At 46.0% G+C, this 288,358-nt stretch overlaps 1 protein-coding gene across 1 annotated transcript; it reads left to right on the top strand.

Moving 5' to 3' along the window:
- Positions 1–75,737: 75,737 nt before the first annotated feature.
- On the top strand, positions 75,738–255,851 carry LOC138304194 (sulfotransferase 1 family member D1-like). Its single transcript, XM_069244047.1, has 8 exons — positions 75,738–75,848; positions 86,271–86,437; positions 178,737–178,862; positions 217,050–217,147; positions 222,242–222,368; positions 231,303–231,397; positions 231,522–231,702; positions 255,684–255,851. Exons 2-8 carry the CDS (start codon positions 86,287–86,289, stop codon positions 255,794–255,796), a joined length of 891 nt encoding a protein of 296 aa, XP_069100148.1. The 5' UTR covers positions 75,738–75,848; positions 86,271–86,286; the 3' UTR covers positions 255,797–255,851.
- The last annotated feature ends 32,507 nt before the right edge of the window (positions 255,852–288,358 follow it).

Here is a 288,358-nt window from a genome sequence, read left to right as displayed (position 1 = left end):
GCACCACTTGCACTGTAGTAGTTGGGCTGGTGGTGGCTGAGGTGCCCTTGGGACTTTTCCCAGTTGGAGGGGGTGGGTCGGGGGAGGGAAAGAGGTGAAAACTGGAGAGGTAATTTTTCTTGGGACCAAGGTAAGGGGTAGGAGTAGTGGTGAGAGAAGTGGAGGAAGAGGATGTGGTTGTATGAGAGCCAGGTGTGCTGTCCTTGGGTGCAGGTGACTGGGACGTAGGCTGTGGTGAGGTGGTTGGCTGTTGTTTGGGTGTCTGCCTGCGTTTATGTGTCTTGGAAGAGGGGGTGACAGACACAGTGGGAGAGGACACAGGGGATGTGTAAATGCCAGTGGGGGTGGTGACTGCAGGTGTGCGTACTGTAGTGGAGGGTTTGCTGGTGGTGGAAAAACTGGCTGATGTTGGGGTGCATGCAGGTGTGAGTGTAGACGTCACAGGGAGGGAGGAGGGAGACGAGGAGGACGGGGACACAGAGGTGGTAGTGACTGTTGATATGTCTGCATCTGTGTGTTGCTTGGGTGAATGCTTGTGTTTTCTGTGGTGCTTATGTTTGGATGAGCTGGCCTTGGGTGTTGAGGTGTGTGCAGGCTGGTCTGATGGTGTGGATGGGATAGGTTGAGGTACAGGAGACAGAGAAAGGGTGGAGGCAGATAGAAGAGGGAGACTGGAGACAGGGACAATGGCTGCCGTCAGTGCTGAGGCCAGAGCAGTGAACGCTCGTTGATGGGCAGCCTGACCCGAATGAAGGCCCTCCAGGTAGGCATTGCTCCGATGCACCTCCCTTTCCACCCCCTGGATGGCATTCAGAAGGGTAGTCTGCCCAACAATGAGCGTCCTCACCAGGTCAATGAGCTCCGCACTGAGGGCAGCAGGGGTAACAGAGGCAGGGGCTGAGGTGCCTGGGGCGAAGGAGACGCGCGCCTTCCTGGCCGAGCGGCCACGGAGCGAAGACTGAGGGGCTGCTGGGAGGGCGGTGCTGGTGTGCTGGGTGGCGGCTGTACCTGTTGTTGCGGGGGGCACAGATGGTGCCGCCCCCGCCAGGGAGCTCCCAAACGAGGACGTGTCCGTGTCGCTGGTGTCTCCACCGGCCCCCGTTGTGGTGCTCCCCTCGCCCTCCGGATCACTGGTGCCCTCGGTGTCTGTGTCAGTGCCCACCGGGGCCTGGTGACCTGCAGCTCCCTCCTGCTCCGACGCCAAATCTCCTCCGCCGGATGATGCTAAAACACAAGAAGACAAAGATTTAGGGTGGGGGGAGAAATTAAACAAAGTTGAGTGCATGCCTTAGCAATACCCTTTGCGGAGAGGACAGACACAGGTGCCTCGTGCACTAAGTCGCGAACTTGGGGTACACTACTCAGTACCTCTGACTAGGCAAACAGGTCTAGGGACAACACACGCGCACATGGGTGATGCTGGAGCATGGGTAGCTGCACTTGGCACCCTACAGAGGTGGGGGGCGGGGGCACAGGGCCATGCCTAAGGGAGCGGACTACACTACAGAGAGCACCCGGGCCTAATGTCACCCACAGCCCTCCTCCCCCCCCCAGACGCCTCCAATGCGCATACAGATGGGAGAATGTGCGGATACTCACCCCCTTGTGTCTGCTGTGCTGTCCTCAAGCGCCCATCCAAATTAGGGTAGGCCACCGCCAGGATCCGGGACATCAGGGGGGTCATGGTGCGCCTGGCACCCCTCCTAGGTCGGGAGGCCATCCCCAGCAGTGTTTCTGCGGTCTTCCTCGTTCCGCGGCGGATGTCCTCCCACCTCTTGCGGCAGTGGGTGCCCTGTCTGTTGTGGACCCCCAAGTTCCGGACTTCCTCGGCGATGGCACGCCAAATATCGATCTTCTGGTGGGCGCTCACCTGTTTGACATGTACAGGGTGGGAAAGAGAAACCGTCACATATCTGCATGTTTGGAGTACATGCCCCCCCCTCCCCAACCTTGTCATGGTTCCCATTCTCTCATCTGTCGTGCGTTGCACTCCCCATTCCCTCCACACCCCACCAACTTACATCCCCCCCCCTCCACACAGGCATAACCCATTCAATGTGCACTGAGTGTACTCACCTGTTGGTCTGGAGGACCGTAGAGTTGCGCATACTGGGGGAGGACCCCGTCCACGAGCTTCTCCAACTCTTCTGAACTGAAGGCTGGGGCCCTTTCCCCAGTCGCAGCAGCCATTGTCACTTCCAGACCGAGTTCACAGCAGCACTTGCAGTATAGGTCCTCTCCTGTGGATGATCAGGTCTCGAATGATTGAGCTGATAGAAAATGGCGGTCACGCCCGCGGCGGTGCGTACCGCGGCGGTGCGTCCCGCGACCGCCGGCGCACATCGTCATTGGCTCCTGAAACCCATAGGCTTCAATGTTAACCAATGCGTCTTCGCACAGCGGTCTTCGACCGCCTACCACCACGGTGCGCCCCGCCAGCGCAGTGACCTCACATCCCATTGTCCCACTTCACAGGTCAGGCATCGGCCATTTCAAGGGCCCACATGGCTTAATTTCTAATGCGTCACACAGGCCTAGGCCTTGCAATGGCACACATACAAACATATCAAACCATACATTTACCTGTACTGTGCAAGCTGTGTTGTACGTACCTGTGAGTGGATTGACTCTGTACTCCATATTCTCCTTCCTAGGCACCGTCCGCTGGGACTAGCGATGAGAAGGAGGAATCCTCGCGTGTACCGGCCGCTGGTGGACCTGTCGACAATGGAAGAACGCCATATAATACTACGATACAGACTTGACCGTGCCTCCATCCATGAACTGTGTGCCCAGCTGGAGCCAGCCCTGATGTCCCCCATCCGCCAACCCACAGGAATTCCCCCTCTGGTGCAGGTTCTGTCAGTCCTCCATTTCTTTGCAACTGGCTCATTCCAGACAACAGTGGCCATGTCATCTGGGATGTCTCAGCCTATGTTTTCCAAGATCTTATCCAGAGTGTTGTCTGCCCTGATGAAACTCATGCGGAGCTACATCATTTTCCCAGAGGAGGGTGATTTGCCTACAGTGAAAGCTGATTTCTATGCCCTTGGACACATCCCCAACATCATTGGTGCAATTGATGGAACCCATGTGGCTTTAGTCCCCCCAAATGACGATGAACAGGTGTACAGGAACAGGAAGAATTACCATTCAATGAATATCCAGGTGGTCTGTTTGGCTGACCAGTACATCTCCCATGTGAATGCCAAGTTCCCTGGGTCAGTGCATGACGCGTATGTGATGCGAAATAGCAGCATTCCCTATGTGATGGAACAGCTACAGAGACAGCGTGTGTGGCTAATAGGTGACTCTGGTTACCCCAACCTGCCGTGGCTATTGACCCCAGTGAGTAATCCCAGGACCAGGGCAGAGGAACGGTACAATGAGGCCCATGGGCGTACTAGGAGGGTGATTGAGCGGACCTTCGGGCTCCTGAAGGCCAGATTTAGGTGCCTGCATATGACAGGTGGATCCCTAATGTACTCACCAAAGAAGGTGTGCCATATCATTGTGGCGTGCTGTATGCTCCACAACCTGGCTTTGCGACGCCAGGTGCCTTTCCTGCAGGAGGATGGTCCAGATGGTGGTGTTGTAGAAGCCGTGGAGCCTGTGGAGAGTGAAGAGGAGGAAGACTCTGAGGACGACACAGACAATAGGGACAGAGTGATACAACAGTATTTCCAGTAACACCCAGGTAAGAATCACCCACGCCATTTCACAATTGCTTATAGCCTCCTGCATCTGTACTTTCTGTAGTTCCCCACAGATGTTTTTCATTAATTTTTGCCTTTCCCTTCCCTTCTGAGTGCTGTCTGACTCAGTACCTGACTTCTGCTTGGTTCGCACATGAAATACAGCGTATTGACATTGGTATGTTGTCATGACTAATTGACAGAACAGAAATTGAACAGTAATATGTAATACATTTGTTAATAATACAGCATGACTCAAAACAGATTTGTGTGCAAAATGTGATTTATTTACAGTGCTAGATATCGGTACATGTGATTCTAAGGGTGATGGGTGGGGGTGGAGGAATATCCATGGCAGAGTCCAGTTCTCAGTCTCACAGGTGCATTGTTCTTTTGCCTGTGGAAGGATGGAGCATAGGCAGTTCATGGTTGGACAGGGTGGCAATGTGGGACAGTGGGAAGTCTTGAGGGGGTATGTCCTGCTGGCGGGGGTCTTGACATCCTACTCTGTCTTTTTTTTTGGTCTCAGGCTCCTCTTACGGGGTGGTTGTTCTTCAGCAGGAGGTGGGGTTCTGGGGGGCTGTCGAGGTGTTGGGACCTCCTGTCCACTAGCGCCGGCGGAGGTGGTAGGCTGTTCCTGGTCCGGCCTAGTGACAGGGGCCCTGTGTGGTGCACCATGGTCCCGCAACACGTCCTCTATCCTGTGGAGGGCCAGGACGATGGTCCCCATTGCGGTCCCGATGATTCTCAGCTCCTCCCTGAACCCCATGTAGCGTTCTTCCTGCTGTGCCTGGATCTCAGTGAACCTGGCCAGTACCGTCAACATCGTTTCTTGGGAGTGGTGGTATGCCCCCATGATGGTGGTGAGGGCCTCTTGGAGAGTGGGTTCCCTGGGCCTCTCCTCCCCCCCCTGTCGCACAGCAGCCCTCCGAGCTGCCCGGTTTCCCCCGGCCTCTGTCCCCTGGCCGGTGTGCCCGCTCCCACTGCCCCCAGGTCTCTGTTGTTGTTGGAGTGTTGGGTTAGCCAGGGTGCCCTGTAGTGGCGGACACACCGCTGATTGAGCTGTCCTAGAGACAGAGGCATGGGCCCGCTGGGTGGGAGTTGTGCTGGTGTTGGCAGAGGGGGTCGGGTCTGGTGTGGCCTGTGGCTGCCTGAGGGGAACCGACTGCCCAGAGGTCCCCGATGGTCCGGGCTGGTCATCAGGTTCACTGTCGACAGAGCTGCTATCCTCAGTGTGGGCCTGTTCCGGGGGTGGGATGGACACTTCTGGACCCTCCTGGCTGGTGTGTTGTCGTTCGGGTCCTGCATGGGGTAAGAGAGTTTGGTTATTGTTTCTGTGTGTGCAATAGCGTGCGTGTTATGGGTGCCCTTGTCCCCCAGTGCAGGCATTCCCTTGAGGGAGGTGTTGTGAGGGTAGTTAGGGGGGGGGGGTTAGTGCAGTGGTCATGCTTAGGTGATGGGTGCCCATGATTTGTGTTGGCATGCAGGAGTTGGTGTTGGGATGGGTGGGTTGTGCTGGTGAGACATTGTCAGGGAGGATGTGTGCTGGGGGGTTGGGGGTGAGGGTGGGGGTGTGGGTTGGCATGCTGGTGGGGTGGGGGGGATATAGTAGTTGAGATTGGACTTACCAGAGTCCATTCCTCCGGCTACTCCTGCGAGGCCCTGAGGATGCAGGATGTTCAAGACGTCTTGCTCCCACGATGTGAATTCGGGAGGGGTGGGTGGGGGTCCGCCGCCAGTCTTCTGGACCGCGATGTTGTGCCGGGAGACCATCGATCGGACCTTCCCCCGTAGGTCGTTCCATCTTTTGCGTATGTCCTCCCTATTCCTGGGATGCTGTCCCACCGCGTTGACCCTGTCCACGATCCGCTGCCATAGCTCCGCCTTCCTAGCTATACTGGTGTGCTGCACCTGCGAGCCGAAGAGCTGGGGTTCCACTCTTAGGATTTCCTCCACCATGACCCGGAGTTCTTGGTCAGAAAAGCGTGGGTGCCTTTGGGGTGCCATGGGGTGGTGTGGGTGTGGTGTGGGGTGGTGTATGTGATGATAAGTATGTTGGTGAGTGGTGCTTTGTGCTACTATGTGGTGTGTGTGATGGTGTAGTGTGCCTCAGTGTGTCTTGCTTTGAATTGTCTGCTGTGTCTCTCTCTCCTTCTCTCAGTAATTCTGGTCGCAGGGGTTTGTGGGTGATGTGGGTGTGTGTTTTATAGTTGGTTGATTGTGTGGGAGTGGTGTGTGTATGTGTATCAGGTGTGTGTATTTCAAATTGTCAAATGTGGCTGGGTTTTGGTGATGTGTGTGTATTCTGACCGCGGCGGTGTGTACCGCCAATGGAATACCGCGTTTGAATGACCGCCGTGTGGATTCGTGGGTCGTAATGGCATGGGCGTATTTCTGTTGGCGTGACGGTGGAGGTTTGGTCATCTCCAGTTTATCGCTGCCCGCTGATGTGGCAGCCTGCAGGGGAGGACGGAATTTTGGAGGTTTGGCCGTTGTGGGTCAGAATGACCGTGGCGGTTAACCGCGGCCGCGGCGGTGTTATGGCAGTCTTCTGACTGGCGGTAAGGGCCTTTTACCGCCGAGGTCAGAATGACCCCCATAATGTTTGTGATATCACCCAAGTAAGTTAAAAAACTATCATATATGGGTGTGGCACCAGTATTTTTTTGCAACTTTTATTTGATTTTTCAGTTTTATTGTGGTGTGTGGCCTGTAGCCAAGTTATATTTTTGCATTTCATTTTTTATTTTTGCAAATGAAAAATGTTGCACAGTTCAGTACTCTTTACCCATGTTTGTTACATGTGCAATATTCATTTATTTTACTATGTGGCCTAAGCTTCCAACGGGTCATCTAGCCAGTGGGCCCAGTACTAGTGGCCATCAGTGCCTGAAAGAAATGTTTCTGTGGTATATGTTTTTAAAACTTCATCTGGGGCAGGGATGGCATTAGAATAAAGTAAAAATGTTGTATATTGGTTGTATTTCATGTTTTTTTGCAAAAAGTTTATATGTGGGGTAGTATTTAATGCCATAGGAAGATGTGAGTTGTTGTAAAAATTTTATAGCTCAGTTAATTTGTGTGTTTTTCATTGCTGAATTAATGGTAGTGTGTTCTTCAGTGTTACCACCAAGCCTTCTTTTTCTGGCCAGTGTGTGTGTGTGTGTGTGTGTTTGCCATCGCCCACCATTTGTCCTTGTTACCCATTCCATGTAACCAGGGGCCATTTTGTGCAATCTGTGCCCATAGGCCTGAATGTGTTTTTGTTGTTGTTTGACTATATGGCTGGTGGGCATTTTCTGCAGCCAGACAGTGTGCTTTTTGCCATATGTTTCCATGTGTTCTTTGTTCCCTGTGCCTCCTTACTCTTTGTTGTTGTTTGACCATGTGGCTGGCACCTATTTTGCACATCCAGCCAGTGTGCCTTTCCAATAGGCCTGCATGGATGGATGTGATATCAGTTTAATAATATGCTTGAGGATCATTGTAGTATATGTATATCAAAGAATACTATTTTGAGTGCTTATATTTTATTACTGTATTTAAAAAAAATATATATTTTGCACCGCTTTACCTCACAACAGGTTTCTTTCTTCTCGTCCTCCCATATAAACATCAGCAATTCTTAATCCTTTCTTTAATTAAATTTGTTTTTATTTTTTATTTTTTATTTTTAATGTTTATCTTTTATTTTATCTTTTTTTATTTCTATTTCTATTTTTTATTTTTTGCATTTTTTATTGTATTTTATTTTTTAAATGTATTTATTCAATTTTTGCATTTTGCATTGATCTATACATTCATCTATCCACCATAGGTGCACACCTGCATTAAAGCATTCAGTTTCTTTAGATATAGTTACATTTCTTCCAGGGCACCCGGGCTGTGGTGCACTGCAGACACATCAGCATCATTCATTTTTTACTGATTAGTCCATTTCCCCTGGACCACCTTGCCTGTTGTAGGTTTTTAATTATTATTCAATTTACCCATGTACCTCTCTGACCACCACAGGTGTCTCCTTTTGAATAGATGGGCAAAAAGTAAAGAGCTATATCTGTCACTGTTTGCACGTCTTTTACCGCTCTGGTCTGCAAAAACTGGAATACCACCTTGTTTCTTGCTTGTTCTGGATTAGCCAAGATAGGGGGATCCCTTCCGGTAGCCACGGTGCTGCCGACTAGATAACGCCAAGGCAGGCTGTACCCTCCAGAAGGAGTCCCAGAGGAAACCCCCAAAAAATGGTGAAAAAACCTCTAACCACAAGAACTCCTGAAATGAGGAAAGCAGGAATGAAGATCACCACCAAGATGGAAATGTTTGCAACGCAAGTAATGGAAAGTCATCTCTGCTTATGTACCACCAAACAGGAAGTGTCCCACAGGAAAAACTAATGACATAATCTTTTCTTGAGAATACCACATAAGGAAGAACAGAAGAAACACCATTTCACAAAAGGAAGAAAGCAATGCATGCAGGGAAACCACAGACATCTTGAAGAAAGACAATATGGTCACAAGAAAAAAGAAGAGAAGAAAAAGAGAAGAAGGCAGAAGAAATATAAAAGAAGAAAGAAAAAGAATACACAGGTAATGTATGGAGAATTAAGGGGGCTGCCAACGAATGCGACGTGGCCTGGAGCCTGAGTTAGGACTTACGGGCCATGCCACCCAGAATGCGGACCCCCGATACAGCAGCGGTCTATATGTTGTGTTGCCTGATTTGAAATGAAATTTTATGATGTGGTGGTGTGATTTGACTTTACAATGTTTGGATACATTTTTATATATTACATAAATAATCAACCAGACTAATATTGCCTTTGTCAGTACTATTTCAACCTGCAACAATGCCATGTTTTACTAACTACATGTTTCTATTCCTTGGTTGCTTTTAGGTGCCACAAGAGAAGAAGAGACATCACCCACAGTACTGCAAAACAGAAGGCATGTACTGTGTCTTCATTCCTCCAATCTCTTCCACATGTGCAGCTTAGTACTACTGCCAACTGAGGCCCATATTTATACTTTTTGACGCAAGACTACGCAAATGCAGTTTTGCGTCAAAAAGCTTAGCACTTGCTACCACCATTTTTTGGCATCGTCTGGATGTCATATTTATATCATGACACACTGCCCTAAAAACAGGTTAGAGTAAAAAATGTTGACGTTAACTCCTTGCGCCTTGTCGTAAGGCAAAATGACGTTAACGCTGCAAAAATGACTCTAACCTGTTCAACTTCAGATTCTAATGCAGAAAACATTGCAAAGGAGAGGCAAAATGAACAAAGCAAGTCAGGAGAGACCACAGGGTGACCCCAGTCAACCAGGAACCAGCCAGGAGGACATACACAAGCCCCAGGGGACAGAGAAGAAAAAGCGCATGATCGTTTTAGTGAGGAGGAGCATTGTTGGAAATGGCCCTTTTTGCAGGGTCAACCCCAGTCTTTTTGCCTCCTTCCTCCTATTTTTTCTTAACTTTTAGGTCTCTGGGCACTTTACCACTGCTAACCAGTGCTAAAGAGCATATGCTTTCTGTGTAAAGTGTACTGTTGATTGGTTTATCCATGATTGGCATATTTGATTTACAGGTAAGACCCTAGTAAAGACTAGAGGTGCCCAGGTTCTGTAAATCAAATGCTACTAGTGGGCCTGCAGCACTTGATGTGCCACCCACATTAGTGGCCCTGTAAACATGACTCAGACCTGCCACTGCAGTGTCTGTGTATGCAGTTTTAAACTGCCAATTCGACTTGGCAAGTGTATGCACTTCCCAGGCCTAAACCTTCCCTTCTACTACATGTAAGGTACCCCTAAGGTAGGCACTAGGTAGCCCCAGGGGCGGGGGCAGTGTATGTTTAAGGTAGGACATATACTAGTGTGTTTTATATGTCCTGACAGTGAAATATTGCCAAATTTGGTTTTCACTGTGCGAGGCCTATCTCTCTCATTGGTTACCATGGGGGTTGCATTTAAATATCCTTAAAACTCAGATTATCTTTGAGAGCAGATAGAAATATGGAGTTTAGGGTCTGTGAGCTCACAATTTAAAAATACATCTTTTAGTGAAGTTGGTTTTTAAATTGTTAGTTTGAAAATGCCACTTTTAGAAAGTAGACATTTTCTTCCTTAATCCATTCTGTGACTCTGCCTGTTTGTGGATTCCCCATCTGGGTCAGTTTGACAGTTGGGCTGTTCACACCTCTCCTCTAGACAGTGACACAAAGGGGGCTGGGGTATAGCTTGCATATCTTGATTAGCCATCTGTGCTGGAGGGGAGGGGAGGAGTGGTCACTCACACCTGAAAGGACTGCCCTCACACAATGCCGTCTCCGACCCCCTGGTGAGTGCCTGGGACCTGGCCTGGACAAGGAAGGATCTTGCAAACACTTGAGACTTTGCTTTGAAGTTTGCCAACTTCAAAGGCAGAACTGGGTATAAGAAGAAGACCCAAAACCCCAGACTTTTAGAATCTTTCTGGAATCAAGAGGAACCTCTGCCCAGGAGAAGAGCTGAACAGCTGAAGGAGGAGTACTGTCCCTTTGCTATGTTGCTTTGCTGCACTGGCCTGCAGTTGCTGCTTCTGCCTGAAAAGAGTGCAAAGGGTGAACTTTGCTGTGTGTCCTGCTTGAGAAAGTTCTCCAAGGGCTTGGAGTAGAGCTTATCTCCTGTTGGAAGTCTCTGGGAGACCAAAGACTTCAGTTTCCTCGACCTGCAGCACTGGGAACTGTGTGTTTTGTGCTGTTCAAGAGGAGAAACCACTGTGCCGCCGCCAACGATGCCGCTGGCCTGCACCATGACCTGCCAATGCCACATGCAGTCGCATTGACCCACCTCGCTCCGTGACCCTGGTCTCACCGACGCCGTCATCGGACGACTTCACCGAGCTGCTGCTCGCACACGACATGTGGGCCCTGCACTCCGGCATCGCCTGCTCACACCGCAGCCTGGGTATCCCCAACAACGCCACTCCTGCTGACACTGGTGCCGCTGCCTGCACTATGGCCTGTGGACACCACTCGTGAGGTACACGAAGCACCGTCCCATCCTACACCGCAGCCCCGGTCCACAGACCACTATGTACCACATACTCTGTTTTCCTTTTTGTTCTCTGGCGTCCCCCTAGGGGTATTGTGAAATATATGGACTCTGGTTTTTGGTTGTGGGGCCTTTGCAGAATGGAAGTCAACTTCTGGCACCTGGAGTACTACACGTTGAGGGAGTTAAAGGTTTTCTGCAAGGAAAGGGGACTGGCTGTGAAGAGAAGATCCCTGAGGTGGGTCTTTGATACAGCCCTGTTTAAGTATGAGATGAAACGCTGGGAAGGAGCCATACCAGATCGTTCTGAGGAGGAGGACTACTCTGATGAGGAAAGGGAACCAGAAAGAGAGGAATAGCTCCTAGCTCAGGAGCAGTGGATGAGAGAGCTGGACGAACAGCTCGAGAGAGCTGTGGCTAAGAGAGCCTTAGCCAAGGAAAAAGAAATGTTGGCAGCTCAAGATTTGAGCTTTGAAGAGGTGAAGCTGGAAGCCATGAGGGCTGAGTCCAGTTCAGATGGAGGCAACAAAAATCTTGAATCCAGTGCAGATGAAGAAGTGCACATGCCCAGAGACTTGGTGCCCTACTTGAAGGAGAGGGTTAACACACACCAGGAGGTTCAGGGGTATGTGGTAGCTCCAGTAATGCCCAGGGTCCCTGGGGTGGATTGGGGAACTGGCATTGGGAGTCATATTCCTAGTGATGGGATGGACACTCTACTGGCTCTAGGTGAGAGTGACAGGCAGAGGTTTTCCCCCCAGGTAGAAGTCCTGGTTATGGAGTGTGGAGACATCCCAGAAGAGTGTGGGTTGAGTGTCAGGGATAGTCAGGTATTGTCTCACCAGTCTCAGGAGGGTGATGTGGGGTACGTCTTTAAGGCTGAGTCACTGGATGGTTGGATGAAGGGTAGTTTGGTTAATTCATGTGATGGGCTGAGTGATGCAATTGCTGGCGAGCATATGTCTAGTCCTTATTTTCCAGAGCTACGCCAACACCAGGTGGAGTGTGAGTTCTCTGACCCGAGGGAACTTATACTGGAGGCAGACCTCTGGGTGAGTACCAGAGAGTCTGAAGAGGCATTTGGGGGTGCTCCTGAGGGGAGTTGTCTAGGTATTTCCCAACCAGGTGAGGTGGAAAGGATTGTAGTGTACCAGGTAGGGCCTATTGTAGTTGGATGGGTGAGGGATCCCATGTCCAGTCTCCAAGGAGAGGGAATGGGGTTGGGCTGAGGCCCAGGGTGCCCGAGATCCAGTCCCAGGTCCTGGAGGGTTCCATGAGGGAACGCCAGGAGGGGAGCATAGCCTTTGCCGTAGGGCCATCTGCTGAGGGAGACCCCACAGCGTCAGGAGAATTTGGGGGGGCGGCTGTAGCCAGCCTCCCACCAGTTCTGGTGTCTGGCAGTACCACTCCTAGTGAGGGGGTGCAGAAGTCCAGACAAAGGGTTGAAAGGGGGTTACGGACCCCAGTGGAGAACCTGGAGGGTCAGGGGTTAGCTCTAAGGTCAGAGCACCCCAGGAATGACCTTGGTGAGACCTTTTCTGGGTTCGGGGGGAATCCAGATTCTGCCAGATGGGCAGAGGTCAGGAGACCTGCGCCAGCCAGACTCTTGTGTGGCCCTTGGGGAAGGTGCTTCCCTTGTGGGTGATAGGTGTGCCCCCAGGAAGTCCTGGTGTGCCAGGCAATGGTTCAACCGCAGGATGGTGACTCTGGGTTGAATGATCAGGTTCAAGGGGTAAACTCTGACCTGATGGGGAGTAGGTGTGCTCTTCAGGAAGTCCTGGGTTGCCAGGAAGTGGTCCAATCTGAGGGTACAGACCCTAGACTGGAGGATCAGGTACAGGGGGTAAACCCTGACCTAAGGGGGAGCGGTTTTCCCAATCACACCCCCTGGTGTGACTTTTAGGGGTACTCTCCATGGTGAGGGGGGCAGAACCCTGGGGGTAGGGGCAAGGGAGAGAGAAACTCACCCCTGACCCCAGTTCAATCTAAGGGTACAGACCCTGGATGGAAAGGCCAGGTTCAGGATGTCCCCCCTGACCTGGAGGGAGGGGCTACTGCTAACAGTACCCCTACTGTGTTGTTTTAGAGTTATTTGTGCGATCACATATTGACAAAGTGGTATCAGCAAATGCAAAGTCTTGTATCCCACTGCTGATCCACCAAATGTAGAAGGCTGGCTCTTCATATAGTAAACAAAAACTACATGCAATATGTAGAGAGTCCACACAACCCCACATTGCTATCCAGAGGTAAACAGCAGACCACCTAATCCTCTGATTTGTCAAGCACTAACCTGTTCGTCCCACGGAGACACAATGATGACCAAGCTGCTTGTTCCCAATTCCACTTAAATGTTGGGTGCCTCCCACTTTAATACACATGATCAGCACCGCAATGTCCCAGGGGAAAGGGGATTGATGTGAGAAGGTGAGAGACACTGGAGTCGCAGGGGTGGATCCGGATGCCTAGTGATGGTTATTGAAGAGATGATCTTTCCTATGATAAATTACACATCAGTCAAATAACTAATATCTCATAACCCACGTATACTCTACTGTTAAACTATGATGTGCAACCTAGATATATCTGTTGGGGTCCCCTTTTACGCTTTTGATGGCTGTCCCTCTCTCTAGGAATTTTCGGATACGATGTGGATTACCTGTAATTAAATAAGAGCCTTGAACCTCCTATACTGTCTATATCTACTCCCACTGTGATCCCAGATTAGTCCCTACCTAGATGTTCCTTGATGTTCAGTGGAAATCTTGCATGTTTCACCTTGATGAGATTTCCCGATGCTGACTCACTCGATTCGTAGCCATTTTCAAAGGCAACAATAATTAAAACACACTCTCAGGGAATTAGATTCTCCAGATATTCATGGGTTCATCATTGTACTGTGCTAGTATTGCGAGGAACGCAATTCAGTGTTTAAATCACACTGGAAACATAGGGTTAATATCAAGGATTATGATTCACGTTATATTACTATGAAAACATGGGGTTAATCAATAGCGTTCAACTTCATGAACAACTTTTCTTTCTGCAGCAGGGCTTCAGTTCTCGTGCCTTAGGTCTTCTTTGTCCTGGTCTTCTGTTTGTCCATCGAATCTGAGGTCTAGGTCAGGGTATCACACCTAAATACTGTATTTAGGAGGCATTAGGGAGAGTACTTGGTAGTGTCCATTGAGCCACCTACCATAGGGTGGCTACACCCACTAAGTGACTACTTCCTGTGGGAAGAAGACAGATCCCTGACCTTGATTGGTTATTTTCTGCCATCCAAGATGGAGGAAAATGAAATGGAGTGGTGACCTTGCTTGCCACACCTGAGGCTGGCTCAGAATTGCCCCCACTCCTCCAATCCCAGCTAAGTTTCCCATCAGTTTTCTCACCTAAAGTGGGGGTAAATTCATTGTGTTGCCATTTGCTGCTAGCAGCAGAAGCGGAGGTCAGATTTCAAGGGCGGCAAAGCCTTTGAAGCTGACCGCTGGTGCAGAGTGCCTCCCTGGGGGAGGAGGTGTCCCAGGAACGACTTTGTGTTCTGGCTCCTGAAAGCACAGGATCTCAACCCAGGAGCCCAGATTTGTGTCAGGTGGTGGTAGGTTGGTTAGGACCATTCAGCAACCATGCCAGGGCTGTTAGGTTTTGCAAGGGGCACCCCTAAGGTGTCCTCTCGATACGTATTGTAACAAATCACACACTGGCATCAGAGTGGATTTATTATCCTGAGTTGTTTGGTACCATCATGTAACTGGGGAACTTGTAGTGGCCACTGACTAGTGCCCAGCACATGCAATGGCTTTGGCTTCCCTGTACACTTAGGCCCATATTTATACTTTTTGACACAAACCTGCATTAGTGCAGGTTTGTATCAAAAAGTATAGCGCCGGCTAGGATTCCAGGATGCCAGCCAGGTGCCATATTTAAGAAATGGCGTAAGCTGGCGCTAAGGCCCGGTTAGCATCAAAATACATGACGCTAACCGGAGTGGGGAGTCGTAGGGAAAACTGGAGGTTTTGAGCGAAAGAATGGCGCTAGTCAGGTTAGAGTCAAAAAAATTACTCTAACCTGACTAGCGTAATTTTTTTGATGCACAACCCCCATGGACATGACTCCTGTCTTAGTAAAGACAGAAGTCATGCCCCCCAGCCCAATGGCCATGCCCAGGGCACTTATAACCCCTGGGCATGGCCATTGGGCACAGTGCCATGTAGGGGAGTCCAAGTTCGCCCCCCCATGGCACTTTAAAAATAAATGAATAAATACTTACCTATACTTACCTGGGATGAGGTCCCCCATCCTCTGCTGTCCCTTTGGTGTGGGTGGGGGTGTCCCTGGGGCCTGGGGAGGGCACCTGTGGGCCTATTTCATGGTGTTCCACCATGGAAATATATCCCCTGGTACCCTAACACCTGCCCTGACCCAGGCGTTAAAAAATGGTGCAAAGCCAGCTTTGCACCATTTTTTTACCCCTCCTCCCCCCGTGCGTGATTTTTACACGGGAGGATAAATAAGGCACTAGGCCCTTAGAGTAATTTTTTGCCCAGGAACGCCTACCTTGAATCTCATTGATGTAAGGTAGTTTTCCTAAGGTAAAAAATTACTTTAACTCCAATATTTTGGCACAAGACATGTCTAGCGCCAAAATATAAATATGGAGTTAGTTTTGCACCAGATTTGCGTTAAAAAATGGAGTAAATCTGGAACAAACAGAGTATACATACCCCCCTTACTGTGTGTAAGAATTGGCACAGACACAGTAGGGGCATATTTGCTCATGCACACGTATGTCCTTACATGCACTATAGTTCACCCTGCCTTGGGGCTGCAAGGCCTGCCAGAAGGATGCAGTACCTATATTGCATGCAGTGTTAGTAGGCATGGCACTCTTGGTGAGTGCCATGCTGAATTTGCAACTTTGGATACACCTTGTCATACACTTGCAATGGTAGTCTGCATGAGACTGGTGTGGGGCCTCTCAGAGTGGCCCATTGGTGCTGCAGCTCTGGGGTGGCCCTCTCAGTACCAGTGCCCTGGGTACCAGGGGTACCATTTACTAGGAGCTTACAAGGATGGCTGAAGTGCCAAGCATATTACAGTTTTGGGAAAAGAGATCTGGCCCTGGGAACCTGCTTAAGAGGGGGCCTTACAAACTTACAGTTTGAAACCACATCAACTTCCAGGCAAAAAGTGGGAGGCTAACCATGTCAAAAGAGGCACTTTCTCACATTGGGTGGGTTCCATTCACTACCCCATAATTTATTTTTTTCAAACCCAGATGACAGAACATTTAGATATCTATAACTTGGGTCTCTGAGCCATATGATTGCTTGCAATGCATTTAACTGAACTGTGCCATACTCATTCCTTCATTTACTTACAAAACAGATTGACAATGATGTGCTGCTCATCGCCCTGATGAATACTGTTGTTGTGTTGTGTTGGCCTATGTCATACCTTTCCCCACATCTCCTTTACATTCCATTCATCAGACACCTAGGGGGTGATTCCAACCCTGGCGGTCCGAGACCGCCAGGGTTGGGGACCGCGGGAGCACCGTCAACAGGCTGGCGGTGCTCCCATGGGCATTCTGACCGCGGCGGTACAGCCGCGGTCAGAAACGGAAAAATGGCGGTACAAATCCTCCATGGCAGCGCAGCTTGCTGCACCGTCATGGGGATTCCGACCCCCATACCGCCATCCTGTTCCTGGTGGTTTTGGCAGCCAGGAACAGGATGGCGGTATGGGGTGTCGTGGAGCCCCTGGGGGCCCCTGCAGTGCCCATGCCACCGTAATAGGGCCCCACAAAGATTTTCAGTGTCTGCCATGCAGACACTGAAAATCGCGACGGGTGCAACTGCACCCGTCGCACCCCTTCCACTCCGCCGGCTCCATTCGGAGCCGGCATCCTCATGGAAGGGTGTTTCCCGCTGGGCTGGCGGGCGGCCTTCTGGCGGTCGCCCGCCAGCCCAGCAGGAAACCCAGAATACCTGTGGCGGTCTTCTGACCGCGCAGCGGTATTCTGCCAGCTCCCGCCGGCCCTGCGGTTACCGCGGCCGGCGTCAGAATGACCCCCCTAATCTTCTTCCCTTGGCCTGTTTGATTATTTGAGGTATGACTTAATTTACACCAAATAGATTACACACTTGGTGGGGTTGATGTGGTTAAATGCAACACCAACTCACTGCAGGATCTTCTATTTCCTGAGCAATAGCCCACAGCAGCCCCACTTACCCAACCACGCATAAATAAGAAAGAATATCATTCCACAACGTCATCATTCAGGCATTTGCTATGCGTAAATGATACGCTTAACTTTGCTGACCAAAGAGTATAGACTTTGAGTACATTTTTCCTGACTTGAGGATTTTATAATTTTGGCTTTCCATGCATTCTATTGCTCAGAATAAATTACTATTGCTAGTTTTTGCTATGTAGTATAGTATTCTTTGGTGTGTCATGGTGGTAGTAGTCTGTCCTCAGTCTTTCTAAAGTTATAATATAAATGTATATGTATAAACTGCTTTTGTTAATGTAGCATTTACAAAGCTTTCAGTGGATTGCAAACCAAAACAAATACAAGGTGTCTTTCTCTTCCATCCCAGTGCCCACTCAGTCAGCTCCCCTAAAACTGCACTCCTTTATTTGTTCCTAAGTTCTGTCCACATTGAAAAAAATTAAATTGCCATGAGCCAACTGTTATGGGCCGGACAAGCGGTTCATACTTCAAAAGGCTTCCGTAATGGATTTACACCTGTTCACATTTGGCATCTATCAACTTTCAGTTTCAACTATAGTGACTGACTAAACCTAAGCTACTTTAGGGGTTGCAATTCTTTTTAAAAGGAAAAAAGCTATGGGGATAAGGGTAGGCAATGTGCATGTAGAACCAAGGGGTAGATGGGTGGTGGTGGAAGTGTGCCTTTACGGATTCTGGCTTACAATTGCAGGGTACTATGGTCCCATTGTTGATGACCCTTCACCATTTCAAGAACTGTATAATTTCTTATTGCTAGCTAAGTATCCAGTTGTATTAGGAGGTGATTTTAACATATTGTTGAATCTGGATGTGGATAAATCTACCACTCGTGTAACAGTTAATTCCCCTAGAAGTCAGCTACAGGTGAAGCAGACTATGGCAGATTTGGGGCTTGTGGATGTCTGGTGTTTGAAAGGGCCCAGATTTACATTCTGTAATAAGAAGTATGGGCACAAATCTACAATAGATTTTTTCTTACTGCGTAACAGCCTTGTTGGGAATGTTAGCTATACAGCTCATGCGCCAGCACACCTTTTGGATCATGCAGCTGTGAAGTTGTATCTTTCTTATATGACACAAGTCCCTACGTTTAGGTGCTCAATAAATAGGGCACTTTTGTTGTATGATTTAATAGTTGAAGCATTAAGAAAAGAAATAAGATAATTTTTGTGTTAAATAGGGTATCTGCTAGCCTACAGGTACTATGGGATGCATATAAGGCCTACATTAGGGGTAGATTGATCAGTTTGGCAACATACAGGTGCCGAGAAGAAAAAGGGAAGTTACGTAGTATTGAAGCCTTAATGGCAACATTGCAAGAATTTATACATAATGCACAAAGAGATGAGAATAGGTGCCAGTTAGAGATTTTGGAAAGACAACATAAAAAAGCGTGCCTGGATTTAGATCTCTTCTTAGAAACTCAGAATAGGAGAAAATGGGAAAGTAGTCAGTATGCACACTATGAATATCGCGAAGGATGTAGCAAACTATTAGCATGGAAAATCAAGTCAGATGGTTCAAAGAAACACATTTTTTCAATAAGATCAGAGGCCACAGGGCAGATCTGTTCTGAGACGACAGAAATAGAAGCAGCTTTCGTCTCCTTTTTTCAAACTCTTTACACAGATGATCTCCAGAATTCAGAGGAGCAGGTTAGGGAACTTCTGACAAGTATCCATCTGCCTGTGTTGGAGGATTCGGCATGCCAGTTGTTAGGAAGAGAGATAAGTGAATTGGAACTAATTGAAGTTATCAAGGTATTAAAGAAAGGAAAGGCATCTGGTCCTGATCATCTTCCGAACGAGCTATATTTGGTACTGAGGGAGGGATTAACTCCAATGTTATTGGAATTGTTTAATTATATGCTTTTAGAAGGGGCTTACGCACCCAGATCATGGGCCGAAGCTATAATTTGTTTGATTTTGAAACCACTTAAGAACCCAATACAGTGTTCATCATATCGGCCTATTTCGTTACTTAATTCAGATTATAAGATCTACACAAGCTTGTTATCTAAAAGACTGGGGAAAGTTATTCCTAGTTTGGTACATTTGCGTCAAAAAGGATTTATTAAGGGCAGACAGCTTCAGGAATTAGTTCATTACTTGTTGGCAGCAGTAGATTTTGCCTTGCAGGAGGAGGTTCCTTTGGCAGTTATAACGTTTGATGCGGCTAAGGCATTCGACCAAGTGAATTGGTTATTCCTGCAGGTCGCAATGGAATTATATGGACTAGGGAATACTTTTATTAGAGCGGTTAAAGAGTTGTATAGATTTCCGACAGTGAGAATCTTGATTAATGATATGAATGATGAACATCACAGGCGTAATAGACCTAGGGGTGACAGAGAACACATCCAGTATTTTGGATAGGCATGATAAACGGGAGTATTCTAACCGTTTTGCCCCCCGGAGCAACATGGAGGATCTAGATTGACTGCAGGAGAATTTGAGTAGGAAAATGACTCCGATGCATAATAAAACACAACTTACCACTATAGTGCCCATATCAAAATCTCCAAGTGGTACTGGCGACTTTGAGCCAGATGGGGGACCCCTAGTAGGAGACCTAATTACACTCATGTCATGGAATATAGCTGGACTAAAAACGAAAATAGCTGAAAAGGAATGGCAGACTATAATACGTTCATCACATATAATCTGCCTACAAGAGACATGGCACACAGGATCCTTCTCTGTGGAAGGTTATGCCACATTCTCTTCACCAGCCATGGCCTCAGCCAGGGGAAGAGCAAAGGGAGGCCTAGCAATCCTTATTTCAACATTGGTACCCTACTTATTGGTGAAATCCTCCCTCGATTCCCCCTACTACCAGTTTTTATATTTTCGGATAGATGGGATCTTAGGAATTGTACTAATAAACTATTACAACAACAAATTTGATGGTACTAATAGGGTAGTGGCATCGACTCTGCATGATGACTTACAGACCTTTGTAAACAATATAACTTCAAGTTACCTAATAATATGGGCTGGAGATTTTAATATCGGGACATGCAAGAATACTATTGGGGAGACATGCGGATTCATTGACGAGGGGGGACATACTCAATTGCACTTTTTACACAATAACTATGGAACTGTATTGAATGAAATACTATTTAGATATGACCTAGAGTTGATGGAGCAAGATGGGTATAAAGGAGAGAAGCTTCCATCGTTTGTAGGAAGAGAACATTTCTCGACAATCGACCACATACTAATGTCAAAGAGCCATTTGGATATGGTCGTTTCACTGAAGATTGAGCCCACTATATATAGTGATCACTACCCCCTGATACTGACTACGAGATTAGCTAAACCCTTTAATATAGGTGAATGACTAGCAATGGATATAGGAATAAGAAGTGGAAATGGATTTGCGATTAAATGGACTGGGATAAATGAAACAGATGTGATGAACAAAGTTGTGACACAACACCGCCAAGAAATTATCATATGTACAGAATATAATAAAAATTCACATATGATCCTAGGGTCCTTTAACCAACTTAGAATCGCCATTGCAGGAAGTTTATGGAGAGCATCGGGGAAAAAAAAGAGTGGTAAAGTGGGGTGCTTTGATCACAATTGCTCATTAGCCAGCCAGGAACTAAAACAAGCCCTGCAGGCCCGACCAAGAAATAGAGAAAAAGTTATTATTAAGCGTTCTAATTACAAACACGCATTAGAAACCAGGAAGGCACAATTGAGAGCTAGGGCATGGGCGAATCTCGAACAAACAACGACACTAAGAGACACTACTTTATTTTGGAAAACAATCAACCAACCTTTCCTAAAAGATAGCGATGCACCCGAAATAACAGTACATGTTCCTTCATTGGAATGGCTTTCTCATTTTGGTTCAATTTTTAACCCAGAGAACCTGACTACTCACCCGCCAAATAATGGGATAATTGAGATCAACCCACCCTTCTTGAAACCAGTCAGTCTAGAGGAAGTGAAATTTGCCATGGGAAGATGCTCGAAAGGGAAGGCGCCAGGCCCTGACGGGGTACCAGTAGATGCCTATCTGACACATGTTGATTTATGGTGCCCTATCTTGACCCAAGTCTTTTTGAGTGTGACAAAAGGATATATTTTAACATCATGGAGTGAAAGTATAATTGTCCCTATTTTTAAAAAGGGGAATAGAGGCGACCCCAAATGTTATCGGCCAGTCTCACTTCTGGATACCTCTGTTAAATTGCTGGGAAGAATACTTGTAGAAAGACTAGAAATATGGGCAACAAATAATCACATACTTACAGAGGCTCAACTGGGATTTAGGCCTGAGGTTGGCACCCTGGAACAATGTATAAATCTTAATTTAATAATAGCAAAGAAGGGTCATGTATTCCTCTGTTTTGCAGATCTTAGTAGTGCCTTTGATTTGGTGAATCACACCAAGTTGTGGAAAGTCTTAACAGATATGGGTGCACCCTCGGATATGATAAGCTTTTTGGCACAGCTATACAATAATCTAACAGCACGGGTGAAAAATGGAAGAAATGGAGAATGTACACCAGGCTTTAGGATAGGAAGAGGAATACGCCAAGGTTGTGTCTTGGCGCCGCTCCTATTCTCTCTTTACATAAGTGGTGTAGATGCCCACTTAAAAAACTTAAAAATTGATTGCCCTAAAATAGGAGAATGCTCTATCCCAATACTTTTATATGCAGATGATGCAGTTTTGTTGTCACGAACTGCAAATGGGTTGCAGCAACTAATGGAGGGCTTCATAGAATTTATGGAGGAAAGAGATATGATGTTGAATATGAGTAAAACAGTGGTAATGACTTGTGGACAGGGAAAGGCCAGGAAGAAAACCTATTTTATTAAGGGCCACAAATGCAAAGAGGTGAATGGATTTACATATCTGGGTATACAATTTTCTAATATGGGACATTGGAAACAACACCTAGAAATTACCAAAATGAAGTATATTAGGACAACTGAGGCAATCTTTAGATTCTCCAATCAAATTGGTAATAAACCCCTAAGGGAAATGCTGCAAATCTACAAAAGCAAATCAATTAGCAGCATCACATATGGTTCTGCCCTTTGGGGTTCGATGCCCGAGATCCACTCATTACAAGTGTTAGAGAATACATTTTTTAACAGACTACTTGCAGTCCCAAATACCACTTCCACATACATGGTACACAAGGAATTGGGCAGTCCCTACGTGGTGGATTTAATATACACAAATGCGTTGTCGGCTTGGCATGGTATTTGGTCAAAAGAAGGGACGCATCTCACCCGAAAGATTATTAAAGATTGCCTTACATTAGAACATTGGGATAGAATCCCATGGTTCATGCACTTAAAAGATCTGTTGAGAGGTATAAATCTAGCACCAAACTTAGACAACCCAGGCATAGTTCTCCAATTTAGCAAGAAAGAACTGAAAAATCATTTATTGGCTTGGAGGGCTAGTGAAAGAGGAAATAGAGAATGCATGAAATCAACGGTAGCCCTTTACATGATCGAAAACAATGAGGTAATACCAAATTATCTACTGACAGTTGTGAATACTCAGCATAGATTTTATTTGACCCGATTACGTTTTAGAATGTTGCATTTTTTGGTAGCCTTCCCAAAAATGAGAACTTGGAGTAAAAACTTACCGAAGTGCCCCTGCGTGGGACGTTTTGCACAATCCACAATGCACTTTATTATATCTTGCAAATTCTATCATGATATTAGGAAAGAATTCTTAAAACCACTATTTATTACTAATAAGTTATTTTACTGTAGAGAAGCTTTTAACTATTTATTTAAATTGGATACGAATGAGAAATGTGAAGCAGTGATCAAATTTATCCTACATGCAATTGAACAGAGAAAAAAATTGTCCTATTTAGAAAATCTCCAATATGAGAAGGAATAACCACATAATTTGTCGCAACAAATATTTTTATCCTTTTATTTGTAATGTATTTGGGGAAAAAAATTATTGTATCATTTTTTATCCTAAAGAGACTGTTTTTCTTTTATGGAGTAAAATCCGAATAAAGATTGTTTTGAATTGAATTGAATTGATATGCTGTCTCAGGAAGTACGGATTGGGCTAGGAACACATCAAGGCTGCCCTTTGTCCCCTTTGCTTTTTGATCTATATATTGAGCCTCTTGCAATATCGTTAAGCGATAGTAGGAATATTCTTTCATTCCAGAGTAGCGGTTGGGAAAAGAAAGTTGCATTGTACGCAGATGACTTGATGATTTATACCAGGTATCTGGCTCTTTTGCTTCCTGCCATAAATTTGCTGATGGAACACTTTGGTAGAATGTCGGGCTATAGTGTAAAGGCTGAAAAAACAGAGATCATGTGTTGGAACATTGTTCATGAATCCCCATTAGTCAAACAAGAGATTAGATATTTAGGAGTTCAGATTACGGGTAATCTATGTGATGTAGCAAGGGTGAATTTTGAGAAAGTTCATCTTGAAAGTAAGAAACTCCTTAAGGCTTGGGCCGCTCTCCCTCTCACACTAATAGGTAGATCTAATATCCTGAAGATGTCTATCTTACCAAAATTTACATTTTTATTTAATACCATCCCTTTGGAATTTAAGGCTAACTGGTTTGAAAAACTACAGGGTGACCTATCTACGTTTGTTTGGGCATCTAAGGGAACGAGGATAGCATGGAAGAAGCTATGTAAGAAGAAGGTGTGGGGGGAGAGCAGCACTGGATTTTTATAAGTATTATTTGGCCTTTCAATTAAAAAACATCAGGATTTTTTTTTAATAAGAAGCTGGAGTCCACTCCTCTTTGGAAAGCCCTGACAGCACCCCTTGAGGAAGGGGCTGACCACTTTCTGTATAAATTTGGTCACCCTAGGTTTTTTAAGAAGGTTAGACTTAAGATTCCGAGACATGACTGTAAGGTATGGTCACAGATTCAGAACATATTAGGGATAGTTTACTATTCTGGATTGGCTCCAGTCTGGGATTCACCTGGCACCCCGATATGCCTTTTGGATAAGCTATCTGTTCCTCTGAGAGCTAATGGGGTGGTGCAGTGGGGACAGATCATAAAAGATTCTGAACTGGTTTCCTGGCCTACATTTCTGGAGCGGGCCGGTGGGACAATTTCTAAATTTAAGTATTATCAGTTGGCCAGCTGGATCAAATCTCTTTGAGTAGGTGAAATTGGTCCTCCAGTTGGGAGGAGAAACTAACTCAGAGATCTTTATGTAAGGAAATTGCTTTTTGGTATCAAGCTTTGTTGGATACAGTAGAAGAGGATCCTCCTCTCCCGCTCCAGAAATGGGGGAAGGTTTTCCCAACCGTTGACATTGTATCTTTATGGCAAAAGTTGTGTCTAAATCTTTGGTTTACTGTTTAATCGGCGGCAATGAGGAAGAACCATCTGTTTACTTTGTATTGAGTATATTGGTCACCAGCAAGAATATCTTGCATTGGGAAAATTCGGAAAAATTGCCCGCGATGTAGGGATCCGAACGCGGATGACATTCATATGTTTTGGCAGTGTCCTAGGCTAGAAAGTTTTTGGGAGGCTATTGTGAAAATTTTGAAGGAGGAAGTTGTGATATTAACTCCTCTGTTGGTCCTGTTTGGGGTGTGTGATCTAAAGGCTCAACCTGAGGAGCATCTCCTGTTTGTGTTGATGCTTATCCCTCAACGTCAAATCTGCTATAAATGGGTGTGTTCATTGCCTCCCACAGTTCAGGAGTGGCAAAGGTCGGTAGATCGATTGTGTAATTTGGATCGAGCTAGACCTATTAGTAAAAGGGATGCTTTTTGGGTGGGTTGGCAAAATGTACATCAGACCTTTATATGATTTGCTGGTTTAAGAGGTTTCCTCTTTCTAATAATGAAGTCCTATGATTAAATACCCCTACCCTCTTACAGTGCATTGCTGTGCCATGGCACCAGGAGAGCAATCGGCAGGGGGCAGCCAAGGATATATGTGGAAGGATCTGCGCTATGGAAAACAGGTGGTTTGGCCCGTTGATACTGAGGGGTTTGCCTCTGGAGGTTAACAAGCTGAAGATCCTTCCTGTATCGGCTTAGGTAGTGAGATGAGGACAAAAACAACATAAAAACAAACAAAAAAAAATAGTAAAAATTGATTTCTTGTACTCACCAAGCCCTGCGACCTGGATGCCCTGCAGGGCAAGCAGGTCCCTCTCCCAGTCCAGGATAGTAGCCCAGCAGTGCATCAGGTGCTGCTGGGTGCACTGAACCCCAGTCTGTGGATACAATGAAGCACCCTCCACCACAGCAGCCGACAATCCTACAGGCCGTACACACTCCTGGCCCTGCGACCTGCTGCCAGCATGGAGGGGAGGTGGTACTGCAGAACAAAAAAGTGCAGCCAGCTCGTCCTTTCTAAAAATGGCATGAAGATGCCTCCCTTACACCGGCGCCCTCAGGCTGTGCGTTTTGCTGCACCCCCTGAACTGGCTCCGCCCTGTCCCCCATGTTCGGCCATGGCACTGGTTGGAATATAAAAAAAGACAGGGGGAAGAGATGGGCGGAGTTCGCTGAGTTTTTTCTTCACGCTGGGGAATTCCACATAGTGGGACTCCGCGAACTCCACCCACCCCTAATAACATCTATCATAATCACAGCTATGCACTGCATTTCAAATTCTTCCCTGTAATTTTACCTTTTCCTTAACATGAGCTCTCAAGCATTAAGTGCTTCAAACTCTACAGGCCTAGGAACTGGCTTTGTTTTGTACAATATCCTTTTGAAGCCATAATGTGGAAAGGTCAATGCACCTTCTTTCTCTGTGATCTTATGCCATTGACCCATCCAAATAAATAGGTAACAGCCCAAATTTATAACCATATAATGACCAGATTATCTTCGGGTGGTGCCTCTTTACCCTTTCGAAAAGGTATTCTCACATCTACCTGAATTGGATTTCATATAGCCTTAAAGAATTTCATTTTCGGAACAATATCAAAAATCACAAATAGAATTCCAATTTCAACCAGGAAATTATTTCTTCTCACTCACAATTCTTGTTTAATTTTAACAACCAACAGCAGCGTGGTACTTTATGAAAAAGTCAGTCAATAACAGCGCTCCACTAACATCAACCGTCCAATCTCAGTGCAGCACAATGTGGCTCATCCTCCTTAACAATTCTTCACAAATGTTCAATGCAAGCACAATAAAAATACAAAGCAAATTGAACAGCTTTGTCTGCTCCTATAAAGAATCAATAGTATTCGATCACACAAGAATTGGCTGGAGTGACACTTTCTGGTCTACTCTGACTCACACTCAAGTGAAACTTCAACCAGAGGGGAATCACCCTGATTAGTGTAGCTTCGTCCCTGTGCCAAAGGATCCACCCCACGAACCACACCTTACTCTCACACAAAGGTATACTTGTCCCTCTCTCAGTTGTGTAGCCGATGGTGCCCACGACTAACACCACAAATCTTAGCAGACAATTGCAACCCAGTGTATTCTACACTGACAAGTTATTACTATCCTGGGATCTTAGGCTACGTGGATTCTGATAAACACTTCAACTTAGCATTAAGTGCATACACATCTACACAGCAATTAAAAACATCACCACATCATACCACGCAACCTCAGCAAAACACAGCAAGCTATACATAAGCAATTGCAATGCCCTATTGATACTCACTCCCCCACTGCTGCAACTTCATTCCAAATTTCTGGAATACCGTTGCTCCTTCGATTCAGGACATGTGCTTTGGGATCAGGGATGGGCTTGGGTAAGGTTTAGCTCTCACATGGGTTCAAGAACTCCAGTGGTCTCAATAACTACACCATCTGACATGCTAACTTCTCAGAGTGCGTAGGTGTGTGAGGAAGTTGAATAATAAAATAATAAAATGTTCGTGCAGCCCATTTGGTCACACAACAAGGACCAGGAGTCAGTGATTAAAGCTAATTAATTTTTATTTCCAATCAATCCAATATAGATACATGGCAGGAAAATATCAATAAGCTACAAGATACAGATGGCAAACTGAAATATTGCAATTGGTTCAATCTCAATAGAATAGGAGATGAAGCAAAAACAGCCACTGCAATACAGAAACTGAGAATTAGGAATCAGTGCTCCATAAATACACTCCTGCTCTCTCTCCTAAAATGAAATGATTCTAACAACATCTAATCAGTGTTCTAAACAAAAATGAGGATGGTTTGAATGAAGCCTTAGGGAAATTTGGAAATGCAAGAAGGTGTCAGCATAGTGAAGGTTTCAGTAGAAGTCTTCCAGAAAAAGTATAAGTGTTTACCATAAAGCTTTACACCTGCAAAAATAAATGAAGCGGAGAGGTCTGTACCTCTCAAAAGCCAAAGGAGTCTGCTCTAACCAGTGTGAGCATTATTTTTAACAGACTGAGCCTTCAGTAACAATCATATCTCCTCCCACCCCACCAAGAACTAACTCACAATGTTAAGCATCCCCATTCATATTACACAATAAATAGGAGGCTTCCATCTACTTGTTACGTCTTCACATTTCTTGCCAAGATTTCTCTCCTCAGGCCCTGCTATCAATAAACTAATATGTTGCATCAATACTCCTTTCTCTAGCTAATGAAATCATGTGAACTTGCCTGCAAAAGAAAGAACATGCTGACTAAGCAGAGTACATTTTGAAAATTAAGGCCTTTAGTCAATTTTAACTAAACATTGAGGCCCTCATTACGAGTTTGGCGGTCATGAGACTGCCAAATTCACGGTGGCGGTCTAACCGCCGCGGCCCCAGCATTAAAGACCGCCGCATTTCGAGTTGTGGGGTTTGGCCGAAGCCAAACCGTCACAATTTCGCCTGTCCTGCCCGTCGGGTCACACTGCCGTGGCTGGCGGTCAGCCCCTCCGGGCCGGCGGCAGGCCTAAGGCCACTGGCCCTATTAGGAGGCAGCGAACTGCCAGGCTTTTCTCAGCAGTCGCTCCGCCACAAAAACCACCCGGCAATGAAATTTCCATTCCTGATGCCAGCACACACACCCCCAGACTTCCACACACATGCACACACACTGCAGCCGTTCACACATTTTCAAACACCCCCAACCGGACATATCCATACTAACATCCCCCTGAGTTCTCACACTGATATACACACACAACACCACTCACACATAAGCACCCCCCTCCGCAATCATTCATACCCCATTCATCTGCACACTTCCATACAAACACCCCACCCGACCGCACACATACACACAGACACCGCCACTCACTTGCAGACTTGCACACATGCACCCCTCATCCGCATGCATACACACAGATGACCCCACTCACTCGCAGACTTGCACACATGCACCCCCTCATCTGCACACATACACACAGACACCCCCACTCACTCGCAGACTTGCACACATGCACTCCCACTGGCATGCATCCCAATACACACACCTACTCATTCACACCCTGACACCCCCTCCCTTCCGCATGCATGCAGACATGCACACACCCTTCACGCTCACTTACATACACACATGCACTCACACACACCCATTCTGCTACACCTACACGCACACACATGTACCTAACACCTCCCCCTTTTAGGATGGTCAACTTGCCTGTTTCGGCGAGGTGGTCGTCCGGGAGGGGATGGGTCCCGGCGTCGGCCACCGCCAGCCCAGCACTGCCGTACAGGACATATTACGCATCATAATACGACAGGCGGAGTCCTGTTGGCATGGAGGTGCTGGGGGTGGACCCGGCTCTGTTCCTCCGTCAGCCAGGCCTGCCCCTGGCCACTCAATGGGCCACAGACTGGCCTTGGTCCTACTGTGCACATCAAGGGGCATATTTAAGAGCCCCTAGTGCTACCTGAGCGTCACTTTTTGTGACGCTTTGGTGGCGCTATGCCCTGCACCATATTTACAAGGTGGCATTAAGCCACTTTTTGTGGCTTAATGCCACCTTGTAATTACGGCCCCTTCTCACGCAGCACTTTGCGTGGAAGGGGCGTGCAATGGGTGTTGCTGTGGGGGTGCCACAGCAACACCCATTGCTTTTGACACTGCCTCAGATTTATGAGTTTTTGTAAAACCTGAGGCAGCACCTAAATCTAACGCCACCCCAGAGGTGGTGTTGAATGTCACAGCAAGGAGAAGCTCTTTCTATGTGTGCTGCATAGAAAGAGCAAATCTCCATTTAAGATTGTTTTTGTGTGGGAAGGTGTACCAAATTTGGTGCAGTATCATGCACCATCATTTTCCATTAAATCTGGTCCCAAATGTGGAGCAACATGGCACTGTCCTGGCCGGGGCTCCTTGTGACAGAGTGCCTGGAGGTTGTGGGTCCCGTGGGGCCATCGTTGGAACTTCATGGTGCAGAATGGAGATTACCATGATGAGGCAGCTGTGGACCAGGGGGGGAGGTGAGAGATGGCAGCATCAGTGCAATGGGTCTGTGCTTGGGCCTAGAATACAGGCCTATCCCTCCCATGCAGCATCAGAACTACAGTTGGTAACCTCAGAGGCAGTCCTCATTGCTGCACCTCCTACTTGGGAACCACGAGGTGAGTTCAGTGACCACAGGGGGTGCTGTGTAGCTATTGGGCTGACTGGACCGTGACAGAGGTGGCGGGGTGATAGAGAGGACAGGCTGGTGGACCTGGCCCTGATTGATCCTATGCTGCTCCTGTGGTCAGAGGAACCCAGGTGTCTTTAACATTATTACTGATGTGCACTGGCCCTGGATTTTTTCCTCAGCCCTCAATTTCTCAGTAACTCACCCCAGTGTGCTCCGCCGTGACATATGACTTTCTTTCTTTACCTGGGGCTGTGACTACTGCAGAGGCTAACCTGTAGGGGGCGGTGTGGGGACCCTCATTGGTGCGGAAATGTCTGTGCGTCCCTGCTTGGCTAGCCATGTTCGATGACACGTTAGTGCCGAATAACATATGTTGACTCTGGGTGGGGGGGCCTTTGGCACAGAGACACATACAACCTTGACCTGCTCAGTGCTATGGTAGGGCCTGCAATGACATCTTATGCTTCAAAACACTCTCTGGCTCGTTCCACTGTGATGGGTCACTGGAGGTCACCTGCAGCAAGGGGCACTCCAGAGACACTAACCCTGCTTACCTATTGATCTGATGACACAGGGTGCCCTGATGAGCTGAGGCCCCACTTGCCTCTGCCTCTCTTCCAGTGTGTTCCCCGTGCACAGTATATAGCAAGAGACAAACCAAAAAGCTCAGCAGAAAACAGATACATTTGCCAAGTAGACAGCCCCAACAGAAGATGTTGGTGCAACTGGGGGTGACTTGCTGCAGCCCGAGGGGCTTCAGACATTCCTTCATACTGCAAACGACTGGGACTTTAAAGACACATTAGAGGGTAAAATAGGGAAATTAAAATGGAACACAGCACACAAGTTCAAAGAGGTAAAGGGCAGGATCTCCGAAACCGAGGACGCAGTCAAGTTGCATGAAACCCACTTTGTGACTGTGCAGTTCTTAGTGGGGCAGTTGAAGACCCGAGTGGAGGATGCAGAGGGCAGGTCAAGGTGCAACAGCCTTCACATTGTGGGCATAGCCTGAGGGCGCAGAGGGGAACACACCTACCTCATTCATTTCAGGCTGGTTGAAAAGCTGCGCGTCTGCAGTGGATGTCTTGAATTGCTTCACTGTTGAAAGAGCACAGCACAACCTGACTGTCAAGACCCCGGTGGGTGCCCCACCCTGCTGTTTCATTGCCCGAGTACTTAACTACATGGAACACAATGCCATCCTTCGGGCAGCAAGAAATGCAGATTCTTTGTCTTTGCAGTCCTCCCCAGTGATGATCTTCCCTGACAATACGCTGAAGGGTCAACAGCCAAGGCAACACTTTCAAGAGGTGAAGCAAAAACTCAGGGCATCGCAAGCTGCCCACATGATTCTCTTTTTGGCCCACCTGAAAGTAATTTTCCAAGGCAAGACCTTTTTCTTTGACAGTCCTGAGGCAGTTGAGGACTGGATAGAAAAACTCCCTAGCCAGTGTAATTGAAGCCCTCCCTCTAGTGGGGTGTTGGCTGATGGTGGAAGTGCTGGGGGCCCTCATGGTGAGTGGCGCATGGCCCTTAGGTGACGACCACACTATCAGGAGCAGAGATAACGATACATTGGGCCCGGGAGACCCCCCTCCACAACATGATGCTCCTACACTGAACAACAGCCCACGTGCAAACACTACCTCTACGGACACTTCACTGACTACTCCGGACCTCACATAGAGACATATGTACCTCCACGTCGGCAGGTATGCTAACACTCACTAATAATGACGTGAGGTGACTACACATGGTTCCCTACCCTACCACCCTATTACTTACTTTTTATTTCCTTAGTTTGTTTGTGTTTCCTTCTTAAGAGGCTAGGCCTCTTTGGGTTGCTGGGGATGGGGTTTGCTCAAGAGGGGAGATTCACATCTCAAGTAGCCCAGTTTGCTCCACTCCCTAGTTGAATCACAACATGTACTTCTAGCTTGTGAAGTATGGGGAGGGTGTTATGAGTGGGGGAGGGTGGGAAGGGAATCTTTTGTTTGGATCCACAGTTGGTACTATACACTACAGCAACACACCTGACACATGAGGAACTCCCATTGCGGTGTGACTATCAACAGCTCTGCACTATGTCTGGCAGATCAGAACAGGTAAATGGGCTGGAAAACATGGATCCCCAGGTAGGCTGTTGGTCCTCTCTCAGATCGTAAATGGTATACTTGACAGGATCAAACATGGGGTGGTGCTCAAAGCGGCTCACCGATTCGAAGGTGGCATCCTCCTGCTCCAAGAAATCCACCTTTTGCACAATAACTCGCCATTACTGGCCCGTGGGGATTCTGACACATCTAATATTTGTGATTCTACCGAGACTCGAGGGGCGTGGCCATCCTCGTACACAAACATATCTCCCTGGTGGTGTCCGTGGGTTGGCACAACAGTCTGGGCTGTTATGTGTCAGTCACGAGCACACTGCAGGCTTCCCGAGCTCTATAGTCTGCGTGTTTCCCCCCACCCATGACCCTTGACTTTCTGGGTAGGCTGGGTGCTCTTCTTTTGGAGATGTCCAATGGTCTGTGGATTCTGGGGGAGACCTCAACGGAAGCAGCAACCCTGGCTTGGACCTCTCCAACATGCCTACCTCTTCTGGCAGGGGCCTCACATTGGTCTCAGCCTTTCTACACAGCCTGTCCCTGGTGGGTGTGTGGAGGGTTCATCAGCCGACCGATAGAGGTTATACCTTTTACTTCATGACCGCAGTGTAGCCCAAGTCATGGTAATTCCAAAGCCAGGCCTTAATAGTACCAAATGTGAAGAATACCAGCCGATTTCTCTCTTGAACTAGGAGATGAAAATCTGGGCCAAAATGCTAGTCACTAGGCTTGCAGGAGTTATTTCCCACCGCATTCATCAGGACCAATTTGGGTTTATGCCCCACTGGGCCACCTGGCACAACATCTGCAAGGTTCGTAAAGCTACAGAGTTGAGCTACCTGGCCACCAGGCCCTGCTCATGATCAACTTTCAGAAAGCATTCAACTTGGTCGATTGTGACTATCTGTTTGCCCTTCTGAGTCATATATGGCTTCGGCCCACGCTTCATTACCTATGTGTCCTTACTCTATACCAATCTCATGGCAAGAGTACAAGCTGAGGGGGCTGTTTCCAAGTGGTTCGACATAAAAAGGGGCACTCGTCAGGGCCGCCCTCTCTCCCCTTTGCTGTTCGTGTTGGTTATCGAGCCTTTAGCAGCCTGGGTCCGCGTTGATGCATTATTTCATGGATTTCAGTGGTCTACAGGGGTGAGCGATAGAATATCCCTCTATGCCAATGACATCCTGATGTTCTTAGACGACCCGGAAGAGTCGAGCTTCGAGCTCTTCAAATCCTACAGCTATTCGGGTCCTATTCTAGCCTTCGCATGAACAAAGGCCAAATTGTCCATCTATCCCATTGCTCCCTGACTACTGCTCAATGGGTTTCAAATACATGGGGGATTTTATAATCAGGGCCCAAGCATATGAGGCTAACTTACAGCTCCAATTGATTGCTGGGTCAATCGGCCATCTTCAAGATGGTCTCCCTCTGGAGGCTCCTATGCCAACTCCAGAACTACCCTTTCCCGTTGGGACGCACCTTCTTCACCAGAGTCAATGCCTTACTTCGAACTCTGCTATGGGGTGAGGGCCCACCGTGTAACTCCCTTTGGAAGGGCTACCATCCCACCTACGAAGGTGGGATAGCTACTCCAGATATACTTTATACCATCAGGCCACACATCTCCTCATCCTAAATGACTTGTGGTTTGAGGGGTTTGACGATCCCGCATATGTGAATGAGGGGTGGATCATAGTCCGCAGCAATCTCCCACACTTGTTATATGTAGGTGACTGCTGGAGCCCCCTACCCAATGCTACAAGAGTCATGCTAACGGTGTGGTTGGACGTGCTAAAATCCGCGGGCTGGGTGGGTCGACTCACTTTAGAGATTCCATTGTGGAAGGGGAATTGTCTCCTGCAGTTCATGGCACTTTGTGGCTATTCCACCTGGGACACTATAAGTATCTCTGTGCAAGGGAACATCATGCGTGATGGGTCACTAAAGTCTTTTCAGGACTTGCAGTCAGACTACGACCTACATCGCACCCAGTTCTTTTGGTGCCTCCAGCTCTGGCATGCAATTACTCCCTACGTACAATCCATGGAGGACATTCTCGAATATTCCGCATGAGAACCCAAAATCCCCCTTACTAACATTAAAAACCACAAACTGTTGGATATATATTGGATGCTTTCTTCGCAAAATGCCAGACCCTATGGCAGGAGTGAGGAAGGCGTAAGAGCAAGACTTGGGTCTGCTGGAAGATAAGGACTAGATTGAGGCTGTGGCTGCCCCAGAGAGGAGGTGGGCGAATCCCAGTTTTGCTTGATCCAACATAACCTGCTGCACTGCACCTATCTCACCCGGACTCGGTTGTTCAAAAAGGGACTGATCTCCAAAAGCAATAGCTTACGATGCGACGACTCTACTGGAGACCTACTGCACACATTTTGGCACTGTCCTGCCCACTCTTCCTTCTGGAACCAGGTGCTGGGAACCTTAGATGGGATTCTGGGCTGGGTAATTCCTAGAGACCCCAAGCTAACCATGTTACAAGTTACAGAGGGTACCAAAAGGAATAGATATCAGAAGGTGCTGCTGTGGTTGGGCTTGGTAATTGCTAAACAGCACATAGCATGTGTGTGTGAAAGGCCACAGCAGCCCTGTCACTTATGGGATGCGGGCATAGATCACTGCATGGGCCGGGACCCTTAATACCTAGCATGAGGGTTCCACCAGAAACGCCATAAAATTGGGAGGGGATAGGCTGATCTGAGAATCATCGCATTGGAACCATGCCCACCGCAGCCCTGGTCCATGAAGAGGGACTCGCTGCCTTGCGAGAGGTTTTGGATTGTGCACGAGGGGGTCGGGCCACCTGGGGTCTGCTTGGGTCAGATTGAAACAGTGCTTTTGTATTCTCTTTCATTGCAAAGTCGTAGTCGATCTACAATGTCTTACTGAAACTTTGAACCAACAGCTACTTACAATGTAACAACTGTGGAAGTTGTATGGTTAAAAGAAAAATCAATTAAATGATTTAAAAAAATAAAAGACTAAGAATTTGGAGGCCCAGTTGTGGAGGCGAAATTGGAGAATTACAGCCCTGTTGGAGACTATTGTGATGGGACGCAGTCGCAGAGGTGGAATCATACAATCACGGGCCTGTTGAAGACTGCTGTGATGGGACACACGGAAGTCTTCCTTGAAAAGATGCTGCTTGAATTATTTGGGGGCAGAAAACCTCTCCTCTGCAGCTCAGTCCGTCATTGGGAAGTTATTAAACTGACCGTGATCGGGATATGATTTTGCATTTGGCAAGAGAAATAAAAGAAATACGATATGAGTATGAGGGTGCACTGCTCTCCTTTTATCCTGCTTCAACACAAAGGCCCCGATTTAACAAAAGTGGATTGCATCCCCCTAACACAACCATGTGTGTACGTTAGAATCAATAGCGTCATAATTTCTGATGCAATTGTGGTACTTTGCAGTATTAGCACCAAACATTTTGGCACTACTCCTGCAAGTACATAGAGCAGCATTATAAACAATGGCGTCATTTCTGTGGGCCTTCTAACAGAGGAAAACTCCCCTTCAATACATTATGCCTGGCACAGTCATCTCTGGTGCAAGGGTTTACAAAAGTGGCGCAATGCAGGCATTGCACCACTTTGTAACTTTGGGCGCAGCGTTTTTGCCAACCTAAAGCCACATTAGCGTCAAATAATTACGCTAATATGGTGCTAGGCTCGTCTTAAATTTGGGCCATAATGTGCAAGAAGTTGCCAGACATAAATTTGTGACGGTGAAAGGGAACTTGCAGGAGCTTGGTATTCAGGATGCCATGCCCTATCCAACTAGTCTCCGGTTTGCCATAAATGGGAAGGAGCGTGTTTTTTTAAACTTTAAAGACGCTGAGAAATTTCTGAAAAAACAACCTCACGTCATGCAAATATCTCGGCAATGGACTCTGTGACTGCATCGGGCTCAGTAATGTAGAATGGCTGAGGGGTGTCCGGTAAAGTACTATTCCTGACATAATTTAACACGTATCCATTCTTGTTTATCACCTCTAGACTAGCTTCAGACCCAGCAGTGGTTAAGTGATATTATGGAAAGGTATGTTGCAACCAGTGATGTTTATGTAGTGTTCACACTTTCTAATATATGCGCACTCACTCTAATTCTAAAAGTTTCCTAATAACAGAAGGCTCATGGACATTTATGGTGTAATATTAAATGGTGAGATCCCACTTGTAAAATATCTTCTAATTAAAAGTATTTAGCATGTGAAACATAAATCAAGTTCAACACGTTATTTATTATGAAGTGTAGGAATTTGAGATGAATTTAGAAACAACAGTCTCGTCTTTAACACGTATTAGTTCAAAGGGAAATTAAATTCAACATCGAAGTATCAGCCAACACGTGTTTCGCCCCATGTTGCAATTACGCCAGGGCTTTCTCAAGGCTGTAAAAAATATATAAATGATATGAGACACAGGGTAGAACAATTACTAAAGAAGGGTGCTACCAGAAGTGTGAATAGCGTAGAAGCAGACGGATGGACAGACCATCCTTGTCTCCCGTGTTCCCAAAGAAATGAAAAAGGTAGTAATGGAAGAAATCCTCTTAATAGGGTTCAAGAGCCGAAAAATATTACAATCACCCTGATTATAAGGATTATTAATCTGTGAATGGTGGAAAGAACTGCATACATGTTACTATGCTTGCTACAAGGGAAGAAGGGAGAATGAGTTGTAGGCTAGAGTGAAAGCCCCTTGAGAGAAACTCAAGTAATATAGGAGAGAAAATACTAGAATATATAAGAGAAAAGAAACACTATAGATTGATATTCAAATGTCAAGCAAGTGAAAACATGCTGGCACATCAAGGCTAGCAGAGAGAATAACTAGAAAAAGTATAATAAGTAAGAATTAATCTGAATCGGTAACATACCATGGTATATATAGTAGAAAAATCTTCTGACAGAAATGTCACAATTGTTGATAAAGATCTGGGTACAAAAATGTGTGCAACATTTAAGAGGACCACATAACTAAATCTAATGCAAATAAAGATTACATCATGCATTGAAAAGCCATACAAAGTCTCGCTAAATCAAGGTTCACAGAATAATAAAATACGAAGTCGATTACAAGAGAACACTTAAGGATTTAGTCCAGAGTGAATTACTAATGGTCATTTATGTTTGCTACTCTGGTCGCACCTGACTATGGTCCATATTTGAACTCGGTTGTGAAAAAGTTATTTTGTTATGTTATATCGTTATAATATGTTCACTACGATTGTGGTTCTAGGGAATTCCACTGGGATGTTGGGACCTAGTGTGGTTGAGGTGAAGTGTTGGGGATTTTAAGGTCAGTGCATTTAAACAGATTTTTGCGAACAGTGTGCAGAAGGTCTTTGACACATACTATTTACAGAAGGCACGATGTAAACACAGATATAACTAAGGGAACTGAAGTCGGAACAGACCATCCCACTTCAAGCTAAAAACTATTACACGGAGTGTCAGGGGATTGAATAATCCATGACAAGCTAGACAAATACTAGCTTTCCTACACAGACACCACATTGATATTATGTTTCTCCAAGAAACGTATTTACCCCTAGATCGCCCATGTAATTTTGCACAAACTTGTGGGAGCAAACCGTTTTTTCTCATATTCAAAATACTCCAGTGGAGTGGTAATATTGATCAGTAAAAAGAAACAGTTCCGTTGTCTTAAATCTATTGCAGATGAAGAGGGCAGATATTTTATTGTGCATGGCATTCTAGAGTCGACACAAAATATTGTGATCAACTCATATGGCCTTAATATAGACTGCCAAGAGTTTTTCTCACATATAATGTCTCACTCTCTTGACCTTTATCCACAGTCAATTATTTGGTAGGAGACCACAATTTAATTCTCGATACAGAACAAGATTGCCCAGTCCTCAAGTCCGGTAGTATTAGAAAATATGCAAGCCAATCTTAAAGAGTTGAAGGAAGAAGAAGATACATTAATAGGAAAATATAAAGCAGTGATAAATTATGGGGGGTGGGCGGGCAGCCCAAGCCACACAATGGCATTGACGATTAGACCTCAATGGGCTTGAAACTACATGACGCAGGTTCCTATGGATAATGGAACAACAACATATAGCTCCGCGGACATCTTAGATGCTTTCATTGAATTCTACAAGTTCCTTTATTTTTCACGTTTCACTAAGTCCCACTGTGATATACTTAACTAGAGCCACGCTGGCATGGATAAAGACTGATGAGCAAGTGCCCCTGTGTCAATCAATAGCGATAAACAAAGTCAAAAATGTAATAAAAAAGTTAAAAAATGTGAATGCCTAGGGAAGCCATGGACTCTCTGCAGAACTCTACAAAGAAAATGCAGAGGGAGTCTCCCCAGTAAAGCTGGAGGTGTACGACGAGGCAAGTACTACAGTAAGCTGTCACAGACAATGAGGGAGACTCTTGTAATCTCTTTATTAAAGACAGAGAAGTCATCAAATCAAATCATAGCTTGTAGAGCACAGTTACTTACCCGTAAGTGTCTCAAGAGTCTCAAGGCGCTGAGGGGATTGGTCTTCTGTGCTTCAGTCGAAGAACCAGGTCTTAAGGTCCTTCCTAAATTGAGGCAACAAAGTAATCAGATTTCATACCGCCTTCTATCTCTCATTCAAGTGAACTGCAAGATACTTATGAAAATATTAGCAAATATACTTTACCCTATTGTCTAACTCTATCAGACCAGACCAATCTGGGTTTATTCCATGGCGCTCCACTGCTGACGATTTACAAACCCTAGTTGCCCTTGTCCATCAAACCGACCCAGAAACTGAAGTGGTAGCCACATTTCTGGATGCAGCCAAATCATTTCATTCAGTTGAATGGCCCTTTATGCTACTGTGTTGGTAAGAAAAAACAAGGGCAAGACAATGCTAAAAATGAGTGAAACTAATATACAGTGAGCCTCTGGCCAGAATTAAGGTTAATGAAGGATTATCTACCCCAATAGAGATCTGTAGAGGACACGCCTGGGCTGCCACTATCCCTCATATTATTTGCCCTGACTATCGAACCATTAGTGTGGATCCTCAGAGAATGTCTTCTTGGAAGAGGCATCATATTCAGAACCAGAAACTATTATTCAAAGGCTTAATTACCAATCTCTTTCCCACTATTCATGAATGTATTGCTTTTGATGGATGGTCTGGACTGCAAATTAACTGGTCCAAATCTGTGATGGCTCCCCTGACAGAGGGAACTAATCAGCCCATTCTAGCCGTCCCTCTCAAATGGCAACCAGACCTACTCAGATATTTAGGAATAATGTATCACAAAGGCATAAACACAGTCTACACGGCTAACTATCCTAACTGCATGGATAACATTAATGTATTAATAAATAAATGGGTTAAGCTTCAGTTGACAGCTGCTGAAAGGATAGCTCTAATAAAAATGGTGACCATGTCCCTCTTACTAGAATGTTCTTCACACAGATAGGTGCGCTGATGATCAGACCAACCTGGACAGTTGGCCAAACAAGGAGAAGGTGGGGTAAGCCGCAGCTGCTATATGATAAAAGTGGCCACACCTAACTTTGAAGTGTACTATCTGGTCACTCAACCACAATTTGCACACCACTGGATTCACAATAGTAGACATGCACCACACTACGAACTCGAAAGAGGACTAGTAAGCCCTACTCATGTGAAAGCAATGTTACACTGCGAAGCACCCAGGCCCATGAGTAAGATTTATTCAGACAACTGTACAGTACGGGTATGGACAAGACCGGCTGTGTTGTACTCAGTACCTGTACCTGACTCCCCATACATTTTTAAGTCTTGCAGGTAGATATTTTCCTACTACCTCCCTGGTTCATCTTGCCTGATCAAATTTCTGGGCACTGCTGCGTCATTATGTGGCCATCTCAAATTATTATAATGTGGAGCAATTAACTATGCACATATACTGTACAAATTGGTGGATGGGTGCTGTATGTGATGATCGTATTGTAGATTGAATGTACTAAGATAGTACATTGTAAAATGAAACCTCTATTGTTGATTTCATGTACTGCCACTGTACTGACTTTGAATCTGTATGTTTGCATTGACTGGTTAATAAACTGTTGTTAAAATAAAATGCACATACATCTGCAAATTAGCCACTACATCCTACCATGTTTTTGAGCAATGTATAGCTCTTAGAGGCCCAGATTAACTAACAGTACATGCAGCACAGAAAGGCAAGTTGCTGCACTGCAAACCATGAACAGGAGATAGCTGAACTGCATCATTATACAACTCTCTCCCTGCACTGGCACATCTGTGGCTGCCTAGCACTAACAACATCACCCTTGTGCCATGGTGCAGTGGTACCTGTGTTGTGGGCAGGATAGTTTTTGTGCATAAAGCAGTATCCTATTATAGGCATATTCCTGTTTCCATGTGGGCTCCAAAATGCAAAGAGGAAATAATTAGAAGAAATGAAGATGTTTCTCCTTGTTACACCAATCTCAGGTAGGCAAACCTAGGTTTACAGAGTTTAGTAATCCTGTGGTTGCATGGAAATGTCCATGCTCCACCCATGTTATTCCTGCGTGACTCAGGGTTACTATGTTTATTTAACAAAGTCACAAAAAGCCACACAAATCAGGATCTATGTGGCTTTGTACATCCCAAAATAGATTTTGCATTGGGGTAGCGCCAAAAAAGTAAGGTTTCCCAATGCAAAATCTTAGTAAATCTAGTCTGCAACCGATAATAGTTCAAAAGCAGTAAAGGGTGGTTACTACGTTGAGGGTGTGGCCAAGCCATTTGTAATGGCGGATGCAAGCTGAAGAAGCTCTGCGTCTTGACCGGCTTATCTGGCGCCATCTGGGGGGTCCGGAGACCAGCGACACCTGGCCAGTGACGGAGCCGGCATCAGCGGGAGCCCGGGCCGAGTTGGTGCTACGAGCCGACTCGTTGGCGCGGCGTACAGAGGAGCTGGGGCAGGTCCGCGAGGATCTGCGGCCTGCGGTGCTAGGCCGGGCTGCGGTGCGGACACACGGTGGCGGGGCCCGGCACGGGGACCTGGGTAGAGAACCACAAAGTATCAGTGCCCCATCGGGGGCAAAGAAACGGCTGAGAGCGCGGCGGGCACATGGGCTGCCTGCTGACTCGTCCGAGCGGTGGGCAGAAGAGCTGGGCCGGGCCCGCGAGGACCTGCGGCCCTTGGCGCTCGGCCGGGCCGCGGTGCGGGTGCGCCCGAGTGGGACTTGCCCGCAGGAGCGGGCGGGGGAGGGATCCCCAAAGCATTGCTGCCCCATCGGGGGCACAAGAAAGACTGTGACTGTGTGACTGCGGCGGGCGCGTGGTCGGGGATGCTGGCCTGCCATGGTGGGCGGTGCAGAGGGGGGCCTGCCCCGTGGGTCACGCGGCCTGTGGTGGAGGCCTGGCTTTGCCCTGATAGATTGCTTGGGGCCCCTGGGGGCTGGCATTGGGGCCCGGGGACCTGGAAGTTGGCGGAAGTAAGCCAGCGCTGCGGAGGCTGGTGGCTGGGCTGCTTGTGCTGCTGCGCGGTGCTGGTTTGGACGTGCAGGCAAGTGGGCCTAGCCTGCATCAAGGACTGGCGCAGTGCCGAACGGATCGGCGTTGGAGGAGCCCGGGTGGCGGGCTGGTCGTTGGCTGCAAAAATAACATCGGGGAGTGGTCCCCCTTTGGTGCCTGGTGCTGTGGAACCTGGTTCATGCAGCAACTTGTGGTGTGGAGCTGGGGTGGACCCTGAGTGTTCATTTCGCTGTGGGACTGTGGTACCGATCACAGTGGTCCCTTGAACTGATACCTTTGCGCCAGCTGCGTACATCACAGGGCCCTGAGCTGCTGGAACCGGCGGCGTGGTGGCTGGTGAGAGATTGGAAACTGGTTGGAACCCTCCGTGGCCTTGATCATGGCGGGGCCAGGCCATCTTCGTCCTGGCACTGGAACTGGGAGGTCACAGGATCCTGCGGCGCAGGATAGCCAGAAGCTGGATGCGGTCCTGGCTGCGGTGAAGCGCATTGGAGACTCATTGGAGCTGGCTCGCACATTGTTGGAAGCCCAGATAGACAAGGTGACCAGTGACCTTGTCCTCCTGCACGCTGACCACCGTAAGCTAGCGGACAAAACAGGTACGATAGAGGCACGGGTGGATGAGCTGACGCCGATGGCGTCCCGTTTGAAGTCTGAGGTGGGGGACGTTTTAACACGTGTGGCGGAGCTGGAGCGTCGTGTGGAGGATGTGGAGGGGCGCACCAGGAGAATCAACATACGGTGGTTGGATTGCTGGAAGATGCAGTGGCATACTCTGAGAACTGGCTTCGGGGCTGGTACCGGCGGACACGCTAATGCCCTTTTTTTCGGTGGAGCGGGCGCATCAGATCCCCACGCGGCCGAGACCTCCGGGGAGTGGCCCTCGTCCGTTCATAATTCGCCTACTCCACTATTCGGACAGAAATATTATACTTAAAACTGTGAGATCTTCTCCGCCGCCTCGAGTGGATGATGCGCAAGTGTAGGATGCTGGACTGGCTTGTAGTGGGTACCAAGGGGTACTTACACTTTGCACCAGGCCCAGGTATCCCTTATTAGTGTAGAGGGGTGTCTAGCAGCTTAGGCTGATAGAAAAGGTAGCTTAGCAGAGCAGCTTAGGCTGAACTAGGAGACGAGTGAAGCTCCTACAGTACCACTAGTGTCATATGAACAATATCATAAGAAAACACAATACACAGATATACTAAAAATAAAGGTCCTTTTTTTTATGACAATATGCCAAAGTATCTCAGTGAGTACCCTCAGTATGAGGATAGCAAATATACACAAGATATATGTACACAATACCAAAATATGCAGTAATAGCAATAGAAAACAGTGCAAACAATGTATAGTCACAATAGAATGCAATGGGGGCACATAGGGATAGGGGCAACACAAACCATATACTCTAGAAGTGGAATGCGAACCACGAATGGACCTCAAACCTATGTGACCCTGTAGAGGGTCTCTGGGACTGTAAGAAAACAGTGAGGGTTAGAAAAATAGCCCACCCCAAGACCCTGAAAAGTGGGTGCAAAGTGCACCTAAGTTCCCCAAAGAGCACAGAAGTCGTGATAGGGGAATTTTGCAAGGAAGACCAACACCAGCAATGCAACGACGATGGATTTCGTGATGAGAGTACCTGTGGAACAAGGGGACCAAGTCCAACAGTCACGATCAAGTCGGGAGTTGGCAGATGCCCAGGAAATGCCAGCTGTGGGTGCAAAGAAGCTGCCACCGGATGGTAGAAGCTGTGGATTCTGTAAGAACGACAAGGGCTAGAAACTTCCCCTTTGGAGGATGGGTGTCCCACATCGTGAAGAGTTGTGCAGAGGTGTTTTCGTGCAGAAAGACTGCAAACAAGCCTTGCTAGCTGCAAGGGTCACGGTTAGGGTTTTTGGATGCTGCTGTGGCCGAGGAGGGATCAGGATGTCGCCAATTGCGTGAGGGGACAGAGGGGGCGTCCAGCAAGACAAAGAGCCCACTCAGAAGCAAGCAGCACCCACAGAAGTGCCAGAACAGGCACTACGAAGTAGAGTGAACCGGAGCTCACCTGACGTCACAAAGGAAGGTCCCACGACGCCGGAGGACAACTCAGGAGGTTGTGCACTGCAGGTTAGAGTGCCGGGGACCCAGGCTTGGCTGTGCACAAAGGAAATCCTGGAAGAGTGCACAGGAGCTGGAGTAGCTGCAAAACACGCGGTTCCCAGCAATGCAGTCTAGCGTGGGGAGGCAAGGACTTACCTCCACCACACTTAGACTGAAGAGTCACTGGACTGTGGGAGTCACTTGGACAGAGTTTCTGAGTTCAAGGGACCTCGCTCGTCGTGCTGAGAGGAAACCCAGAGGACCGGTGATGCAGTTCTTTGGTGCCTGCGGTTGCAGGGGGAAGATTCAGTTGACCCACAGGAGATTTCTTCGGCGCTTCTAGTGCAGAGAGGAGGCAGACTACCCCCACAGCACGCACCACCAGGAAAACAGTTGAGAAGGCGGCAGGATCAGCGTTACAAGGTCGCAGTAGTCATCTTTGCTACTTTGTTGCAGTTTTGCAGGCTTCCAGCGCGGTCAGCAGTCGATTCCTTGGCAGAAGGTGAAGAGAGAGATGCAGAGGAACTCTGATGAGCTCTTGCATTCGTTATCTAAAGAATTCCCCAAGGCAGAGACCCTAAATAGCCAGAAAAGGAGGTTTGGCTACTTAGGAGAGAGGATAGGCTAGCAACTCCTGGAGGAGCCTATTAGAAGGAGTCTCTGACGTCACCTGCTGGCCCTGGCCACTCAGAGCAGTCCAGTGTGCCAGCAGCACCTCTGTTTCCAAGATGGCAGAGGTCTGGAGCACACTGGAGGAGCTCTGGGCACCTCCCAGGGGAGGTGCAGGTCAGAGGAGTGGTCACTCCCCTTTCCTTTGTCCAGTTTCGGGCCAGAGCAGGGCTGGGGGATCCCTGAACCGGTGTAGACTGGCTTATGCAGTCCTCCTCTCCAGCCCTAATACCTTTTTCCAAAGGGAGAGGGTGTAACACCCTCTCTCTGAGGAAGTCCTTTGTTCTGCCTTCCTGGGCCAAGCCTGGCTGGACCCCAGGAGGGCAGAAACCTGTCTGAGGGGTTGGCAGCAGCAGCAGCTGCAGTGAAACCCCGTGAAAGGTAGTTTGGCAGTACCTGGGTCTGTGCTAGAAACTCGGGGGATCATGGAATTGTCTCCCCAATGCCAGAATGGCATTGGGGTGACAATTCCATGATCTTAGACATGTTACATGGCCATGTTGAGAGTTACCATTGTGACGCTATACATATGTCGTGACATATGTATAGTGCACGCGTGTAATGGTGTCCCCGCACTCACAAAGTCCGGGAAATTTGCCCTGAACAATGTGGGAGCACCTTGGCTAGTGCCAGGGTGCCCACACACTAAGTAACTTAGCACCCAACCTTTACCAGATAAAGGTTAGACATATAGGTGACTTATAAGTTACTTAAGTGCAGTGGTAAATGGCTGTGAAATAACGTGGACGTTATTTCACTCAGGCTGCACTGGCAGGCCTGTGTAAGAATTGTCAGAGCTCCCTATGGGTGCCAAAAGAAATGCTGCAGCCCATAGGGATCTCCTGGAACCCCAATACCCTGAGTACCTCAGTACCATATACTAGGGAATTATAAGGGTGTTCCAGTATGCCAATGTAAATTGGTGAAATTGGTCACTAGCCTGTTAGTGACAATTTGGAAAGAAATGAGAGAGCATAACCACTGAGGTTCTGGATAGCAGAGCCTCAGTGAGACAGTTAGTCATAACACAGGTAACACATACAGGGCACACTTATGAGCACTGGGGCCCTGGCTGGCAGGGTCCCAGTGACACATACAACTAAAACAACATATATACAGTGAAATATGGGGGTAACATGCCAGGCAAGATGGTACTTTCCTACACAACCCCCCCAAACGAAGGACAATAAGACTAGCCATGACCTGATGAGTCTTCATTGTCTTAGTGGAAATATCTGGAGAGTCCATCTGCATTGGAGTGGGTACTCCCAGGTCTATGTTCCACTGTATAGTCCATTCCCTGTAGGGATATGGACCACCTCAACAATTTAGGATTTTCACCTTTCATTTGTTTTAGCCAAAGTAGAGGTTTGTGGTCTGTCTGAACAATTAAGTGAGTGCCAAACAGGTATGGCCTCAACTTCTTCAGTGCCCAGACCACAGCAAAGACCTCCCTCTCTATGGCAGACCAATGCTTTTCTCTAGGGGTCAACCTCCTGCTGATAAAAGCAACAGGTTGGTCCTGGCCCTCAGAATTAAGTTGTGATGAGACTGCCCCTACCCCTAATTCAGATGCATCAGTTTGGACAATGAATTTTTGGGAGTAACAGGGGCTTTTCAGGACAGGTGCAGAGCACATGGCCTGCTTCAGATCCTCAAAAGCTTTCTGACAGTTTGCTGTCCATAATACCTTTTTAGGCATTTTCTTAGATGTGAGGTCATTAAGAGGGGCTGCAATGGAGCCATAGTTCTTTATGAACCTCCTGTAGTACCCAGTGAGGCCTAAAAAGGCTCTCACCTGAGTCTGAGTTGTAGGGGGAACCCAATCTATAATAGTTTGGATTTTCCCCTGAAGTGGTGCAATCTGTTCTCCACCTACCAGGTGTCCCAGATAAACCACTTTACCCTGCCCTATCTGGCACTTTGAAGCCTTGATAGTGAGGCCTGCCTTTTGCAGGGCCTCCAAAACTTTCCATAGGTGGACCAGGTGATCATCCCAGCTGCAGCTAAAGACAGCTATATCATCTAGATATGCTGCACTAAAAGCTTCCAGCCCTTGCAGGACTGTGTTCACCAACCTTTGAAAAGTGTCAGGTGCATTTTTCAGACCAAAGGGCATTACTGTTAATTGGTAGTGCCCTCCAATGGTGGAAAATGCAGTTTTTGCTTTTGCATCCTCTGATAACTTGATCTGCCAATACCCTGCAGTCAAATCAAAGGTGCTTAGATACTTGGCAGATGCCAGTGTATCTATTAGCTCATCTGCCCTGGGTATAGGGTGAGCATCAGTTTTAGTTACCTGGTTGAGACCTCTGTAGTCAACACAAAATCTCATTTCCCCTTTTCCATCTTTGGAATGAGGTTTTGGCACAAGTACCACAGGAGAGGCCCATGGACTTTCAGAGTGCTCAACCACTCCCAGTTCAAGCATTTTCTGCACCTCTTGTTTTATGCAGTCTCTGACATGGTCAGGCTGCCTATAGATCTTACTTTTGACAGGCAAGCTGTCTCCAGTATCTATAGTGTGCTCACACCAAGAAGTGATGCCTGGCACAGTAGAAAAGAGTTCAGAAAACTGACCCAGGAGATTTATGCAGTGGTCTTTCTGCTCAGCAGTAAGACAATCTGCCAGTACTACACCTTCCACTAGAGCATCTTGTTCTGTGAAAGAGAAGAGATCAGAGAGAGGGTCACTCTCTTCTTCCTGTCCTTCATCTGTTGCCATGAGCAGGGTGAGATCAGCCCTGTCATAGTAGGGTTTCAGGCGATTGACATGAAGCACCCTAAGGGGACTCCTGGCAGTGCCTAAGTCAACCAAGTAGGTGACTACTCCCTTCTTTTCAACAATTATGTGGGGTCCATTCCATTTCTCTTGGAGTGCTCTTGGGGCCACAGGCTCCAAGACCCACACTTTCTGCCCTGGTTGGTACTGAATCAGAACAGCCTTCTGGTCATGCCATTGCTTTTGGAGCTCTTGGCTGGCCTGAAGGTTTTTACTGGCCTTTTTCATGTACTCAGCCACCCTAGATCTTAGGCCAAGTACATAGTCCACTGTGTCTTGCTTTGGAGCTTTTAAAGGTTGTTCCCAACCCTCCTTCACAAGTGTTAGAGGACCTCTCACAGGGTGTCCAAATAGGAGTTAAAAGGGGCTGAAGCCCACTCCTTTTTGGGGTACCTCCCTGTAAGCAAAAAGGAGGCAAGGTAACAGGACATCCCATCTCCTGCAGAGTTTTTCAGGGAGTCCCATTATCATTCTTTTGAGAGTTTTATTAAATCTCTCAACCAGTCCATTTGTTTGTGGATGATAGGGTGTAGTGAACTTGTATGTCACACCACATTCCTTCCACATGGCCTTTAAGTAAGCAGACATGAAATTGCTTCCCCTGTCTGATACCACCTCTTTTGGGAAGCCCACCCTGGAAAAGATTCCCAGGAGGGCCTTTGCCACTGCAGGAGCTGTAGTGGTTCTTAGAGGAATTGCTTCAGGATATCTGGTGGCATGGTCCACTACCACCAAGATAAACCTATTGCCTGAAGCAGTAGGAGGGTCAAATGGGGCCAACTATGTCAACCCCTACCCTTTCAAAGGGAACCCCAACCACAGGCAGTGGAATAAGGAGTGCCTTTGGAGTGCCACCTGTCTTGCCACTGGCTTGACAGGTTTCACAGGACTTACAAAATTCTTTTGTGTCCTCTGTCATTCTAGGCCAATGAAACAAGCGGGCAAGCCTGTCCCAAGTTTTCATTTGCCCTAAATGTCCAGCTAAGGGAATGTCGTGGGCTAGAGTTAGGGGGAACTCTCTTGACTGCTGAGGAATCACCAATCTCCTGGCAGCTCCAGGGTTTGGATCCCTTGCTTCAGTATACAAGAGGTTGTCCTCCCAGTAAACTCTGTGAGAGTCACTGACATCCCCATTTGCTTGTTTGGCAGCTTGCTGTCTTAGACCCTCTAGTGTGGGACAGGTCTGCTGTGCCACACTCAGCTCCTCCCTGGCAGGCCCCCCCTCCAATCAAAAGCCCAGCAGTGTCTGCTTCCAACTCCTCTGGTGTAGGTTCTGCACAGGGTGGAAATTCTTCTTCTTCAGAAGTTGAATCCACTGTAGAGGGAGGGATAGTAGGTAGTGTTTTACCTTTACTAACCCTAGCTTTAGGGAGCACTTGGTCCATTCTTCCAGGATCCAAGTCACCCTGTCCTTTTTGCTTTTTGGCCTGGGCCCTTGTCAAAGCAAAAATATGCCCTGGAATGCCCAGCATTGCTACATGAGCCTCCAACTCCATTTCTGCCCAAGCTGATGTCTCTAAATCGTTCCCTAGTAGACAGTCTACAGGTAAATCTGAGGCAACCACAACTTTCTTTGGACCAGTAACCCCGCCCCCCCCAGTTGAGATTAACAAAAGCCATGGGGTGGCTAAGAGTGTTGTTATGAGCATCAGTCACTTGGTACTGGTGACCAAGTAGGTGTTGTTCAGGGTGCACCAGTTTCTCTATTACCATGGTAACACTGGCACCTGTGTCCCTGTAGGCCTGAACCTCAACACCATTTATTAGGGGAAGTTGCTTGTACTTATCCATATTAAGGGGACATGCAACCAAGGTGGCCAAATCAATGCCCCCCTCAGAGACTAACACAGCCTCTGTGGTCTCCCTAACAAGACCAACCCCAACTAAATTACCAAAAGTGAGCCCAGCTACTCCCTTGGATTGGCTATTAGTAGGTTTGCTCCCACCACCACTGCTATTACTAGGGGCACTAGGTGTAGCAGCATGGGTTGTAGTGGTAGGAGGCTTGGTGCTTTTCTTTGGGCAACTGGGATCAGTTGTTCAATGGCCTTTTATTTTACATAAATAGCACCATGGTTTCTTTTCTTTGTTTTGATTTGAAGAGGATTTGGGCCCACCACCCCCACCAGAGTGTCCCCTCCAAGGCCTTCACTGAATGGTCAACAAAGTCTACCCAGTCTTGTGAAGACTCCTTTTTGGTTTCTCTGAACTTGATCCTGTACTGTTCAGTGGTTAAGCCATAACCATCAAGGAATGCATTCTTAAGAACTGTAAAATTATTGGCATCACTTTCCTTCACAGTAAGGAGCCTATCCCTACCCTTTCCACTGAAAGATAGCCATAGGATAGCAGCCCACTGCCTTTGAGGGACCTCCTGTACAACACAGGCCCTCTCAAGTGCAGCAAACCACTTGTTAATGTCATCCCCCTCCTTGTAAGGGGGAACTATCTTGTGCAGATTTCTAGAATCATGCTCTTTTACAGGATGACTATTTGGAATACTGCTGCTGCCACCATGGGGTCCAAACCCCAACCTCTGTCTTTCTTTTTCTAAGTCAAATGCTTCCCTGTCTAGATCCAGCTGTTGCGTTTTAAGCTTCAGCCTGGACTCTTCCACTGTCAATCTATTGAGTTCCCTTTCTAACATTCTGTCTTCAGGGAGGGTGGGTTGGGCATGACTTGACACAGAAGAATGGTGTGAATGAACAGAGGGAGACCTGTCCCTAACAGATGGCACTCTAACATTCTGGCCTACAGAAGTAACACTCCTACTGTGATGGGAACTCACATTAGTACCAGCCATGCTAGGTGGCTTGCTAGGGGGCAGGCTGGGAAGGTCCCCTTCTAACCCTTTCCCTGGGTGTGCCCCAGAATCAGAGTGGGAACCATCAGCTAATCTCTCACCAGAAGTGCCAACTAAGGTCTTATCTTGTTCAACGAGCATGTTAACTAATAGTTCTCTAGAGCAGTGGTTCCCAAACTTTTTTGACCCGCGCCTCCCTTGACCTATTGGCTATTGGTCGCGGCTCCCCATTATGCTATTTTTTTGGGGGGGCAGGTGGGGGGATGTGAGCCGGGCCTCAGGAGTACTTACATTTTTCATGCTGAAAATAATTGGGATAAAGCCAATGAAGGTATTATAATCATAGATGTAACAACATAAAAATATAACAGTTGTTTAATTAAAAATATATATAATTGGTTAAGTCAGAAACAATATAAACTATGCTTAGAAATCTGTACAGAGGGGAATGTCTCCAGTACTAATCCTATGCTAGACAGCATATGCTCTCCTCTGCACTCTGGTGTTTGACTGTGCGTTGCACAAAGCAGCCTATTTGTGTGCTAGATCTGGGAGTGACACCAGCAGCATGCAAAGTTTTGCATATATGGTGCTGCACTCTGTTTTCTCTTTAATGCAACAATGCACAGCAACATTTGAAGTTTCATCACATTGTGTGAAATCTCAGTAAACTTGAGCCTGCAGGTTTTTGTGAAGAGAACTAGTGTGTACTATAATTACTACCACTAGATGGTGATTGAGGATTAAACTTCAAGGCCCTTCCTTACTGTATTTCAATTTCTTACTAGAAATTCCACAATCACGAACTGTGCACTCTAAACAAGGAAAACGGCTTCTGACTTTTTTTAATGGAGGGGATTATCTAAGTTCGATTATGCAGCTACAGAATTAGGTCACTGCTATCGGTAATGATGCAGCTCATGGCGCCCCTGTCTTGTTTTGATGGCGCACCTGGGCGCCGTGGCGCACAGTTTGGGAACCACTGCTCTAGAGGGATTCTTCCCTACCCCTAAACCTCTTTCAACGCAGAGACTCCTTGCTGCTTTCCAGCTAAGGTGGTCATAACCAGTCTTGGGCAGATCCAAAGTTTGACCTGCACCAGACATAATAGAAAAGGTTTAAGGGACAGAAAAAGAAAGACAAGGTTTTCAGAACTTTTGAAAGGACAGAAAAAAAAACTTTAAAAACTTTTAAAGAACTTTTTGAAAGTTTTAGAGGTACTTTTCAGCACTTAGCAAAAGAGTAAGAGAAGAAAAGCAAAACTTTTTGGTTAGGTGTACATACACTGAACTTGTTTTCTATATTTTTCTCTTATGAAAACTACAAAATTACAAAGTGGTAAGTAGTTGCAAGTACTTATCCCACCGCTGCACAACCAATGTAGGAGGCTGGACTGGCTTGTAGCGGGTACCAAGGGGTACTTACACTTTGCACCAGGCCCAGGTATCCCTTATTAGTGTAGACGGGTGTCTAGCAGCTTAGGCTGATAGAATAGGTAGCTTAGCAGAGCAGCTTAGGCTGAACTAGGAGACGAGTGAAGCTCCTACAGTACCACTAGAGTCATATGCACAATATCATAAGAAAACACAATACACAGATATACTAAAAATAAAGGTACTTTATTTTTATGACAATATGCCAAAGTATCTCAGTGAGTACCCTCAGTATGAGGATAGCAAATATACACAATATATATGTACACAATACCAAAATATGCAGTAATAGCAATAGAAAACAGTGCAAACAATGTATAGTCACAATAGAATGCAATGGGGGCACATAGGGATAGGGGCAACACAAACCATTTACTCTAGAAGTGGAATGCGAACCACGAATGGACCCCAAACCTATGTGACCTTGTAGAGGGTCGCTGGGACTGTAAGAAAACAGTGAGGGTTAGAAAAATAGCCCACCCCAAGTCCCTGAAAAGTGGGTGCAAAGTGCACCTAAGTTCCCCAAAGAGCACAGAAGTTGTGATAGGGGAATTCTGCAAGGAAGACCAACACCAGCAATGCAACAACGATGGATTTCCTAACGAGAGTACCTGTGGAACAAGGGGACCAAGTCCAAGAGTCACGATCAAGTCGGGAGTGGGCAGATGCCCAGGAAATGCCAGCTGTGGGTGCAAAGAAGCTGCCACCGGATGGTAGAAGCTGTGGATTCTGTAAGAACGACAAGGGCTAGAAACTTCCCCTTTGGAGGATGGGTGTCCCACATCGTGAAGAGTTGTGCAGAGGTGTTTTCGTGCAGAAAGACTGCAAACAAGCCTTGCTAGCTGCAAGGGTCACGGTTAGGGTTTTTGGATGCTGCTGTGGCCGAGGAGGGATCAGGATGTCGCCAATTGCATGAGGGGACAGAGGGGGCGTCCAGCAAGACAAAGAGCCCACTCAGAAGCAAGCAGCACCCACAGAAGTGCCAGAACAGGCACTACGAAGTAGAGTGAACCGGAGCTCACCTGACGTCACAAAGGAAGGTCCCACGACGCCGGAGGACAACTCAGGAGGTTGTGCACTGCAGGTTAGAGTGCCGGGGACCCAGGCTTGGCTGTGCACAAAGGAAATCCTGGAAGAGTGCACAGGAGCTGGAGTAGCTGCAAAACACGCGGTTCCCAGCAATGCAGTCTAGCGCGGGGAGGCAAGGACTTACCTCCACCAAACTTAGACTGAAGAGTCACTGGACTGTGGGAGTCACTTGGACAGAGTTGCTGAGTTCAAGGGACCTCGCTCGTCGTGCTGAGAGGTGACCCAGAGGACCGGTGATGCAGTTCTTTGGTGCCTGCGGTTGCAGGGGGAAGATTCCGTCTACCCACGGGAGATTTCTTCTGAGCTTCTAGTGCAGAGAGGAGGCAGACTACCCCCGCAGCACACACCACCAGGAAAACAGTCGAGAAGGTGGCAGGATCAGCGTTACAAGGTCGCAGTAGTCGTCTTTGCTACTTTGTTGCAGTTTTGCAGGCTTCCAGCGCGGTCAGCAGTCGATTCCTTGGCAGAAGGTGAAGAGAGAGATGCAGAGGAACTCTGATGAGCTCTTGCATTCGTTATCTAAAGAATTCCCCAAGGCAGAGACCCTAAATAGCCAGAAAAGGAGGTTTGGCTACTTAGGAGAGAGGATAGGCTAGCAACACCTGGAGGAGCCTATCAGAAGGAGTCTATGACATCACCTGCTGGCCCTGGCCACTCAGAGCAGTCCAGTGTGCCAGCAGCACCTCTGTTTCCAAGATGGCAGAGGTCTGGAGCACACTGAAGGAGCTCTGGGCACCTCCCAGGGGAGGCGCAGGTCAGGGGAGTGGTCACTCCCCTTTCCTTTGTCCAGTTTCGCGCCAGAGCAGGGCTGGGGGATCCCTGAACCGGTGTAGACTGGCTTATGTAGTCCTCCTTTCCAGCCCTAACACCTTTTTCCAAAGGGAGAGGGTGTAACACCCTCTCTCTGAGGAAGTCCTTTGTTCTGCCTTCCTGGGCCAAGCCTGGCTGGACCCCAGGAGGGCAGAAACCTGTCTGAGGGGTTGGCAGCAGCAGCAGCTGCAGTGAAACCCCAGGAAAGGTAGTTTGGCAGTACCCGGGTCTGTGCTAGAGACTTGGGGGATCATGGAATTGTCTCCCCAATGCCAGAATGGCATTGGGGTGACAATTTCATGATCTTAGACATGTTACATGGCCATGTTCGGAGTTACCATTGTGACGCTATACATATGTTGTGACATATGTATAGTGCACGTGTGTAATGGTGTCCCCGCACTCACAAAGTCCGGGGAATTTGCCCTGAACAATGTGGGAGCACCTTGGCTAGTGCCAGGGTGCCCACACACTAAGTAACTTAGCACCCAAACTTTACCAGGTAGAGGTTAGACATATAGGTGACTTATAAGTTACTTAAGTGCAGTGGTAAATGGCTGTGAAATAACATGGACGTTATTTCACTCAGGCTGCACTGGCAGGCCTGTGTAAGAATTGTCAGAGCTCCCTATGGGTGGCAAAAGAAATGCTGCAGCCCATAGGGATCTCCTGGAACCCCAATACCCTGGGTCCCTCAGTACCATATACTAGGGAATTATAAGGGTGTTCCAGTATGCCAATGTGAATTGGTGAAATTAGTCACTAGCCTGTTAGTGACAATTTGGAAAGAAATGAGAGAGCATAACCACTGAGGTTCTGGATAGCAGAGCCTCAGTGAGACAGTTAGTCATAACACAGGTAACACATACAGGGCACACTTATGAGCACTGGGGCCCTGGCTGGCAGGGTCACAGTGACACATACAACTTAAACAACATATATACAGTGAAATATGGGGGTAACATGCCAGGCAAGATGGTACTTTCCCACACAACCCCCCAAACGAAGGACAATAAGACTAGCCATGACCTGACGAGTCTTCATTGTCTAAGTGGAAATATCTGGAGAGTCCATCCGCATTGGAGTGGATACTCCCAGGTCTATGTTCCACTGTATAGTCCATTCCCTGTAGGGATATGGACGACCTCAACAATTTAGGATTTTCACCTTTCATTTGTTTTAGCCAAAGTAGAGGTTTGTGGTCTGTCTGAACAATGAAGTGAGTGCCAAACAGGTATGGCCTCAACTTCTTCAGTGCCCAGACCACAGCAAAGACCTCCCTCTCTATGGCAGACCAATGCTTTTCTCTAGGGGTCAACCTCCTGCTGATAAAAGCAACAGGTTGGTCCTGGCCCTCAGAATTAAGTTGTGATGAGACTGCCCCTACCCCTAATTCAGATGCATCAGTTTGGACAATGAATTTTTTGGAGTAACAGGGGCTTTTCAGGACAGGTGCAGAGCACATGGCCTGCTTCAGCTCCTCAAAAGCTTTCTGACAGTTTGCTGTCCCTAATACCTTTTTAGGCATTTTCTTAGATGTGAGGTCATTAAGAGGGGCTGCAATGGAGCCATAGTTCTTTATGAACCTCCTGTAGTACCCAGTGAGGCCTAAAAAGGCTCTCACCTGAGTCTGGGTTGTAGGGGGAACCCAATCTATAATAGTTTGGATTTTCCCCTGAAGTGGTGCAATCTGTTCTCCACCTACCAGGTGTCCCAGATAAACCACTTTCCCCTGCCCTATATGGCACTTTGAAGCCTTGATAGTGAGGCCTGCCTTTTGCAGGGCCTCCAAAACTTTCCATAGGTGGACCAGGTGATCATCCCAGCTGGAGCTAAAGACAGCTATATCATCTAGATATGCTGCACTAAAAGCTTCCAGCCCTTGCAGGACTGTGTTCACCAACCTTTGAAAAGTGGCAGGTGCATTTTTCAGACCAAAGGGCATTACTGTGAATTGGTAGTGCCCTCCAATGGTGGAAAATGCAGTTTTTGCTTTTGCATCCTCTGAAAACTTGATCTACCAATACCCTGCAGTCAAATCAAAGGTGCTTAGATACTTGGCAGATGCCAGTGTATCTATTAGCTCATCTGCCCTGGGTATAGGGTGAGCATCAGTTTTAGTTACCTGGTTGAGACCTCTGTAGTCAACACAAAATCTAATTTCCCTTTTTCCATCTTTAGAATGAGGTTTTGGCACAAGTACCACAGGAGAGGCCCATGGACTTTCAGAGTGCTCAACCACTCCCAGTTCAAGCATTTTCTGCACCTCTTGTTTTATGCAGTCTCTGACATGGTCAGGCTGCCTATAGATCTTACTTTTGACAGGCAAGCTGTCTCCAGTATCTATAGTGTGCTCACACCAAGAAGTGGTGCCTGGCACAGTAGAAAAGAGTTCAGAAAACTGACCCAGGAGATTTATGCAGTGGTCTTTCTGCTCAGCAGTAAGACAATCTGCCAGTACTACACCTTCCACTAGAGCATCTTGTTCTGTGGAAGAGAAGAGATCAGGGAGAGGGTCACTCACTTCTTCCTGTCCTTCATCTGTTGCCATGAGCAGGGTGAGATCAGCCCTGTCATAGTAGGGTTTCAGGCGATTGACATGGAGCACCCTAAGGGGACTCCTGGCAGTGCCTAAGTCAACCAAGTAGGTGACTTCTCCCTTCTTTTCAACAATTATGTGGGGTCCACTCCATTTGTCTTGGAGTGCTCTTGGGGCCACAGGCTCCAAGACCCACACTTTCTGCCCTGGTTGGTACTGAATCAGAATAGCCTTCTGGTCATGCCATTGCTTTTGGAGCTCTTGGCTGGCCTGAAGGATTTTACTGGCCTTTTTCATGTACTCAGCTATCCTAGATCTTAGGCCAAGTACGTAGTCCACTATGTCTTGCTTTGGAGCTTGTAAAGGTTGTTCCCAACCCTCCTTCACAAGTGTTAGAGGACCTCTCACAGGGTGTCCAAATAGGAGTTCAAAGGGGCTGAAGCCCACTCCTTTTTGGGGTACCTCCCTGTAAGCAAAAAGGAGGCAAGTTAACAGGACATCCCATCTCCTGCGGAGTTTTTCAGGGAATCCCATTATCATTCCTTTGAGAGTTTTATTAAACCTCTCAACCAGTCCATTTGTTTGTGGATGATAGGGTGTAGTGAACTTGTATGTCACACCACATTCCTTCCACATGGCCTTTAAGTAAGCAGACATGAAATTGCTTCCCCTGTCTGATACCACCTCTTTTGGGAAGCCCACCCTGGAAAAGATTCCCAGGAGGGCCTTTGCCACTGCAGGAGCTGTAGTGGTTCTTAGAGGAATTGCTTCAGGATATCTGGTGGCATGGTCCACTACCACCAAGATAAACCTATTGCCTTAAGCAGTAGGTGGGTCAAGGGGGCCAACTATGTCAACCCCTACCCTTTCAAAGGGAACCCCAACCACAGGCAGTGGAATAAGGGGTGCCTTTGGAGTGCCACCTGTCTTGCCACTGGCTTGACAGGTTTCACAGGACTTACAAAATTATTTTGTGTCCTCTGACATTCTAGGCCAATGAAACAAGGGGACAAGCCTGTCCCAAGTTTTCATTTGCCCTAAATGTCCAGCTAAGGGAATGTCGTGGGCTAGAGCTAGGAGGAACTCTCTGTACTGCTGAGGAATCACCAATCTCCTGGCAGCTCCAGGTTTTGGATCCCTTGCTTCAGTATACAAGAGGTTGTCCTCCCAGTAAACTCTGTGAGAGTCACTGACATCCCCATTTGCTTGCTTGACAGCTTGCTGTCTTAGACCCTCTAGTGTGGGACAGGTCTGCTGGGCCACTCTCAGCTCCTCCCTGGCAAGCCCCCCTCTACCCAAAAGCTCAGAAGTGTCTGCTTCCAGCTCCTCTGGTGTAGGTTCTGCACAGGGTGGAAATTCTTCTTCTTCAGAAATTGAATCCACTGTAGAGGGAGGGATAGTAGGTAGTGTTTTACCTTTACTAACCCTAGCTTTAGGGAGCACTTGGTCCATTCTTCCAGGATCCAAATCACCCTGTCCTTTTTGCTTTTTGGCCTGGGCCCTTGTCAAAGCAAAAATATGTCCTGGAATGCCCAGCATTGCTGCATGAGCCTCCAACTCCACTTCTGCCCAAGCTGATGTCTCTAAATCGTTCCCTAGTAGACAGTCTACAGGTAAATCTGAGGCAACCACAACTTTCTTTGGACCAGTAACCCCCCCCCCAGTTGAGATTCACAAAAGTCCTGGGGTGGCTAAGAGTGTTGTTATGAGCATCAGTCACTTGGTACTGGTGACCAAGTAGGTGTTGTTCAGGGTGGACCGGTTTCTCTATTACCAGGGTAACACTGGCACCTGTGTCCCTGTAGGCCTGAACCTCAACACCATTTATTAGGGGAAGTTGCTTGTACTTATCCATATTAAGGGGACAAGCAACCAAGGTGGCCAAATCAATGGCCCCCTCAGAGACTAACACAGCCTCTGTGGTCTCCCTAACAAGACCAACCCCAACTAAATTACCAAAAGTGAGCCCAGCTACTCCCTTGGATTGGCTATTAGTAGGTTTGCTCCTACCACCACTGCTATTACTAGGGGCACTAGGTGTAGCAGCAGGGGTTGTAGTAGTAGGAGGCTTGGTGCTTTTCTTTGGGCAACTGGGATCAGTTGTCCAATGGCCTTTTATTTGACATAAATAGCACCATGGTTTCTTTTCTTTGTTTTGATTTGAAGAGGATTTGGGCCCACCACCCCCACCAGAGTGTCCCCTCCAAGGCCTTCACTGAATGGTCAACAAAGTCTACCCAGTCTTGTGAAGACTCCTTTTTGGTTTCTCTGAACTTGATCCTGTACTGTTCAGTGGTTAAGCCATAACCATCAAGGAGTGCATTCTTAAGAGCTGTAAAATTATTGGAATCACTTTCCTTCACAGTAAGGAGCCTATCCCTACCCTTTCCACTGAAAGATAGCCATAGGATAGCAGCCCACTGCCTTTGAGGGACCTCCTGTACAACACAGGCCCTCTCAAGTGCAGCAAACCACTTGTTAATGTCATCCCCCTCCTTGTAAGGGGGAACTATCTTGTGCAGATTCCTAGAATCATGCTCTTTTACAGGATGACTATTTGGAATACTGCTACTGCCACCATGGGGTCCAAACCCCAACCTCTGTCTTTCTTTTTCTAAGTCAAATGCTTCCCTGTCTAGATCCAGCTGTTGCTTTTTAAGCTTCAGCCTGGACTCTTCCACTCTCAATCTATTGAGTTCCCTTTCTAACATTCTGTCTTCAGGGAGGGTGGGTTGGGCATGCCTTGACACAGAAGAATGGTGTGAGTGAACAGAGGGAGTCCTGTCCCTAACAGATGGCACTCTAACATTCTGGCCTACAGAAGTAACACTCCTACTGTGATGGGAACTCACATTAGTACCAGCCATGCTAGGTGGCTTGCTAGGGGGCAGGCTGGGAAGGTCTCCTTCTAACCCTTTCCCTGGGTGTGCCCCAGAATCAGAGTGGGAACCATCAGCTAATCTCTCACCAGAAGTGCCAACTAAGGTCTTATCTTGTTCAACGAGCATGTTAACTAATAGTTCTCTAGAGGGATTCTTCCCTACCCCTAAACCTCTTTCAACGCAGAGACTCCTTGCTGCTTTCCAGCTAAAGTGGTCATAAGCAGTCTTGGGCAGATCCAGAGTTTGACCTGCACCAGACATAATAGAAAAGGTTTAAGGGACAGAAAAAGAAAGAAAAAGTTTTCAGAACTTTTGAAAGGACAGAAAAAAAACTTTTAAAACTTTTTAAGAACTTTTTGAAAGTTTTAGAGGTACTTCTCAGCACTTAGCAAAAGAGTAAGAGAAGAAAAGCAAAACTTTTTGGTCAGGTGTACATACACTGAAATTGTTTTGTATATTTTTCTCTTATGAAATGTACAAAATGGCAAAGTGGTAAGTAGTTGCAAGTACTTATCCCACCGCTGCACAACCAATGTAGGAGGCTGGACTGGCTTGTAGCGGGTACCAAGGGGTACTTACACTTTGCACCAGGCCCAGGTATCCCTTATTAGTGTAGAGGGGTGTCTAGCAGCTTAGGCTGATAGAAAAGGTAGCTTAGCAGAGCAGCTTAGGCTGAACTAGGAGACGAGTGAAGCTCCTACAGTACCACTAGTATCATATGCACAATATCATAAGAAAACACAATACACACATATACTAAAAATAAAGGTACTTTATTTTTATGACAATATGCCAAAGTATCTCAGTGAGTACCCTCAGTATGAGGATAGCAAATATACACAAGATATATGTACACAATACCAAAATATGCAGTAATAGCAATAGAAAACAGTGCAAACAATGTATAGTCACAATAGAATGCAATGGGGGCACATAGGGATATGGGCAACACAGAGTGCACAGGAGCCGGAGTAACTGCAAACACGTGGTTCCCAGCAATGCAGTCTAGCGTGGGGAGGCAAGGACTTACCTCCACCAAACTTGGACTGAAGAGTCACTGGACTGTGGGAGTCACTTGGACAGAGTTGCTGAGTTCAAGGGACCTCGCTCGTCGTGCTGAGAGGAGACCCAGAGGACCGGTGATGCAGTTCTTTGGTGCCTGCGGTTGCAGGGGGAGGATTCGCCAAAGTATCTCAGTGAGTACCCTCAGTATGAGGATAGCAAATATACACAAGATATATGTACACAATACCAAAATATGCAGTAATAGCAATAGAAAACACAATACACAGATATACTAAAAATAAAGGTACTTTATTTTTATGACAATATGCCAAAGTATCTCAGTGAGTACCCTCAGTATGAGGATAGCAAATATACACAAGATATATGTACACAATACCAAAATATGCAGTAATAGCAATAGAAAACAGTGCAAACAATGTATAGTCACAATAGAATGCAATGGGGGCACATAGGGATATGGGCAACACAGAGTGCACAGGAGCCGGAGTAACTGCAAACACGTGGTTCCCAGCAATGCAGTCTAGCGTGGGGAGGCAAGGACTTACCTCCACCAAACTTGGACTGAAGAGTCACTGGACTGTGGGAGTCACTTGGACAGAGTTGCTGAGTTCAAGGGACCTCGCTCGTCGTGCTGAGAGGAGACCCAGAGGACCGGTGATGCAGTTCTTTGGTGCCTGCGGTTGCAGGGGGAAGATTCGCCAAAGTATCTCAGTGAGTACCCTCAGTATGAGGATAGCAAATATACACAAGATATATGTACACAATACCAAAATATGCAGTAATAGCAATAGAAAACAGTGCAAACAATGTATAGTCAATAGAATGCAGTGGGGGCACATAGGGATAGGGGCAACACAAACCATATACTCTAGAAGTGGAATGCAAACCACAAATGGACCCCAAACCTATGTGACCTTGTAAAGGGTCGGTGGGACTGTAAGAAAACAGTGAGGGTTAGAAAAATAGCCCACCCCAAGTCCCTGAAAAGTGGGTGCAAAGTGCACCTAAGTTCCCCAAAGAGCACAGAAGTCGTGATAGGGGAATTCTGCAAGGAAGACCAACACCAGCAATGCAACGACGATGGATTTCCTGACGAGAGTACCTGTGGAACAAGGGGACCAAGTCCAAGAGTCACAATCAAGTCGGGAGTGGGCAGATGCCCAGGGAATGCTAGCTGTGGGTGCAAAGAATCTGCCACCGGATGGTAGAAGCTGTGGATTCTGCAAGAACGACAAGGGCTAGAAACTTCCCCTTTGGACGATGGATGTCCCACGTCGTGAAGAGGCGTGCAGAGGTGTTTCCGTGCAGAAAGACCGCAAACAAGCCTTGCTAGGTGCAAGGGTCGCGGTTAGATTTTTTGGATGCTGCTGTGGCCCAGGAGGAACCAGGATGTCGCCAATTGCGTGAGGGGACAGAGGGGGCGTCCAGCAAGACAAAGAGCCCACTCAGAAGCAAGCAGCACCCGCAGAAGTGCTGGAACAGGCACTATGAAGTAGAATGAACCGGAGCTCACCCGAAGTCACAAAGGAAGGTCCCACGACGCCAGAGGACAACTCAGGAGGTCGTGCACTGCAGGTTAGAGTGCCGGGGACCCAGGCTTGGCTGTGCACAAAGGAAATCCTGGAAGAGTGCACAGGAGCCGGAGTAGCTGCAAAACACGTGGTTCCCAGCAATGCAGTCTAGCGTGGGGAGGCAAGGACTTACCTCCACCAAACTTGGACTGAAGAGTCACTGGACTGTGGGAGTCACCTGGACAGAGTTGCTGAGTTCAAGGGACCTCGCTTGTCGTGCTGAGAGGAGACCCAGAGGACCGGTGATGCAGTTCTTTGGTGCCTGCGGTTGCAGGGGGAAGATTCCGTCGACCCACGGGGGATTTCTTCAGCGCGTCTAGTGCAGAGAGGAGGCAGATTACCCCCACAGCATGCACCACCACGAAAACAGTCGAGAAGGCGGCAGGATCAGCGTTACAAGGTCGCAGTAGTCGTCTTTGCTACTTTGTTGCAGTTTTGCAGGCTTCCAGCGCGGTCAGCAGTCGATTTCTTGGCAGAAGGTGAAGAGAGAGATGCAGAGGAACTCTGATGAGGTCTTGCATTCGTTATCTAAAGAATTCCCCAAGGCAGAGACCCTAAATAGCCAGAAAAGGAGGTTTGGCTACTTGGGAGAGAGGATAGGCTAGCAACACCTGGAGCAGCCTATCAGAAGGAGTCTCTGACGTCACCTGCTGGCCCTGGCCACTCAGAGCAGTCCAGTGTGCCAGCAGCACCTCTGTTTCCAAGATGGCAGATGTCTGGAGCACACTGGAGCAGCTCTGGGCACCTCCTAGGGGAGGTGCAGGTCAGGGGAGTGGTCACTCCCCTTTCCTTTGTCCAGTTTCGCGCCAGAGCAGGGCTGGAGGATCCCTGAACCGGTGTAGACTGGCTTATGCAGAGATGGGCACCATCTGTGCCCATCAAAGCATTTCCAGAGGCTGGGGGAGGGTACTCCTCCCCAGCCCTAACACCTTTTTCCAAAGGGAGAGGGTGTAACACCCTCTCTCTGAGGAAGTCCTTTGTTCTGCCTTCCTGGGCCAAGCCTGGCTGGACCCCAGGAGGGCAGAAACCTGTCTGAGGGGTTGGCAGCAGCAGCAGCTGCAGTGAAACCCCGGGAAAGGTAATTTGGCAGTACCCGGGTCTGTGCTAGAGACTCGGGGAATCATGGAATTGTCTCCCCAATGCCAGAATGGCAACGGGGTGACAAGTCCATGATCTTAGACATGTTACATGGCCATGTTCGGAGTTACCATTGTGACGCTATACATAGGTAGTGACCTATGTATACTGCACGAGTGAAATGGTGTCCCCGCACTCACAAAGTCCGGGGAATTTGCCCTGGACAATGTGGGGGCACCTTGGCTAGTGCCAAGGTGCCCACACACTAAGTAACTTTGCACCCAACCTTTACCAGGTAAAGGTTAGACATATAGGTGACTTATAAGTTACTTAAGTGCAGTGGTAAATGGCTGTGAAATAACAGGGATGTTATTTCACTCAGGCTGCACTGGCAGGCCTGTGTAAGAATTGCCAGAGCTCCCTATGGGTGGCAAAAGAAATGCTGCAGCCCATAGGGATCTCCTGGAACCCCAATACCCTGGGTACCTCAGTACCATATACTAGGGAATTATGAGGGTGTTCCAGTATGCCAATGTAAATTGGTGAAATTGGTCACTAGCCTGTTAGTGACAATTCGGAAAGAAATGAGAGAGCATAACCACTGAGGTTCTGGATAGCAGAGCCTCAGTGAGACAGTTAGTCATAACACAGGTAACACATACAGGGCACACTTATGAGCACTGGGGCCCTGGCTGGCAGGGTCCCAGTGACACATACAACAAAAACAACATATATACAGTGAAATATGGGGGTAACATGCCAGGCAAGATGGTACTTTCCCACACAACCCCCCCAAACGAAGGACAATAAGACTAGCCATGACCTGACGAGTCTTCATTGTCTTAGTGGAAATATCTGGAGAGTCCATCTGCATTGGAGTGGGTACTCCCAGGTCTATGTTCCACTGTATAGTCCATTCCCTGTAGGGATATTGACCACCTCAACAATTAAGGATTTTCACCTTTCATTTGTTTTAGCCAAAGTAGAGGTTTGTGGTCTGTCTGAACAATGAAGTGAGTGCCAAACAGGTATGGCCTCAACTTCTTCAGTGCCCAGACCACAGCAACGGCCTCCCTCTCTATGGCAGACCAACGCTTTTCTCTAGGGGTCAACCTCCTGCTGATAAAAGCAACAGGTTGGTCCTGGCCCTCAGAATTAAGTTGTGATGAGACTGCCCCTACCCCTAATTCAGATGCATCAGTTTGGACAATGAATTTTTTGGAGTAACAGGGGCTTTTCAGGACAGGTGCAGAGCACATGGCCTGCTTCAGCTCCTCAAAAGCTTTCTGACAGTTTGCTGTCCATAATACCTTTTTAGGCATTTTCTTAGATGTGATGTCATTAAGAGGGGCTGCAATGGAGCCATAGTTCTTTATGAACCTCCTGTAGTACCCAGTGAGGCCTAAAAAGGCTCTCACCTGAGTCTGAGTTGTAGGGGGAACCCAATCTATAATAGTTTCGATTTTCCCCTGAAGTGGTGCAATTTGTTCTCCACCTACCAGGTGTCCCAGATAAACCACTTTCCCCTGCCCTATCTGGCACTTTGAAGCCTTGATAGTGAGGCCTGCCTTTTGCAGGGGCTCCAAAACTTTCCATAGGTGGACCAGGTGATCATCCCAGCTGGAGCTAAAGACATCTATATCATCTAGATATGCTGCACTAAAAGCTTCCAGCCCTTGCAGGACTGTGTTCACCAACCTTTGAAAAGTGGCAGGTGCATTTTTCAGACCAAAGGGCATTACTGTGAATTGGTAGTGCCCTCCAATGGTGGAAAATGCAGTTTTTGCTTTTGCATCCTCTGATAACTTGATCTGCCAATACCCTGCAGTCAAATCAAAGGTGCTTAGATACTTGGCAGATGCCAGTGTATCTATTAGCTCATCTGCCCTGGGTATAGGGTGAGCATCAGTTTTAGTTACCTGGTTGAGACCTCTGTAGTCAACACAAAATCTAATTTCCCTTTTTCCATCTTTGGAATGAGGTTTTGGCACAAGTACCACAGGAGAGGCCCATGGACTTTCAGAGTGCTCAACCACTCCCAGTTCAAGCATTTTCTGCACCTCTTGTTTTATGCAGTCTCTGACATGGTCAGGCTGCCTATAGATCTTACTTTTGACAGGCAAGCTGTCTCCAGTATCTATAGTGTGCTCACACCAAGAAGTGGTGCCTGGCACAGTAGAAAAGAGTTCAGAAAACTGACCCAGGAGATTTATGCAGTGGTCTTTCTGCTCAGCAGTAAGACAATCTGCCAGTACTACACCTTCCACTAGAGCATCTTGTTCTGTGGAAGAGAAGAGATCAGGGAGAGGGTCACTCTCTTCTTCCTGTCCTTCATCTGTTGCCATGAGCAGGGTGAGATCAGCCCTGTCATAGTAGGGTTTCAGGCGATTGACATGGAGCACCCTAAGTGGACTCCTGGCAGTGCCTAAGTCAACCAAGTAGGTGACTTCGCCCTTCTTTTCAACAATTATGTGGGGTCCACTCCATTTGTCTTGGAGTGCTCTTGGGGCCACAGGCTCCAAGACCCACACTTTCTGCCCTGGTTAGTACTGAATCAGAACAGCCTTCTGGTCATGCCATTGCTTTTGGAGCTCTTGGCTGGCCTGAAGGTTTTTACTGGCCTTTTTCATGTACTCAGCCATCCTAGATCTTAGGCGAAGTACGTAGTCCACTATGTCTTGCTTTGGAGCTTTTAAAGGTTGTTCCCAACCCTCCTTCACAAGTGTTAGAGGACCTCTCACAGGGTGTCCAAATAGGAGTTCAAAGGGGCTGAAGCCCACTCCTTTTTGGGATACCTCCCTGTAAGCAAAAAGGAGGCAAGGTAACAGGACATCCCATCTCCTGCGGAGTTTTTCAGGGAGTCCCATTATCATTTCTTTGAGAGTTTTATTAAACCTCTCAACCAGTCCACTTGTTTGTGGATGATAGGGTGTAGTGAACTTGTATGTCACACTACATTCCTTCCACATGGCCTTTAAGTAAGCAGACATGAAATTGCTTCCCCTGTCTGATACCACCTCTTTTGGGAAGCCCACCCTGGAAAAGATTCCCAGGAGGGCCTTTGCCACTGCAGGAGCTGTAGTGGTTCTTAGAGGAATTGCTTCAGGATATCTGGTGGCATGGTCCACTACCACCAAGATAAACCTATTGCCTGAAGCAGTAGGAGGGTCAAGGGGCCAACTATGTCAACCCCTACCCTTTCAAAGGGAACCCCAACCACAGGCAGTGGAATAAGGGGTGCCTTTGGAGTGCCACCTGTCTTGCCACTGGCTTGACAGGTTTCACAGGACTTACAAAATTATTTTGTGTCCTCTGACATTCTATGCCAATGAAACAAGGGGACAAGCATGTCCCAAGTTTTCATTTGCCCTAAATGTCCAGCTAAGGGAATGTCGTGGGCTAGAGTTAGGAGAAACTCTCTGTACTGCTGAGGAATCACCAATCTCCTGGCAGCTCCAAGTTTTGGATCCCTTGCTTCAGTATACAAGAGGTTGTCCTCCCAGTAAACTCTGTGAGAGTCACTGACATCCCCATTTGCTTGTTTGAGAGCTTGCTGTCTTAGGCCCTCTAGTGTGGGATAGGCCACTCTCAGCTCCTCCCTGGCAGGCCCCCCTCCACCCAAAAGCTCAGCAGTGTCTGCTTCCAGCTCCTCTGGTGTAGGTTCTGCACAGGGTGGAAATTCTTCTGCTTCAGAAGTTGAATCCACTGTAGAGGTAGGGATAGTAGGTAGTGTTTTACCTTTACTAACCCTAGCTTTAGGGAGCACTTGGTCCATTCTTCCAGGATCCAAGTCACCCTGTCCTTTTTGCTTTTTGGCCTGGGCCCTTGTCAAAGCAAAAATATGCCCTGGAATTCCCAGCATTGCTGCATGAGCCTCCAACTCCACTTCTGCCCAAGCTGATGTCTCTAAATCGTTCCCTAGTAGACAGTCTACAGGTAAATCTGAGGCAACCACAACTTTCTTTGGACCAGTAAACCCCCCCCCCCCCCCCCAGTTGAGATTCACAAAAGTCCTGGGGTGGCTAAGAGTGTTGTTATGAGCATCAGTCACTTGGTACTGGTGACCAAGTAGGTGTTGTTCAGGGTGGACCAGTTTCTCTATTACCATGGTAACACTGGCACCTGTGTCCCTGTAGGCCTGAACCTCAACACCATTTATTAGGGGAAGTTGCTTGTACTTATCCATATTAAGGGGACAAGCAACCAAGGTGGCCAAATCAATGGCCCCCTCAGAGACTAACACAGCCTCTGTGGTCTCCCTAACAAGACCAACCCCAACTAAATTACCAAAAGTGAGCCCAGCTACTCCCTTGGATTGGCTATTAGTAGGTTTGCTCCTAACACCACTGCTATTACTAGGGGCACTAGGTGTAGCAGCAGGGGTTGTAGTGGTAGGAGGCTTGGTGCTTTTCTTTGGGCAACTGGGATCAGTTGTCCAATGGCCTTTTATTTTACATAAATAGCACCATGGTTTCTTTTCTTTGTTTTGATTTGAAGAGGATTTGGGCCCACCACCCCCACCAGAGTGTCCCCTCCAAGGCCTTCACTGAATGGTCAACAAAGTCTACCCAGTCTTGTGAAGACTCCTTTTTGGTTTCTCTGAACTTGATCCTTTACTGTTCAGTGGTTAAGCCATAACCATCAAGGAGTGCATTCTTAAGAACTGTAAAAGTATTGGAATCACTTTCCTTCACAGTAAGGAGCCTATCCCTACCCTTTCCACTGAAAGATAGCCATAGGATAGCAGCCCACTACCTTTGAGGGACCTCCTGTACAACACAGGCCCTCTCAAGTGCAGCAAACCACTTGTTAATGTCATCCCCCTCCTTGTAAAGGGGAACTATCTTGTGCAGATTCCTAGAATCATGCTCTTTTACAGGATGACTATTTGGAATACTGCTGCTGCCACCATGGGGTCCAAACCCCAACCTCTGTCTTTCTTTTTCTAAGTCAAATGCTTCCCTGTCTAGATCCAGCTGTTGCTTTTTAAGCTTCAGCTTGGACTCTTCCACTCTCAATCTATTGAGTTCCCTTTCTAACATTCTGTCTTCAGGGAGGGTGGGTTGGGCATGCCTTGACACAGAAGAATGGTGTGAATGAAGAGAGGGAGACCTGTCCCTAACAGATGGCACTCTAACATTCTGGCCTACAGAAGTAACACTCCTTCTGTGATGGGAACTCACATTAGTACCAGCCATGCTAGGTGGCTTGCTAGGGGGCAGGCTGGGAAGGTCCCCTTCTAACCCTTTCCCTGGGTGTGCCCCAGAATCAGAGTGGGAACCATCAGCTAATCTCTCACCAGAAGTGCCAACTAAGGTCTTATCTTGTTCAACGAGCATGTTAACTAATAGTTCTCTAGAGGGATTCTTCCCTACCACTAAACCTCTTTCAACGCAGAGACTCCTTGCTGCTTTCCAGCTAAGGTGGTCATAAGCAGTCTTGGGCAGATCCAGAGTTTGACCTGCACCAGACATAATAGAAAAGGTTTAAGGGACAGAAAAAGAAAGAAAAAGTTTTCAGAACTTTTGAAAGGACAGAAAAAAAAACTTTTAAAACTTTTTAAGAACTTTTTGAAAGTTTTAGAGGTACTTCTCAGCACTTAGCAAAAGAGTAAGAGAAGAAAAGGAAAACTTTTTGGTTAGGTGTACATACACTGAACTTGTTTTGTATATTTTTCTCTTATGAAAAGTACAAAATGACAAAGTGGTAAGTAGCTGCAAGTACTTATCCCACCTCTGCACAACCAATGTAGGAGGCTGGACTGGCTTGTAGCGGGTACCAAGGGGTACTTACACTTTGCACCAGGCCCAGGTATCCCTTATTAGTGTAGAGGGGTGTCTGGCAGCTTAGGCTGATAGAAAAGGTAGCTTAGCAGAGCAGCTTAGGCTGAACTAGGAGACGAGTGAAGCTCCTACAGTACCACTAGTGTCATATGCACAATATCATAAGAAAACACAATACACAGATATACTAAAAATAAAGGTACTTTATGATTATGACAATATGCCAAAGTATCTCAGTGAGTACCCTCAGTATGAGGATAGCAAATATACACAAGATATATGTACACAATACCAAAATATGCAGTAATAGCAATAGAAAACAGTGCAAACAATGTATAGTCACAATAGAATGCAATGGGGGCACATGGGGATAGGGGCAACACAGAGTGCACAGGAGCCGGAGTAGCTGCAAAACACGTGGTTCCCAGCAATGCAGTCTAGCGTGGGGAGGCAAGGACTTACCTCCACCAAACTTGGACTGAAGAGTCACTGGACTGTGGGAGTCACTTGGACAGAGTTGCTGAGTTCAAGGGACCTCGCTCGTCGTGCTGAGAGGAGACCCAGAAGACCGGTGATGCAGTTCTTTGGTGCCTGCGGTTGCAGGGGGAAGATTCCGTCGACCCACGGGAGATTTCTTCGGCGCTTCTAGTGCAGAGAGGAGGCAGACTACCCCCACAGCACGCACCACCAGGAAAACAGTCGAGAAGGAGGCAGGATCAACGTTACAAGGTCGCAGTAGTCGTCTTTGCTACTTTGTTGCAGTTTTGCAGGCTTCCAGCGCGGTCAGCAGTCAATTTTTTGGCAGAAGGTGAAGAGAGAGATGCAGAGGAATGCTGATGAGGTCTTGTATTCGTTATCTAAAGAATTCCCCAAGGCAGAGACCCTAAATAGCCAGAAAAGGAGGTTTGGCTACTTAGGAGAGAGGATAGGCTAGCAACACCTGGAGGAGCCTATCAGAAGGAGTCTCTGACGTCACCTGCTGGCCCGGGCCACTCAGAGCAGTCCAGTGTGCCAGTAGCACCTCTGTTTCCAAGATGGCAGATGTCTGGAGCACACTGGAGGAGCTCTGGGCACCTCCCAGGGGAGGTGCAGGTCAGGGGAGTGGTCACTCCCCTTTCCTTTGTCCAGTTTCGCACCAGAGCAGGGCTGGGGGATCCCTGAACTGGTGTAGACTGGCTTATGCAGAGATGGGCACCATCTGTGCCCATCAAAGCATTTCCAGAGGCTGGGGGAGGCTACTCCTCACCAGCCCTAACACCTTTTTCCAAAGGGAGAGGGTGTAACACCCTCTCTCTGAGGAAGTCCTTTGTTCTGCCTTCCTGGTCCAAGCCTCGCTGGACCCCAGGAGGGCAGAAACCTGTCTGAGGGGTTGGCAGCAGCAGCAGCTGCAGTGAAACCCCGGGAAAGGTAGTTTGGCAGTACCCGGGTCTGTGCTAGAGACTCGGGGGATCATGGAATTGTCTCCCCAATGCCAGAATGGCATTGGGGTGACAATTCCATGATCTTAGACATGTTACATGGCCATGTTTGGAGTTACCATTGTGACGCTATACATATGTCGTGACATATGTATAGTGCACGCGTGTAATGGTGTCCCCGCACTCACAAAGTCTGGGGAATTTGCCCTGAACAATGTGCGAGCACCTTGGCTAGTGCCAGGGTGCCCACACACTAAGTAACTTTGCACCCAACCTTTACTAGGTAAAGGTAAGACATATAGGTGACTTATAAGTTACTTAAGTGCAGTGGTAAATGGCTGTGAAATAACGTGGACGTTATTTCACTCAGGCTGCACTGGCAGGCCTGTGTAAGAATTGTCAGAGCTCCCTATGGGTGGCAAAAGAAATGCTGCAGCCCATAGGGATCTCCTGGAACCCCAATACCCTGGGTACCTCAGTACCATATACTAGGGAATTATAAGGGTGTTCCAGTATGCCAATGTAAATTGGTCAAATTGGTCACTAGCCTGTTAGTGACAATTTGGAAAGAAATGAGAGAGCATAACCACTGAGGTTCTGGAGAGCAGAGCCTCAGTGAGACAGTTAGTCATTACACAGGTAACACATACAGGGCACACTTATGAGCACTGGGGCCCTGGCTGGCAGGGTCCCAGTGACACATACAACTAAAACAACATATATACAGTGAAATATGGGGGTAACATGCCAGGCAAGATGGTACTTCCCTACAGCAAGTACTGCTGTTACCGGACTACACTCTGGCAGTACAAAAGGATCAGGCCTCCTACATGCCCTTGAAGCGTAAACTCAGAACTCTGGGACTGGATTCCTCTCTACTATTCCCCGCCAAGATCCGCATTGTAGCTGAGAACAGGTCGCACTTCTTCACCACGCCAGAGGCAGCATGGGAGTGGTTGGAGTCCACGGGCCGCGCCTCGGGTCGTGCAGTGGAGTGGAACGTGCCAATGTCGAGGAACAGGCGCCGTCGGGTCAGGTGTGGCCGAAAGGGTGGTGATGTGCACGCGGAGGCCGCGACTCATGCCCCTGATGTGAAACAGCTCATGCAGGAGAGGCGGGAGGCGATCCACTTTGCTGCGGCCATTAGTGCCTCCCCTGCGGCGTTGTAATCGGAAACTGAAATCTCGCAGCCTCCCAGTGATCAACCTGCCACACCGGATTGACTCTCGGAGTTGGGCTTCGCGGAGTGCCCGCTGTAACGCCTGCCACAGCGGACAAACTTTTTTAGATGCTGCAGGAGTTGAGCTAGCTGACCGGTCACTGATGTGGCCATACGTTTGGAGTATTGGGCTGACTGGACTTTAGTGAGAATGTGTTGTTTGATATGTGTTGATGGTGGGCCTGTTTGCCGGGCGTGGGTCGCTGTCCCGTGAGGGCCGGACAGGCCGTTGCTGGTATTGTAACTGTCTTTGATTGCTGTTAACAACTGTGGCCAGCTGCCGGTTTTTTCCCCCCTCTGTTATCCACTATAGCTGGGTAGTATGGTTTGAGAGGGGTTTGCTTCTTTGTGAGATTGGCCTATCCCTCTCGCCTACTAGCGGAGAATTGCAATGTGTGATTGCGATGTTGAATGGTTAAGTTGTTGGGTTTGGGCGGAGACCAGTTGTCTATCTGCTCTGATGGTATTGGTTTTGTTTTGGCTATGCTAGAAGCTACATATAGAGCGCCTGCTCGGGTGTTGGGAATCTGGTACTGCTAGTGCACCGCTGTGCGTAAGGGCGGGATGGACGAGGGATGGGCTGCTATGCTCTTAGTGACATGAATCCATACACCGCGAACACTTGGAATGTGAGAGGCATACATACCCCTAAGCGTCGGTATTCTATATATTCATATCTTAAAAGGCACTCAGTGCATTTAGCTTTTCTGCAGGAGACCCATTTGGCGCACTCGGAGCTCCCATGCTTGCAGAGGCGCTGGAGAGGATAGCTTTATACAACAGGTCACTCCACCTATGCCAGGGGTGCCCTGGTCTGGATTAGAGCGGGTGTCCCCTTTGTGGCGGATGAGCAGATCATAGACCCGCAAGGTAGATTTACGCTGGTTCGTGGGAGGCTAGAGGGCCGGGCCATAGTGCTGGGCTCTATCTATGCCCCGAATGTAGATCAGACTTCCTTTTTGCACGGTCTGTCTCACCACTTGGCGGGTTGGAGCGATTTTCCCTGGTTACTTGGGGGGGGGGACTTTAACAGTGTATTAGACATTGATTTAGACTGTTCCTTCCCCCCACTGCCTACGTCCCCGGTTGTGGTAGCCACGCGGGGTTTAGCGACTTGGATGCAGCACTGGCAATTGATAGATATATGGCGCCAGCGGCATGTTGAGGACAGGGTTTATTTGTATTATTCTGCCCTGCACTCCCTGCATGTGCGCCTGGACAGGATGCTTTGCGCACGGAATCTGACCGCAGTGATTGCCGACATAGATTACCTGGGGCGTACGCATTCGGATCACAACTCGCAGCTTATGCGACTGAGCTGGGACTCTTCTCCCTCAGCTGTCCCCACCTGGAAGCTTAGGCCGGAGCTCTTAGAAGACGCCACCTTTAGGGCGTTACTGGATGCGGTGATACCGGAATTCTTTGAGCATAATGATGGTACGGCTTCGACGGGCTTGTTGGAATGGGATGCCTTTAAGATTTTCATTTGAGGGCACTGCCTGGGGACTCAATGGAATTTGCACCGCTTAATTGAACGTGACCTGGCTCGGATAGAGCGGGACACATTGCGACCAGAGAGGGAGGCGGCTAGTGGCTCCGCAGAGGAGTCACTGTTGTCCGAGGCCCGTGCCGAGCATCTGTTGCTACTTGAACGGCTGCGCTGTCTGAATTACGCTGCGCACTCTGCGAGAACACATGCCTCGGCAGACAAGACGGACAGGCTACTGGCCTGGCTGGTCTGACGTGATAGCGAGAATGGCCCGTTTATGGAGGTTCGCTCGCAGGCTGGGGGAATGTTGCATACACCTGGGGAAATACATTCTGAGTTTACGCGGCTATACAGGGCGCTCTATGCCTCAAGAGTGCTTCCGGCTGAGTTGTCTTGTAGCTAGAGTTTCTTGCTGGAGTGGAACTCCTGTGTCTGAAGGAGGAGCAGGTGAGGGTGCTGGAGGAGCCTCTGGACCTTGAGGAGATAAAGTCCAGTATTCGTGAGCTAGCATCAGGTAAAACGCCGTGCCCAGATGGTCTACCGGACGGCTTTTACAAAGTTTTTACTTCCATTCTGGCACCTCAGCTACTCAGCGTGTATGAGGGGGCAGTTCAGAGGGGACGTTTGACGGCATCTCAGAGAGAGGCGCTGCTGGTGTCCCTTCCCAAGCCTGAGAAGGACCCAGTGGAGTTGGGCTCGTACCGGCCACTGGCGATGCTGAATACTGAAAGCAATGCGCCTTGCGCCGATAATACCGGATCTGGTACACCTGGATCAAAATGGGTTTGTGCCGGCAAGGGATACTTTGCATAATATCAGGTGGCTGTTTCGCGTCATGCAATATGCGAGATGAGATTGGCCACGGGCGGGATGTCTAGTCCTGGATTTGGAGAAGGCCTTTGATTCTCTAGAATGGTCCTATCTGTTCACGGTCCTGGGGCGGTTTGGCATCGGACCCCACTTCGTTCGGATGGTTGAGCTGTTATGTACTGAACCGCAGGTTCGGGTTAAGATGGGGGGCATAGTATCAGAACCGGTCCGTGTGTGCAGAGGTACGAGGCAGTGCTGCCCCCTTCCCCCATTGCTGTTTTCTCTCGCCATGGAGCCCCTGGCAGCGGCCCTGCGTGGCGGGGGGCTGAATGGGGTATTACCCGGGGGGATGGCCTGCATGTGGCATCCTTGTATGCTGATGACCTTCTACTGTATTTTAGGGATGTTGCGCGGATCCCTCCGGAGGTTGGAGCGCTGCTGCAGCGATTTGCTTTGTTGTCTGGCCTCGGGTTAATTGGTCCAAATCATGCCTCTTCCCTTTTGACACTATGCTTCCGAACCCAGAGCTTTGTCTTGCTGGGAGTCCTGTCCCATGGCAGCCACACACATTCTGGTATTTGGGTGTCCGTATTTATCATCGGGAGCGAGACCTAGTTGATGGCAACCTTACGAGAGCGGTGTCTTCGATCAAATCCCAGATGACTTTCTGGCAGATGCTGTCGCTGTCGGTGGCAGGTAGGATAGCGCTCCTAAGAATGGTAGTCTTACCGCGTCTATTATATTACTTCTCTAACCTTCCCCATTACATTCCCCCCAGCTTTTTTAGGTGTCTGGAATCAGTGTTGAGGGAATTTATTTGGAATGGGGGCCGTTGCAGAGTTGCGCTGAAAAAACTGTACTTGCCGTTGGAGAGAGGTGGCCTGGCGGTTCCTAATCTAGAGCACTACTACCTGCCTCTCAGCTCCAATGGGTGTCCAAATGGCTGGCGGGCCTCCACCTCATGCATACGGCGTCTGAGTGTGGCTCTTGGTCTCTGCTGCAGGTATCATCCACTTACATGCGTGCCAATGCCAGAACAATTATTCCTCAAGGTGGCGTATAGCTGTTATTGTAGGTCCCTACGTCTCACTGGGTGGGTGGTCCCATTCGCTCCAGGCTTGGCGTTGTTGGGCACTCACGTGGCCCTAAGATCACGTCGGGCTCTGATTTGCGTGTGTGGCATGAGGTGGAGTTGTATACACTAGGTGATCTCTACGAGAATGGCAAGCTGCTCTCGTTTTCTAGGCTTCAGGAATCGGGGCTGCCTTCAGGGCAGTTTTTGCTATATAATTCGTTGATTAGGGCTTTGAGGTCCAGTTGGGGTGATGTTTCGGTGGCTCCCCCCACGCACATGCTGATACAGTACATACAGGTGATGGGACAGGGCGGAGCTTGATCAGATGGTTTACTGACGCGCTGTGGGTGCATACAGTTCTAGAATGTGATGCGCTGCGGGTGGCTTGGGAAGGGGATGCGGGCAGCCCGATTACAGATGCGCAGTGGAAGTTAACTCTTGCTGGCCACCTTAACATACCCCGCAACTCTCGATTTCGTTTAATCCAATTCTACATCATTCACAGGGCCTACCTCACTCCAGCACGAGTGAACAGATATTTTGCTCGTCAGGATGCAGCTTGTCCCCGCTGCTCTTATATAAATGCAGACTTGATACATATGCTATGGTCCTGCCCATCCTTGGGCTGCTTCTGGAGGGCAGTGGTGGGCCACCTATCGGAGTGCACGTCGCGGCTGGCTCCGTTCACCTTGGAGGCGTGTGTGGTGGGACTCTTTCCCAGAGGCGAGCGACATAGAGCTGCAGTGAGATTTACGGACCTGGGCCTGATAACGGCTAAGCATCTGGTGACGCGTAGGTGGAAGTCGTCGGACCCACCGACTGAACAGGCCAGGAAATATTCCTTTGAGGTGTGGGCAGGAGCAGAGGGAGTGACGTTGAAAAGAGAAGATGTGCTAGGACTGTGCAAATATCCATTGTCGGATAGCTGGGAAGAGATGTTACTATGCCTGCAGAATATGAGTGGGGTTCCTGCTGCGGAAGTACCAGTTTAGTTGTTGGGGTGGATGTGCCCCTGCTGAGGGAGGGGAGCGGTGTGATGGGGTGGGTGGATGCCTGATGGCATAATCCGGTGCTTAGTTTGTAGTCGGAGTTAGTGAGCTGAAGGGCGATATTGATCCGTGGTCAGTATGAGAACCCACCCTCCACTGGTATGTTGGGACGATGCAGAGTGGTTCCCATGCCGTTTGTAGTGCGCTTGAATTGTAATCCGCTGACTGTATAAATAGTATCCAGCAGTTGTTAATGTTCGCACTGTTATTTGTGATCTGTTTACGCTATATGCCTACCAGCAAGAAATAACCATGTTCAGATGTAGGTGAAAATGAGCTGATCTTCCGGACTGATTTGTGGAGCTATGAAACGACCTGTCATCCATTTAAGGACTTACAAGCTTCCGGCGTCTAGCATATGCATGCTCTTTCTGTGACTTACAGGACTGTTAATAATGAGCTGTGTGAGCTTGGGCTAATTACAGCTTAATAAATTGGTTGGAGGCCTGGTTACATTTTGATCTGACACCTACCTTTTTCGAATGTCGGTATACAAGCGAATTGTAATTGCATAATAGCTGTTATCCAAATGCTGTTGACATTTTGATGTTATGATATGACAAAAAGCCAATAAACAGATTTATGAAAAAAAGGGGTGGTTAGTACGTTTAAACCAACTTCTCCTTATTATATCTTCCTGGCACTGGGACTAACCAGATGCCCAACAGCACTGGGACTTTCTGTATAACACGTCTCTCCCATTTTATCAATGCTGGCTACAACCCAGCTTCATAAGCTTCTTTTGTGACCTTTGGTTCTGGGCCTCTGAGTACATATTTATACTGTTGCGTTTGGAGACATTCTCTGGCCAGGAAGGCTGTGTGTGCTCGAGCACTATATTCCAGCGGTGCTGAAGGATTTTGTAACTCTCCCACACCCTAGCACTGATGCCAAGTTTCGACCTTTGCCAAAAGTCCAGCAGGTTGCCCTTGAAACATTTCAAAGCGACCCGCCGACCTGCAGACACGCCTACATCATGAAGGAGGCAATTTAGGGGAGTGCTCTGAGTCTCACTCAGACTTTGATAGCACCTCTGAAATCCAGAACAAGAGCGACCCAGAAATCCCAAAGACCGAAAGTAAGGCTTGGAAGGACATTTTAAGGCTTTTGGGGGCTGTGGGACAAGCGAATTTTGGGGTCACCTGGTCGGAATAGCTTTGAATTTATGATCCAATTTCGGTCATTTCATGTTCTCTTTGGCCAGATTACTGACAGTGCAGAGGAGCACTCTTCCTAATTCGTAAATGTGTTTACATCTTATATTGAGAGATAGTGACGTATTTTCAATATTGTAACACAGCAGCAGTTTACTAGTATTAATAGAAGCAATCTCTGTGACAGCTTCCCATTTCTCATGTGTGAGATCCTTTTTTGATCTAAAAGAAACATTTTTATGGATGTTGTATGAAACAAACCCACAACATTTCTCTGCAAAATATCTGTAATAGATTCTCACACATCACCCATATTAAAAAAAAAATTAAAGGAAAACTGTATTTTAATCAATCTGTTTAAGAAATATGCAAGGTCATCAGGGCAATACGGAGAAAAGAGCCGGCTCTATCAGTGGGCCCCAGACCACAGCCCACTTTGCGCATGCCTTAAAACGTCTCTGAGTTTTGGTGTTTTTCCACCAGGCTGTGTCTGAACCTGCGAATGCTCGACTGAGGAGGGGAAAGAATGACGAAAGAGGGCCAGGACTACAATCGTTCTACCGGCCTTTAAAGCTGCCTCGCAATACTTCAGAAGTGATGGCTTCTAGTAACCTGTCAGAATGAGGTGGATGTTATGGATCCAAGAGAGTGAATGAGTAGGGAATTTCTATAGCACTTACTTCAGCTTGAAAACCATGACGCATTTTCATCGAATAGCAAAGATCGGGCTACTTGGAGAAATGTGACTAAACGGTTGTTGTGCTGCCTGTGACCATGACATATCCTCAGTTGGTGCTCTGCGGACAGAGCGAGCAGGCCTTCTTCGAAGCGCTCCAAAAGGAAAGACTAAGTCCACATATTAAGTGTGACTGGCTCATGAGGTGTATGGCATTGCCACACCATTTCAAAGAGCATACAACAAATAAACAGGAGGTGAAAGCTGGTGAGGAGGGGTCAATATTAGGTTACTACTGTACTGCTGGAGGCTGAGGATGGTCCCTAGGTAGTGGGATTGTTGGGAAACTGGGCAGGCGAGATAGGCCTCGCTGCCTTTTTGTGCTGTGATTTAAATGAATACCTGTCTCTAGCAAAGCATACACTGGGCATGTGCCTGTTTTGGAATATAGAGTATTGGTGGGCCTTGGTCTGTGGTAAGTAGGAGAGTGGACATGGATGCAAACTCTTTTGACTATGCAGGGGACAAACGTGTAAGAGTTTCTAGGGAGTCCTTCAGAAAAATAATAGTGCACAGCAGTGTGAATACTAGCGTGAGCTCCACTCCAGCAGTAAGTAAAGGATGAAGGAGGGCTTCAAGCTGAGCTCCTTAAAGACCTGCCTTTGTGTGAAAGGAAAGGTTATCTTATCTGTCTGTACTTCACCATTAGCCCTATCCGGTGGCGCTAAAGGAACTGGCAAATTTCTCCCAGATAAGCTGAGCTGATTCCTCCTCCGAAGGATTGGAGCGATCTCTACTAGGTAGAACCAGGCAACCTTTCTCTATTTCTAAATAGGTATATGAACTTCCTCCTAGTTGTTAATTCGGGGTGCTGGGACCAATGCTCCCAGGAGGTCTATGCGCGATGCACAAAATTCCGTTTGCAAAGCTGCAGTTTTTATTGCAAATAAGCAAGGAATAGTACCATAACGCGTAAACGTGCATAGAAAAATACTACATACATTTTGTAACTTGGTTGGATGTAATTAGAGTGAAAATAATATCGCTATGCACTTAAAATTATCCCGCGTTGTGGATAACAAGCAGTGGCAAAGCTAGTAGGTCTGGCTTGCATTTTCAGTCCTCTATAAAGCATTAAAGAAGCCTGCGACAGTGTAAATCGAAAACAAAAACGATTGCTCTCTGTATAGAGTGCATCTATGAGATAAAGAACTAGTGGGCCAAATATCTATGTTAGAGGAAATGGTACCCCATCTCAACTGCAATGGAGCACCCTTAACACCAACATAATTGTCTGCCTGCCCGATTTAAATGTTGGTGGGCCTTTTGTGTAACAATGGTGGAGATTACTCTGTCTCCACTGTGATTACACCCCTCCGATAGCCCAAAGGACTAAGGGCAAGCTGAGATTGACCTGTATGTCTGCCTACCTAATTTAGAAGTACAGACAGGTCTGTTTTCACTGCCAGTTACCACCAGGAAAACTCTTTAGTTAAAGGACAGTGAAAACTGGAAAATCTCCCCTTGCCATGGAAGATGACTACTATGGTGAGAGGGGACTTTTTTATTTTCAAAAACAAAATCTTGCGTTGCTTTTTGTTTTGAAAAAGGAACAATTGTAACTTTGCGGCACGGCTCCGTCATGTTTGCAGGGGCATAGCTTGATATTTTCTAACAATCATGCCACATATAATGTTAAAATACATTCTATGACAAGCAGGGTGCGTGAGAGGTGCTTAAAGTGCAGTGGAAATGGAGATGAATGCTCTTTGGTAGGGGTACCAACTGAGAGAAAATACAATATTTCTAAAGTAACAGGCACTTTTGAAGTCTTTCGAACAGAAAGAGGGAAAGTGTGTGTGTGTTTTTGACTGTGTGCATGTAAAAATCAGACAGACACTAACAGACACCAAACCTGACTTAAATCACTTGTACAAAACTATTTACCAGGAAATACTTTTATTAGTGGGGTGTAACACCCCCCTGAAACTAGGTCCTTGCATGTTTAACAGCAAAGTTACAATACATTGGCAGGAACAGCCTAGATCGCGGTTCGGGTTAATGCTGGAAAAGCTGCCGGCCCAACAGATATTAAAAAATTTGGGCATGTGGACCTCTGCCAGGGCGAAGAAGTAAATTTGGTTCCTTTCAATGCTTGAAAAGTCTACTGGCCTGACGGACTTTTCAAAATGTGTTTTATGGGAACTCCACCTGGATGGAGGTCGGCCTGACCACCAAATTATAACTCGGCCCTATGCCACATGCCATAAGTACTCTGAATAATTGCACTTTAGGGGCCCGATTTATAATTTAGGGGTCAGACTGTCATCTACAAGGGCAATGGAGTAAATTACTCAGTCGGCACTTACCCCCAAGATTTTGTTGGAAGTGACAGACAGTGAATACTGATGTATGTCCATCCATCCAAATTAGGTGGGCAGACTTACAGGTCAACTTCCGATGGCCCTTACTCTGTCAGGATGGAGTGTAACCACAGTAGAGATGGAGTAGTCTCCGTTGTCATTGCACCAAATGTGTGCCTGCATTTAAATCAGACCACTGTTGCGACACAGTACCCTTTCCACCAACCTGCACACTATGCCCAAAGTTCTAAATGCATTACAATGCAAACACTCCAAAAGGAGGCAAAATGATACAACAAACAGCTAACAGTGGAAGGTGAGGCAAAAGAACTCCTCTGAACAGAGCCAAAGCATTATCTATCTATATTTTAAAGAACTGGTAATGCAAAGACTCTCATTACATAAGTGTTGGTTAATTGTGATATGTGTGTAGCTGGTGTCACTGCAATTGGGAGTTTTGTGATAATTATCGGAAGGGCAAATCTGTCAATATTCATTTTGTGGAAAAACATGCCTGTTTTGTTACCAGAAAATGTAAATTCAGTTGTGGTAAGCACCAAGATTTGCATGTTGTTAGAAATGGGGTATTTGGCTGGCAGTCAGGTTGCCCCCTATCCCAGCAAGGACCCTCACTCTAGTCAGGGCAAAGGAGAAACACACCTGGTTAACCCCTGCTCACCCCCTTGGTAGCCAGGCATGAGCAGAAAGGCTTAACCCAGAAACAATGTGTAAAGTATTTGTACCAACACACACAGTAATACAGTGAAACACTACAAAATGGACACCACACAGGTTTAGAAAAATAGTACCTATCTAAGTAAACAAGGCCAAATACAATACAAATCCACAATACAACATTAAAAATATAATTTTAGCAATGAAAAACATAAAAATAATGCCTAGAAGCACCAATTCTGCAATTTCATGTCAAGTGGCGTTGTGACGGAGTCGTTTCCCAAAATGCAACGCCACTGTGCCATTTACGGAGTCACACGGACACCCAGGTACAGTACCTTAGAAAAAGTGTGGAAAATAGCCGGTGCAGAGAGTCGGGGATCGCAGAGTCACTGTGTATGATGTGGCATCGGTTCCAGTGCTGCAGAGCAGTGGAGTGGAGGTATCACAAAGAGGCGTTGGGTCCTTGCTGCGGATCAGTGGAGGTGAGGCAGCATTGGTGTGAAGCGCTAGATCTGCGCACATCCGGCGGGGTTGATATTGGTTGGTCACGGTGTGGTGCAGCGAAGTCAGGTGTCAATTACGTCATTGACACAGCACTTCAGGACTTCGGTGGGGCTGCTGCGGTGTCATGCCTGCGGGGTCGTCGCCCTCCTTTGAGAACCACGGCTTCAGGTGCAGTCAGAGTCACGGAATCTGGCATCGGTGTCAGTCCGGGGTCGTCCAAAGTCGGTACACTTAGATTTTCTTAATTTTCCACCAGCTTCTCCTTGCAAGGGCCCAGGGACTGGACTAGGCAACACTTGGAAGGGCAGGAGCCTCAGCAGAGTCCAGGTGCTGGCAAGTGAAATCTTTGATGACCCTTGGAGATTCTTCTCAAGCAGGAATGTTCCACAAAGTCCAGTCTTTGTCCCCTTTCACAAGCAGAAGCAGCAACTGCAGGATAGTCCAACGAACACAGTCACAGGCAGGTGCAGTACTTCTCCTCAGCTCTTCAGCGCTTCTCCTTGGCAGAGGTTCCTCTTGAATCTCAAAGTGATTTAAAGTCTGGGGTTTTGGGTCGAATACTTATACCCCTTTCTGCCTTTAAAGTTGTCCAACTTCAAAGAAAAGTCTCTGTTGTTTACAGGATCATGCCTTGCCCAGGCCTGGCCCCAGACACACACCAGGGGGTTGGAGACTGCATTGTGTGAGGGGAGGCACAGCCCATTTAGGTGTAAGTGAGTACTCCTCCCTCCACTCTAGCCCAGATGGCGATTCAGGATATGCAGGCTACAACCCGACTCCCTTTGTATCGCTGTCTAGAGGAGATTCACAAACAACCCAACTGTCAGTCTGACCCAGACAGGGAATCCACAAACAGACAGAGTCACAGAATCGTCTAAGGATAAAAATGCCCACTTTCTAAAAGTGGCATTTTCAAACTAACAATCTAAAAACTAACTTCACTAACCAATGTATTTTTAGATTGTGAGTTCAGAGACCCTAAACTCCATGCTTTATCTGCTCTCAAAGGGGAACTACACTTTAAGGATATTTAAAGGCAGCCCCCATGTTAACCTATGAGAGAGATGCAACAGTGAAAACCGAATTTGGCAGTATTTCATTGCTAGGACATGTAAAAACGAACAAGTGCATGCCTACTTATGTGGCTGGCACAATCAGTGCTGCAGGCCCACTAGTAGCATTTGATTTACAGGCGTAAGTCACCTATAGTGCACTTTACTAGGGACTTACTAGTAAATCAAATATGCCAATTATGGAAAAGTCAATTACACATACAATTTCACATAGGGAGTACTCGCACTTTAGCATTGGTCTGCAGTGGTAAAGTGTGCAGAGTAACACAAACAGCAAAAACAGGGACCAGCACACAGCAACAACCTGGGAAGTAGAGGCACAAAGTTAGGGGAGACGATGCCAAGGATGCCAGGTTCAACACATGTTATTCCAAAAAACTAGTAATTGGGTGGTATTTATCACATCACATAAATTCCAACTCAGTGGAGTCAGATTTTATTAGTCAGAATAGTTACCTGGGCCCTTGTAATGAAGGCCTAAGTCACAATGGTGTTGCAGGCAACTGCTATGTCAAGCTAGACCTAAACATTGTGTGCAAGCAAACATGAAGGTAAAGAGCAAAATCAATCACTTTCCGAAAGACAAAAAATGATGCTCACCCCTAATTAATAGCTCTCCTAAATCAAACGTCTATGGACCATCAGTACCCTCCTAGTACTCATTGGCCAGACACCTCCTACTGCCTCGGAGAAGAAAGGCACTTCTTCTCTGAGGCAGTAGGGGAGTTGTTTAGAACCTTACACAACAACACAATATACATCTGACAGCACCTATTATTACCCTTCACGTAACTTTACTGACAGGGTGTACATTAAACAGGAACTTTCATCAGGCCTCACAGTGCTTGACAGACAGGGTATACCTTATAAAGTACGTACTATACAACCACACTGCGTTATACAGATGGTACAGTGCCTTTTATCAGACCTCACAGCCTTTACCAACTGCAGTTTTATCCACTGTCTAAGGGCCTGTCCGCCTGATAACCCAATGTGAGTCAACTGCGACCCCTAGCTTGTCCCTTGTGACCCCCATCACTGACTTTGTGACCCCTGTCCCCAGAGGTGCAATCTTAGTGCTAATAAAACAGGGCTCACTGTTATGATGGTCAGGGCTCTGCTCTCCTAGGTTTCTGCACATTTTTAATACAGTAGTATTGAGTATTAAGCTTTTATTCTTTACTTATGGGTAATATCATTAAAACTGCAGGATGACCTTTCCTTGCAGCTAATGCAGGTAAAATGCATTTTAATGTATGTTTTGTGTGTGCTTGTAGGTGAGAGTGTGTTTGTGAGAGAGACAGCATACATATGTGTGTTTGTGTGTACGTGTGAAGATGTGTGAGGGAAAGTTAATAAGTGAGAATCAGTGACAGCTAATGAGTGAGAATGTAACTAAGTGTCAGTGAGAGAGCATCAGTGAGTCAGAGTGAGTAAGAGCAAGAGTGACTGCGAGTGAGGGTGAGTGGGTGAATTAGAATGAATAAAAATGAGTGTGAGGGAGTGTTAGAGTGAGTGGCTGAGGTTGTGAGCGTCAATGAGTGAGTGTACCTATGACTAAGAATGAGTGAGTCAGGGTGAGTTAAAATATGTGATAATTTGTGCAAGTGACTAAGTATGAGTGAGTGAGAGTAAGAGGGAATGTGAGCATGAGTGAGTGTGAATCAATGAGTGAGAATGAATGAGTGAGTGAGGATAATTGAGTGTCTGGGAATGAATTAGAGTGAGTGCAAGAGAGTGAGACTGAGTTAGTGTGAGAATGAATGAGTGTGTGTGAGTGAATGTAAGTGAACGTATGTAAGGATGTAGTGTAAGAATGTGAACGCATTGTCTGCAGTTGATTCTGGCATACTGAAGGTAATTCTTGGTTTATAGTGGCATCAATGGCAAAATACTGATGTGACACTGGGGCAATTCTAAGCATGACAGGCATTTGTGAGAAATCACTGGCACTGTTGTACCACTGTTAATTCCAGACTTAATAGTTAACTGTGGCAAAATACACATACTGGCATCCAAAAGATTATTTCTGGCTTGTGAGACATACATGAAAAATTGCTGACACTGGAATACTTAAGGAAACTCTTGGCATTGGGGTAAATATTTCTTGTCATAAGGGAGGATAACCTTGGCATATGGGAGAGGCAACTAAGACAAAATGCTGGCGCTGGTGCACCAGAGGTAATTTTTTACATTAGTGTCACCCATGGAATATGGACAACATTTATGGGAAAAGTCTAACAGGCCTGTCAGTTCCGACTGGCCTGTTCCCATTGGAGCGGGGTCAAGACTCCTTTACATATATCTGGGTAAAAACTGAGATGGCAGGGTGTGCAAAATAATGATGGGCTGGGATGTGGTTCCCATTAATTAGCAGTGACAAAGGTTTATTAAAGAATTCCATCCATCACTTTTTTTATATATTTTAGTGTGCCACCCTAAGTGGGATGGGTATATCCAGATGTTGATCCCGTGCACACTGTGCCACTGGATTCAAGCAATTCTTGGCTGATGAGCCTAAACTAGGGCAACACCACTCCTGGGCTGCTTGTGTTCTGGTTTATGGAGGACCTGGCTTGACAGTTCGGGCTGGAGTCTTCCCACTGGAGCAGGGTCAGAACTGATTTGCATATGGATGGGTCCAAACTGAGGTGGCATTGCGTGCAAAATAACAAAGGGCTGGAATGCAGCCAGAGTAATTACCAATGGCTGAGGTTAATCCATGCATTCCATCCATCACTTTTTGATGTTCTTTAAAATTCTAACAATGTCATAATGCATATAAATCTTTGGCATTAGAGGCACCCATGACAAAATGCAGACTGTGGCAAAATGGAGGTACATTTTGATATATGGGGCACCCATAGCATATTTTGAATAAAATGGTCATCTGGGATTGGCTCACCATGAAGTATTGAATATCTAATGAGTATGCATTCCGAGACCATGGCTTCTTAGCAATTTTATATGAAAATTATGCTTTAAAATGTACTAAAACCCAATTTTTTTTAAATGGTGTTCTCATGGGAGAACACCCGCCATCAAAACCACCTAAAATAGGTCTGACTCACTTTCTTCGCTCATTCTCTACAATTCAGGACAAGTATTGTATGCCACCACTTTCGAAGATCATGTCAGCACCCTAATTTACGTGACATTGTTAGCGCATCTGTCCTTATTTGGTCTTTTAGAGGTTTCATTTATAAGGGGACGAGTTAGACGTTCGAAGGACCTTGTGACTATGTTTAGAGTGATTCCACCAAAAGTCCTAAATCCACTGACAATCCAACTACCTTAATCCACAAAACATCATCAAAATTCTTCTGGAGACAATAATCTTTACACACCATGAACTATTTGGCCATGAATAACCACAGCTTTATGTAAAGGTTAGAACGTTTATTTCCCTATATTAACAATGCCAATGCCACGTAAATTAGTCTCAAAACCAATTGATAGACATACATAAACAACACCGGTTGACCAAACTTTTCTGAAGAATCTTAATTTAACTAAACCATTTATAACTAAGCATTTAAGAGTTACAGTACAAATTAAGAAAAATAACAACTGCACAATAGAAATGGCATACATATAGATTCAGCAAATGGACAGCATCAACTCTTTTTAATGATAATTTGTTAGCATTTTCGGTGTCTCCCTAACTAACCTTCTGACTAGAATGGTATGTTTGGGCTTCATGCAAAACAACTTAGTCAAAGTTAATTTAATTTGGAAAAACATCTAACTATGGCTCTATCAAATAGCGGTTGGTACCTAAAAACAAAGAACATAACCTACAACAAGAACAATAGCATTTGGTTATGCCTCTCCTCAAATGGATCAGCAAGATGCAACTTTCTTCGTCAGTTGAACATCTGTTCCGTCAGCTTCAGCAATGGGCAGTGAAAAGGAATGGTTCAGAGACGTGAGCTCTAAGCTATCTGAAACATTTAGGAAACAATATCTAAGGGATCAGCATTCAGTATTAGAAAACTCAAGCAATAATGTCATAGATAAAAATAAAGTAATCAGGAACTCTTCAGTTCCTCCAACAGAACAGAATGAGCCTCCTTCTCCTCCGTGCGATCGGACTAAGTTAGAATTTCCTAAAGAACTTTCCAACTTGTCATTGGTCAGAAAATCAACGTCTACAATTAGTCCAATGGAAATAGAAACCTAAATCTAAGATATTACTAAACTGTCTTTCACAAGAAAATGATTGGTTCGTCTTCTCCTATTCCCATCATCAGACTCATCAGGTAACCTTCTTGGAGCGATCTGTACTCTAGTCAGTGCATCCATTGTTGGTTCCTGGGAACATCGCTGCCTCACGCATCAAACTGTACAAAGTAGCAAGTCCTACTACAACACATTCTAACAGGCAGTTATCATGAGAAAGTTCAAATCATCGGCTAACGTTTGGTCAACACAGTGTGAACAATACACACCTATTTTTGTGAACATACATTCCCACGATTTTATTAAAAGTTGCAGCTTAATATGAGGCTGTGCAGACTAGGCCCAAACTTCGCTAACTTAAGGCCTTAGATTAATAAACAAATACATACTGTAAAATCATCAATAGGACATACTACTACAATATTCTACTTAGAATAATAATTAATATGCTTTCTCTAAAAGCATTACGTATTTAATGACAGCCACTCAAGTGGGCACACTTTCTAAGTCGCACTTTATTTTCTATATTAGTTAAATTCTATACAAATTCTTATTCTTATTAAAATCATTAGTAAGTAAATTCAGCTTTCATAACACCTAAAACATACATTTGTCTGCTTTCGGTTATTACAATAAGCATGCAGTTAATATAATACTTCATCAGTGTCAATTATTATGATGTCATCAGTGTGAAAGTCATGTGACGTCAATTACTGGGAATATTTGGTGTCACTTCCTCTGCCATCAGGTGTTGTCACTTCCTGTGATGTTATTAAGGGCATAAGATATATGATGTCACTTACTCTACCGGTACAATATGGCATCAGTGATATCCCATCATAGGCTGAGGCCTTCTATTTCTGTTTTTAGGAATCTCTTCATCCAGATGGATAAAGAAGGACCGTACTTCCCTAGGCCCACACTGGAGTTGATCGAAGGGGTCCCCATCATCAATCTGTTTGCCGATAATTGGGCTGCAATAGCGAGTTTCCAGGCTCGGCCAGATGATCTGGTCATCTGCACCTATCCCAAAGCAGGTGAGTGTCTTTGTTGGTCACTCTGACTAGAACCAGAGAGCAAACCTGTTTAAAAAAGTTTTGCATATATTCTGAAGCTAGAGGCCCTGGATGGTGATAACCCCTCACAGTCATGTGTTGCGTGTTTTTCCATAGAGTACCACTGTTTCTCTGAGGGTTGTACTATGACACAAATCTGCACTGGCAAGCATTTTCATATAAGCCTCACAATTCACCCTGTGATCAAGACCTCCTCCAGGGTAATTTTGGTTGTGCATTCTCATTCAGTGAAGCCATACACTGCATTTTAAAGCACACACCTTTTCAAATATACTTCTTAAAGGACAGAGATTTTGCATTTGGTTTTGAATCTGAGAAAACTGAATATTATAATATTTTAGAGTCTGGTCACAATATTCAGAAGCAACATTTTTCTCCAGGAGCTAATCATTAGAGCTACTATAACAAACATATGCTAAGTCAATAGTCTCACCTACACAAGTGCAGTTGGCTTTATACAGCCATGCAGAAACTGTGCAACATGGCTGAAAGTAAAAAAGTTAAAAAAAACAAAAAACACTATGACGAGTAAGGAGAAAAACAGCAGGACGGACAGTGCAAACACCTGTAGGGTTATGAAGTGCTCCCACAACAAGAAAAAAGTAGCTCCAAAACTGTAAGATATGGAAGGACACTGAGCAAGCAAGCAATACTTTGGCCATGCTCTGGAAAAGGGCTAATCATAAGAAAAGGTAGAGAAGCCAGCCCATGCTGAACAAAGAGAAGCAAGCAAATGAGAGTGACAATGAAGCCAACAATTGTAAGCAATGGGCAGGCTCTACGCCCCCTGTAAGTAAACAAAATGTTCTGAAAGCGACAGTACATGCTCTTTCTCAGGCAAGACCTAAAAATGATGTGGATAGTAGACAACACTGGGTTTGCAATGGGAAAATCTTTTTGCCAGAGAAGAGCTGTTCGTCTAAGGGTGTGTGCTCCACTCTTAAAATACACATTAGCACAGCCATTAGGTCTGGGTTTTATGTGCAAACTCATGCACCACAAGCACATTCAGTTTTTCAAGCTTAAATGAAAGGCTGCCTATACTGGAGGTTCTCTTGCCTTCAATCCAGTCCTTTATTTGTGTCTAGGTCAAATGAAGGCTGGATGGCAAAAGGGCCATCAATTTTATTCTGTGTTACTTTTCTTATAATGAAGGCTCATCTATATTCATTTGACATAGAAATTAAAGATGACTTAATTGGAGACAAGAGAGCCCATAACACAGGCAGCCTTTAGTTTCTAGGAAACTGAAAAAATAGTACCCAGCAATGGCAGCATGACTGAACAGATGCTGGGAGGGAGGAGCAGGTGGGTTTAACAAGGTTGGGTGGCGGACATGAGGACCAAGGAGCACAAAGAGTGAGATGGAGGAGCATGAGGGGATGGCGGGTGGAGGAACAAGGAACACACAAGGGAAATGGGAAGAGATGGAAAGTAGGAACTAATGTGTACATTACAGGTACATTAATCACCAGCATTATGTAGAAATTTGTATTATTGGGTGAGAATTGGTGTGAACAGAAGGAAATTTGAAACAGATGCCCTTAACCCATTGATGGTACTTTCAAGCTCACACACCCCGCCTGACCCCGCTCCTCCCTTGGCTCAATTGTCAGCCTTGGAGCCCTCTGAGAGGCCTAAATTAGTAGCCCAGCATGCCTTACGTGGTGGGGATCTGTGCATCGTCCCTGTCACCTCTCACAGACAAGACATGCTTCTGTGGGACATGAACAGAAGAAACCCCAACGAACATTAAAAGAAATGCACCCAAATTCTGAAACATGCAAGAAAACTTCACACAAAACATATCTACCTATTCTCCCCAAGGCCTGGTGACTGGTGTGCACTAGCACTAATTTGTATGAACCCATACTGTAGCTGAACCTCAAAGGAAGCTGCTGGACTCCTCCCCCAGACGCCAGCCCACCTATCAGGAGTAAATCAACAGGAGTTTCTGGGAAGCAATGAAGACGTCAGAGGCCACTGGCACACCTACTCCTACATTGTCCCAGACGTCCTCCTCACCCTCCAGCCATTGAGATTAATAGAGGAATTCCGACAGACCAAGGGCCATGTAATTAACATCCAAAATGACAGTTTATTCCTGGCAGTAACACACACAAAAACACCCACCAGTGTGTCATCACTGCCATTGCTTAAGCCTCCAGATTGAGGAAAACCTTGCCAAGCCAACACCCGCACCCTCACAAAAAAACACTACCTTAGATAACTTTTTCCCTGAGCAGCAAGCACAATGTATTGCTAGGTGTTTCTTCCAATCCTTTTGTGTCTTCCCCTTGCTGGTAGGCTGATGCCCCTTACACCCATTAACACCAACTATCCATGCTAAGTGTGTGGTTGACATGGGAACAAAAAGTACATAATTGACCAACAGACAGACAGGAGAGAATGAGGAGCACACAGGTAAAGAGGGAACTAGGAGCACACAGGCAAGGAGGGAGGAACAAAAGGGGCAAAGAATGGAAAATCAAGAAAAACAGGAAAAACAGGAAAAAGGAAGAGCTGGCAGGAGATAGTAGGTTATGGGTAGAGAACCTATAGTTGTAAAGAAGTCCCTCATGCAAATGTATAGAAGCACTGCACTGAAAGAAGAAAAAAACCCTAACAACTAATAGCAACAGTTGAGAGGAGAATGCTCAGTGATTCAAGTGGTTGGTCAAAAAAAACAATGAGTGAAGTGGACCCAAAACTCACTGACTTATTGTTAAGCAAAAATGTTGGTTTGACAGCCTCACTGTCAAACAAGACCACAAAATGCCTGAGCTGGGAAGGACGCAAGAGCACTAGCTGTTACAAGGCACATTTAAAGTCTACGCAAATACATATAAGAATTCAATTTGCCAATGTGGAATCGCATTTTACAGTTCTTAAGTATGCTAGGCCTAGTGGCCCCTGTGATACACAATGACAATCTCTGCACAGGCCTATCATTAAGGAAAGAGGCCTACAAATGTAATTTGCTACTGCTAGGAAAGCATTATGTTGCAAGGCTTGCTCTCTGAACAGCCACCATGAAATATAATCGTCATTGCATGCAAACTGAAGCAATATCCCTTCTGGAAAGTACCAGTCTGAGTACGTGATGTCAGCCATAATGGAGAAATAATCATACGTCAATCATACGTCAATGTCAAGAACCAATAGAACGTTGAATTATGTTTGTGGTTTAATACTATAAAAGATTGTGTATTACTTCCTTTAATCAGGCTGTTCGTGTACAACTAGTACTGAGCATCCTCCATGTACATGTCTTTCTATCTCTAATAAATTCTTTATGTTTACATAGAAGAACTGGCTAACGGTTGTTTGTATCCTGGATGGGTGCTGAATAATTAGGCTTCTACACCAACATCCTTGTTCAAAAGGATGGTGGTGGCCCCTCAGGCTGAATTCTGAGGAGGCTTCTTGCCTTGTGAGGGTCTTAGGTAAACGGCTATTGTGTCTGTGTTGAAATATAGACTTTCCTGTCAATACCTTTCTTATAGCAGCTAGTGTTATCTACCTATATCTACCTGTACCTCTGTATCCACACCTGTGCTTAACTACTGGCTATGTCTGTATCTACCTATTCCTACCTCTCACCACCTTTCAGTAACTGTAAGTCTAAACATGCACCTGTCAGGCTCTACCTTAACATGTCTGTACTTGCCTGCCGGCCTTTGTGCCCACTGTGAGAATTTACCTGTGACTGCTTATCACCACCCACTCTGTTTTTGTTCACATTCTGGTATGTAACTCCATGTATGTAATGGCCCTCATTATGACTTTGGTGGTCTTTTTGAAAGACCACCAAAGCCGCGGGCGCCAGAAGATCGCCAGTGCTGGCCGTCTTCCACCTACCATATTACGAGAACTGCAGGATTTCTGCCACATTTTGGGCAGAAATCCTGCAGTAGTCATGCTGGCAGGGGGAGGCACATTGGCAGTTCCACCACCGACCCCGCTCCACCAGAAGGATTCCACCAGTTGTATTATGACCTGTAATATGGCCTGATGATGTTCTGATGGTGGGGCGGTGCTGGCAATGGAAGCGCCTGTTTCCTGCCGTACGACCTCCTCGCCGGACAAGGTAAGTCAGGTGTCTGACAGGGAAGAGGGGTGGGAGGGTGGTGGGTGTTGTGTGTGCGTGTGTGAGTGGGTTTATGTCTGTGTGTATGAATGTAAGTGTCTATGCATGCGTGTATGCGTGTGTTTATGTGCATGTGTGGTTGAATGCGTGAATGAGTGTTGAAGTGAATGCGTGTATGGATTCATGTGAGTGAATGCATGTATGGATGCTGAAGTGAATACATGAATGAATGTTGAAGTGAAAGCATGTATGGATGCATGTGAGTGAACGCCTGTATGTCAGTGTTGGTGAAATAGTGTATGCGGGGTGCGTGTGGGTGTCTGTGTCCAGTGCATGTATGTGGGGAGGGGGGTTGGGAGGTGCTGTACCTGAAGAGGGGGTGGAGGGAGGGGGGTCGCAGTACCTGAAAGGGGGGTGGGGGGCCTGGTATGAAGAGGGGTGGGGGTATTGTGCTTACTGGGGGTGGGGATAGTCGTCTGCTGGAGACAGGGAAGAAATTCCCTGTCACCAGTAGCCTTTCACCCAGGGTTTTTGTGGCTGTGCTACCGCCACAGAAACCCTGCTGGAAAGGCAGCTCATAATACCGCCGGTGGTCTTCATCGGTCTGAGATGCTCATCTCTGGCTCGGCGGATCCAACCGCCCTGACGGTGTGAGGGGGGATGTGGTGGGTTGGCATAGGCCAACCCACCACATTCATAATGTGGCGGTCTTAACTGCCAGCCCGTCGGCAGTAGACTGCCAGGGTCATAATGAGGACCAATGTGTACCTTAACACATGTTTACTTGTCTCTCTCCCCATGCTTTCTGATTCACCCTTTCTTTATGGAAATGTTTTCCTACGCAAATTTAACCAAACCTTAACATATTTTCATTTAAAGTAAAGTTGACAGGGGACGTGCAGAAGCAAGGGGAGTCCACTCAGTCCAAGCCCAATAAATATCTGTGAGAAATGAGAAACCCGCAGGCCCTCATCATATTCACAGGGGGCCTCATCATTTTGTGACACACCACTAACAGAAGCGTCCATTGGTTACCCCGAATTATTGTATTTTGGTGTAATTGAGCACGCGCACCATAAAGTACAGAGCAATCCCTCGGCTGGAAGCAGTTTGATCGCTTGCAGAAGATATTCACAGTAGCGAGAGATTATTTCCTGCAGCTAGCCCCAGAAGTTGAATGCGATCCTCACTCTTATTCACTTCTGTGAAAAAGTACTTGGCAGCTCGTAATGGCATTTTAATGCTGCCAATGCTGTCATTAGCCCCTCAAGTCCATTAGTGCATGCCCCATTCTGAGGCATGGTGGACTTTACCCTGCTTAGCCACTGGAGTCTGTTTCCACCCGCCCTTGCTTTCACAATGGGCCTTGCAGATCCATAGGAAGAAATGAAGTCACTTAGGGCCAGATGTAGCAATGTCTGAATTTGCGATTTGGAAATTGCGAGTTGGTGCGACTCGCAATTTCCGAATCGCAAATTTGGCAAAGACCCACCTCATTAATATTAATGAGATGGGTCGCATTTTGCGACCCCATAGCAATTCCCTGCACTCACAGGGATGGTGTCCTGCTGGAGACAGCAGACCTCCATGTCTGTGACTGCTTTTTAAATAAAGCAGTTTTTTTTTGTATTGCAGCCTGTTTTCCTTATAGGAAAACGAGTTGCAAGAGAAAAAAAATAACGAAACCATTTGGTTTAGTTTTTTCAGAGTAGGCGGTGGTCCATTGGACCACTGCCTGCTCTGAAAAAAATGTTTTGGTAACATTCACAAAGGGGAAGGGGTCCCATGGGGACCCCTTCCCTTTTGCAAATGGGTTACCACCAGTGTGACACTGGTGGTAACTGCGAATTGATTGCGACCACGTTCGCAGTCACAAAGCAATTTAGCATTGCGGTGCGAGTCGCAAATAGGAAAGGGACACCCCTTCTTATTTGCGAGTTGCATTCACATTTTGCGAGTCGGTACCGACTCGCAAAATGTGAATGAGCATCGCGATGCGCATTTTGCATGGCGCAAACTTCGATTTTCGCAGTTAGCACCATGCAAAATGCTACCTACATCTGGCCCTTAGAGCACTAAAAGAAGGGGGGATAGTTGATTTTATTGATCATGAAAGGGACACCAGAGTGTGCTAACCAAGGGCCTGATTTATGAAAGTTTGCACCGCCTAAAAGCGGTGCAAATTGACAAAATATAATTGTATTTCGTAAGTTTGCGCCACTTTTGCTTCAAAAAATGATGCAAAGGTGACACAAACTTTTCATTAATCAGACCCAAAGATTGTGAGCCTATTGCCCTATGAACAAGCACTGGCAAGGCCAATACTTTTTACCTTTGGGGCCTATTTGCTTATGGTTGTTAGCTAAACTGTATAGCATCTGCGATGCTGTGCAGCATGTCTAGAGTGGACAAAATGGTTTACAATAGCTGCTATGGTGCTGTGGTCGTGTCATTTTGTAGGCGAGCGCAACATGCATGCACACTCGTAGAAAATGTGGCAAGCAATGTATTTATGTTAATTTCAGCACGGGGTGAGTTACATAGAGGGCCAGTATGTGGGGAAGCAATTGGGTAGGGGGAAGCCATAGAGTGGGATGGGTGAAAGTACCATGGCAGCGGTGTGGTGGTTGAAGGAGGCGGTAGGATGCAGCATGGAGGAGGGGTGGAGAAGGGGAGAAAAAGGTGAGAAAAAGAGGAGAACTGGCAAGAGAGCAATGTAGAGTAGTCAGGGGAGATGCATGCAGATGAGCAAGCAATGGGGGAGTATGAGGTGGAAAGGAGAAGCAGTGGGCGAGAGAGAAGGGTACTGTTGGAGCGAGGTAGCACCAAGGGCAGGCTTAGGGTAAAGAAGGAATGTGCGAATGAAATTGAGGGAAGGAGAATCAAATGAGGGAGAGCGATGGAAAACACATTCACTATCATGGAGAGCTTGCATAAAAGGAACATGCATTTGCAATGCAATGGGTCTCGCATATGTTCGACTTAGAGCTATTAGCATTGCAAAGTCCTAACCGGACTTTTCTTGCTACATAAACTGAAAATTAAAAGTAATATAGTTTTACATAAGCAAACCGATTCAAAGCGCCACGCCACGAGCGTGAAGGAACACACAAAAAAAAACAGAAGTTCACTCGCACTCAAACATATCGGCAATTATGCAATTATCTATGTAACAGGGTCGATGTCAGGCAAAGCAATCGTCTACTGCCCAGCGAGATTGTGCTGCCTAGGAAATAAAAAGAAAAAGTAGTTCTGAAGCATGCGGAAAACATGGAGCCTCCTATTGTAGGAGGCTGGCCTGGCTTATAGTGGGTACCTTGTGGTACTTACACCTTGTGCCAGGTCCAGTTATCCCTTATTAGTAGAATAGAGGTGTTTCTAGCAGCTTAGGCTGATAGCGGTAGCTATGGCAAAGCAGCTTAGGCTGAACTAGGAGACATGCAAAGCTCCTACTATACCACTTATATCATAAAGCACGATATCACAGAAAAACACAATACTCAGAGTTACTCAAAATAAAGGTACTTTATTTTAGTGACAATATGCCAAAAGTATCTCAGAGGATACCCTCACTTAGGAGGTAAGTAATATGCACAAATTATATGTACACAAACCCAAAACAGGTAAGTAAAAGTAAGAAAAGTAGTGCAAGCAATGTAGAATCAAAATAGGATGCAATAGGTAGACATAGGCCTAGGGGCAACACAAACCATATACTCCAAAAGTGGAATGCGAATCACGAATGGACCCCAGGCCTATGGGAGGTTGTAGAGGGTCACTGGAACTGTGAGAAAACAGTAAGGGTGTCCAAGATACCCCACCCCAAGACCCTGAAAAGTAGGAGTAAAGTTACCCTACTACCCCAGAAAGACAGTATAGTCGAGATAGGGGATTCTGCAAGAACCACAACCACAAGCAAAACACTGAAGACGGATTCCTGGACCTGAGGACCTGTAAAGGAAGGGGACCAAGTCCAAGAGTCACACAAGTGTCCAGGGGTGGCAGGAGCCCACTAAATCCCAGATGAAGGTGCAAAAGGGCTGCCTCCGGGTGGAAGAAGTCAAAGATTCAGCAACAACGGAAGGTGCCAGGAACTTCTCCTTTGGTCAGAAGATGTTCCACGGAGTCCTGGAGGATGCAAGCAGAAATACCGCAAACAAGCCTTGCTAGCTGCAAGAGTTGCGGTTGAGGATTTTGAGTGCTGCTGGGAACCAGGAAGGACCAGGAGGTCACCCCTTGGAGGAGGAGACAGAGAAGGCGCTCAGCAACTCAGAGAGCCCCCGCAGAAGCAGGCAGCACCCACAGAAGTACCGGAACAGGCACTTAGAAAATCTGAGAACAGCAGTCGACTCAGAGTCTCAAAGGAGGGTCCCACAACGTCGGAGTCCAACTCAGAGAGTTGGGCAATGCAGGACGGAGTGCTGGGGACCCAGGCTAGGCTGTGCAAAAGGAATCCTTGAAAAAGTGCACAGAAGCCAGAGCAGCTGCAGGTCACGCAGTACACAGGATTACTGTCTGGCGTGGGGAGGCAAGGACTTACCTCCACCAAATTTGGACAGAAGGGCCACTGGACTGTGGGAGACACTTGAACCCAGCTCCTGTGTTCCAGGGACCACGCTTGTCAGGATGAGAAGGGACCCAGATGACCAGTGATGCAGAGGTTTGGTGCCTGCTTTGGCAGGGGGAAGATTACGTCGACCCACGGGAGATTTCATCTTGGCTTACAAGTGCAGGGTGAAGGCAGACAGCCCTCAGAGCATGCACCACCAGGAAACAGTCAATAAAGCCAGTAGGATGAGGCGCTACAATGTTGCTGGTAGTCTTCTTGATACTTTGTTGCGATTTTGCAGGCGTCCTGGAGCAGTCAGCGGTCAATCCTTGGCAGAAGTCGAAGAGGGAAATGCAGAAGAACTCTGCTGAGCTCTTGCATTCGTTATCTGAGGAATAGCCCAGAGGAGAGACCCTAAATAGCCCCAAAAGGAGGATTGGCTACTGAGAAAGGTTAGCACCTATCAGAGGGGGTCTCTGACATCACCTGCTGGCACTGGCCACTCAGAGCTGTCCATTGTGCCCTCACACCTCTGCTTCCAAGATGGCAGAGGTCTGGGACACACTGGAGGAGCTCTGGGCACCTCCCCTGGGAGGTGCTGGTCAGGGGAGTGGTCACTCCCCTTTCCTTTGTCCCGGTTTGCACCAGAGCAGGGCTGGGGGATCCCTGAACTGGTGTAGACTGGCTTATGCAGAGATGGGCACCATCTGTGCCCATCAAAGCATTTCCAGAGGCTGGGGGAGGCTACTCCTCCCCAGCCCCTCCCACCTATTTCCAAAGGGAGAGGGTGTAACACCCTCTCTCAGAGGAAATCCTTTGTTCTGCCTTCCTGGGACCAGGCTGCCCAGGCCCCAGGGGGGCAGAAACCTGTCTGAGGGGTTGGCAGCAGCAGTAGCTGCAGTGGAGACCCCGGAAAGGTAGTTTGGCAGTACCCGGGTTCTGTGCTAGAGACCCGGGATGCATGGAATTTTCCCCCCAATACCAGAATGGTATTGGGGTGACAATTCCATGATCCTAGACATGTTACATGGCCATGTTCGGAGTTACCATTGTGACGCTACATATAGGTAGTGACCTATATGTAGTGCACGTGTGTAATGGTGTCCCCGCACTCACAAAGTCCGGGGAATTTGCCCTGAACAATTTGGGGGCCCCTTGGCTAGTGCCAGGGTGCCCACACACTAAGTAACTTGGCACCTAACCTTCACCAAGTGAGGGTTAGACATATAGGTGACTTATAAGTTACTTATGTGCAGTGAAAATGGCTGTGAAATAACATGGACGTTAATTCACTCAGGCTGCAATGGCAGTCCTGTGTAAGGATTGTCTGAGCTCCCTATGGGTGGCAAAAGAAATGCTGCAGCCCATAGGGATCTCCTGGAACCCCAATACCCTGGGTACCTAGGTACCATATACAAGGGAATTATAAGGGTGTTCCAGTGTGCCAATAAGACTTGGTAAAATGAGTTACTAGCCTGAAGTGACAATTTTTAAAAGCAGAGAGAGCATAAACACTGAGGTTCTGGTTAGCATAGCCTCAGTGATAAAGTTAGGCACCACACAGGGAACACATACAGGGCATACATTATGAGCACTGGGGTCCTGCTTGCAGGATCCCAGTGACACATAGGCAAAAACAAACATACATACAGTGAAAATGGGGGTAACATGCCAGGCAAGATGGTACTTTCCTACATCTATGTTTTCAGTAGTTTACCAGTGCTGTCGAGGAGGGCTAAACACCGGAAAATGTTGTATGCATGCCTTTCACAAATGAAACCAAGCGAATTTTAAAAGGCAAGCCATGAACCAACGAAACTGATCAGCATGACATGGGCGTGGTTAAAAGCCCACAGAAAGATTACAACAGGGACCAGAGTGCTTGCGCGCCTGACCCTAAACGAGTAGTTACCCTAAAGTGTGAATTGAAACCAGGCTATCAAATACATTATAAAGAGGCTATGTTCCATGTAAAGGACACATTCAAGATTGACGAAAAGCCATCAAATAAGAAGCAGGAAAATGAGAGTAAAAATAAAGCCAACCCAAGGCATGCAATGCAATGGGTAAGCTTTAAGCTCCTGTATGTTCTTGGAAAGCCCACAATATGTCTCGCAACAGACAGTGCATGCACTTTGTAATAGGATCGACCTAAGACAAGGGGTGGAGGATTACATTAGCGCAAGCTGGTGGGAAACATCACTCCTGAGGGATCTGGATTCATTCATTGTTATACAATAAAGCTATTTACCCTAGTCTGTACTTCCTATGGCGTTTGCATATTCCATTCCGGATTAGGGTCCATTTTTGGAGATGAACTTGCACCGCTGAAGGATAGTGCAAGCTTTTAGGCTGGGCGCCTCTCAGTATCCATGGGGACAGCTGCTGCATCAGTGTATGTATGAATGATTGGCCTTGCTGCTCAATGTGCAAAATGTTACCGTGGCCCCAAGAGGCGCTTGGGAGGGTGGCCAGCAAATAACAAAGCATCATGGCTGTGAGGGTGTGTGGATGGGTCAGCCAAAGAGGCTTGTGGTATTTTGAGTGTGGTGCTTGGTGTGTGACGCAAAAGATTGGGACCTTGGATTCAGGGCTTCACTGTTTGGTAGGGGTGATCTGAGGTGCTGCTTCTATTTAGAGGGAGCCCAGTATGTAGGCCGTGGCAAACCGTGCACTACGCACTTCAGTGCTGGTGGCATATCTAAGAGGATAATGACTGCGGATCTCTGTAGAGTTTTGTGAGAGTGCAAGTTGCCAAAGATTACTGGGTTGTCTGGATGAGGGATGCAGAAGACTGGATGCTTGCTTTTTGACATAGAAACAAATTCAGGACTGAATTAAAGGCAAGGGAACCGTCAGTGTAGACAGTCTTTTCTTTAAGCTTGCAGAATTTGAACTGCTTATGGTGTGTGAGTTTATACATATAATCCAGTCCAATTGTCTTTTCCAGTGTGTACACTTCACTAAGTCAGGTCACTGAGTGGTGGGGCTGAGGTATCGCGCCCCTGTCATGCACAGTTTTCTCATCAATAATTTTACGGCAAAAGTTATAGTGATATTATCAATGATGTCATAGAAGATGTCATGAGTGATGTAGTATCTGGGGTAATTAGCAGTGCATGGCGAAGGAGCAAGTTATAGTACCTTAGGGCATGAGTTATACTTACTCGAAATAGCTCTAACTATAACAGCTGAATTTCTATGGTTTTGTACGTGTAAAATCTGAACCTAACTATAACATCCCTGTAACCTTTGTTTTTTTAGTGAATGTTTAGGGTTTTTCATTCTATTTTCTAACAATAAAGCCTCTGTAACCTTTGTTTTTTTCAATGAATTTCTAGGGCTTTTTAATGTTAAGTAAGATGCCCTATGCAATGCACGGTGGGGAGGGAGATTGGATGAATGGCCTGGCCTAGCATCATGCTGCCCCAAACAAGTTTGCTGCTCCTGCCCCCACTCCTCCTTACCATTCATTGTCCAAGTTCACGCCCCTGCTTCCTCATTACAACCCTATGTGGCCATTGTTCTGCCACTGCCCTTTCCTGCCTGCCCTGAACAGTTAGCTTGCTGCCCCATCCACCTCCTCTCTACCCTCTGTTGTCCGAGCGCATGCACCAGTCATCTGCCTCGTGCCCTGCCTGGTGTGCTGCTACTGCCCTCAATTTAGCTTGATGTCCCTGCCCACTCCTCCTGCCCTTTGTTGCCCAATTCTATGCCCCATCATTGCCTTCCTGCTTATCCTCTGTGGTTAGCTTATTGCTCCTACCCTCCTACCCCTGCCTTCTGATGTCTGTGTGCATGCCCCTGCTCCCTTCTTTTTGCCTACCATGTTCCATAGACCTGTCACTGCTCCTACTATCTACTCTGAGTGCTCTGTTGAGCTGACTCTGGCCCTCCCACCTGTCCAGCTTGGGCAGATGTCTGCCACCTGTCCCTGCCACCTCTACCCTCCTGTCAAAGTTCCATGCCCCCAGTCACTCCCTCATGTCCTCTATGGTCCATTTTGCTGCCACTCCCTTCTGCTATCCATGCTCTGTTTTGCTGCAACCGTTCCTCCTACTTGCCCAGCATGGTCTGCTGTGAAACCCCTTCCCCTGTCCTCTCTTGCCTATGTCCAGCCCCTACCCCACTCTTCTTTCCTCCATGGTCTTTTGTGCATGCCTCTGCCCGCTCCCTCTAGCCCACCATGGCCATTGTGCTGCCACTACCCCTCCCACTTGCCATGCATGGTCTTCTGTGCTGCTACAGCCCCTCCCACCTGTCCTGTATGGTCATCCTGCTGCTGTTGACCCCCTCCCACCTTCCCTCTGTTGTTTGCATGTATACCATTACAGTCTCATTTATCTCATTCCATTGTCATGCACCTGCCCTCTCCCTCCTGCCCTTCATCATCCTTTATGTTGCAACTGTCACTCCTGTCTGTCCTGTATGGTCAGCTCTTTACACTCTGCTCTCTGTTGTCCATGTGCATGGCCCTATCCCCTCTTTATTGTATTCCATGGTCTATTGTGTTGCACTGCCATCCCAGTTGCCCTGTATGGTGTATTGTGCTGCTGCAACCCCTTGCTCCCGCCTGTAAGGCCAGTTTGGTGCCCCTGCCCATCTCCCTCCTGCCCTCTGTTATCCAAGTTCATGTCCCTACCTCATTCCACCTGCGCTCCATGATTCAATGTACCATACATGCCAACATTTTGAACTTGGTAAGAGGAGATTTAAAAAAAAAATGACCTGGGAAATTGATTCTCCCTATTGACCGACATTGAAAAAGAGGACATCTTAAGCAGGAGACAGATAAACTAAAGGCATTTGGGCTGGAAAACATTCTGCCTGAATCAGGTCTATTGTGTGGTGACCAGATTTTGTGAAGCAAAAACCAGGAGAGGTCAGACATAAAAGTAGGACTAAAGCCTTTAGCCTTACTTCTATATCTGGCCTGTCCAGTTTTTTGTGTACCTTTTGTCAATATATGTTTGTGTGCACTACGCTGTACATCTTGTAAACGTGTGCATACACACACACATTTACATTACATATATGTGCACACACACAAACATTTACAAGACTAAGTTAACTTAACGTTAGCAATGGCAGGACCTGCACAATTTGCCCACTGTGTCTTTTTGCTGGGAGCAGGCTGTGCTGCCAGGAAGGAACAGATACATTACTTAAATAATGTCAACTTTAGCAGCGCTTGTGGAAAGGAATTAAAGACATTCAATTCTACTTTGCAGGATGAATTAACTTTTCTCACAAAAACCAGGACATTTATTCAAAAGTAACATAAGTATCAGGACACCAGGACAGTACCCTGAAAACTGGGACTGTCCAGGGAAATCCAGGACATCTGGTCATACTAGTCCGTTGGCAAGTATGGTTGTACTGCTACTGTCTTTTCCTTCTGCCCTCAATGGTCTGTTATATTGCCACAGCCTCTCTTGCCTGCCCATTGTGGTCAACTTGTTCCCTCTGCACCCTCCTCGCTGCCCTCAATTATCCAAGTTCGGGCCTCTGACCTCTGCCTCCCCACAGTATTCTCATGAACAACTAGGTTATTAACATTCTATAGTTACTACAAATGTGTGGCACTCCTGACGTCATCTTGATGTAATCAAAACTGTAATACCTACAGCTTTTCTTTTAGAAATTATGAAAATGAGAGGGTCTTATTTTCATAGAAAGCATGGTTAGTTTTCTAAAAAACTAAAATGAGTCCGAGTTTCAAAATGGCGACAAAGCACTTTTAAATAATTTGCTATCTTTATGGTTTTTTTATCCAGATGATCACTTGATCATTTAGGGGAGAGGATATGGCGTTAATGCCAAAGCTGCAGACTTTGCAACTGGGGAACCAGGTTTGAGTTTCAGTGTCAGCTTGAGATCCTGTGATTCTGGTCAGATCACTTAATCTCCCCATGCCTAAAACCAAAATAAATGTGTTATTGTGTAATGTAACGGATACTCATGTAAAGCACTAAAGTACCATCGGCACAAGGCTGCAATACATAAAACTGCAAAGAAAATAAGAAATTTAAAATATTTACAAGAAAGTGGAGCATCAGCTTTGAGGCGCCACTTTTCTTGCTTTCTCCTGTGCCTCCCTAATATCACCATTCTAGCGCTGTATTTACTTTATGGTGCACCATGGCGCATGTTAGCACAATAACATCATAGTTTGTGATGCTATTGTGGTTCATTGCTGGCTTTGCTCCATTAATTATGGTGCTAGCCCAGCAAAGCACAGACAGGCCCATAGGTTATTATGGGAGCATCAGTTTAATGCCTTCCCTGAGCAAGGATTAAAAATGACCAAAAAAGAGGTGCAGTGAAACCTGGCAAATTTCACTGTGCCATTTTTTGGGCCTCCATGTGTGGGAACGGCCCTCTAGCGTACATTACATCTGGTGCAGGTACAATTTGGCGCAAGGGGTTACAAAATGGCGCAATGCATGCATTGCAGCAGTTTGTAAATATGACGCACGGTGGGGACCTCCTTAACCCCTCCTTAGCGTAAAAAGAAATATGTATGGCGGCACAAGGAGGCGAAAGGGTCTTGTAAATATGCCCCTAAGTGTTATGCACACTTCTGTCATTTGGCTATACTTGGGCTAGAGTTGAGAGATATGCGTGCTACATTTGGGCTCTTTTTTGTATCCGGTGGTCATCTTGGGACACTTCTTTCTTACAAAGCTCCCTAATCTCCTCATTTACAGCTGCTGTATCATCCGTAGAAAATGCTTTCAGTTTTTTACTTCGATTCCATCAAGATGTGTCACACTTTTGGCATAAATTCAATATGTTAGCACTATAATTGCACATTAGAACTTTGTAGATAAGCTGCTGATCACTAGTCTGCTGCTGGTGTTGTCTGCATGTTTCAGTCTACATGTCAGAATGTTTTAATAAAATAGAAGAGGAAAGTATTTGATAACTCACCTAAAATGTGTCATAATCTTTTCCTTCTACAGCACTAACCATAATTTCTATGACAAAACGTACCCCCATCAGTTTGTTCCTTTCTAAATATTTTTTTTAAGTTTTATCAGTTTGATTAAATAAAGATGGATTCAGGGGTGTCACAGTTTTGTCATAAGTAAGACTGTTAGCGCTGTTTAGAACACTCTGGGAGACGGCAGTAGAACACAAGGGAATCAACCGACAGACTGCTCCTGTTGGAAGTTCATGTTTTACTGAGAATGTCAGACTTAATTTTCATATGGCTGAGAAAGATAGTGTGAATTTACAGAAAATATGCTCTCATTTTAGCTTTCGCAGCATCTTACATAATCTCTATGAGAAAATCCTATGAAAACACATATCTGTCAAACATGATTCATGATATCCCAGCAGGGTAAAATCACCTTAGAACACACCATAATTTGAAAAATGAGTATGGTACCTTCAACAAATGATTTATAGTGTAACTAAAATTTGTTATCATCCTTTATGCGTTCTCTGTTATGTGACCCTCAAAACCTACGATTCAATACAATGCTTTTCATTGTGGTGCCATCATCTATATTGGTCCAAAGATGGCTGCTGTCACTTTCTGGGTGAAGTGCTGACAGCCAATCAGATCTCACCATGTGTTCTGTGCTTAGGCATTACCCAGATATACAAATTTCAGTTTCCTTCAATATCTCAAAAACTATTGAACGGAGTTACACCAAACAACAAAAAGGAGTCTTTCTGGACCAAAAGATACCTTTCTTTCAGATTTGGTGTAATTCTGTCCAGCAGTTTGGGCTGCAGGTGTGTCTAAAGATTCTAAGTAAAAGAGCATGACCCCCCTCCTTTTTTCTCAGCCCCTGCTTGATGTGTGACCCCAATTTTTTTTATGCACAACAAGATTATAGAGGGCACTTTTTGAGCATTTTTTTATTTTGCCTATAACTTTGGTGCTGATTGACAAATCTTCATGACATTTTCAAAACTTGTTGGTCATTCACATCAGCAGCTCTCTTTAAAGTCATTTTCGCGGTGCAATTTCACATAGGGATTTTGAACACGAATACAGCTCAAACCTCTGGACGAAATTACACCAAAATTGCAGAAAGCTAGATTTTGGCCTAGAAAGTTCTCTTTTTGTTATATGTTGTAAATCTGTTCAGTAGTTTCAGACTTATTAAAGGAAAAAAGATTTAGATCTATCCGGGTGCGCAGATCCTTTGCGGATTCGGAGCAAAAATAAGGCCCTGATTGGCTGGTCACAACCTGAGAGAAAAGTTGTGGTTGACATTTTATTTCTTGACTGGGAGGGATGGGATGAAAAAATGGCATAAATGGTCAGGATACAGGTATCCTGACCCCATTGGACAAGTGGAGGGGTCTCTGAGAGATCTTTCATTGCCCAAAAATGTAACGCAAAGATCCTCAGATCCTCTGTGGTGCAGCCTACAGTGTAACTTTGTGATGGATCCACAGATCGAAAGCACAATGAAAAAACATACAACCACTCATACACCAAAACCTAGGCCATACACGCAGCGTGGGGTCGGGTACATGTGGGGGGTTTGGCCGCAGAGCCTGGCTGTAGCAGTGGTGGTTGGATTAACGTATGCTAATCAAGTATTACTTTACTTTAAAAAAATTCACTGGAACATTATAGTTAGGTTCACTGTTTACACACAAACTCGTATTCTAAGGTAACTATAACTCACCCCCGCCATAAACAGTTATTTCTTCAAAGATTTTACTGTGAATATTACATTGATATTATCAATGATATTATCAAAAATGTAATGAGTGCCGTAATTTGTGCGGTATTTAGCAGTGCATGGCAAGGGCGCAAGTTACTGTTACTTGAGATAACTATACAGGTGAAATTCTATAGTTTTGTACATTTAAAATGTGAGCGTAACTATAATATCCCTGTGACCTTTGTTTTTTTTAATGAATTTCTATGTTTTTTTAAGTTCTATGTCCTAACTATAACATCCCTGTAAACCTATTGCTTTCAGTGAATTTCTATGTTTTTTTAACTTATGGTAATTTGCATTACTGTAAATGAATCCAACCACCACCACACATGGCCTGCGGCCTGGCCCTGTGACCAACCCCCTATAACCACCCAAACTTGCGCCACGCATGGCCTTTGGCAGAGTGTGGTAGGGTTTCCTGCAGGGCCTGGCCTGCAGCCAGTCCTTCTGGCCAACCCCCACTGACCACCCAACCCTGAGAGAGAGAAAAAATGTGAGAGCTTGAGAGAGAGGGCGATTTAAGCTTTGATTAATTACATACTTAGAATCAGATATTTCTGGACAAATTGAAAAGAAAAATGTTTTTGTCAGTTAAAAAGAATGAGATCACCTTTAGTATGTAACTTAAATATTTATAATTTAAAAGAAACTAAATCAGGAAATGACCACAGACTCACCTAGACAAGAAACCTTTACCTTTAGTGTGCGTGTTTGAAGCCTTAACCACTGGGCCAGAGGTGACTCCTTACTCTGCATTGTCCAGACTCAGCTATGACATTCAACCCATAGATTATGAGGGGACAAATACTTCAATGTTCCATCACTATGGATGTTTAACAGTGCAAACACTAGAACATAAACAGACACAGTGTCAAGCAATACTAGGATTTGAACTTTCAGCTTACTGAGTGACAGCACAAGACCCTGACCATTCAGCCAGAAGTGACTCTGTTCTGCTCTGCATCCAAACGTAAGTATAAAAGTTTTATCAAACATCTTGCTAATCTGACTCTTTGAAGTCATTGTAGGGAGAGGCCATTCCAATAACAATCTCTCTCACTATTCTATCCCTTTATGGGATGGAAGAGAGAGAGAGAGTGACAGGACCTCTGGGGGAGCCTCAGGGCCCCGTGTTCCTAGCCAGCTCCAAACATCCGGTGGAAGTCTGCATTGCTCCCACAAACAGGCAGCTGTTTTAAATAGCAGTTCCCTACTTGTGGGAACAATGTTTTCATATGTTTCCCAGTGTGCATATTTGCATGTAAGAAAATAGAAGAAAACTTCATTTTCTGCAAATGAGAACTGTTTGAGAACTCCCACTTATGAAACACTCCAGTACTTTCATGGTGTGCAAATGTAGTGCAAGGCTTAGCATGAGTTGACCCCTATTTTCATATTTTGCCATGATTCCCCCTCTCACACATGTTATGAAGTAGCTCGATTGTGCTATTCCCAGCATTTTGTCATGGGTGCCATACATAGAGACACAGAGACCTCATTATGCAAAGAATCATGTAAATATTACTGGACCAGAATTTTGCCACAAGTGCTGACTTCTGCCATGTGTGCTCGTTATGTCAAAATATACCTCCAGTATGTCAGGACCACCATTTTTGTCATGGTTCACTCCTCACTACATTACTCCTCAACACTTGCCATGGTTCCCCTACTTAAGGACAATACTGCCAATATTCGAGCATCAGCATTTTACAATTGGTGCCCTGTATAACTCCAGTATGTCAGGTTCTACATTGTGTCATGGGCAGGTCATATGCCAAGAATCACCTTCAGTATGCCAAGGACTGCATTTTGGCACATGTGTCCTCGCTTTACCGGCAATAAGCCAGTGTCACAATGTTGCTATGAGTCCCCCATAGGCAAATAATGACCTCAAGCATCACATGACCTGCGGCAGACTCATAAAACTAACACATACACTCACTTATAAACACTCAATCCCCTTACTCCCTCTTCCAAACTCACTCACATCCTTTACACACATTCCCTCAATCAGTATTACTCATTCTAACTCACTCACACTCCACCGTTTACTCGTATTAACTGGTTCTCAATCTCACTCATCTATACACACACTCATTGACTGTAAATCCCTCCTCTTACCTCACTCACACTTCCTCACACTATGTCAGCTTCTCACTCTCGCTCCCTCACTTTTGCTCCTTCATTCATATGGCCTGTGCTCACTTTTAACCACTCACTCAGACACTGACTGATTCACAATCAGACAAATACACTGACTCAGTCACACTATCACTAACTCAAACGCACAACACTTGGTTTTCTTTTACTTATCTTGTTCCCTCTGAGGGTGACTCTTTTGTGGCAGCAATAGGACGTGAATCATTGCTAGATGAAGGAGACCGCAACAAAAGATTCCTGTGTTGGAGAAGAGGAAGCAGACAGAGAAGCAGGGCCAAGATTAATGAGGGGAAAACCACCTCAAGCCCACTACCAGCTTCTGCCATGGCTGGAAGCACATCCCTATTAGAAGTTGGTACAGGACTGTATATCCCACCCCTGCTAATATTTGTTGATTCGACTTAGGCACATGGATGCTCTGATGTGCACCTCACCAGCCCCATTTTAGTAGGCATAGTGTGCTCCCTCAGGCTTCGGCAGTATGTCTACTAAATTGAATGGATTGTGCCCGTGTGAGGGGACTGTAATTCAATTATGCCTCTCAGACATGCACAATCAAAACACCGAAGGTGTCATTATGACCCTGGTGGTCGGTGATAATGTGGCAGTAGTACCAGCAACAGCCTGGCGGTACATGAAGCCAACCCGCCAATTTACGATACTGACCGCCATGGCGGTAGCAGCCTCTAGGCCAGAGAAAAGAATCTCCAGCCTGCTGCCGCTATTGTACCACTGGCGGCATCATGACCCTGCCTACCGCCATGGTTTTCATAACGTTCGCAACGCCACAAAAACAATGGTGGCAGGCCCTACCAGAGACAGGGAATTCCCTCCCTGCCAAAGGTAGGATGCTCACCCCCCACACGCTCCCCAGATGTCCTCCACCCCTCCTCCAACCACGCTTCCCGCTTCCGATCTCCCACCCCCCATGTGTATGCGTGGTGCGTGCAGACACGCACCACGCAGACACACACTCACTCACACAGGCATGCACGCATTCATTCACGCATGCATCCATACATTCTCGCACACATCCGTACACATATTCACTCTGACACGCAGACACGCATTCACATTTCCATTCATACAAGCATTCTCGCACATGCATACACACACATGCAAACACTACACACACACATTCGCATTCACGCACACACTCACACATAAATACACACAACCCCACACACACACACACACAACACCCCTACCCCCAACTTACCTGAATCCAGGGGGTCTTCCGGCAGGAGAATGGACAGGGCGCCATCAGACCACCAGCAGACCGTATTATTTGTCATAATGCAGCTGGCGGCGGTCTACTGGCGGGGCGCTGCTGGTGGTAGCAGCGCCGCCTTACCACCATCCGCTAGTGTGGCCCCAGCCGGATTTCCGCCCTTCTTGTGGCAGAAATCTGGCTGTGGTCATAATTTGGCAGACGGATGTTAGCCGCGGCAAAGTTTTTTTGGCGGCCGTCGCTGCGGCTGTAGGTGGCATTTACCGCCAATGTCTTAATGAGGGCCAGAGAGTCCTGTTTATAAATAGTACTCTTTAGATAGATTGTCCTTTAGTCCCTTTGCACTGTCATCAGGAGTCTGGAGAGACAGAGAGCGATGACATGTGCACTGGCAGTTCTGATGGCAGCACCAAAGTTGTGTTTTCATGAACAGTGGTAACTAAATAAAAATCACTGCACAGGATGGTTCAGAGGAGGTAAGGCATCTCCCAATGGCCCTGTTCACGAGCTGCCACTGCCACCCTCTCTTCTTTCTCCGTCACCACATTCCTGCCTTCCCCTCCTCTTTCCATATCCCCTTCCTCGCTCCGTGTATCCCAGTTAAAAAAAAAATATTTTTGTTATGTAGGATACAACAACTTATTCAATTGACAACCGAGTCATTACTTGCAGGTCATATTAAGCGGAACTTTGCAGTAAGGGAAACAGACAAGAGGAAAAGACACTGACGGGGGGAAAAGGACACATAGGTATATATGTTACAGTATTATTGTCATTACCAGGCTGCGCTGAGCTCCCATTCACATGTGTTAAACATACTAATATGAAACCATATGACCATAATGGGGGACAGGTAGACCCATGTGTACCATTGCATGTGTTGCACTTGCTGAATTCAATCTGTGTTGGGTTGTTCATAACGCTGGTCGCGTCTGAGGGTACCAAATATTTGCTCATTTTGTTATGGGTAACAATGAGGCACGTTATAAGTGACGATTACCCTTATCCTTGCTAGTCATTTACTACGGGCCTCCCCACTGATTCTGGAATGGAGGTAATGTTTGCCTATATTGACATCAGGGTGCCTGGTTATGTAAGTCATCAGCGATTGGGGTACTGTGGTCCGGTTGGTTAGCCTCGCATGCCTCCTGTGTGTAATCACCACCTGGACCGTGTAGCTAATACGTAGGCCCCACCCGCCTGATGTCCTTACTTGTGAGTTTAGGGAGGGTGGGTGTCGTCTTTGGCCTCAATTGAAGTTATAAATTTATCCCACATTTCCACTCCTTTTATCTTTACTCCCCTGTCTAGGAGTGAGTGTAGAACCTGTGCTTCCGCTCTTGCCCATCTGAACAGATCGCTCAGCCAACGTTGCGTGTCTGGTGTGTTTGCTGCATTTAGTTGCATTGCCAAAAGGTATTTACACAGCACGAATGCCATATCTATGCACCTATGCAACTGCTTTTCCCTTGCCAACCTTGTGCAGACCCCCAGTAAACAGGATTCAGGCGTAGGGGATAGTGGATGTTCCACCAGCTCAGCTGTCAAGGAGGTAATAGTGTGCCAAGACCATAGAACTGGTGGGCAGTCCCATGACATATGATAAAATATAGCATCCAGCTCTCCGCACCTCGGGCATTCATGGGTATGGCAAGGGAACATGCACTGAAGCCGGTGAGGGGATAAATAAGTTTGGTGTAAGTAGTTAAATTGAGTGTAGTGGAATCGCGGATTACGCTACACCACATTGATCATGTTGAGCGCCATGTTCCATGCCGTTTGTGATAATGGCGTTGGGATATCCCGGTCCCATCTCGCCCTTGCTTTAATGTGAGCATCCACAGAGCTCCCTAGGAGAGCACTGTACAACTGGGAAATGCTATAATGAGGTTGCAAGCCCGCTAGCAAATTATGTAGTAGAGGAGAAATTGTAGGCTCATTGTCCCCGTTTTGCCATACCCTGTGTAGGAAAGTACCATCTTGCCCGGCATGTTACCCCCATTTTTCACTGTATATATGTTGTTTTAGTTGTATGTGTCACTGGGACCCTGGTAACCCAGGGCCCCAGTGCTCATAAGTGTGCCTGAATGTGTTACCTGTGTAGTGACTAACTGTCTCACTGAGGCTCTGCTAATCAGAACCTCAGTGGTTATGCTCTCTCATTCCTTTCCAAATTGTCACTGACAGGCTAGTGACCATTTTTACCAATTTACATTGGCTTACTGGAACACCCTTATAATTCCCTAGTATATGGTACTGAGGTACCCAGGGTATTGGGGTTCCAGGAGATCCCTATGGGCTGCAGCATTTCTTTTGCCACCCATAGGGAGCTCTGACAAATCTTACACAGGCCTGCCACTGCAGCCTGAGTGAAATAACGTCCACGTTATTTCACAGCCATTTTACACTGCACTTAAGTAACTTATAAGTCACCTATATGTCTAACCTTTACCTGGTAAAGGTTAGGTGCAAAGTTACTTAGTGTGAGGGCACCCTGGCACTAGCCAAGGTGCCCCCACATTGTTCAGAGCCAATTCACTGAACTTTGTGAGTGCAGGGACACCATTACACGCGTGCACTACATATAGGTCACTACCTATATGTAGCTTCACCATGGTAACTCCGAATATGGCCATGTAACATGTCTATGATCATGGAATTGCCCCCTCTATGCCATCCTGGCATTATTGGTACAATTCCATGATCCCAGTGGCCTGTAGCACAGACCCTGGTACTGCCATACTGCCCTTCCTGGGGTTTCTCTGCAGCTGCTGCTGCTGCCAACCCCTCAGACAGGCAGCTGCCCTCCTGGGGTCCAGCCAGGCCTGGCCCAGGATGGCAGAACAAAGAACTTCCTCTGAGAGAGGGTGTGACACCCTCTCCCTTTGGAAAATGGTGTGAAGGCAGGGGAGGAGTAGCCTCCCCCAGCCTCTGGAAATGCTTTGTTGGGCACAGATGTGCCCAATTCTGCATAAGCCAGTCTACACCGGTTCAGGGACCCCTTAGCCCCTGCTCTGGCGCGAAACTGGACAAAGGAAAGGGGAGTGACCACTCCCCTGACCTGCACCTCCCCTGGGAGGTGTCCAGAGCTCCTCCAGTGTGCTCCAGACCTCTGCCATCTTGGAAACAGAGGTGCTGCTGGCACACTGGACTGCTCTGAGTGGCCAGTGCCACCAGGTGACGTCAGAGACTCCTTGTGATAGGCTCCTTCAGGTGTTAGTAGCCTTTCCTCTCTCCTAGGTAGCCAAACCCTCTTTTCTGGCTATTTAGGGTCTCTTTCTCTGGGGAAACTTTAGATAACGAATGCATGAGCTCAGCCGAGTTCCTCTGCATCTCCCTCTTCACCTTCTGATAAGGAATCGACCGCTGACCGCGCTGGAAGCCTGCAAACCTGCAACATAGTAGCAAAGACGACTACTGCAACTCTGTAACGCTGATCCTGCCGCCTTCTCGACTGTTTTCCTGCTTGTGCATGCTGTGGGGGTAGTCTGCCTCCTCTCTGCACCAGAAGCTCCGAAGAAATCTCCCGTGGGTCGACGGAATCTTCCCCCTGCAACCGCAGGCACCAAAAAGCTGCATCTCCGGTCCCTTGGGTCTCCTCTCAGCACGACGAGCGAGGTCCCTCGAATCCAGCAACACCGTCCAAGTGACCCCCACAGGCCAGTGACTCTTCAGCCCGAGTTTGGTGGAGGTAAGTCCTTGCCTCACCTCGCTGGGCTGCATTGCTGGGAACCGCGACTTTGCAAGCTTCTCCGGCCCCTGTGCACTTCCGGCGGAAATCCTGTGTGCACAGCCAAGCCTGAGTCCACGGCACTCTAACCTGCATTGCACGACTTTCTAAGTTGGTCTCCGGCGACGTGGGACTCCTTTGTGCAACTTCGGCGAGCACCGTTTCACGCATCCTTGTAGTGCCTGTTTCTGGCACTTCTCCGGGTGCTACCTGCTTCAGTGAGGGCTCTTTGTCTTGCTCGACGTCCCCTCTCTCTGCAGGTCTAATTTGCGACCTTCTGGTCCCTCCTGGGCCCCAGCAGCGTCCAAAAACGCCAAACGCACGATTTGCGTGTAGCAAGGCTTGTTGGCGTCCATCCGGCGGGAAAACACTTCTGCACGACTCTCCAAGGCGTGGGGGATCCATCCTCCAAAGGGGAAGTCTCTAGCCCTTGTCGTTCCTGCAGTATTCACAGTTCTTCAGCCTAGAAAGAGCTTCTTTGCACCAACCGCTGGCATTTCTTGGGCATCTGCCCATCTCCGAGCTGCTTGTGACTTTTGGACTTGGTCCCCTTGTTCCACAGGTACCTTCAGACAGGAATCCATCGTTGTTGCATTGCTGATTTGTGTTTTCCTTGCATTCTCCCTCTAACACGACTATTTTGTCCTTAGGGGAACTTTAGTGCACTTTGCACTCACTTTTCAGGGTCTTGGGGAGGGTTATTTTTCTAACTCTCACTATTTTCTAATAGTCCCAGCGACCCTCTACAAGGTCACATAGGTTTGGGGTCCATTCGTGGTTCGCATTCCACTTCTGGAGTATATGGTTTGTGTTGCCCCTATCCCTATGTTTCCCCATTGCATCCTATTGTAACTATACATTGTTTGCACTGTTTTCTAAGACTATACTGCATATTTTTTGCTATTGTGTATATATATCTTGTGTATATTTCCTATCCTCTCACTGAGGGTACACTCTAAGATACTTTGGCATATTGTCATAAAAATAAAGTACCTCTATTTTTAGTATAACTGTGTATTGTGTTTTCTTATGATATTGTGCATATGACACTAAGTGGTACTGTAGTAGCTTCACACGTCTCCTAGTTCAGCCTGAGCTGCTTTGCTAAGCTACCATTATCTATCAGCCTAAGCTGCTAGACACCCTATACACTAATAAGGGATAACTGGGCCTGGTGCAAGGTGCAAGTACTCCTTGGTACTCACTACAAGCCAGTCCAGCCTCCTACATTGGTTGTGCAGCGGTGGGATAAGTGCTTTGAGACTACTTACCACTCTTGTCATTGTACTTTTCATAAGAGAAAAATATACAAAACAAGGTCAGTGTATATACACATAGCCAAAAAGTTTTGCATTTCCTCTTTTCACTCTTTTCTAAGTGCTGAAAAGTACTTCTAAACTTTCAAAAAGTTCTTAAAAGTTTAAAAAGTTTTTTCTGGCTTTCCAAAAAGTTCTAAATACTTTTTTTTCTCTTTGTCTATCACTTTAACTCTCTCTAAAAAATGTCTGGCACAGGCCAAAAAGTTGAACTGTCCAAACTTGCATATGATCACCTTAGCTGGAAAGGAGCAAGGAGTCTCTGCATAGAGAGAGGTTTGAGTGTAGGGAAGAATCCTTCTTTAGAACTGTTAATTAATATGCTTAGAGTACAGGATAAGGCCATAAGTGCCCAATCTGTAGAAAAAGTAGCTAATGGTTCTCAATCTGATCCAGGGACTCCCCCAGGAAAAGGTTCAGGAAAGAAACTTCTCAGCCTGCCCATTACTAGACAGTCTAGCATAGTTGGTACAGAGGTTGAATCACATCATACTGATGATGTGCTCTCACATTATACTGGTAGCCAAGCTGTTAGGGTGCCCTCTGTAAGGGACAGGTCTCCTTCTGTTCATTCCCATCATACCTCTGTATCTAGAAATGTCCCTCCCACCCACCCTGATGACAGATTGTTAGAAAGGGAGCTCAATAGATTGAGAGTGGAGCAAACCAGACTGAAGCTCAAGAAGCAACAGCTGGATTTGGATAGACAGTCTTTAGAAATAGAGAGGGAAAGACAGAAGATGGGTTTAGATACCCATGGTGGCAGCAGCAGTATTCCCCATAGTCATCCTGCAAAAGAGCATGATTCCAGGAATCTGCATAAGATAGTTCCCCCTTACAAGGAGGGGGATGACATTAACAAGTGGTTTGCTGCACTTGAGAGGGCCTGTGCTGTACAGGATGTCCCTCAAAAGCAGTGGGCTGCTATCCTATGGCTATCATTTACTGGAAAAGGTAGGGATAGGCTCCTTACTGTAAAAGAAAATGATGCTAACAATTTCCAAGTTCTTAAGAATGCACTCCTGGATGGTTATGGCTTAACCACTGAACAGTACAGGATAAAGTTCAGAGATACCAAAAAGGAGTCTTCACAAGACTGGGTTGATTTCATTGACCAGGCAGTGAAGGCCTTGGAGGGGTGGTTACATGGCAGTAAAGTTACTGATTATGACAGCCTGTATAACTTGATCCTGAGAGAGCATATTCTTAATAATTGTGTGTCTGATTTGTTGCACCAGTACTTGGTGGACTCTGATCTGACCTCTCCCCAAGAATTGGGAAAGAAGGCAGACAAATGGGTCAGAACAAGAGTGAACAGAAAAGTTCATACAGGGGGTGACAAAGATGGCAACAAAAAGAAGGATGGTAAGTCTTCTGACAAGGGTGGGGACAAATCTAAAAATGAGTCTTCATCAGGCCCACAAAAACACTCTGGTGGGGGTGGTGGGCCCAAATCCTCCTTTAATCAGAACAAGGAAAAGAAACCATGGTGCTATTTATGTAAGATAAAAGGCCATTGGACAACAGATCCCAGTTGTCCAAAGAAAGGCACCACAGCTCCTACCACTACAACCCCTACTGCTACACCTAGTGTCCCTACTAATAGCAGTGGTGGTGGGAGCAAACCTACTAATAGCCAATCCAAGGGAGTAGCTGGGCTCACTTTTGGTAATTTAGTTGGGGTTGGTCTGATTAGGGAGACCACAGAGGCTACTTTAGTCTCTGAAGGGGCTATTGACTTAGCCACTTTGGTTGCTTGCCCCCATAACTTGGAGAAGTACAAGCAACTAACCCTAATAAATGGTGTTGAGGTCCAGGCCTACAGGGACACAGGTGCCAGTGTCACAATGGTGATTGAGAAACTGGTGCACCCTGAACAACACATACTTGGACACCAGTACCAAGTAACCGATGCTCACAACATAACACAAAGCCACCCCATGGCTGTTGTAAATCTCAACTGGGGGGGGGTATCTGGTCCAAAGAAAGTTGTGGTAGCTTCAGATTTACCTGTAGACTGTCTATTAGGGAACGATTTGGAGACATCAGCTTGGTCAGATGTGGAGTTGGAGGCCCATGCAGCAATGCTGGGCATCCCAGGGCATATTTTTGCTTTGACAAGGGCTCAGGCCAAAAAGCAAAAAGGACAGGGAAGCTTGGATCCTGGAACAATGGACCAAGTGCTCCCTAAAGCTAGGGCTAGTAGAAGCAAACCACTTCCTACTATCCCTCCCTCTACAGTGGATTCTACTTCTGAGGAAGAAGAATTCCCTCCCTGTGCAGAACCTACACCAGAGGAGCTGGAAGCAGATACTGCTGAGCTTTTGGGTGAAGGGGGGCCTGCCAGAGAGGAGCTGAGTGTGGCACAGCAAACCTGTCCCACATTAGAGGGTCTCAGACAGCAAGCTGTCAAACAGGCTAATGGGGATGTCAGTGACTCACACAGAGTTTACTGGGAGGACAACCTCTTGTACACTGAGCATAGGGATCCTAAACCTGGAGCTGCCAGGAGATTAGTGATTCCTCAGGAGTACAGAAAGTTCCTCCTAACACTGGCACATGACATTCCCTTAGCTGGGCACCTGGGTCAAATGAAAACTTGGGACAGATTGGTACCACTGTTTCATTGGCCTAGGATGTCTGAGGACACAAAAGAATTTTGTAAGTCCTGTGAAACCTGTCAAGCCAGTGGCAAGACAGGTGGCACTCCAAAGGCACCCCTTATCCCACTGCCTGTGGTTGGGGTTCCCTTTGAAAGGGTAGGGGTTGACATAGTTGGCCCCCTTGACCCTCCTACTGCTTCAGGCAATAGGTTTATCTTGGTGGTAGTGGACCATGCCACAAGATATCCTGAAGCTATTCCTTTAAGGACCACTACAGCTCCTGCAGTGGCAAAGGCCCTCCTGGGAATATTTTCCAGGGTGGGCTTCCCAAAGGAAGTAGTATCAGACAGAGGAAGCAATTTCATGTCTGCATACTTAAAGGCCATGTGGAAGGAGTGTGGTGTAACTTACAAGTTCACAACACCCTATCATCCACAAACAAATGGACTGGTGGAGAGATTTAATAAAACTCTCAAAGGCATGATCATGGGACTCCCTGAAAAACTCCGCAGGAGATGGGATATCCTTCTACCATGCCTCCTTTTTGCCTACAGGGAGGTACCCCAGAAAGGAGTGGGCTTCAGCCCCTTTGAACTTCTTTTTGGACACCCTGTTAGGGGTCCACTCACACTTGTAAAGGAGGGTTGGGAACAACCTTTAAAAGCTCCTAAGCAGGATATTGTGGATTATGTACTTGGCCTCAGATCAAGGATGGCTGAGTACATGAAAAAGGCCAGTAAAAACCTTCAGGCCAGCCAAGAGCTCCAGAAGCAATGACATGATCAGAAGGCTGTTTTGGTTCAGTACCAACCAGGGCAGAAAGTGTGGGTCTTGGAGCCTGTGGCCCCAAGAGCACTCCAAGATAAATGGAGTGGACCCCACACAATTGTTGAAAAGAAGGGTGAAGTCACCTACTTGGTTGACTTAGGCACTACCAGGAGTCCCCTTAGGGTGCTCCATGTCAACCGCCTGAAACCCTACTATGACAGGGCTGATCTCACCCTGCTCATGGCAACAGATGAGGGACAGGAAGAAGACAGTGATCCTCTACCTGATCTCTTCTCTTCCACAGAACAAGATGCTCTTGTGGAAGGTGTAGTTTTGGCTGATTGTCTTACTGCTGAGCAGAAAGATAATTGCATAAATCTCCTAGGACAATTTTCAGAACTCTTCTCCATTGTGCCAGGCACCACTTCTTGGTGTGAGCACACTATAGATACTGGAGACAGTTTACCTGTCAAAAGTAAGATCTATAGGCAGCCTGACCATGTCAGGGACTGCATAAAGCAAGAGGTTCAGAAAATGTTGGAACTAGGAGTGGTTGAGCACTCTGACAGTCCATGGGCTTCTCCTGTGGTACTGGTACCAAAACCCAATTCTAAAGATGGAAAGAAGGAAATGAGGTTTTGTGTAGACTATAGAGGTCTCAACTTGGTAACCAAAACAGATGCTCACCCTATACCCAGGGCAGATGAGCTAATAGATACACTGGCATCTGCCAAGTATCTAAGCACTTTTGATTTGACTGCAGGGTATTGGCAGATCAAAATGTCAGAAGATGCTAAACCTAAAACTGCATTTTCTACCATTGGAGGACATTACCAGTTTACTGTAATGCCTTTTGGTTTGAAAAATGCACCTGCCACTTTTCAGAGGTTGGTGAACACAGTCCTGCAAGGGCTGGAAGCTTTCAGTGCAGCATATTTGGATGATATAGCTGTCTTTAGCTCCAGCTGGGATGATCACCTGGTCCACCTTTGGAAAGTTTTGGAGGCCCTGCAAAAGGCAGGCCTCACTATCAAGGCTTCAAAGTGCCAGATAGGGCAGGGTAAGGTGGTTTATCTGGGACACCTTGTTGGTGGGGAACAGATTGCACCACTTCAGGGGAAAATCCAAACTATTATTGATTGGGTTCCCCCTACCACTCAGACTCAGGTGAGAGCCTTCCTAGGCCTCACTGGGTATTACAGGAGGTTCATTAAGAACTATGGCTCCATTGCAGCCCCTCTTAATGACCTCACATCCAAGAAAATGCCTAAAAAGGTATTATGGACAGCAAACTGTCAGAAAGCTTTTGAGGAGCTGAAGCAGGCCATGTGCTCTGCACCTGTCCTGAAAAGCCCTTGTTACTCTAAAAAATTCTATGTCCAAACTGATGCATCTGAATTAGGAGTAGGGGCAGTCCTATCACAACTTAATTCTGAGGGCCAGGATCAACCTGTTGCTTTTATTAGTAGAAGGTTGACCCCTAGAGAAAAGCGTTGGTCTGCCATTGAGAGGGAGGCCTTTGCTGTGGTCTGGGCTCTGAAGAAGTTGAGGCCATACCTGTTTGGCACTCACTTCATTGTTCAGAAAGACCACAAACCTCTACTTTGGCTAAAACAAATGAAAGGTGAAAATCCTAAATTGTTGAGGTGGTCCATATCCCTACAGGGAATGGACTATACAGTGGAACATAGACCTGGGAGTAGCCACTCCAATGCAGATGGACTCTCCAGATATTTCCACTTAGACAATGAAGACTCATCAGGTAATGGCTAGTCTAATTGTCCTTCGTTTGGGGGGGGGTTGTGTAGGAAAGTACCATCTTGCCTGGCATGTTACCCCCATTTTTCACTGTATATATGTTGTTTTAGTTGTATGTGTCACTGGGACCCTGGTAACCCAGGGCCCCAGTGCTCATAAGTGTGCCTGAATGTGTTACCTGTGTAGTGACTAACTGTCTCACTGAGGCTCTGCTAATCAGAACCTCAGTGGTTATGCTCTCTCATTCCTTTCCAAATTGTCACTGACAGGCTAGTGACCATTTTTACCAATTTACATTGGCTTACTGGAACACCCTTATAATTCCCTAGTATATGGTACTGAGGTACCCAGGGTATTGGGGTTCCAGGAGATCCCTATGGGCTGCAGCATTTCTTTTGCCACCCATAGGGAGCTCTGACAAATCTTACACAGGCCTGCCACTGCAGCCTGAGTGAAATAACGTCCACGTTATTTCACAGCCATTTTACACTGCACTTAAGTAACTTATAAGTCACCTATATGTCTAACCTTTACCTGGTAAAGGTTAGGTGCAAAGTTACTTAGTGTGAGGGCACCCTGGCACTAGCCAAGGTGCCCCCACATTGTTCAGAGCCAATTCACTGAACTTTGTGAGTGCGGGGACACCATTACACGCGTGCACTACATATAGGTCACTACCTATATGTAGCTTCACCATGGTAACTCCGAATATGGCCATGTAACATGTCTATGATCATGGAATTACCCCCTCTATGCCATCCTGGCATTATTGGTACAATTCCATGATCCCAGTGGCCTGTAGCACAGACCCTGGTACTGCCATACTGCCCTTCCTGGGGTTTCTCTGCAGCTGCTGCTGCTGCCAACCCCTCAGACAGGCAGCTGCCCTCCTGGGGTCCAGCCAGGCCTGGCCCAGGATGGCAGAACAAAGAACTTCCTCTGAGAGAGGGTGTGACACCCTCTCCCTTTGGAAAATGGTGTGAAGGCAGGGGAGGAGTAGCCTCCCCCAGCCTCTGGAAATGCTTTGTTGGGCACAGATGTGCCCAATTCTGCATAAGCCAGTCTACACCGGTTCAGGGACCCCTTAGCCCCTGCTCTGGCGCGAAACTGGACAAAGGAAAGGGGAGTGACCACTCCCCTGACCTGCACCTCCCCTGGGAGGTGTCCAGAGCTCCTCCAGTGTGCTCCAGACCTCTGCCATCTTGGAAACAGAGGTGCTGCTGGCACACTGGACTGCTCTGAGTGGCCAGTGCCACCAGGTGACGTCAGAGACTCCTTGTGATAGGCTCCTTCAGGTGTTAGTAGCCTTTCCTCTCTCCTAGGTAGCCAAACCCTCTTTTCTGGCTATTTAGGGTCTCTGTCTCTGGGGAAACTTTAGATAACGAATGCATGAGCTCAGCCGAGTTCCTCTGCATCTCCCTCTTCACCTTCTGATAAGGAATCGACCGCTGACCGCGCTGGAAGCCTGCAAACCTGCAACATAGTAGCAAAGACGACTACTGCAACTCTGTAACGCTGATCCTGCCGCCTTCTCGACTGTTTTCCTGCTTGTGCATGCTGTGGGGGTAGTCTGCCTCCTCTCTGCACCAGAAGCTCCGAAGAAATCTCCCGTGGGTCGACGGAATCTTCCCCCTGCAACCGCAGGCACCAAAAAGCTGCATCTCCGGTCCCTTGGGTCTCCTCTCAGCACGACGAGCGAGGTCCCTCGAATCCAGCAACACCGTCCAAGTGACCCCCACAGGCCAGTGACTCTTCAGCCCGAGTTTGGTGGAGGTAAGTCCTTGCCTCACCTCGCTGGGCTGCATTGCTGGGAACCGCGACTTTGCAAGCTTCTCCGGCCCCTGTGCACTTCCGGCGGAAATCCTGTGTGCACAGCCAAGCCTGGGTCCACGGCACTCTAACCTGCATTGCACGACTTTCTAAGTTGGTCTCCGGCGACGTGGGACTCCTTTGTGCAACTTCGGCGAGCACCGTTTCACGCATCCTCGTAGTGCCTGTTTCTGGCACTTCTCCGGGTGCTACCTGCTTCAGTGAGGGCTCTTTGTCTTGCTCGACGTCCCCTCTCTCTGCAGGTCCAATTTGCGACCTTCTGGTCCCTCCTGGGCCCCAGCAGCGTCCAAAAACGCCAAACGCACGATTTGCGTGTAGCAAGGCTTGTTGGCGTCCATCCGGCGGGAAAACACTTCTGCACGACTCTCCAAGGCGTGGGGGATCCATCCTCCAAAGGGGAAGTCTCTAGCCCTTGTCGTTCCTGCAGTATTCACAGTTCTTCAGCCTAGAAAGAGCTTCTTTGCACCAACCGCTGGCATTTCTTGGGCATCTGCCCATCTCCGAGCTGCTTGTGACTTTTGGACTTGGTCCCCTTGTTCCACAGGTACCTTCAGACAGGAATCCATCGTTGTTGCATTGCTGATTTGTGTTTTCCTTGCATTCTCCCTCTAACACGACTATTTTGTCCTTAGGGGAACTTTAGTGCACTTTGCACTCACTTTTCAGGGTCTTGGGGAGGGTTATTTTTCTAACTCTCACTATTTTCTAATAGTCCCAGCGACCCTCTACAAGGTCACATAGGTTTGGGGTCCATTCGTGGTTCGCATTCCACTTCTGGAGTATATGGTTTGTGTTGCCCCTATCCCTATGTTTCCCCATTGCATCCTATTGTAACTATACATTGTTTGCACTGTTTTCTAAGACTATACTGCATATTTTTTGCTATTGTGTATATATATCTTGTGTATATTTCCTATCCTCTCACTGAGGGTACACTCTAAGATACTTTGGCATATTGTCATAAAAATAAAGTACCTTTATTTTTAGTATAACTGTGTATTGTGTTTTCTTATGATATTGTGCATATGACACTAAGTGGTACTGTAGTAGCTTCACACGTCTCCTAGTTCAGCCTGAGCTGCTTTGCTAAGCTACCATTATCTATCAGCCTAAGCTGCTAGACACCCTATACACTAATAGGGATAACTGGGCCTGGTGCAAGGTGCAAGTACTCCTTGGTACTCACTACAAGCCAGTCCAGCCTCCTACACCCTGCGTGTGAGTTGTTGTAATGCACAGTAGGTTATGAAACGTCCTGGACCGACGTCGTGTGCAGCTGCGACCTCAGTGTATGACATCAATCTGCCCTCCTTGAAAATATCCCCAGTTGTTTGTGTGCCCAGTGCTGGCCATGCCTCAAGGGCACAATGTGCATTTAATTTCCGCACTCCCTGAACAGTCAACAATGGAATCCTGGGCGAGTAAGGTGGGACTGAACCCCCATTCAGCTATTTAAAGAAGGAACGGGGATAACTACTGGAAGTGCTGTAAATTAGTATCATAGTCTGGGGAGTATTATCATTTTCACGATCACTACTCTTCCCAATGGTGATAGTAGTAGTGTGCTCCAGAACATTAGGGAGCCCTTGATCGATCTGACCATGCAACCTAAATTGCCTTCCCTTATGTCAGTTGTATTGTGGTATATCTGAATAACTAGGTATTTGAATGTGGAGTAACACCACAGCAGTCTGTGAGTTGGGAGATTAGATCTTAGTTCCTCTGGGACCGGAGTCAATGGGAACAAACAAGATTTCGACCAATTCACCTGTTAACCAGATATGTCTCCAAAGTGCTCCAGTTGTAAGAGGTCTGGGAGCGAAGATGTGCATTTATGTAAATATATTAGCGAATCGTTCGCGTAGAGGGATACTATCTGTTGTCTGTCCCCATCCGGTAAGCCCCACTGTTGTGCCCGAAGTCTGAGCTGGGCTGCTAGAGATTCGATCGCTTGCGCTAACAACAGCGGTGATGGTGGCATCCTTGCCTAGTTCCACAGCCGATAGGGAAGCTTTTGCAGATAACCTTGCTTGTTTTGACCCTAGCTGTGGGGTTGAAGTACAGGGTATCTATCCAATCCAAGAATAAATGGCTAAACGCCATACTCTACAGGGCTGCTCTTAAGAAAGGCCAACCGAGGATATCGAAAGCTTTTTCGATATCCAGGGAAACTGTAACCCTGTCGTGGGCCGACTCCGGAGCAGCTGACATGAGCTGCAAACAGGCGTCTAACGTTTAGGAAGGTCTTCCGACCGGGAATGAACCCTGATCGGTCTTCGTGTACCAAGTGCAGCATGAACGGGAGCAGTCGATTTGAGAGTATCTTGCCAAATATTTTACAATCCAGTTTCAACAACGATAAAGGCGTCCTTTACTGTATATCCAGGGGTTCCCGGCCTGGTTTGGGCAGAACTACTATTAGTGCTTCATACCGGGATTCTGAGAGTTGCCGCTTTATTTGTGCTTCCTTAATCATCTCTATGTACGGTTTGGGTATCTGTGCAGTGAAAGTATGATAATATTCCACCGGTAGGCCATCGCAGCCCGGTGCCTTGTTACAGGCTAATTGTCGCAGCGCTGACTGGATCTCTTTTCCATCTCTCTAACTCTAGCTGTTTTAGTGGAGAAAGCTGTGCGAGAGAAAGTGAATAAAAGAAGTGTGCTATCCTTTTATCGGGGGTGGGTCCAGCCTCATATAGTCTGCTGTAGTATTGCTTAAAGGCATTGTTAATGTCTGCCTGCGTATTAACCAACATCCCAGTGTCGAGCCATGTGGCTCCAATAGGGGTGCGTGGTAGCTCAACCCAGATTAACCAAGCCAGTAGTCTGCCTGAGCGATCACCCTCTGAGTGTGTCCTGGATTAAAGTGTTGATAGTCAAATTTCTGCAGGTGCATGTCCCCCTCATTCCTACATGTGCATGGTTCGAGAAGGGTGTCAGGGTTGAGCTTGCCCTGTTCTACCGGTCATTCCACACCCAGCAGATCTGTTTCTAGCTGTGTCAACTCATGCAACAGCGTGTGTCGCAATCCACCCGCTGCCGATAGACAATGGCCTCTCACCACAACTTTATGGGCATCCCATTCTATTGCGCGCGATGTGGCCATCCCCCAATTTAGTTCAAAATATTTAGAGATCTACTCAGCCATTTCCTGATAAAACGGAGGGTCAAACAGCATGTCCGATTGCAGCCGCCATGTGGGTATGCGAGCGCGTGGTGTACCACATTGTATAGAGGCTATTAAGGGGCAATGGTCTGATAATGTCTTAGCCAAGTAGGATACCCCCTTGAAAGCACTAGCCAGTCCAGCTAAACTGAGCAGCAGGCCTATGCGGATGTGTAAATGATGGACCGGTGAGTAGAAGCAGTATTCCCTGTCTAGGGGGTGGGTAAGCCGCCACACGTCACACTGTCCCCTTTCATATATCCACATCGTCAGTGCCTTGGATATTTGTCTACTAGGGGCGCCGACTAACGTGGATGAGACCTGTCCATGTCTATGTCTGGTACACAGTTTAGATCACCTCCCCATATAATACTGGACGTCAGGTCCCTAAATAGTGTAGGCATGAGCGATAGGAGGAATTCACCCTGTTTCATGTTAGGGGCGTATAGCCCTGCTATGGATAATGGTTTGCCATCTAGTGAGCCTTCTAGTAAAACGTAACGGCCGTTAGCATCTGCCGTGCAATGCTCTACCACATATGGGGCCTCTGGAGACACCCGCACCAGCACCTCCATGGCGTATGCCGATGTTGTACCAAATAATTGTCCCCGCCACTTGGTTTCGAGGGCATGTAGTTCTGCTGCTGTGAGGTGCATTTCTTGCAATATTGCTATGTGTAGTCTGTACCTCTTCAGGTAAGTGTAAATCCTGGTTCGCTTAGTGAGAGTAGCCATACCTCTCACATTCAAGGTTAATACATTATAGACGTCAGCGCTCATATGGTTTCGATATTGCAGAATAATGTGTGATCAGAACCTTACCACCTGTGTGTTCATTCCCCCCGCCCCGTTGCAGTTAGGTCAGGGTCGAAGAGTATGTGTTAGCATGATAACAATAAACAAGGTGCCAACTTACTGGGCAACACCCAGCTTGTAATGAGTAACCACAACAGGTGCAACATTCAACAATGATGTAAACAGTGTCTCTACGGAAACCCATAGGGTGTCGAGGGGCGTAGGTGAAAGGAATAGAAGTGCCGTGGGCTTTTGGCCCAGTTTGATTAATCTACTCGCCTGTTCTATCTTATCTGCATAGTCTTTTGTTGTGCCTGTGTTTTGGTGACAGGCCCCAGAGAAAGCGCCAGACGGGCCGGTGGGTAATCACGGTAAGGGGAGATTACTTAGTCATCTCAGTTCTTCCGCCGGATACCTTGCCATGCATTGCATCGTCTGCGTAGCCAGGGAGTCATTAGCCTATGCTTTGGAGCTAGGGTGAGGCCCCCAGAGTCAAGCATGTTGGACAAATTTAGAGGTCATCTGCTGTGCACGGAGTGAGTTCTGGACCAAATGCCGATGGGGACCTGGAGGGACTTGAGCAGCCTTGCGATGAGTTTGAGTGCATGCTTTTGTCCTTACAAAGGGTGGCGTATTGGTTAGGTGAGAGCTGATTGGCTTCCATCAGAGCTTGAGCTTGGCTCTCGGCCGCTTGCGCCCTGGATGGGCGCGCTGTGATTCCAGGTTTTTTCTTGTGCCGAGTTTGGGGTGTAACTCAGTCGTCTGTTTTGGTTGTAACACTTTGAGATGTAACCAGACCTTTGGCGTGTAACCACGTCCATGCGTCGTCCGAGGAAGGGGAGATGAGAATTTTTTCTCCATCTACCACCCGGAGGCGTGCCGGGAACAGCAGAGAGTAGGTGATGTTACACTCATGCAAGAGCTGTTCAACCTTCGCGAAGGATGCTCGCCTACGTTGTACCTCCATGGTGTAGTCGGGGTAGGTGGTAATGGTAGTAATGTCGAATTGCCTGGGGCCCTGCGATCTGAAGTTCTGAAGAATCTGGTCCTGATTGCGAAAGTTGAGGAGCTGTGCTATCGAGGCCTGGGGCTGAACCACCGGACGCGGTGGCCTGCCCGGGATTCGGTGAGCACGTTTGACCGCTAAAGAAGGTGACATATATTTTGCCAGCACCGTGTCCCTTAACCACTGTTCCAAGAATGCCTCAGCATTTGCCAGCTCGACTCACTCCGGGAACCCCATAAAGCGAACGTTGTTCCTCCGCGATCTGCCCTCCGCGTCCTCTGCTCTGTGTTTCAGTAGTGATACCTCTGTTTCCAACCTCTGCAGCTGATCCTGTACTGCCTTGATTTCGGGTCGAACTGTTATGAGTGAGGTTTCATTTGCAGATACCCTGTCTGCTAATTTATGGTGATCCGCTCTCAGTAGATTCACCTCAAGCTCCACTGAGTCTATTTTTCCTTCTAGGGTTACCTTGGTGTCCAAAACGGCTTGTAGTAACTTGTCGAATTGGGTAGAGTGGGCCCTTAATGTCTAGCTCATTTGTTGGAGGGACACAGCCTAGTCCCTTGCAGCATTATTGGGGAGTAGTATCTCGTCTCCAGTGGATGAAGGCGGTCGCATCTGCTTCGGTTTGACCATGATTATGGGTGACTGTGTCCCTAGTAGAACAGTTGCACGTGTTGTTTGTGGCTGCAATTAACTAAGCCAGTCTACTACGCAGCGCACCCCTGGTGGCGTGTATACAACTGTGAGCAACGCAATAGTCTCAGGTGCTGGTGCTGGTGTGAAGCTTTGGGGAGCCCAACCCGCACTCCACATGAAGCGGACGGCTCAATCAGCGTGTGGCCAAAGCATTCTCACTTGAACCTATTGGGGCGACATGTTGAAACCAACGACGCTCACTCTAAATTAGGTAAACACACGACACTTGTCCCTCCTGTTTGATATTTCTGGTCCCACTCTGGAAGCCACTCACCGGCTCACTCTTGGCCCCCTTGTGGCGAAAGGATCCGGGTCCCAAGATTGTCCAATGCTATTCTGGCTTTGGCTGGCCTCCAGTCCACGCAGCCTCCTGCGCGGGACTCTCCGTGTCCGCAGCTGGGCACTCCCAATGCAACCTATGGATCGTGTGACACCGGGTTGACCCGCAGTTGCGCCGTCACCACCCTGGTGCGTGCATGCTTGCGGTGCCTCCACAATCAGTGCCCAGGTCGCCGACGTGACTGTTCGTTGAGTCCTCTTCTGGAGGGCCACGTCCCCCCACTCCAGTCAGTGCTTCAAGCTGCGAGGTCGCATAGCTCTCCCTCCTCAGCGCTCGGGTGTAGAGAGCGTGTCCACATCAGCTCCCACCTAAGCCCCTCGGGCTGTCCCGAACACTTTGGTAGGCACCAGGGAGGTCCGGGCGGTATAGAAATCAGGATTATTATTGGGCCAAGAGCAGTGCTCACTATTTAGTGTCCACTCCGGTCGCCATCTTGGCCATGCCCCCCTGTGTATCCCAGTTAATCCCTATCGCATTATTTTCATGCCACCTCACTCTCCCCTTTCTTCCCCCCGCAATCTCACCTCCTTGCTCACTCTCCCCTCACATCAACCTGCACTGTCATATCAATGTCTAACATTAATACACGTAACAATCAAGCTGAGCACACTGTTCCTAAGAAGAGAGAAGACACATGGGCACTTCTAAATTTAGAAGCTAGAACCCTCACACATCCATTGGATGTCATGCTTCATTATTGGGTCTGCTCCTCGTCAGGCGGCTGCCGTAATGCACATGCGGCCACGGGTAGGTGCTCCAGCGTGGGACCCGTCCGCAATTGGGATGACAGTCCTTTGGCCAGCACTTTTACCATGAGGCCCGTTCCTTAATTGAGGAGGGTCTATGCCAATTGAGGCTTTTTTATTTTTTGTGTAGCTGTTCATGTAAGTCTTTTTGTTTCTCTTTTTCCCAATGTATATTTTTGTTTTTTGAGAGGAACTAAGGTTTTTGTGGTCCGGATGAAACGCCAATTGATCCTTAGGGACAGCTGAGGCGTGAAACATATTGACCTTCTAATTAGAGTGAAAGCCAATGTCCTCTGTACCCCCCATGTCAATGGTTGGAATATAGGAACATCATTTTCCTTACACTCCCTGTGTTTTTAATCTTGTCCGAGACCCATCATTTTATAATAAATCTGAAGCTGGGTGGTTCTCGAGTCAATTTAAAATTTCTAGTTCTCTCCCTTCTTCATACTAGGTCTGATTTTATTCCTACTTATCCTCATGGCACGCTTATATAAAAAGATCCCCGCACAGAGCCCCCTTGTAGGGACCCGTCAAGCATTGCAGCGCCAGCCCGACGAGGAGCAGACCCAATGATGAAGCATGACATCCAATGAATGTGTGAGAGTTCTAGCTTCTAAATTCAGAAGTGCCCTTGTGTCTTCTCTCTTCATAGGAACAGTATGCTCAGCTTGACTGTTACTTGTTGCCTAAGGAGACTGCACACATGACCTGTCCTAATACTCCCAGTCCCTCGTTTTTTGATATAACAGTAATACACATCACTGTTGTACATAACTGTGTGGGGAGGAGGGGCGTTAGCTGCTTCGGTGCATGCTGTACCGCATATGTGTGTGTGTGCCTTTGCATTATTCAAGAGAGAAAACTATAGCCATTGCTAATGCGTGCTTATCTCAGATCGAGGTGAAGAGGTCAAAAATAATATAAGCGTGCATACTATCCATGTTACAGAGGTTAACCCAACGTGCACTCTGCATGAGCCACAAAGCCATTGTGATGGATGGCCAACTGTATAAACGTGAATTCCACTAAGATAGGTTCAATGTTAGCGCACTGTTCCCGCTGTAGATAGATCCGTTTTGGTTCATCATAAAGTAGTGCAGAGGGTTAATATACCTTTTGCAAAGAATGTGTACCATGCAGGTCAGAGAACGGTATTTCCACTTAGTTTGAGTGTTAGCGCACATGGCCACTAAGAAGAAAACACAAGGGGGCATATTTATACTCCGTTTGCGCCGGAATTGCGTCGTTTTTTTTTACGCAATTTCAACGCAAAACTAACTCCATATTTATACTTTGCCGTTAGACGCGTCTAGCGCCAAAGTCCATGGAGTTTGCGTCATTTTTTAGCGTGGACACCTACTTTGCGTTAATGATATGCAAGGTAGGCGTTCACGTCTAAAAAATCGACTCCGAGGCATGCGCGTCGGATTTATACTCCCGGGCAAAATTCACGCCCGGGAGTGGGCGGGTCGAAAAAAATGACGTACGGCCGCTTTTGCGCCGTTTTTTTGCGCCTGCAAAAGGCAGGCGTTAAGGGACCTGTGGGCTCTGAAGGAGCCCAGAGGTGCCCTCCCATGCCCCCAGGGATCCCCCCTGTCACCCTTGCCCACCCCAGGAGGACACCCAAGGCTGGAGGGACCCATCCCAGGGACATTAAGGTAAGTTCAGGTAAGTCATTTTTTTTTTTTTTTTTGGCATGGGGGGCCTGATTTGTGCCCCCCTACATGCCACTATGCCCAATGACCATGCCCAGGGGACAGAAGTCCCCTGGGCATGGCCATTGGGCAAGGGGGCATGACTCCTGTCTTTGCTAAGACAGGAGTCATTTCTATGGGGGTTGGGAGTGAAAACAAATGGCGCAAATCGGGTTGAGGCGAAAAAATTGCCTCAACCTGACTTGCCCCATTTCTTGACGCCCAAGCCCCATATCCCCCTACGCCGGCGCTGCCAGGTGTACGTCGTTTTTTTCCACGCACACCAGGCAGCGCCGGCTGCTAACGCCGGCTAACGTCATTGATTAAATACGGTGCCCGCATGGCGCTTCAGAATGGCGTTAGCCGGCGCTAATTTTTTTGACGCAAAACTGCGTTACCGCAGTTTTGCGTCAAAAAGTATAAATATGGGCCAAGGTGTTAGTTTGCACAAGTAAACAGACTAGATAAAACAAGAAACTGTATCCCACCCAAAAGCAAGAATAGCCAGCTGATGTGAACAACCCCTGACACACAGAAACTTGTGCAGCGTAGCCATGATGCACGTGCAACTGAGTGATAGCCGGCATAAGGCAAAACATTCTTAAACATGTGGTTAACTGAACCACATTGCATGTGAATGCCACAGCTTGTGCTTCAAATGCTCATGTTAAAGGTGTGTCCCACAACCAAATAAAGTAGGAACAGTCAAAGCAGAATGTGGCGAATGGGGCCAAATGCCCAGACTCCTATCTACCTATGACGCAAATGTGGGGAGATGATAAGCTTTATTTTATTTGTATATCGGCATGAAAATCAAGACATTCCAACTAAAGAGCAAGATCGCAGTTCATGGGCTTGTGATCACTACTCTCACAAGCACAGGGAATTCAGTGAAGGTCGTGAACAAAACACAGGTCATAAAATCAGGGCCTGCTTTAGGCATCTGTGACCGGTGCAGCGTCGCTGACCTCCGAGCACTTTGTTTTGAAATAACCTACGGTTTTAAAAACAGCTGCTGACGAGGTCCAGTAAGAAGGTTGAGATAACTCTGGTGATTAATGCTCCTATTGGAGAGCAATCCGAATTTTGTCCAGTGGCATTTTGATTCGTCATAAAGTAGCGCAGAGGGTTAATAAGCCTGCTGAAAAGAACGTGTACCATGCAGATCAGAGAACTGTATTTTATATGGCTGGCTCGGGTGCTTACTGCCTTTGTCACAGAGTCCCTTTTGTTAATTAAAGTTCATAAATTACAATCCTAATAAAGCACAGTATGAGGATAGTGGTGGTTTATATGATGTGCTGTGCAATTTCTCCTGTAATACCCTCACTAAACCGTCTTGGATCCAGTCAGGCTCATTTGTAAAACAGCTAGCTCAACCCTTGGTAACTGTGGTTTTGAGCAACAAGGCTTAACCAAAAAAATCTATTGTAAAGCATTTAGAAATACATATCTACAGAATGAGAATGTTACACAACACAAAAGAAATCCAACACCAAATTATATAAATAGATTATATTTTTAAGATTTGATAGACAGCAGGATGAGCAAAATCCACCAGAGGATTCTGGAGATATGGATTTTTAAATAAAATGTAAATCTCAGCTTTTTAATCTCAAGCTCAAACAAGCATTAGTAATTGTAAAGATGTGAAAACTTTTGAAAAGTTTGGAACCGTTGTGTTTGACTATTCCGGCCTGCCCTGGGAGACCCATTTCAACAGGGGGGAGGCCAGGGGTTGGGGGGGCGGATCAGACAGTAGGATATGGACAGTTACCTGGTCACCACAGTGGTCTCAAGTGCCGTTCCACCCTTTTGATCAGAAACACCCGACTTTAATGGAGTGGCGCTAATGCTGAGGATGTAGGCTGCTGAGATGCTGACAGATCCTCTGGGAGCTGTGCAGGCAATGGAAGTATTCTTGTGGTTGTTCCTCGGTCGAATAGGTAAGGTCGGGTGACTTTGGCCACAGGAGTCGGAGTCCCTCAATGCCCTCTTAGAGCCAGTAAATACCCAGCAGCAGCTACAGATCTCCAGTCACACCAAGTCCAGTGGTTTCCTTTGGTGGTGGCTAGTGTCCGTCTTTGGCAACCAATCAGCACTCAGGTGACTCTCTGGGTCTTGCAGACATGGGTGCAACCTTTGAGTCCAGAGGCACTGTCTTCTTGGCTGCACATCTGTGGTTACTTGTAGATGGCTACTGACTAGAAACAAGCTACTTCAGCTTTTATGGCCCTGGGGCTGGAACAGTAGGTCAGCTGACTGACTCGTGGAGTCACTGCTTCAGGCTGGGGCTCTGGAATGACTTTTCCAAGAGCCAGGAACCATGGTACAGTCTTCTCATCACTAGTTCAAGAAGCAGCAGGTGCAGCCCAATGAGTTGGTGCAGCCTCTCTTGTCAGGTTTAGATGTCAGTAGGGCAGTCCTTCTTAGGCCCTTTCTCCACTCCAGTGGTGACCTGAGGTTCAAGGTGCCAGGGGACCGCCACCTCCCAGGGGCACAGTGCAATATAGTGTGTGAGGGAGGCACACTGCCTCCCCGGGTTCCGCGGACCACCATTTTCCCAGGGCAAAGTACAATAATGTGTGCAGGGGGCTGCCACCTCCCTAAGGCAAATGCATTTAAATGAATGTGGGGGCACGCACGGCCCCTCGCACCCGAGGGACCATCCCCTACCCAGGACTCACATAACATAAAGGATGGGGTCTGGCATGAACACCAAGCCCCGGGGACCATCATCTGCCCAGGGCTGAATTCTAACAAGGTAGGAGGGGTCAGACGATCCCCCACATGGATGATCCTGGGGACCGCCACCCACCAGGGCTGGCTCCTGCTACCTCCTGAGGTGCCCACCCTCGGGAGGTAGCTGTTTGCTTTTGTTTGGTGGGAGCTGACCGCACACACCAAGAACAGGGCCCCAGCTCTACTCTTTATGATTCTTTTATCAGCCCCATCTCCTTCCTGAGATGTGCCCAGGCATCCTGGCTCTCCTCTCTCCAGTGTGTGTCTCTCCTAGCTTAAAGGAATGCAGCAATGCACAAATATGTCTGGGGGGATTCTTCTACTCCTCTCCATGTTGCACCATGCAGGCCTGGGTCTCCCAAAGTGGAACCCAGGGGTCTCCATGTATTTTACCATTCACGGGCACACACACCCAGTCCATGTCTAATGCGTACACACACTGTACAGCACTGTACCCTTAGTGTACTGTACAACTCATAGGCACCCTTACATCCAGCACATATAGTTAACCGGTACGCAACCTTCATGTGTTGTACCACTTGCAGGCACACACATGAAGGCACACATACATCCAGCACATGCCTTTACCATGCACACACTGCACAATACTGCATTATCCCTGTATTAAACCACTCACAGGCACAAATACATCAAGCTCAGATGCACCATTCATGCTCTGCCTAGCACTACACCACAAGCCGATGTAGGCCAAGGGTGAGTTAAGCACAAAGCAGTGGAACTTTAAACTGAGTAACCATGTAAGCCTCACTCCAGTGACACAGGATAAAAAGGACCTGTTCACTCCTACTGATCACTGCATGGTATGCTGCCACCACTGTGCTCCTCTCACCATGATGATGGCAGCACTTTGGATGCTGCTGCTCCTCTAACAAGACCTCAATCCATGATACAGGCCTATGTCATGGCACACACGCATGATCTGTGTTTGCCTATGACAATAAAAATCAGCATTAGGTATCTAGACATCAGTACAGTTGGGGCACTCAGGGATGGGATGGATGCCCTTTACCATGCAGAGGACTTTTCCATCCCATTAAGAGCCATTGACAAATATCTCTAAATTTGCTAGGAGACAGTGGCAAAGGCAGTGGATGCACTGGACAAAGGAGATATGAGCTTTGCCTGCACTCCTGCCCATCCCATCAACCTGTCAAATCTGGGGCAGAGGCAAGATGGCCAACTGAGCAGATGGTGCTCTGACGGAACGCAGCTAATGGGATCCCTCCTCAGCTCCATCCTATGCAAACTGGGCCCACAAATGCTTGAGGGCGTGGCGCCCTCCCCGTGAAGTCTGCTGTGAGGGTGCTGGGCCCGTTTTCATGGCCTGACAGGTGCCACAGTGTCTGTCTGCAGCAGGCCGGTACCGTTTGGAAGCAGTGACGAAGCTCACTCCTGGATCAGAGTACTGCAGCCCCTGGCTGGACACCCTGAGGTACAAGGGATAGCCCCATTGAAAATGAGAGGTGAGGGGCATGTCCAATCAGCTCATCAGGGCCTGCGAGAGCCATGTGTGTGGGGCTCCCCTTGCTCAGAGACACTGGCGGGGGTGCAGTGGTGTGCCCCCCCACCTTGTTATACTCAAGGCCGCATATGAGTGGGAGCTTACCCCATCCTCATTGTGTAACACAGCAGACCCGGGGGTGGCAGTACTCTCAGCGAGGGTTAAACTTGGAATCATTGGCATGGTCTCCTGTAACTTTTTGCCTCTGCTTCCCAGGTTGTTTCTGTGTGCCGGACTCTGTTTTTGCTGTTTTTGTTTGCTCTGGACACTTTGCAACTGCAGACCAATGCTAAAGTGAAAGTGTTCCCTGTATAAATTGTATATTTACATTGGCTTATCCATGATTGGCATATTCTGATTTACTAGTAAGTCCCTAGTAAAGTGTGCTAGAGGTGCCCAGGGCCGGTAAATCAAATGCTACTAGTGGGTCTGCAGCACTGGTTGTGCCACCCACATTAGTAGCCCTGTAAACATGGCTCACACCTGCCCTTGCAGTGTCTGTGTGTGCAGGTTTAAACTGCTAACTCGACTTGGCAAGTGGACCCACTTGCCTGGCCTAAACCTTCCCTTTTTATACATGTAAGGCACCCCTAATGTAGGCCCTGGGTAGCCCCATGGGCAGGGTGCAGTGTATGTTAAAGGTGGGACATGTACTTATGTGTTTTACATGTCCTGACAGTGAAATACTGCCAAATTCAGTTTTCACTGTTGCAAGGCCTATCACTCTCATAGGTTAACATAGGGGCTGCCTTTAAATATGATTAAAGTGCAGATTCCCTTTGGGAGCAGATAGACATCTGGAGTTTGGGGTCTCTGAACTCATAATCTAATTAATACATATTTTAATGAAGTTGCTTTTTAGATTGTGTGTTTGAAGATGCCACTTTCAGAAAGTAGGCATTTTCTTGCTTAAACCATTTTGTGACTCTGCTTGTTTGTGGATTCCCTGTCTGGGTCTGTTGGCAGTTGGGCTGTTTACACCTCTCCTGGAGACAGTGACACAAAGGGCGCTGGGGTGTAGCCTACATATCCTGATGGGCCATCTGGGCTGAGGGGAGGGGAGGAGTGGTCACTTACACCTGAAAGGGCTGTGCCTGCCCTCTTACAATGCATTCTCTAACCCCCTGGTAGGTGTCTGGGGCCTGGCCTGGGCAAGGCAGGATCTTGATAATAACAGAGATTTCTCTTTGAAGTAGGCCTACTTCAAAGGCAGAAAGGGGTATAAGAATAGCACCTAAAACCCCTGCAAATCTGATTATTTCTGGGACCAAGAGGAACCTCTGCCAAGGAGAAGAGCTGGAGAAACTGCAGGAGGACTTCTGTCCCTTTGTCTGTGACTGCTTTGCTGGGTTGGTCTGCAGTAGCTGCTTCTGCCAGAGAGAGGACAACGACTGACTTTTGTGTGACTTCCCACTGGTGAAGAATCTCCAAGGGCTTGAACTGAGCTTGCCTCCTGTTGTTGTAGTCTCAGGGACATCAAAGACTTCTCTCTGCCAGCACCTGGGCTTTCTGCTGAGAGTCCTGCCTGCCAAGTGGGACCCTAACTTGTCTCTGGGCCCCTGAAAGGTGAAGCTGGTGGAAAAGGACAGAAATCCACGCAAAGACCGCCGTGTGGGGAAACTTTTGATACAGCACATACGTCGCGGCTGAGAAACGACACGCCTCAGGCCTCACGGCTAAAATCGACACTCCACCTGCATTGCGGCTGGGAGATCGACACAACGCAGCTGGAGAAATGACACGCAACACCCACAGCGGCTGCTGTTAAAGACACAAGCCCCCATGCAGTGCGGTTTCTTGACACCGTGTGACCGGATTTTGACGCAACATCATTGGGTGTGTAAAATCAACGCAAAGCCTGCCCAGACCTGAGGTGCCCATCCGGATCGACGCATCACTCTATTGCAGGAGAGAGGAAAAGACGCACGCCGACCCATATGGAGAAGGAACAGTGCACGTTCTCACTTGCGGGTGACAAATCGACTCATCTCTGGCCTTTTTCGACGCACACTCGCCTGTGCAGCTTTATTTTTGATGCTACCCAGGTACTTTGGCATTCTAATAGTGGTCTCACTGTTGTCTAAAGGATTTATCACTCTTTTGCTTTTTAATTCATAACTTGACTTGTGTAAGCTGGATTTTTGTCATTTTGATCTTGTTTTGTTTAGATAAATATTATCTATTTTTCTAAACCTGTGCTGTGTCATTTTGTAGTGTTTTTCCTGAGTTACTATGTGTGGTGGTACACATACTTTGCACCTTGCTTCTGAAGGTAAGCCTATCTGCTTGTGCCAAGCAACCAAGGGGGTAAGCAGGAGTTAAGAGTGAGTCTTCTTTACCCTGACTAGAGTGAGGGTCCTTGCTTGGACAGGGGGTAACCAGACTGACAACCAAAGATCCTGTTTCTAACAGCAGAAATCAGCCTGTAGCAGTTTACAGCCCTCAAAGGCTGGGGTGCTTGCTGAGAGCGATAGAGGACAGAGACAGTGGAGAGCCCAGGGACTGGAGGTGATTTGATGGGGGTTGGATGCACTCCATGTGGGGAATTAAGGGGCCTCTTTGACTACAATGGCTGATGCATATACCCACAATCCCCACTCCTAGAGCAGGCACAAGGAGGCTGACCCTGCTGACTATCTGGAGACTAGGTGAGCAAAGACTGCTGCAGTTCATCAACCCTTACTTCCCACTCCAGATGGGGGTCTGTATTGGACTTGAAGTACAGATTGACAGGGCTCACCTGACGCTCACAAGCTTTCTGGTACTGTACAGGGGTGACTGTTAAGGACCTGAGTTGTGAGACTTATAGTGTAACCTACCCAGGTACATATGCCACCTAAGCCCAAGGAGGCCCCGGAATGACCTCCAAAACCCTGACATATGATTAAGGAGGACATTGCCAGAAGGGCTCAAAGCAGAACTACAAGTGAGGAGTCCATGCTGGGAGAGGTTCCATCACCATCTACTTTGGATATCAAAAACTTGCTATTGGAGGGTGCGAAGGCCATCGCTGAGATAATTGGTGGTGTGACCATCACATTGGCACCGCTGCACCAAAATACAGACAAAATGAGAGAACGTGTGAATGACCTGGGCACTACAGTAGATGGGGTGGAGGAGATCTTAGGGGCCCACACTAGTCAAGTAGCGGACCAAGAAATGTAATTGCAGCAGCAGGAGACTAAGTTGGTTGATTTGGAAGACAGATCACTACTTAACAACATGCGCATATTGGGGCTACCAGAGGGGACTGAGTCCACACTAGTGGAGAAATTCCTGGAAAACTGGTACTGGTACTGTCGAGGCTAGAAACTGTGGGAGACTTGTAAGAAGAAAGAACACACAGAACTCCAGGTGGCAGCCCAAATCTGGCACAATATCCCACATGTTGATCACCCGAATCATGAAGTACAAAGACACGATGAGTATATTGGCAGCAGCTTGCCAACCTTGTGATGTTGAATATAATGGGAACAGAATTTGCTTCTACCTAGACTATAGTGTGGCAGCTCAAAAGAGGTGTAGATCATTTATGGAGGTGAAGTGGAAACTAAGAGAGCATGGGTTGACAATGTCCTGCTGCCTCCGGCACGCATAAGAGTGGACTTACAGGACAAGAAGACATTTCTTTGATCATGCTGAAGAAGCTCTGCAGTTTCTTGAGAGTCATCGAACAATTTACAGGGGACGGTGGCACGCATGTGAATATAGGTTTGCACTCAATGAGGGGGGATGCTGATGCTACTTTATGCATAACTGATGGAGGGGTACACTACAGATGGTTGAGCATACTTCACAAGTCGGACGGGTGGGGTGATATTTGAGTACACCACTGCTCTTTGGTATATATGTGGTCAATTGTGGCACTGTTCCTGGGGAACCCTACAGTAGGGATCCTAGGGAGCAACATGCTGTAACAGGGAAGTTTGTTTTTTCAGGGAAGGGGGAATGACACAATGTGTGCTTTTTGTGGAGACCAGGATGGGGTGGGCCACACATGTGGGGGGAGTGTTATAGTTGTTGAGTTTGAGAGGAGTAGCGTATGAACTAAAGTCAGCAGATGACTGCTAAATTGGGGTGGTGGGGAGACTGGAAGTACACCTACAATATTACTAAATATGTATACTACCAAAATAGACATACCAGATTTCTATGAAGGAGTGCTGTGCGTCATGGAGCCGTATGCACATTACGATATCATATGGATGGGGTATTAGAACTGTGTATTGGATAAATAATTTAATAGATCCAGGCCTGCGGTCCGGCCACTGGGCAGGGCCTCAAGGGTGCTACTGGAAGGTATGGATACCCTGAATTTGCTTGAATTATGGAGGGCGAAACATGGTCAGAGTAGGTGCTACTGTTTCTATTCACCTCTCCTTGCCACTTGCTCTAGAATCGATTATATGCTGATACAACAAGAAAAAGCTGCAGACTTTGGGGTGGTCCACTATTTACACCGCACACTGTCAGAAAACATCCCATTTGTGGCAAAGTTGAAAGGGCATGCCTATGTGGCACCGATACCACAATCACGCTCCCATTCATGAGCATTGCATGGCCAAGCATACCAAGAAGAAATCAGGGAAGCAGTAAGGATCTTCTTTACTATCAATACGGGTTGGTCGGATCTGAAGGAGTATTATGAGAAGCCTTTAAGGTGTCCATAAGGGGGAAATGTATGTCTTCCACCTATGGGGTGTTAAATCGCTGATGCTCACAGTGACTACACTAGAGCGCCAAATAGGGGACATAGACAGGCAGGTTACACACACAGAAGTGATCTGGAAAGAAAGGCACAGGTTGCAGGGAGACCTGGATGAGTCTCAGGGCACCCTAGGGAAACATGAATATAAAATGTATACGGAAATCCAACATGAACAGGGTGACTCACCTGGCAAATTACTCACATGGCTGGTTAGCAGGGAGGAGGAAGGGAGTGCTGTTGTGTCTCTTAGAGATTCAAATGGGATAACCCTCACAGCTCAGGGGGATATCCTAGGCTGCTTTGTGGAGTTTTAGTCTGCATCATATGCCCATAAAAGCCAGAGCGACATGGTGGGCATAACCGCAGATTTAGATGAAGAGCAACTGCCTAAAGCTGATGGAGATATCAGGGTAGCCCTGAACACACAATTGATGAAACAGATATCAGAAGGGCCATAAAACAAAATAACACAAGGAAGTCGCCTGGTAATGACGGGCTATCAGTTGAATTTTATCAAGCATCTGTGGAGCTCTTATGCGTACCACTTCTAGCTATGTAAAAGGAAGTATTCGAATCTGGGGTGCTACCGGCATCATTGAGGGAGGCAAATATAGTGGTCCATTATAAGCCAAGGAGAGACCCCCGATTGTGACCTGCCGGTCTCTGTGTATTGAGACGGCGGCCATTTTCCAACCCTCTCGGAGGCACATTCTCAGTCACCATCTTGGGAGGTCAGTGGGCTAGCCGTCTGATCCTCCTGAAACTTGATCATATAAAGCCTGTCATGCTGCGGCCACACAGCGGATTCATTGGAGACACATCCACAGGTGACTGTGTAAATTCTTAATCCTGATACTATTTTAATACTTTTAAATACTTTTAAATTATTTTATTACTCTGTGAAGGAGGCTTATTTTACTCTGCCACCTCGGTCCATGTTTAGAGGCCGGAGGTAATAATAGGGGGGACTTCCTACTTTCTTTTTCTACACACTTTGAAGAGTGCTAGTAATTATGACTGGACCGATCAGGTCGGTCTATCAGGCTCTACTCAGCTGTTAATAGGGAAGGATTTAGCCTGCCGGTCTCAGTGTATTGAGACAGCGGCCATTTTCCGAGCCTCTCGGAAGCACATTCTCAGTCGCCATTCTGGCAGGTCAGCGAGCTAACCATCTTATCCTCCTTAAAACTGGATCATATAAAGCCTGTCATGCTGCGGCCGCACAGCGGATGTGCGCAGCGGGCGCACCAAAGGCAAGCCCGTCTATGCCCATCTGTGCCCGTCTGTGCCCGAGCGATCCCAGGTGCCAGTGATTCTGGACTTTTTGACACCGGGAGAATAACTTACAAGGCTGAGTTCCTGTGCTCCCTCAGACCTGAAAGCAGTTCTGAAAGCAATAGGCAAGCTGATGCAGGGGACACCACAGCTCTGCTTACAAGGGGCTTTAGACCCCCACAGGTAGCATATCAGAACTCATGACCACCAGATCAAACCTCAGGTAGTCTGTTTCTTATGGCAAACTGTAGATCATTAGCCATGCATAAACTGGACATTCATCTTTTATTGAATGAATTGAATCCTACAGCTCTGTTCCTAACTGAAACATGGCTCCATGAGGGCTCCGTCACAGATATCAACCTGGCCCTACCCAAAGAATACTCAATATCAAGGCAAGATAGAGGCTCCGGGAAAGGCATCATTGTTAGGGATCCAGTGCAGGTCACCATCCATCCCTTTAAACTGGTTGACTGTGAGAGCATGTACTTTTCTTTTCTTTTAAATCCACTAAACAGTTTTTCGGGAGCCTTACTGTATCGACCCCCCGGTGCAACACAACACTTCCTTCAATCATTATCGGATCAGGTGGCCGACCTAACATGTAAAAAGCCATATTTTACACTCCTTGGTGATTTCAATATTCATGCAGAGGATCAGGATGATGCCTCTGCCAAGAGTCTGATTTCTGATATGGAGGCCTTAAACCTTACCCAACTAACCAAGGGCCCCACCCATACTAAAGGTCATACCATTGACCTAGTCTTTAGCAACATAACCAATTTAACGGTTCTGCCCTCTACCCCCTTCTTTTGGTCAGACCACTTTTTAATCTCTTTTTCTCTTCCGGTCCGAGGAACCGAAAAACCCTCCCAAAGCACCACCAACCCTATAGGCGCTGGCATAAGCTTAGGGTCAAGGAATGGATAGGCACCCTAGAAATAACCGTTCAACACTGGATGGCAATATGTCCACATCATTAGAATTATTTAACAATTACACTACCAAAAGCTTAGACATAATACTTCCATTTACATCCAGGCCAAGGGGTCATAGGGAAAAAAAGTGCCCCTTGGTTCTCCATTCGCCTGAGCATGATAAAGAGGGAATGTAGGCAGCTTGAGCAGAAATGGAGGAAAACCTAAGATATTTCCTCCAAGGAGGAATATAGGAAGGTGATCAGAAGGTTTCATGCCGAAATTAAAAAAGCTCAAAGTACTTACTATGCAGAAAGGAGAAGGGTAAATCATGAAAGACTTGATAGGGAGACACAGAGTTAGATGTTTGTATTTCAAGGCTGGCAGGAAGGAGTAGACAGACATAAAACTTCAGAGACTGGTAGACGTGTAGGGAGGACACATTGATGGGGTCACAGGGCAGGATCGAAGGACATTGCATATGTTAGATAATATGTACGTAATATATCTGCCATGAATGTATTTTTGTAACACGCAGTCAGATAGCGTTTAAAGGATTATTGTTTTTGTTACTTGTAAGTGTTGTGAAGGAGGTGGATTTTGAGTGCCCACCAGGTGTATAAAATCACTGTGTGTAAGAGCTGAGTTGAGTGTGGCTTCAGTTGCAGAACTGTGCTGTACTCCCGGCCGTATTTTATTTTATTTTATTTTACTTATAAATAGTCAATTATTACTAGAATTGTGTCACTTCTTTATTATTGATAAGAAATTCAACTACACCGGTTCCTAAGGTTGTGTCTTTGAAGATTTCCTTATAGCGCTGGGAGGACTTTGGGTAGCTATGCACTTTACAAATATTCGTAACATAACATAACATATAACATTGTTGATGACTAATGTTGAAGCTAAAGTTTTGAGGAAGATATTAGTCCACCGCTAGGCTAAGGTGGCAGGGGAGATCATACACACAGCCCAAGCAGGGTTTGTGCGAGGCCACACTACCACCACCAATATTAGAAAAGCATTTTTAATAATGGAACAGAACTAAAAATGGAAGAAACCCTGCGCCCTTTCTAGTCTGGATGCCCATAAGGCTTTTGATATTGTTTAATGGATGTTACCACTGTATGACTTAGATGTTGATTACTTGAGATGGGTGCAACTACTATATACTGACAGCAGGGGAATAGTTAAAGTTGGTAATAAAGTATCAAAAAGCTGGCAGGTGGAGAGAATGAAATGATATTGTTGAAGTGAAGACTATCTTCATACTGAAAGTGTAAATATGGCTGTGCTGTCTGGATACTATGTATTACTGGATAACGATATGTGACTGCTGTGGCATGCTCCTTCTCATGGCTTGGGGGATGGGGGCATGGGACAGTTGGGAAGTTCTACGGTTGTATTCCTAATAATCTAATAAAAGAAATATAATTAAAAAACACTCAGATTTAGTTTATGTCAGTTTTTCTGCTACAGTTTGTTATACATTATAATGGGTGCCCACATCATCGAGAAACCATGCTAATTTGCACATCCCTGCATTAGGGAGTTGCCAAGAAGGACAACTGAATGGAGATTGCCTGTGCTCGAGAACCAATCTCTAAAAGATTGCCTAGTAGGTTTGTCCGTGACATGCTAGAGCACACAAGAGTGTTGAACCAACTTGGAACCTTAACCCAGGGTTCATTTAAGACAAATACATATTTTTCTTTCTCTCATTCTCTCAGTGGCAGTAAGGAACACAGGGTTGCCTTACTTCTGGACTCTCCACCAGCAACAATAAATTATTTTACAAGTTTTCTTATTTTCTCCTTAGGGAAGGCAGTGCTGCCATCCCACAAGGCAGGCAGTAGCCAGATGGTGGCTGCTCTTCAAGTCTTCGCATACTCTCCACAGTGGTGAATGATGGGTCCTTTTTATGGTAGGAAATCCTCGGACCCCCGCTCATTAGTGGCAGGGGCTTGTCTTACACCCCTGACTGACTCAGACCGATTATTAGGCCATGGGGCAGAATTGGCTTGAAAGGTGTTTGGGGTTACAATAACCCTATTTCTGTCCACTCAGAAAGAGGAACCTTCCAGCTATAAGAAAACCTTTCGTACTAACCAATTGGGCTACATTTCAGGTAGGCTCTTCTGGTTTTCAAGCCTGTGTTGGTGAGTGCACAACAAGACATCTCTCCCTAGAAGGTGGTCCAGTCTCTATTTCCCCTTTCTAATTGAACCTTCCTTCCTAGGTACTCAACTGACAGAATCTGGATGTAAAATCTACAAGGCAGACTTGTTCTTTTTGGTATTTATTTTATAGTTTCTATGAAGTAATCCATGCCATATTTTATGGCTTGAGATAATTCGCTAATGAGGACCAAAATATCAATCTGCCAAAATATTATGAAGGTACCCATATATGTTCAGTTATGAATAGTAAATCTAAACTTACTTGCAATAATACCCTCGTGATATTGTGATAGTCTATATTTTGGCTGCAATGTTTTATGCAACTATTATTAAATTGTCCTTACATTGAAGGAGAAGCACTTAAGGGGTCATTTAGGCTTAGAATATGGCAGATCAGCAGAATGACTGCGCTTGTCCTGCCAAACTTACATTTCTCCACTTAAATTAGAGGCGGAGAAGCATTTGGGTTTCATTGGCAAAGCCTCTGCTGTCTCTGCTAGTACAAATTATAGACCTGACAGTATGCCCCACTGGTAACTTTATTGCGAAGGAAATCTGACATTCTAGTACACAGACCTTGTGATGGATTATTCGTGTCATCTTCAGCTGGTGGACAGGCCATGCATTTTTACAGCTGAAATACCTCTCTCGTTGGATTTTTAGAGTTCAAAATTCTCGCTTGTGCGAATTCTGCATTCGTGATCTTGATTGCATGCTAGTTGACTTGAAGTTAAATCTTGTAGGAAGATTTGTCTGATTTTCAATATTTTTTCGCCATTTTCTATCGAACACTTTACAATCCAGTTTCATGGATTTTGATTTTTCCATTAAACCACGACTCTGGGGTATGTGCTTTTTCTGGGTTTTGTTTTTTCAAGGGGGTCAGGTTAACCAGAGAGCTAGAGATACATGTGTCCATTTCCTTAGAGTTAGCCCTAGGATCGCTACTACTTGCGTCAGGTTGTGGGCCTTCCTAAAAGGAAAACCTAGCTATGGGGTTTAGCCTATTCCAAGCTTTATAAGCACAAACACGTGTTAGCGCGCCTGGTCCTTAGTAAGTAAACTTACAAGGGGATGCGTAAAGGTCGATGAAACTTTTGAATCACATGGAGTATCCTAGTCAGGCAGTGATCACTGAACCAATAATCAACATCAATAGATCAAGATCAAACACTTAAGAAAACCACAAAGAAAACCATACTAATCAGAAATAACCATCACTCATGGAAAATGTTAACAACTTTTATTCCCTATTGATTACAATATTAATCAATTGTTAAGTATATTTTTATTAAGCAATCTTTATTAGTTCATCAATGAAAACATTTCTATCCAAGGGAAAACATAAGCAACATGTAAATCATAAGTCAATGCATATCAGCATTAATGATGTAATTTCAGCAAACTCATTTTTAGTCATTTGTCACCGTCGACATCTCCCTTGTCAGCCTACCTAACCAAGATTAGCATTAGCATGTGGGTCTTCATGCAAAAACAATTTAGAGAAAACATTAATTTGGAAAAATCTACCTAAAGAGAAAATCTACAAAACAGCGCAGTTGGTACCAAGAAGAAAAGGCACAATTTGTCAGTCACATTTTCATAGCTACCTATCCAGGATGGATCAGCAACCAGTCAGTCTTCGTCTACAGGTCATCAATGGTCAGCTACGGATCAGGCTCACAAAGTATAAGCCCAATGTCAGCACCTCGGACAGCTTCTCCTGATGTCATCAACTATCTCCTCACAGTTCTGTTCTCTCGCCCCGTCATGACTTTTTATTAGCGTCTCCCAGTCCATCCCACTAATTGCTAAATGGTCGGTCTGTCTGAAGTTATGACTTTAACCTATAGTTTTTGTTTACCAAATCTTTAATTTTGCTTAAGTTTTATGTCCCATAAAAATGATTGGTTCTTCCTGCGATGAGAACATCATCCGGCTCTTCAGGTAACAAAATTGTTGCAGCTGTCTCTTCAGTCAGTGCCTCCATTGTTTAAGTCCTGGGAAAGTACTTTTAGCCTACACTACACATAATTATATCATATTGTCTTCATCATCTCATGTCCGTTGGTACATTGCAGAATGTTCCAGCTAAGCCGTTTGAACTCTGAGCAGTTCAAGGTTTCTCCTTCCAGTTACCTTTCCTCACAAGGTTTTTCGAAGTCTCCACATTATGAGCAAGCAATGCCCAGTGAAACCAGGCCCTTAGTCTTGCTAATTTAAGAATATGAATTAACATAAAACATAAGTTATACATCCAATTATGATATATTAGTGCGTTTTCTTATACATTTTTCTATTATTTAGCATCTGTTAATACACATGGTGACCACTCCTGAGGGCACATTTTCAATTATACATAATATTTTCTAATATTATTTTTTCTATGCATTTTTCTCATCAATAAATACACACATTAATCATTAGTAATTTTTTTAATTAACATATCTGCTCCATCACACTTTTTTAGACTGTATGATTAGTGCAGTACCTATTTGAACACAGAGATAATAGATGACTTGTTCAAGTTAGAGGGGTGGCCTTCCTGAATGAAATACAGGGAGTGCCAAGCATGATCAGTGTGCAAAGTATCAGGCATTTCTAAATTCATGGCCTATCTCACCTATTGAACGTTTTGGCCTTATTTATCTGACATTTTATCCATGTAGATGTTGAAATCCCCTAATAACATTTGTTTGTTAGCTATTAGTAGATATGAAGCCACTGCTTGAAAAAGGGAATAAACTCAGTAACAGATTCAGGCATCTTGTGTGCAATTATACACCTTCTGAGGACTGAGTGGAGATATGTCTACTGAACGCTAAAACTTCTTCTATAATCGGCACTGCATGGAATGTAGTAACCAGAAAGTCATCCTTAAGATAGAGGCAATGCCCTCCCCAGTTTACCTTTCCTATCCATGTGCTTTATGTGATACCCTTGAGGGCACCATGTATTTTAGATGCCGGTAAACGTAGTAGAGGAGATCTGTGAGAGGTAAATGTGTTCCCAGTATCCTTGGATGCTTTTAAAAAAAGGTATACTGTAAACATCTTTAAATGGTCAGAATGAAACGGGGGCGTAGCCGTGCGGAGCAAAATAGCTGACGCATGGAGTGGGAGCTCCCGACTCAGGCCTGTAATCCACAATAATCCTAGTCATTGGCAGCCCCTGCCTGTGACTACCAGTGATGGCAATGAGTGGGAGATGCTAGGGGCTCGAGGGAGAGCTACAGATGGGGAGGAGAACCCCGCCCCCCAACACACACACACACTGCAGAAGGCACAGGCTGCCTATTTGTGGCATGAAGATGCACGCAGCAGCAGGGATCGGAAATCATGGAGCTGACCCCGGTGGGGCAAAGTATAACAGTAGATCTTCCCATGCAGCACAGGGGCCCTAGAAGATAAGTGAAGAGCCTCGGGGTCCCCGCAGGACTGACAACAGGGCAGGCGCTCGGCCAGTGGAGTGCAGCCAAGGCTGCCCAGTCCACATTGGTGAAAGGCCTTGGCTTGCTGTGGAGGGACCACAGAGGCTGCGGGGACTGTCAGCACCACACCCAGGCGCCATCTCTTGTACTGGAACTGTGCCCGATCAGGGACCCCGTGGGGTTTTGTAGGAGGCTGGACTGGCTTGTAGTGAGTACCAAGGGGTACTTACACCTTGCACCAGGCCCAGTTATCCCTTATTAGTGTATAGGGTGTCTAGCAGCATAGGCTGATAGATAATGGTAGCTTAGCAGAGCAGCTTAGGCTGAACTAGGAGACGAGTGAAGCTCCTACAGTACCACAAGTGTCACTTGCACAATATCATAAGAAAACACAATACACAGTTATACTAAAAATAAAGGTACTTTATTTTTATGACAATATGCCAAAGTATCTCAGAGTGTACCCTCAGTATGAGGATAGCAAATATACACAAGATATATGTACACAATACCAAAATATGCAGTAATAGTATTAGAAAACAGTGCAAACAATGTATAGTTACAATAGGATGCAATGGGGACACATAGGGATAGGGGCAACACAAACCATATACTCCAAAAGTGGAATGCAAACCACGAATGGACCCCAAACCTATGTGACCTTGTAGAGGGTCGCTGGGACTATTAGAAAATAGTAAGGGTTAGAAAAATAGCCCACCCCAAGACCCTGAAAAGTGAGTGCAAAGTGCACTAAAGTTCCACAAAGGACATAGAAGTCGTGATAGGGGAATTCTGCAGGAAAGACACAAACCAGCAATGCAACAACGATGGATTTCCAGTCGAGGGTACCTGTGGAACAAGGGGACTAAGTCCAAAAGTCACAAGAAAGTCGGAGATGGGCAGATGCGCCGGAAATGCCAGCTGTGGATGCAAAGAAGCTGCTACTGGACAGTAGAAGCTGAGGATTCTGCAGGAACGACAAGGGCTTGAGACTTCCTCTTTGGAGGATGGATCCCCCACGCCGTGGAGAGTCGTGCAGAAGTGTTTTCCCGCCGAAAGACCGCCAACAAGCCTTGCTTGCTGCAAATCATGCGGTTAGGGTTTTTGGATGCTGCTGTGCCCAGGAGGGACCAGGATGTCGCCAATTGTGTCTGGGGACAGAGGGGGCGTCGAGCAAGACAAGGAGCCCTCTCAGAAGCAGGCAGCACCTGCAGAAGTGCCGGAACAGGCACTACAAAGAGGAGTGAAACAGTGCTCACCTGAAGTCGCACAAAGGAGTCCCACGTCGCCAGAGGACAATTTAGGAAGTCGTGCAATGCAGGTTAGAGTGCCGTGGACCCAGGCTTGACAGTGCACAAAGGATTTCCGCCGGAAGTGCACAGAGGCCGGAGTAGCTGCAAAAGTTGCGTTCCCAGCAATGCAGTCTGGCGTGGGGAGGCAAGGACTTACCTCCACCAAACTTGAACTGAAGAGTCACTGGACTGTGGGAGTCACTTGGACAGAGTTGCTGGATTCAAGGGACCTCGCTCGTCGTGCTGAGAGGAGACCCAGGGTACCGGTAATGCAGTTCTTTGGTGCCTGCGGTTGCAGGGGGGCGATTCCGTCGGCCCACGGGAGATTTCTTCGGAGCTTCTAGTGCAGAGAGGAGGCAGACTACCCCCACAGCATGCACCACCAGGAAAACAGTCGAGAAGTCGGCAGGATCAGCGTTACAGAGTTGCAGTAGTCGTCTTCGCTACTTTGTTGCAGTTTTGCAGGCTTCCAGCGCGGTCAGCAGTCGATTCCTTGGCAGAAGGTGAAGAGAGAGATGCAGAGGAACTCTGATGAGCTCTTGCATTCGTTATCTGAGGAATCCCCAGAGACAGAGACCCTAAATAGCCAGAAAAGAGGGTTTGGCTACCTAGGAGAGAGGATAGGCTAGCAACACCTGAAGGAGCCTATCAGAAGGAGTCTCTGACGTCACCTGCTGGCCCTGGCCACTCAGAGCAGTCCAGTGTGCCAGCAGTACCTCTGTTTCCAAGATGGCAGAGGTCTGGAGCACACTGGAGGAGCTCTGGGCACCTCCCAGGGGAGGTGCAGGTCAGGGGAGTGGTCACTCCCCTTTCCTTTGTCCAGTTTCGCGCCAGAGCAGGGCTGAGGGGTCCCTGAACCGGTGTAGACTGGCTTATGCAGAAATGGGCACCATCTGTGCCCATGAAAGCATTTCCAGAGGCTGGGGGAGGCTACTCCTCCCCTGCCTTCACACCATTTTCCAAAGGAAGAGGGTGTAACACCCTCTCTCAGAGGAAGTCCTTTGTTCTGCCATCCTGGGACAAGCCTGGCTGGACCCCAGGAGGGCAGAAACCTGCCTGAGGGGTTGGCAGCAGCAGCAGCTGCAGTGAAACCCCTGAAAGGGCAGTTTGGCAGTACCAGGGTCTGTGCTACAGACCACTGGGATCATGGGATTGTGCCAACTATGCCAGGATGGCATAGAGGGGGCAATTCCATGATCATAGACATGTTACATGGCCATATTCGGAGTTACCATTGTGAAGCTACACATAGGTAGTGACCTATGTGTAGTGCACGCGTGTAATGGTGTTCCCGCACTCACAAAGTCCGGGGAATTTGCCCTGAACAATGTGGGGGCACCTTGGCTAGTGCCAGGGTGCCCTCACACTAAGTAACTTTGCACCTAACCTTTACCAGGTAAAGGTTAGACATATAGGTGACTTATAAGTTACTTAAGTGCAGTGGTAAATGGCTGTGAAATAACGTGGACGTTATTTCACTCAGGCTGCAGTGCAGGCCTGTGTAAGAATTGTCAGAGCTCCCTATGGGTGGCAAAAGAAATGCTGCAGCCCATAGGGATCTCCTGGAACCCCAATACCCTGGGTACCTCAGTACCATATACTAGGGAATTATAAGGGTGTTCCAGTATGCCAATGTAAATTGGTAAAATTGATCACTAGCCTGTTAGTGACAATTTGAAAGAAATGAGAGAGCATAACCACTGAGGTTCTGGATAGCAGAGCCTCAGTGAGACAGTTAGTCATAACACAGGTAACACATTCAGGCACACTTATGAGCACTGGGGCCCTGGCTGGCAGGGTCCCAGTGACACATACAACTACAACAACATATATACAGTGAAAAATGGGGGTAGCATGCCAGGCAAGATGGTACTTTCCTACACAACCCCCCCCCAAACGAAGGACAATAAGACTAGTCATTCCCTGATGGGTCTTCATTGTCTAATCGGAAATATCTGGAGAGTCCATCTGCATTGGAGTGGCTACTCCCAGGTCTATGTTCCACTGTATAGTCCATTTCCTGTAGGGATATGGACCACCTCAACAATTTAGGATTTTCACCTTTCATTTGTTTTAGCCAAAGTAGAGGTTTGTGGTCTGTCTGAACAATGAAGTGAGTGCCAAACAGGTATGGCCTCAACTTCTTCAGTGCCCACACCACATCAAAGGCCTCCCTCTCTATGGCAGACCAACGCTTTTCTCTAGGGGTCAACCTACTACTAATAAAAGCAACAGGTTGATCCTGGCCCTCAGAATGAAGTTGTGATAGGACTGCCCCTACTCCTAATTCAGATGCATCAGTTTGGACATAGAATTTTTTAGAGTAACAAGGGCTTTTCAGGACAGGTGCAGAGCACATGGCCTGCTTCAGCTCCTCAAAAGCTTTCTGACAGTTTGCTGTCCATAATACCTTTTTAGGCATTTTCTTGGATGTGAGGTCATTAAGAGGGGCTGCAATGGAGCCATAGTTTTTAATGAACCTCCTGTAGTACCCAGTGAGGCCTAAAAAGGCTCTCACTTGAGTCTGAGTAGTAGGGGGAACCCAATCAATAATTGTTTGGATTTTCCCCTGAAGTGGTGCAATCTGTTCCCCACCAACAAGGTGTCCCAGATAAACCACCTTTCCCTGCCCTATCTGGCACTTTGAAGCCTTGATAGTGAGGCCTGCCTTTTGCAGGGCCTCCAAAACTTTCCATAGGTGGACCAGGTGATCATCCCAGCTGGAGCTAAAGACAGCTATATCATCCAAATATGCTGCACTAAAAGCTTCCAGCCCTTGCAGGACTGTGTTCACCAACCTCTGAAAAGTGGCAGGTGCATTTTTCAATCCAAAAGGCATTACTGTGAATTGGTAATGGCCTCCAATGGTTGAAAATGCAGATTTAAGTTTAGCATCTTCTGATAATTTGATCTGCCAATACCCTGCAGTCAAATCAAAAGTGCTTAGATACTTGGCAGATGCCAGTGTATCTATGAGCTCATCTGCCCTGGGTATAGGGTGAGCATCAGTTTTGGTTACCTGGTTGAGACCTCTGTAGTCTACACAAAACCGCATTTCCTTCTTTCCATCTTTGGAATGAGGTTTTGGTACAAGTACTACAGGAGAAGCCCATGGACTTTCAGAGTGCTCAACCACTCCCAGTTCTAACATTTTCTGCACCTCTTGCTTTATGCAGTCCCTGACATGGTCAGGCTGCCTATAGATCTTACTTTTGACAGGCAAGCTGTCTCCAGTATCTATAGTGTGCTCACACCAAGAAGTGGTACCTGGCACAGTAGAGAAGAGTTCAGAAAACTGATCCAGGAGATTTATGCAATGGTCTTTCTGCTCAGCAGTAAGACAATCAGCCAAAACTACGCCTTCCACCAGAGCATCTTGTTCTGTGGAAGAGAAGAGATCAGGAAGAGGATCACTGTCTTCTTCCTGTCCCTCATCAGTTGCCATGAGCAGGGTGAGATCAGCCCTGTCATAGTAGGGTTTCAGGCGGTTGACATGGAGCACCCTAAGGGGACTCCTGGCAGTGCCTAAGTCAACTAAATAGGTGACTTCACCCTTCTTTTCAACTATTGTGTGGCGTCCACTCCATTTATCTTGGAGTGCTCTTGGGGCCACAGGCTCCAAGACCCACACTTTCTGCCCTGGTTGGTACTGAACCATAACAGCCTTCTGGTCGTGCCATTGCTTCTGGAGCTCTTGGCTGGCCTGAAGGTTTTTACTGGCCTTTTTCATGTACTCAGCCATCCTTGATCTGAGGCCAAGTACATAATCCACAATATCTTGCTTTGGAGCTTTTAAAGGTTGTTCCCAACCCTCCTTGACAAGTGTTAGTGGACTCCTAACAGGGTGTCCAAAGAGGAGTTCAAAGGGGCTGAAGCCCACTCCTTTCTGGGGTACCTCCCTGTAGGCAAAAAGGAGGCATGGTAACAGGATATCCCATCTCCTGCGGAGTTTTTCAGGGAGACCCATAATCATGCCTTTGAGAGTTTTGTTAAATCTCTCCACCAGTCCATTTGTTTGTGGATGATAGGGTGTGGTGAACTTGTATGTCACCCAACACTCCTTCCACATGGCCTTTAAGTATGCAGACATGAAATTGCTTCCCCTGTCTGATACCACCTCTTTTGGGAATCCCACCCTGGAAAAGATTCCCAGGAGGGCCTTAGCCACTGCAGGAGCTGTAGTGGTCCTTAGAGGGATTGCTTCAGGATATCTGGTGGCATGGTCCACTACCACCAAGATAAACCTATTGCCTGAAGCAGATGGAGGGTCAAGGGGGCCAACTATGTCAACCCCTACCCTTTCAAAGGGAATCCCAACCACAGGCAGTGGAATAAGGGGTGCCTTTGGAGTGCCACCTGTCTTGCCACTGGCTTGACAGGTTTCACAGGACTTACAAAAATCTTTTGTGTCCTCAGACATTCTAGGCCAATGAAACAAGGGAACAAGCCTGTCCTAAGTTTTCATTTGCCCCAAATGTCCAGCAAGGGGAATGTCGTAAGCAAGAGTTAGGAGGAACTTTCTGTATTCCTGAGGAATCACCAATCTCCTGGCAGCTCCAGGTTTTGGATCCCTTGCTTCAGTGTATAAGAGGTTGTCCTCCCAGTAAACTCTGTGAGAGTCACTGACATCCCCATTTGCTTGTTTGACAGCTTGCTGTCTTAGACCCTCTAGTGTGGGACAGGTCTGCTGGGCCACACTCAGCTCCTCCCTGGCAGGCCCCCCTTCACCCAAAAGCTCAGCAGTGTCTGCTTCCAGCTCCTCTGGTGTAGGTTCTGCACAGGGTGGAAATTCTTATTCTTCAGAAGTTCAATCCACTGTAGAGGGAGGGATAGTAGGTAGTGTTTTACCTTTACTAACCCTAGCTTTAGGGAGCACTTGGTCCATTCTTCCAGGATCCAAGTCACCCTGTCCTTTTTGCTTTTTGGCCTGGGCCCTTGTCAAAGCAAAAATATGCCCTGGAATGCCCAGCATTGCTGCATGAGCCTCCAACTCCACTTCTGCCCAAGCTGATGTCTCTAAATCATTTCCTAATAGACAGTCTACAGGTAAATCTGAGGCAACCACAAATTTCTTTGGGCTAGTAACCCCCCCCCCCCCCAGTTGAGATTTACAACAGCCATGGGGTGGCTAAGGGTGTTGTTGTGAGCATCGGTTACTTGGTACTGGTGACCAAGTAGGTGTTGTTCAGGGTGGACCAGTTTCTCTATCACCATTGTGACACTGGCACCTGTGTCCCTGTAGGCCTAAACCTCAACACCATTTATTAGGGGTAGTTGCTTGTACTTATCCATGTTAAGGGGACAAGTAACCAAGGTGGCTAAATCAATAGCCCCCTCAGAGACTAACACAGCCTCTGTGGTCTCCCTAATCAGACCAACCCCAACTAAGTTACCAAAGGTGAGCCCAGCTACTCCCTTAGATTGGCTATTAGTAGGTTTGCTCCCACCACCACTGCTATTAGTAGGGACACTAGGTGTAGCAGTAGGGGTTGTAGTGGTAGGAGGCTTGGTGCTTTTCTTTGGACAACTGGGATTTGTTGTCCAATGGCCTTTTATTTTACATAAATAGCACCATGGTTTATTTTCTTTGTTTTGATTGGAAGAGGATTTGGACCCACCACCCCCACCAGAGTGTTTTTGTGGGCCTGGTGAAGACTCATTTTTAGATTTGTCCCCACCCTTGTCAGAAGACTTACCATCCTTCTTCTTATTGCCATCTTTGTCACCCCCTGTATGAACTTTTCTGTTCACCCTTGTTCTGACCCATTTGTCTGCCTTCTTTCCCAATTCTTGGGGAGAGGTCAGATCAGAGTCCACCAAGTACTGGTGCAACAAATCAGACACACAATTATTAAGAATATGCTCTCTCAGGATCAAGTTATACAGGCTGTCATAATCGGTAACTTTACTGCCATGTAACCACCCCTCCAAGGCCTTCACTGAATGGTCAATGAAATCAACCCAGTCTTGTGAACACTCCTTTTTGGTCTCTCTGAACTTTATCCTGTACTGTTCAGTGGTTAAGCCATAACCATCCAGTAGTGCATTCTTAAGAACTTTGTAATCATTGGCTTCACTTTCTTTCACAGTAAGGAGCCTATCCCTACCTTTTCCACTAAATGATAGCCATAGGATAGCAGCCCACTGCCTTTGAGGGACATCCTGTACAACACAGGCCCTCTCAAGTGCAGCAAACCACTTGTTAATGTCATCCCCCTCCTTATAAGGGGGAACTATCTTGTGCAGATTCCTGGAATCATGCTCTTTTGCAGGATGACTATGGGGAATACTGCTGCTGCCACCATGGGTTTCTAAACCCAATTTCTGTCTCTCCTTCTCTACTTCTAAGGTCTGTCTATCCAAATCCAGCTGTTGCTTCTTGAGCTTCAGTCTGGTTTGTTCCACTCTCAATCTATTGAGCTCCCTTTCTAACATTCTGTCATCAGGGTGGGTGGGAGGGACATGCCTTGAAACAGAAGTATGGTGAGAATGGACAGAAGGAGACCTATCCCTTACAGAAGGCACCCTAACAGCTTGGTTAACAGAAACATCACTTCTACTGTGGTGAGAAGGAATACTCTTGCTATGATGTGAGACAACACTATCTGTATGGTGTGACTCTACATCAGTGCCACAGTACCAACTATGCTAGGCTGTCTAGTAATGGGCAGGTTAGGAAGTTTCTTTCCTGAATCTTTTCCTAGAGGAGTCCCTGGATCAGATTGGGAACCATTAGCTACTTTTTCAACAGATGGGGCCCTTCTGGCCTTATCTTGTTCTTTAAGCATGTTAAGTAATAATTCCAAAGAAGGATTCTTCCTTACACTCAAACCTCTTTCTATGCAGAGACTCCTTGCTCCTTTCCAGCTAAGGTGATCATATGCAAGTTTGGACAGATCAACAGTGGCCTGTGCCAGACATTTTAGAAAGAGTTTAAGTGACAGAAAAAGTGAGAAAAAGTTTTTCAGAACTTTTAGAAAGACAGGAAAAAAAACTTTTAAAACTTTTTAAGAACTTTTAGAAAGTTTAGAGGTACTTTTCAGCACTTAGAAAAGAGTGAAAAGAGGAAATGCAAAACTTTTTAGTTAGGTGTACATACACTGAACTTGTTTTGTATATTTTTCTCTTATGAAAAGTACAATGACAAAAGTGGTAAGTAGTCTCAAAGCACTTATCCCACCGCTGCACAACCAATGTAGGAGGCTGGACTGGCTTGTAGTGAGTACCAAGGGGTACTTACACCTTGCACCAGGCCCAGTTATCCCTTATTAGTGTAGCATCATAGGCTGATAGATAATGGTAGCTTAGCAGAGCAGCTTAGGCTGAACTAGGAGACGAGTGAAGCTCCTACAGTACCACAAGTGTCACTTGCAGAATATCATAAGAAAACACAATACACAGTTATACTAAAAATAAAGGTAACTTATTTTTATGACAATATGCCAAAGTATCTCAGAGTGTACCCTCAGTATGAGGATAGCAAATATACACAAGATATATGTACACAATACCAAAATATCCAGTAATAGTATTAGAAAACAGTGCAAACAATGTATAGTTACAATAGGATGCAATGGGGACACATAGGGATAGGGGCAACACAAACCATATACTCCAAAAGTGGAATGCGAACCACGAATGGACCCCAAACCTATGTGACCTTGTAGAGGGTCACTGGGACTATTAGAAAATAGTAAGGGTTAGAAAAATAGCCCACCCCAAGACCCTGAAAAGTGAGTGCAAAGTGCACTAAAGTTCCCCAAAGGACATAGAAGTCGTGATAGGGGAATTCTGCAGGAAAGACACAAACCAGCAATGCAACAATGATGGATTTCCAGTCGAGGGTACCTGTGGAACAAGGGGACCAAGTCCAAAAATCACAAGCAAGTCGGAGATGGGCAGATGCCCAGGAAATGCCAGCTGTGGATGCAAAGAAGCTGCTACTGGACAGTAGAAGCTGAGGATTCTGCAGGAACGACAAGGGCTAGAGACTTCCCCTTTGGAGAATGGTCCCCCACGCCGTGGAGAGTCGTGCAGCATTTTTTTCCCGCCGAAAGACCGCCAACAAGCCTTGCTAGCTGCAAATTGTGCGGTTAGGGTTTTTGGATGCTGCTGTGGCCCAGGAGGGACCAGGATGTCGGCAATTGCGTCTGGGGACAGAGGGGGTATCGAGCAAGACAAGGAGCCCTCTCAGAAGCAGGCAGCACCCGCAGAAGTGCTGGAACAGGCACTACGAAGAGGAGTGAAACGGTGCTCACCCGAAGTCGCACAAAGGAGTCCCACGTCGCCGGAGGACAACTTAGGAAGTCGTGCAATGCAGGTTAGAGTGCCGTGGACCCAGGCTTGACTGTGCACAAAGGATTTCCGCCAGAAGTGCACAGAGGCCGGAGTAGCTGCAAAAGTCGCTGTTTCCAGCAATGCAGTCTGGCGTGGGGAGGCAAGGACTTACCTCCACCAAACTTGGACTGAAGAGTCACTGGACTGTGGGAGTCACTTGGACAGAGTTGCTGGATTCAAGGGACCTCGCTCGTCGTGCTGAGAGGAGACCCTGGGTACCGGTAATGCAGTTGTTTGGTGCCTGTGGTTGCAGGGGGACGATTCCGTCGGCCCACAGGAGATTTCTTCGGAGCTTCTAGTGCAGAGAGGAGGCAGACTACCCCCAAAGCATGCACCACCAGGAAAACAGTCGAGAAGGCGGCAGGATCAGCATTACAGAGTTGCAGTAGTCGTCTTCGCTACTTTGTTGCAGTTTTGCAGGCTTCCAGCGCGGTCAGCAGACGATTCCTTGGCAGAAGGTGAAGAGAGAGATGCAGAGGAACTCTGATGAGCTCTTGCATTCGTTATCTGAGGAATCCCCAGAGACAGAGACCCTAAATAGCCAGAAAAGAGGGTTTGGCTACCTAGGAGAGAGGATAGGCTAGCAACACCTGAAGGAGCCTATCAGAAGGAGTCTCTGACGTCACCTGCTAGCCCTGGCCACTCAGAGCAGTCCAGTGTGCCAGCAGCACCTCTGTTTCCAAGATGGCAGAGGTCTGGAGCACACTGGAGGAGCTCTGGGCACCTCCCAGGGGAGGTGCAGGTCAGGGGAGTGGTCACTCCCCTTTCCTTTGTCCAGTTTCATGCCAGAGCAGGGCTGAGGGGTCCCTGAACCGGTGTAGACTGGCTTATGCAGAAATGGGCACCATCTGTGCCCATGAAAGCATTTCCAGAGGCTGGGGGAGGCTACTCCTCCCCTGCCTTCACACCATTTTCCAAAGGGAGAGGGTGTAACACCCTCTCTCAGAGGAAGTCCTTTGTTCTGCCATCCTGGGACAAGCCTGGCTGGACCCCAGGAGGGCAGAAACCTGTCTGAGGGGTTGGCAGCAGCAGCAGCTGCAGTGAAACCCCTGAAAGGGCAGTTTGGCAGTACCAGGGTCTGTGCTACAGACCACTGGGATCATGGGATTGTGCCAACTATGCCAGGATGGCATAGAGGGGGCAATTCCATGATCATAGACATGTTACATGGCCATATTCGGAGTTACCATTGTGAAGCTACACATAGGTAGTGACCTATGTGTAGTGCACGCGTGTAATGGTGTCCCCGCACTCACAAAGTCTGGGGAATTTGCCCTGAACAATGTGGGGGCACCTTGGCTAGTGCCAGGGTGCCCTCACACTAAGTAACTTTGCACCTAACCTTTACCAGGTAAAGGTTAGACATATAGGTGACTTATAAGTTACTTAAGTGCAGTGGTAAATGGCTGTGAAATAACGTGGACGTTATTTCACTCAGGCTGTAGTGGCAGGCCTGTGTAAGAATTGTCAGAGCTCCCTATGGGTGGCAAAAGAAATGCTGCAGCCCATAGGGATCTCCTGGAACCCCAATACCCTGGGTACCTCAGTACCATATACTAGGGAATTATAAGGGTGTTCCAGTATGCCAATGTAAATTGGTAAAATTGGTCACTAGCCTGTTAGTGACAATTTGAAAGAAATGAGAGAGCATAACCACTGAGGTTCTGGATAGCAGAGCCTCAGTGAGACAGTTAGTCATAACACAGGTAACACATTCAGGCACACTTATGAACACTGGGGCCCTGGCTGGCAGGGTCCCAGTGACACATACAACTAAAACAACATATATACAGTGAAAAATGGGGGCAACATGCCAGGCAAGATGGTACTTTCCTACAGGTTTGCAGTAGATAGACCAGAGGGACCCTTGCTTTCTCCCATGTGGCCCATCAGGACTGTTCACGCCACCATTGGACCATCAAGGAGGTTGAAGATAGGATGAAATACAACCAGCTGAAGATCATAAAAGATGTTATGATCCTAAGTATAATACCAAATACGTTGAGGTGAGTGTTGGTTGGGGGGTAATAGTAAAAAAAACAAGGAAAATTCCCAAGGAAGACATTCAGTTTTTGGAACCTATTGAGATAATTGAAATCCGGGGTAATGCTACTCGTTTGAGTGATGGCAGGGTGTGGAATCTTAAAAGGATAGCTAAACCCCTCCCAGACAAGCAAGTGACCGCCAGACCCTTCTTGCCCATTTCCCAAACACTTTCTTCATCTCTCCCTCTTGCAATAAATCTCGAAGGGAGACATTGCTGGAAGTTTAATGACCGCAGTTTATTACAGTGTACATTACATGGATCATAAACATTGCAGCTTGTGGTCATTCGTACTTTCCATGGTTATCTGTTATCATTATACATTTGTCAGTTTATCAATACTTTTGGTTTGTCAATCTTTATTGATTATTGCTAGCACTTCTTTCACAGCCTCTGAGAGATGGCCCCTTCTGCAGGTGTCTTGCGTTTAACAGCTTCTAGGCTTCCCTTGCTACCAAATTCTACATAGGGGGCCCTCAGGCCTTTTCCGGGCTGCAAGTGCCATGCCTGCCCGATGCTGACCTTTTGTTGGCCATTGCCTGCTCCCTGTGCCACTGCCATTAGGCATTCCAAGGACACTGTCTGAGCTGCTCTTCCTTTTAGGCTATTGTGCTTTCCTGGCTGTCATTGTGAGTTGCCTCCACCACGATGCCTGTGGTTCCCCGACCACAGGCAGATCCCCTCTTTTGTTTACCTATGAAAAAACTAGTTGTTCCAATGCCCTCACTATGTTTAGTAAGAACATGTCCATCCCTACCCCTTTCAGGTGGACCTTATTCACTGCGTAATGCCTCGGTGGTGTCTTGAAGTTGATGAACCTGTGCCTCACCAAAACCAAGTGTTGGCCCTGCATACCTTTGCCATGGAGATGTTCAACTTCCTCCTGGATCTCTCTACTGCTGTGTGGTTTCTAGCCCCTCTCCAATCTGGTCTCGCTATGATCTCTGACCACATGACTTCTGCCAGGTGAAACTGTCTTGCTACTGCTGTGAGCATGGATATCATTGTCCCTAACAAGTCCTTCCTCCAAAGGCAGGCTAGGTCATTACGCCTAAGTGGATTAACATGGCATCCAGTTTCCCCTCCCATGGCATTGTGCTCTGGATGGTGGGAAGCGATTGGGCCCATCTCATGCCTGGTTGCCCGAGCCATGTCACTGATGTGTTTTGCAACCAAATTCCCTTGTAGTCCTTCTGCACTGCTGTCCACCGCTGGCACCTGTGTGATATATGAGTGCCCAGGATCCATACTCTGTGTCTGTGTCTGTGAGAGTCTGTTGTGAAAGAAACATATTTTAAGGGCCGATGGGCTTGATGCAACCCTTGAATGCGCCCGATGCGCAACGTCCTAGCTGCTTTATGTGCTCTTTGCTAACCCCATTCGCTGCTGTTGTTGAGGCTGCGCCTATGTGAAAGGAATGGCCCCAAATTTTTCTGGGGGAGTCCTGATTTAGCTAAGGCCATCCTGAGTACCATGATGATTGGAAGCGGCTGAGGCATGAGCCATCCTTGTGCCTAAAGAATGGTTGCCATCTCTGCACCCCATGTATCACGTATTTCTTCATGAAGCATCTTGGGCAGCATCCGCTGTCAACCAGGCAGTCTATTCATGAATAGTTTCCCTTTGCCTCCTGATCCATCTTAGACCTTGGCAGGTGAATTATCATTTACCCATTACCCGTATGTGCATCCTCACCCCGAATGCAAGCATTCCATGGGTTTGTTCTGGAGGAGGGCAACAAGCTCGCTACCCCATTAGTCCCCCAAAATGCCAGAGCGAACGCTGCTTTGAACATCACGCCTTCATGACCGTGTCTGCATATGTCAGGGAGTCCTGCAAGCAGCTTTTTTAATACGGAGAAGTCAATGGGATGCCTCTGGTCCCTTCGCTTGGGTTGCATCTGACCCCACACTTTCAATGCTGTCCTGCAATAAAATCAATTGACTGGGTCCACTCCTGTGGTCAGTTTTGTATAGTAGGAGACTGTGCTGAGGTGTACCTGCTTCCAAGCCTTGCTTTTTCTGCCCGTGAATGCCCAGTGTATGGCCCCTACCACATCCTTACTTGTTACAGTGCGCTGCCCCTGTGAGCCAGTCATGCTTTGTAAGACCTCCAACACTTACAGTATCTCATTGCCATCTTGGGGGCTAGTGCATTGTCCACCACTATTCTCAGGTCAGGTCCACAAGGCCCCACAGGCGCTCAGCCACCGGTGTCATGTGCAGGTCCGTATGCGATGCCAGCTCACTGAACCTCTGCCACTGAAAACAAGATACTGCATCAGCCACCGAAGCATCACGTTCTGGAATGTGCCTGGCACTATTACTATGATAGCCCTTAACTGGCATACAACTAGGTGGCATAGTAAGCACATCACTGCTGGGCACAGCGCAGTCCCTAGGTTTAAAGCTTGCATCACTACATTGTTGACGGTCCACAGCGTGATCCGTCTGTTGGCTAGCCTATACCCACATCTGGTAAAAGCGGAAATGATATGGAAGAGTTCCAGTACTGTGATGTTCTTGGTGATTGCCTTAGCATGACAGGCGTTGGCCGACCATGTAGCTGGGATCACCCGTTTGCGAAGTTGAGCCTGCCAAGGAGTTGTTGCATCTTGCCCAGTCTGACCTTGTTTTTTGTGAGCAGCATCTCTATAATCTATTTCAGTTCTCTTACCTATGTCCTGGTGAGCCTACACACACCTTCCACCGTATCCAGCTCAATCCCCTGGAAGGACAAGCAAGTGGCAGGTCCCTCCATCTTTTCACAGGCCAGTGGTACCCCTAGCTTCCTAGCCAATTCTACAAAGGATTGCAGCAGGTCCTCACTCTCTATGGTGCCTGACTTCCCAATGAATAAGAAGTCATTCAGGTAGTGTGTGCATCCCCTTTTTGTGCATTGTGTTCGCAGTTCCCATTCTATAAAGTTGCTGAAGGTCTTAAATATGTTCAGGAGATTGCGCAACAGATGGGCAGGCATTTGTCATAGTAATAGGCATTATCACACCTAAAACCAAGCAGGAAGTAGCTGTCAGGATGCACTGGCAAAGGGCGGATGACGGATTCAATATCTGTTTTTGCTGGCAGTGACCCTTTTCCTGCTGCTCTAAATAAGTTAACTGCATCGTCTACTGTGGCATAGGAAACTGAGCAGCTAACTTGGTCCAGCCAGTCATTTACTGACAGGTGATGAATAAGCTTATACTTCCCTTATTCTTTCTTTAGTACTACCTCCAGAGGGTAAACAAGTAAGTTGTCAAGGAGGGATCATAAAAAAGGCCTGTGACTCTGCCAAGGCGGATTTCCTCTGCTACTCTCTGCCTAGCCACTACTGGGTTGTCCATTACTGATTTCAAGTTCTGGCAAAGGTGATGGGCCTGGGAACCTTGATACGGAATGGTGAAACCTGTGACAAACCCCTCTGCCAACAGCTGACCTTCCTTCTGCTTGGGGTATCTGCTTAGTAACTGCGTAAGCAAGATTGTCTGGATGGGGGTTAGAAGAGATGCTGTGGGTTCCCGGGCTTCCCCTCCCCAGGGCCCGCTCTGTGGCTTGCTGCTTCCTGTTGATGCTGTCCTTGCCCTTTCCTGCCCCCATTGCCCTTTTTCACTCAACTTCTGGGTATGCCGCAGTTGCTGCAGATGTCTCTAAACTTGCAGGCCTGACCCTACTTGCATTCATCTTTATCATATTTCCAGCATGCTGTGGTGTGGTTCTTCCCTAACTTGCTTCCTAAATCGGATCTTGCCTTGCTACTAGTGTTTGAGCCCTTCAAACTTCCCTTTACTCCCTGCGGGGTGAAAAGTAGGTTTTCACGTGTTCTCAGTCCTTCCCTGGCTGCCACCACATGGTTTGTGAAACCTTCTACATCTTGGTGGTCCCAGTCCATACTTGGTCAGATTTGCATTTTTTCTCTAAACCCGTCCCCTTGGTATTTTTGCTCACCTTGTGCACCTTTTGCTCATAGGGGAATAGCGCTGCTGAGCTCTGGAAATTTCTCCACAAATACGGACTTTAGGGTTCTAAATGCCAGTAGTCGATACTCTATGGATCGCTCTGCCCTTGGTCTGAATCTGACCTTTTTCTTTTCCTCTTTTTGTGTGTAATCAGATCTAAACCTGCTTGGCGCACCTCAAGGAGTAAGAATATATCAATGAACTTACGCCAGATCCTTTCTTTAGCCGCTACAGGAATGAGGCTAGCCAGACCAGTTTTGCACGCTGTTATGGGGGGAGGGTTGTATATATGTTAGCTAACTTTCCACCCCACCCCATGTGTTGCCCCTCCCGTCCACGCTTTCTTCGGGTCGGTCTTCCCAAGAGGGGCCTTGTCACTAGCTGTTGCCTGCTCTGCCTCTTTGCCCTTCCCCCCGTTTGATTATGTCTTGTGTGCTTTTGGGTCTGTGGCCTTTTTGGCCTTAACTGGTTCTGCTTCTGGATCCTACCCTGAGTTTTTGATGTTTGTAGTACTTGGTGGCTGTCCTGCGTTTACTCCTCCCAATCCCTGGCCCTGCCAAGGAGTATGCCAGGCCACTATATTGGCAAATAACCCAAGGTAATGGGGCTCCCTGTTCCTGGTCATAGCCATCAAGTAGTGCCTATGAAGGGTGCTGGTAGCTGCATCTGCTGAGACCAGGCTCCCATCCCCCCATTCCATGGCCCTGCCTGACTAGTGTGTGTTTGATTGTGTTTGCTCTGCTGCCTAAGTGTGCTTTATTGTGTGGAGTTTAAATCGCCCACCTGCATGCCATAATTTGCAATGCCACGTTGCCACACCTACGCCATGTTTCTGCATGTGCCCACTCTGGCGTACATCTGCCCCTCTCCTGTGCGCTTGTGGCTCACTATTTAGTGCTGCAGGTTGTTCCTCTCTCCCTGAACCAGACCCCATGGATGCTGCATGTTGTTCCCCTTTACAGTCTTCACTGCTGTCTTCTGAGTACTCCTCCTGTGCAGCTGGGGGCCCTTTTCCCCCCATGACCTGGACTAGTAGACCTTCGCATTGGTGGGCATTGTCTTTACTGGGCTCCGGCCTGCCCTTCATTCCTGAGCAACAGTCGCTTCCACAGGGGCTGCCATTCTGGCTAAAAGCCCCTTGCTACTGGGTCCCGGGGGGCAGAGCACAGGCCTCCTTGGTGGGCACTCGGTTCCGAACCAGTTTTGGACCCTCGGTCAGTCACTGCTTCCTTTGCTGGTCCCTGCTCGTTGGACCCAGCGCCTGCTCACTGACCCAGTCCCTGCCTCGACTGGCCACAAACTGCCTTGCCCTCAGTAGCAGCTCCTGCATGTCCTCGTCACGCTCAGGGGCTCTGCAGTCTCGCTCGTTCTCCTACACGCGTTGCCTGCCTCCTTGTTGCCTCACCTGCCTCTTCCGTATCGCTGCCTGAAACAGGTGGGTCTTTTTCGCCCCCCGGCCGATTCACTGCTTCCGCTTGCCATTGTTGATTAGATCCTGAGATGAAATTTAGGGTGGGGGACTACCTGTGAGCCCACTACAGTTCGCCACTGCTCTCCCGCTCTCCTGCTTGCAGTCAAGCCTGAAAGGACCACCCGTCGGTGTGGATCCGGCCCTCATCCTGATTGCCCAGTAGTCCGCCCTGGAGGGCAGGATCCGACACTCCTTTTTGTTGCCCTCGCGCTCCTGCCCATAGCGCTCCTTGTTACGTTGAGGAGCGAAGGCAAGCAGCCGTGTTCCCTGTTATGGCTGGGACTGAAGGCAAGCAGGCCCATGCTCAGTGGTGTATGTCCCACTAGCTGCTTCCAGGCTGCTGGGGAGCTTCAGCACCTTTGGAACCCTCGGGTGCCACTCAGTCTTTGCGCTACCGTTTTTGCTTGGCTCGGTGGTCTCATAGATCCACTCCCAGTCCTCGCCGCTGCCTGTAGTCCTGAACTCCGCCTGACACAGCTACTGACTCCTTTTCTCAGCTGGCTCAGCTACCGGTCGCTTCTTCATTCTGAAGCCAGCTCCGTTCGACGCAGCTACCAGTCACACCACGTCTTGAAGCCAGAAAATCCCGTGGTGAGGTCAGTTATTCGTTCATTGTAGCGAGGTCAACATTGCCTAGTGTGTTGTGCCCTCCCTTTGACCTCTTGGCTTGTCCTACCACCAATCGCCGGCATCCCTTTTCGCAGGCTTTGCGGCCTCCTGGCAGCCCATCCTCGGGAGGTGTTCTTCATGGGCCCCTAACTGGTCCAGCTTCGCCTTCCCATGACTAAATATAGCAGTTTGGAAAGAAATGCTGACATGCAGGGAAAGAGAAATCGTGTTGAGTAACTTCTTCTGTGTGACATGTTTGAGAAGGATTATGTTCTTTTCAAGGACCCTGCAGGTGGAAATACACTTTGGGGGATGTGTCCCCACAGTTGTATGCTGACACGATGTTTAAACACAATGATATCACTCTTTGGTGTATTGAGGTTTCTCCTCTACAGAAAGCCCCTGTGTGGATGAAGGATTATTCAAGAGATGGCGTGATAATGTCTGCAGTATATCTATTAGGACACTTTTGTTTTTAGTTTGTTTTGTTATGTATTTTTAATCTTGTTTGTTTTGTTATTTAGTTTAATCATTTCAGCTGACCATAGTCAGTTTATCTTGGATTATCTCATATTTGTTTTTTTTCATTTGGGGTATTGAAAAGGGGGATGTGTTGTGTTCATTCTTTCTAGATCGCCTTCCATGCGGATGGAATGGAATGCGAGCAGCGGGACACAGACGTTTCACTGGCTTGCTCTCCACATTTTTCTATAATTGGAAGCAAACTACTGTTAACTTGATGAAGCGTCAGACAATTATTTGCTCACCCGCTCAAATTCTCAAGCATCCTCTCGCTCATATACTCGTCTCTCTCACACTAAAACATACAAACGTGCTGAATTATCTACCAAAACCTTAAAATGCAGTCACACATACACATTCTCACCCATTCACATGTAATCAGTCAGACTCATACAGTCTGTTTACTACTCAGTTACAATGAGTTGAACTAATTTGAACCTCGCTAAATTACACCCACATTTGGCGCTTTCCCCCTTTTTTGTAAGAGTGAGGAACACTAACTTTGGCTGTAATGAGGGAGCGAGGGTCAGATTTAATGAAACCAATCAACTGATGTGACCAGATGGCTTCATGCCACTGAGGTCATAGTTATCCAGGCGTGAGCCTTCCTTTTACACACTACTGTAATCTGGGCGATTTACTAGATGCTCAGATAGGTATAAGGATTACAACTACCAGAATACATCCGATTGCTAAATTAAAGTCCAAGCCTGAAAGAATTTGTCTTTTGTGGCAAGAGATGAGCAGGTAATTTAACAAAAACACACCAATTTATTCTCCATTTTCTCAACAACACTCACTCACCACAAAACCTTTATGTTATTTTGGCCTGTGTATGTACCACATTACATATGGCCATAGGTGGCGTCAGATAGGAAGGGGGAAGGAGAGTGCCTTCATAACTTCATAGACCATCTGGGCAGTCTACATTCAAATTCAATGTTATGAGTTTTTCAAGCATGATCATTTCTACAGTATATGTGGACAGAGTTAGCATATCACCCACATTTGAATCAATATTCTGATTATGAAAGTTGCTTAAATCAATATTTGTCTAATCTTGGTGGAGTTTTCTGTCCACTAAATGAAAATCTTATCACTCCTGGCAGTCAGCATTGGCACACTGGGAGAATGAATCAGCAATGAGTAACATGTGTGCTGAGGTCAGCTGAGGACCGCAGGACTTCTCTGTCTTTTCTCAGTCTTTTTTCACAGAACTATTGATCTCTGGTGTAGTCACACCACTCAGGTAATTAAATCTGTCTTCATTATACTTATTTCAATCCCCTGTACTTTTACTGGCGATATATGTACATTTATCTCTCATCAATTTCCTATCCCATCTCTAGTGTATTTACAGCCCTGAGGTTTTTCATTCTCACTCCTCGCTCCCATACCTCACTCTTCATCCTCAAATCTATGTAATGCACTGGGGCATTTAAATATCTGTTTCCATACTTTCTCTATTTACCCTTATTGTGTTCTTATCTGGCGTATTTAAAAACCTTTATGATATCGCTCCTTTCTCAACGAAATGCTATGTAGAGCCTAGGGATTTTATAGAGTTCACTCAAATACCAACATCTGTTTAGATCAAACATTGACAAAGTCAACGGTTCTTGCCTTATCAACCAATTTGCCTTAACAGCTTTTTGCTGATCCTGTGCAGCATGATCACAAATTTCGCTGGGAGTCGGCATATAATTCCCGAGGTGTATAAATATATGATTGGTTATGCACAAGCAAGCTCCATTTTTTTTTTACTGATTCAAAATCCAAGGTGGCGGATGCTACTGTGATCGGTAAATAAAAAAATGCCATTTGAGTGGCACAAAAGTGCTTTCAGCACTGCAAAGCAGTCTGACAGCTACTGGGTCCTCCCAAAAAATAACAATATATTTTCTAAAAACACATAGACCACAACATGCTCAGGGAGCAAAGAAAAAGCGGGTGGGAAAGTGGGCAGAGGTAAGCAACAAAGAATGGGCAGAGGATGAGTGAGTAAAGGAGCGGTTTGAGGCTGGGATCAGGGAGGTCTTTAAAAAACATAAAAGCAAAGTAGGGGTGCGGGCCAACAATGGATGAGCTTGGGTAGAGGAATGAAGGAAAAACACGAAGTTGGGGCTTGAAATGGATCAGTGTTTGTGGAACAGCAAATGAAGTAGCATCTAGAAAACGTGCACTCTCATGGAAGGCTGAAGCAAAAATAAAAAAGTTCACTGAATAGGAGCAGTGGAAGGATTCAAGTCAGACAATCAAAACAATGTTAAAGAGGCAATACTTGAAGGGACAGACAAACTCAAGAAGAGGAAGGAAAGCCATTGAATATAAAGTACACAAATAAGAGTGACAAAAAAGCCATCCAACGAAAGCAAAGGGCGGGCTCAAAGCCCACTGTAAAATTTTAGTACAGTCAGGGCCACTAGAATTATGCGGCAGGGGAGGGCCAAATTATGTGGGAGGGTTGAGTAAATTATGCAGCAAGAAAATGCAAATTTTGCTGCATAATGCAGCACATTTTGTAATAGTCTTACTCCATTATTTCATCATTTTTAAACTTGGTAACACTGTCTGGGCATCGGGTCAACCCCATTAGTACCAGTTTAACATATATACCAATAAGCAACAGGAAGGTGAGAGACCAGCTTTGCAAAGGACCTTTCACCGCACAGCACCGTGTGTCACTGCATTTTTAGTAACTTTTGAACCATTTGAGCTAGAAACAATATTATTTGTTGAAATCTGCAGATTATGCAGCAGATGATGGATTATGTGGCAAATACTTCAAATCTATACGAAAATCGACACGGCCGCACAATCACATAATTCCAGGGGCCCAGATTAAAGTCCAAATTAAGTTTACAATTACAGACAGCTAAAAGCTGTCTGGCAGGCAGACTGAAGAATTAAGGCTTGAATATGTCTGACTGTACATAAACAACTAATTTACAAGCTGAAGATGAGTAACTATGCAGTGTCGGAGAAAGGTAGGTGTTAAAAACAGACATGTGGGGAGATCTTGTTGAACATTTGATGAAGGGGTGCTCATTGGAACAACAGAAGTATCATGCCCTTTTCTGGGTTAAATGTGAAAAGTAGCAAGAGAACTAATATAAAATTGAGGTAACGTGCTGAAAGAACATGTAAATGTGAAGAATCATATCTCCACCACAAAAGTGCTCTAACGTAAATTGGCATACCTCTTGCTCAACTAACCTTGAGTTCCCACGCCTCATTCAGATGTGGGGGAACCACCTGGTTTTAAACAGCAGAGTCTCAGCTAGCTTTAGTGTCAGAAACCCTTAAATTGACAGTCCATTGGCCACAGCGCAGCAGGTCACATGGCAAGTGCTCTGCCAGATTTAGCACAGAGAGTGTTTGTTTTTTCCTTCTCAGGATTGGCATGTAAGATGTGGTGGGCCGGACCTGAAAAAATGTAAAATGTCCTTGAAGCACATGGATAAAACGTGTGTGTTTTATTTTTGAGGTGGAAACAATGCTTTGTTTTGTTTCTTTGAAGCAAAATAGAATGTTGTACAGGCCACATTAAAATGGCGCACTTGTAATGTGATAAAAAAGCAACCACCACCAAAGCAGCAGGTGCACTTTAATCATAATGATTCCTGACTGCATGCCCAGCGGAGATCTCTCAGTAAAACGGGTGGCCCATCACCAATAGGCAGGTGGAGTCTGGGGAGCATTGCGGGCCAGGGTGAAAGGGGGCTCCACCAGACCACCCACTGAGGTCTAAATAACCCTCTTAAATGTTAATGAAATGGAAGTAAGCGTTGGCTTGGATATAATAATAGAGATTTTATTTTCTAAAGATGATCATTAAAAAGTGTAAAAAAATAATACAAAATAATGAAAAAAACAGCAGGACTTTTCCATCTATGAACCCATGATCTTGGACAGTGTCCCCCTATCCATCAGGACTGCTGCAATGCTGAACGAATTTAGGAAAGAGCTGAAGACTCACTTCTTTAAAGAACACTACATCACAAAGTGTTAACTGTACACATCCAGCTACCTCTCCAATGACTTGTTGACTTTATGCTAGTCTTTGACCATGTACATTGCTCCACTGCTTTGTGGCTAGGGTCGTACTATAGAAATAATATATAAATACCTACCTATTTGTTCTTGGCTGCAATGCTTCCACGCATACACAGAAAGTGTTTCACTGCAAATACACTTACTGCCACACATTGCCTCTCCTGTACAGCCTGACATGTAGATGTAGGTTGTGTTTGACTGAGCTGGGACATGCAGGTTATAATGCTACTGCTCTGCTGTCAAACACCAGCAGCAAAACATATCAGAGGACCAACTACTTTAAAAATGGCAGGGTGGACTCTTCCGTTGATATGGGATGTTACATCTTGTTCCCACTCACCTACCATCTTATCTATGAAGTGAGGAATGATGTGCTAGCTACCCAATACCTCCTCAAGTGACATGAGATACTGGGAAACTTGTCTTCTAAATTCTAACCTCTCTTCTTTTCCTCTTCCACAACCTTCTTCCTCTCTTTTCAAGAGGGCAAGGGAAACTAGTCTTGAGGCCAGGGTGATGCTAAACTATGGTGCTTCTGAAGCAGTTTCTTCATTTGATGCATAGATGTGCTACGAAAAGTCACCTTTGTGCAATTAATTAGTGCAATGTCAGATGAGTGCACCCTTGGCATTTTAATTTCCAGTTCACACTCAATTAAGTGAGGTTTGGGGAAGGTATTTTGCAGTGCTGACAAACTCAATGGGCATTGTTGGTGTTGTGCCGCTGAAACCTAGGCATCATAGCTTACTCCTGTAGTGTCCTCTTGCCTCTCGATCCGTGCTGGATGCACCTCAAGTGTGTGCTGGCTTAGTCTGGGTTTATTTGTGCCTTACCTGCACTGCTGCGGGACATGGCTGAATGACATATTTTTCAGTATATGAAACATGGATCAAGCAATGATTTGTGTCTCCCCATCCTCTGCTACAATGCACTGCTTTTGCCGTACAATATCTGCAGATTTTTTAGTTTACCGGAACTCAAACTCTTTTTCTCCAACAATTTTGAAATCATTCCTCCATTTATTGTAAATAATGAGTTGTATGTCGTCAGGAAGTTGCCTCCCCAGCACCATGACGGTGGCAGTCGCACTGCCCTGTCCTTCTCGCGACTCCAAAGAGGTTTCCTTGTCATTCCCCAACAGAGCAGGAACCTTTCCTGCTCATGAAATCCAACTGGCCACCCATGGCCACACCTTCTCTTCAAAACGGTCTGGTGTGCTGGACCCACCCCACTATCCTCCCCCCAAATGGCCTAGTGGCACATCTAACTCCTGCTCAGTAGCTTAGTCCTCTAGGTCAATGCCCGCCCAACCCTCCCCCGCTAAGGACTGTCCCCAGGACCCCACACCGTAGTGGTCCTGACCCAATGCCCCCTTTTCCACCCCAACACCTATTGTACCACCTGGCCTGACTTGCCATATACTCTGGCTGGCGGCCTAATCGAAAGAAACTGTTCCACTTCCCCTCCTTGGTGAGCCTCGCCCACTTCATGTTCATCCAACCCTTCCCATTGCTTGTCACTCCACTCCAGTAGGGTGGCACATCGTGATTCATTCGGTCTACGGGTACGCCTCCCCGCACCCACTCCATGGTCTCCTTCCACCTCCAGTGCTAAAGACATTTCCCCTGTCCACTCCAGGTCCATTGCATCCTGCATCCTTCAGAGTCTCCAGTGTCATCCTCGCCTCATTATGGAAACCTCCAGAAGCACCCTGCATGGTGTCATGCCCTATGACAGGGCTGCTCTCCTGTAAATTTCCCAGTGATGCAGAATCTCCGATTTCCTCTCTTTCCCACTGAACAATGCCCCTTGCCACGTCGCACCCTCTTTCTTCCCCTTGCCTGCTGTGTAAACCGGCAAGGGGGAGACTGATCTGTTAACCCTGACCCTCCCGCGGCCTCTCATTGCTGCTACCTGCACATTGAGTGTAGACCCTCCCTTGGGCTTGGCTGACGATCTGAGGCTGTTGCAGGCCTCCCTTCTGCCCACCCTTGCTGGTGCTAATTCCCCAACCCCGCACTACACTCGGTGCACCTTCAACGCCGTTGGATATTCCACAGGGAGCAGCAGTGAAGGCTGTGCTTCCTACATCTTATTCCACCCCCCAGTGGCCACACTTCTCGATCGAGAGCAGCCCGCCACTCACCTCAGCTCCTGCACTCCGTGACCGATGAGGCAGCGGTGTTGGAGGCTGGCCTGGCTTATAGTGGGTACCTTGTGGTACTTACACCTTGTGCGAGGTCCAGTTATCCGTTATTAGTAGATTAGAGGTGTTCTAGCAGCTTAGGCTGATAGAGGTAGCTATAGCAGATCAGCTTAGGCTGAATTAGGAGACATGCAAAGCTCCTACTATACCACTTATGTCACTTAGCACTATATCATACGAAAACACAATACTCAGATTTACTAAAAATAAAGGTACTTTATTTTAGTGACAATATGCCAAAAGTATCTTAGAGGATACAATCCCTTAGCAGGTAAGTAATATACACAAAATATACACACACAAACCAAAATCAGGTATGCAACAATTAGAAAAGTAGTGCAAACAGTGTAAGACACAATAGAATGCAATAGGAGACAATAGGCCTAGGGGCAACACAAACCATATACTCCAAAACTGGAATGCGAACCACGAATGGACCCCAGGCCTAGTGTAGTGTGTAGAGGGTTGCTGGGTTGTAAGAAAACACTAAAGGTGTCCAAGATACCCCACCCCAAGACCCTGAAAAGTAGGAGTAAAGTTACCCTACTACCCCAGAAGGACAGTCAAGTCGAGATAGGGGATTCTGCAAGGACAACAACCGAATGCAAAGCACTGAAAACGGATTCCTGGACCTGAGGACCTGTAAAGGAAGGGGACCAAGTCCAAGAGTCACACAGGTGTCTGGGGGTGCAGGAGCCCACTAAACCCCAGATGAAGGTGCAAAAGGGCTGCCTCTGGGTGGAAGAAGCCGAAGATTCTGCAACAACAGAAGGTGCCAGGAACTTCTCCTTTGGTCAGAAGATGTACCACGGCGTGCTGGAGGATGCAGATTTGTTTCCACGCAGAAAGACAGCAAACAAGCCTTGCTAGCTGCAAGATTTGTGGTTGAGGATTTTGGGTGCTGCCAGGGCCCAGGAAGGACCAGGAGGTCGCCCCTTGGAAGAGGAGACAGAGGGGGCGCTCAGCAACACAGAGAGCCCACGCAGAAGCAGGCAGCACCCGCAGAAGCACCTGAACAGGCACTTAGAATATCTGAGGACGACGGTCGACTCAGAGCAACAAAGGAGGGTCCCACGACGTCGGAGTCCAACTCAGTGAGTTGGGCAATGCAGAACGGAGTGCTGGGGACCTGGGCTAGGATGTACACAAAGGAAGTGTTGCAGAAGTTCACAAAAGCCCGAGCAGCTGCAGTTCACGCAGTACACAGGATTACTGTCTGGCGTAGGGAGGCATGGACTTACCTTCACCAAATTTGGACAGAAGGGCCACTGGACTGTCGGGGACACTTGGACCCAGCTCCTGTGTTCCAGGGACCACGCTCGTCAGGATGAGAGGGGACCCAGAGGACCAGTGATGCAGAAGTTTGGTGCCTGCGTTGGCAGGGGGAAGATTCCGTCGACTCACAGGATACTTCTTCTTGGCTTCGAGTGCAGGGTGAAGGCAGACAGCCCTCAGAGCATGCACCACCAGGAAGCAGCCGAGAAAGCCGGAAGGATGAGGCGCTACAATGTTGCTGGTAGTCTTCTTGCTACTTTGTTGCGGTTTTACAGGCGTCCTGGAGCAGTCAGCGGTCGATCCTTGGCAGAAGTCGAAGAGGGAAGTGCAGAGGAACTCTGGTGAGCTCTTGCATTCGTAATCTGGTGAGATACCCACAGGAGAGACCCTAAATAGCCCACAGAGGAGGATTGGCTACAGAGAAGGGTAAGCACCCATCAGAAGGGGTCTCTGACGTCACCTGCTGGCACTGGCCACTCAGAGCTGTCCATTGTGCCCTTACACCTCTTCATCCAAGATGGCAGAGGTCTGAGACACACTGGAGGAGCTCTGGGCACCTCCCCTGGGAGGTGCTGGTCAGGGGAGTGGTCACTCCCCTTTCCTTTGTCCAGTTTCACGCCAGAGCAGGGCTGGGGGGATCCCTGAACCGGTGTGGACTGGCTTATGCAAGGAGGGCACCATCTATGCCCTTCAAAGCATTTCCAGAGGCCAGGAGAAGTTACTCCTCCCAGGCCCTTCACACCTATTTCCAAAGGGAGAGGGTGTAACCAGGCTGCCCAGTCCCCAAGGGGGCAGAAACCCGTCTGAGGGGTTGGCAGCAGCGGTAGCTGCAGAGGAGACCCCGGAAAGCTAGTTTGGCAGTACCCGGGCTCTATGCAGGAGACCCGTGGATGTATGGACTTGTCCCCCTAATATCAGAATGGTATTGGGGGGACAATTCCATGATCCTAGACATGTTACATGGCCATGTTTGGAGTTACCATTGTGACACTACTTATAGGTATTGACCTATATGTAGTGCATACGTGTAATGGTGTCCCCGCACTCACAAAGTCCGGGGAATTTGCCCTGAACAATGTGGGGGCACCTTGGCTAGTGCCAGGGTGCCCAAACACTAAGTAACTTTGCACCTAACCTTCACTAAGTGAGGGTTAGACATATATATGACTTATAAGTTACTTAAGTGCAGTGTAAAATTGCTGTGAAATAATGTGGACGTTATTTCACTCAGGCTGCAGTGGCAGTCCTGGTTAAGAATTGTCTGAGCTCCCTGTGGGTGGCAAAAGAAATGCTGCAGCCCATAGGGATCTCCTGGAACCCCAATACCCTGGGTACCTAGGTACCATATACTAGGGAATTATAAGGGTGTTCCAGTGTGCCAATCAAAATTGGTAAAATTAGTCACTAGCCTGCAGTGCCAATTTTAAAAGCAGAGAGAGCATAACCACTGAGGTTCTGGTTAGCAGAGCCTCAGTGAGACAGTTAGGCACCACACAGGGAACGCATACAGGGCATACTTCATGAGCACTGGTGTCCTGGCTAGCAGGATCCCAGTGACACATAGGCAAAAACAAACATACATACAGTAAAAATGGGGGTAACATGCCAGGCTAGATGGTACTTTCCTACAAGCGGGCAGACAAAAACAGCTGCTGCAATGCCCTACGCGCTGGCCGCACGCCAGCCACATCCCCCTCTTACAGCAAGTCTAGGCAGTGTGCCTTCTGTAGCAGCCGCAGGGCCTGCTCCACTTTTTCCGCCGCTGACACGTTTCCACATGCACTAGTACCGCAGTTGAGACAAAGCACAAGAACTGCTCTCACAAGTGAACTTTCAATAAACGCTCTGGGACAATACTGTCAGTGAAAAACTGCCCAAGAAACTGCACAACGCTAGAAGCCCAACCACTGTGCCACCAACTACGAAACGGCATGGGATAGAAAATGCTGTCTAAGTACCTTGGGCTGGTGGGGGAGACCGGTCAGCAGTCCTCCCCAAAACCCCATTCACATAGCAAAATATTGCTGATAAAGTGGATAATGGCAATTCAAAGTCTACAGTCAAACCTATAAAAATGACTGATTATTTTAACTTATTTTCCCATGTATTGCACGATCACAATCCCAAAGTGCATTAATCATAGCACATTGCATAGTTATGCTTCTAGAGTGCTTAAATGACAGCTTGCATATCATATTGCCACCCAACCATAGTAAAAAAGAGTATGCTGACAATTCATGTTCTACAGTAAGAAATATCAAAAATGACAATACCTATGTCATCTTATAGCTCAACCCAGCCAGATTTAAAAAAGTGCATACCAAGGACTACTTTAAGTCTAAACATGTCTTTAGGGTGGTACATATAGACATCACCTAATCGTCCCAAGTATTGACGTGCATGATTAAAGTGCACAATCTAGATACATACAGCCATAGGTCTCTGCCAGTGTAAAGTACATTGAATGCACAGTCCCTCTTAAGACATGCTCTTATCACGGTTCAGCTATCACTTTGTTCAGCATGTCCACCATAATAAAATACACCATTAGCAAGCTGTAAGCTAGTCATCTCACGATTTAATGTCCTGTATCCTGAGCACATTTTAAGTGCATCATTGTACATTGCTTTATAGTAAGCCATCCATGCCACAGGTTGGGGAAAGACACTTGTCTTGACTAATTTTGCATCTCCATGTACGTTTACTTGGTCGTCTTTGGTGCATACATACCTATTAAAAGTCTGTACTCAATCAAATGCATTCACAATGTTTCATACTACCACATATGAGCTGGAAACTTCTGCATCTTTCACAATAATCATTAAGGGGCATCCATGACAAAAAACAAGAATCAAAGGATTCGTTCTAAGCTCTTCCTTTCCCCCAGAGTATTCATGGACATTCGATTATGGCCTCATACACAACTTCTTGGAATAGCTCCAAATATGTAAACACCTTTCTGATCATAATTCAAGATACAACTAAAGAAACTATAAATGGACATGGAGTTTGGCATTTGAATTTAATCCCCATAGATTTGCTGTTCCCATCAGGATAATCCATCTCAAGTCTTATGTCCTAAGCACAAGTTCCAAATCCCTACCTCTAGGGTTTTTCCTGATATGCTGAATTCCATAGTATTTCAGATCCTCCTTGCTGCCATTGTGTACTTTCCAAATGTGCTTGGCAATTACATAGGCAAAATACTTGTTTGTGATGGCAGATACGTAGTTGCAGCTTGTTCACAGTTCTTCCTACATACCTCTACATCTGTATTCTACTACATTAACCACATATTTGGTTTCTCAGGTGATCCATTGCTTTTAGAAATAGGTCTGACCATGTTGCAAAACTTTGTTTTGTTGAGACCATGCAGGCACTCCTTATATTTTGTGCACTTCCAGAAGCTGTCCCTTTTTGTCCCAACCCAGCTAGTTACCTCAGGCTTATAGTTCATCATGCTGCTACTTGGTATCAGGTCTCCAAGTGATGCAGTCTTTTTTTAAGTTGTACGTTATCTGAGGCTGGGCACTATCGGAGGCTGGTCGAAATATATATATATATATATATATATATATATATATATATATATATATATATATATATATAATGTATTTTGTTACTAATCCTAATTTTAGATGTTAATTTTTGTTATTGCTTTATAAAAAACGAAAAAAAAAAATCATGGTGTAATTGTATTATTCAAAGTAGTTAACATCTCACTTGTGGCCTTCTTTGTAGTTGTACATGGATGTTTTACCATCAAAGTGGTGATGGTATGTTACTTTTGTGACATGCATTCATCTAGTAACCAACGCTCAGTCAGATGGATAGAGCCGTGAATCAGAAAATGCTCTAAGCATGAATATTCTTTCCATTTCAATCAAAGCTGTACCATTGTAACCTTGTAAAGTATTGTCTATTTACTTCCAAAAAATAACCTATGTGTTCAAAAAAAGATGCAGCTGTCAACAAGCAGCACAATGATAAAATGGATGCAATTCCCTTGCTTTCACTGTGGATTTCAGGTGAGAGGCACACAGAAGCGCGAACCTCACCTCCTTTTCCTCATATTTCAACTCCTGTCTTCTCTGTGTTTATATCCATTAGATTAGATGTCCCTTATAAATACTCCTTCTTCACCCACATCTGCTTTTATTCCCCTGGGGTATTAGAATTATTCTCTTATTTGTAATGCTGCTGAAATGCCCTCCCAGATTTATGAGATGAATTAGGTAATCCATGTGCACCATCAAACTGGCGTTATCAATTCTGACACATTTGTAATGAGCTGTTATGGCGAATGAAGTTCCCTTCTATATTGCTGTGTCACTGAAAATGTCTTCCCAAATTGGAGGAACTTGCCAATGCACACATATCTTTTTCCTTTAATATGCTGAGTGGGATTCCCTAGTCAGGGCCAAAGTTATGACATTTTGGTGCAGGGCAGCACAGCAAGTCATCTTTCTGTGCTGCCTGCATGAAAAGGAAAGGGCAGGGATGCACCGTATCTACACAATACGTGCATTCCAGTCCCTTCCAACTGTGCTGGAGCCATATTGGCAGCTTAGTGCCAATGCAGGCACCCTTGCACCATGGTGCAAGGGTGTCTGTGTTGTCGGCAGGATTGTTTTTGTGCAGGAAGGGGTACCTTCCTGTAGAAAAACAATGCAAGGAGGTGTTTTTCTTTTTCTATGTATGCTGCAAAATATAGCACACATAGAAAGAGGAAAAACAAGAAAAAATGAAGATATTTCTCCTCATTACACCTCCCCTAGGAAGGCGTAAGGTTTTGGCTCATCTCCAGGTTTACAGGCTCCCATAAGTCTGGGGATGCATCAAAATCCATGGGTGTTGCATGGGGAAGCCCACTGAATCGCCCATGGAACGCCTCCCAAACGCAGAGTAAGGCAACACAGAGACTTATGCTGCCTTGCTTCACTACACATCTATGAGACTAATGAAAGCCACACAAAGTGGCTAAGCGTGGCCACATAGATATGGTTGAGAGCATGGACGTCATTTAGGGGTCGCCAGGGGTCACAGTTGCAACCGCTGGTTTGCCCCCTGCAACCTCTGGCACTGCATTTGTGACCCCTGGCCTCAGAGGTGGCAAAATCAATGCCAGGAACTCAGGGGCAGCTCGTCCTTATGAACATTGGTTGGGCTCCAATTTCCTTGTTTTTTTCTCAATTTTGTATTACATTTATAGTGATTAATAATATTCGCTATTATTAAAATAAAAAATGGAGTCTAGTTAGCTGGACTGTGACTCTAACTGGCAGCTGAGGTAAGTAACAAATGCTTTTAAATGAATGACGTTTATGTGTGCAGGTGAGAGATCATTTATGTGACGAGAGTGTATGTACCTGTGATCTTGTATGTATGTGTAAGCAAATGTATGTGAGTGAACGTAAGGGTCTCATGGCGTAGGATATCACTTCTGCAACCCTGACCTTTTGGTAAATTAATGTTTATGGTAGAGAGGTTTGCGCCACCGCTGCAACAATAAAAATGACACAACGGCTCTCCAAGCCTCTCATAAATATACCCCTCAATGTTTAGTGAAAGCCATCACAGTCTCCTTGGCTCTTTCACAGAACCAACGTTGCTGCACATGGTACCAGATTGATCTCTGTGGTAAGACTAAGCCAGAAACACTTTTGTAATGTTACTATCATCGCTAATGTAGACCCATTATAGAAAGCCCGTGACAGCATGATGCTCTAGATGGAAATAATTCAAAGTTGGGTGACTAGACTGCAAAAGGCACAAATCTAGGCTCTGCAGTTTTATGGAGCATTTTATGGAGGACTCTCTTTCACCATCCAACTTTAAATCCTCACTCTAACTTCTCATCATTGCATTCTTTGTGACTTATGCCCAATTTTTGGAGCAACAAAATCCACTTGGTGGAGCTGTCTGAGAAGCAGAGCAGTCTTCCAGCCCTAATCCTAGGGCCTGATTTAGAACTTGGCGGACAGGTTACTCTGTCACAATGGTGACGTATATTCTGTCTGCCAAAATATAAATGCTATTATACCCTGTGAGAGTGATACAAAGCTTAAGTAAGATTTTAAAAGCCATGCAAAGTCACTTTGCATGGCTTTAAATGGCTTCAAAAATCTTGAGTAATGTAATGCTGAGCAAATCGCTGTGTTGCATTACTCTGTGCCAGGGAGGTGTTCCATGGGTATTGCATGGTTTCGCACACAACTCCTATGTTTTGTTTACGCATTTCCAGATTTACCAAGCCTGGTAAAGCTGGGAATGCACCAAAAAGGTACACGTCCACAGGAGAAGCGTAACAAGGAGAAATATCTTTATTTTTCTTGTGTTTTCCTCTTCCTATGTGTGCTGCATTTTGCTTCACACATATAAAGAGTAAACATCTCCCAGAGCTGTTTTAGTGCAGGAAGGTGCCCCTTATTGCACAAAAACAATCCTGCTTACAACACAGGCACCTATGCACCATGGTGCAAGGATGCTTGTGTTGGTGCTAGGCAGATAAATACAGCACATTCCTGTCCTTTCCCTGCCATGCAGTGCAGCATGGCAAGGTGACTTTCTGCACTGACTTGGCCATAAATATGGCCCCTAGGTCTTATGTATTTCCTTAGTTTATGGTAGTTATGCCAATGAAGGGCCCCGGCGGATGTGACAGTCACAGACTAGTTTTCCCCTGGGAAAATTCTTGCAGGATTGATAGGTGGAGTTAGAGGAAAGGAGCATGTGTAAGGTCAGGTATAAAGAGTCAGGCAAGGTGGGTCTAGCCTCTTCCTGACTTCTAAGCACCAGTGGGGTAAGGGTATTTTAAGCAGGACCACCTACCCGCCTTACATATGTTTGAGAGTGGATTACTCTACACAGTAATTGCCAGAATAAGACAGGTTGCAGGGGTGTAGGCAGTGTGTTTGGGGGTGGAGAGTCGCATGCAAGGGCAGGGTCTTAACTTGGTCAGTAAGATTTTGGGGGGGTGGGATTCAGATTTCCCAACAATCACTTCAGCATTAATTTTAAAACCCAGTATACAGCGAACAGGGTGTATAAAAGGGGCTTAAAGGGCAGTGGAAAGGGAGAGGAATGCGGTTTGGTAAGGGTTATCAAGTGAGAGTAAACACATTATTTTGGAAAATACCAAACAATTTCGAAGACTTACAAAACAGACAAAGGGAAAGAGTGTGCATGAGTTTTTGTTTGTATGTAAAATCCAACAGACAACTCACCAAACCTGACTGAGATCACCTGTGCCCAACTATGTTCTAGAAAATACATGTATTAGGAGGGTGTAACACCCAAACACCCCCTTGAAGCTACACTCATGGGGTGGGGGGATGAAAGGTGCACAGGCAAAGGAAGATGGTGTGCAGGATTCTTCGAACGGGACTTAGAGTTTTTATTGGAGGATGTTTGGTATGAGAAGAGAAAGAGAGACTGGGGAATGTAATATATATGAAAGGTGTTTTGGTGTTCTGTTAAATGTGTTAAGGCTGATTAACTGTTTTGCAATCCTGCCCTAATAAATGGCCTTTTAAGCTAAAGGGTGGTATAGCGTGTTATTATTGCATGATCTCTTTGTCCTGTGCAGTATGTCTTGTTCATTCTAAAGGTCAGGGCCCAGGCCTTTGAGGGATCTCCTTGGTGTATAGTTTGCAGCAGCAGGTTCTTCTCAAGGGCTGGAGAGTGTCGTCCCCATGCCCGCTGCAGGCTGTGCAGGCTAATAAAAGTTACAATGAAAATATTTCATTGCCATTTTATTTTTACCGGCGCAGTGCTCACTGCAGCAGCACCGGCCTAGAGACATGAGGGGAATGTTCTCCGTTGCCGATTGGCAGCAGAGGACTGAAGCAGGGCTGACTGGATGCTCCAAAGTGCACGTCACTTTGGCCGGCTGTTTTGTGCCAGTCAAAGTGACATGCACACTTTGAAGCTCTCCACTCAGTTGTCTTAGGACAGCTGGTTAGGGACAAAGCACAGGCCTCCAGGGCCTAAAGGAGAGTCCAGCCAGCCCACTCCAATCAATATAAATGCTTCTCGCATGCTGGCTAACAGCATGAGAGCAATGTCTGGATGGTTAGGGAGCTCTTCCTCTATCGGACAGCCGAGTCAGCAAAAGAACACTGAGGAAGACGAGCAGCCAGAGGGTAAGTGCTGTTTTATTTTATATTATTTCAAATGTGTAATGCAGGTTAGTGTGTAATGCTTGTAAGTGTAGAGATTGTGTTTTATTTTGTAGTTTGTGGTATGTTTTTACTTGGCTTTTGGGGGGAAGAGATTCATTGAATTTGGGCTTTTGGAAGGAGTGGTGGTGTACTTTTGGGTTTTGAAAGGAGGAGGTGTTTGTTTCTCTTTTTTGGTCAGTGGTGGGGCACTTCACTTGCTCCATCACTTTCAAAGGCTACCAGCCACCCATGCTAATTTGCTTCCTTTGGCGGAGATAGGTGACCATGTATGTGTTTCAGTGTATTTTTTGTGGAGGAAATGATGCACCACGTGTTCTTTGCTAAGTCTGATATCTTCTTTTTTGGTCCTCTTTGTAGGGACCACTTGGGCCAGTGAAATAGTGGACTTGATTCTCAATGAAGCTGACCCACAGAAAACCAAACGAGAAGCAATCTATATCCGAGTCCCGTTTCTGGAATTTGTAGCCCCAGGAGTTCCAAAAGGTAAATATTTATACACAATTTCTTGTATGCATCGTTTGCACATATGTTGAAAACTTCTGCACAGTATTTTAAAATTTTCACACTTTTTTTAAAGACATCTTCACAACATTTCCAGATAATTTGTACACTTTCTTTCATAAGAGGTTCAGCACTCTTTTTCTAAAATGTTTTGAAATCCTTTTTTGATGTTTAAAAAATGTAATTTAATTTTGCCCAGGGGTGGCTCCTCCGCTAGGGGGGATGAGCGTCGCCCAACCCCGGCCAGCAGCAGCAGCTGCAAAACTTCTGCAATTCAATGATAATAAACTATGTTTATTATTGTTGTATTGTAGAAGGGGCATGGCCACAGGGCTGACTAGCACAGAGGGGAGGTGCTCTGCACTCCCCCTCAGTGCTCATGTATGTGCTCAGGCCGGCCAAACATATATATGCACTAAGCTCTGTCCAACCCTGCACCACAGTGCCAGGATGGAGAGAGCAGGCAGACTATCCCAGTCTGCCTTGGAGCTCCTTGGCTGGGCGCTCCAACTAATCAGAACGCTGCTGTCTTGCTGCCAGCAGCATGACAGCAGCGTTCAGATTGGCCGCAGGGCAGGCTGGGAACCTTTGCCTATGGCGAAGGAAAGAGGAGCTGCGCGGTGGTGGTATCAGATTCAGGTAAAAAAAAATGGTTTTGTTATTAAACCCCCCACCCCGCCTCCCCGCCCCTGCCGCGAGCCCCTCCTGATTATGGCATGTCTTCACAATAGCATGGTACAGAAGTAATAAATGATATGAACTCAAATAAACCAACTAGCTTTATGCCAAGTGAATTAGGATGGAGAAAGATGGTTGCGAGATACGCCAAACAGCAAGATTTTTAAGATGAGTGTGAAATTAGCAGAAAATAGACTAGAACTGACAGCAGGGTTAAGAGGTTTTCAAGGAAATTAGGGCCAGATGTTCAAAGCTTTTTTCTTATCGCAAACAGCCCGATTTGCAGAATTGGGCGTTTGCGGCAAGAAAAACGCATTTTGCGATGCACAGATCCAATTTTGCGATTCAGTAATCTATTTACTGAATCGCAAAAAGGGTTTGCGAGTCATAATTAGGAAGGGGTATTTCCTTCCTAATTGCAAGTCACGGTGCGATGTATGATTGTTTTGTAACCATGAATACTGTCACAAAACAATCACAGATAGCACCAATTTCAAACTGGTGATAAACCATTCGCAAATGGGAAGGGGTAACCAGAAGACTACTTCCCTTTTCTGAGTGGATGTGAACATATTTTTTTTTTTATTTTTTTTTTTAATTCATCCCATTTTTCTTTAAGGAAAAAGGGCGGCATTTAAAAAAGAAAACACTGCTTTATTTAAAAGCAGACATTGTGGCCTGCTCTCCCCAGCCGGCCACCATACTTGTGAGTGCGGCCATTCCCAATAGGGTTGCATATTGCGACCTACCTCATGAATATTTATGAGGTAGGTCATTTGCGACCCTATTGGGACTCGCAAACAATGTCATTGACACTGGTGTATATCAGGTTTTGCGAGTCGCTTAGACTTGCAATTTGCGAGTCGCAAATCCTGATATTTGTACATGTGGTCCTTAGTACGAGGGAATTAGAACCAGGCGGAGGACAAAACAATTTAAACCCGAAAGCCAAAACGCATAAAGATATTGGTGAAATAAATAAACGTTCTTGTGATAAATATGGATTTTTTAAAAACATCTTTTTCATTTAAAAGTTTCTTCTTTTGTGATGCAGTATTTGTATATAATGTTTTTTTCCATCTTTTAATATATGGTTGTGGGGCGGCTGTGGTGGTGGGTATTTGGCTTAACACCTTTCTTCTGGTCTGAGGCTTATGCAATTTGGGGGCAGATTTACAAGCCCCTTGTGCCTCCTTGGACCACATTAGCATTAATTTGTTTATGCTAATGTGGCCCGAGGCCAAAATCGGCACCCAAATTTACAAAGTGGCGCAATGCATGCATTGCACCACTTTGTAATCCTTTGCGCTACATTATGCTTGCGCCCATTAGGGGGGGCCGAAAAAATGGCGCAAAGAAATGTAAGAGATTTCTTTGCTTATTTTTTTTGGGCACTTTTAATGCCTGCTTAGAGAAGGCGGCATTAAAAGGAAGTACAGCATTATTTACAGTGGGCCTCAATGGGCTTTGCAGAATTAGCGTAAACATTTTTTACCCTAATCCTGCAAAGCAACGACCTTGCATCAAAAATCATGATGTTAATTCCCTAACTATCGCCATGGTGGGGCGTACATTAAATACGGCGCACACATAGTGGCGTTGGGGGGCGCTAAGGGGCGCTCGAAAATTGGTGCTGCACTAGATACAGCACCACTTTTCATAAATCTGCCCCTTAGTGTAAAAACATGCTAAGCCGTCCTTTTTCTATGTCTATTTTATTGATTGATTTTACTGCTTATACCTAAGTAAGTTGTTAATAACGAGAAAAATGAAGGAAGATAAATAATATAAGGCAATACTGTGAATACATGTAAGGATAATAGAAAGAAGCCAGAACTGGGGAGGATATGAAAAAGACAGTAAAGCAAAATAATTAATGTAGCCCACTCTCACCAGAAAACAAGGCCCAGTAGGTGATGAAGCCGCTACTACACACAGCCTTCTCCCTCCACCAAACCCCAGATGGATAGTTTATCACTCTTGGGCAATGGACCATACGGGTGACTTAGTAACAGCTTCTGATGTTATGTGTATTTGTAAAGTGCACTCTCACTCACAGGGGTATCCTGGCGCTGACATTCTTTGCCTTGTGCACCACTTGTCATGGAGAGCACACCCAAGTTCCCTTAGATGGCCTACTACACACAGCCTTTTTGCACCTGTACACAACCTTTCATGGACAGCCCACTCCCTCCAAACACTTGAGCCCCATTACGTTTTTAAGCTCCTACAGTGGCAGCCTTTTTCCTATACACAACTGTTGATAGAGAGCAGATTCAACTCTCTTCAAAATACTGAAGGATGATCACGAGGCCAAACCCGCTAATATGCAGAGTCTTTGCCCTGTAGCAAACCCTTTGCAGAGGCCAGCCTCTTGTGGACAACCAACCATAAACAGGTAGGCTGCTATCTGCTGCATACAATCTTTGCCCTTTGCACAGCACTTCACGGAGAGCCCACTCCCGCCAGACACATAACACCCATTAGGTGGTGTAGCCCCTAGTACAAACAGCCTTCACCCTGTACTGAACCTTACATGGATAGTTTATCTCTCGTAGGCTATGAACCACTCACAGCTGACTTAGTAACAGCCGCCCAGTCTTTGCCTTGTGCGCCACCTGTCATGGAGAGCACACTCCCTCTAGACACCTAGTTCCTGTTACGTGGCCAAGCTCCTACTATTCACAGCCTTCACCCTGCACACAACTCTTATCAGAAAGTATTTTCTCTCCCGAGACCCAAGCCCCAAACCCCTTAGGTAGACAAGCCCCTAATACATACATCATTTGCCCTGTACATAATTATCATGGAGAGCTCACCGTCTCCAGATACTCACACCCCATTATGTGGCAAACCCCGACAATGTACACCCTTTGCCCTGTACACAACTGTTGATGGAGACCCCACCCCCTCCAGGCACACAAGCCCCATCAGGTGGTGATGCCCCTAATGCGCAAAGCTTCACCCTCTAACAAACCCTACGCAGATAATGTATCTCCTCTGGGCTATGAAGCACACTTGTGTGGCTTAGTAACTACAGTGCACAGTCTTCACCTTGTGGACCACATGTCATGGAGAACACATTCCCTGGAGACACCTGTTGGACTTTTGCTTATGCAGGGTCATCCCCAGTCTTTTTGCCTCCTGCCTCCTATTTTTTTCTGACCTGTTGCTGTTGGCTTTTCAACTCTGAGCACTTTACCACTGCTAACCAGTGCTAAAGTGCATATGCTCTCCGTGTAAATTGTATGTAATTGGTTTATCCATGATTGGCATATTTGATTTACTAGTAAGTCCCTAGTAAGGTGCACTAGAGGTGCCAGGGCCTGTAAATCAAATGCTACTAGTGGGCCTGCAGCACTGGTTGTGCCACCCACATAAGTAGCTCTGTAATCATGTCTCAGACCTGCCACTGCAGTGTCTGTGTGTGTATTTTTACACTGTAAATTCGACTTGCCAAGTGTACCCACTTGCCAAGCCTAAACCTTCCCTTTTCTTACATGTAAGGCACCCCTAAGGTAGGCCCTAGGTAGCCCCAAGGGCAGGGTGCAGTGTATGGATAAGGTAGGACATATAGTAATGTGGTTTATATGTCCTGACAGTGAAATACTGCCAATTTCGTTTTTCACTGTTGCAAAGCCTGTCTCTCTCATAGGATAATATGGGGGCTACCTTTAAATATGATTAAAGTGTAGATTCCCCTAGAGAGTAGATGGACATGTGGAGTTTGGGGTCCCTGAACTCACAATTTAAAAATACATCTTTTAGTAAAGTTGATTTTAAGATTGTGCGTTTGAAAATGCCACTTTTAGAAAGTGAGCATTTTCTTGCTTAAACCATTCTGTGACTCTGCCGTGTTTGTGGATTCCCTGTCTGGGTCAGTTTGACAGTTGGGTTGTTTTTCACCTCACACCAGACAGTGACACAAAGGGGGCTGGGGTGTAACTTGCATTTTCTGATTAGCCATCTCTGCTAGGAGGGAGGGGTGGAGTGGTCACTCTCATCTGAAAGGACTGTGCCTGCCTCTGACAATGCCGGCTCCAACCCCCTGCTGTGTGTCTGATGACTTGCCTGGGCAAGGCAGGATTTCACAAGTAGGTGTGAGTCCCCTTTGAAGAAAGGTGACTTCAAAGACTAAAATGGGTATAAGAAGGGCACCCAAATTTACAGACTGGAGAAACACTTCTGGAACCAAGAGGAACCTCTGCCTGGAGAAGAGCTGATAGCTGAGGAAGACGTGCTGCCCTGCCTGTGACTGTGCTTTGTGGAGATTTCCTGCAGTGCTGCTTCTGCCAGAGTAAGAGGGCAAAGACTGAACTTTGTGTGCCTTCCATCTTGTGAAGAAATCTCCAAGGGCTTGAGTTAGAGCTTGCCTCCTGTTGTTTGAAGTCTCAGGGACAGCAAAGACTTCTCTCTGCCAGCACCTGGAGTCTCTGGAGAGACTCCTGTTCTGACAAGTGGTGCCCTATCCAGTCCCTGGGCCCTTGAAAGGAAAGCTGGTGGAATCCAAGGAAATCGACTTCGGATGACTCCGGACTGACGCCGCTGCTGAATCCGGTAACGCCGCCTGCACCTGACGCGTGACCTTCTCTGGAACGCGACACTCTTCGCAGGCCCGTCGCCGCAGCAGCCCCGCTGAAGTCCGCGACTCCGTGGAAGTCGCCGCACCACGTCGTGACCGACGCCGCTTGAAGTGCACGGATTCAACGTTTCGCACAGACGCCGCGATTCCTGACTTCGCGCCTCGGCTTGTTTTCACTCTTCACCAAAGGTACTGTACTTGGGGGTCTACACGACTCCGTGTCCGGCGCCGCTGGTGTCGGCTTGTTGGGAACGACTCCGTCACGACGCCGTGTTAACATCTCATTGAAGCATTTTTGTTTCTAAGCGCTATTTTTGAGTTTAATCTTTAAAAATTCATAACTTGACTTGTGTATGTTGGATTTTTGTCATTTTGGTCTTGTTTTGTTTAGATAAATATTTCCTATTTTTCTAAACCGGTGTTGTGTCATTTTGTAGTGTTTTCATTAAATTACTGTGTGTGTTGGTACAAATACTTTACACCTAGCGCTCTAAGTTAAGCCTACTGCTCTGCCAAGCTACCAAGGGGGTAAGCAGGGGTTAGCTGAGGGTGATTCTCTTTTACCCTGACTAGAGTGAGGGTCCTTGCTTGAACAGGGGGTAACCTGACTGTCAACCAAAGACCCCATTTCTAACAACACCCAAGTCCCCGTAGATGCACCAGCCCCTAATACACACAGCCGTCACTCTAACCTAACCCTCCGTAGGTAGCCGACCTCTTGTGGGCAACCAACCACAGTCAGGTGGGCAAGGTCCTGTTGCACACAGTATTCGCCCTTTGCACAACCCCTCGACAGAAAGTCCAATCCCGATAGAGTGGCTGAGTCCCCACCATGAAGAGCCTTTTTCCTGTATACAACTGTTCACGGAGCGCCCCCTCCCACTAGAAACCCAAGGCCCCTTTAGTGGCCAAGCCCATACTATGCACAGCCTTCCTCCAGTACACAACTATTTGCTGAGAGCCGACACCCTCCAGAAACGCAAGCGCCAAACCCCTACTATGCATAGCTTTTCCCTTGTACTGAACCCATCACGAATATCCAACCTCTCATGGGGAACCAAGCACATATGAGTGGGAAAGTATGCCATATCTATAAGGAAGTTGCACAGTTCTACTCTCTGCTTGCGCTGATGCACTTTCTCCACCCATGCATCAATGCAATGACCCTTGCTGCATATTGGACGGCTATCTGTATTGTTATCAGTATAATTTTTGAAGGGGTCGCTTTCTGTACAAAGAAAATACTTTAAGACAACATGCTCCTTCTACTGCAGCACAACAAGGAGGAATACAAATATTTCTCTTTGTAACACAAGCGTCAGAAAGGCGCAATATGTTGCCGCCAATCCATGCCTACAAATCTTTGTAGATAAGGGTTTGTATCAAAATATGAGTGGATACATGGGATTGCCCATACACCACCCCTGGAACGCCCCTTAACACAAAGTAACGGAAGGCAGCAAATTACACTGCTTTGAGTAACTTTTGGTTAGAAAACCAATGCAAATCACAATTTGTGTTGTTTATAAATACCAGCCAGAATTTTGCATTAGGCCTGAGTTAGAAAAGTAACATAAACCTAATGCAAAATGTTTGTAAATCTGGAAAACTTTTGTAAATCTGGCACAAATATATTGTTATAAGTGTTTTTCCCTTACATTTAGCCCAGATGAACAGCATTACTATGTTGTACATGTACACTAGTTCAGGTAATTTATGGTTTTAACGTCTCTGCGCCATTCACTACTTACTTTCTTAGGTGAATTGCGATACTGATCGATACACTAATTTGAACAACAGTTGGTTGGGCGGTGTCATCAACAATGCTACTTGAGATGTCATTAGTGAATTAATCAATGATGTTATTGAACGTGTCATGAGTTAAGTAATAAGTGAGGTCATAAGCATTTTTTCACTGAAGATAGATAGATAGATAGATAGATAGATAGATAGATAGATAGATAGATAGATAGATAGATAAAATGAAAAAATATTGGCCATATGCTGCAGATGGTTGGCCATAGGCACCTCCCGTGTAGGTTTGTCCTGTGAACAAACGCCCATAGATACACTTGACACCCACTGACTCCGAACCCACATTTCAATTACTATTTTTTTCTCGTTTTTTTGCTGATATTGTGGTGCAGACACACTACTGTCACTCAATATTTACCTCCATGGCACTGCGGCACCATGCAAGCTTCCCCCAGAGGAAATCTTGACCTGTACCTTTGTACCATGGAGCTTGCGTACTGGTACTGCAGGAGTACAACAGTACCTTACTGGTGGAAAAAACTGGATCTGAGTCAGTAGCACAGTATTTGGGGCATAAAAAGACATTTCCTTTAGTGTTTACCCCCTACGGTGACCCCCCCCCCACCCCCCACAAGTGTCGGTTAGTCATGGTAGTCCTACCCTGCCACCTTATATGATTTATTTTTGGTAACTTCAGTATATGGGAACTGAGTCCCAGAGTCCTGTAATGGCAGTCACAATTTTGTTCTCTGAGCTTTGGCCAGCCAGTCAGATCAGTATTGCGAGACCGGTACCAATCCTGTAGTACTGAAAAAGGTTGACGGGCCAAAATGCTCCCTGAGGCAACCAGAATCCTCTATTTTTAAAAATATTGCTACGTGGTACTCATTCAGGACTTTCAAATTCCTAACTTTTAAACCCCATTGTAACCACCCAAGCACCACTTTGGACACAAATTTCTTAAAAAATCAGTTGAATGGGTTTACACCAAATGATAAGCATAATTTCTGAGTAAAATTCTCAAATTTGTTGCCAAATTTGCTGTAATTTTGTTCAGTCATTTTTTATGTATCAAAGAGTAAGGTTTCATGTGGAACTTAACATGGAAAATCAAGGATTTGGGGCTCCCTTTTTTCTTGGCCTCGCATTTCACGGATCGCCCCAAAAAGTTTGAGGAGGGACCTAGAGTGGATGAATCTTTTTTTTCCAAACGTTTTCTGCAGATTTCATTGACTGCGGAAAAAAAGTTATATTGTCAAAGCAAAAAATACACTTCCTATGAAAACTCTGACCTAACTTAAGCTACATAGTGGTGACCCCTACTGTGTAGTATATTTCATTATCATTGCTTTTTTATTATAATTTTTTTACAATGGAGTATATTTGTAACCCACAATCCTTTCATTTAAATCACACTCCACAAATACATTGTTGCTAATTCAATTCAATTCAATTTATAGCTTTATTTCGGCCACAAGAAGTGAACATAAAAGTAAGCACTAAGAAATTAACATAATCCAGCAATTTAGATAAAAAAATAAATAGATGAAAATGAATACAAAACCCAAGTACATTCAATAACATTCATAATCAAGTGCATATTAGGTCATCAGCAGTTAAAAACACTGTATTAAAAAAATAAAGGTTTCCTCCTTCTGAGGGCACATTCTTAAAAAGAGCAAATATTCAAGCAATTAGTGGGGGAATCCAGCTGTTGTAAATACACCAAAGCTTCAACAACAGATAGATCCCCTTTTTACAATAGTCGGTACTCAGAACTGCATTGTAAGGTCCTTAAAAAACTTTCAGAAGAAGTTAAAGTGCAAAAGGCTTTGAGGAGAGTTTTCATCAAACTGGCATAAAAGTACCTTAAATTAGTCCAATTAGCCCAAAGGGAGCCCCAAATTCCACCTCACAAAGCCCAGCCTGAAGGCACTTTTCCCAAGAATTATCCAACCCACTCAAGATAGGGCTGCATAGAGCGGGAGAGGTGAACATCTGCATAGTCTTTTATAGAACACCTTTTGAGCTCAAGACGTTCTCTAACTAATCTGGAACTGTCCAAGAAGGCATTTTTGACCCACAATGCGTCAGACTTCAGTACAGAGGATGGGTCGGAGAAAAGGGACGTAATACTCAGCTTATTGAATTCAGCAGAAATAGAGTCAAGCCATGGGATTCTCATACCTTCTTTACATCCCAGGTAATCAGAAATAATTTCCTTATTTAGCGCAGCATGGGAGTTAGCCCAGATGGAGCACCAGAGAATCAGAGGGACATGCTTAATACGGTCCTCTACGTACTCCATCCCAAGTTGCTGGTGACAAAAAAAGTAGGACACATTGGTGGTACTCCCAAAAGTCTCCTTAAAATCCTATTGTGCTCCCACTGGAGTGCACTAGTTTTCACATGTCCCCAGAACCTCGTGCCATAATTAAGGATAGGGAAACATTTCCCATTTACTTCCAAAAGAGGGGCCACAGGTTCCTTACCAATATTTATTAGCCAGGTTAAAGATGCAGCCTGCTGCACAAACAAATATGCTCCATACCCTGGTAATACATGGCCCCAAATTGGACCTGGCATCCATAATATACCCCCCAGCCCCCTGGGTATAAGAACTGAGAAACCTAGGCAGCAGGCTGACCATTCAGTGCAATACACCACATTCTGATGTTTTTTTTTATTGAAAACCATAATTAAGTTTTTCACTTGGTTAGTGATCAGACCTAGAGAGCCTATAAAAGATACAAGCTCCTGAACTAGATTGTGAAGACCGTTAAGAGTTCCGGATAGAATGACTGCATCATCTGCATATAATAGGACTGGAACTTTTGTCCTGCCAACCATGGGGATGTCCAGAGTGGCATCTGAAAGAGCTGCCCCTCTGCCATTTATATGCAAAAGAAACAGTAGAGGAGCCAAAATGCAGTCCTGTCTCATTCCGGAACCCAGCTTAAAGCTGTCAGTCCTCTCCTTGAGCAGGCCATTTCTCACAGAGGCTGACAGATCAAAATAAAGGCCTCTCAAAAACTGAACCAAGTCAGCATCCACTCTGAAATCTAAGAGGATCTTCCACAATTTAGACCTCAAAACGTTGTCAAAAGCACATGAGAGATCCATGAAGGCCAGGCAAACCGAGCCATGTTTAGCAATCATATATTTGCTAACTAAGAGATATAAGTTGAGACATTGCTCAATTGTGCTGAGCCCCTCCCTGAACCCATACTGCACTTGTGACAGCGTGTTAGTCCCTTTCAACCATGTAAGGAGGCGTTCCAGAACAACACATCCAGCTAATTTCACTGCATTATCCAAGAGTGATATTGGGCGATAACACCCTAGTGACGAGGGATTGCCCTTCTAGAAAATAGGCACGGTAACTGGAGTGCTCCAGGTAGAAGGGATGGCTACCTTACAAATCACATTAATAGAATTACAGATAGGAGAGCCAACAAATCTGGAGCTAATTCATTTTAAAACTCCTTGTATACATTCTGCCATTCATACAAGTAAAAGCAAAACAAAAAACCTCTTATATTCTAAACGCATAATTACTCTAGTTTTACTTTACATTGATAGCTGTAATTACACCATGTTACAAGTTAAAGTGCCTACATCAATATCCAATACTATGTTTACATTTATACTAGTGGTAAGTGGGAATTTATGCTGGTAAGGCTCCTTTAAAAAAAGATGAAAGAAAAAAGAAAACACATATCCTCCTCTAGAGATATAAGCATTCTAGTCCATTCAACAACTTTTGGAACATGTTATGCTATCCAGTACTGATTTATAAAAAATACCTTAAAGTGCATATATTGATCTCAAATTCTAATTGCAAATCTGCACTAATAAAATCCAAATGTGCTAGTGCTAAGTGCAACTTTATACTAATTTAAAAAAACTCCCAATAAAAAAGTCATACAAAATCCTCCCTTAATGATACAAATGTATCACTAGCACCTAGCCTGGTCGCCTAACCACTGCCATATCCTTTTTTAATATTTTCTAATCCAGTCATCAATTTTTTTTACATGTTTCAATCTCCAGTGCTGGGTTATCAATGAATTAGCAAGCAACATTGCAACATAAATTGTGTCCCCCTTGAGGTAAAAGAATCTAGAAAGGGAGCAAAGCCAAATAAAGCAATCACGGGAGACCGCAAAATAGTAACTTCCAACTTACTTTCAACATACCCAAAAATTCCTCCCCAAAACTGATTTAATTTGGACATGACCATGCACTATGTAGCCTGATCCCCAAGTCTAACATGGAGCACCTAAAACAATTTGGCTTCATTCTACTTTCAAATTTAAGACTGGATGTTGGGTTCCTCTATGTAACCCACTTTGCATAATACTACATCATCCTAAAATGTAACCCTCTGTTAATCTCAAAGTTTCATTTGTCAATTACTTTCCAGGCCTCAATTGCTAAAGTGGCATGTGCTTCTTTCTCCTGTTTTTTAGACTATGCTTCTAAAATTATCTGGTTTCACCTATGTCATTAAAGCTGGATACCACAATCTCAAACTCGGATTTTCATTATTTTTGATTTGTTCATAAATCAAATCTTATGGCATATAAATGAAAGCAGAATCAATCAATGTGAGACAATAACCTATTTTCCAAAGAATCACCACAGACCTGCTCCTTATAGTTCTATTTATCTTTTAAAACAAGACAGGATTTCTAGCCTTGATTTATTGGAAAATCCAGATCTTATCAAACTTTCCCCCACTTTCTTCCTATCTGGTAATGGTTAACAAATTATCCCTTCCATCCTTTTCAATCGTTCTCATCAAAAAGTTAGTATGATTAAAGCTGTGGATGACAATATATATTTTGGGCACATTCCGTAGCTCACGACTCGAACAATAGCCACGCAAAGCATAACTAGTACACCAAATGCAAAGCTCTGATCTCACCCTTAATGAAACAGATGTAATTACACATGATATTAAATATCACAGTACCTTTACCACAGTGCCAGAGATAACTATGAATGTAGTATCATTAATTGGCTTAAATATGTGCTGTTGACAAATACAATTTCATTCTTAGGTGCTGTTATTTATTAGTATAAATATTGTGAAGTCATAAGCATTGCATATGGTGTGTGAGTTATGGTTTCAATGGCTCTTGTGATTTAATGAGTTGTAATCCTATCCATAACATAGGAATTTCAAAATATTTTTGGTTTTATTTTGCAACCATAATTACACTTTACCTGTGGTTTTTAAGGTGATTTTGTGGGTTTTGTTTCAATATATGTTGTGGTATTGATACAAAATCTAACCATAATTTAACTTTAGCATTTGTATTTTAAAGGAAATGTTGTTTTCTTTTTTTATCAAATCCCCATCCAAGGGTTCTCTTAGCCTTCTGTAAATTGCCGAATCTCACTGTGCATGGCCTCTAGCCATGCCTAGTGGGGCTGCCCTCAGGGCCTGGCCTCTTGGCCTGTGTCAAACCCTCCGCAGGCGGACGTCCTCAGCTATGCAAGGACGTTTGCCTTGTGCAGGAATTTGCTTGGCCAGGCCTTGCACTCAACTCTAGATGGGTAGCCATTCCCAGCTGTGCACAGTTTTCAGCTGGTCAGACCCTGTGCCCTTTACAGCTGGTCAACCTCCACTGCCCAAAGGCTTTGTTCATGCACAGTGGGGTTGAGCCAGGGCCTTGCCTTCATCCAATCCTTGCAGTATGAGGCTGAAGGCTATGATTAGCAAGGTCTGTTCCACAGTGAGTTGGGTGCAGAACCTGAACTCTGGCCTCCGGCCAGGCCCTGTGACAAACTCCTGCTGTGCACGGACAAAGACCTTGTGGAGCGCAGTTGGGCACTTGCAAAGGACTGGATGAAGGGCCTCACCCCCTAGCTAAAATCTGCAAGATTTGCAGTTGTTAAATTGGTTCAAAGAAATTGAACAGTCCAAAGAGCGCATTGAAACAGTGCAATAAAATGGGATTTTATCCTGGTTTCACTGAAAACTTGTGAACTCAAAAAACACCCAAAAAAGATTTTAGACTGAAAAATATCAAATACTAACAAAAAGTAGCATTGAGAAGAGCCTTTTTATTCTTGATGACAGAAAACAAACAGGATACACTCCTTGAGGTTATTGATAAAGATCCTATTGTCTTCTATTGTGAAATGTCAAAACAGATCTTATAGTTGGAGATAGATATCATGCCATTGCCGAAATGGTTAGGGTGTACCACTTTATTGTCATGCTTATGAGATTTGCCAATTATGGTTTTGAAAACCAACCTTAAGTTGTGCCCCCCTCATGCACTACTTTCACTTTACATAACCACCACTCATGACATGCTAACTTACATCATTGATAACGTCACTCATGACATTTCATGTCTGAGGCAACCAGAGACAAAAACAATGTTTCAAAAGGAGAGTGTTCTAGAGTTCATGGATCTGCACATAGGTTGCACACGACTATCAGACAGCCACCTAGAAATGGCAATTGCTGGAAGAATTAAACACATTTAACTAAAAAGTTCAAAGGGATCAACTTATTTACTTTTAGAGTGGGGTACACACACATTCTTTAAGAGGATGACTAGTGCAGAGGAAGAAAAAACATTACTATTATTGTCTAGTGTGAGCATAACATGAATCATTTAGAGCAGTGTTGTCCAACCTTTTTATCGCCGCGGACCGGTAAATGTTTGATAATTTTTCCGTGGCCCGCTTGTCCCATTGTGTGACAAGCGGGCCACGGAAACATTATCAAACATTTACCGCCCGCCACAGTGGGGCGGCCCGGTGCCGATTGATCCACAGCCCGGCACCGGTCCGCGGCCCGGGGGTTGGGGAACACTGATCTAGAGAACCTGAGTTAACAAGAGAAGTTGAAACACGTTGGTATAAGTAACAGTGGGGAGTTCTGCCACAGGATTTAAGGAATTCATGACAGTTTCCAGAAATGTGGTGTTCTCCCTAATGGTCTCAAATTGATTTATGTCAGACTGAATGTTATACTAGATTGTACAAATCTTTCTGCTAGGAGTATTGCTATCCTATCACATCTGCCTTCCTAGATGAATTGAGTAAAATATTCTAAATTAGACAGTAAAGTAAAGCTAAGGATTCACAGACCAAATATTAGAAAGCACAGTTTAGAACTATTTCAGAAGAGAGATGGGTCACTAGGCTACTTAGAATAAAAATGAAATTTGCCATGTGATGAGTGGTCGGTAAACTCAGGTAAAACCAAAGGAAGATGCTGGGTGAAGACTATTCATTTAACTTACAAATTTCAGGGTGTATATTACCAATTTTATGGCAAGACCAACTTTATGACACGACCCGGAGGCTAATATTATGCATCATCCTTTATTATCAGTACTCACAGCAACTCCTTTAAAAAATATAGAACTTAGAACGCCACCTTAATAAAAGCACAGAACCGCCACCCACAGTCTTCTTGTTTGTTGCTGCTCCTGCAGTTAAGTACTATTGGGAAGTATGTGTGATATATGTTAGTTTATGAGTCTATTGTGATAGTTATATCAAAATAATTGTGTACAAGTTGTGAGAGATGAGTTTTTGGTATGTTTTATGTCTAACCAATTTAGAATGATAAATTTGAATCTGTATGTATTTCTCATTTACTCGTGCTTTTTAGTTGGTAATGAGTAATTATAGGGTAATTTGATAAATATTTTGGTAGCCAAATGGTTTAGGTTATTATACAATTTAGAGTCATTTCCTTTTTCTGGGGCTCGTTGGACAACAGTTTAGCTGAGTGGGTGTTGGTATGAACACACGTTTGGTGATTTTACTGAGCGCGCTTTGATTTTGGCAGGCCACGAGGATGCCTCAATAGATGTTGGTTGCTCAAGCAGGCTGAGCTTGAGCTTTAACGTGTGACTGGCAGTGTGGCAGCTACGTTGCGTGTCAGGCCCTAGAGCCGACCGCACAGGCTGTTTTATGCTTATGGGCTGCTTTATCATTATATTGGGCACATGTTACTACGATTACTGTGTGAATCAAGCGCTTGTTAAATGCTTACCTGCCGATCAGTTTCAGGGTGTGCTGGCCAGAAGTAGCTTCTTTTTGGCACTTGTGAGGTGATTCATTACAATAATTAACTCCTCCCTGTAGTAAAGATTGAGGAAGGACTATTTGACCAAAAATGGGTTGTGATTGGTTACTTTTGCTTTGGTGTAATTAGGTGGACATCTTTAGAGATTGGGAAGAGTCACATATTTTTAAGGGTCATGTGTTTACAGTTTTGACAGTTTGTGTTGACAGTTGCAGCTGTTAAAACAGCTGTTCATTGAGTCAGTCAGCTGATGTTGGTCAGATGCTGAATCTCTGTGGGTGTGAGTAGATTTGGCTTATGGTGTTTAAATTTATAGAAAAAGATATATATTTTAGAAATTAGTGAGGTCAGGTGAGTGAGACGTCTTTATTGGAAGAAAGGCTGAAGTGGGTCATTGACAGAATAAAGAAGTTGAGGCTATTTTAGCTAAAAGTATAGTTACCTCAAAAAAGGCACAATTTTGGTCCGTAGTGGAGACGTCCTCTTCTCACGAAGGTGGTTAGCAAAAGAAAGTACCTTTCGGTAGGATTCAAACATGTGAAAAGAAGGAAGTCTGTTTTTGCAGATCACAGAGGCTGTGGAAGCACGAGCCATAGAAAAGTCGAGAACACACATGGTGGGCAGTATAAAGGCCCAGATAGAGAATAACAAGTTTAAAAAGGGGATGTAAACGTTCTGTGGTGCACTGTGACGGGTTTTCTGGAAGTACAGAGGTAGAAATAAGCTGCTTCTCTGATTTTGAATCTGCTGAGTTAGAGAGTGAAGAGGTGATTAAAAAAAGCAGCAAAAAGAGAATGTAAAGGAATCTAATATAGAGATTTTAACAGATCCTTTGGGTGACTCAATGTTTGATTCTCTTCTTATTAGACATCCTCTTTTTCCAGAGTGGGCGCATGTTTCAGATTATGTTCATTCCTAGATCAGGAAGCAAAGTCCGAAAAAGGTCAGGATCGGATTGAAGTCTGAGTGTCCAAGACCTTCCCTAGAAGATAAGATTATGGTAACTCCTGAGTTAGACCCTAAGATACTGGCATTTCGTGGGAAAGAAGGGAGAGATTCTCACAAAGGATTAGGCAAAGGTTTGCATATGCGTCAGGATTGCTTATTGGATGTAGCTGGACCTCTAACAGAAATCTTTTATTTGATTGAAGAGGCTCATGTGAATAAACAGATTTTGCATGTTGAGTAACTTCGCCAGTGGGTCCAATGGGCTCTTTGTTTTTTAGACAATGAAAACACTGCTCTTTCTGTAGAGCGCAGAAAGAGTATACTCCTTAAAATAGACCCCAAGTTGATTGATTTGGCTAACAATGAGGCAGGGGCTTTGGATAAAGGTCTTCTATTTGGTGACGATTTTATAAAGTCTATGTTGAAATTTGTGGGGGCTTATTCTTCTATACCTAAATCCCAGAGAGATATAAAGAAGGTCTTAAATGATTGAGTTTTTGTGGGGGCTGGAGAAAATAGGGGTTGTTTTCCCTGCCAGGGACTGGGAATTATGAGGTCTTCATTTTCCAGAGGATATGGCCCCTCACAAGGTGCATGGAAATCATCCCCCTTCTATCCACAATGCCAATGTTCTAGGGGTCATGGAGGGTGGAGGGATTGACATTTCTGATGAACATTGAAGGTTAAACCTTACTGCTATCCCTGTAGAGTTGTGCAGCAGACTTGCCCAATTTTATCACAATTGGTTTCAAGTGACAAGAGATTCTGGGGTTTTAGAGATGGAACAGTGTTTTGTATCAGTGTTATTAAAAGAACCAGTCAGGTTCCTTGTGGAGTTCAGTTCGGTCCAGATCAAGCAAAGTTAGTGGACAAGGAAGTTTTTGAGTTAATAGAGAAAGGAGCGATTGTGATAGTATTCAGAGACAAGGGAAAATTTGTTAGCAATATTTTCTTGATAGAAAAGAAGGACAAATAAATGAGGCTGGGTATAAACTTGAGAAGTTTGAATTTACTGGGTAGTATATCTCCATTTCAAAATGGAAAGGGTGCACATATTGAGTGACATTTTACAAACAAGAGATTGGCTGACTTGGCTGGTTTTAAAGAACACTTACCTCACTGTTCTCACTGTCACGGTTTGGGAACTGCATCAGAAGTATCTCATGCTCAGATCGGGGGGAAGACTTGGAACTTCATTCACCTTCCCATTTTGGCCTTTTCTGAGCCCCATGGTGTTTTACAAAGATTTTGCGGCATGTGGTGTCTTCCCTGAGGTATAGAGGTGTCCTTTAATAATCTATCTACACAACATCTTGATCACGGATCAGACCAAGGCAAGCAGTGATGGATTATACAATGATTGCTGTCAATTTACTGGAATTGCTAGGTTTTATGGTCAACAAAAAGAAGTCTTGATTAGTTCCAGAACAAGAGATTCAGGGCCTCATTATGAGTCTGGAGGTCCTAGGACCACAAGACTTGCGGTGGCGGTCGGACCACCGCCAAAGTGGCAGTCTGACTTCCACATTATGACCGCGCAAAAGCTCTACTCTCAGACCGCTGGCACTGCCAGTTTTTCGCTGGCCAACAGCCTGGCAGTGCTGGTGGTCTTAATCTGCCAGGTCAGTGCTGCCATGGGGATTAAGAGTCCCCTCTCAGACGGCTTTTGCATGGTGGTTCCACATCCATGCAAAGGCTGGCGGAGATGAGGTGCCGGGGAACCAGTGGGTCCCCCGCACTGCCCATGCACTTGGCCTGGGCAATGCAGGGGCCCCCATGGACAACCTCATCATGCTTTTCAGGCAGTGAAAAGCACAACGGGTGCTGTCGCACCCGACGCACCGCAACATTGCCCCCATCTCAATAAAGAGCTGGCATCCATATTGTGGATAGAGGAAACTCATGATAGGGCCATCAGATGGAAAACCAGAGTGGCGGTCTTCCAACCTGAGGAGTTTGGCAGCCCGCCAAACTCATAATGAGGCCCTCAGTTTTTAGGATTCTTGGTTAGTACTATGGACTTGGTCTTAAAACTTCCAAAGGAAAAACCTAACAGAATGAGAAAAGAAATTCGACCAGTATTACAGCAGGGTCAGATCTCTTTGAGAATGGTAGCTCATGTGGATGGTCTTTTGTCTTCTACCATTCAGACTATTTTTCCTGGACCATTGTATTATCGAGCTTTGCAGAGGTTGAAAGCAGTGCATTTGAGAGGTGGTTTGAAATATTCAGAAGAAATTGTTCTGGAATGGGAGAATGATTTTTGGCAGACAGCCGGAGTTCATGATAAAGTCAGATGCAAGTTTAGATGGTTGGGGTGCTCAGTGTGGTTCACTGTCGGCAGAAGGACGTTGGACAGAGGAAGAGAAGCAGATGCATTTAAATTGTCCAGATTTACTAGGAGGTTCTTTTGCAATAAAGTGTTTTACGCAGGACAAGGTGAAATGTTCAGTACTCCTATGGATGGACAATGTGTCAGCATTTCAGTATGTGAACAAACTAGGGGGTCCAAAATCGAAGGCTTTGACAGATTTAGCGATGGTGTTTTGGGTTTATTGTCTGAAGAGAAGAGCTTGCGTACAGGCAGAACACCTTCCGGGGCTCAGCAATGTGGTGGCACATTTGTTTTATCAGAATTTCAAGGATTCAAGTGATTTGATGTTAAACAGGATGATTTTCTTACATGTAGAAAGAGTCTGGGGTCCATTTGGGGTGGATATTTATTCTAACAGAATGAATGAACAAATGTGTATATTTTTCAGCTGGCATCTGGATCCGGAGTCAGTGGGGATAGATGCCTTTCTGAAGAATTGGAAGAGTCTCAGTCCTTATGCAATTCCTCCTATTTCAGTGATTGATTGGGTGACTATTATGGTTTGCAGATAGAAGGAGATGACAATGGTGGTAACTCCACTTTGGAGGGGACAGGTACCCTGTTCTACTGGAGTTGCCAATGGACTTTCCCGTTCTGTTGATGTGGTTCTGGAACTCCTGGGAGGTCCAACAGGGTAGTTTCATAACTTAGTGATCTCAGATCAATTGAGGCTGGTGGCATGGAAAATTTCGGGAGAATCAGGGAAGTACCAGACTTTTCACCACAGGCTTCAGCCCTTATTAAGGAATCCTGGGCTCCATGAACTAGAAAGGTGTGTAGGCTGATGTGGCAGAAATGGTCTTGCTGGTGATTGGAGAGGGACTTTGATCCTGTTTCAGTGTCCTAAGTGGAGGTGGGAGATTATTCAACAGGGAAGTTTGAGGATGGTCTGTCCTATAGAACAGTGAATGTGTATAGATCAGCGATTGCTGTAGGTCATCAATTAGTAAATGAACTATTCATAGGACAGGATGTGATGCTGTGTAGTTTGGTGAGAAGCATTACAATAGTTAAACCCCTAGTTTCCAGGCAAACTTCAGTTTGGGATTTGTCTAAAGTATTAGATTTCTTGATTAGTTTGGATTCAAATGAGTCATTGTCACTAAAAACTTTCAATTAAATTGACAATTTTATTGTATTTGGTTTCTTTCAGAAGGGTGTGAAAGTGCTTGATATTACAAGCAGGATTTTTTCTTCTGAGTTTGTGTGGTTCTGTTTGACTAAAAAACAAACAAATTTGTTTTCGATTTTTTATCCTTTTTTTGATGAGAGATGAAATTTGTTTGGGGTTAAAGGTGTGAAGGAGTATGTGGCGAGAACATAAGTGTTAAAACCGCATGTAGTGAATCAACTCCTTATTTCTTTCAAGAAAACGTATAACGTGGTGTTTCCTCCAACTCTTGAAAGATGGGTAAAAGGGGTAATGTTTAGAGCTGGTGTGGATTCAAATTTGCTCGGAGCACATTCAATGAAAGTAGTGAGTGCTTCTAAAGCTTTCATAATTGGAGGTTCTTTGCAAGACATTTTGCGATATGCTGATTGGTCCAATGATATTGTGACTTTTAGAAGATTCTATTTCAAACCAGTTGAGAATGTGGAAAATTGTTTGTTGGATCAGCTTTGAACTTGCATAATGTTAGCCTTCGGGTGTTGCCATAAAATGTAGATTTTTCCCCAGCCTGGTGGGCAGAAAATCTGGATTTTATTAAAGACACAGAGATTAACCCAGCCCTGATTTAATTGTTGCTTTGTTTAATTTGTAGCACTAGGCCAAGCTTAATGGAGATTGCAGATGTGGATTTAATTTTTAAGGATCTTATGACAAGTTTGTTTGGTTGGATGGAAATTCCATTTCAAAGACTATTTTAATGTCTGTTGTAAGTGTGTTCAGTCACAGTTGCTAAAAAGAAAGCTGAGGGTTGGCGGGATTGTCTCTTTATTAAGTTGTTGTTCTAAGACCTATGGACCAGATATATAAAATTATTTTCCATTCACAAACAGTGTGAATTGCAAAATTCCACCGTTTGTGAATGCCAAATAGCCTTCCACAATGTCTGAAGGCAGTGCAGTCCCATTTTAGGAAATCACAATTTTTAGCGATTGCCTAAAATTGTGACTTTGATTAGGGAATCGCAATTGCGATTCCTTAAATAGGAAATTGCAAATAGGGAATTCCTATTTGCGATTCCTTATGCACATGTATTAAGCATTTCCTAAATGCAAACTGGGCATTTAGGAAATGCAATTGCCACCAACTGATGGTAATCATGTGCAATGTTTTAAAATGCATTAAAAATGCATTTTTAAAAGTGCCTTGTAGCTCACACATTGCCTCTAGGGCACGTGTGCACTGCAGATGTGCACAGTTAAAATTTGGGCGGCCTCAACAGGAGCCTTAGGCCCTCAACAACATTGGTTTTGTATTTCTTAATTTGCGATTCCCTAATAAGGAATCACAAATTAGGAAATGCAAAATTATTCGCACCTGTGGGCCTGAAGGCCCATAAGAACGAACGGAGTTGCATTCCTTAATAGGGATCCCCTAATATTGATTGCGACTCTATGGGGATCGCTCCCAGGGAATCGCTATTTTCTTACTTACCACTTTGCATTTCTTAAATAGCGATTTCTTAAAATTCGTTATTTAAGAAATGCAAAGCAGTACATTGATACATCTGACCCCATACTCTTTAAAGGCGCTGCTGTTAGCATTGGCCATAAAGGATGTTGCATAATATTAGCCACTGTGTCTTTAATAAAATCCAGATTTTCTGCCTAGCAGGCTGCGGAAAATCTACATTATCACCATGAAGTGTGATCCCTGCTCCTTGGTGGGGTAATTTGCCATATTAATTAAGTCATACTATGAAAGTTTTCTGAGGGTTCTTGCTGGTTCTGATTTGCTTGCTAACATAGTTTATGAATTTAAGTTAACCATATCAATGCTTTCGTGTTGCTCACGCACACCTACATATATTCACAGGTATGGTCCCTCTGTAATGCTTTCATGTTCTTCAGCAAGGACAACTTCTCATTGGGGGAGGTAACAAAGACATTTCTCATGTTTTAGAGTAAAACACTGTATGAAATCCCTGGCAGCAGAGTGCCAATCCTGTGAACTCTGAAAATTGGATTGATGAAGGGTGAGACCACCATTGCTGACCTAAGCAAAGGTAGGAGAGGATTAGAGAGTACGTTTCTACCAAACTGGCAGGATATCAAATGCAGGTGATTGTTAGTTTGTTATAAAATGTAAAGATTCTTCTATTTGTATATATTTTTAATATTCCGTCTACACACTCATGTTTCTTATATTCACTTTATTCAGGGCCACTGGAATTATACAGCAGTGAGGGTCAAATTATGCAGCAGGGTTGAGTTAATTATGTGTCAAGAAAAGGAAAAATATGCCACGAAATGCACACTTATTAATAGTATTACTTCATTATTTTGTTATTTTAACACTTGTTAACACTGTCTGGGCATTGGTTACACCTCATTCGTACCAGTTTAAAATACAAATACAGCAATAAGCAACAAAAAAGAGGACTAGTCAGCTTTTGCAGGGCCTTCCACTGTGCAGCAACATATGCTACTGCGTTTTTAGTAACTTTTTACCCGTTTGAATTAGAAAAATGTTTTTGTTAAAATCTGCAGATTTTGCGGCAGATGATGGATTATGTGGCAAATGCAGCAAGTCCATAATTATGTGAAAAGTGCTGTGGCCACACAATCGCGTAATTCCAGTAGCCCTGCTTCTGTTTGCCTTGTTCCTAGCCTGGAGTTTATTAAAGAACTGTAATAAATACATACAGTTGAGATTGGCTTTGACTTCTCAGAGCGAACTGGGGTTCCCACATATCTAAATGCATCCTACTGGGTTTCTGGCAAGTTTGAGGAAGTCCCGATGGCGGTCACCTTTATCAATATACCCACAGTAGGATAGGTGAGGTCCCTGTCCGTTTTCTCCACCCTACGGATCCATAGACTAGATACACAGCTCCAAGACCTTAAGGGCAATCTAACCGGGAGGCGCACCTCACAATGGCAGCAGTAGTTGTCGGCATCACTTTTTAATTGTTTGTTTTAGGTGTTTGATGTGCCATACACCTGGCTTCATGAAGAAGAGCAATTTACAGAGAACACCTGGCATTCAAAAATGAACATCTCCAAATGTAGTTGCTTTAGATAGAGCAGAAAGGAGTGGGGGTTGTAGAGGGCAGTTTCCAGAAACCAAATGTGGTGTAACTGAGTAGCTACAAGAATGTGGACATTATTTTACCCCAATAGTACATTTTACCACATTACGGATACAAGCTTTTTAACTATTGCCAAATGATACATCTGTAGGTACATTTCAGGCATAGGGAGATTATCTGATTGCCTCCCACCACCACCCTCGCGCTCTCACACTTGTGTTCTCGAGGCATTCGGAAAGAACTGATCAACACACAGCCAGAGATCGAGTGGCCGAGAGCGAGTGAGAGAGCGTAGCTTATATAATCTATATTAACATGAAATGTTCATGAATTAAGGTGTGATAATGCCGCATAGAAACTATAATAATAGCGATTTTGCTTAAACGTGCGCTTGAATAGTGACCACGATGAGTGGCCACCAATGTATACGCAAACTAATAATGATGACCAAATTGTTTATGTTACGTTTAAATGAGTTTATACTAATGTTCGTGTTATTGAATCTGTATTGAAATCCTCATAGGCCTTAAGTTAGCATGAGCCCAAGCTTAGTTGCTCTGGCTCTCATATTAAATGCATTTTTCTATTTTTCAGTGTTTCTGACTCACAGGGGACATGACCCTGCTTGTTCTTTTTCTTCAAACTTGGAAGATGAATGTAACCATGTTAAATCCTTTCTCAGACATATTTTCCTTCTCAGACATATTTTCCTTGCCCATGGAATAAATGTTAAAATAAATTGAAACAGTGTAGATTAATGTAATGTACAAGGTCATTCAAACCGGTGAAGACAATGGAACTGCTGGCCAAAAGATGTGCAAAGAATTACAAAGAGATGAAATCACACCGGATGTGCCACTTCTGAAGACGTCAATTACGAAGACCAATCAAAGACTTGTAAAATAATATGGGGTGAAGAGTTAGATTACCTAATGTATTCTCTGATAGGTTAAAGATAGTGGGGTATAGCAAATGTCCAATAGAATTTGGGGGAATGTACAACGAAAAAGGGATAAAAACCCATGTCACAGGGAGGTCAGGAGGTGGGTTAGGGAATGCTATTGATTTTATCCAGAAACTCTGTCACTCTGTTTGGTGACTTATTGCTTTACTTAAAACCATCCTAGTCCTTAGATTGTCAATTTCCACTTTACCTACCTATGAGGAAAGTGCCCTTTTGCCCCGGAGCTGAGTTCTGCCTGATGCCGATTTGACTGAGGTCCTGAAGACGAATACTGAACCTGTGCGCTGACCCAAACTTTGGAGGGTAATTATGACAATGCGATTGTGATTTGTCTGTTTCCTTTTCCTTTCTAGGTACCAACTGCTTGCTTTTGACAGAGACCATAGCTATATGTTTTCCAAATTGGTGTTCTAAATTGTTTTGCATGAAGCCCAACATGCGAATGCTAATTAGTGGTTTGGACAGGTGTTCATAAAATTGACGCAAATAGACAAACAACTGAGATTATGCTTTGTTGAACTGACGCATTATTGACACTCTGCTAAATTGATCTATGTTCACGCCGTGTTATGTTCTGATGTTTGTGATTCTCGCATTAATGAAAGCTTACCAAAGTTGCCATATTGTGACTATGCTATTATGTTTCTTGGTGTTGAGATGAACGCATTTGCTATTAAATTGTAATTAATAGGGAATAATACTCATAAAATTCTACTAAACAAGGTGTGGTTATTCATGACTGAAAGGTCATGGTAGCGTCTTTGAAGTGATTAATGACTTTGACTGAAGTGAAATGCACTGTCGTGATAAATATTGATGACATTATTGATGTATTGATTGATATATTGATTAGCTATCTCGTCCTACGGTGTCTCTCAACTGGGTCAAAAGATTCATTGGCCTAAAGCAAGTCCTGATTTGTAATAAAATATCATAAAGGGACGCGTTAGCAGTTCTGGTAGCAGACCGACGGTTTGGCCCTTTGGGGCCCTAGGACGGAGAATTATTGTTTAAATTGTTCTTCTGAGATAATGCAAATTGGAGGTATGATGTGTTTCTAAATTCACCATGACTTTCCCGGGATCTCGGAGCCTGCCTAAGTGAGTTGGGAATGTTCTTGGCATCATAGCGTGTATGGTATAGGGTTTTGCGCTTGCTCAGCTTATGCCTTTTTGCAGCTGATTGTGAAATCTGTGTGTATTTAGGCCAGGTAAATGTTGTTCTAGAAGGAGTGGGCAGTATGAGAGTAGGGAAGTCGGCACACTTCATATGAGTGTGGCGCTTTGTGCTCAAAATTATCCACGTGGTTGGTTGTTCATGTACGGACCCGTCGTGGTCTAAGACTCCGGAGTATATTGACAAGTGTGGGAGACACTTGGGTTTATGTTGTAATTTGTGCGGTTTAATTAGGTCAATCGGGCGTGGTTGACAAGTCCAGTTTGAGTCAAATTGTATGTGTGAAACCTTCGATGGAGATTTGGCAAGTTCTAAAGTGCACTAGGACGAACCATTGACAAGACGAGAGTAGGATTCGTGGGTCGAATTCTGCTTGCAGGTGCAGGAATTGAGAAGGAGAGAGTAGCGGCCGAGGCTTCAAGTGAAATCTCTGTAAAGTTCTGAAGCAAATGTGTTGCCCTCCCTGTAGTAAACAGGCAAATTTGGGTTGTTTTTAAAGGTGCTCGCAGTAACTTTGCATTAGTTTAGTGTGAATCCAGTGAGGGGCGGACGAGCCGCAAGACTTTGTCAGCTTCAGTGTGTGAGTGTGACGTCAGCGGTGCCGCGCTGAGATATGTCAGTTGTCGAGAGGGGTCGCGCACGGATTGGCTGCCATCCGTGAGAGGCACTAGGTTGAGAAAGGTGGGTAAAGAGTGTCCTGGGAACTAAAGTCACTTTCTAATTAAATACAAATAAGAGAAAACGCAAAGATGAATTTTGTCAAAGCTTTTAAAAGTGCTCTGAAAGGAGACGCATACATTATGGCGAGTGAAGGGGAGCCTACACCGCCTGAGGGAACTCCGGCTTACATAGTTATGGAGGAAAAAGGTGTTGCGCCTTGTTTATGGATGAAACAGTGGTGCAAATTAACAGAGAAAGAGGAATGTTTGGCATTCCCAGAACATGGGACATTCAATACGAGAGTTCTAGAAAATCTAAGGTGGATGTTAAGTGTACAGAAACCACCTCCGAGGCCAGCTCAGTATGAGGCTTTAGCGATTTGGGATCTAATGGCTCTTAAACAGAGACAAGAAAAATTCCAAAGAAGAATAAAAAGGGCAGAAAAGACTTATGCAGAAGCTAGGTGGGATAATGAGAGTAAAATGTGGAGACGGGGAATAGTTGATGGATTTAAATTATTCCCAGCAATAACACAGGGAGAGGAGACGCAGGGAAAGAAAGCCACCTGTAAAACAGATAAAGACTCTAGTAAGCCTAAAGAAACTAAGAGACCTTGGGAAGAGGAAGATGATTCAGACGATGAAGAGTTCATGGATCAGATATTACATGATTGCCCGCCACCTTATGCGGCAAGCGATAATGTCCCGAGTACTAGTGCAGGTCCTGGGAACCAGACGCCGGAGAAGGGAGTTACTGATACAGGGCAGACTAGCGATACTGCTTTGATACAGAATGGTGTCAGTGTACCCACTGCGCCAGACATGCAGATACAGTTGCAACCTCCACCGCAGATACAGAGAATCTATCCAGATGTCCCAGTACTAGAGACTACTACGAACTTGATATTGCCGCCAGACCCGATATATACAAAATCGAGGTTAGTGCAGATTGAGCCAACTCCGCAATTGCTGCCCCAGCCGCAGTCACACCTGATACCAGGGTATGATCCAGCAGCAGGTCCTCCATTAATACCTGCCCTGGCTTCACTGGATCAGACTTTTGGAGTCGCTGCTCCATGAGGTTTGGGACCAGGTCAGACACCAGCTGCAGTATCATTGCTGATTACTGTTGGTCCACCGGTTCCATTGAATGCACAAGGTAAATCTGGTGTACGTGATCAGGGAGCAATAACCCAGGATGTAATGGGAGGGGAATTCACAGGAACCCCTCGATCAATATCACCAAGATCACAAGCGGCTGAACACCTCAGGTCTCTGATAAGTCTCAGTCCAATTGGAGCTCCTATTGAGGCGATAAGACAAGTAGGGTCAAATGTGCTAGCACCACAGACAATGAGCGTGGAAACGTCACAGACTCCAATAATGCAGGCCGGAAATATCTCGTTGCAAGGTTTTTCTGTGCAGCAACTAAACAAGTGGCTTGGAAATAATAAACCTTCACTACTTGCTGCAATAGCGGCAGAGAATGATGATTACCTGAACTTTGTGAGACTGGGCGTGGAAACTGCTGAATTAGTGGAAGGAATAATGGGGGTGAACAGGCTAGAGTCATACACAGAAGCAGAATTGAGATACCTGTGCCGTAAAATTACTAAAGAAGTAGGCAAGGTACATCAGAAATTAGTGAACCTGGCAGACAGGTACAGCATTGATATTGAAAACACTAAACATTTGAAAAGAAGTTACAGGTTAGACTTTGATTCAAAAGACTTCGAGCATATGAGATCTGCCGGAATGAAAGAGCATTTAAAGGAAATACTGCAAAGTGCACAAATCTGGGGAGCGTTAGAAAAGTGGGAAGGCAGATGGGCTAAGAAAAGAGACAAGGAGAAAGATGACAGCTCAGGAGCTAGTAAAGCCAAAACTACACCAGATACAGAATCAGTAAAGATACTACAGATGAGAGAAACAGCTGGTGGGGTTCTAATTCATATACTGTGGTCCAGAGGAGACATCCTATCTTTTACTAATGATTATCCCAGGTTGAGGGAGAAGCCGATCGAGTGGTACCAACAAACAGATAGGTTTGTGAAGCTTGCAAAGTGTCTCTGGGAAGACTTGAATACCTTGTTTGAGATCATTGTTCTGCCAGACTTATGGCTTGAGTGCAAAAGAGGGGTAGACTGGCCGACGCAGGAGCCGGCAAGGGATAAAGTGACTGGAGCACCCTCTGAGGAGGTAATGAAATACTATCATAAGGTGATTGAGTTTTTGAAGCAGAAAGTGTCGCCGAAAGTGACTGATTGGCAGAAAATCTTACTATGTAAGGTTGTTGAAGGCATTCAAACATTACAGTGGTTCTGAGACCATTGAGCCGAAAGACATGAACCATCTCGTGTTCAGATTTGTGGAAGGGTTGAGACTAGAGGTTAGCCAGATGATTAAGAATCGTTTGATCTGTTGGCAAGCGAAGCCGATTGATGAGGTATTGCAGTGTGCGAAATACTGTAGTGATGAGATTGAATTGAAGCAGAAAAAGTTGAAGGAGAAAGTGATGGTGATGCAGATAAGGGCTGCACAGGCAGGAATACAGGGAAATGGAGTTCAACAAATGATACAGCAGCAACCCAGGGAATGGTGTGTTTCAGCCTCAACCAAGAGATCGAGGTCGAGGTTTTGTGAATCGCGGTCCAGACTTAAATACTGTAGTGGTTCAAAATAATGTGCAAGGGATGAAAAAGATGTCACCATGTCACGCGTGCGGAGGCGTGGGGCATTGGAAGCGGGAATGCCCAAATGTGGTGCAGGATGGTGTCGTTCAACAAAGCACTAATGTCGGTACATTACAAAATATGAGAGGTCCAAAATTGAGAAATCAAAATCCAAACTTTCAAAATAACACGGTCCAGATGCAAGGGTTACAGCCCATGCAGCAAATGAAAATGCCGCGTGTGTTAAGCTAGAGCAAATGCAGCAAGTACAACAGCAGGTTCCCATGGTACCTAGACAGCAAATGCATTTACCAATGGCTCCGATGGGACAGCAACAGGTGATGCTTCCTCAACAGGTCACAAGCCAGGTGATGAGTCAAAATAATGCAGTACAACAATTCCCATTGCGAGGTGAAGATGGAATAAATGAGGAATGGTCAGATGACAGCTCAGATAGCGAAGAGTGCAGACTTGCAGCGTCCTTAGAAGTAGATCAGAGGGGACCCTCTGTAGAAGGAAAAGTAATGGGTCACAAGGTTTCATTCTTGGTTGATGCTGGAGCTACACGCTCTACAGTCAGGAGTGCAGAGGTTCCGAAATTGCCACTTTCGGGGCGTACCATAAGAGTGGTCGGAGTAGCTAACCAGTACTTGACAAATCCAATCACAGGACCAGTGCAAGTTGAGATTGGCAACTTCCAGGGACTGCATAAGTTTGTAGTCTGTCATTCAAGTCCGGTATCCCTACTGGGAAGAGACTTAGGGGGTGATTCTAACCCCGGCGGTCTTAGACCGCCGGGGCCAGGGTCGGCGGGAGCACCGCCGACAGACCGGCGGTGCCCCGCAGGGCATTCTGACCGCGGCGCTTTGGCCGCGGTCAGTGCAGGAAAACCGTCGGTCTCCCGCCGGTTTTCCGCTGCCCCTTGGAATCCTCAAGCTGCGCCGCCGAGGGGATTCCGACCCCCCCTACCGCCATCCAGTTCCCGGCGGTCCGCCCGCCGGGAACCGGATGGCGGTAGGGGGGGTCGCGGGGCCCCTGGGGGCCCCTGCAGTGCCCATGCCACTGGCATGGGCACTGCAGGGGCCCCCGTAAGAGGGCCCCTAAATGTATTTCACTGTCTGCTGCGCAGACAGTGAAATACGCGACGGGTGCAACTGCACCCGTCGCACAGCTTCCACTCCGCCGGCTCGATTCCGAGCCGGCTTCATCGTGGAAGCCTCTTTCCCGCTGGGCTGGCGGGCGGCCTGAAGGCGGCCGCCCGCCAGCCCAGCGGGAATGTCAGAATTACCGCCGCGGTCTTTCGACCGCGGAACGGTAACCTGACGGCGGGACTTTGGCGGGCGGCCTCCGCCGCCCGCCAAGGTCAGGATGAGGGCCTTACTGTGCAAAACAAAATGCTCGATTACCTGTTCCAATGATGGAATTGAGGTGCAGACAAACAGTGATGATGAAGGAGATGATGGTCAGTTCTCAGAGTTAGAAACAGAAACCGCGAATGAAGATTACCCTTTGATAACATTGTTCCCAATGCTTACAGTGATTGACTTACCTGCCGAATTACAGGGAACAGTGACAGAGAAGGTGTGGGATTTGACAGGGAAAGAAGTAGGACTGATAAAAGGAGTGGAACCAGTTAAGGTACAGGTAAAGCCAAATGCAGTGTTTCCCCAGGTGCCACAATATCACATGGCAAAAGATGTTCTTATCCAAGTGGCACAAATAATTGCAGACTTTGTAAAACAGGGAGTCTTGAAGGAGGTATTGAGCAGTCCATATAATTCACCAATAATGGGTCTGAAAAAGCCTTGTGGGAAGGTTCAAATTGTGCAAGACTTAAGAAAAATAAACAAGATTGTGGTAAAGTGTTGCCCCATAGTGCCCAATCCAGCAGTGATCATGTTTCAGGTCCCGTGTGATGCTGAATGGTTCACTGTTGTAGACCTGTCACAAGCTTTCTTTTCAATACCCCTTCATGAGGACAGCCAGTTTTTATTCAGTTTCAAATTCCTGGACAAAGTGTACAGTTGGTGGAGAATTCTTCAAGGGTTTTCTGAGTCACCGTCCATCTTCAATCAGAAGTACTTAGGACACTTAATTGAAAGAGGGTCCATGAGAGTATCGAAAGAAAGAATAACAGCCATTTTGCAAATGAACCACCCAACAACAAAGAGAGATGTCAGGATGTTTTTGGGAATGGTGGGCTACTGTCGCCAGTGGATACCCAACTTCTCGATTATCTCAAAACCATTGATAAAGCTGACAGGCAAAGAGATCAAGGATGAGCCGTATACCATAGCTTTATCCAAGGAAGAGCTTGAGTCATTCATGGAATTGAGAGAGTGCATGTGCAGAGCACCAGCTTTGGGTATGCCTGATTACACAAAGACTTTTCTACTGTTTTGTCATGAACGTGATGCTTGTTCTTTGTCTGTCTTAACACAGGTCCATGGAGATGCAAATCGCCCTGTAGCATATTTTTCAGCTACCTTGGATCCAGTCGCAGCAGCCTTACCGGGTTGTTTGCGCGCAGTTGCAGCAGTTGGTCAGAGCCTCACGCAGTGTGAAGGCATAGTAATGGGATATCCCCTAACAGTAATGGTTCCGCATTCAGTTGAAATTGTGTTGACTCGAACTGAAACTCAGCACATGACAAATGCCCGACTTACCAGTTATGAGACCATTATATTGGGGTCACCTAATGTTTCACTGAAGCGATGTACTGTGTTGAACCCGGCAACTCTACTTCCTGCTGAGAATACTGAGGTTAATAATGAAGAGAAAGTTGAGCATGATTGTCTTGAGGTAACAGAACTATGTACCAAGCCTCGACCTGATATTCGAGATACACAGTTAAAAGAAAGTGACTGCATTATGTTTGTTGATGGATCCTGTTTGAGAGACTCAGTCGGAATGTTGAGAGCCGGTTACGCTGTATGTACCATAGCTGGTATCATTGAAGCTTCCTGGCTCGAGAGAGTGTATTCCGCACAAGTGGCAGAGCTAATTGCCCTTACTAAGTCATGCCACGCAGCTGAAAATCTGAGAGTCACTATCTATACTGACAGCAGGTACGGATTTGGAATTGTACGTGATTTTGGCCAATTGTGGTCACAGAGAGGTTTCATGACCTCTTCTGGTTCTCCTGTGAAAAATGGTGAACAAATCAAGGACTTGTTACATGCGATTCAGTTACCTCTTGAAATTGCCGTGGTGAAATGCAATGCTCAGGTTAAGTCACAAGACTTTGGGGGTCATTCTGACTTCGCGCCGCCGGCCAAAGTTCCCCCGACAGAATACCGCAGCGCGGTCAAAAGACCGCCGCGGTAATTCTGAGTTTCCCGCTGGGCCGGCGGGCGACCGCCAGAAGGCCGCCCGCCCAGCGGGAAATCCCCTTCCACGAGGATGCCGGCTCCGAATGGAGCCGGCGGAGTGGAAAGGGTGCGACGGGTGCAGTTGCACCCGTCGCGATTTTCAGTGTCTGCTATGCAGACACTGAAAATCTTTGTGGGGCCCTGTTAGGGGGCCCCACGACACCCGTTCCCGCTAGCAAGGTTCTGGCGGTCAAAACCGCCAGAACCAGGCTGGCGGGAAGGGGGTCGGAATCCCCATGGCGGCGCTGCCTGCAGCGCCGCCATGGAGGATTCCTCAGGCCAGGGGAAAACCGGCGGGAAACCGCCGGTTTCCCTTTTCTGACCGCGGCTTTACCGCCGCGGTCAGAATTGGCCTGGATGCACCGCCAGCCTGTTGGCGGTGCATCCGCGGTCCCCGGCCCTGGCGGTCTATGACCGCCAGGGTCGGAATGACCCCCTTTGTGTCCATGGGAAATGGCTATGCAGATCAAGTCGCAAGGTTCTGCGCATTGAACTGTATATCGTTCAAGGATCAGTGGGAATTGATGCCGCAAACTGAAAAAGACACATGCTTGAACCTTGCATTGAGGGTGGTCGATACATTAGATGAGCTAAAAAGACTACAGAGTCGTGCTAGCAAAGAGGAAAAACGCTCCTGGCAAAGAATGCAATGTGTACAGAGGGCTGACGACTTGTGGGTATCAGAGGAGGGGAAATTAGTTTTGCCAAACAGTCTTCTGTCACAATTCGCAAGGCTCTATCACGGGCAGGCTCATCTTGGAAGAGATGCAATGATCAGGTCATTTAAAATCAATTGGTTTAACCCAAAGTTCAGACATGCCGCAGAGGTTACCTGTCACAGGTGCATCATCTGTCAGCAGATGAATGCCAGAAAAGGGACTATGGTAACTTTGAGCCACATAGGGAGAGCTGGTGGTCCATTTGGCAAGATGCAAATGGATTTCATTGAAATGCCTGTTTGCGGAGGATTGAAATAAGTGTTGGTGATTGTGTGTGTTTTCAGCCACTGGATTGAAGCTTACCCCACACGTAGAAATGACAGTCTCACAGTTGCAAAGCTACTGCTTAGGGAACTAATACCTAGGTTCAGGTTTCCGGTCTCTATAGAATCAGATAGGGGCAGACACTTCGACAATGAGGTGATTAAGCTCTTGCGTGCTTAGACATCGAACAGAAGCTGCATTGTAGCTACCGTCCCGAAGCATCAGGATTAGTAGAGCAAATGAATGGTACTTTAAAATCAAGAATGGCAAAGATATGCGCTGCTACCAATATGAAATGGGCAGATGCATTGCCCTTAGTGCTGATGTCGATGAGGAACACCCCTGATAAGAAGACAGGACTATCACCCCATGAGATCCTCATGGGTAGAGCTATGAGGTTACCCGCAGTACCTGCAAATGCTCTAGTGAATATCACGGATGATATGGTGTTGGACTACTGCAAAGGCTTGGCTGACGCGATTCGCTCTTTCTCTCACCAGGTGGAAGCTAACACATTACCACCGATCGGTGATCCTGGTCACACCCTGCAAGCTGGTGACTGGGTGGTTGTCAAGAAGCACGTGAGAAAGTCATGTTTGGAGCCGCGTTGGAAGGGGCCATATCAAGTAATATTGACAACAACCACTGCCGTGAAATGTGCAGGCGTTCCAAACTGGATACATGCCAGCCACACAAAGAAGGTAACATGTCCAACTGATGAGGAACTTGAAGTTTCTGACTCAACAGTTCCAGAGAGGGAAGTCTCAGGGCCTGAAAATAGCCAAGAAGGAACTGAGACTGCAGGAGGGCCCATTGAGAACAGCCTTGTCCCTCAAACAGTAAACGAGTTCGAGAGAGGTGACAGTGTGCCTATCTCAGTAGAGGCAGCAGGAGACCTAAATCAAGGAGAGGTTCTCCCAGAAGCAGATGGATATGGGTTAGAACTTGAACCCGTTACAGATCAAGAGGAAGAAGAAGAAGAAGGCGAAATAGTAGAAAGAGATCAAAGTGCACCGGCATCCCCTGAGCCAGTTGCAGGTCCATCAAGGGAAAACACCATATCACAAGAGGAGGGTGCTGTTCAGTGTCCTGAAAGAACAAACAGGAAGAAGACGCATAAAGGAGATAACTGGCCAGAAAAACAGACTGCAAAAGAAAGGAGCATACCAGGTGAAACAATAACAGAAGAAACTGATACATCCCGAGTAGAGGACCTGAGTGAAGGAGAATTGCAAGGTGAACGCAGATTGAAAAGAAAGAGAACCGCAAATAGAAGGTACGCAGGTCCTGAATGGGCGTATGCAACAACATCTGAATGGCAACAAGAATTCTTAGCGTTCTGTTTTGATCGAGAAGTGCCAGGCCAATACTTCGGCACCTGAAATAACTCAAAGAAAAGACTTTGTTAAAAATAGAAAACTGAAAACGTATGAAAAGAGACTTATAAATTACCGAATGCGACACTGATAACCTGAATTGACTTTGAAAACCTGATTATGACAAGCTGCTAACCTGATTTGACAAAGGGGTCCTGGAGTGAGTGAAACACTGTAAATACACGCAGAAAGGAAGAGACTTTTGCATCAAGAAAGACAAAAAAAAAGAGTTTTATATCGTCCTCAAGTTGATTGTTATTTTGCTATCTGATTCTTTGCAGACATGGCTTATAATAGGGGTAGTAACAAGAAGGGTAAGGTGTGTGGTTGGTTGAGTCTTATATTAGGTATTGTGTGTGCAATAATAATTGTGGGAGTGATTGTGGGAATGCCGCGGTTGGATAAGAAAGTGACTAACAATGCTTCAAAACCTGAAACTACAACACTAACACCGTGGGAAAAGCTTGAGCAGGATGCAAAGCACTTACATGAGGGAAGTAATTCAAAGTGGGAACTTTCTACTAATGTCTTCTATTGCTTGTTGAATGAGTATGTTGAGACCATGGATGCGAAAAACTGTTATGTGTGCACAAAGATTCCTTCATCAGTACAAGAAGGGGTCACATACCATGGCCTTCCACTAACCTACGGGATAAGTTGTAGCTTGCTATTAACAAGATTCTATAATCAAGAGCATGTGCAATACTTTTATTCAAATCTGGATGTTGTGTTTTCTTTTGTGCCTGTGATTGGGTTTCTGAACAAGCTAGCTAAGGAGCATAGCATAAAATTTGTCAGAGGTTTCTTTGAACCAACGCTTGGGACAGCTTATGCACACCGTAACAATCTGACCTGCTTATTGACACCTGTAGAGAAAAGCTTTTTAGATCACACTGATGATAGATGCAAAGCATTGAAGGAAAGATTAGAAAAAGGGTTAGAGAAACACACATATGCAAATGATTATGCTTACACTGCGATAAAGACGCAAGGCAAACTATCTATAGATGCATTACATGTAGGAAGGCTTTTTATATACAGGCCGAAATCTGAACATGACACTTTATTTGTGGGAACGAGTGAATGCAGACATGTGTTTTTGTTTCAGAGTAAATGGACAATCGTTAAATGGACTGGATCCAGCGATCCCTGGGATTTATTATATCTGTGGACTTAATGCTTTTTACGGTCTCCCTAAGGGATGGTATGGGACATGTTATTTGGGAATAGTTTTCCCAAAGATTTACCAGATTGATGACTTAAAGCAAATACCTAAAACGTCTGAATTACAACATGCTAGACAAAAACGAGAGACAGCGGCTGCTGTCGTTGGAGACATATTTGGAGCCATAATTCCTTCAGTAGGGGTTATTTTAAACTCCATAAAGATTCAAAAGTTGTCTACTATTGTGGATAACATGCTGACAAATTTTACAGGGGCTATACTCCTGATGGATACTAAACTTGCTGCGGAAAGAGCTATGACTCTTGAAAATCGGCTTGCTTTAGACATTCTTTTAGCAAAAAGTGGGGGGTCTGCAAGATGCTCAACGAGCGTCATTGCTGCTCATTTATACCGGATAATAGTAAAAAGATTAGAGGTATGCTTACTAACCTAACTAAAGATAGTGCAGATTTGAAGGATTTGAAGGAACCTGGAGTGTGGGAGAGATTTGGAAAGGTAATTGCCAGAGTAGGGAGCTGGTTTAGCAATATTTGGAATGGGGTACTTGCAAAAATATTAGGAGGTCTATTAATAGTTTTGGCCTGTCTATTAGGATTGTGGGGAGCATGCAAAATTAATGACAAAATCAAAAGAAATTGGACAAAGAGAAGCAAAATGAATGAGGAAAGTGAAAGGGAGAAAATGTTTAATGAAATTTGGGAGAGTTCACACAAGGGACAAGATGTTGAAATGCGCATTACGCGTAAAGTGAAAAATTAAAAGTGAAAGGTCAAAAGGAAAGGTCTGTGATGACGAACGTCATCAGAGGAGGGACTGAGAGAGCGTAGCTTATATAATCTATATTAACATGAAATGTTTATGAATTAAGGTGTGATAATGCAGCATAGAAACTATAATAGTAGCGATTTTGCTTAAATGTGCGCTTGAATAGTGACCACGATGAGCGGCCACCAATGTATACGCAAACTAATAATGATGACCAAATTGTTTAGGTTAAGTTTAAATGAGTTTACACTAATGTTCGTTTTATTGAATCTGTATTGAAATCCTCATAGGCCTTAGGTCAGCATGAGCCGAAGCTTAGTTGCTCTGGTTCTCATATTAAATGCATTTTTCTATTTTTCAGTGCGCTGACTCACAGGGGACATGACCCTGCTTGTTCTTTTTCTTCAAACTTGCAAGATGAATGTAACCATGTTAAATCCGTTCTCAGACATATTTTCCTTGCCCTTGGAATAAATGATAAAATAAATTGAAACAGTGTAGATTAATGTAATGTACAAGGTCATTCAAACGGTGAAGACAATGGAACTGCTGGCCAAAAGATGTGCAAAGAATTACAAAGAGATGAAATCACACCGGACGTGCCACTTCTGAAGACGTCAATTACGAAGACCAATCAAAGACTTGTAAAATAATATGGGGTGAAGAGTTAGAATACCTAATGTATTCTCTGATAGGTTAAAGATAGTGGGATATAGCAAATGTCCAATAGAATTTTGGGGGAATGTACAACGAAAAAGGGATAAAACCCATGTCACAGGGAGGTCAGGAGGTGGGTTAGGGAATGCTATTGATTTTATCCAGAAACTCTGTCACTCTGTTTGGTGACTTATTGCTTTACTTAAAACCATCCTAGTCCTTAGATTGTCCATTTCCACTTTACCTCCCTATGAGGAAAGTTCCCTCTTGCTGAGTTCTGACTGATGCCGATTTGACTGAGGTCCCGAAGACGAAGACTGAACCTGTGCGCTGACCCAAACTTTGGAGGGTAATTATGACAATGCGATTGTGATTTGTCTGTTTGCTTTTCTTTTCTAGGTACCAACTGCTTGCTTTTGACAGAGACCATAGCTAGATGTTTTCCTAAATGGAGTTCTAAATTGTTTTGCATGAAGCCCAACATGCGAATGCTAATTAGTGGTTCGGACAGGTGTTCATAAAATTGACGCAAATAGACAAACGACTGAGATTATGCTTTGTTGAACTGACGCGTTATTGACACTCTGCTAAATTGATCTATGTGCACGCCGTGTTATGTTCTGATGTTTGTGATTCTTGCATTAATGAAAGCTTACCAAAGTTGCCATATCGTGACTATGCTATTATGTTTCTTGGTGTTGAGATTAACGCATTTCCTATTAGATTGTGATTAATAGGGAATAAAACTCATAAAATTCTACTAAACAAGGTGTGGTTATTCATGACTGAAAGGTCATGGTAGCGTCTTTGAATTGATTAATGACTTTGACTGAAGTGAAATGCACTGTCGTGATAAATATTGATGACATTATTGATGTATTGATTGATATATTGATTAGCTATCTCGTCCTACGGTGTCTCTCAACTGGGTCAAAAGATTCATTGGCCTAAAACGAGTCCTGATGTGTAATAAAATATCATAAAGGGACGCGTTAGCACGAGCATTACCAACCTGAACGTCATCATTTTATAAACCTAAAACGGTGAAAGTGTGAGATGTCTTTGACTTGCAGGTTGCACACACACTAGTGCATCAATCCACAAAAATATTTAACGAGAACATTTAAGTGGGACTTTCAGGCTACACATGAACCCTGCCGTAGATCCAATCACTCACTGAGCCAGTGTTCTGTGTTTTGCAATGTTTGTTGACAATTTACAATTGTCACACTCATCAAGAAGAATTGCCATTGTCACCTAAATTCACAATATGTTTGTAGTTGAATATATCTCATAGTAACTTAGTGGCTCAATTTACATATTTGTGATGCACTTTACAGAGGGCACATTGTACACAAGTAATCTAACAGTTGTCTAGCAAACAGGTGAGCTACAGTGTCTGAACCCAGCTCCTCTTAACAAGTATGGGGGTGGGTCTCCTTCAGACCACCAAGTGTGTACAATGGGGGAGGGGCGTCCGTTGCGCGTCCTCCATACCATGCTCGACGTATAGCTAGCATGCGACTACATTTCCCTCTCGGTAACTTATTATTCGACTCCCTGCAACATGGTGGCACTGAAGTCGTGTGAAATCTCTGTTCACGCGTATCCAAGGGAGGTTTGCCTGTTTAAGCTTGCATTGCAGTGCTGATAACATTCTGTCCCAGTGTGTTAGCCCTGTGGCACCCTCTCACCCTCCAATTGTGCTTTGCAACACGACACTGAGCCAGTATTTTAATGTGTCTCTCTCCTTTCCTAGGTACCACGCTCTTGGCTAATGCCCCGTCTCCTCGGCTTATAAAGAGCCACCTGACTGTCGAGCTGCTGCCGAAGACTTTCTGGGAGAACAACTGCAAGGTACCACCAGGTCCTGAAGTGACTGAGAAGAAGGCAGTAGACAGTCTAGGATGTAAACTCTAGATGCTGGGAAAGGGACACAGATCCTGTCACATATAGAGCGAGCAACTATGGGAATTGCTACAGAAATAAAAGCCTGCTAACACTAGGGCTGATTGGACTCAAAGGACTTGACTAGAGAAAAGATAGGAAAATACCATCTTGCCTGGCATGTTACCCCCATATTTCACGGTATATATGTTGTTTTAGTGTATGTGTCACTGGGACCCTGCCAGCCATGGCCCCAGTGCTCATAAGTGTGCCCTGTATGTGTTCCCTGTGTGATGAGTAACTGTCTCACTGAGGCTCTGCTAACCAGAACCTCAGTGGTTATGCTCTCTCTGCTTTCTAAATTGTCACTAACAGGCTAGTGACCAATTTCACCAATTCACATTGGCATACTGGAAAACCCTTATAATTCTCTAGTATATGGTACTGAGGTACCCAGGGTATTGGGGTTCCAGGAGATCCCTATGGGCTGCAGCATTTCTTTTGCAACCCATAGGGAGATCTGACAATTCTTACACAGGCCTACCACTGCAGCCTGAGTGAAATAACGTCGACGTTATTTCACAGCCCTTTACCACTGCACTTAAGTAACTTATAAGTCACCTATATGTCTAACCTTCACCTGGTGAAGGTTGGGTGCTAAGTTACTTAGTGTGTGGGCACCCTGGCACTAGCCAGGGTGCCCCCACATTGTTCAGGTCAAATTCCCCGGACTTTGTGAGTGCGGGGACACCATTTCACACGACGTGCACTATACATAGGTCACTACCTATGTATGGCGTCACAATGGTAACTCCGAACATGGCCATGTAACACGTCTAAGATCATGGAATTGTCACCCCAATGCCATTCTGCCATTGGGGAGACAATTCCATGATCCCCTGAGTCTCTAGCACTGACCCGGGTACTGCCAAACTGCCTTTCCCGGGGTTTCACTGCAGCTGCTGCTGCTGCCAACCCCTCAGACAGGTTTCTGCCCTCCTGGGGTCCAGCCAGGCCTGGCCCAGGAAGGCAAAACAAAGGACTTCCTCAGAGAGAGGGTGTTATACCCTCTCCCTTTGGAAAAAGGTGTCAGGGCTGGGGAGGAGTAGCTTCCCCCAGCCTCTGGAAATGCTTTGATGGGCACAGATGGTTCCCATCTCTGCATAAGCCAGTCTACACCAGTTCAGGGATCCCCCAGCCCTGCTCTGGCGCGAAACTGGACAAAGGAAAGGGGAGGGACCACTCCCCTGACCTGCACCTCCCAGGGGAGGTGCCCAGAGCTCCTCCAGTGTGCTCCAGACATCTGCCATCTTGGAAACAGAGGTGCTGCTGGCACACTGGACTGCTCTGAGTGGCCAGTGCCAGCAGGTGACGTCAGAGACTCCTTCTGATAGGCTCTTACCTGTGTTGCTAGCCTATCCTCCTTCCTAGGTAGCCAAACCTCCTTTTCTGGCTATTTAGGGACTCTGCTTTGGGGAATTCTGGAGATAACGAATGCAAGTGCTCATCAGAGTTCCTCTGCATCTCTCTCTTCACCTTCTGCCAAAGGATCGACCGCTGACTGCTCAGGACGCCTGCAAAACCGCAACAAAGTAGCAAAGACGACTACTGCAACCTTGTATCGCTGATCCTGCAGCCTTTTCGACTGTTTCCTGGTGGTGCATGCTATGGGGGTAGCCTGCCTCCTCTCTGCACCAGGAGCTCTGAAGAAATCTCCCGTGGGACGACGGAATCCTCCCCCTGCAACCGCAGGCAACAAAAGACTGCATCACCGGTCCTCTGGGTCCCCTCTCAGCATGATAAGCGTGGTCCCTGGAACTCAGCAACTCTGTCCAAGTGACTCCCACAGTCCAGTGACTCTTCAGTCCAAGTTTGGTGGAGGTTAGTCCTTGCTTCCCCACGCTAGACTGCGTTGCTGGGTACCGCGTGATTTGCAGCTGCTCCGGCTCCTCTGTACTCTTCCAGGATTTCCTTCGTGCACAGTCAAGCCTGGGTCCCCGACACTCTAACCTGCAGTGCACAACCTCCTGAGTTGTCCTCCGGCGTCGTGGGACTCCCTTTTGTGTCTTCGGGTGAGCTCCGGTTCACTCCTCTTCCAAGTGCCTGTTCTGGTACTTCTGCGGGTGCTGCCTGCTTCTGTGAGGGCTCCCTGACTTGCTGGGCGCCCCCTCTGTCTCCTCACCCAAGTGGCGACATCCTGGTCCCTCCTGGGCCACAGCAGCATCCAAAAACCCTAACCGCGACCCTTGCAGCTAGCAAGGCTTGTTTGCGGTCTTTCTGCGTGGGAACACCTCTGCAAGCTTCTTCACGACGTGGGACATCCATCCTCCAAAGGGGAAGTTCCTAGTCCTCTCCATTCTACCATACGGTGGCAGCTTCTTTGCACCCTCAGCTGGCATTTCCCTGGCATCTGCCCACTCTCAACTTTGTCGCGACTCTTGGACTTGGTCCCCTTGTTCCACAGGTACTCTCGTTTGAAAATCCATTTTGGTTGCTTTGCTGGTGTTGGTCTTCCTTGCAGAATTCCCCTACCACGACTTCTGTGCTCTCTGGGGAATATAGGTGCACTTTACACATACTTTTCAGGGTCTTGGGGTGGGCTATTTTTCTAACCCTCACTGTTTTCTTACAGCCCCAGCGACCCTCTACAAACTCACATAGGTTTGAGGTCCATTCATGGTTCGCATACCACTTTTGGAGTATATGGTTTGTGTTGCCCCTATACCTATGTGCTCCTATTGCAATCTACTGTAACTTTACATTGCTTGCATTACTTCCTCTTGCTATTACTGCATATTTTTTGTATTGTGTACATATATTGTGTGTATATTTGGCCTCCTCATACTGAGGGTACTCACTGAGATACTTTTGGCATATTGTCATAAAAATAAAGTACCTTTATTTTTAGTATATCTGTGTATTGTGTTTTCTTATGATATTGTGCATATGACACCAGTGGTATAGTAGGAGCGTTGCATGTCTCCTAGTTCAGCCTAAGCTGCTCTGCTATAGCTACCTCCTATCAGCCTAAGCTGCTAGAAACACCTCTTCTACACTAATAAGGGATAACTGGACCTGGTACAGAGTGTAAGTACCCCTTGGTACCCACTACAAGCCAGGCCAGCCTCCTACAGGGAACCTGTAAAATCTAAAGATATATAGCTCTTGGAACTGGTACATAAACATGGATCCTGCCACCCCAAGGGCTCCTTGGGCTCAGAGGGCTGGCACAGGGATGCAGAGCTTTTTGCCATCACAACTTAATGGCTCAGGACAGGAACAAGAATTCAGAGCCTCTTGTGGTGGAAGGATCTGAAGAAGGAATGGAAAATCCATGGTACTAGCAGAGGGATGGTGATCCTGTTGCCTCTAATGCATTTTTTGCACAGGGAACTGTCACAAGGATAAATAGCCAATCATATTTAAGACAGGCAGGGTTTAGAGGAGAGAGGCAGGGGCATGAAGCGTGTTACCTCATTGTCTGAGGGCTTATAAAATTGTCAAAAGGATGCATATACTGCCCCTCTGTAGAAAGATCACGTCCTTATGAGTGACACTCTTCCTAGTGAAAAAATGGCTTGTGTGTCTATAACAATGCCATGTGTTGGCATTGTCAGCATTTTCCACTTGGAAGGCTTCAGCCCTTTATTCAAACATGCAAATCAAATAAGATGACTTCATTCACAAACCAATTTGCACATTAAGGGGGTTATTACAACTTTGGAGGAGGTATTAATCCGTCCCAAAAGTGACGGTAAAGTGATGGATATACCACCAGCCGTATTACGAGCCCATTATATCCTATGGAACTCGTAATACGGCTGGTGGTATATCCGTCACTTTTGGGACGGATTAACACCTCCTCCAAAGTTGTAATAACCCCCTAAGTAACTTACCTGTGCAAATAGATGGCTTCACAGGAGCGGGTAGTTTTCAAGCTTTGTAATCATTAATCCTTTCACTCATATGCAACATTACCCCATGACCGTGGAATATTGTGAGTGAGTAAATCCCATGAAAGAGGTGGACGTGTGACCTATAGCATGTGGTTTGCTTGAACATTTCTAAACACCACATGCGCCGCTGCCACACTTGAATTGATTGGAAATGTACTCTTGTTCCAGCCTGGAGTATATCCATATCCAGAACAGCAATGGAAATGAAACATCGCCAATTGTTTTGAGGGTGAAGAGGAAAGGATTACTCCATGGGGAAAATATTTTACGAATGGGCAAAAAAAAAATAGAAAACATGGGGGGTCATTCCGACCCTGGCGGTTCCGCGAACGACGGAAAGCACCGCCAACAGGCTGGCGGTGCTTCCTGGGCCATTCCGACGCGGTCGGAAAACCGGGTCCGGCGGTTTCCCACCGGATTAACCCCAGCTGGCCGAATCCTCCATGGCGGCGCTGCAAGCAGCGCCACCATGGGGATTCTGACCCCCTCCCCGCCAGCTTGTTCCTGGCGGTTTTTACCACTGGCATGGGCAGTGTAGGGGCCCCCTAACAGGGCCCCAGTATGCTTTTCACTGTCTGCCTAGCAGACAGTGAAAAGCGCGACGGGTGCAACTGCACCCGTCGCACACCTGCAACATCGCCGGCTCCATTCAGAGCCGGCTTCAGTGTTGCAGGCCGCTTTCCCGCTGGGCCGGCGGGCGCTATATTGGCTAGCGCCCGCCGGCCCAGCGGGAAAGTCAGAATGGCCCCAGCGGTCTTTCGACCGCAGAGCGGCCATCTGGCGGTTCCCGCCAGGCAGGCGGCTACCGCCGCCCGCCGCGGTTGGAATCAGGCCCATGGTGCCATTACACAAAGGTGTTTACATTCCACAAAGCATCATTGTACAATGCGCACAACTGCATATTTGGGAAATGTCTCTGTGAAAGAAAAAAACATGAATTCCCAAAACGTTTCCAGAATCAGGCCTGGAAAACTGTCAATGGCAAGATTCCAGGCATAACTAGGAAACTTTTGTGAACCCCTTAGAACACCTGCACAATGGTGTAGATTTATTAATTGATTTTTGAACTAAGCCTTATTGATAATGCTCTTTTTCCCACCGCCTGCAGATCATCTATGTTGCCAGAAATGCCAAGGATGTGGCTGTTTCCTTCTTTTATTTCTCTCAGATGGCTAGGATACTTCCAGACCCAGGAACTTGGAATGAATTCCTGGAGAAGTACATGGCTGGAGATGGTGAGTCTGGAGCCTCCTCATGGAGCCAGTATGCTCGAATTCACAAAGAAAATCATGGGAACCACATACGCATAGTGCTGCATTTTACACAGCTTCCTTTTTTTTTTTTTTTTGAGGAAAAAACATGATACAAAAGCATAAGGGATATAAAATATAAATTAACACTTAGCAGTGTAAGACATGCCTTGTTGTTTCCCTGATTAGTACATTCGAGCCCTAACGCAATCGCTGGTGATTGTTCACAGAGTATTGAGTTTAGAGGCGTGGTGTTAGGTCAAATGCATATTTCACATTTATGTTTTTCACCCTTTTTTCTTCTCTCTGAGCATATTCTTTCACATGAATAATTTCCTCCACTTGCTCTCATGGCTTAATTTGAGCCAGCAGCTTTTGGGGTTCAGCACCACCATTAATTGTCAACACTGACTCTTTAGGCAGTCTGTCACACCGTGGTGCTATTTGGCTAATTTAGAGATGAGGAGAACAACAATTATTTATGAATATTAAAAGTGACTAATAGCTACTGCCCAACACATTGTTACAGATTTGGGGGCCTGGAATGGTCTGAATTGTCATAATTGTGGGAGTGTGATGGTTAGCAGTTGTAGTGGTGCTGTCATTGGCAGCGCTGATAGGGGCAACGGGTGGTGCAGGCTCCAATAGCGTCCTGACGAGGGCCCTGGCAGTTATATTTTTTTTTACAAATTAGGCACTGCTTGCCCTCTTTGACCAAGGGAGGTACTTTGCTCAACTGTTTGAAGAAGATGAATTACAAATGTTTGTGAAGCCCACAAAACTGCAACAAGGTGGCATTCAGTACATCCAAAATGCCACCTCTCATTGAACCTCCATAGGAGCACTCATATTCCCACCCTAATCTTACATTGGAGACTGCAGAAAATGCATCCCTCTGCCAGATAATCTGTAGATATAAGAACAATCTGCAACCTTAAAAATCTAGAAATCCTGATTCTTTGAGTAAGGGTCTTCTATGTCCTCAGATGCTTCTTCCTGCCACTCACTTTCACGATGGAAGACCCCACAAAAGCCACCAGAAACCTATTATCCGAGAGAGCTCTGCAGAGCTCCTTACATGCTGGCTGACACCTGCTAGGCCTTCTGTAACACCGCTTAGAGTCTGTAAACCAGCTCTGCCTTTTAGAAGTTAATCCAGAAATGTAGGAGTATCCATAAAACCAACTCAAGACCTTCAGGCCTGAACTGCAAATACAATGCTTCTCTGAAAAAAGTGCGAAGGACTCTCAGAGAAGGCTGCTTGTAGGAAGTCCTCCAAGTACCTGACCCTGCAGCTTTCTGAGCAATACACCTCTTGTCTGCATTAGCAGCTGTGTGGTACAAAGAATTTAAATCCTTTTGAAGGAGTTTTCTGCAGGTGGTTTCCCAGATCACCGAATCCTATTTCATCTTCTAAAACCTCCTTTGTGAAGAGTTGGTACTATGGAAATCTGCTGTAGGCTTTACTGTGCACTTAAGGCAGAACTGGACCACCAAAGTTTGATTTGATTTATAATTTGTTGAGCACACTAATGCCCTAGGGAATCTTGATGCTAATATCTGCACTTTACTATACTGAAGCAACAGGTTGGGAGACAACGGACTGCAGAGGGAATTAAAGCAACCAGGATTTCTGATGTTTTCTTAAGCAAGTCATGTTCGACTGACATTTGAGATGCCAGGGCAGTTGATTCCAAAGGTGGCAGATGGAATGAACAAATCACCTACTACCCAATAAAACTTTCTTAATTTATGGCACAACAACTGCTTTGGAAACTGCAGAGCCCAACAATCGTTTCAATGTGTACCATACAAATTTATTTTTCAGGTACTCCAGTCCAGAAACATGGAATCCTTTTTGCGCCATGGAGAGTGCCTTAAAGGCTACTCTCTTTTAAATGGAGGACAGTGAAGCTCCATTAAGGCACCCAAGACTGATTTAAATTCCGGTATTTTCTTAAGAAGACCTGCAGCAGCATTCTGCAGTATCTGAAGTTTATCTAGGGAACGTTGATGTATGCCCAAGTTAAGGGCTATGCAGTAATCAAACCTCGATAACACCAATGCAATGATGGCTGGTTTCTGTAAATCATAAGGCATAAAAGGCAGAATTTCCTTCAAGTTTGAGGTTAGTTTATTGATCTGGTCAGTGAAAGAAAGGTTAGACTCGAGAAAAAAACCCATAAATTCCTAACTTTGGAAACTGGCACGGGGGAATACCCAGAGTCTGGGTCACCAAGATTGATTCCAAAAGGAGGTGTCCTTCCCAAACAGGAGAACCTTTGTTTTTGACGAGTTCAACTTGAGCCACTTGCCACTAATCCAGCTGACAGTTGCACACATGCATCTATTAAATCAATCAGCGACCTCCTCAACATTCTAGAAATCAACACTACAATGTGAGTGTCTTCGGCATATAACAATGTAGTTAATACTGGGCCTTATGCTTGCTATGGTGGACGGTGCTTGTTATTTATTGCCTGGTGATCCAACTTCAGTTAGATTCATATCTCATCATTTGTTGGCAAATGTCAATCACATTCTGATAATGGTGCATAGTATAAGCTTGCGCGTTTCTTAAGAATGATTAATAAAATATTGTTGAGTGTAAGAAAATATATCTGCCTGATCTTCCATTTAAATATATATGCTATTGTATTGTTAGATTATTCTAAGCTCCATGCAATGTCCTTTCACCGAGTCTTCTATTGTCATTTAGAGTGGTCTGCTAAGGTGATCAAAGGAGGCTTAGAGTCATTCTTTTCCTTTTCAACCCACAAGTGGTTGAAATAGAGCTCGGACACCATACCCTTGTAAACTCCCAAGTTCTCCTTATTTCTCAGAGATCAGATATGCACTTTAACACTACCCCTCGCTTTACTGTATGGTTGTGTCAATCTCCTCCACAGAGATATAGGATTTTAGTGAAACGGATTATCACTAGGTAGCTAATTTTGATAGGAGACAAAGTTTCTCCTCCATGTTCATGGACTCCTGGAGTAAAGTGTACTGCTGCTTTATCCTCTATATTTAGCACTTTCCACACAATGGATGTTTTTCTGTTGCCACACCTGCCTCAGTCATGCCCCATCTGTTTTAAAGCAATGGTGTCCCTCGTAGCTCCAGGAGGGCTGCATCTGACATAAAAAAATATCTACATAAAATGAACTCCCGTGGGCATCTTCTTGCACAAGGAGGAGAATAAGAGAAATCCACTCACATTCATCAGAAACGTTTATGTAAATTGTACAGTCTCACAAACTATACATAATAGTGAAGAAAGTATATTTGCGATTGCCTTTACAACCCAGTATACATAATTGTCTGTGCAGTCTCAGATATGCACGATTAACGTCTTTCAGAGTTCCATGGAACAGCTATATAACTATAAAGTTAATATTGTACAAACATTTTCTCATAGAATACAATGTCATGGCATCTACCTATATCGGCTTGCACATTTCCTGAGTAGAGTGTTTGTCACTTTGCACGTGGACCCTTCTGGAGTGAGTGAAAATCAGAAAATGCGTTATTTATCTTCATTGCAATGACAATCACAGAATTTAGCTATGTAATAACTTTACTGTTGACTAGTTATCTTGAAACAGTTAATTGGCAACACCTCCTCCCTGAAAGTCATAAAGGGAACAGCTTTGCACTTGTATTTAGTTTTTAGGTCTGCCATTGACAAAGACCTTTTGATCTTTCTACTATTGCGGGTATAACATACTTTTAGGACATTCAAGCAGCTCTCTTTATCCAACTATTGTGTCATTCACATTATCTTTCACGCACTAGGCATGCAGCATTGGGCAAAGGGTAAGCCCACTTCTCCCATTGCTAACTCCACTGTGAGTGACAGCATGCTTTACTTTCACAAGCAGCTCATCTACAGACAAAGTAGTTCGCTTCAGGCGTAGAGCCTACTATGGCAATGTGTGCTTTTTGAGAACAAAAAATATTTTAGCTTTTAGCCACTATTTTTTAACTGAGAAGTGCCTGACAGCTTCCACAGCAATAACGTTTTAAAAAACGTATGAACAAACAAAACAAACATTGACAAAACCAAAAGACTAGCAGCTTACGTCAGACCTATTGGTTTCGCCAATGCTTAAGTAAGGATCCATATAAAAGTAATCTTTTGTCTCTAGATATTTGCCTAGCTTGGTGCTTATCCATGCTTCAGATAAACACATCTTAGTTAAGTCTATCTTTGACTTCCATGATACTTCTGGTATGTATACCTCTCGGGTCAAGCCAATACCTTTTACACCCTACTGGTATTAACTGTCACCTGGCTAGCTCTAACTTGAGTATTTTTAATGGTCCTCCTATCTTTAATAGTTCACTAGATCCATCCTGTACACACAAGTCTGACCCCCTGATCCCCTTTTTAACAAAATCTAAACCACTTTTAGAGCAACCAAGAATGAGACAGGCCCGGTTTCAAACGGTACCACTGCTCTGCTTCAGCTGTGTCTCAGCTCCAACTGCAGATTACCTCTCCAAAACTTGTTTTGTCCAATTCAAATTTTCCCATCACTACAATGTCCCCTCATCTCACAAGAAGATGCTGATAAAATGCTTTTACCATCATAGACATATTGTATATCTAATATTGAGGGACAGTATTCAGGTTTGTAAAATGCATGGTAGCATTCTAAACTTGCATCAGTACGAGTTCCAGGTTCTTTGACTAGTGTTACCATGTCTCATGCTGGTAAATCTAAAAAACAATAATTAAATTACATCTCTTATACAAGCTTCTGCTCATTGACCCAAATGTCCTTTTTGGTTTGGATCAATTACTTAGGAAAACCATTGACACATAAACAAGTCCCACTGAGATACCTTACTTGTAAATGTAAGTTATCTGGACTTCCCGAAAATCCAATATGGATCCACCCGTCCTGGACCTACATTGGTCATCACTGTTGGAAACTTCTACAAAATGAATTAAAAAAATACAAAACTACAACTTAGTTTCTCTCATTATAAGACAGACAAACAGTATTTCTTCTATACCAAGCCACTGCCTAGCTTTCTCAAGTAATAACTAAACAATCTCAAGGAGGATCTGAATTGTAATTTTTCATTTATGACAGTAATCTAGCTCGGGTGAAGTGCTTTTCTTGTTTAACAAGATTTATGAGTGTTTGGGTTGTTGATGTATTTTGCTTCATGCATTTAAGTTGTCTATATTAAGTATTGGCCTAGAGATATATATTCTGAGTTGTCCTGATCCTCTGATCATAAACTCCACCCACTTCTGTTGCATGTGTAGACCACAATAACAATGGTTTCTCTTGGTTTTATAAAAGACATGAACCAAATGAGCAAAATCATGTGCATTTATCTAACAGTAAGAAAAAGAGTAGTAAAACAAACATACAATTAAATACAGCAGAGACTCTAACTACTATGATTTTCAACAGGGTTTGAAAAAAGCTACAATAGATTGTATTTCCTTATCAATTATAATTTTCCCCTAGGAGTATCAACTACTTGTTCAACAATCATATAATTTCTATAAATCAACCACTTACATCCTCAGCATCAGTTCATACCCAATAACTTCACAGAAGGCCACACAACTATCACTCCAGGATAGGTAAAAACCAAGGTTTTAATGATGGTGTAACAAATAACACCAATATCTAATACACAGAATATGTTTCTCAGATGATATCAAAGATTACATGTCCATTAAAAATAGTATGTATTTAAAAATCAAACAAAAAATACAACTCCACAGCGCAAACATAAGTTATAATAACAAACTGTAAGGAAATGCCTCCATTGGAATGGTTACCCCCTAACATTTTGCCTCTTGCTGATGCCAGTTATGATTGAAAGTGTGCTGGGACCCTGCTAATCAGGCCCCAGCACCAGTGTTCTTCCCTAAACTGTACCTTTGTTCCCACAATTGGCATACCCCTGGCACACAGATAAGTCCCTTGTAAATGGTACCCCTGGTACCAAGGACCCTGTGGCTGGGGAAGGTCTCTAAGGGCTGCAGCATGTATTATGCCACCCTAGGGACCCCTCACTCAGCACATGCACACTGCCTCGCAGCTTGTGTGTGCTGGTAGGGAGAAAATGACTAAGTCGACATGGCACTCCCCTCAGAGTGCCATGCCCTTAACCCACTGCCTGTGACATAGGTAAGTCACCCCTCTAGCGGGCATTAAAGCCCTAAGGCAGGGTGCACTATACCACAGGGAAGGGCTTTGTTGCATGAGCACTATGCCTCTACAGTGTCTAAGCAAATCCTTAGACATTGTAAGTGCAGAGTAGCCATACAGAGTTTATGGTTTGGGAGTATGTCAATTATGAACTCCACAATTCCATAATCGCTGCACTGAAATCTGGGAAGTTTGGTATCAAACTTCTCAGCACAATAAATGCACACTGATGCCAGTGCGGGTTTTATTGTAAAATACACCCAGAGGGCATCTTAGAGATGCTCCCTAAATACCAGTCCGTCTCCTAGTGCTAGGCTGACCAGTTTCTGCCAGCCTACCACAACCAGACGAGTTTCTGGCCACATGGGCTGAGTGCCTTTGTCACTCTCTGGCCAGGAACAAAGCCTGTACTGGGTGGAGGTGCTTCTCACCTCCCCCGCAGGAACTGTAACACCTGGTGGTGAGCCTCAAAGGCTCCTGCCTGTAGTTCCAGCATCCTAGGACATCCCAGCTAATGGAGATGCCTGCCCCTCTGGACACAGCCCCCACTTTTGGCGGCAAGTCCGGAGGAGATAATGAGAAACACAAGGAGGAGTCACCTACCAGTCAGGACAGCCCCTAAGGTGCCCTGAGCTGAGGTGACCCTTGCCTTTAGAAATCCTCCATCTTGCGTTTGGAGGATTCCCCCAATAGGAATAGGGATGAGCGCCCCTCCCCTCTGGGAGGAGGCACAAAGAGGGTGTAGCCACCCTCAAGGACAGTAACCATTGGCTACTGCCCCCTGACCTAAACGCACCCCTAAATTTAGTATTTAGGGGCGACCCTGAACCCAGGAAATCAGGTTCCTGCAACCTGAAGAAAGAAGAAGGACTGCTGACCTGAAAGCCCCGCAGAGACGACGGAGACACCAACTGACTTGGCCCCAGCCCTACCGGCCTGTCTTCAGACTCGAAGAACCTGCACAGCGACGCATCCGACGGGACCAGCAACTTCTGAGGACTCAGAGGACTGCCCTGCACCTAAAGGACCAACAAACTTCAGAGAACAGTGGCTTTGTTCAGAAACTGCAACAGCTTTGCAACTTTAAAGCAACTTTTAAAGAGACTCTCCCTTCTCGCAGGAAGCGTGAGACTTCACACTCTGCACCCGAATCAAGTTCAGGAGAACCAACACCGTAGAGAGGACTCCCAGGCAACTCCAACGACATGGACACCCTGAGTTGACCTCCCTGCATCCCCACAGCAACGCCTCCAGAGAGTTTCCAGAGGCTCCCCCTGACAGCGACTGCCTGGTAACAAAGGAACCTGACTCCTGGACCAAGCACTGCACCCGCAGCCCCCAGGACCGACAGGAACCACCTACCAGTGCAGGAGTGACCAGCAGTCGGCCCTCATCTTAGCCCAGTTGGTGGCTGTCCCGAGAAGCCCCCCTGTGCCCTTTTTGCATCACCTAAGTGACCCCCGGGTCCCTCCATTGCTTTCAATAGCAAACCCGACACCTACTTTGCCTACTCCACCCGGCCGCCACTGTGCCACTGAGGGTGTGTTTTGTGAGCTTGTCTGTGCCCCGACAAGTGCTCTACAAAATCCCCCTGGTCTGCTCCCCATGGACACAGGTACTTACCTGTAAGCAGACTAGGACTAGAGCACCCCTGTTCTTCATAGGCACCTATGTGTTTTGGGCCCTCCTTTGACCTCTGCACCTGACTGGCCCTGTGTTGCTGGTCCTGTGGCTTTGGGGTTGCCTTGAACCCTCAACGATAGGCTGCCTATGCCCAGGAGACTGACTGTGTAAGTGCTTTATTTACCTGAGAAAACTAGCCAAACTCACCTCCCCTAGGAACTGTTGGTTTTTGAGAGTCCACTTTTAAAATAGCTTGTTGCCATTTTAACCAAAACTGAGTGTACTACTTTTTTAAATCAAAGTTCTATACTTACCTGTGTGAAGTACCTTGCATTTGTACTTACCTAAAATCTTGAATCTTGTGGTTCTAAAATATATTTTTCTATATAAAAACGATTGGCCTGGAGTTAAGTCTTTGAGTGTGTGCTCATCATTTATTGCCTGTGTGTGTATGACAAATGCTTAACACTACCCTCTGATTATCACTGTCAACCTCTAAGGGGAACCCTTGGACTCTGCGCACACTATCTCTCACTTTGAGATAGTATATACAGAGCCAACATCCTACACAGACCAAAAAATTTAAAAACATTTCCTTTAAAAAAAACAATTAAAGGGAGAAACACATAGGACATCACAAATTATGTCTAATTCAAGTGGGAACTTTTCTGTTTATTAATCACACTCTTTCTCCAAGATCGCCAAAAGCATTTTTTGAGTACCTTCATATTAATCATATTATGCATTTTACGGAATCAATCTTTCCAGCCTTCAAGACAGATTGTAACCATAAAAGACACAGAAGTGGAACACTAAGAGAGAGAGAGAGAGGGCATAACTAATTTTTTCGATTAGGTAAGGACACAACAGTTAACGGCAGGGTCTCAGACAAGCTTTCTAACTGAGAAGGAAAGCATATCCAACCTAGGATTTGGGGTATAGATGGGGGTGAGATAATCTGCTTTAGCCTGGAAAAAGCAGCTCTGTTTATCCTGCCACATGATTTGGTTTAAGCTTTGAATGGCTGACATTGGGACAGAGTTTGACAGTACTCTTCATGCATACAGAACATGTTGGTGTTTGTATCTTCTCATGTCTGCTCTTTTGTCAGTTAGCTACGGCTCCTGGTATGATCACGTGAAGGGCTGGTGGGAGAAGAGAAATGATCCAAATGTCTTGTACCTGTTCTACGAGGATATGAAGGAGGTGAGAGCTGAGAGACCTCCCCAACAGCACATCATGGATGCCTACTCGAGGATCCTACTCATTGTGTCTACTATGGCAACCCCAAGCTGCATTCGACAAAGTGACATTTGTCTCTTTTTTACAGGACCTGAAGCGTGAAATTCGGAGGATTCTGAAGTTCTTGGGGAAGGACTTTGTGGAAGACGTTCTGGACAGGATTGTCCACCACACTTCATTCAAGGAGATGAAACAGAACTCTAAGTCCCTTTATGACAAAATCCCAACACACGTCATGAATCACAAAGTGTCTCCATTCTTGAGGAAGGGTGAGTCCAACCCAAAGTCACAAGGTGTCCTTATGAAATAGAGTGCAAATCTCCACAAATTCCTTCCCTGCTGCTTGTTCATGCTTCACCAAACTTAACCTTATGTACTGTCATGCAAACCTATCTGTTCACAGTCTATTTTTGGATATTAATGTACCATAGACAACAGGGGCACGTTTGAGTATTCTAAGGTTCATGCACTGAGTTCACCTCCAAGTGTATACTTTGCTGCATAATACTCATTTTGTTACCAAATACCATCAGTGCTACTTTCATTTTGTCGTTTCTGCATGCTTTTAGTGCATTTTGGCCTGCTCTATAAGGACTGCAATTTCGGCCGAGTAACTCTGGTGCTGCCACCATCAAAAATATGATGCCCTTGTAGTTACTGTGGACCTTTTAAGTTTACAACATGCCATGTGGCCTGTTAAAAGGAGCCAGAACTTATTTCCAGGTGAAACTGTAGGGTAGAATGGGGAATTGTGGGGGGAATTAAACCTAGAGTTTCTAATTTCCCTGGTAAGTCCTCTGCACTCTTTTGATAAACAAGAATCTCCGTTACTTTGCACCCCTAAAATAAACTTGCCACCTGGTATCATTAACTGTGGGTATGCGGAATTCACACTTGTCCACTGCAGCACCTCATAATGATGCCCTTTGTGAGCTATGAAGTGGCATTTGGGTGCTATTTGTAACTCCTGAACAATCATACATGTACTAAGTCTTCTGAATGAAGTTTCAAATAGTTTAAAATTGAAAACCCAAATCTTTATCAATACAAACGCAACAAGAGACTACCTGCATTTTCGTAAATCCACCAACACCATGGCCCCTCGTGTTAAAAAATGAAAGATTGTATTCTTGCTTCATGTCGAGCTACATTCCATAGAGTACAGTCTAACTTTAATTCTTGGTGGTCCCAGCTACACCCCTTTCAACTTCCCGTCAAATTCATCACAGAATTTGTAAAAACAAATAACGACAAAGGTTTTTCAAAGGAACCTGCCAGTGCTGCTGGTCTCTGAAGTCATTGGATACCAAGGATGCATAATCTTGACTATGACTATGCCTCTTTCTCCCACCACTAAACACGTCATATCTCTTTACCTCACTCTTGCATGTTCCCTTTCCACCATGCTATCAACCTTTGAGCGAGATGGTACAGCATAGACCACTGATAGCATGTAGTATGAAAAATGGATGCTTTATTGAAGGAGGTGCACATCACAAAACATTATAACACCCAAAGCAAAATGCCTTACAAGACTATCCTCCTCACTACACGAGTACACTCACTGCTTGCCCTGCCCCACCCCGGACTTTTATCACCAACAGTTCCCCCAGCTCAAACCATCTATCTCTGCGTCTGTACGCTACATTGTAAACTTAATGAACTAACCCTGCTTCTTACAACTGTGAACCTTTAACTTCCTACCTTCCAGTGGCGGCTGGTGACGTATGAAAGTAGTGGGGTGTAAAAGTTCAGAATGAGTGCCCTGTGGTGAGCGAGCGGGTCTGACCATCATGAGGCGGGTTCTGGGTATTCTCCCCCTGGGAAAATTGTGAAAAAAGCAAACTTGAGAAAGCAAGAATGTACCAGCCAGAAAAAAAGAATTCCCCCAAACTCTAGAAGACAACCCCAGGGGTATCGCTTCTCTTTTTTCAAAGGCAAACCTTTCTTTGAGAGTTTCTTTGGGGGACATATTTCTTGATGAGGGCAGTTTCATGTTTAAAGTGGCCTGGTATAATTGATCTGCCCTGCCCAGCAGCTCTTTGTCTCATCCAAACTAACGAAAAGAAACAAACACGCTACACAACAATGAAAGGCTGAACGTGCTGCCCTGAAGCATAATGGAAGAGATCTAATTTCTTAGCCAAGAAGCTGGAATCCCCAGCTCTACCTCAGCAATTCCGATTCTGTTTATTCTTATTTATTATTATTCTTGATGCTTTCAGCATGGGGACTATCTTTAGGTATGCTGGGGGCATGTGTGTGAGGTGACACTCTTCTCTCAGTATGCAACAGGCCCAGATCTAGCAGGGGGGCTGGTTGGGCCAGGCCCACCCAAACATGATCTTTGGTCCACCCAGTGACAGCAGAAGAGGCCATAGAGAAGGCACCTGTTAAGTGCTTTCTCCATCTCAGCATCGGAATATTGTAATTTTTTCACCGTCTTTAAAATTGCAATTGGTGTGTGTTTTTGGGTGGGTACAGGAGGGGAAGGCAATACGTTAAAAGAGAGACCAGAGCCGAATTAAGGTTCTGGCTTGGCTCTTTGAGCCAATACACGTGCCAAGGCCTGAAAATGTTTGCATGTAAAACATACAACAAACATCATGTAAAATATGATAAAGTCTCCTCACATTTGAAAAAAGTGTCTCATTAACACATAAAAGCTTTGACATTGATATGCCACAATATAGTGCTGCACTGAGAACTACTTATTGAAAGTAGTAGTTTTTAAATGTGAGTTTAGAGTCATTCCTGCCCCAGCCTTAACACTGGTACTCCTTTCCTCTGCCCTCTTCACTCTTGCTTTTCTGCCTTTTTTCACTTGTTTTTCCTTTTCTTTTCTATGGCTCATCCTTTCCTCTGCCCTCTTTCAATCCTGCTTTTCTGCCTTTTTCAACTCGTTTTTCTTTCTTTTTCATCTCCCCTCCTTTCCTCTGCCCCACTACTGCACTGCTCCGGCCCCTGCGGCCCGCACCCCCTTCTCCTGCCAAGCACCTTTCCCGCCTCCCAGCTGACCACTTCTCCTGCCCCCCCCTTCTTAATGGTGGCCGCAACACTGTGAGAGGGTAACTGCAAAGACCTCCTGGTCAGCATCTGCTGCCCTCCCCAGCTCCTCTAGCTGCTGCTGCTTCTGCCTTTTGTCTGGGATTAACTGAGAGCCTCCTGACTCTTAGTTCGAGGCCGCTCCTCATCCCTGGTGGTCTAGTGGCCATCACAAATAAGTATTTTCTCTCTGTCTCTCTCTCACCCTTGCTTTTTCTGCCTTTTCTACTTGTTTTTCCTTTTCTTTTCCACCTCTCCTTCTTTCCTCTGCCCTCTTTCACTCTTACTTTCCTGCCTTTTTTCACTAACTTTTCCTTTTCTTTTCCATCTCTCCTCCTTTCCTCTGCCCTCTTTCACTCTGGCATATCTGCCTTTTTTCACTCGTTTTTCCGTTTCTTTTCCATCTCCTCTCCTTTCCTCTGCCCCTCTCCCATGCTGCTCTGGCCACTGCAGCCCCACCCCCTCACCCCTGCAAAGCACCTTTCCTGCCCTCCCGCCTCCCAGCTGACCGCACCCCCCCTTCTTAATGGCAGGCGCAGCATAGCCACGCACCGCTGGCTTGCCAAAGGCAAGCCCGTCTGCACCCGTCTGCGCCTGGACCGCGCCCAGCGCCAGGAACCCTGGATCACCCCCTGGCCTGCCTCCGTTATGATGCCAAGACCCTCCTCCGCCTCAACATCGGGTGTCTCATCAACTGCTGCATCAACACCCCAAGGACACCCACGGACCTTTCACCTGCAGGAACTGCAACTTCAACACCAGCCTCAGCAAGCTAAAGGTACTCTCCACACACAAAGATACCAACAACCTCCACAATCCAATCAACTGGCAGCACCTGAACATCCGCTCCTTTCAGAAACACACCAGCGAACTCTGGGATTTGATTGACACCGCCCGACCAAATATCACCCTCCTTACGGAGACCTGGACCAACCAGCCATCGCCACTCCCGATGGATACAGCATCCTAAGGAAGGACTGGCCCTCCAGCCCGGGCGGAGGACCCACCTTCGTACACAAGCCCTAACTATGTGTCAAGGACGTCCCAGAAGAACAATGCACCACCATGGAACACCTTCACTTCCTGGTCTACTCCAACTACAACTCCTCCATCCGCGGCACACCGGTGTACAGGCCACCTTGCCCCCACCCAGCTTTCATAGACGACGTTGTAGACATTGTTACCCTACAGGCCCTGGGGTCAGATGACTACCTCCTCCTCGGCTACCTGAATTTCCACCTTGAGGAATCCGCCGATCCAAACACCACCGTTCTACTCGACAACCTTGCCACCCTCAGCCTCAGACAGCTGGTCTCCGCACCCACACACATCGCAGGGCACATAGTGGACCCCGTCTTTACCTCAAGCAACCGGTACACCATTGAGGCCATCTCCACCCCAGACCACTGCTGCATACACTTCACAATCACCCGCACCCCCAGGACCCCCCACAGGAAATGAAATAAAATCACTGACGAGCAGCTCACCTTATCTCTCGCCAAATCCCTCCCTCCAATGACACCAACACAGCAGTGTGCAATCTCAACGCATGGATCACCGAATGCGGCAACACTCTAGCCCCCCTGTGGCTGACATTGGCCAAATGCGTACCTAAGAAAGCCAGCTGGTTCACCATTGAACTCCAAGAATCAAAGCGTACCCGCAGACGTTTAGAGAAAAAATGGAGGAACAGCCAAACCAGCGATGATCTCGCCTCCTTCAGAGCTGCAACCATCAACCACCACAACTGTGTAAGAGCCCTGGAATGGATTGACTCCTCCCTCTCTGGAAGGATGCAAATGTTCAGACTCCTGCCCTACATATCCAGACCCACAGGAGTCAACTGCAGAGTCCTCAAAGGATCCTCACTGAGTCCTACATTGTTCAACGTAAACATGGCCCCTCTCGCAGCCATCGTCAGAAGCCACGGTATGAACATCGTGTTATATGCCGATGTCACACAACTCATCATTTCCCTCACCGCAGACCCGGACACGGCCTAAAACTTCCACTGAGGAATGGAAGCCGTCGCCACCTGGATGAGAGAAAGCTGCCTCAAGCTCAACTCCGACTAGACTGAGCTCATCATCTTCGGAAACGCCACCTCAGAGTGGGACGACTCCTGTGGCCTACATCCCTCAGCGCCCCCCCCTGCACTGACTGAGCACGCCCGCAACCTAAGCATCATCCTCGACTCCTCCCTATCCATGATCTGCCAGGTACACTCAGTCACCTCCTCCTGCTGGCACACACTCCACAAACTTCAGAAGATCTTCAGATGGATTCCACCAGACTGTCGCATGACAGTCACCCATGCCTTAGTCACAAGCAAGCTTGACTATGGCAACGCCCTCCACGCCTGCCCCTTGATTAGAAACATAAAAAAACTACAACTCATCCAGAACTCTGCCGCCAGACTCATCCTGGACTTCCCACGCCGAGAACATATCTTCCAACACCTGAGGAACTTCCACTGGCTCCCGGCCAAGAAACAAATAACCTTCAAGCTACTCACCCACAAGTACAAGGCCATTCACAACACAGGACCAGCCTAACGGAACCACTGCGTCTCCTTCCACACCCCGCCAGATCCCCACGCTACGCCCAGATGGCCCTGGCCACTATCCCTTGTATCCGTAAAACCACCGCCGGTGCAGGATCCTTCATCTACATCAAAGACCTGAAACAACCTCCTCCTTCACCTCAGACAAAGCCCGTCGCTCATCATCTTCAGGAAGAACCTCAAGACGTGGATCTTAAATGAGGCCCCTACCCCCCCAGCGCCTTGAAACCTTCATGGGTGAGTAGCCAAACTTTACAAAAACCGATTTATTGATTGTACCCTGCCATAAGTTAACCAACAGTTGTCATATGAACCGTGTATGTGGCCTAGATTATTATAGAGCAACATTAATCTATTAAATCAAACACAATAGGTTTTTATATAGTTGGTTTTATAATTAATATAGTTCAGCGTGCTTTCATGCACAAATATGAAAAAACAAGTTTTGGTGAAATAAAATATTTGCCAGGATCACACAATTTAAGTGGGGAAGTTGCAATTTATCCAGGTTTTTTGTTTTTACTTTGTACGAATCAGCCACTAAATGGCTATTTGTCTCTCCTTTTTATGTTGATGCTTTGTTTTACCTCTTTGTGTAGTTTTTTGCAGTTTTTATATTCTGCAGACTCGACCTGGAGGTATTGAAGCACTTTACATGAACACCAGTTACACTACACAAGGTCACACTAATTTCTTTTAGGCACTGGAGATTTGCCCAGAATCACAGGATCTTAAGCCAATGACAAGGCTCAAACCTAGCTTGTTCAGTTCCAAAATTGGAAGCTCTTCTCAAAAACCACATCCTGGGTAGATTGAGGGTAGCCGGCAGAAGGTACATGAAAGCGCAGCACTTTATGGGCTCGGAAGTTCCAACAGGACCCCAAGCTGAGCAAGAGCCAGGCTTCAGGCTCAAGCCCAAATTGAGCTTTCAGTGAGTCCCCTATTTCTAGTTGGGATAGTGGGGACAGAGTCAATAATGCAGCAGCAACATTGACATTAGAGCCCAGGCCTCTGAAAGGTGTTATACACCTCAATTATGGGCTGTGTGGGGGTTCTGAGAGTGTTTATGAGTTTATCATGTTTAAGATTCACACAGTAATATACTGTAGGGTGGGACATGCATTATACTATTCAGATAGCTGCAGGGCATGCTTCATTGGATGAGCAGCCACTAGGGAGAGGGAATCCTAAATGTCCCTCAAGAGTTATGTGGAATTGCAATGCCTAATTGTGTAAGGGCTTCTTTCACAATGTAAGCTTATACTTTTGTGTAAGTTTGCTATTTACTATGAGTTATTTTTTTACTAACATTAATTTTACGGCTCTGGAGATGCCACAGTTGGCGGTGGAGATCTCCACACATAAAAAGATGGGACAAGTCTAACATTTTATATGCTGAGTCTCTGCCATGAGGGTGGAATCTCCACAGTTGTATAATTAGTATTTCTAAAAGTAAACCTGTAGTTTATGAATACCAAAAGAAACTAGTAAGACTACACAAAAGTGTAAGTTTACCTTTGTGAATCAGGTGCTAAACATGGCTGTCTGTTTTGTGCCAAGTAAATAACTGTTATCTCGAGTAAGATATTGTCTTGGGCTGAATTTGTTGTGATCAGTATGGCAGTTACAAATATGAGCATTTCATATTCTGATATCTTGTTACAGCACATATTGCATATTCCCAGGTTATAGCCGACACCACTGCAATTATGCAATTTTATGGCTGTGTTGTTTTTCTCAAAATCATGGATTTGCCACAATTGCGACATAATATATTGTCTGCTGCATAATCTGCAGGTTTGAAACATGTTTCTGTCTTAAAGGGATCAAAATACACAAAAAATGCTGCAATACATGCTGTAGCACAGTTGAAAACCTTCTGCAAAGTTGACTGTTCACCTTTCATTTGCTTATTGCTAAACATGCATGTTAAGCTTGTACTAATGAGGTGCAACCTAGGCCCAGACAGTGATAATAAGTGCACAAATTTGACAAAATAATTAATAGTATCAGAAAATGTTGCTGGTTTACACCACATAATTTGCCTTTTCTTAATGCAAAATGTAGTCAACGCTGTCACATAAGTTGGTCCTCCCCTACCACATACATTCAGTGGCCTTGGTGATACTCTTTGCCTAACCATCTGCTCACAATGGAGATGATCATAATTCAGTTCAATAAAGGGCTACCACGGGCTATGCAATGTGGGATGATATTCACACGGTGGCATTAATGCTAATTATCTAGAGCTACCTCAGAACTAAATAACCTATGCCAAGAACCTTTGGATCTTCCTCAACTGCAAACTCAACATCAAAGTCCAAGTCAATGCTATTATTGTCTTGTGCTTCCAAATACTGAAGATACTGAGGAAGATTTTTAAATAGCTCCCAATCAACATGTGGGAAATCATCACCCACTTTCTTGCCACCAGCAACCTAGACTACAGGAACATCCTCTAAATGGAATAAACATGCATCTGAGCAGGAGGCTGCAGAACATCCAGAACTCGGAGACCAGAGTCAGTCCCGGCCTCCCATGACACTCACAACATCTCACCCATCTCAAGGAGCTACACTGGCTTCCCATAACCAAAGGAGCACATTGCAAAAGTGTCACCAATATTTTAAAGGCACTCTGGTCCAGCATATCTCAACAATAGCATTTGTTTTCACAAACCTTCCAGGCACCTCAGCACGCAAGACTCCTCTTTACACACATCCCTCAGATATGGAAAACCAGATCCAACAGTTGAACATTCTCCTACATCACTCCTAAAGCATGAAATGGCGTGCTGTTACACATCCAAGCCTTCTCCTCACTTCTTGAAACTGCAAGAAGCTGAAGACCAGGCTTTTCGAATGACCACATTAGGCCCTAGACTTGGCTAATCTCACATTTGCTCAGTGCCAGCATAACCTGCTGGCTGAGAGTGCCCTTTAAAAACCAAAATAACATAACATGACAGGACATGACCTGAGAGAATCAAATGCACTTAATGGAGCATTCACTGCAGACTGGTACAAAACCCAACCTGCTTGAGTACTCTGTTAGTCTGGATAATTGCTTTTGCTTCCCATGTTATGTGCCTCTTTGCCTCTGCACCCACATCCATAATATGGGTGGACTCAGAGGCAAAATGATTCCCTTATTTGTGTGGGGTTACATCCCATGCAAATGAGGTAACATCTTCTGAAGATACCACCGGCTATACATACGTCAGTATTACAGAAGATGCACAAGCCTCTGCAGCCCCTTTTTAACTGTGCACTCTATGTAATGCAGCCCCAGAAGGTTACCTGTATGACTGCAAATACTGGTTTTACACTTGCCAGGCAAGAAAACTGCTCGCAGTTGTCAACAATACTGCTTTTTTCCAAATGTGTTGCGGTTTTTAAAAACTTTTTTATCAAAGGAAGAACACTGCAAAGGAATAACATGACTATAAGCAGTTAAAAGTTCAGTATGCAAAGAAATAGGTGTTGGGCAAATTGCAAGGAGTAAGTAGCCAGTATTCATAGTGCAAAATTTAAAGGTTTAGGTGTGGTAACAGGGACCTCCTTAACCTTGAAAGACTATTACAATCTGCTTGGAATCCAAGTGCTTGTGTTGAAGCCTGGCCTGCTTCAAGTTATAAGGGTTGTGGCTGCTAGTAGAGACATCAGCTCATTTGCTCAAATCTTTCTAGATGCACTGTATGCTGGTTTGGAAGAATATATGATGTAGATCTTGGGCTTGTAGGCTACCTCCGGAACTGACAAAATTGTGCCCACATTGACCCACCCGAGCGTACCCTTGGCCCATCTAGATGAAAATTCCTGGAACCAGGCCTGGTCTGTAAGCACAATATTCCCAGTCCACCGGGGGAGTGGTGGCATAGTGCCAATGCTGGCTCAGAAAAAGAGAGCATCTGTCAGGCTGCCTCTGCATCAGAGAGTCACAACTCTAGACCAATCCTGCAAGTACTGCAATCAATGCGAAGGACAGGCTGCACTAAAGTCACAAACAGAGCACCTGGAGAGCACCACATGCAGAATCAGAAATTTGCTTACACATGACTGGGATTGGCACAACCTTGGCTCCCCACAGTCCTAACCAATTAAGCGGCGTGAGGACATGCTCTCCGAAGATGGCCATGGTTGTCTCCTACTAGTAATTTTCACATAGTAAAAGGAGTCCCTATCTATAACCCTGAATAATTTACTGTTTTTCTATCTCCACCCCACCACTTAAATTATTTTCTAGATTTACCAGCCTTATTCTTCCAAAATAATCTGTTGTAACTCAGAGACTGCCTGCAGTGTCAAGCGACATGGTGATTACAAACTGACTGAGGCAAACTGCATCAAAACATTAACGCAAAATTCTGTAACCAGTGGCAGTCAATTACCTTGCCACAACAGCAATCATAGTAAAAAACACTTGTCTCACAGACTGAATTTTATTTTGGATTTATTTGATCTCTTATTTATTTTTTTACTCAGCTGCCAGAGTCAACATCTCCGAGTCCTACTCCGAGAAGTTCTGCCTAGCAGTGAGAGGCCAGGCACAGGCCTGAATGTGCAACTTAGAGTCAGCGAGGTGACAAGGTGGAATAATATACCTCTCTCATCTTCCATTGCTCCACTTCACTTTTCCGTGTTGTCCGCACTCAGCAACAACTCAATGTTGCACTGCGGGTGGACTGGAGGCAGATGTGCACGAAGAAGAGACTCGAGCATGGTACTAGCAGAAAGGGCCAATCACTGCATGGCTTAATAATAAAAACATACAATGGTTGATCATGAGCTATGTGGAACTGAACAGAACCTCCCACCCTCTTGATGCCTAATATGCACCAGAGAGGCCTACTAACCTCGTTTGTTGAGCCAATCCAAGTACCGCTCTCTTGCTGGTATGTTACCCACAAAGCATGAGAGCAGAGCTAGGTTTGGTTTGAGCAGGTGAAGGTAGCGCTCATTAGGATACCAGGGGCTGCAGCAGTAATTCCCCTACGGCTCAATAATTGAGCAGGTGAGAGTGGCCTCTAATGCACATGTCAGGTTGGAGAGCTGCTTATCTGTGCCCAGCCCAACATGTGCACTTGAGTAAGTGATTCTCTCTGATCATATTTTACTGTGCACAACTGTCAGTGTCAATTATTTTGAAGCCCCCACTCACCTCCCTCTGGAATTTAAAACAACTGGCCCGCAGCTGAAAAAGCTGACTACCACAGTCAGAAAAACAATGTTTTAGTATTTACATTTAATTCTGGTGATGGGGGCCACAAATAGAGGCCGGGGGGGCACAAATATAGGGTTGCAATGCCCCAATGCCCTAAAAGAGGAACCGCCCCTGCTACCTTCTGCAAATGTAAAATTATTCCTTCCCCCTTTCAAGCTGCTTCAATCCCCCACCAAGCAGCAGTAACATCAGTAAAAACCATGAAAACCTCTTGGCAAACCTCCACTGATAAAACCCTCTTCTGGAGTTTTCTGTCCCCCCCAACCTGCTCCCAGACTTGTCCCTCATTATGAACACGGTGGTAAAAACCGCTGTGTTCATGCTGGCGGTCAAAACACTGACCCCCAGCGTCCCCAGATCTTTTTTATTAGGAATATTCCTGTGGGCCGGTAGGCGGAAACATTGTGTCCGCCCGCCGGCCCACAGGAAGGCCTGGCCGGGACATTGACAGCAGCTCCACATGGAGCCGCCGCTAATGCCTCTGTGCGGCCGGTGCAGCTGCACCCATCGCGCAAATCACTGCCCGAAAATCAGGCAGTGACCTGCGCGATGGGGCACTGCACCCCTGGACTGCCCATGCCAAGTGCATGGGCAGTGCAGGGGCCCCCAGGGGCCCCCAGGGGTGCCTCGGTGCACCCCTTCTGCCAGTCCTTCCCGCCAGGTAAAGGCGGGCGGCTGAGGAAACATTATCTAAGAGGCAGGACCGCTGCCCTGACGGATAATGTTTCCGACCACCGCCAGCCTGCCTGACGGAGGCAGCCTGGCGGTGAGTGAGGGCTGCCGATAGCGGCCCTCCTGGGGTTCATTATGTGGCAGTGTGGTCCGCCATTCCAGCTGGCAGTTTTAGCCGCCACTGCCGGCATGGCGGCCCCCACCACCATGTTCATAATGACCACCTATATCCTCTACTGCATCCTGTCCCTGGCCTTACCCTGTAGATCACCACTCGATGCCTAGAGCATCTCCAACAGCCTCTCTTAACTTCATCAAATATAGGTCAATGCCAATTGTAGATAAGTGCATGCTGTCAACCCTGAAAAACTGCTCCACCTCAAATTTTAACTCCAGATGAACCACTCTACCAATTGCCTCCTCCCTGCAGAACTTTCTCAATGGCAGCCGGCCTGCCTGTCCCTCGCCACTCCCTCCGCGGAACCAGCTTTGTCCACAGAATATGGGTCCCTGCCCATCCTTTCCTTACTTTGCACAAATCTGCCTTTTTGCCCTTCGAAAAAACTAAACCTTTTCTCTGAACAAAATCATTCTCGCCAAGATGAAGAACCAATGTGTCTTGGCAACTGCTCCTACCAAGTATTTTTTCAGACAAGGTAACATTTCACCCCATAACGTCCACCCTTTTCCCTCCCAAAGAACCTTAACTTCATGCTGAGTGTAGCCAAGTTGTTTGCCAAAGCCTCTCCAATCTGCTTGCCTCTCCAGCCATTTCAGAAATGAATGGCCCACAATCCAGATGTTTATGAGCTCACTTTCTGGTCCTGGCACCGAACCATGAAAAGAACAAAATACCAAGTTACAACATCAACATAACAAGCATAATCTCTAATGCACATATTATGTATAACAGTCTGATGACCTTGCCCCAGCCTCTTCATCAGATCCTTGTCCCATCGCCTTCTGTCTGCCTCAATTGCTGTCCTGATCCTAAAGGAATGTGTCCCTTAGTCAGCTGCAGGTAAATCCAGGTATTGTAGCGCCTTCCACAACACTGCCAACAACTGAAAAGCAGTCACTGGAGACCCATCTTGGTGTATTGCTCCTGCAGGCTTAACTGCTAGCACGAAAAAACATGTGCAATATTACCTTAGCAGATGCAGACTCAGCAAAACCTGCCCGCCTGTCACACTTTCGTCCGTCTTGACTTCCTAATGCAGACCTGAATGCCACACTCCAGCTGCAAAATTTCTGACCAACGAAGCCCATCAACCTTGCTTTCCCCCAAAAACTATGATACTCTAAATTATGGGCAGCCCTCTAGCCATAAACACTGTTGGTGTGGCTCACACAGGTCCCATGGTATGCAGCCGTAGTTCGTTATCCAGCTCACCCCACTTATCCTGTGCATCTTCTGCCAATTGCATCCTGAGTTCCTCATCATAGAGCATACAAATGTACCCCTCCAAAGGTTATGTTAGTTTTGTTAATCATATTTATGTATTTAAACAAGGCTACACATAGCTCTGGAAGCTTTGCACAATATACGCTGGTGTATATTAAAAACGCTGCTGTCCTGTTTTCAATGGTGTCAGGGACTCTAGGTCTCGTTGCCAAATGGTTCTCCTTCTCCTTCGACCCCAATTTGGCCTGTATTTTCCGATGTAACAGCGTAATTACCTCCATATATTGCTCTTTCCAAATTATCTCCATTGTAGTCCCCTTTAAGTGAACACCTAGGGGCATATTTATACTCAGTTTGCGCCGAATTTGCGTCGTTTTTTTCGACGCAAATTCGACGCAAAACTAACTCCATATTTATACTTTGGCGTTAGACGCGTCTAGCACCAAAGTTCATGGAGTTAGCGTCATTTTTTGACGTGAACACCTTCCTTGCGTTAATGAGATGCAAGGTAGGCGTTCCCGTCTTAAAAAATGACTCCGATGCATATGCGTCGGATTTATACTCCCGGGCAAAAATGACGCCCGGGAGTGGGCGGGGCAAAAAACCCCGCATTTGCGCCTCTTTTTAACGCCTGGGTCAGGGCAGGCGTTAAGGGACCTGTGGGCTCAGAATGAGCCCAGAGGTGCCCTCCCCTGCCCCCAGGGACACCCCCTGCCACCCTTGCCCACCCCAGGAGGACACCCAAGGATGGAGGGACCCATCCCAGGGAAGAAAAGGTAAGTTGTGGTAAGTTTTTTTTTTTAATTATTTTTGTGGCATAGGGGGGCCTGATTTGTGCTCCCCTACATGCCACTATGCCCAATGAACATGCCCAGGGGACATAAGTCCCCTGGGCATGGCCATTGGGCAAGGGGGCATGACTCCTGTCTTTGCTAAGACAGGAGTCATTTCAATGGGGGTTGGGAGTGAAAAAAAAATGGCGCAACTCGGGTTGAGGCGATTTTTTTGCCTCAGCCTGACTTGCACCATTTTTGGACGCCCATACTCCATTTTCCCCCTACGCCGGCGCTGCCTGGTGTACGTCGTTTTTTTTAACGCACACCAGACGGCGCCGGCGGCTAACGCCGGCTGACGTCATTCAATAAATACGGCGCCCGCATGGCGCATCAGAATGGCATTAGCCGGCGCAAATTTTTTTGACGCAAAACTGCGTTAGCGCAGTTTTGCGTCAAAAAGTATAAATATGGGCCCTAATGTCTCGGTTATACCCATGTAAGGCATATTTTTCACTTTAAATTACTTACTTTCTTTTTTCTCATCCTGCATTACCTCTTATGTTTTACTCCCTTTGTCTATCCCCATTCCCACATCCTTATGCCAAGAGCCATTTTCTGTTCTCCCTACGTTTTCCCCAATACTCTCACTGCCTAAACCCTTAAGCCTCTCCTTATAGTCGGGCTTTAAGCCCCTGCCTCTTCCGTCCCAACGCCCTTATCCATCACATATGTCCTTTTGGGCAACCACACCTTAGTACCCTTCTGTCTTTCACTCGAGCTGTCCTCACCCCACTTTGAAACCATTTTTGACTGCCCTACCATAGGCGTATGCTTACCTGGTTTCAGAGTTGGGCGTGCAATGAAGCTTGCCAACACTGTATCCACTTGGAAGTCATAGCTGTGTCTTTTTGTGCTGTTGCCAGACTCTCTTTTGCTCTGCACTGTAAACAAACTAAAGGACACTTGTTTACTGCACCCTCCCAACCCCTCAGCTACACCATGACACACTTTCACACACCCATGCACCTCATTCTCGTCATCCTGTTTGACCAGCTCCCCTTCTTCAAACTTCTCCTCATCAAAATCCCGGGCACATTCTTTCCCTCTATTCTCTCCATCCTCTGCAATGCACTAGATCCTGGCATTGCATCAAATGTGCTCTCATCTCACTATTCACATGATGAGCGCTGCAGCATCCTCCTTTAACTGGCCACCCCAGACCAACCCGGTCCTGATGCAGTAGAGAGCTCAGCAGACCTTCCACTGGCAGTGATGCTGTTGTCCAACACCTCTGTCAGGCCAGCCACTCTGGAACATGCCCTCTCTTCCCCTTGGCGTAGTTGAACCATACAAGACTCTCCTAAGTTGCCATCGCCGTCATCACTTAAAACCAAATTGCCCGAGATAAGGTCCAGTGTGCTGATAGCTGGTTCTTCAATTCCCATGTCCCCCTCCATCTGATCAACCCATATCCACCTGCCTTTACTTTCAGGTGCCATACCCTTCAGTCCCCGACACCCACCCTGTTCCTCTCACCACTCCGCTTCCCCTGTTCCATTCCTGGGTTCCATTGCCCTCTTAGAATGCCCCCATCCTGTGTTGCTGCTGTCTGGCATATAGCCCCTGTCTTTCTCCCATACACTTTTAAAATGCTTCTAATGTGCCCTCTGGTGCTGAAAAGTCCAGCTCTTCCTGTCCCTCTTCCTCCAACCCCAGGTCCTGCTCTTCTTCACCCTCACTCCATTGCATCATGGCATGCACTGTCACTGATGATGGGCCTCATGGCTTTACCTGCTGCTCCGCACCTATGGGGGTTCAAATGCTCAATACAGCCACGCTCCAAGACAGTCCCCTCATGCCCTGCCATGGCTGCTGGCTCGACTCCTAAGGCCCCCACCCCAGCAGCAGTGTTAGCGTGTTCCTGCACCATCTCCTACTGAAAATCAAGAATTCGCAAAGCAATAAGTCTCGTATTTGCTTGAGTTAGAGCTATTGGCATTGTAAATTCATAACTGGATTTTTCTTGCCATATAAACTGGTCAACCCTGCCTCATAATTTTGTCTTTTCCTGCCATATAATTCCAGTCGCCCTGCATATAACTAAAACACTTTCATTTACCTTCTTCCTCTATCTGTAGCAAAACATGAAAATGCTGCCAGTTAGCATCCTAATTTAAATCTGCCATGCTAATTCCAGTAGAATACTACCTTCCCCACCCCTCCATCAGAGTTGCTAGCTGGCTAACACAATTCCAACAAGACGCAAGACAGCCACAGAGGAGAAATAAACTAGAAGAGACTCCCAAACAAAAATATCATTTGTAAGAAACATGGTCATGTCACCATATTGTTAGCCCCTAGAGGGCATAACCCCATGAATAAAAAGCATTGGCAAAACCAATAGGTTTCGCCTATAGGAGTTCTATTTTTTTAGGTATGTTTTTTAGTTATGTTGTAGACCAGTGAGCGTGGTGTTAAGTGTAGCTAAAAAGTAACAGTGTTGAGTTCTTTTTGTTGGGTTGTTGTACATTGGAATGATGTAGATTGTGTTAGAACAAATGTGTTGTTTGGGGTAGTAACCTATAGGAGCAGATTTAAGAGCCCCTTGCGCCATATATTGGCACATTAGCATCATTTGTTTTACGCTTATGCGGCGATATTATGGGAAAAACGCCACACCATATTTACAAAGTGGTGCAATGCATGCATTGCGCCGCTTTGTAACCCTTTGATTCCACTGCACCCTTTTTTGTGGCTACTTTTAACACCTGCTCAGAGCAGACATTAAAAGGGGTCACACCATTGGCTATAATGGGCCCCTATGTACTATTCAGGGTTAGCATCAAAATGTTGGCACTAACCCTCAGAAGGACATAAATAGTGTCAAAAATGTTGATGCTGTGGCCACCTACCCTGCGCCATGGTACGCCGCATTTTAAGTACGGGCGCACAATTGGTGGCTGTGGGGGGGTCACTAAGGGGCACCAAGAAAAGTGGTGATGCACTGGGTGCAGCACCACTTTTCTTAAATCTGCCCCTTAGTGCGCTGTACTGTGGTAGATTTGAGTGTGGTTGTTTGGAGTGATGTAGTAAACTGAAGTAGGCTAGATGGTTGTTTTTTATGTAATAAGACCATTTTTTTACTACTAAACAGCTAGTTACAAAGGGATGTACTTTGCAGGCATTAGGTTTTAGAACCTTTTGAAATACAGACGGTTGTTCATTTTTACTACTAAAAAGGCAGCCATAAGTGCAGTCATTTTCCAGGTAATAGGGTCATGATTTTAGTGGTGCAGCAGGTGCAGTGACAGGAGGTCGAAAAATTGTCATATCTCCCTAAAACCCCATATATTGCTTTATTTTTCTACTAATCATGCAGTCACAAGTGTAGTTATTTTGCAAGCACTAGTGTTCTGATTTGAATTGGGCAGCACGTGTAGTGGCACTAGGTTCCAAAGTTGCCAGAACTTCTCTAAACTGCAAACATTGCTATATTTTACCACTAAACAGGCAGTCACGTGTGTAGTTATCTTTCAGGCACTATTGTTATGCTTTAATGGTGCAGCAGGTGTAGTGACACCGTGGCTGAAAGCTGTTTGAACCCCTCTAAACACTAAGGGGCATATTTAAGAGCACCTAGCGCCATTGTAATGCCACATCAGTGTCATTTTTAAACGCTAATGCGGTGTTAGAAGGCCAAAAACGCTACGCCATATTTACAAAGTGTCGCAATGCATGCATTGCACCACTTTGTAACCCTTTCCGCTACATTATGCCCGTGCCAAGCATAATGTATGCAAAGGGGGCATTCCCCTGTTAGGAGAGCAGAAATAATGATGTAAGGAAATCTAACAGATTTCCTTGCGTCAATTGTTTTGGTACCTTTAACGCCTGCTCAGAGCTGGCATTAAAAGGGGGCATGCCATTAAATACAATATACCCCAATGTACTCTGCAGGAGTAGCGCCAAAATGTTGGCACTACTCCTGCAGAGTACATTAATAGTATAAAAAATGACACTATTACCCCCTACCCTGTACTATGGTGCGCCATATTTTAAATACAGCGCACACATGGTTGCGGAAGAAGGGGCACAAAGAAAAGTGGCGCTGCACTCTGTGCAGCGCCACTTTTCTTAAATATTCCCCTAAATATTGCTGTATTTTAATACTAAACAGGCAGTCACAAGTACAGTTACCTCCGGTTTATGATTTGAATAGTGCACCAGGTACATTGGCCTTGGAGCCAAAAGTTGTTATAAGTCCTCTATGCCCCAAATAGTTGAAGATTTTATTACTGAACAGGCAGTCTCAGGCAGTAAGGCGATGATTTGAATGTTGCAGCAGGTGCAGTTGCACTAAGTCCAAAATTTGTCAGAACTCTCCTAAACTTAAAATATTGCTATATTATACTATTAAACAGGCAGTCACAAGTGCAGTTATTTTGCAGTCGTTAAAGTTAGGATTTGAATGGTGTAGCAGGTGCAGTGGCACCAGGTCAAAAATGTGTACATCTCTTCTAAACACCAAATATTGCTATTTTTTAGTACTAAACAGGCATACACAATTGTGGCTACCTTGCAGTCAAAGTGGGCATGATTTGAATAGTGTAGTAGGTGCAGTGGCACTTTACCAACTTAAAAATTACCATACTTTACTACAATGCCATATGAAATAAGGTACAGATTTCAATTTTGTAACGGTAGGATATTCAACATATATCACAACATAAACATCTAGTAACGTTTATCCAATGCAAACTCTTTTTTTGTAATATGTATTATCCATTAAGTAAGATAAAACGCAAAAGAAAAAAAAATAAAGGCGAAACCTGTTGTTTTTCCCTAAAAAAAAAATCTATTTGTAAACAACATTTTTTTTTTTTTTAACACTTGTTTTAATTGTCCGCCAGAATTTTCAAACACATATAGCAATTGCGTTTTTGCATAGGCATTAACTGTGATAGAAATAAAAGCTTGGTAAAGGCATTTTGATGAAGTAGAGGGCTGCATGGGTAAATTGAACAGGTACAAAGTCGCTCTAAACAGAGGATTACCCTGCCTTAGTATTGTGTACTCTCACTTCTACATGCAGCAGCCATGCATTTCAAAACGGAGTTATAGGCACCGGCACAATTCATTTTCATGCCAAATGTTAGTGGTGGGGGTTCTCCTTGTTTCTGTTTTTGCCTTGTCATGGTTATATACTTCTCAGCGCTTTACAAAATGAATTCTGTGTCTGCTTGTACTGCTGGAAGGCCTAAGCTTTTGTAGTACCCTACAATCGTCTATAAATCATGAGAGGCTTATGGCTTCGATCCTAAGCAAAAAAAAGCATCAGCATCCTGTTTAAAGTAACATCTTATCTAAAGAAGGCACGATTTTTATATAAGCACTGCTTAATTTGAGGCGGTGTTTGCCAGTATGGGGCAATAATAATTTGAACGGTTGGCAATTATGTTTCTGCCTCAGGTATTTACTGTGTTAAAGATAGAAGCTTGGTAAAGGCATTTGGATGAAGCAGAAAGCTGAATAAGTGAGTTGCACAGGTGAAAAGTGGCTCTACATAAAGTGAACGGGTCAAGACAGGTTTAGGATTAACATTCCTTAGTATTCAGTACTATGTGCAGCAGCCATGTATTACAAAAGATAGTTGTGGGCACCCGAACACTCGATTTGCAAATGAGTCACTGCGTGTAAGTAAGCAAAACGAACTATGCCAAATGTTAGTGGTGGGGCTTCTCCTTGTTTCTGTTTTTGCCTCATCATTGGTATAAACTTCTCTGCTCTTCACAAAATACATTCTATGTCTGCCTGTACTGCTAGAGGGCATAAGGGTTTGTAGTACACCAGCTGCTTCTATAAATCATGTGGGGAAGCTTATGGCTTTGCTCCTAAGCAAAAACAAACATCAACATTCTGTGAAGAGTAACATTTTGACAAGAGAAGGCACACTTTTCATATAAACGCTGCTTAATTTGAGGCGGTATTTGCCAGTACGGGGCAAAAATAATTTGTTTGAAGGGACAGCAATTATGTTTCTGCAACAGGCATTTACTGTGATGAAAATAGACACTTGGTAAAGACATTTACAAAAAAGCGGAAAAAGCATCACCAAATGATGAAACAGAAAGCTGCAAGAGTGAGTTAAAGAGGCAGTAATTAGCTGCAAGTGGATTAAACTAGAAATATGGTGTTCGGATTAACCGGCCTTAGTATTCAGTTCTATCAAATCTATATACTGTAAACATATGTTACAAAGGAGGGTTTTAGGCACCGGCCGCGTCATTTAAAAATTAAATACTGCTTTTAAGTAAGCATCGTGTTTAACCCAGCAGGGACAGTAATAGAATCAAACGGCAAGAAATAGCAGCGTTAAAAATAACACAGCACATTGTGGCTATCATATACTGAAAACATGAAGCTTGTGGCTTCGTTTCCGACATAAAAATGTTTTGTTTTTAAGTACTGTGCACAGTGACAGCGAGACTTAAAGTAAACACACTTTTCATAGGCAACAAAATCGGAATAATTCGAAAACAATCTGCTTGCCTATATTTTAAAAAGCAAGATGGTATGTTGTAGAAAACTTTTTTGGAGGCAACAAAGCAAATCAATCTTCAATCGTAAACACTGAATTACAGCAAATCACCATCAAAAAGACTGTTGGCGAGACGAAAGGTGAAACTAAATAACAAGAAAAAACGCAGAGCTGAAACTCCAGCATTTGTTCGGCCAGATAACAAAATAAATAAATAACAGTCTGACTGGCTTGCTCTGGAGACAGTAGAGATGTTATCATGAGCTATAAAAGTTTATGGAGTCAATCGTCTCTAAACTGTGTTAATTGCAGGCAAACGCCGTATGGTACACTGCCGGTGAAACAACCTTTGAACCTAAATGTTTAAAGCACATGGCTGTAAGGTAAAGCTAAAAGCTGCAAAAGCTATGTTTTCTCCTAGCGAAACGTTTTGTCTTCTCAACAATATAAAACTGTCTATTAATCTCAGATCTTGGTTAAAGTGAATAACACACGCAGAAAAAATAACTTCATGCCGCCATCACTATGAAGAAAACGATTGCACCCCATGCTGTAACGTTTCTTAAAACTTCAAGAAAAGTGGAGCATTAAAACTAACAGAACACATTGTGGCTCACACATGCAGAAAGCATAACAACCACTCGCACACCTATATGCAGTAGCCAAGAGATACTAAGGGCCAGATGTAGGAAAGGATTTGCAACTCGCAAACGGCAAAAACTGCCATTTGCGAGTTGCAAATCGCATTTTCCTATGCAGAAATGCATTCTGCGAGTCGGACCGACTCGCAAAATGCATTTCAGAATCGCAAATAGGAAGGGGTGTTCCCTTCCTATTTGCGATTCCTAGTGGTATGCAATACCATTTGCGACCGCATATGCGGTCGCAAATGGTGTTGCAGTTACCATCCACTTCAAGTGGATGGTAACCCACTCGCAAATTGGAAGGGGTCCCCATGGGACCCCTTCCAGTTTGTGACTGGACCCAAAAACATTTTTTCAGGGCAGGCAGTGGTCCAAGGGACCACTCCCTGCCCTTAAAAAATACGGAAACTAAAGGTTTTTTTTTTTTTTTTAAGTGCAACTCGTTTTCCTTTAAGGAAAACGGGCTACACTTAAAAAAAAAAAAACTGCTTTATTGAAAGCAGTCACGAACACGGAGGTCTGCTGACTACAGCAGGCCTCCATGTTTGCGAGTGCCCATAGTCGGTATGGGGCCGCAATTTGCGACCCACCTCATGAATATTCATGAGGTGGGTCATTGCGACCCCATACCGACTCGCACACGGTGTCTGAGACACCGTTCTGCATAACATTTTGCGAGTTGCAAATAGCGAGTCGCTATGACTCGCTATTTACAAATCGCAAAATGTTTCTTTGCTACATCTGGCCCTTAGTCACTGCGTGTAAGTAAGCATGACGAACTATGCCGAATGTTAGTGGTGGGGGTTCTCCTTATTTCTGGTTTTGCTTCGCCATTGGTATATACTTCTCTGCTCTTTATAAAATGAATTCTGTGTCTACCTGTACTGGTAGAGGGCATAAGCTTTTGCAGTACCTTATGTGCTTCTATAAGTAATGAGAAGAGGCTTGTGGCTTCTGTGTTAAGCAAAAAAAAACACATCAGAATGCTGTATAAAGTAACATCTAATCTACAGAAGCCACACGTTTCATATAAGCACTACTTAATTTGAGGTGGTGTTTTCCAGTATGGTGCAAAAATAGTTTGTTTGAAGGGCCAGCAAATATGTTTCTGCAACAGGCATTTACTGTGATAAAAAATAGAAGCTTGCTAAAGGCATGTGGATGAAGCGGAAAGCTGCATAAGTGAGTTGAACAGGCAGGAAGTGGCTCTAAATAGAGTAAACAGGGCTAAATGGCTTTAGGATTAACCTGCCTTAGTATTCAGTATTCGTACATCTACATGCAGCAGCCACGTATTTCAAAACAGAGTTGTAGGGGCCGGAACACTTCATTTACAAATTAGTCACTAGTGTAAGTAAGCATAAGAAACTATGCCAAATGTTGTAGGGGGTTCTCATTGACTCTGTTTTCGCATCATCATTGTTATATACTTCTCCGCTCTGTACAAAATAAATCTTATGTCTGCTTGCACTGCTAGAGGGCCTAAGCTTTGTAGTATCCTATTTGCTTCTATAAATCATGAGGAGAGCCTTATGGCTTCCCTCATAAGCAAAAAAAAAGCATGTTGTATAGAGTAACATCTTATCTAGAGAAGGTACACTTTTTTGATAAACACTGCTCATTTTGAGGCGGTGTTTGCTAGTACAGGGTAAAAATAGTTTGCTTAAAGGGCCGACAATTACGATTCTGCATCAGGCATTTACTGTGATAAAAATAGAAAGTTGGTAAAGACATTTTGATAAAGCAGCCAGCTGCATGAGTAAGTTGAACCAATAGATACTGCATTGCACATCCGTGGGAGAAGCAGGCCTATAGCAATGATATTACAAACAAGACCCTTAAAAAATAAGCTATTCCCAGCTGTAAAACAAAAGTCCCAGTCACAAGAGCACTTAATAAGACACAAATATTTTGGGGTCCCCAGTAACCTAGTGTGGGGACCCAGAGATGGCCTACACAGAAAGAAAATGTTGTGGTGAATCTTTTGTAGGTGGTCCCATTGTCCTAGGACCACCAAAGGCTGAGTTATGAGCAAAAGTGTTTTGTAAAAGTAATGCCCTGCAAAGTATTATTGGGTGAGTTACCCGAGTGCAGTGAATATTGTAGTATTGGCTCTCCCGCTGTGCTGGGAGAGCCGCTTTTGCTTTGAGGATTTCTGTTTTACAAAAGCATTTACCAATTTCAAGTGTTTTAAGGGGAGAGCCACAAGAAATTACTCTGATTAGGTAACTGTGAACAATGTGACCAGCTCTCCAGTACTGTCGATCGGGTTCATGCTGTTGTGCCAGTTCGCACTGTGAATGCCATGGCTTCCACGCAGCATGAAGGGGAGATACAAAAGAAAAAACACAGTTTGCCCTGCTGAAGTATATTGGCAATCGTGCAATAATCCATGGAACAGGGGCAGTCTGCAAGGCGTGACAAAAACAGCTTCAAGGCGGGATGAACGTAAAGGATTTACCAATGACATCAAGTGATTTTTGAAAGGCAAGACCAGGAACGAATGAAGGTGATGGGCGTAGGATGGGCGTGGGTAATATCCCTCAATACTTACAACAGGTCAAATCGCTTACGTGCTCAAACTAATAAGCTCTTGTCTCTGAACCTTCAACATGCCTGCCCATGGCTACACGGCCCCTTGCTATGTCTCCTCGTCCTGTCTTGTACTCTTAAAAAAATGTCCCCTGGTGCTGCAGAGCACTGTAACACAGGTGGCACAATTTGGCCTCTCGGCCCCAGTATGCCTCTCTGGCTCATTCACCAGCACTTCAGCGTGGGTTGTCCCCCGTAGCAGCTGCATCGCTTCCACCACTCGCGGATCGTACATGATGGCAATAAAATCTACCCTGCCTACAATGCAACAAAATCTAAGCTGCCTACAATGCTAGCAGCCACTGTGTTTGCCTGTATGCAAAATTGTAGGTTGTAGCCCAAATTCTCATATTTTTAAGCAAAACCCCTACCTTCCTACCAACATAGCCCAAAGGCGATATCAGTCCTCTGGAATTGAACCACTTGACCAAATTCACCTGGGGGGGGTGTTTTACCTCCCAGTCTGTTGCTCCAAAAAAATAATGTCACCTTTTGCCAGCTTTCTCTTTCCACCTATTCCTCCCTTTTCTGACTTTCTTTCTCTTTCTCTGATTCTGATGATGAAATATAAGCCTTGGTACTTACAAATGAGTCCGGGCTTACCAACCCCAACCACTGGCACAAAAGAGCACTGCTCAGAGGCTGTGTAGCAACAGACAGTATTGATGTTATCAGTATAGCCACATCTATGCTGGGCCTTATCTCATCCTGTAGCTGGGGGGAAAACAGTGCATCTGCTCCTATTGAAATTTCCAATGTGTAATTCGGAGTGTTCTCTCTCTTTTTCCACAGGGATTACTGGGGACTGGAAGAACCACTTCACTGTAGCCCAGAACGAAAGGTTTGATGAAGCCTATGAGAAGAACATGGCCGGCAGCTCTTTGCATTTCAGGACAGAGCTCTAAGTTTCTAATTCACTATCCCGTCCATTTTTTTCACAAATAAATGTATTTGCCATTTCTGGATGTTTTTGAATTTCAGTCAATCCTTGTTCTTCATATGGCCTCTTTGGCAGACATGGTATCTTCCTCGTTCTATTCACCAAGCTGCCGCCACTACTTGCAAACTACGATTTGGTGTCTTTCCACCAAGTGCTCGCTAGTTTAGCTCTCTGCATCCTTATATTAGCTAAGTAGGTTGGAATTTGCTTGCTAGGTGATATGGTCCTTTTATCAATAGAATGAACTAGTGTCGACTCTCTGTTGATCTTGCAATCATTTCCCAAAAATACACTTGGCCGTTTCTCTGCCTTTCATGAAGGAGAGTTCTCAACCATCTCCTTCAACAAAAAATCCTGCTGAAGTGCGCAAGATAGATTTTGGAAGAAGAGGATCACCTGGGACAGCACTGTAAAAATAACTTACTAAAAAAAGCACCCTTGATGGGACATCACAAGCAGATTACAGGGTGAACCTTCATGCAAAATGCCACTTTTCTCAGTGGAACATTAATGCAGATACTGCTGGAACTTGGCGATTGAATCATATGCTCTAATTGTTGTAGGTTACAATATTATGTTTGAAATATTTGCCTACAGATATATTGTGCCATAATATTGAATACCAAAATATTCGGAGCTATTACTGATTTCATATAATTAATTATTCTGTCCTGAGGATACTTGGCAGTCAATAATCATGGTCACAATATAACCACTAGGTTCATATATTTACCGTGACATTATAGAACACTGTCACCCTACCTGGTCTGTTTTGATTATCTTTATGGGGCTGAACACGCACCTCATTTGTCTGCCACCAAGTCTTGTCCCATAGGCATCTGGCAGAGATCCAGTTCTGCAGATCTTGTTATTTCCTTTACCCACTGTTACCTTGGTCTCATTGGCTACATAAATATGGCAATAGTTAGGCACTGGAGAGCATGTGCCTCTCAGTTAAACTTGCATATTTGAATTAGATTATCTATCATTTTTCTTAGCTTTCTCTCACTTTCAAATGAATTGCAACAATAAGTAACAGTGCATGAACACAATAGAGTACAATGTTCTTCATCAGAGCTTCAAACAATTAGGACCTAATTTAGAGATCTATGCATGGCTACTCAGTAACAGTTTTGACAGATATCCTGTCTGCCATGCTGCAAAGTGCTTTATGTCCTAATGCACTTTTGAAAGGTCGAAGGGCTATCTATCACATTTGTGACAGAGTACCCATTCACTAAACTCTAAATCATATTGATCGCATACAAGAGCACGTTGTCTCAGGCCAGTGACACAGCACATACAGCCTCTCCCTCTCTCATCCCGACACTCCAGCACCCAGTTTAAAATATATCCAAATCCAAAAGGGGCGTTTTAAAATATGTATATGAATGTTAGTGGATTTAGGAAGCTCATTCCCTGCTTCAAAGTAAGGGAGTTCTGTACAGTGGAAGAGGGGATGCAATGGAACATGGAGGGAGGGTGTGCACTGAAGCTGACTTAGCTGAAGCAGGTGATGAAGCAGAAATGTTGGTATCACAGTGTCACAGTAATCATCTATGCGTGACAATACATGCATTTTGTTGCTTAGCCTAAGTGAGGCCTGTGAGATCTTGTTGTTGATTTTACTGAGAAAGTGTTTAGTCATTCTTGCTAACATGACATTCTATTAGGATCCTTTAACATGAAAATGGTAGCTTGGAAATAGATATTATATTGTTTTTCACATAGAGAGAAACCTACAAACTAGCCTTGAGCCTAAAACATCCAGGACGTGGAAAGGAAGATGCAACAAACGCTGATTCTCACATGCCGCTGGTGAGAATTTTCATGAATGTTGCAGTCTGAATCGTATGACTGTGCCCAATTGGACAATCATATCATTTGCATAGTATGGAAAGATGAACGGAAGAATCAACTTATTCCATGAACTTTAATATATCATTCCATGATGGATTTCACTCACAGCAGGATTCCGGAGGCAGTTGAGAGGAGATGTCCTTTTACAACAGCAGCTTCCTGCATCCTTTGAGCCCTTAGAAATGTAAAGTCCTCTCAGACCTTACCCTTTCAAATGCTTTGCTCAGATTTAGATTTACCCAGACCTTACCTAAGAAGACTCTTGACCGAGTTTCTGATATGCTGACGCCTTCCCTTTTACTTATTTTTGGTCAACTTTTAGTTAGTTACTTATTTCCTCAGATTCACTTTCTCCAAATTCTTTTTGTCCTTTTTTTGTTTGTTGTCTATTTGCCTATATGTGCTTAGCCCCGCATATTCCAATGTAGTTGCTATCCATAGGGTTACCTGTTATGAGACATACTAGAATGTTGGTTTAGGACCCTAAATGATTAATTACAACAGAACCAGAGTTTTCCCTCCTTTCCAAATTGGCATCTTGCTGTTGTGTATCACCTCAATTGAATGCTCAGTATTTTTGATGTTGATTCGTTTAACTTTATTTGTCATTTTATCCAGCCCATGATGATTCTGTATCTTTATACTCTTATTTTGAGAATCATATATATTGTCCTGGGTACTAATTTGTAATAAAAAACCTTGGACTTTGATCTTGACTGGAGTTTTCCTTGTGTTGCCACATTGACCATACTGTAATGTTAATTGGCTGTTATGTAGTGTTGACAGATATGTCTTCATGCCCTTAGTCACTGGGTGTAAAGACTCATCAGCCTCGTCTGCATGTGGTCCTGTGGAGGTTAACATGCCAGCACAGGTATGTACTCAAAGGTAGAGCATAGAAAAGCGCCACTGGGAGCAGGGGAGCAGAGCCATGTTGGTTGAGCACAGAAGAGCGCTGCTTGGAGCAAAGCCTAGTAGGTGGGCTTTGGCAAGAGGGGTTGCCATGGTGGGTGAGGGTTGATCAGGAGTGGTTGTATTACAGCGTAACTAGAAATGGGATAAGAGAGGATCTGAGTATTCAGTCCTAAATTTTATAAAAATGACCTGTTCAATACCAGTTTTCCAATGTGAAAGCAAAGCTTTTCTTGATATATTTTGTAGGATTTAATAAATATGCTGTGCTTACCTACTTTACCAGGGCACATGGGCAAAATCACTGTAAATTCCCCATACTCTCCTATTGACCGGAGAGAAGGCCTTGTAACTTAATAAAAATAATAACAATTTGAACAGCTCTGTTACTCTCAATTAGTGTATTTATATTATTCGTGCCTGGATTTACCAGCAGCTTTTTGTTTTTACTTTGCTATAATAATATCCAGTCTGCTCCAACTGGCTTGATGTCAGAATTATTTATTGAGAGATATAGACCAATTTAATGAAAATGGGTTGGAACCTGAAAGAAACTCTCAGTTTTTCAGTTTTATGAAACCTGTCAGTTTTATGGTTTTATCCTCCAGTCTTTTGACCTCCAATTTGCAAACTAACACAACATAAATTCTGTTTAAATTGGATTATAAACTGCAGCCTGCAGTAATACAAGGTCAGCTGTTGGTCAGCTCTTGATGGACAACTAGGGTAAGAGGAAGGCAACATGTATGGAGAGTGTGTATGCACTATACATGTTGTATATGTGGCCTCTGGTGGGCATAGCCATGGAAGGTATCTGTAGTGCTTTACTGTGTAGAGACAACAAACTATTTTGGATCCCCTGTGTTTTTAAATTACACAGGATGGAAGACTGAAATAGTCTTCTAGGCAAGCATGTAGCCTATAGAAACATTCCTGAGGACCATTAAAGTGGACTAGGCCTCTGACAAAAGAAGGAGGGAGACAGATGCCCTTTTGAAGTACACCCAACAGAGAGGTAACTGACTAGGGGATCTTCTCCTTTTTGTGAAACACCTTCTGAAATGGATCTGTAAAAAAATAGGGCAAATACTGGGTAGAAATGCAGGTCAATGTGTCACTTTTCTCGTTAACCAGAGGTAAGATCTGCATCACATTGTCGGTTGGACGTATTTGAGTTCCAGAGCCACTTTATTTGAATGCTGTCTTCTTTACCAAGGAGGACAACCTAGGCAGGACCCATGCCAGGACAGCTGTAAACTGCCTGGAGAAAAGAGGGAAAAGCCTCCTGGAGGAAGGGGATAGTTGGACTAAACACCCCAAAAATAATGTTTGCCTTGTGAAGTCATAAACTCACCTTCCTGGTGATAAGAAGCCAGTGGTGTAACGAAACATGAGGGCATCCCCCTGCAAAAAACATGCTATCCATCACCTAACACATCCAAGACCCACTCAGTGTACTGTGTTGAGGGGGATCCGTGGAGATCGCCCCCCCTCTCACTGGGGGGCTAGTGTTATTACACTTTAAGGAGTTGTGCAAAGGATGTGGGCTAAAACCCTTCAAGTGAAGCGAAGTCTGTCTTGAGGGAAGAGACTGACTCCCCCTGGAAAGGGTTCCTGCCAGAGTATTCTCAGGGAAGATACTGTAAGGAAAAGGAGATCCCAGTTGTTCAAGCAAAACAAAGAAAGAGCAGCCAAATTCGGAGGAGTCGTAGGCTTCCAGTAAGTGGTACTGGTGGTTAGGGTCCAGCACCAGGAGGAAAAGACTTTAACCCCATGCATATCTGAGCCCATGCCTGGAGATATCTTAAATGAAAGAGCCTACTTGTGTGTTTCCCACCTGTGCCTAGAGTAAGGAGGACAGCACAGAATGCTGGAAAATCTACCCACAAGCATCATTTTTAATGATACGTTCTTGGAAGTTTTGGTACCACCGGGAAAGTGGGCCCGGGCACCTTTAAGAAACTGTTCTAAATTGACACCATTAAAGGCTGGGGGTGCAAACTCCACAGTAATGATCCACCCCAGGAAGTCACTTGAGATGGAGGCGTTCACAGGTGAGATAGCATCATAAATACCCTCACAGGTTGACTGAACCTTTGGACTTGGTGACAGAGTCAGTAGTCAGAATCGTACAATCCCACAAACCAATGCCATTATATCATAAACCATTTTAGACACCATATAAATTCAACACTAAAACAAAACAAAGTTTCAAACTTTTATTACAATCCCAAAATCAATGTCATATAAATCAAGCGCAAAAAATGTTACACCTACATGAAAACCATAAGCTGACCAAAACGTCTGAAAACATTCAACCTGTTAAACCTCAATACTGTTAATCACTCCAAAAGAATAATGTAGATTAGCAATAACACAATGTGCACATTATCAGGTTTCAAAGCAGATGACGGTGACATCAGTAAGTAGTCAAAATACACTTTTAACAATCAATTTCAGAGCTGGGCCATTCCTAACACTAACCAGAAATTGTGACTTGCATGTGTGGGAGCGGGCTAACACATGCGGGCAAAAGCAAAATTAAAGAAGACAAAAATGTGGAACACTCTTCTCACCCACCTGTGCCAGACCAAAGACCTCCTTACCTTCAGGAAACTTCTCAAGACCTGGCTGTTTGAGCAGTAGCAGCACCTCCCCCCACCTCCCATTCCCCTCCTCAGCACCTTGAGACCCTCACGGGTGAGTAGTGCGCTTTACAAATTCCTGATTTATTGATTGATTGAAAACTAATTTAGAAAACATCTAACTAGAATAACTAACTATAAAACACATGCTGATGTACGTGGCTAAGCTAAAATGGAACTAAGAAACCGCATTGAGTTGTACCTCTCCTCATGGGATATCTGACAGTGTTGATTCATCTAGCAGAGCATTCACCATCTTGAGAGGTCGGTTGGCAGCAGCATCAGAGTAGAGCAGAACACGAGTTGCACATGGGACAAATCATCAGTTCGGAATGAGTTGGCCTTATCTGTACTGAACCACCTAATAAAAGAGGGCAATTAAGACTATGATGAGAAAACTCATCATAGGACTCAGAGAAGAGAATGGGACATCAAACTTAAGTAAAAGAGACAAACTCCAACAGAGTTCTAAACAGTACCAAGCAAGGTAGAAGACTAAAGAACAGTGACCTCAGTTCCACAGTTCTTCATTAATTAAAATAGCTAAAATCCATTTGATTGTTCCATGTGGTGGGCCCAAACTGGGCATCAGTTTCAGCATCCAATCATTGTAGATGGCACAACCAAATTCTGATACATTATGAAGTTCTCTCTGCAAATGACCATTGTTTCTTCCTATGACTTCATCCGATTCCGCTAAAATATAAAATTTTCTGATAATTTTAAACTAACATTTCCTTTCCCATGGCACACAATAAACTGAGCTAATATTCTTTCACATAAGATTCATGAATCTTCCTGCGCAACGCAGCAGCTAGAACAAATGTTGTTACAGTAACTAAACTTGAAACATGCTGTTCCCCTGGAATACAATAGAACATTCAAGAGTATGTTTGCTGCCTAAAGAAAATAACTCAGATTAAGAGAAAATACACACGAATACAATTTTCCATGACTGCTTGCAAAATTAACTTTCAGGCCTAGTTGTATTAAGAAAACGCAATGCACATTAATTAATACATTTATAAACTTCTCTATGCACCATTACATTTCAAATCAATATGCAAAGCAAACTATTTTATTCAAAATTATTCATGTTGTGTCAAAGCAATGTTAAACCTACATTTATTTTTCTAAACACCAAAGGCATGTTTAATTAAAATGCATTTAAATACTCCAAAAATACATTTCATTTCTACTGTTCCTACTTGGAAATAATACTTTCATGTTAATATTTATTAATAATTCATATGTCTATGAATATAAAATGTTTCATGTTAAACAGAGTGTCAGAAATATAACTAGTAGGCACAAATGCCCACCACAATTCAAACTGTCTACGTTTTCGTTTCTAAGTTATTTTTCTCAGTTAGACCTTCAAACTGCAGATATAGTAGTTGCCATATGTTTCCTCTATGCCATTAATTTATTAATAAAACATAATCTTCCTCAATCCCTTCTCTGACGGCAATCTATGCCATCACAAAGAAACATTCCTCATTTACAATGAGACAAGTCAAAACCTTGTAATTTTATAACGTATGGGTCCAGGTCTGCGATAATTGTCAAATCTGTTCATTGACTGAAAGTATCTGTTTCTCATATTCTCCATTTCCATTTCTTCCCTCCTCAGTTTATTCTTTGGTTTTTGTTTTCTCCAGAAATTGTAAGCGTTCTAAAAGCCAAGTGCACAAATTATGCACATTGTCACAATCAACAAGGGTTTGAAGACCATCTTCACAAAACTATTTCCCAAGTTACCAAATCAAGATCCTACCTTAGAAAATCCTTCACCTCTGTTTCCCAAACAGTCTCTCTTTAAGGTTGCCTAAGTCATTCTTCAGACTTGTCAGATTAGATAAGTATCTCCTTATCTTCTTGCTGTTGTTAGAAATGTAAGTACAAGAGTGTTGCAATTTCAAAACTTTACACACTCCGTCCTCCTTTGTTAAAAGAATGTTTAATGCAAGGTGATTCTGAGGAATCATACACATTACAGCAACCATTTCTGTGTCCATTAGGAGAATTACACCTGAAAAATCAGTTGATAACTTACTTATCTAAATGTAATTCAAGATCACACCCCCTGATGGAATGATAGCTTCAAAAATATCTCCGGTAACCTCTGAACCACTTGCTCCTCTCTTAAATCTCATTGGATTGTCAACGGTTTTCCAGAAAACCACTCCCAAATACCATGTACCATACCAGCCTTTCGACAATTTGTAATAAGCGTTTTTACCATACATGTAATAAGCACCAGGTACAGCGGGGTATTGTTTAGTCAGCTTAAAATCCCATAGACTCTTAAACAAAAACACGTCTGCATTCACTTGTACCTACAAGCCTATTGTCAGCTTTTGATTGTGGCCTATCTATACCAAGCTTCCCTACATGTTAATAATCTAATGCCAAGCGTCCTTGCATATCAGTTGTGTTGTGAAATGATGTCTTTCTGCTAGCTATCCTTTGTCTATCCTTTCTTTCATTGCCTTTCTTCTGTTATCTACCTGATTAATGAACTCCTTTTCTACCTGTGTGAGAATACATGTTAAATTATTCCTATGTGCATAAGCTGTGCCAAAAGTCAGTGTAGGTTCAAAGAAACATCCTACTATGTCTATGTTTCTAGCTTTTGCAATGCTGCTCAAATGCTGATTAATGGGAAGAAAAGAGAAAACTACATCACAGTTTGACTAGAAATTCTGCATGTACTCCTGGTTGTACAAATGTATTAATAATAGACTGCAACTAATCCCATAAGTTAATGGTAAGCTGTGATAAGTGATTCCTTCTTGAACTGATGAAGGAATTTGTTTACATGCATAACAATCATGCACATTCATTATGTCCACATACTCATTCAGCAAACTATAATACACATTGGAAACTAAATCTCCCTTTGTGTCATCAAAGTGAAGCAATCCCTCATCCTTATAAAACCTATCATGCTGAGATGTTGTCATTCTCAGCACTGGAATTGCTGTGCTTTTAACTTCTCCTACCACTGAAACACTCATTTCTGCAATCAATAAAATGCATGCAATCATGCACACTACAATCAAACCAATACATACATATTTACATTTGTTGTGTTTACCCTGACCAGGATTCATGGCTTCTGTAGAATCAGAGAAGAAAAGAAAAAGAAAAATACAAAAAGGCAATAAACAAGCAAACATCAAAAACAAGAATTTCTTTCAAAGTCTCTTGCCCTTTTTACAGCAGTTCTCAATCTTCAAGAAAGCTCTTGAGCTAAGCAAAAGTTGTCAAAATCAGTTCAAATGTTCATTTCAACAGAACACAGTCTGTTGATCACTGATCAATACTTCCAGGGTATAATGTCTTTGTTGGTCAATTGGCAAGGTCCTTTCAAAGTTCAGTTCAAATGCCATTTGAAGGTCCAGAATATTCAGGTGAATTTTCACAGTCAAAACAAAAGGCCATAAACTCGTTCTCCCTTTCATTTGTGACAATATAGATCATCCATTCAGGTGGAGAATTTCTATGACTTGGAACTTATTTCCTTTTCGTTCTCCTTATAGCACCATCTTCATTTTCAGTTTGACCTGAATCTTCGACTTCTGTGATTGATGGGAGTTTATCAGAAACTTCTTCATGTGCACCTGCAGGCCATTTGTCTCCTTTCACAGTTATTTTCCCATGTGCAACTGCATTCACCACGTTTGCTGCACTGGCAGGAATCAGTTGATTTTGGCTTTGACGTTGACTCTGTTCTCCTGCACTGTTGTCTGTTTGCAAGCAGCTTGCGCTTTTTTTCTGCACCTTTATCTGTGTCTTTGTCTGTATTCAGACTGCTTGTGCCTTCACCACTTTGCACTTTTTCTGCTTCAACCACTGGTTCCGACCTCACAGCTTGGTCAAGCTGAACACCTTCTTCATCAGCATTCGCTCCTACAGGGTCAGACTCTGTGTTTTAAAGACGACACAGAACTTTGCATGTGTGGCTTGCATTCATCCAGTTTGGAACAAGCACACTTCACAGCTGTTGTCATCACCATGATGATTTCAAAAGGACCTTTCCACCTTGGCTCCAGGCAATTCTTCCTCATATGCTTTTTAACCAATACCCACTCCCCAGCCTTCAGGCTGTGGCACTGTTCCTGGGCTGGTTAAACTGTTGCTGCTTCAACCTGATGAGACTAAATGCCAGCCATAACAGCTATACCTTTGCTTTAATACAGCACTAAGTCATCTGTTATGATCGTAAGTGCATTTGCAGGTACTGCTGGCAGTCTCATTGCGCGACCCATCAGTATTTCATGACACATGCTCATCAGGACAAGTGGCAATGCATCAGGCCATTTCAATGCTGTAGAGGCACAAACCTTTGTCAATCAAGCTTTCAGTGTTCCATTCATTTTCTCCATCAATCCAGATGCCTCTGATTTGCAACTGCAGTGCAATTTTTACTCAATATTTGTGATCTCATTATTAAAATGAATTCCTCAATCTGATTCCAAAGAACTCAGGAATCCATACCTTGGTATTAGTTCCCGGAACAGCAGCTTAGCTACAGTGAGGATATCATTCCTACATGCTGGATAATCTTCCAGCCACTTGGAAAAGACACACACAATAACCAACACATGCCTCAATCTATTGCAGGGAGGCATCTCAATGAAATCAAGTTTTATTCTGTTAAAAGGACCTTCCAATCTACCAATGTGGCTCAAATTAACCACTGTACATTTCCCTACATTAATTTGATGGTATGTAACACATCTGTGGCAGACCGTTTTTGCAACCAATCTAAATCTGGAACTAAATGATATCTGTTTGAAAGTGCGAATCATTTCATCTCTGCCGAGATAATCCTGCTGATGATAATACCTAGCCATCGAGTTCAACAAACAATCTGGTAACACGACTTTCCCTTCATTTGAAATCCTGGCATCATCTCCCTCTCCTGGAGCACAACCTGCTTTCATCCATACTCTGTGTTCTTCCTCTGTTGCTTCTTTCTTTAATCTGTTAATTACATCCCAGGTATCACTGACAGCAAGAAATTTTGATTTGTCTCATTGGTGACACTTTCATCATGCCACCCTTTATAGAAGGTAATGCAATTGGGTGCACAATATCTGGCTATTTGGTCAGCATACGCATTACCCCATGATGCATCGTCATTTACTTTTACATGTGGGGTGCATTTCACAACTGCAATCTTCTCAGGTAACTGTAATGCGTTTAACATGTCATGAATTCTTTCACCATTCCGAACAGGGGATCTAGAAGAGGTCATGAAACCTCGCTGGTGCCATAACTGCCCGAAGTTGTGCACAACACCAAATCCATATTAACTATCTGTGAATATTGTCACTTTGAGCTGCTCGGACACACAACATGCTCTTGTAAGAGCAAACAATTCAGATACTTGGGAAGAAATGACTTCTTGAAGAAATTAAGCTTCAACTACCCCTGACAGTATGCAAACTGCATAAGCTGCTCTCAGAGTACCTTCTCGGTCTCTCAACCAGGAGCAATCAACAAAGACAACTTGGTTATTCTCTTCTAGAAGAGTATCCTGAATATCAGGTCTGGGTTTGGTGCACAGTTCAGTAACATCGAGGCAGTCATGTTCCATTTCATTAACATCAATTGTATAATCAACATGTACAGGCATTAATGTGGCAGGGTTCAAACATGAACATCTCATAACCACAATGGTAGAGGAGCCAAGAATCACTAGTTCGTACTGGGTAAGATGGGCGCTGGTCAAATATTGTTTTTTTCTGCAGGTCAAAAAAATCTCCACCTAGTGAGGGACGAATACAGTTAGAGTATGTCCTATCACAATGCCTTTACATTGACTGATGCTTACACCAGCAGAGGCCATGGCCTTCAGACTGCCGGGCAAAGCAGCAGCTACAGGATCCAATGTGATGGAAAAATATGCCATTGGCTTGTTTGTTCCTCCATGTAACTGTGTCAAAACAGAAACAGCACAACCATCATGTTCATGACTAAACAATGCAAAACCTTTTGTGTAATCAGGCATTCCCAAAGCTGGAGCTCTGCAAAACTCTCTCTCAACTCAGTAAATGATGTCATGCTTTCTTCATCGAAAGGGACTGGATCTGTGACTTCTTTGTGTGTCATCTTCTGCAACAGTTTGGAAATTACTGAAAAATTTGGGATCCATTGGCGACAATAATTCACCATGTTAAAAACATTCTGACCTCTCTCTGTGTAACTGGGGGGGGTATGTAGGAAGTTGGCTCTGTATGTGCTATTTCAAAGTAAGGAATAGCATGCACAGAGTCCAAGGGTTCCCCTTAGAGGTAAAATAGTGGTAAAAAGAGATAATACTAATGCTCTATTTTGTGGTAGTGTGGTCGAGCAGTAGGCTTATCCAAGGAGTAGTGTTAAGCATTTGTTGTACATACACATAGACAATAAATGAGGTACACACACTCAGAGCCAAATCCAGCCAATAGGTTTTGTATAGAAAAATATCTTTTCTTAGTTTATTTTAAGAACCACAGGTTCAAATTTAACATGTAATATCTTGTTTGAAAGGTATTGCAGGTAAGTACATTAGGAACTTTGAATCATTTCAATTGCATGTATACTTTTCAAGTTATTGACAAATAGCTATTTCAAAAGTGGACACAGTGCAATTTTCACAGTTCCTGGGGGAAGTAAGTTTTTGTTAGTTTTACCAGGTAAGTAAGACACTTACAGGGTTCAGTTCTTGGTCCAAGGTAGCCCACCGTTGGGGGTTCAGAGCAACCCCAAAGTCACCACACCAGCAGCTCAGGGCCGGTCAGGTGCAGAGTTCAAAGTGGTGCCCAAAACGCATAGGCTAGAATGGAGAGAAGGAGGTGCCCCGGTTCCGGTCTGCTTGCAGGTAAGTACCCGCGTCTTCGGAGGGCAGACCAGGGGGGTTTTGTAGGGCACCGGGGGGGACACAAGCCCACACAGAAATTTCACCCTCAGCAGCACGGGGGCGGCCGGGTGCAGTGTAGAAACAAGCGTCGGGTTTGCAATGTTAGTCTATGAGAGATCAACGGATCTCTTCGGCGCTGCAGGCAGGCAAGGGGGGGCTTCCTCGGGGAAACCTCCACTTGGGCAAGGGAGAGGGACTCCTGGGGGTCACTTCTCCAGTGAAAGTCTGGTCCTTCAGGTCCTGGGGGCTGCGGGTGCAGGGTCTCTTCCAGGCGTCGGGACTTAGGTTTCAGAGAGTCGCGGTCAGGGGAAGCCTCGGGATTCCCTCTGCAGGCGGCGCTGTGGGGGCTCAGGGGGGACAGGTTTTGGTACTCACAGTCGTAGAGTAGTCAGGGGGTCCTCCCTGAGGTGTTGGTTCTCCACCAGCCGAGTCGGGGTCGCCGGGTGCAGTGTTGCAAGTCTCACGCTTCTTGCGGGGAGTTGCAGGGTTCTTTAAAGCTGCTTCTTGAAACAAAGTTGCAGTCTTTTTGGAGCAGGTCCGCTGTCCTCGGGAGTTTCTTGTCTTTTTCGAAGCAGGGCAGTCCTCAGAGGATTCAGAGGTCGCTGGTCCCTTGGAAGGCGTCGCTGGAGCAGAGTTCTTTGGAAGGCAGGAGACAGGCCGGTGAGTTTCTGGAGCCAAGGCAGTTGTCGTCTTCTGGTCTTCCTCTGCAGGGGTTTTCAGCTAGGCAGTCCTTCTTCTTGTAGTTGCAGGAATCTAATTTTCTAGGGTTCAGGGTAGCCCTTAAATACTAAATTTAAGGGCGTGTTTAGGTCTGGGGGGTTAGTAGCCAATGGCTACTAGCCCTGAGGGTGGGTACACCCTCTTTGTGCCTCCTCCCAAGGGGAGGGGGTCACAATCCTAACCCTATTGGGGGAATCCTCCATCTGCAAGATGGAGGATTTCTAAAAGTCAGAGTCACCTCAGCTCAGGACACCTTAGGGGCTGTCCTGACTGGCCAGTGACTCCTCCTTGTTGCTTTCTTTGTTCCCTCCAGCCTTGCCGCCAAAAGTGGGGGCCGTGGCCGGAGGGGGCGGGCAACTCCACTAAGCTGGAGTGCCCTGCTGGGCTGTGACAAAGGGGTGAGCCTTTGAGGCTCACCGCCAGGTGTTACAGCTCCTGCCTGGGGGAGGTGTTAGCATCTCCACCCAGTGCAGGCTTTGTTACTGGCCTCAGAGTGACAAAGGCACTCTCCCCATGGGGCCAGCAACATGTCTCTAGTGTGGCAGGCTGCTGGAACTAGTCAGCCTACACAGACAGTCGGTTAAGTTTCAGGGGGCACCTCTAAGGTGCCCTCTGGGGTGTATTTTGCAATAAAATGTACACTGGCATCAGTGTGCATTTATTGTGCTGAGAAGTTTGATACCAAACTTCCCAGTTTTCAGTGTAGCCATTATGGTGCTGTGGAGTTCGTGTTTGACAAACTCCCAGACCATATACTCTTATGGCTACCCTGCACTTACAATGTCTAAGGTTTTGTTTAGACACTGTAGGGGTACCATGCTCATGCACTGGTACCCTCACCTATGGTATAGTGCACCCTGCCTTAGGGCTGTAAGGCCTGCTAGAGGGGTGACTGACCTATACTTGCATAGGCAGTGAGAGGCTGGCATGGCACCCTGAGGGGAGTGCCATGTCGACTTACTCGTTTTGTTCTCACTAGCACACACAAGCTGGCAAGCAGTGTGTCTGTGCTGAGTGAGGGGTCTCCAGGGTGGCATAATACATGCTGCAGCCCTTAGAGACCTTCCTTGGCATCAGGGCCCTTGGTACTAGAAGTACCAGTTACAAGGGACTTATCTGGATGCCAGGGTCTGCCAATTGTGGATACAAAAGTACAGGTTAGGGAAAGAACACTGGTGCTGGGGCCTGGTTAGCAGGCCTCAGCACACTTTCAATTGTAAACATAGCATCAGCAAAGGCAAAAAGTCAGGGGGCAACCATGCCAAGGAGGCATTTCCTTACACAACCCCCCCCCCAAACGAAAGAGGATGAGACTAACCTTTCCCAAGAGAGTCTTCATTTTCTAAGTGGAAGAACCTGGAAAGGCCATCTGCATTGGCATGGGCAGTCCCAGGTCTGTGTTCCACTATAAAGTCCATTCCCTGTAGGGAGATGGACCACCTCAACAGTTTAGGATTTTCACCTTTCATTTGCATCAGCCATTTGAGAGGTCTGTGGTCAGTTTGAACTAGGAAGTGAGTCCCAAAGAGGTATGGTCTCAGCTTCTTCAGGGACCAAACCACAGCAAAGGCCTCCCTCTCAATGGCACTCCAACGCTGCTCCCTGGGGAGTAACCTCCTGCTAATGAAAGCAACAGGCTGGTCAAGGCCATCATCATTTGTTTGGGACAAAACTGCCCCTATCCCATGTTCAGAGGCATCTGTCTGCACAATGAACTGCTTAGAATAATCTGGAGCTTTTAGAACTGGTGCTGAGCACATTGCTTGTTTCAGGGTGTCAAAGGCCTGTTGGCATTCCACAGTCCAGTTCACTTTCTTGGGCATTTTCTTGGAGGTGAGTTCAGTGAGGGCTGTCACAATGGATCCATATCCCTTCACAAACCTCCTGTAATACCCAGTCAAGCCAAAGAATGCCCTGACTTGAGTCTGGGTTTTTGGAGCTACCCAGTCCAGAATAGTCTGGATCTTGGGTTGGAGTGGCTGAACTTGGCCTCCACCTACAAGGTGTCCCAAGTAAACCACAGTTCCCTGCCCTATCTGGCATTTGGATGCCTTGATAGAGAGGCCTGCAGATTGCAGAGCCTTCAAAACCTTCTTCAGGTGGACCAGGTGATCCTGCCAGGTGGAGCTAAAGACAGCAATATCATCAAGATAAGCTGTGCTAAAGGACTCCAAGCCAGCAAGGACTTGATTCACCAACCTTTGGAAGGTGGCAGGGGCATTCTTTAAACCAAAGGGCATAACAGTAAACTGATAATGCCCATCAGGTGTGGAGAATGCTGTTTTCTCTTTTGCTCCAGGTGCCATTTTTATTTGCCAGTACCCTGATGTCAAGTCAAAGGTACTTAAGAATTTGGCAGCACCTAATTTATCTATGAGCTCATCAGCTCTGGGAATTGGATGAGCATCTGTCTTGGTGACAGAATTGAGCCCTCTGTAATCCACACAAAACCTCATCTCTTTCTTTCCATCTTTGGTGTGAGGTTTGGGGACTAAGACCACTGGGCTAGCCCAGGGGCTGTCAGAGCGCTCAATTACTCCCAATTCCAGCATCTTGTGGACTTCCACCTTGATGCTTTCCTTAACATGGTCAGACTGTCTAAAAATTTTGTTCTTGACAGGCATGCTGTCTCCTGTGTCCACATCATGGGTACACAGGTGTGTCTGACCAGGGGTTTAGGAGAAGAGTTCAGGAAACTGTTGTAGGACTCTCCTACAATCAGCTTGCTGTTGGCCAGAGAGGGTGTCTGAGTAGATCACTCCATCTACTGAGCCATCTTTTGGGTCTGATGACAGAAGATCAGGGAGAGGTTCACTCTCTGCCTCCTGATCCTCATCTGTTACCATCAACAGATTCACATCAGCCCTGTCATGGAAGAGCTTAAGGCGGTTCACATGGATCACCCTCTTGGGGCTCCTGCTTGTGCCCAGGTCCACCAGGTAGGTGACCTGACTCTTCCTTTCTAGCACTGGGTAAGGGCCACTCCATTTGTCCTGGAGTGCCCTGGGAGCCACAGGCTCCAGAACCCAGACCTTCTGCCCTGGTTGGAACTCAACCAGTGCAGCCTTTTGGTCATACCAAAACTTCTGGAGCTGTTGGCTGGCCTCAAGGTTTTTGGTTGCCTTTTCCATGTACTCTGCCATTCTAGAGCGAAGGCCAAGTACATAGTCCACTATGTCCTGTTTAGGCTCATGGAGAGGTCTCTCCCAGCCTTCTTTAACAAGAGCAAGTGGTCCCCTTACAGGATGACCAAACAGAAGTTCAAAGGGTGAGAATCCTACTCCCTTCTGTGGCACCTCTCTGTAAGCGAAAAGCAGACATGGCAAGAGGACATCCCATCTCCTTTTGAGTTTTTCTGGGAGCCCCATGATCATGCCTTTTAATGTCTTGTTGAATCTCTCAACCAAGCCATTAGTTTGTGGATGGTATGGTGTAGTGAATTTGTAAGTCACTCCACACTCATTCCACATGTGTTTTAGGTATGCTGACATGAAGTTGGTACCTCTGTCAGACACCACCTCCTTAGGGAAACCCACTCTGGTAAAGATACCAATGAGGGCCTTGGCTACTGCAGGGGCAGTAGTCGACCTAAGGGGAATAGCTTCAGGATACCTAGTAGCATGATCCACTACTACTAGGATGTACATATTTCCTGAGGCTGTGGGAGGTTCCAGTGGACCAACTATGTCCACACCCACTCTTTCAAAGGGGACCCCCACCACTGGAAGTGGAATGAGGGGGGCCTTTGGGTGCCCACCTGTCTTACCACTGGATTGACAGGTGGGGCAGGAGAGGCAAAACTCCTTAACCTTCTGGGACATATTGGGCCAGTAGAAGTGGCTGACTAACCTCTCCCACGTCTTGGTTTGTCCCAAATGCCCAGCAAGGGGAATATCATGGGCTAAGGTCAGAATAAACTCTCTGAACGACTGAGGCACTACCACTCTCCTAGTGGCACCAGGTTTGGGGTCTCTGGCCTCAGTGTACAGGAGTCCATCTTCCCAATAGACCCTATGTGTTCCATTTTTCTTGCCCTTGGACTCTTCAGCAGCTTGCTGCCTAAGGCATTCAAGAGAGGGACAGGTTTCTTGTCCCTTACACAGCTCTTCCCTTGAGGGTCCCCCTGGGCCTAAGAGCTCAACCTGATAAGGTTCAAGTTCCAAAGGCTCAGTTCCCTCAGAGGGCAGAACTTCTTCCTGAGAAGAGAGGTTCTCTTTTTCTGACTGTGTTGCAGTTGGTTTCCCAACTGACTTTCCTTTTCTCTTGGTAGGCTGGGCCATTTTTCCAGACTCCAGCTCTACTTTTTCACCCTGTGCCTTGCATTGTGCTCTTGTTTTTACACACACCAGTTCAGGGATACCCAGCATGGCTGCATGGGTTTTTAGTTCTACCTCAGCCCATGCTGAGGACTCCAGGTCATTTCCAAGCAGACAGTCTACTGGGATGTTTGAGGAGACCACCACCTGTTTCAGGCCATTGACCCCTCCCCATTCTAAAGTTACCATTGCCATGGGATGTGCTTTAGTTTGATTGTCAGCATTGGTGACTGTATAAGTTTTTCCAGTCAGATATTGGCCAGGGGAAACCAGTTTCTCTGTCACCATGGTGACACTGGCACCTGTATCCCTCAGGCCTTCTACACTTGTCCCATTAATAAAGAGCTGCTGCCTGTATTTTTGCATGTTAGGAGGCCAGGCAGCTAGTGTGGCTAAATCCACCCCACCCTCAGAGACTAGAGTAGCTTCAGTGTGGACCCTGATTTGCTCTGGGCACACTGTTGATCCCACTTGGAGACTAGCCATTCCAGTGTTACCTGGATTGGAGTTTGGAGTGGGACTTTTCTTGGGACAGGCCTTGTCTCCAGTTTGGTGTCCAGACTGACTACAGTTTCGACACCAGGCCTTTTTGGGATCAAAGTTTTTACCCTTGTACCCAGGATTGTTTTGTGAAGAGGCTCTGGGCCCACCCTCCTGTGCAGGTTTTTGGGGGCCTTTAGAAGACTCTTGACTATTTTTATTTTTGGCTGTCTCACCACCTTTCCCCTGGGGAGGTTTTGTGACCCCTTTCTTTTGGTCACCCCCTGTGGAAGTTTTGGACACCCTAGTCTTGACCCAATGGTCCGCCTTCTTTCCCAATTCTTGGGGAGAAATTGGTCCTAAGTCTACCAGATGCTGATGCAGTTTGTCATTGAAACAATTACTTAACAGGTGTTCTTTCACAAATAAATTGTACAGCCCATCATAATTACTTACACCACTGCCTTGAATCCAACCATCTAGTGTTTTTACTGAGTAGTCTACAAAGTCAACCCAGGTCTGGCTCGAGGATTTTTGAGCCCCCCTGAATCTAATCCTATACTCCTCAGTGGAGAATCCAAAGCCCTCAATCAGGGTACCCTTCATGAGGTCATAAGATTCTGCATCTTGTCCAGAGAGTGTGAGGAGTCTATCCCTACACTTTCCTGTGAACATTTCCCAAAGGAGAGCACCCCAGTGAGATCTGTTCACTTTTCTGGTTACACAAGCCCTCTCAAAAGCTGTGAACCATTTGGTGATGTCATCACCATCTTCATATTTAGTTACAATCCCTTTAGGGATTTTCAACATGTCAGGAGAATCTCTGACCCTATTTATGTTGCTGCCACCATTGATGGGCCCTAGGCCCATCTCTTGTCTTTCCCTCTCTATGGCTAGGATCTGTCTTTCCAAAGCCAATCTTTTGGCCATCCTGGCTAACTGGATGTCCTCTTCACTGGAGTTATCCTCAGTGATTTCAGAGGTGTTGGTCTCTCCTGTGAGGGAACCAGCATCTCTGACTATTATTTTTGGAGTCAGGGTTTGAGAGACCCTGTTCTCCCTAGATAGGACTGGTAGGGGGGAATTTTCCTCCAAGTCACTATCCTCTTCCTCTGAGTTGCCACCCTCAGAGGGGTTGGCCTTTTCAAACTCTGCCAACAGCTCCTGGAGCTGTATTTTGGTAGGTTTGGGGCCCATTGTTATTTTCTTTATTTTACAGAGTGACCTTAGCTCCCTCATCTTAAGATGGAGGTAAGGTGTGGTGTCGAGTTCCACCACAGTCACATCTGTGCTAGACATTTTGCTTCTAAAAGTTGGAATACTTTTTAAGAATCTACAACTGGTTCTAGAATCTAATTCAAACTTTTACCAAACTTTTAAACTCTAAAAGAAATGCTAAACAGGATCTAACACAAGGCCCTAGCAGGTCTTTTAAGAATTTAGAAAACTTTTCAAATTGCAAAAATCAATTTCTAATGACAATTTTGGAATTTGTCGTGTGATCAGGTATTGGCTGAGTAGTCCAGCAAATGCAAAGTCTTGTACCCCACCGCTGATCCACCAATGTAGGAAGTTGGCTCTGTATGTGCTATTTCAAAGTAAGGAATAGCATGCACAGAGTCCAAGGGTTCCCCTTAGAGGTAAAATAGTGGTAAAAAGAGATAATACTAATGCTCTATTTTGTGGTAGTGTGGTCGAGCAGTAGGCTTATCCAAGGAGTAGTGTTAAGCATTTGTTGTACATACACATAGACAATAAATGAGGTACACACACTCAGAGCCAAATCCAGCCAATAGGTTTTGTATAGAAAAATATCTTTTCTTAGTTTATTTTAAGAACCACAGGTTCAAATTTAACATGTAATATCTTGTTTGAAAGGTATTGCAGGTAAGTACATTAGGAACTTTGAATCATTTCAATTGCATGTATACTTTTCAAGTTATTGACAAATAGCTATTTCAAAAGTGGACACAGTGCAATTTTCACAGTTCCTGGGGGAGGTAAGTTTTTGTTAGTTTTACTAGGTAAGTAAGACACTTACAGGGTTCAGTTCTTGGTCCAAGGTAGCCCACCGTTGGGGGTTCAGAGCAACCCCAAAGTCACCACACCAGCAGCTCAGGGCCGGTCAGGTGCAGAGTTCAAAGTGGTGCCCAAAACGCATAGGCTAGAATGGAGAGAAGGAGGTGCCCCGGTTCCGGTCTGCTTGCAGGTAAGTACCCGCGTCTTCGGAGGGCAGACCAGGGGGGTTTTGTAGGGCACCGGGGGGGACACAAGCCCACACAGAAATTTCACCCTCAGCAGCGCGGGGGCGGCCGGGTGCAGTGTAGAAACAAGCGTCGGGTTTGCAATGTTAGTCTATGAGAGATCAACGGATCTCTTCAGCGCTGCAGGCAGGCAAGGGGGGGCTTCCTCGGGGAAACCTCCACTTGGGCAAGGGAGAGGGACTCCTGGGGGTCACTTCTCCAGTGAAAGTCCGGTCCTTCAGGTCCTGGGGGCTGCGGGTGCAGGGTCTCTTCCAGGCGTCGGGACTTAGGTTTCAGAGAGTCGCGGTCAGGGGAAGGCTCGGGATTCCCTCTGCAGGCGGCGCTGTGGGGGCTCAGGGGGGACAGGTTTTGGTACTCACAGTCGTAGAGTAGTCCGGGGGTCCTCCCTGAGGTGTTGGTTCTCCACCAGCCGAGTCGGGGTCGCCGGGTGCAGTGTTGCAAGTCTCACGCTTCTTGCGGGGAGTTGCAGGGTTCTTTAAAGCTGCTTCTTGAAACAAAGTTGCAGTCTTTTTGGAGCAGGTCCGCTGTCCTCGGGAGTTTCTTGTCTTTTTCGAAGCAGGGCAGTCCTCAGAGGATTCAGAGGTCGCTGGTCCCTTGGAAGGCGTCGCTGGAGCAGAGTACTTTGGAAGGCAGGAGACAGGCCGGAGAGTTTCTGGAGCCAAGGCAGTTGTCGTCTTCTGGTCTTCCTCTGCAGGGGTTTTCAGCTAGGCAGTCCTTCTTCTTGTAGTTGCAGGAATCTAATTTTCTAGGGTTCAGGGTAGCCCTTAAATACTAAATTTAAGGGCGTGTTTAGGTCTGGGGGGTTAGTAGCCAATGGCTACTAGCCCTGAGGGTGGGTACACCCTCTTTGTGCCTCCTCCCAAGGGGAGGGGGTCACAATCCTAACCCTATTGGGGGAATCCTCCATCTGCAAGATGGAGGATTTCTAAAAGTCAGAGTCACCTCAGCTCAGGACACCTTAGGGGCTGTCCTGACTGGCCAGTGACTCCTCCTTGTTGCTTTCTTTGTTCCCTCCAGCCTTGCCGCCAAAAGTGGGGGCCGTGGCCGGAGGGGGCGGGCAACTCCACTAAGCTGGAGTGCCCTGCTGGGCTGTGACAAAGGGGTGAGCCTTTGAGGCTCACCGCCAGGTGTTACAGCTCCTGCCTGGGGGAGGTGTTAGCATCTCCACCCAGTGCAGGCTTTGTTACTGGCCTCAGAGTGACAAAGGCACTCTCCCCATGGGGCCAGCAACATGTCTCTAGTGTGGCAGGCTGCTGGAACTAGTCAGCCTACACAGACAGTCGGTTAAGTTTCAGGGGGCACCTCTAAGGTGCCCTCTGGGGTGTATTTTGCAATAAAATGTACACTGGCATCAGTGTGCATTTATTGTGCTGAGAAGTTTGATACCAAACTTCCCAGTTTTCAGTGTAGCCATTATGGTGCTGTGGAGTTCGTGTTTGACAAACTCCCAGACCATATACTCTTATGGCTACCCTGCACTTACAATGTCTAAGGTTTTGTTTAGACACTGTAGGGGTACCATGCTCATGCACTGGTACCCTCACCTATGGTATAGTGCACCCTGCCTTAGGGCTGTAAGGCCTGCTAGAGGGGTGACTGACCTATACTTGCATAGGCAGTGAGAGGCTGGCATGGCACCCTGAGGGGAGTGCCATGTCGACTTACTCGTTTTGTTCTCACTAGCACACACAAGCTGGCAAGCAGTGTGTCTGTGCTGAGTGAGGGGTCTCCAGGGTGGCATAATACATGCTGCAGCCCTTAGAGACCTTCCTTGGCATCAGGGCCCTTGGTACTAGAAGTACCAGTTACAAGGGACTTATCTGGATGCCAGGGTCTGCCAATTGTGGATACAAAAGTACAGGTTAGGGAAAGAACACTGGTGCTGGGGCCTGGTTAGCAGGCCTCAGCACACTTTCAATTGTAAACATAGCATCAGCAAAGGCAAAAAGTCAGGGGGCAACCATGCCAAGGAGGCATTTCCTTACAGGGTACATTTGCATGATTACTGCAACTCTTTCTCAGGACATTTTCCTTGCACCTTTCTCATTCTGATGACCCAAATACTTAACTTTTTCTGAAAATATTGTAATTTAACAGGGGAAACCTTGTGTCTGTTTTCACCCAAGTGATTTAACAGTGTTCTGATCTGATGTCCGCAGGCCTCACATGTATTGGACACAACCATCAGGTCACCAATGTACTGCACTAAAACAGACTTAAATGGCATGTTTAAAGACTCTAAGGCCCATATTTATACATTTTGGTGCAAAATTGCACAAAGGCAGGTTTGCGTCAAAAAGTATAGCACCGGCTTGCACCATTCCTGAGCTCTAGCTGGGCGCCAAATTTATGGAATCCCACAAGCTGGCGCACTGGTTGGGCTAGCGTCAGATAAAATGACGTTAGTCGGGTGGGGGTGGTGGTATGGGGGAATGGGGTTTTGCCTCACAAAATGACACTAGGCTGGTTAGAGGCAAAAAAAATGCTGTTAACCGGCCTAGTGTCATTTCCTGACACAAACCCATCCGTACCACATGACTCCAGTCTTATAAAAGACAGGAGTCATGCCCACTATCCCAATGGCCAGCATAGGGGCAAGTATCCCCTGGCCATGGCCACTGCACCCAGTGCACTTTAAAAAAGTTTTCAAAATATTTAACTTTACCTATCCTACTTACCTGGGATGGGGTTCCCCCATCCTGTGGTGTCCCTTTGGTGTGGGTGGGGTGCGCCTGGGGCTTGGGGTGGGTACCTGTGGGCTCTTTCTATGGTGTTTGACCATGGAAATGGGTCCACAGGTCCCCTAACGCCAGCTCTGACCAGGCGTTAAATAATGGCGCTTAGCAGGCTTAGTGCCAATATTGAGGCCCGCCTCCCCCCTGTGCACCATTTTTGCACGGGAGGATAAATAAGGGGCTTTGAGTAATATTTTGGACTGGAACACCTACCTTGCATCTCATTGACGCAAGGTGGTTTCATGCATCAAAAAAATGACTTTAACTCCAATATTTTGACGCTAGATGGGTCTAACGTCAAAATATAAATATGGAGTTCAGTTTGCACTGAATTTGCGTAAAACAAACTACGCTAATTCAGCGCAAACAGAGTATAAATATGCCCCCAAATTCTTCTTCAGGATTTGTTTGAAAATAGACTGTGATTCTGAAAATCCCTGTGCAGTAAGGTACCATGAATACACGTGGTTGCCAAATCGGAACAAAAGAAGAACTGACTATCCTTGTGCAATGGCACTGAGAAAAATGTTGTGACAAATCAATCACTGAAAACCACTCTGCTTCATATGTAGTCTGGAATAAAATTACTGCTGGGTTTGGCACTATGAAACAACATGATACTACAATGTCATTCACTTTTCTCAAATCCTCAACTGTGTGATATTTCCCACTTGGCTTTCACAAACCCATAACTGGACAATTACAATGGGTGCTCATCACTTTTTTTTAAAATTCCCTGCTCAACAAAATCTGCAATTTCTGGGGTAATACCTTCAATTACTTCTTGGGTCATGTGATACTGTGGTATTCTAGGAAATCTGCATGTTGCTTAACAGTTATTTTGACTGGTTCAACACCTCAAATAAGTCCAATTTCTTTTCCAGAGAGATTCCAAACTCTCAATGTTACTGCCTCTTTAGTTCCTCAGGCAAGTCTTTAACTGTCATGGCAGGAAACAACGTAATGAGAGGATATATCTCATCAGTTTGACTGGAAGTCCCATCATCGCGATTAGTTTGAATTTCTATTCCATCCTGTGTACAAATTATGTAACATTTTAATTTGCATAGTATGTCTCTTCCTACCAGACTCGCAAGACTTGAGTAGCAAATCAGTACAGACTCTCAAAGGTTCCAATTTTAACTGCAATAGGCTTTGTAATGGGGTTTACCAAATGCTGATTTGCTACTCCTACAACCTGAACTGTTCTTCTTACAAGGGGCACATTTGGGACTTCTGCAGACTGGGCAGTGGAATGAGTTGCTCCTGTGTCAACCATGAATGAAACATCATGATCCATCACACTCGCCTTTATATAAGGACCACGTTGATCTACCTCCAATGATGCAGCCAACACACATTCTTCTTCTTCTGAGCTCTCACTCAAGCATTCTTCACTCGCTTCATCATCACTGAAATCAGTCAATGGTTACTGTGTGATTAACTTATTTCCTGCATTTTTATTTACTCTTTGGTTCACGTTCTGCTGATGAACCTTTACCTTTTGCTGTGCCATCAGTGTTTGTGGTATCTGCAACTGCTGTGGGACATGAATTTGCTGCTACGGAAATTGTACTTGTTGCTGGGGGTCCTTCATTTGGACTGCTCCTTTAGGAATGTTCATATTTGGAATTCGGGGCCTTTGAACTCTCTGATATTTAAATTGACTACTGTTAACCATCTGTGCAATACCACCACCTTGCACCAGATTATTTACATTACTATAGGGACACTCCTACTTCCAATGTCCGACACTGCATGATAAGGCACCATTTTCTTCATGTTCTGAACATCAGCCACATTTGCCTTTGGATCTACTTGCACTCCACAGCCTCTACCTCTGAGGCACCATATTGCACTGCTATTGCATCCCTTGCATTCCTCCTCCATTCACCATGCCCTGTGATGTCTGCATTCCTGCTGCATGGGCTGTCTTAATGTGCATCACCATTACCTTTTCCTTCAAACCTTTTCTTGTTCATGTCAATCTCATTACTACAGTATTTTGCGTAGTGCACCACTTCATCTATTGGCTTTCCGTGCCAGCAAACCAAATGACTCCTAATCATTGCTAATTTCAGGCTTCAGCCCTTGAGTGAATCTGAACACAAAATGAATTATGTCTCTCGGCTCAATAATTTCTTTGCCCCTGTATTGTCTGAACGCTTTCAGCAGCCTCTCATAATAAGCATGAACAGACTCCTTTGCCTCCTGAGATGTCCTGACAATTTTTTGCCAATCAATGTCTTTAGGGGAAACTCACGTTTTCAAAAATTCAATCACCTTGTAATAGTTTTTCATCACCTCTTCAGGCGGAGCACCTGTTACTGGATTTCTCAGCGGACCACATGTTGGTTAATCAACACTCCTCTTGCTGGGACCACAATCTCAAATAAAGTACTCAGATTTTCCCACAAGCACTTCACAAGCTTTACAAACCTCGTTGTTTGCTGGTACCAGTCCACTGGTTTCTCCCTCAACTTCGGGCAATCTTTTGTAAATTGCAGGATGTCACTCCTGCTTCAAGGCAATACAAAAGGATAATGGACGGAGTGTTGAAACCTTTCAAACACTCACCCCCATTCACAGATCTATGCTTAATCCAGCATTCTTTTGCTCACCATACCACCCCAGTTTGGACTCAGCCATATGCAAATCAGCTTTGACCCTGTTCCCCATGGGAACAGTCCAGTCCTAACTGGCAGGTCAGGTCCTCATTTAACCAGCAACAAGCATCCTAGGACCGGTTTTAGGATTTCACCCTTCATCAGCCAGACTAGCTTAAATCCAGGGTCACAGTTAGTAAGGGACCCCACGTCAAGGCATACCCTTACGACTTAGGGCAACTTTAGCAACACAAAAGGATGATGGACAGACTGTTGAAACTTTTCAAACTCTCACCCCCACTCATAGATCTGGGTTTAATCCATCGTTCTTTTCCTCACCACGCCACCCCAGTTTGGACACAGCCATATGCAAATAAGTCTTGAGCCTGTTCCCATGGGAACAGTCCAGGTAGAACGGCCAGGTCAGGTCTTCTCTGGACCAGAAACAAGCATCCTGGGACCAGTTTCAGGGTATTACCCTTCATCAGCCAGATTAGCTTGAATCTAGTAGCACAGTGAGCAAGGGACCCAAGTCTGGGCATATCCTTCCTACTTAGAACAACTTTAGCAACACAAAAGGATGACGAATAGAGTGTTGAAACTTTTCAAACACTCCCCCTAAGTCACCGACCTGGTTTTAATCCATCATTCTTTTGCTCACCATGCCACTCCAGTTTGGACCCAACCATATGCAAATCAGTCTTGACCTAGTTTCCCATGGGAACAGTCTAGCCCTAACTGCCAGATCGGGTTCTCCCAGAACCAAGAACAAGCATCCTGGGAACAGTTTCACAGCATCAGCCAGGCTAGTTTGAATCCAGTGGCACAGTGAGCAAGGGACCACTCTGGGCATAACCTTCCCACTTAGGGCAACTTTAGCAGCACAAAAGGATGATGGACAGACTGTTGAAACTTTTCAAACATCCCCAGTCAAAGATCTGGGTTTAATCCATCGTTCTTTTGCTCACCATGCCACCGCAGTCTGGACCCAACCATATACAAATCAGTCTTGACCCTGTTTCCCATGGGAACAGTCCAGCCCGAACTGCCAGGCCAGATCCTCCCTTGACCGGAAACAAGCATCCTGGCTGATGATGGGTGATACCCTGAAACCCGTCCCAGGATGCTTGTTTCTGGTCCAGGGAGGATAAAATTTCGACTGTGGCCTTTTGCACAAATGGCTAGTCTTCCTCCTGTGGCTTTCTCACAAACACAAGTGAGATTTGACCTGTAAACTTCCCTCCGATTAGTGTGAATCCCCCATGTACACCCAGGATACACCTAAAACCAATCAACAACACACACTCAAGGGAAATCTATTGATGTTGTTGACAGTGCTCAATCGACAAACACCTTTACCTGCAGACAGTAAATTAACCAAGTGTCTCCATACACTTGTACATACATCAGAGTCTTAGGCTCAGGACCCATTAACAACAACAACCACGTGGGCAATTTTTTTGCACAAAGCACCCCATTCAGTTGAAGTACACTGGAAAACCTACCCACAATCAGCATTTTTAATGATACGTCCTTGGAAGCTTTGGTACCACTGGGAAAGTGGGCCTGGGCACCATTAAGACACTGTTCTGAATTGCCACCATTAAAGACTGGGGGTGCAAACTCCACAGTAATGATCCTCCCCAGGAAGTCACCCGAGATGGAGGTGTTAACAGGTGAGATATCATCATAAATACTCACCCTCACAGGTTGACTGAACCTCTGGACTTGGTGACGGAGTCATGAGTCAGAATTGCGCAATCCCACAAACCAATGCCATTGTATCATAAACCATTTTAGACACCATATCAATTCAACACTAAAACAAAAAAACAAACTGAATAAAGTTTCAGAGCTTTACTACAATCCCACAATCAATGTCACATAAATGATGCGCCAAACTGAATTATACACATACATGAAAACCATGGTCTGACCAAAACGGCTGAAAAGATTCAACCTGTTAAACATCAACACTGTTAAACACTCCAAAAGAATAATCTAGAACAGCAACAACACAATGTGCACATTATTATCAGATTTCAAAGCAGATGATGGTGACACCAGTAGATAGTCAAAACACAGTTATGACAATCAATTTCAGAGCTAGCCCATTTCTAACACTAACCAAAATTGCGACTTGCATGTGTGGGAGTGGGCTAACACATGCGAGCAAAAGCAAAAATAAAGAAGACAAAAATAATTTGGAAAACATCTAACTAGAATAACTAACTATAAAAATAAGCTGATGTAAGTGACGAAGCTAAAAAGGGAAATAATAAATCACATCTAGTTATACCTCTCCTCATGGGACGGCAGACAGCGTTGATTCATCTAGCAGAGCATTCACCATCTTCTGAGGTCGGTTGACAGCAGCATCTGGATAGTGCAGAACACAAGCTGCACGTAGGACAAATCAGCAGTTTGTAAATTCAGTTGGCTTTATCAGTACTGAACCACATAACAACAACCACCAACAATTAAGACTATGGGGGTTATTACAACTTTGGAGGAGGTGTTAATCCATCCCAAAAGTGACGGTAAAGTGACGGATATACCACCAGCCATATTACGAGTCCATTATGGGGGTCATTCTGACCTCGGCGGTAAAAGGCGCTTACCGCCGGTCAGAAGACCGCCATACCACCGCCGCGGGCGTGGAAAACCGCCACGGTCATTCTGACCCGCAACTTGAAAACCGCCAAAAACCCGACATCCACAAAAGTCCGTCACACCAAAGGTCAGCGAAAAAATGGCGATGACCAAACCTCCACCGTCACGCCAACAGAAATACACCCATGCCATTCCGACCCACGAATCCACGTGGCGGTCTTTCAACTGCGGTATTCCATTGGCGGTACACACCGCCGTGCTTAAAATACACACACCCTTACAAAACACAACCACATTGGACAATTTGAAATACACAGACCTGATAGACATACAAACAACACTCCCACACACCCAATACAATATAAAACACACACCCACATCACCCACAAACCCTTACAACCACAATCGCGACTGAAGGACAGAGAGAGACAGCACTGCTTAGAGTAGACCATCACACAGAGGCAAATCACAACATCACCCACACAATTACCACGCACAAAACACCATACACCACCACACACATCACACTCTACAACACATACAACATCCCTCACCTCATCCACACCACCCCATGGCACCCCAAAGACACCCCAGGTTCTCTGACGCAGAACTCAGGGTCATGGTGGAGGAAATAGTTCGTGTAGAGCCCCAGCTCTTCGGGGCACAGGTGCAGCACACCAGAATTGCTAGGAAGATGGAGCTATGGCAAAGGATAGTGGACAGAGTCAACGTGGTGGGACAGCATCCACGCAATCGGGATGACATCAGGAAGCGATGGAACGACCTACGGGGGAAGGTGCGTTCCATGGTATCAAGGCACAACATTGCGGTGCAGAAGACTGGCGGCGGACCCCCACCTACTCCCCCAGAATTTACAGCATGGGAGGAGGAAGTCTTGCACATCCTGCATCCTGAGGGCCTCGCAGGAGTAGGCGGAGGAATGGACTCTGGTAAGTCAAATCTTAACTACTTCTTCCCACCCCCACCCCACCTGTATGCCAGCACATAACCCCACCCTCACCCCCACCCCCATCAAACCAACTCCTTGCAAATGGCTCACCATCACAACCCACCCATCCCAACACCAAGCCCTGCATGCGACCACAAAGCATGGACACACATCACCAAAGCATGCCCACTGCACACACACATCACCCCCACAAGCCACCCTCACAAAAGCCCCCACAAGGGAATGCCTGCACTTGGGTACACGGCCACCCACCCATCACACGAAACGCCACACACAGAAGCAATAACCATACCCTTATACCCCTGCAGGACCCGAACGCCACCACACCGCCACAGAGGGTACAGAGATGTCCATCCCACCCCCAGAAGAGGCCTCCAGCGATGACAGCAGCTCTGTCTCCCTGGACCCAGATGACCAGCCCGGCCCATCGGGGACCTCTGGACAGTCGGTTCCCCACAGACAGCCACAGGCTACAGCAGACCTAACCCCCTCTGGGAACACCAGCACAGCTCCCACCCAGCGGGCCCATGCCTCTGTCTCCAGGACACGTCAATCAGCGGTGTGTCCACCACTACAGGGCACCCAGGTTGACCCACCACCCCAACAACAACAGGGACCTGGGGGCAGTGGTAGTGGGCACACCGTCCAGGGGACAGAGGCCCAGGAACACATGGGAACTGGGAGGGCTGCTGTGCAACAGGGGGGGGACAGGCCCAGGGAACCCACTCTCCAAGAAGCCCTCTCCTCCATCATGGGAGCCTACCACCACTCCCACGAGACGATGGCTACGGTACTGGCCAGGTTCCAGGAGATCCAGGCACTGCAGGAGGAACGGTATATGGGGTTCAGAGAGGAACTGAGGAACATTGGTTCCGCAATGGGGACAATCGTCGTGGCCCTTAACCAGATAGTCACCACATTGTGGGACCATGTGGCACCCTAAAGGGCCCCTGTCACTAACCCAGACCAGGAACAGCCTACCACCTCCGCCGGCGCTAGTGGACAGGAGGCCCCCACACAACAACAGGCCATCAGAACCAACCATGCAACCAACTCCGAGTACACCAGTGAGACGGAGGGCGACGGGGGCTCCACAACGGGGACCCCTGGAGACGTCAGTGACACAGACACGTCCTCGGAAGGGAGCTCCCTTGCAGTGGCGGCAACATCCGTGCCCACCGCCACAACAGGTACAGCCGCCACCCAGCGCACCAGCTCCGCCCTCCCAGCAGCCCCTCAGCGTTCGGCCCGTGCCCGCTCGGCCAGGAAGCCGGTCATCTCCTTCGCCCCAGGCACCTCAGGCCCTGCCCCAGTTACCCCTGCTGCCCTCAGTGAGGAGGTCATTGACCTCCTGAGGACCATCATTGTTGGGCAGTCTACCCTTTTGAATGCCATCCAGGGTGTAGAAAGGGAGGTGCATCGGAGCAATGCATACCTGGAGGGCATTCATTCGGGTCAGGCTGCCCATCAGCGATCATTCAACGCTCTGGCCTCAGCACTGACGGTAGCCATTGTCCCTGTCTCCAGCCTCCCTCTTCAAACTCCCTCCACCCAGTCCCAGTCTCCTGTTCCTCTGCCTATCCCATCCACACCATCAGACCAGCCTGCACACACCTCAACACCCAAGGGCAGCTCATCCAGACATAAGCACCACAGATCACACAAGCATTCACCCAAGCAACATCCAGATGCAGACATGCCAACAGTCACTACCACCTCTGTGTCCCCCACCTCCTCGTCTCCCTCCTCCCTCCCTGTGACGTCTCCACTCACACCTGCATGCACACCACCATCAGCCAGTACTTCCATCACCAGCACACCCTCCAGTACAGTCTGCACACGTGCAGTCACCACCCCCACTGCCATTTACATGTCCCCTGTGTCCTCTCCCAGTGTGTCTGTCACCCCCTCTTCCAAACCACACAAACGCAGGCAGCCACCCACCCAACAGCCATCCACCTCACGACAGCCTCCGTCACAAGCACCTGCACCCAAAGACAGCACACTTGACTCTCCTACAACCACATCCTCTTCCTCCACTCCCACACCCACTGCACCTACCCTTCCCATTGCTCCTAAAAAGTTTTTCCTCTCCAAAATTGACCTCTTTGCATCAACTGACCCACCCCCTCCATCTCGTACGAGTCCAAACAGCACCTCAGCCACCACCAGCCCTGCATCTACTAGGACCATAGTGCAGGGCTATTGGAGTCCACCAGCTCCTAGTGCAGGAACATCGGCCAGCAGCAAGGGGACAGCCAGCCCACCCCCTGGGAAGAGGACCAAGAAAACGAAGGGCCGGCGCGACAAGCCTGAGACGGCTGCCACCAAGGACAGTAGCCTTACCCCCTCACCTGGCACATCAACAAAGGGTGGCAAGGGCACCAGAGATTCAGCGGAGGAGGGCAAGGGCAGCAGGGCGGACAAGTCAGGCAGCAGGCGAGCTGACCAGGAGGGCCCCACCAGCCCCATTCCGGGTGTGACGGACGACACCCACGGGCCCAGGACTCCATCACAGGAGGGCCCCGCAACCGAAAGGTCGGATGGCGACTGAGCGGGAAGTATTGGCCAGGTCTGGTTCCCTAGAAACACAGGACAAGCACCACTGAACAGGGGCCGCCAAGACAAGCACCGCTGAACAGGGGCCGCCGTGACAAGCACCGCTGAACAGGGCCCCGCCAAGACAAGCACCGCTGAACAGGGCCCCGCCAAGACAAGCACCGCTGAACAGGGGCCGCCAAGACAAGCACCGCTGAACAGGGCCCCGCCAAGACAAGCACCGCTGAACAGGGCCCCGCCAAGACATGCACCGCTGAACAGGGCCCCGCCAAGACAAGCACCGCTGAACAGGGCCCGCCAAGACAAGCACCGCTGAACAGGGCCCGCCAAGACAAGCACCGCTGAACAGGGGCCGCCGTCTCAAGCCCCCGCTCCGCTGGGCCCTTCCTGTCAAGCACCGCTCCGCTGGGCACTGCCGTCTCAAGCACCGCTCCGCTGGGCCCTTCCTGTCAAGCACCGCTCCGCTGGGCACCGCTGTCTCAAGCACTGCTCCGCTGGGCCCTTCCTCTCAAGCACCGCTCTGCTGGGCCCTTCCTGTCAAGCACCGCTCCGCTGGGCCCTTCCTGTCAAGCACCGCTGGCCCATTGGCAGTGCTGGTTCTGTGTCGAGCAGGGCTTCACGAAGCACTGTGGCCACCATGCCTCCTCCATTACCAGTGGAGTCGGTAATCCATCTGATGGACTGAGGCTTTGCACTCCCCAGAATGGAACAGTGGGCAATCCACCCACTGTATAGACTTGAGAGACTGTGGCTTTGCACTCCCCAGAATGGAACAGTGGGCAAGCCACCCACTGTAGAGACTTGAGAGACTGTGGCTTTGCACTACCCAGAATGGAACAGTGGGCAACCCACCCACTGTAGAGACTTGAGAGACTGTGGCTTTGCACTCCCCAGAATGGAACAGTGGGCAATCCACCCACTGTAGAGACTTGAG

The sequence above is a fragment of the Pleurodeles waltl genome, chromosome 7 (assembly GCF_031143425.1).
Source record: "Pleurodeles waltl isolate 20211129_DDA chromosome 7, aPleWal1.hap1.20221129, whole genome shotgun sequence".
Lineage (NCBI taxonomy): Eukaryota > Metazoa > Chordata > Amphibia > Caudata > Salamandridae > Pleurodeles > Pleurodeles waltl.
The sequence above is the reverse complement of the archived record's forward strand: the minus strand, read 5'-3'. Positions and strand labels throughout refer to the sequence as shown.

Coding starts and splice junctions, on each gene's coding strand:
- LOC138304194 (XM_069244047.1), top strand. CDS start 86,287: ATGGATAAAGAAGGACCGTACTTCCCTAGGCCCACACTGGAGTTGATC. Junction 178,863..217,049: donor AGCCCCAGGAGTTCCAAAAG/GTAAATATTTAT, acceptor CTCCTTTCCTAG/GTACCACGCTCTTGGCTAAT. Junction 231,398..231,521: donor TCTACGAGGATATGAAGGAG/GTGAGAGCTGAG, acceptor TCTTTTTTACAG/GACCTGAAGCGTGAAATTCG.